This window comes from Ochotona princeps, chromosome 14, assembly GCF_030435755.1.
Source record: "Ochotona princeps isolate mOchPri1 chromosome 14, mOchPri1.hap1, whole genome shotgun sequence".
In the NCBI taxonomy this organism is placed as follows: domain Eukaryota; kingdom Metazoa; phylum Chordata; class Mammalia; order Lagomorpha; family Ochotonidae; genus Ochotona; species Ochotona princeps.
The window spans coordinates 58,902,295-59,190,652 of NC_080845.1; the positions used below are offsets into that span (position 1 = coordinate 58,902,295).

At 44.5% G+C, this 288,358-nt stretch overlaps 1 protein-coding gene across 2 annotated transcripts; it reads left to right on the forward strand.

Moving 5' to 3' along the window:
- The first annotated feature begins 31,420 nt into the window (after nt 1-31,420).
- Nucleotides 31,421-193,877, forward strand: AUH (AU RNA binding methylglutaconyl-CoA hydratase). 2 transcript variants are annotated; one of them, XM_004581135.3, is made up of 10 exons: nt 31,421-31,711; nt 47,090-47,157; nt 47,270-47,357; nt 73,474-73,560; nt 109,805-109,897; nt 111,782-111,838; nt 183,899-184,086; nt 185,303-185,353; nt 189,309-189,356; nt 193,349-193,877. In XM_004581135.3, the coding sequence occupies exons 1-10, from the start codon at nt 31,462-31,464 to the stop codon at nt 193,424-193,426; spliced, it is 1,008 nt and encodes a 335-aa protein (XP_004581192.2). In that variant the 5' UTR covers nt 31,421-31,461; the 3' UTR covers nt 193,427-193,877. The 2 variants fall into 2 exon arrangements, with proteins under 2 accessions (XP_004581192.2, XP_058528876.1); XM_058672893.1 differs by lacking the exon at nt 73,474-73,560.
- The last annotated feature ends 94,481 nt before the right edge of the window (nt 193,878-288,358 follow it).

Here is a 288,358-nt window from a genome sequence, read left to right on the forward strand (position 1 = left end):
CTGTCTCCCAGTAATGTAGTGGCCATCAGAACACTGTAGCACAATGTAGCACACTTGTAATCTGTGGTGATGCCACCGTGAGCACACTCTTGAGTTGCCAGTTGTATAGCACATCTGGTTTTATACAGTACATAACACTTGATTATGATAATGATAAACCATGTTACTAATTTATGTACCTATTACACTACACTTTTAATCATTTGCTTCCAGTGTATTCTTCCTACTTATTATTATTATCTTTGCAACATATGCATGTCTACCAGCAGCAGCCTTACAGAGGGGCACTTTCAAAGGTTTCTGGGAGCAGCTGGTTAGTGGTTCAACACACTAATCCTCCATGGTGTAGCACTGGTATTCCATATAGGTGCTGTTGGCTCTAGTTTAGGTGCTCCTGCTCTGATTCCTGCTATGGCCTGGGAAAGCAGTGGAAGATGACTCAAGTTGTTGGGCCCCTGCACCCATGTGGGAAACCCAGATGAAACTCCTGACTCCTGGCTTCAGATCTACTCAGCTCCAGCCATTGCAGCCATGTGGGGAGTGAGCCAGAAGATGGAAGATCCTCTCTCTGTCCTCACTTCTCTCTGCAAATCTGCCAAATAAAAAAGAAATAAATCTTAAAAAAAAAAAAAAGGTTATTGGGAAAATGAAATGATAAAATAAGCTTAGGATAGCGTTGTGGCACAGCAGGGTAAACCATAGCTTGTGATGCCGGCACCTCTTATCAGAGAACTAATTCAAGTTCCATTGCTTCACTTCTAATCTAACTCACTACTAACACATCTAGTAACCCAATTACTCAGGCTCCTGCCCCCGTGTTGGGACATCACGGTGGAGTTCTTAGCCCCTGCACCAGACCTGGTTGTAGTAGCCATTTAAGGAATGAACCAGAAGCTGAAAGAACTCTCTCGTTTTTCTCTATCATTCTGTCTTTAAAATAAGTGAATAAACTTTTTTTATGTGAAGAAATAAAGGATAGGGGTTGACAGTGTCCCACAGAGGATTAAATTCTTCCTGCAGTGCTGGCATCATGTATGAGCAGTGGTTTAAATGCCAGTTGCTCCTCTTAGATCCAGCTTCTTACTAATGCACCAGGGAAAGTAGCAAAAGATAGCCAAGTCCTTGGGCCCGGCCATCTACATGGAAGATCAAAATGAAGTTCAGACTCCTGATCCAGTCACCGCCCTTGCAGCCATTTGCAGAGGATTGGGGACTAAACTCACAGATGGAAGAGATTTCTCTCTCTCTCTTTCTCTCTCTCTCCCTCCCCTGTTCTTCTTTCTGTAACTCTGCCTTGCAAATACAACAAATCCTTTCAAAAGTAAAAGGTACATTTGTTTTGGTGCCAAAAAACCCTTGAACTCATGTATATGAACTTTTGCATAATATGCATTTCCCCACAAACTTTTTGAAGACCTCCTGAAATATCACAGCTAACTGCACTCTCGATTACATCAAGAGTGCCTTGTAACACTTAGGTTATATATGTGCCTTCTGGGATATTTGCACAACTGTGAAATCACCTAAGGACATCCTTCACCCTTTGCCGAACTTACTCTGCTGTTAAGCACAGGATTGATTCTAGAAGATCTGGGAGCAACTGGTGTTTGAACTGGTGAGCTGAGTAAAGAGAGCAGTGTGCCCAGTGTGGGTACCTCCTCCAACCTACAGAGAGCAATGGTGGAGCAGAAAGGCCCATTCACTCACTTCCTTGTGAGCTACCATGTTCATCTTTCACTGTCCTTGGACTTGGGAGCTTCTTGTTCTCAGACTTATGTGATTGGTGGGTTCCAGCACTTACACTGTGACCCTGCCCCCTAATCCTCAGGACTTTGAACTCAAGCAACATCCCACCACCGGCATTCCTGAGACTCCAGGTTTCAGATGGTGGACTTCATCATGGAACTTGTTGGTTCTTCTACAGAGCCTTGGCTAAGACACGGTGATTCATGACTCAGCAGTCTAATGTCTGTGGTTAAAGTCAGAGGGTATGACATCCTCTCAAGCATATGTCCAGAATAAAGAGGATAGAGCTGCAATGGCCAGGGCTGGGCTTGGCTGGAGCCAAGAGCTAGGAGCTTCCTTAGAGTCACCCATGTGAGTACAGGGGCCCAAACATTTGGCCCATCCTCTGCTGCTTTCCTAGGCCCTTATCAGAGAGCTGCATCAAAAGTGGATTAGTTGGGACTCAAACTGGTTCCCAAATGGGATGCTGATGCTAGAGGCCGAGGTTTAGCTTGCTTTGCCCATGGTGCCAACCTGGAACATATTTTTAAGAAAATTATAAAGTTGTTCTATGATCTCAAGGCATGAGGCAGAAATAATAGATCATGTGAAAAAAAAAATCGCATAAAGCACCTTAGGGGCCTGCGTTGCAGTGCAGCAAGTTAGACCACTGCCTGCAACGCCAGCATCCTGTATTGGAGCACAGGTTCAAGTTGTGGCTGCTCTACCTCCAATCCAGTTCTCTGCTAACCTGCCTTGGTAGGCAGTGGAAGATGGCTGCAGTGCCTGGGCCCTGCCACCCATAAGGGAGAGCCCGATGGAGCCCCTGGTTCCTGATTTTGGCTGCCACAGTCTTGGCTGTTGCAGCCATTCAGGAAGTGAAGCCACAAATGTAAAATTGTGTCAGAGACTGGGCCAATGGCTGTTCTTCAGCAGCCTGGGCCTGGCCAACTCACTCAACCAACAGATGGACAGCCATGTTTGTTGATGGGAAGAGAACTCCAGATGACATCTAAATGGAGGCTGTCTCCTTCCCTGGTACCAGCATCATTTCTCAACAGATGTGGGGAGGGGAAGACACAGAGTCTGGTACATTTGGAAGGCAATGTTAACATTCAGTTGTGCTGTAGAAGACAAAACCAGTGGTCAACAGGAAACATTAATGGCAACTCCAGGTGAGCATGTAATTCAAAAGGCATAGAGAATTCCCAAGATGATTTTGATTTAGAAAGTGGTTAACAGACAGAGCTTGTGTGTGTTCAGTTCAGAGAGAAAGGAAGAGAAAGACTAAGAGATACCTAAGACTATTCAAAAGACACTAAATATTTGTGAGATTTTTAAATTCAGCCACCCATTGATAATGCCCTTCCTGGCCTCATGGATCATCTAAGAAATGCAAATAAAGCCACAGCTGTGCAGCAAGCTAATGAATATGCTGCAAAGGGGCCCAGCATCTTTGCCTTGAGGGAACCAGGTACCTCTTCCGATCTGCCTCAGGACCAAACCTCCATTCTGTCCTCATGGCATCATGGACTGGGACCACTGGTGTGACTGAGACAAACACAGTATGTGAACCCCTTCTCGCCAGGGCTCCGAGGGCATGGCCTACCATCCTGGTGTACCGCACTCTCCACTAACCAGGCCTCCCTGTGAGCTTTAGAAGGACTCCATGAACAAAGCTCTCGGAATAGTTTGATCCAGCCAGCCTTTCTGTTCTGTGACCTCCGTTACCACCTGGCTGCTGACGTCAACAGGGAGATCAGGATGGAATCAATATCAACTGAGTTAACAGGAAAACAAAGTTGTGCTGCAGAAACGTTCACTGGCATTAAAGCAATGCTGAAAGAGGAAAACATCCCACCTCGGACTACAGAAAGTGACTCAGGGTCTAGTGGGAAAAAGGCGTGAAACAAGAGATTTGGAACTAAAAATCCAGATCAAAGCTCAATGGAGGCCTGAGCAAATTCATGGGGAAACAAAAAGCCTAAAGCCAAGGGCAATAGCCTCCATCTTGCTGGTTGCTTTTAATGGTATGGACGAGATGGGTACAGTGAAAAGCAGGCTGCTCCCAGCAACTGTCCAACTCCAGGGAGCTTGCTCTGGAATCTCAGACCCCACCACACAATCTATGGATGGAGGATGGAAAGAGGAGCACTGGGTAGCAGGTGCTATGGCATGTTGAGTTGAGCTGAAGCTTGGGGTCCCCCGTGTCCCATCTCATCTCCGAGCGCCTGGTTCACATCTTGATTATTCTGTTTCCCTTCCAGCTTCTTGCTCCTGGGAACCTGGGAGGCAGCAGATGATAGTTCAAGTACTCAGGCACCTGCCAAACCTGGGCAGAGTCCTGGGCTCCTGATTTGATCCTGGCATTGCTGCCATTGGGGAAGTGAACTTGCAAATGTAAAGCCTCTCTCTCTCTCGTTCTGATAAACATTAAACAACAGAAAAGCCTCATGGTCCACTAGTAGGAGAATGATCTTCTGTAGCCTGAAAGGCCAACCGATGGTCCTGTCACTCAAAACACCAAAATGGGAAATTTATATTAGGTTAGGCTTTCAGCAAATAAAAACAGAATTTCCATCAAATCTTAATAAATATAATGAGCTGGCAGGATAAAGGAAATGAAATTCTGCAGAGAGCTACTCTATCACTCTGCTTTTGTCTTCTGAAGACTGTCTTGTTCGCGGAACCACACAGTGGTTAAAGGTTGAGTCAGGTTTTTCTCACTGAGCAAAAAACCTTTGAGATGATCTGAGCTGTGGGTATCCACGGCTGGCACCTCTCTACTGCAGAGCAGAATCCCCCGGAACTGCGCAACCACGGTTCATTCATCCAGTTACTCATGGAAGGACACTGGGTTGTTTCCAATACTGGAGTATTGAAAGTCAAACTTATACAAGGTTGTTAGTGAAAAGGAGTTTTCATTTCTCTATGATAATAACCCAGGTCATATGACAGGTGTATATTTAACTCTGAGAAGTTGCCAACTCCGTTTCCAGAGCAGCTGTCCCACACTGCCCTCCTCAATGCGTGAGGATTCCAGTGGCCCTGTGTGCTCATCCACACATGCTGTTGGCAGCGTTTTTCCTTTTAATCACTCTGATAGGTGTCTAGTGGTTCTTAGCTTCCCCCCTCCCCTCTCTTTTTTTTTTTTTTTTTTGAGAAACTTTAGGAATTGTGAGTTCATTTTAAGAAGACCAACTTTTTCTTTACTATTTGAAAGAGAAAAGATAGGCTTGGGGGAAACATCCATACAACGTGGCAATACAATTTTTAGGTGTCGTCATCAGAAGAGGCTTAGTACCAATTATTTGGAAAACAATAATGGCTCTTCTGTGAACAAAGCAAAGAGACAAAAAGCAGAGGTGAGTCCAGGCAGTTCAGTGTGGAGGTGAACGTGGTCTCTCAGTATCCTCCGGGATCACTCTAGGATCCCTTCAGACACCAACATGTGTAGATACTCAGTTACTCATATGCAGCAGTGTAGTAGTTACTTATAACTTGTGTACTTGAAGTCACCTCTAGATGACTTGTGATGTTTAATGCCAGGCAAATGCAATGTAAATAGATGTTAACACTGCTTTGTCCAGCACATTACGATGAGAGAAGTCTATACATGTTCAGGATAGATGCAATTTTATTTGCTCCACGTTTGCTTGAATCAATCATGAGCCTGCAGAGATGGGACCAGCTGTATATTGTAACCTCTGGTCACCTCTCCATGTGGCTGCTGGAAGATTGCAACCTTGAATGAGGACCCTAGCCAAGCTCGGCTTTGAATCGCAGAAATAGTCCTTCTTACCTCACTCCTGTCCTCACCCTCTACCTGGATGTGGCTGCTGCGTGGCTAGGTTTTCCTGTCCCTGTCCAATATCAGCAAGGAGGCTGTGGGACAGTGCAACTCTAAAATGTACGTACATATGTGTGTGTAGGCAGAGCCTACAAGCCACGTGGTTGGACTGCCCTAAGATCCACCTTAAGGGGACCCCAGCTCTCTGACCCAGAGTAATCTCACAGAGTGGCTGAGGACCTGTGTCATCTCTGGATGAGCATACTAGGGTCTGACAACACTTTGGGAGCTTGGGGATGACCCTTGAGAAGCCACTGGGGACTTCCTGTTTCAGGCAATGCTTAAATAAAAATAAAAATCAATTTGGGCTGCTGAAGTGGCTCCGGCGGGTTAAGTAGCCACCTGCAATGCTGGCATCACCTACCAGAGTGCCAGTTTGAGCCTTGCTTCTTTGCTTCCCATCCAGTTGCTTGCTAATGTGTCTGGGAAGGCAGTAAAAGATGATGCAAGTTCTTGGGCCCTGCTATACACCTGGAAGATGTGGATGGAATTCCTAGATCCTGGCTTCTGCCTGGCCCACTCTGGACCATTGCTGTTATTTAGGGAGGGAATTAGCAGATGGAAGAGAACTGTTTTTGGGTGTTACTCTGCCTTTCAAATAAATAAAATAAATCTTTGTTTAAAAAAGAAATCAACAACAAAACAAAAATCCATGTGAGAATAACATACTGTAATAAAGATTCTGTGGTAATAAAGGAAAAGACTGGAAGTGACCACATCTCTGGCTTCCACATGGAGGGAGATAGTCACCCTCTTGGCTTCTTTTCTCTTCTCAGTTCTTTTGTTCCTCCAAGGGAGGAGGGGCGCTCCATCCAATTGGTTATTTGGGGAGATGAAATAGCCTGAAGCGAAATCTGTCCTGTTGTTCAGCTAAAAGCTGTGTTCAAAGATATAATTGGTAACATGTTTCTCATTGATGCCTAAACAATGCCAAGCCGTGTAACCCAACTGGTCTGCAAATTGTCAAACTACAAACTGAGATCTTGATGGCAGTAGGGTGGAGAAATCTAGCAAAGCAATCTCCAAAATTCCCCCCGCCCAAAAAGGGCAGCAAGAAGGATAGATTAATCCTCATCTGAAAGAGAATAACTGAAGCCACAGCTCAAGAGACAAGGGAGAAAGTAATTCAGAAAACATTTGTATTAATTGAACAAGAACAAATTATTCATGGAAAACAGCAATTTGGGTTCCTGAAGCGTCAAGCCATCCAGCAACAAATTCCCCCATAACAAGGGTGATACCAGCACCATTGCTTCAAACAATGCTCCTGTTGTCACAGCTCTCCAAAAATACGATATGCCATGCCAATGATATGAGACTTTCATCCGTCGAGGAAGAAACAGAATTTTTGCTTATTTATTTATTTATATTATTGGAAAGTCAAATTTACAGAGAGAAAGAGAGAGAGAAGTGGTCGCAACAGCAGAGCTGAACCCATCTGAAGCCAGGAGCCAGGAGATTCTTCCGGGTTTCCCTTGTGGTTGCAAAGTCTCAAGTCCTTGGGCCGTCCTCGACTGCTTTCCCAGGCCACAAGCAGGGAGCAAGAAGGAAAGTAGAACAGCCAGGACACAAACTGGCTTGCATATGGGATCCCAGAGCATGAGAGGCAGGGATTTTAGCCACTAAGCTATCATGCCAGGCCCAGAAACTGAGTTATTAGAGGAGATAAATGGCGCCAGTGAGAGAAGACAAGTTATGGACAGGTATGATGAAGAATCTTGTCATGAAGAAATGCCACTTCACTGCCATGACAAGCTCAGTCTCTGCCAAATGGCTGGATCTGCCTTACTAGCCATCTCTTCAGGGGTCCCAGCATCTTTCTAGATCACCTGTTCACGAGTGGCATGACCAGAGAGTATATTTAATAACCTCATTCAATAAAGGCCTTACTTGGGCTTATATATTTATTTATTCTAATAAAGTAAACAATAGGTTCTCATTCTTTTTTAATGTTTAGATACTGTTTTGCTTTGCTTTTTTTTTTTTTTTTAAGGTGCAGGACGTTTACTGGAAAGACACAACTCACGAGAAACTGAACGTCACCCTTGAAGAACAAAACCAGACTCAGAACAAACACCAGAACAAAACCGACTCAGCACACGTGGAGGGAGCGTCCCTGCCGCGGCCCTGGCCCACTGCCCCGGGGGCTCCGGCCGGCCCTCGAGGCGCGGCCCACGGGCGGCCCACCCAGTCCCCTGCGCGGCCCACCCAGTCCCCTGCGCGGCGCACGCAGGGCCTAGCAGTCATCCTCCACAGCTTGATGGTCTTGTCATTCTCGAGCGCGGCCGAGGCGAGGGAGACAGAGCAAGAGCGAGAGCAAGAGAGAGAGAGACAACGCATGCATCTGCTGGTTCACTCCCCCAAAAGGCCACAATGACCAGAGTCAAAGGCAGAAGCCCAAAACTCAATCCAGGTCTCCCATGTGAATTCAGTTCCCAGTCACTTGAGCTATCCCCTGCTTCCTCCCAGGCGCACATGAGAAGGAAACAGGAATTAGAGTTCAGCCAGGATTTATTTTTTAGTTTCACTTTTAATACTATTTACATAGTTGAGAGGGATACAAGGTCTGCAAGGTATGGAGGAAGGCAAGTGGGACAAATGTTTTGATTTTTTCTCTTGTGTCCTCAGGGAGGAAAGAGAAGGGGGTCACTCCTTGCTGTCAAACTACATCAGCACCTGGGATGGGGGACGGACATTTGATGACCCCTTGGAGACCACAATGTGGGGAACACTGTTCCAAGAACGTTACTTGAGTGGTTTTGATAGTTTTGAGATGTCGTCAGCATCATTGCTCCAGGGTTGAGAAAACCATTCCAAACTTCTGTCGGCTCACCAAGTGTACCTTAGTGAACCCATAGATGCAGACACTTGCTACAAAGCTTAGGCACAGAGTAGTCCGACCTGTTCTGTTTTCCATCCTCTGAAGAGACATTTGATGTCCTCGCTGCCCTATCACGACCCCTGTGTGCCACTGGGGATGCTATCCACTGGATAAGCACCAGTAACTGAGGAGACCCAGTCCCGACATGCACTCCAAGGTCAGACTACATATATTGTGATATTCCCAGTGGCTGGGGGTTTGAGGCCAACCATCTAGTTGGGCATCTAGTTGGAGTACATCCAAAAAACCTCACCTGAAGCAACAGATTGACTCTTTTCTGCACCAGCCAATACAGGGTTAAGTTTGGTCTCTCACCTGCACCAGCTGAGGCATATACTGCTGGTGCAGTTGTCTGGTCAGTTCTGCTCCCAGCCCGCATAACCACCACCAGGCACACCCCAGCTCTGCTTTTTGCATGTGTTGGCATGTGCTATGGCCCAGCCTGGCCCATTCCACATCCCATCTGGCTCTCATACACACTCATGGGTGCTTCAGCTTAGCTCAGCCATACCCACTCCCAGGCCTGGCCTACACATATGTCAATGGGTGCTGTTGCCTTAACCAGCCTTGCCTGCTCCCAGCCCTGGCTCTCATGTCCACCAGCAAGGGAGTGCCCACAGTTCCTTTACCAGGCCTGCTCCCAGCTCCAGGTATTGCCCCTGCCGGGGGCACTATGATCCAGCCTAATGTGACCCACACACAGTCCTGGCATTTGCCAGTGCTGGCTTGGCATACCCATTCTGGCTCTCATGTGTACTAGCAGGTGTGGCAGCCTAGCCCAATCTGGTTCACTCCCAGATAACCCTGACCCACTCCCAGATAGCCCAACCCCCAGTACTAGTTCTCACCAGCAGAAGCAGCAGCCCCCCTACCTAGCCCGCTCTCAGCCCTGGGTCTTGCATGTGCAGTTGGGTATTGCAGCCCAGCCTGGCCTGACCTGCCCCCAGCCCCAGTTCTTGTGCTTACCAGTGGGAGCTGTAGCCTAGTAGGGGAGTTCCCCAAGTTCCCTTACCAGGTCTGCTCCTAGCACTGGATCTCACTTGTGCTGATGGATGTGCAGCTGGAATTTAAATGCAGCCCCTCCAAGATGGGATACAGACATCCCAAGCAGCATCTTAACTGCTGTCCCAGAAATGTGACCCAGACATGGGCATCCCCATCTGCCTTTTGCCTCCTCTAGAATTCCAACTAGGGGGCTCAGATTACTTTTCTTTCACTAATTTAGCCTGTAGAGATTTAAGCAGCACTGACTTAAGATAAGCTTAACATAATGCTGGAGTGGGTAACAAAACAAACTTCATCTCTTTTCAGGATGCAAGTCTGTTCTTTATGGATATGGTCAAGAAAGGGAACATAACCATGACTAGATAGCTGGCTGACTAAATAAACCCAATAGAAATACTTTAAAAAGTCAGTACTGACAAATGTAATTTTTAAAAGCCATAAAATTTAGTTAGTAAGGATGGGCCCTGTGGAAAATCAAATTAAGCTACCACGTAACATGTCTGAATCTCATACCAGAGTGCTTCCTCCAGTCCCAGTTATTGTGTCTCTGATCTAGTTTCCAGGTGATGCCTCCGGTATTTGACCAGTGTCACCCATGTGGAAGATCCAGATGGAATCCCTGGCTCCTTTTGGCTTACCCAACCGTGTCTGTTGCAGTCATATGGGGAGTGAATTCATGAATGGAAGAACTCATTTTATTTCTCTCTTTCTCTCTGCCTTTCAAGTAGATGAAAATGAATGGCATAAATATATTTTTAAAATAAGCTGTGGTTGGTAATTTGATTAATACTGGCATGAGTAATATTCCAACATGAATGCTTGGATGAATTGTATTAGTTTGGCAATTCTGGCTTCAAAACCAGCTATTTGTCTTATTTCTAACTCATTATTTGATGCTTTCTACATCTCCTATGTTGGTTTCATGGATTAGATAAGTGGTCATTCTTTACAGAAAATGCAAAAACATTAACATATGTGCATCAAAATTAAATAATAACTACTCTTTTGTTTTAAAAAAATTGTTCCGGGCCCGGCACAGTGGCCTAGTGGTTAAAGTCCTAGCCTTGAACTCGCTGGGATCCCATATGGGCGCCGGTTCTAATCCCGGCAGCTCCACTTCCCATCCAGCTCCCTGCTTGTGGTCTGGGAAAGCAGTCGAGGACGGCCCAAAGCTTTGGGACCCTGTACCCACATGGGAGACCCAGAAGAGGTTCCAGGTTCCTGGCTTCGGATTGGTGCAGCACCAGCTGTTGCGGTTACTTTGGGAGTGAATCAGTGGACAGAAGATCTTCCTCTCTGTCTCTCCTCCTCTGTGTATATCTAACTTTGTAATAAAATAAATAAATCTTTAAAAATTGTTCCTTGGTTGTGGTGCAATGGTGTAGCTGGTTAATCCTCCATCTCTATTGTCAGCATGCCATATGGGTGCTGCTTCTAGTCCTGGATGCTCTATTTCCAGTCCAGCTCCCTGCTTGTGACCTGGGAAAGCAGTGGAGTGTGGCTTACGTCCTTGGGCCCCTGCACCCATGTGGGAAATCTGGAAGAAGCTCCTGGCTCCTGGCTCCAACCATGGCAGCCATTTGGGGAGTGAACAACAGATGGAAGATCTTTTTCTCTCTCTGGCTCTCCTCTGTAAATCTGCCTTTCAAATAAAAGTAAATGAATATTCTTGAAGTTTTTTCCTATAAATTCTAAATAATAGCACAAGTCATTTTAACTTGATTTTTTCCTGCTATTATCTGTATATTATTTTTAAAAACTTAGTTACTTAAAAGGCAGTTACAGAGAAAGACATAGAGAGAGAAAGATCTTCCATTTGCTGGTTCACTCCCCAAATGCCTACAAAAGCTGGGGCTAAGTCAAATGTAAAGCAAACCAGAAACTTCTATCCAGGTCTCTCACATGGGAAGCAGGGGCCCACGCACTTGGGCCATCTTCTGCTCTTTCAGGCACATTGCAAGAAGCTGGGTTGGAAGTGGAGCCAACAGGACTCAAACCTCTGATTTGGGATGCCAGTGTCTCAGGCAGTGACTCAACCTTCTGCGTCACAAAGTCAGCCATGGTACATGATATTTTCAAGCATTGCCCCTGTTATTCCAAAAATCAACATGATTATATCACACTTTAAGCATTGTTTCTGAAGCCCTAGAACTAACATTACACTCAGTTAATGAATCACAGTATCGCTAAAATCCTCAGTAATTAACATGCATAAATAAGCAGAGAGGTGTACAGAAGTGATGGATCACTCAAGCACTCAGTTGCTCTTTAAAAAACTCCAGTTAACATGATAAACTTACGTGTGAGGTATATTATTTTATAGAATGCATTCATAATAATTTATCAACATTTATTTGGGAAGGCTGAGTCCCTTATTAGATTACCTGGGTTCAGGGCTTGGCTTTGGTCTTGATGCCAGGTTCCAGCTGGAGAACACCACGGAAAGCAGCAGATGATGAGTCCAGGACTGGGGTTCCCACCACCTGCACAAGAGACCCAAGATGCATTCCCAGCTCCTGGCTTTGGCCGAGCCCATTCTTGCCTGTTGAAGGTGTTTGTAGAATGAATTAACAAACGGAGTTCCTTTCTCTCCCTCTCTCTCCCCTCTGCCTTCTCTTTAAGCATTTGAAAAAAGCAGAAAAAGAAAAAGAAAAAAATTAAAATAAAGCTGAAATTAGAACTTAAACAGTTTATGTAATATCAATGTATTTCCTTTTGTAAGTGAATAATTTATTGATTTGAAAGGCAGAGTTCCAAAGAATGAGATAAACACACACACACACACACACAGAGGGAAGGCCCTTCTATCCCTTGGTTCATTCTCCAATTGTCCACAACAGCTGGGATTAGGTCAAGCTAAAGCTAGACACTTGGATGCAACTCCATCCAGGAGGCAGGAATCCAGGTAATCTGGCCACCACCTGTTGCTTCCCAGCACATTAGCTGTTAGCTACCTGGGAAGCAGAATAACTACCTGTTGTGCCACTATACTCACCCTACAACATCTATGTATGCAAACATTCAGTATAAGTGTTAAACTAAAGCTTGTGAAACACAAAAGTGGAGAGTGGGTAGTTGAAATTATTTTGGGTCAGAAATATATACTCCATTCATTTTTTAAAAAAGGTAGAAAGGCAGGTGTTATAGGGACGTTCAACTGTCACTCAAGATGCCAGCATCTCCGTTACTCTGCGTCTGGTATAAGGGATGTTGACGCGAGTACCTGAGTCTCTGTCACCTACGTGGGAGACCCATAGGGAATTACTGGCTCCTGGCTTCAGCCTGTCGTGGCTCTGGCTATTACAAGCATGTGAAAAGTAAGCCAGAGGATCTCTCTCTCTCTCTCTCTCTCTCTCTCTCTCTCTCTCTCTGTCTTTCTCCACCTTTCAAATAGTTTATCAAAAGAAAGAAAAGAAAAAAGAAAGGGAGGAAGGCAGGTAGGGAGGACAAGAGAAAGGAAGTAAGGACAGAGGGAAGGGAGAAGGGAGGGGGAGGGAGAGGGGGAGGGAGGAAGGACAGAAGGAAGGGAGTGAACTGGAGAGCCTTTCCTTATTGGCAGCACAGTGGCAAATCACAGTGCTGCAAGGAATGTGTGCAAAGAAGCTTGTTGTTGATATGATTTTGAAGCTGAGTTGAGATGCCCACTGGTTGGCTGACGGAAGAGGGCTACAGCACAAACAGCGAAACTTTAGGCAGAAGGCAGGCGCTAGAACATGAAGAGATTTGAGCTTGCTGGGCAGAGCTGTTCCAGGAAGACTTATTTTGCAGCATTGTACTCAAGGAGCCAGACCACCACGAACAAGGAAAGCTGCCAGGGACCCATCTGAGTCAGACTCTTGAACAATGTACCAAGACTGCAAGAAGAAAAGGCCCTCTCACACTCCCGTTTGTACATGCTGGGCATTCCTCCAACACTTGCCATACAAACTCTAGCAAGTCATTTTCCTTCAGGTATAACACCTTCCCACTGTCTCCTTTATTGCCTTTGCTCTGAGCAGTTCCCAGTTCTGAACTGTTTGAGTGATATCCCCATTTTGTGTCCACTAGCATTGCTCTGAAGTTAAGGTCCTGAGTTATACCGCACAGCCACCAATGACACCAATGACTCATTTGTATCAACAATTGACAAGTGGGCGGACCTTCAGCCAGACAATGTGTATTGGGGGCTTGCACTTGAGCACAAGGGAGACAACATAGGTAGAAACATTCCACTAACTGGCTCCCCAAGGGAGCTGAATAGGTTTCTAAAACTATATATCAGGGGCCTAGTACAGTAGCCTAGTGGCCAAAGTCCTCACCTTGCATGCCCCAGGATCCCATATGAGCATCGGTTCTAATCCTGGTGACCTTGCTTCTCATCCAGATTCATGCTTGTGGCCTGGGAAAGCACTAGAGGACAGCCCAAAGCCTTGGAACCCTGCACCTGTGTGGGAGACCCAGAAGAAGCTCCTGGCTCCTGACTTTAGATTGGCTCAGCTCCAGCTATTGTGGCCGCTTGGGGAGTGAATAAGCAGATTGAAGATCTTTCCTGTCTCTCTTCCTCTCTGTATATCTGACTTTCTAATAAAAATGAATAAATCTTAAAAATATGTTTATATATGATACATTTATACATATAAGCATATATATAAATTTATGAATGTGTATACATATGAATATATATCAGGCTGGAGATGAAGGGCTACTCTCCTGGGTCTCTGGTTCATCTTGCTCACCTTATACAGCACTTTGGTTTGCACCTGCCTAGTGCGCAGTTCCTCCTTTGGCACATGACATGCCCAAAATGGTGCTGATGCTCACTTCTGCCCCTCCAGGAAAGGCCACCTAGTACTCTGGACAAGCTCTCTGGGCTGGGGCTGCCTCATGGTTAGAGCACAGCCACCTGCTGCCTGTACTTGTTTTGGAGCTGGGCAGAGCCATCTCTCTGTGGTCTGATTGTAAGTAGCTTGAGTCAGTTGAGTCCTGTTTTACCCTGTGTCACCAGGATGCATCCTATTCTTGATGCTACAGCTCAGAAGAGACCTGGCATCCCTAAAGGTGTAACAGAGATCTATGTTGAGAAAATGATTGCCAAAGGTCCATGGGCATTGTCCAGGCAAAATATCTAGGTGGCAAACTCCTGATGTGCAGTGCAGGCGCTGTGGTTCGTCCTGTTGTGTGGAGCTCAAGGTGGCAGGACCGTGGTGTCTGGGATGCCATGAGAACAGAGGGATAAATTCAGAAAGTGTGTGGATATCCTGATGATCCATGATCCCTCAGTAATGACACAATGCTGTGTGCCATCAGCTGCCAAGACAGGGAGTGTTGCACTTGAAAGTGAGGACTGTGTGTCTGGGCCCAGGTCCTGTGAGTGTCCACGTGAGCATCATGGAACCTGAAGGTTAGTGGCGGCCACTACCCCATCTCAGAACACAGGGTGGAGAGCCAGAGCTTCCAGCAATACCCAGGAGTCCCCATAGCACCCCAGGATCTCCATGCAGCCCCGTCTGGAGTCTGGATGTTGCTCTGTGAATTGTTTTAATACAGTCTTACACAAAGTGAGGACTCAGCTTTGTTCTTTGTCTTGTGGAAGAGAAACTCACAGCTCATGCCTAACTACAGGAGTTGATCTCATGAGAAGCTGTTCTGTTTTGTAGCTTTTTGCTGAAGTTTATTTATTTGAAAAGCAATTACCTCCCCTGCCACCATTGACAGTCCGCCCCCCACGCCCCTGCAAACACACACACACACACACACATACACACACACGTTTGGGAGGAAGCAGAGAGAGCGAGAGATGTTCCACCCATCAATTCCATCTCCAAATAGCTACAACAACTAGTACTGGGCCAGGATGACTCCAGGGACTCCATCTAGGTCTGGCACAAGAGTGACAGGGACTCAGGTACTTAAGCCATCCTAGCTGCCTTCGTAGGCACACTGGTAAGGAACTGGCCTGGAAGCAGAGTAACTCTAGGGTTTGAACCGGACACTGACATGGGGACATGGTGTCTCAAGTAGAGGCATCATGTGCTGTACTGCATGCTTGCCTCTGCACATTCATTTCTAGAAAATATTTACTAGTGTGCCTGATTTAGATACTGAGTTGTTGTTTTTGGAGGGGGTTAATAATTTCTTGTCTTTGGAAAGCCGTGACACCTTCATATTCTGGTATGAGTAAATGTTTGACAGCTCTTTTCCCCCTGCACTTCCTTTTCCTAATCTGGGTTCCCAAATTTAACAAACCTGGACTAAAAAAAAATTAGATGAATCATACAGTGATAGAACATTTATGATGCACATGTTTTTAAAAGTATTTACTCTTAGACTGAACAGAAACTGTTCATGGTCCTGTTCAATGAGTGAGGCAACATTGACAATGAATCGGTATGTTTCTAGATTAAAATGACAACAGCACCTTAAGGGGCAGATGTCTGGGGCAGCGGTTAGACGCCGCTCGGGCTGCTGCATTCCATGTTGGAGGACCTGTTCTCCTGCCTCAACTTCCTTCTGACGCACAGCCTGGGAGGCAACCATGATGGCTTCAGGTTTTGGGTCCCTGCCATCCCTGACCTGGCTCATTCCTGGCCATGCAGAGTTTCGGGGAATGTACCTGTCAATGGAACATCGACCTCTCTCTCCCCCCGCCCCATGATTCATATAAACTTTCAAAACCCATTTTGTCACTTAGATCAGCTCTAATGTGCATACGGTGTGGATGAGATCAGGATCTCTGCACAGTCATTGGTCTTCTCACTGACCACAAGGGCCTTCTTTCTAAATGACTATTGGCTAAATAAACCTAAGTAAGAAATTCTACATCTGTTCCAGCTATGTATAATTGCAGAATCATACTTATTTTCAGTCCTCATACCCATATGTTATGAACTGTATATATAAAAATTCTATTTTTTACAAGTGAACAGGAAAAGAAGTTCTGATAAAGGGCAGAAGCAGGTGCCAGCAGCGTTCCTCTCAGGGACAGTATTAGGATTCCAAAGACTCTTTCTGTATGGAACCAGAGCACTCCCGTCAGAAGGCTGTTTAATCCACATTTACCAGCGCATCTGACAAATGATGCTGACAATGATATCCAGGTAGGGTTAAAATAAAATTAACTCATGATGCCGTACCATAGATAGAAGTAATTCTTGTTAATGACATAGCTGTGATATACGCAAAATTTTTTATTTGAGAGGCAAACGTAGGAAAATATGTTTTAAAATCCTCAAAGAAATAGAAAAGACCAAAGAGAACAGAAATACAGTAAAATGATGTCCCAGAGTGGGAAGCTATCAGAATGTACATAAGAAAAATCTGCAAAGAAATCCTACAAATGAAGATGCCTGGAATAAGGATATGAACAAAATACTCTCAGAGAAGAGATTAAAATCTTGGATAATCAGGTGTGACAGTGCTCGGCCCTATTAACTGAGACACTTGCTGAGAAATGCAAATTTAAACCACAGCTACCAGATGGGGGGAAATACTTTTGTATGTATTATCTCTGGAGAAATGGAAACTTTCTTTTTTTCGCACTGATGATGAAATCATCAACTCACACAACCATTTTAGGGAGAAGTTTTCCAAAATCCTACGAGCGTAAAAGTATGCAAATCTTTTGAATCATGTCATGTTTTGGTCACTATTGGAAAATTAGGGACAAGTGTGTCCAGGAAGATGGATAACAGAATGTCCACTGCAGTATCCCTGAAAATAGTGAGAACCTTTGAAAACAACCTACGTGGCTATTAACAAAGAATGAATCAATAATGCTATACCCACTTACTTAATTCCATCAATAAAAAAGGGAGAAGAGTGATGTATATCCAAAAACTCTTCAAAATAAAGCTAAATGCAGCAAACAAAAAGTACACCAAGTTTTAATGATTAACAAGGTGAAAAACTTGCAGGAAAAATAAGTGCATTTTTTAAAGTTATCTCTAGGAAGGGACAAAGAGGAAGGAAGAAGATTTCACAGGGAGTTCCAGTAGTTTCAAACCTAACACCGTTGGGACAATTTTAGCTAAGACAAAATGCTAGTTTGTCAAAGCACTGGGTTGTGAGTCCACAGGTTTTGTTATGCTATCCTGTACGTTTTTTTCCTAAAAAATTTGATCACAACAATGCAGTAGAGGATTTTGTTCTCACAATAATTTCATTTTACTGTAATTTTCAAAACTGAATGTGAAATAGATTCTAGGCTTTTGTCTTTTGTGCACTGGTATTTCATAAGATTTAATTTTTGTCAGGATGTCTTTCATTTGGCATTTGTCCAATGTTTTCTTACGGTTAGAATCAGGTCACTTAGATGTGAAGCAAGCGGCAGGTCCCCCTTAGGGTGCGGATATGGTCACACATGATGTCATCCACTGGTGACGCTGACAATGATCACCTGATCAGGCTGTGTCCAACTTCTTCCTTGTATAGCTATCTTCCCTCTTAAACACAGTAACGAATTGAAAGAGAAACACCAGGATTTACTATTCACCACAGTGGCCTAGTAACCCACCTTATCTTCCTGATGTCCTTTGGTGGAATCTATATTTAGTTAGACTACTATAATATGATGATTTTTTAACATCGGTATTCCTATATTTATCACTTGATGCTTGGCATTTAAAGGAGAGCAATGCAAATAAAGGTTTACCTTTATATCCATTTATTTGCCCACCCATCTAGCCACACCTACCATTTATGCATTGACCCATCCGTTCATTCTCTCCTCCATTCATCCATCATCCACCCATCCACCCAACAACCCATCCATTTGTCAGTATCATCATTCACTCCCATTTTCACACACCAGTTTTAATACTCAGATTATCTCAGATTTGTTTGTAGAAACCCCTGATAGCTTGCTTATGTGACAACTGTTCATCTTTTTTTTTTTTGTCACTTTCTTTTTGTCTTGCATAACAACATATCCCAGAATCATCCTCTGTGTTTTTGTCTGAGTCCTGGCAGTTCCTGCTGTGAACTAGGTATGTAAATCACATGGATACGTCATTTTTCCTTTCAAAGTGATTGTGACATTCATTGAAATGCAGTTGGTCTCAATTTGCATAGAATTAGATTTATTCCTTCTCCCATTTTTATAAGCTAATCTTATGGTTTTTTTTTCAGCAGGTATGGCATAAACATGCCTCTAGAGATCAAATTGATGTAAAAACAGTGTCACTATTTTCTGTACCTCTTCCCCTCCCTCAGTGTTGCCTGGATTACATTTTTTGTGATTTTTGTTTGATTTTTTTTTTAAGATTTATTTATTTATTTATTTATTTATTTATTTATTTATTTATTTATTTATTGCAAAGTCAGATATACAGAGAGGAGGAGAGACAGAGAGGAAGATCTTCTGTCCGATGATTCACTCCCCAAGTGACCGCAACGGCCGGTGCTGCACCAATCCAAACCCAGGAGCCAGGAACTTCTTTCTGGGTCTCCCATGCAGATGCAGGGTCACAAGGCTTTGGGTCGTCCTCGACTGCTTTCCTAGGCCACAAGCAGGGAGCTGGATGGGAAACGGGGCCACCAGGATTAGAATCGGTGTCCATATGGGATCCCGGCACATTCAAGGCGAGGACGTTAGTTGCTGGACCACGGTGCCGGGCCCTTTGGTTGATTTTTGTTTGTGTTGCACACACGTGCAGGTACTATTTCTCTTCATTGTTTCCATTCCTCCTTATTGAAGATGTGACAGGCAATATATGCCCATACTTCCAGCTTTTTTTTTCCACTTAAATGTGTGTCTTGGAATTCACATCATCTGTTCAAAGAGATCCTCCTCATTCATGTTGCAGCTGCCCAGCACCCCTCTGAGCACAGAGCTTTGGAGCACTACAGAAAGAATCAATGAGTTGAGAACGTAGAGGGGAGAGAGGCTGGAGACAGACTTTTCGCAGGGATAGAGAAAAGGGATATTTCATTTACTCTAAAAGGTCACTCAGGGCAGTGGCAGTCAGTGTGCCCACTTATCAGGACACAATTAGGAGGAGTTCATTGTTTCTCCATTCAGTTTCAGACTTCTTTTGGGAGACAGGAAAGGAAGCAAAAGAAAAATACACAGCCATGTGCTATCACCTTCTTCTCTTCATTACTGCGGAATCTGGATTTCCAAACAGGAATTTGACGCAAACCTGAGTATGCCAATACTTCATTCTTGGCTCAGTCTTAATAGTGTAAAACTTAAAGCCACACTAACAAAACCAACTATTTCTAATTTTTTAACCCTCCACTCCTCCCTTCTAAAATTTATGTTTACTGTAAAATTAAGTGGAAAAGTATATCTATAATAACCCCTATGCCATGGAATATTTTTTTAAAAATCACACTCTGCATTGTTGTCTCTTTACGTAGTGTCAGAGGTAATCCTAGTTTGGCTTCTTCGCGTAAGTTTAAAAGGGAGTCTTACGTGTCCCTTTCATCATAATTAATTTTGTTTGTTGTCATCTTTCTTCCTGGAGAGTGAGGAGAAAAACTCTGTGATTGTTATTTAGTCTCATGCTGTCGGAGTGAACCACCTGTGGGTCCCGGTTTGCTCTCCCTTCTTCAGAGGTTCACAGCACTCTGTCCTGTGAAATGGGCTGGCTCTCCCAAGCTCTATGAAAGGCAGGGAGCCTAAGAGTGATGTCAGAGAAGCATCTGGTTCATTTAGTAAGTAAGGACATGGCAATAAAGATGAACCCATGTGATTATGGGGAGGTGGCCGGTGCGTTGTGAATCTGACCACGGATGGTAAGTAAGGTTGTGGAGTCCTGTCCTTGCTCGGTGATCCAGAGCGGCAGCTTTATGCTTGGCAAGGCCAGAATTATTTCTTATTGTTTTGTTGAGTTTGCTTCCTGGGCACATGGGAACTATGAAGTGAGTAATTCTGGCCTCTGAAGTGACTTCAAGGACACCGCATAAGCAGCACCAATACCCAGGCTGTGTGAGAACAATGGTGTTCTGTAGCTGCAGAGAGCATCTCCTGAAAGTAAAATTTCAAACAATCTTCTGGGCCCTTTTGAAAAGAAACTGTAGCTTAGGTGAGTGCAAGTTCGTAACAGTTTTTAAATGACCTCATGTACTGTAGGAGAAGACTTTCAGAAAGTTCACAGAAAGAATTAGAAAATAAGTACATGTGGGTGTAAAAAAGTTCTGAAATCCACGTGTAGTGTTTTCCTTTGCAATAGTCACCCATCATGAACTTTGAGAGGAGCCTTAGGACACAAACTAACAAAGCCTGAAAAGTTCTACCTCCTCTGGAAGTACCTGAACATGATGGTTCTTAGTCTTAGTTGTGTCTTAACATCTTCTGGAGAGATTTTATAAATCCCTGTGGCCAGACTGCAGCCCAGAATAATCCCATCAGAATCTCCAGAAAGGGGCTTCAGGATTTGAGAAGTCTGACCCAAACAGGGGTTTCCAAAGTAAATGCCAGGACAGGAACCCCTTTCTCATCACTGCTGTCTCTCCTTTCTGAGAGAGCCCTTGAGCAGATAGCATACAACTTCTGCCAGGGCTCTAACCCTGAATTCATTGTCCAGGCATCATGAGGACATTACACTTTCTTCTCTACCCCTCGCTTCTCTCTCCCTCCCTTCCTGTGCCTAATCCTCTTTCCCCTCTCTCTTTTCTAACTTCCTTAGATGATTCTAATATGTAACTAGGAAAGAATGGTCCCATGCGTGTTATAAATGTACCCAAACACTGAAAACAGAAAAACTATTCTCAATATTAATTCTATAAGCTGTAAAAAGGGGTTGAGTCCAGAGTCACCAGTGTCCAGTCTTGGCCACACAAAGCCGGAGGAGGCCATCGGGGAGGACTCTGGTACCTGAGTTGTCAGATGAAAAGAAATATCAGCAAGACATTCCACAACCCACCCGCTTGCACAATGGCCATGGCAACCTTATACAACCACATACAAATACTCTGCAAAGATGAATATTCAGTAACTCTGCACATTGGCCTGGGTTCCATCCTGATTTTTTCTAGCCAGGACACCACTGTTATTAACTCTAGTGGCCAAAGATTTTTGTATCAAAGATTTTGTATCTATACAACTTGTTTAATTCTCCACATTCTGCCTTTAAAGATCCTCCCTACCCCCCCGTTTTCAACCTCTTTGAAGAGAGATGAAGCTTACTGTGGCATAGGTGTTCCTATTACACTGTACTTGAGCCTTGGGAGGGGCCAGTGCTGTGGCATGCAAACTCAGCCTCCGCATGCGGTACCAGCTTCCCACATAGACACCACTTCAAGTCCTGGCTGCTCCACTTTCAATCCAGCTTCCTGCTTATGACCTGAGAAATCATCAGAGGACTGCTTGGGATCCTTGACCCACTGCACCTGTGAAGTGGAGCAGGAAGAAGCTCCTGGTTCCTGGCTTAATATAGGGTCAGTTCTGGCCATTGCAGCCACTTGGGAGGAGTGAACCAGTGGATGGAGGATCTTTCTATCTCTCCTTCTCTCTGTAAATCTGCCTTTCAAATAAAAATGTTTGCTATTTAGGCTGACCAAGTGATATTTCCATCTATGTGGTACTCCTCAATTTGAGGCCCGTTTGCATCTGGGTCCACAAACCCTATGATCTACTTGGCTATTCTGTGCTTTTGCTTCTAGTTGTCATATTTTCACTCCAGCAGAACTTTCTTACAGTGAAAGGACACATTCTTGAATTAACACTAAGTCCTTATCCAAAGAACATGGGGACCATAGGATTTAAGTTCATTGCACATATTTGTAGATACAAAATTTGTGATAGAAAAATTAACATTTGGATCACGTGTCTTGCTTAGTATTTAAGACACCTGTTAGGTAGCCCATCTCCCATGACCAAGGGCGCAGGTTCAATGCCAGGGTTTACCTCGTGGCTATAGCTACCTGCTGATACAGACCCTGGAAGGTAGCTGTGATGGTTCAAGTGATGTGGGAAACTTGCATTAAGTGCTCCCTCTTGGCTTTGTTCTCAGCCTAGCCCCAGCTGTTGAAGGCATCTGAGGTGTTATCAGTGGATGGGACCCCTCTCTACGTCTATCTCTTAGATGAATAAGTCTCCCCAGAAATTAAAAAAATAGTAAACTAAAACAAGCTTTTATCTAAAAGTATCATAAAATGGGCAGTTTTCCTACGTTTGTCTTCTGGAGATGGTGGTTTTCAGTTTACTTAAACAAGACTCAGAAGAATCTTTTAGCTTTACTTATTTGGAGAAAGAGAGAGAGAGCACGTGTTCCCATCTACCAGTTCACTCTGTGCATCTGCAAAAACCAGTGCTGAAAACCTGAAGCTTGGAACTCGACCCAGGCCTATCAGGTGGATGACAGGTGTCCGACTTCCTGGGTAGCACTACTCCCAGCATATGGGATCAAGAGCTGGAGTCCGGGCGAATTTAGGTGCCTTGGTAAGGGATGCAGGCTTCCTATTACCTTTAATCACTAGACCACACGCCCATCTGTATTTTAATTTTAAACATTGGCATGTAGCCCATGGAACCCACTGATGAAAAAAGATGTTTAAAAATACAAGTAGAGGCTGGTGCAATGTCTCAATTGGCTAGTCCTCCCCCTGCAAGCACTGGATCCCAAGTGCATGCCGTTTTTTGTGCTGTCTATTCCACTTCTCATCCAGCTCCCTGCTTGTGGCTGGGGAAAGCATCAGAGGATTGGCCAAGGCCTTGGGATCCTGCACCCACATGAGAGTTCTGGAGGAAGCTCCTGGTTCCTGGTACAGCTCTGGTCATTGTGGCCATTTGGGGAATGAACTAGCAGATAGAAGATCTTTCTGTCTCTCCTCTGTAAATCTTTCCAATAAAAAGTTATAAAGCTTAACAAAGAAATGCTATTAAAGATGGGGTCAGCATTGTGAGGTGGCTGGTAAGGCTACTGCTTGACACTGGCCCCCATATGGGCACTGGTTCAAGACTTGGCTTCTCCAGTTCTGATCCAGCTCCCCGCTGTACACTTGGGAAAGCCCTTGGACACCAGCTACCCACCTGGAAGATGTCACAGAAGCTCCTCGCTCCTGGCATCGGACAAGCCTAACTCTAGTTACTGCAGCCATCTGGGGAGGAGCAAATGAAAGATCTCTCTGTCTTCCCTCCCTCTCTTTATAAACTCTGCCTTTCAAATAAATGAATACATTAAAAAAATTAAAGAAACAATGACTTAATTATTTAGTCTACCAGAAGTGGCCCAACAATAGCAGATTAGTATTGCTTGCTCTGCAATTCTAGTCTTGATACACTTCTAAAATTAAATAGTAATTCGATGGGATGGTGAGTGGGGGCTTTGTTCCTAGTTCTTATCGACTCCAAAGACAAACATGGATGTAATTTTTTTGTATTGAACTAGATGAATGAAACTTGTTTGGCACATTCTAGAATGCCTGTATTTCGAGCTGCAATGCCTGATTGGAGCCTAGCTACTCATTGCTTGCTAACCAGCTTCCAGATAATGCACCTGGGAATTCTGCAGAAGATGGCACAGGACATTGGGATTTTGTCCCTTATGTGGAGTACCCAGCTAATGTTGCTGCTCTTAGCTTTGGCTAGACCTACAGTTGGCTACTGGGGGCATCTGGGGAATAAACCAGTGACTGAAAGACGCTCTCTTTCTTTGTCTTTCTCTGTCATTCTGCCTTTCAAATAAATAAAACCTTTTTAAAAACCCATATAATAAATCCAGTAAACTGCCTAGAAACCAACAGTACTAAATAAGTATTCATAAAAGCAACAAGCGTTTTCCCAAGCAAGATTTCAAGCCTGAGTTTCTTTGCCAGTAGCAGTACCCCGATGATGCGCTTATCTTAGTTTCATGTTTAATAGGAAATGACAGCAGCATTCTTTTTAGGGCTGAAAATGTGTTCTGGCTCTCCAGGCCACCATATGCTGGAGCATTCACTGGCTTAGCAAAGAATGACGGATGAGGCTGATGTGAGTCATAAGGGGTTCTGAACTCCACTCACTTCTTCAGACCCCAAACAGTGAATACTTCAAGGAGGCATTTTAGTTTTCAGAAAAATAGTTTGTTTGATATGTATGATATTCTTGAGTTTCTTTCTCAGAGTTATTAAGTTTAATCTTTTGGCAAAATATTGACCTGAACTGTAATTATGCACTGCCTTTTTCTTATAAATTATCTACCACCTATCTATCTAATTATCTACCACCTCCACTGTGGTAGATAATTAGCCACAAATAGTCATCACTCAACAGTGACAGATGCACAGGAAATGCAGATTTTTAACTAGGTTTCCTAAGTTAGAAACAGGTCATGATCAAGTGACTCCAGATATGATACTATGTAGAGTACTTTTACTAAACACACCTGTAGCTATATTGATGCTTAAAATAAGGCCTGACTCATTTCTGAACTATTTATAAATTCCATTTCTTAAAATAACACAAACTTTGTAAGCAAAACCCCACACTTTCATTCAGTGCTAAGGTTTGAAATTAAGCGTATCCAAGAAATCAGGTTTTTCTGGCCACACCCAAACATGGGCCTAGTCACAGGCTACACCACAGGTAAGCATATCCTATACAATTAATTAATGATTTGAAAATGTTTCATGTATTTCAGAAAAGAGATTTTATTTTGGGAATGAAACTGCTATAATAATTTATGTTTCTTTTTTTAAGAAATCATTTATTTTTATTTGAAAGGCAGATATACAGAGAGGAGGAAAGACAGAGAGAAAGATCTTCTGTCTGATGATTCACTCCCCAAGTGAACGCAACGGCTGGTACTGCGCTGATCTGAAGCCAGGAGCCAGGAGCTCTTCCACGTCTCCCATGCGGGTGCAGGGTCCCAAGGCTTTGGGCTGTCCTCTACTGCTTTTCCAGGCCACAAGCAGGGAGCTGGATGGGAAGCGGGGTCACCGGGATTAGAAATGGTGCCCATATGGGATCCCGGTGCATACAAGGTGAGGACTTCAACCACTAGGCTATTGTGCCAGGCCCCTATGTTTCTTTTTTTTTTTTTTAATTGTGTCTCTGAGCCAACAGTCTCCATTCTCTTAAATCACATAGTCCATCAGTAAAAAGTGTTTTAAGGATATAGCTCCATGTATATGTAAATATGTATGAGTTTGTGTGTATATGAACACACATGAGTCAGAGTGGCAAGAAGAGCCCAGTGGGTTAAGCTGCTGCTTCAGATGCTTGCAACCCATGTCAGGTTGTCTGGATCAAACCCTGGCACGCTGCTTCAGATCCAGCTTCCTGTCCGTGAATCCTGGGAGTCCCTGGGCTTCTGCCACCTGAGTGGGAGATCCAGCTGCAAGTTTGGGCTCCTAACTTTGATTTGGCACAGCTGTGGCTATTATAGTCATTTGGGACGTGAAGTAGCAGACAGAAAAGACCCTGTCTGTCCCTCTGATTTTCAAATCAATAAATAAGTAAATATTTCTTTAAAAAAATGCTATAGGAAGAGGGGAGATAGAAGTAGAATTCCTAGCATTTTTCCTTACCCTAGTATGCATTGTATCTGATCAGTACTCAAGTCTTGTGCCTTTGAAGTAACCATGAGTGTTGATGCCTACTGAATGTGCACAATGTGCTGTACTGGACCAAGCACTCTAGCTCATGGAACCTGCCAACAACGTTCCACAGCCTGAGTGTTCTGTGACCACACTCTCAGAATCTGCCAGGATGACGATTCTGGGAACATTCAGCTGAGGTCTCTAGGAGAACGTTAGGTTGTGAGAGGGGAGTGCTTATGAAATTGAGCTGATCACTAACGATCAATCATTTAATCACTTATGCCTAAAGAGTAAGACTTCCACAAAAGCCCAAAAGGACAGCTTTTGAACTCTTTGGAGGTAGCTGAACATATCAAACTTCCTGGAGGATAGCACTCACATAATCCTCACTGACTCCAAATAAGAGGTTCCAGCTACTGCCTACTGCGAGAGATGCATGTCTTGTGTTCAGAGAATTAGCTGCCTGCCTTACAAAATGGAAAGGTGTTTCAGTGTCTTGATTTTATGAGCCTGGGAAAGCAACGTGCACTCAGTAGGACACTCAAGCTGGATGCAGAATGGGGAACTCTCTTGGGCCAGTGCAGTGCAGTCCGATTTTTCCTGGCAATACTGGGCAGCGACAGTGTGTGTGGCTTCCCGTCAGAGTCAAGATCGTGACAGGAGTGAGGATCTGCAGTGTGCTGTGCTGCTGAACCAGCAGGTGTGGGGCCAGAGGGAGACTCAAGGCATTTTCTACTGAAGTCTTGAAGTCACAACGTAGCCTCGTGTAGTTGTACAGAAACGGATCTTTGAGTGTTCTCTCATTGTTATTTACAACCCTGAAAATTGAGGACCTCTTATTCTCGTAATGACAGATGAGGGTTTTTTAATTTATGCAGGAAGGCAGACTGATCCTTTCTTTTCAGGAACTCACATAATCTCATGAGGGCACAAGTAAAGAAATCTACATATTCAGCATGATATTCGTACTCCAAATCTCTATTTAACTGGATCACTCTTTTGTCAGCTAGTACAGATAGAATGAAAATAACAAACACAAATGTGATTTGAAATCATGTGATGGTGGGCACGTCTGCTGGCGATACTCTGGGACCTGGCCCACTTGACCTTGAGAGCTGCCTGGCTGGTCCCACACGTGCACGCAGGATCAGCGCTGCCCCGTGTGCTGAGCGTCGCTGCTCTCGGAGCCTCTTTGCAAGGCTTACCGTGAACGCTGGAGTGACTTTTTTTCTCTCCATGGCACCAATGAAAAAAATACTCTAAGAACCAATTATGGCCCTGATACGAAAGTCCAAAAGGAACAGCACCACACAGGCTTGTGACATAGAATCTACTTGGCTGTTTTGCAGGGAGAGGAAGGATTTGAAATCTGGGAGTTGTGAGTCAAAGAGGCCTACTGCACAGTCGTCTCTGTTGTCTTTGCTGAGAGCACTGATGAGCCGTAGATCAGTCACAGTCTCCTCTTTGAGCAAAAGGAAGCACGTCACTCACAGGGCTTCAGTGATCCATGTGTCTTGCCTATGTATGACAAAGACTCAACGAAACAATTTTACGTCCTGCGAAAACGAGCGCTAGAATCAAGGAGTGGGAGATGAGTTTCAAACGTGTTGAGGATTTGCTTAGGGCCTCATGGCTTTTTGATGACGTGAACTTTGGGAGCATGCCTTCCTTATCTGAGAGACAGCTCAAGGATAGGCTGGTGGCACTGCCTTCAGGCAGAGAGACTCTGCAGGTCCGGGGCTGGGCAGGTGCAACGGGTGGGGAGCAGAGGGCAGCAGGATCGGTCACCACAAACTGCGGAAGAATGCTCTGCCTAGTTATTCCCGACGTGTGTCACACACTGTCACTTCCGGCCTAAAGCTTGAGTCAAGCTTTGCATTCTTCTCAAAATGTATTAGCTGTAATCTGAAATGTCTACTCCATTAGTATTTTTGGACAGGGGTTGACTGCAGAGAGCTGAAACAGTGGAAGGAGAAGCCAGGCATAAGAGGGATCAGTGTGCTTACCCCTTTACCCGGTCTTGCTGGTGGCATCTCTTAGATCAAAAGATGCAAGCCACGTGTTAGGGCATGGCAGAGCCATTTTACTCCCCCTGTAGTCTTAACACTGCCTGCTAATCAAGCTGTCACATCCACAGGTGCCTTTAATACAGTGGCCCAGCCTCTGTGTTAATGAGTTTCACATAGAAGAGTTGTAAAATATATTCTCATTGAAAGTCCCAAGTCTGCCCCTCATTCTCTGTGCTTGTTTGATTGACTATTGGTGCCCCTGGTAACAGTTTCCGTTCAGGTGTGCATGGTAACACATTTCAGCTGTGAAATACAGGCCTTGTGCAATGAAATTGTGTTTTAATTTTTCTTTATTTGCATTTTATTTGAAAGGGAGAAAGAAGGAAGGGAAGAGAGAGAGAAGAAAAGAGAGAGAGGGAGGAGGGAATATGTTGAGATTATTCCATCCGCTGATTCACTCCCCATTTGCCTGTGGCAGTGAGGGCAAAGGCGACCTCGCACATGCGCTGCAGGAGCTCAAGCATTTGAGTTACCACCTGCCAACTCCCCAAACGCTCATCGCAGGAACCTGCTTGGAAGCAGAGGATGCTGAACTGAAACCAGGAACTCAAGCATGGGATATGGGCAACCCAAGTTGTAACCTAGCACCCAGGCACTGTGCCAAACACCCACTCCTGCGCTTTTTTTTTTTTAAGATTTTTATTGGAAAGACAGATATACAGAGAGAAAGAGAGACAGAAAGGAATATATTTTGTCTGCTGGTTGACTTCCTAAGTGGCCGCAAATGGCTAAAGCTGTGCCAATCTGAAGCCGAAACCAGGAGCCAGGAGCTTCTTCAGGTCTCCCATGCAGGTGCAGGGTCTCAAGGCTTTGGGCCATCCTCGACTGCCTTCCCAGGCCACAAGCAGGAAGCTGGATGGGAAGTGCAGCAGCTGGAATTAGAACCAGTGCCTATGTGCAATTCCGGCACGCGCAAGGCAGGGACTTTAGCCACTAGGCTACCGCACTGGGCCCTTCATTGCTGACTGCTAAAAATCAATTTCTATTACAGACCTTGGATATCTGTATGATCGTCCTAGACAAGGATGACAGTAACACATGTTAGGAACGGGGGTAGTCCTCCCTGGCATTATTCCACCAAGAAACATGTCCATGCTTTCAGCGGGCAGTCTTTCCATCTTACTTTGTAATTTTGTATAATTCATGCAAGCTATTATCTCTCTATAGTTGTTCTAATCAGTCAAGTGGGTAAGACCGTATCAGTTTAAGTGGCACTGTGTAGAGTGTTCTATGTAACTCCCATCTTAAATTTACAGCCTATTCATCAAAATCCAGGTGTCGAAACATTAGAGACCAATAGAAAAGACACCAAGGTGTCAAAACCAATTAAAGATCACTCCAGTCATCAAATGATTCTTGTGGTGGCTGAACTGTAAACAGAATTCACAGTTTTCCTGGCGTAACAATTTCTCATAATTATATGCTGCATCCATGTAGAATAGCTTGTATACCAGAAGCAAGTCTAAGTCAGAGATGACAGCTTCTAATTCTCCCTCTCCCCCTTCATGTCGTCCATATTGATCTCTGTTTCATACAATGACCTCCTCATGACCATCTCCCAGCGGGGACAGCTGGGTACCATCTCCTTGACTTGTCATCCTTGATGTGGACAGAAAATGCCTCAGGAACCACCTGCAAGAGACAGGGCAATTTTTGGAATTCCTGCCTACTTTCTCTAAACGTGCCCATGGGAGCCCCCACCCTCACCTCAACAGGAAATTGGTTAGGAAACACTGGGATCCCGGGTAAGACTGTAGCCTCAGCTGCTGTGTGAGCGCTCCGTTACCGTCAGACTTTGCACCCACCATAAGAGAGAGCTCTTGACCAAACCGGGAAGAAAGAGCTCTTGACCAAACCGGGAAGAAAGTGTAACAGTGAATGCAACGCATGCCTGGCAGTCAGTGGAAGACCACTACTAGAGGAGAGGAAGGACATAAAGCAGTCAATATTTCCCTTTTCTGAATGTTAGAAAACTTCCAACTGGACGTTTTTCCAAAGATAGAATGACAGGTGCCTTCAAAGAGATTCCTGCAAGCAGACCCAGCAAGAGGAATCCTCTGGCCTTTTTTGTGTGTGATGTTTTTGTGCAGGAGCTGAGGCAGGGTGCAAGTGTTGTGGGTAGTGGGTAAGGCTGCTTCTTGTGGTGTCCACATTTCTACGCATCCTGGCTGCTCTGCTTCCCACCCAGCTTCCTGGCAATGTGCCTGAGCTAGCAGCAGAGGATGGGCCATGCGCTTGGGCTCCTGCACTCACAGGAGATGTGCAAGAAGCTCTAGCTCTTGGCTTCCAGTCAGCCCAGCCCTGCAGTCACCTAGGAAGTGAACTTGCAGATGGAAGATTTCTCTATCTATCCTTCTATGCACCTCTGCCTTTTAAATAAATAAAGTACATCTTTGAAAAAAAGTACACACTGAAGACATAACATTGAGAGAAACTGTGCTTATATTTTAAAAAGACAGGCAACTGGCAAGAGAACTACAATTCACAGCAGCAGAATTTCCAAATGTTCTTTCTAAATACAGAATTTCCCAGAGCAGAGCCGGCCAAAGCCGGTTGGCCTGGTCTCAGTGCTGTACACTGTGCACAGCACACCGAGTTCCTGCAAGAGCCACCTGTTTGAATCGCTGCCTCAGCCAATGGTTTGGCTGAACCCCTTCCTGTGAGATGACAGTTCTTACCAAGACTCTGATGACTTGGAGGGTCCACAAACCCACAGGAAGGTGGCCATACTTTTCTGTCCAGGCCTGGCCAAGGCTCTAAGATAAGGAAGTAAAGTAGAGTCCCACACCTGGTTGCCACACTTGCAACCAAACGCCAGTAGACAAAACATTTCAAGTCCCTTAGCCATTAGTGCAGGGACTCCCGGGTGTATAGCCCAAGGAAGGCGGAGTTGGCGATCCTTGTTGGGCTTTTTTTTTAGATTTGTTTACTTTCATTGGAAAGGCAGACATACAGAGGGGAGGAGAGACAGAGAGGAAGATCTTCCTTCCAATGATTCACTCCCCCAGCGCCGCAACGGCTGGAGCTGAGCCGATCCGAAGCCAGGAGCTTGGAGCTTCTACCAGGTCTCCCACGCGGGTGCAGGGTCCCAAGGCTTTAGGTAGTCCTCAACTGCTTTCCCAAACCACAAGCAGGGAGCTGGATGCTGCAGGGATAAGAACCAGCGCCCATATGGGATCCCCGGGGCATGTAAGGTGAGGACTACTACGCTATCGCGCCGAGCCCTGGTTGGGATGTTTTTACGAAATACATGCCGTTGAATCACAAAGCCTTGAGAACTCCTTCCCCGTGTGCACTGGGCACGTCAGCTCAGGGGGCTGCAGGGAACAGGTGCACCCACGGACCACCAACCAGGGCCGTGCTGCACGGCCCTCGGCGGGCCAGCCTGGCGGGGGCGTGGCCGCGGGGGCGGGGCGCCGTGCGCGCACGCGTGTCGGCGCCGGCCGGGGGCGGAGGGCAGCGGCAGGCCCACGCCGTCAACACGCAACATGGCGGCGGCGGTGGCGGCGGCCCCGGGGGCTCTGGGCGCTCTGCAGGCCGGCCGCAGCCGCTGGGTGTCCGCGGGCTGCGCGCAGCTCGGCCCCGGGCTGAGGCTGCCTGGCTCCTGGGCGCGCCGGCTCGGGGGCTCTGCGCTGTGGGCACCTGCACCCCGGGGTGCCGCCCCGAGGAGGGGCTACAACTCTGAGGTGAAGACGGAGGACGAGCTGCGGGTGCGGCACCTGGAGGAGGAGAGCCGAGGTGAGAGGGGCGCGGGTGCAGGGCGCGGATGGTTCGTCTCTGCGTCTGCACGCGCCGGCCGGCCGAGCCCCTCCCCGCCCCCACCTCCGGCCACTGTGGGCGTTGGGTTTTTGCGCCTCTTTGGGGCTGGGAAGACCTAAGCGTGTCCCGGTGCAGAGCGGCTTCCCTCTAAACTGGGCCGGCTTCAGCGCCAGAGGCTGCGATGCAGCGTGTGCCCTCCGCTCCTGACGGGCCAAGGTCACTGCCTGTGGCCGAGCCTTCTGCTTCCAGGTTTTGTTCTTGTTGTGTAATGCCTTTCTGTTACCTCAGAGGGTCCAGGTGGAGATGGAGCAGGCTGCCGTGGGGATATTAGGGCTTTAGGGTCCCACTTCCCCCTGTCCGCTTTTGGCTGAGAAAGTTGCAACTGTGGGATTCCCGGAGAATGATTTTGAACACTTGATGTCTGTCCAGTACCAAGATGATGTTGCACTTGCCCTTGAGTCACCCGTAGTGGGAAGAGACAGGTGTATAGCAAGACAGTAAACACGCGATTCGGACTGAGTAGTAGGGAAGACAGCTTGATTGCTTCCCCTTGCAGTGTTGGGTTCCTGGAGGGTGCACACACTGGTATTTTGCCCGGTTTGACCCAAAGGACCGGTCATCGGGTTTGGACGTGCATTTATTGAATACCTGTGGTGATAAAAGTGGAAGTGAAGAATGAGGGAGTCTGGGGGCTCTTGACACCACTGTTAGCGTAGAGGAGGCCCAGGTGGTTAGTAGGCTGTGCGGACTGGAAGGGCCTGGGGACAGCCAAGGGCTGTAATATCCTGAGGCTTTTGCCAGTGAGATAGGACAAGCCATTCTTCCGTAAGCCAGAGATGTTGCAACCAGGGAAAGCCTTAACTCACCTCGTGGGAAGCAGGACAAATAACACCAGCTTCATAGGATTGCCCCGAAGATTCAATTCCCTGTTGGGATTTAGCCCCTAGGAAAAGAATGTTGTTGTTTTTTTTTTAAGATTTATTTATTTTTTAATTGTAAAGTCAGATATACAGAGAGGAAGATCTTCCATCTGCTGATTCACTCCTCAAGTGGCCGCAACGGCCGGAGCTGAGCTGAGCCGAAGCCAGGAGCTAGGAGCCTCTTCTGTGTCTCCCACGCAGGTGCAGGGTCCCCAAGGCTTTGGGCCATCCTCGACTGCTTTCCCAGACCACAAGCAGGGAGCTGGATGGGAAGCAGGGCTGCTGGGATTAGAACCGGCACCGATGGGATCCCGGAGCGTGCAAGTAGCCACTAGGCTACTGTGTGGGGCTCAGGATGCGTTCTTTTAATTGTTATTTATGATTTCAGTTGAACAAGAGCTTGGTCCATGCATGGGTGTGGGGGCTTGCGTGGTGTATCTGAGAACAAGCGTAAGGCAGAGATGACTTGGCTGTAGTTTGTCAGCCAAAAAAGCTGGAGTGCTGCCTGTGGATTCCGCGTTTCTTGAGTAAGCTTGGTTATGCTGGAGTTTTCACTTGGATTAGGGGTACCAACAGTGTGATGCAAAGGAATTGCGAATACAGCTAGTTGTAGTCACCACATTCTGTTCTTTTGTTGTTGTTGGTTTTGTCTTTGCAACTTCATAACTTAAAGGCATGCAAACTGAGAGTAAATAAAAATCTTCCAGTTGGGATCTGAATGGGCCAAAGGAGGCACAGAAAAGGTAGTTCAGTAAATTCACACGTTTTTGGTTTTGGTTTTTCTGACCTGTGAGAATCAGTGATTAGGACAGGCTCGTTACAGGTTACAGGCTCGTTACAGGGTCACAAGAATGACTAGGCAGACCTCGCCTTCGTTACTACGTTACTACGCAGTGCTGTGCTGTGGAGCCAGCTGTTAGCAGTGTGAAGAAGAGCAGGAGGATATACCAGGGGAGCAGCCTTGTCCCAGACAAGACCAGTCCAAAATTGGTGTTCTCAGCAGCCGGCAGGAATGTGAGCACTATGCCGGGGTCCCAGGAGCCTCACACCGGGCTGGTAGCCGTGCCGGTGGGCGTGGAGGTACTCCACCTCGAGGCTCATCTGCTAACTGGGTCATGTATTGTGACTTATTGCAGAGGTTGTGATGCAACTGAGTTTCTTTAGTGATTATTTTTTTCACTGTTGTCCATCCCACTCGGAGTGTTATTATTGTTTTTGAAAAGATGTATTTATTTATTTGAAAGGGTTGGGGGAGACAGAAAGAGAGGGAGAGAGAGGAGAGAAAAAGAGAGAATGATCTTCCATCTGTTGGGTCATTCCCCACATGGCTTCAGTGACCACAGTTGGATCCAGCCGAAGCTGCCAGGAACTTCATTCGGTCTCCCTCGTGGGTGAAGGGGCCCAAGGATTTGGGTCAACTTCCCATTCTTCATCTTCCCAGGCCTACAGCTGGGAGCTGGAGCGGAAGCATAGTAGCTGGGCCTAGGACGGCGCACCCACTGCACCACGACATCAGCTCCTCACCCAGACTTTTAGAGCAGCAGCTGCTGGCCATGTCTTGTGAAGGTCTCATCCGCCGTTCTGCCCTTCTCCTTCCCAGTCTACTTTGCCCGCGAGTCATGACTAAGACTCACTGCTCTGCTCTGCTGAAAACCTCTCATGGCTCGCAGGTGGCAGGCCCCACCTTCCCCTCTCACCTGTGCCCTGCTCTTTCTATGCCTGCCTTGCTGTACTTGCTGGAACCCTCAGTTGCTTAGCCTGTCTTCAGGGTTTATTCTTGTAAGCATGTTCCCAGAGCTTCAGTCCTCTTTATGATTGAATAATGTTTCATTGTGTTCATATACCACCTTTTGCTGATTCATCATCCATTGCTTCTGGGGTGTGTGTGTGTGTGTGTCTATGTGTGTGGAGGTATTATGAGAGATGCTGCTTAGACCAGTTTGAAATTTTGGTGGGAGTTTTATGAAGGACGTTTTCTCTCAAGTTATTCTCCCAAGTGGCTGTAGCACTTGAGTTTCCTGCCAGCAGTGCCGGAGGGCTCCTCTCCGGCCGTGGTAATTCAGAAGAGACTACTGTAGTGGGTTTTTGCAGTAGGCAAGAAAGATCATGCTCAATTCCCGTTTCATGTGTTTTTTGGTGAACCATCCCCTTAGATCCTTTGTACATTTTGAAATTGGATAGTTTGTCTTTTTAGTGTTGGGTGGTAAGAGTTCTTTATATATATATTCTATCGGTTAAATGGTGTGCCTGCATTTTTCTCCCATCATCTGCGTTGTCTTGTGTTTTTTTGAAAGTGTATTTTGAAGAACTAGCATTTTAAGCTTTGATGTAGTTCATCCTATCTGTTTTGTGTTGTTGCTACACTTTTAGATCATGCCTGAGAAATTTGCCTAGCCCAGGATCACAAAGACTTACATCTAGATTTTCTGCTAAGAGTTTTAGTTTGCAACATTTGTGCCTACGATGCGTTTTTGAGTTACGTGGTGTGAGGTGACGTCATTCTTTTGCTCATCTTGGCATTATTTGCTGCGTGTACTTGTTTCATCATTGAATTGTCTTGGTACCTTTGTGGAAGATTTATTTGACCATAACTATAAGGGATTACTTCTGGAGGTTCGGTTCCGTTGGTCTACATGTCTGTTTCATGCCAGTTACATGATAATTACTGCAACTTTGTTGTAAAATTTAAAATTGAATATCATAACTTTTTTTTTCAAAAGCACTTTTGCTATTCTAGGGACCTCTTGCATTGTCGCTTGAATTTTAGAATCAGCTTGTGAATTTCTGTGAAAAACTGGTAGTTCAGTTTGTGGAGTACTGCCATCTTAATAATGTCAAGTATTCAATTTACAAACCTGGAATGTGTTTCCATTCAAAATACATTATGGTTTGCAGTGTACAGATTCTACGCTGCTCCTGATGGCGCAGTGCTTCTGACTCCTGGCTTCCGACCTGCCCAGCTCTAGCTGTTGCGGCCGTTTGGGGAGTGAACCAGCAGATGGACAATCTCGCCTTGTCCTTGTTCTGTGTCACTCTGCCTTTCAGGTAATAATAATAAAAATGCCACACATGCTTGTTGATGGAAAAAAAGGGTTTATTTAACTTATCTGAAAGGCAGAGTGACAAAGAGGGAGAGAAAGCAATCTTCAGTCCATTGATTCATACTGCAGTGGCCTCGTGGCTGGGACTGTGCTGTGTCAGAGCTAGCAGCCAGGCGCTTCCCCTGGACCCGATGCAAACAGCAAGGCCCACAGTATTTGGGCTATCATCTGCTGCTTTCCCATGTGTGTTAGGAGGATGCTGGATTGATAGTGGAGTTGCTGGGACTTGAACCAGTGGTCCTCTAGGGGATCCTCACATTGCAGACAGTAGTTTAACATGCTGCACCAAAGTGCCAGTCTCTGATTATGGGAAGTGGACTTCTTAATAGTTCTTGCATATGCAAAGACATGCAATTTATAAATAGTGGTAGTTTTAGTTTTGTTTTTATAGTTTGAATGCTTTTTTCCCCTCCTTTAATTTCCCTGTGTTAAGCTTCTGCTCTTGGGTATCAAGATGCCTGGGATTGCATGCTGCCTCCATTTCTGATCCTTCTTCTGTCGATGTACCTGAGAGGTGGGAAATATTCAAATAGCTCGGTGGCAGACACCGACCGCATGCAGTTCCTGGCTCCTGGGCTTAGCCTGACGCAGTCGCCCCTGTGGGCACAGGGATTTGGGAAGTAAATCAGCACGTGGAAGAGCTCTGTTTGTAGACCATTCAAATAAATACAGATGAGTAAGTGACACTAAGAAGTATTGAAAGCCAGCATCATTTCCTTGTTCCTGCTCTAGGCGTGGAGTGGGGAGAGGTGAAAGAATTAATGATGACACCATTAGTGATTTTTTTTTTTTGGTGGATACCTGTTATCAGTTGTGGAGTGTCCCTTCTTTTTGTCATTTGCTGAAGTTTCTTCACTGAAGCTTGCCACATGCGTTTCCTGAGTTTATTGAGATGGTCGTACGATTTTCTTTAGTCTGTTGATGTACATTAAATGATTTTTCAAGTATGGACCCAGTCTTGCATACTTGGAGTAAATCCCTCGTGCCTGTGGTATATGTTTCTGTACATTGTTGGGTTTGATTTGCTCATTTTGAGGATTTTTGAACTTGTGTTTATGACACATACTGCTCTTTGGTTTTTCTTTCTTGTAGTGTCTCTGGTTTTGGCATGAGAATAATGCTAACCTCACAGAATGAGCAAAAAAGTGTTCCTATTCTCTGGAAGACGTTGTATAGAGAAATGGTGTTGTTTCTTCCTTGTTATTTTGGTAGGACTTGTCTGTAAAATCATCAGATTCTGATGCCATTGGTTTGAAAGTATATATATATATACATACACATATATATACATATGTATATACACACATACATACATACATATGCATTATTTTAGTAAGGGAGAGAGCGAGAGAGGCATGGATGCTTGACCTGGCTGTTTGAGCGCCCGCAGTGACTGGGCTGGGTCAGGCTGGCTGGGCATGCTGGATTCTGGAGCCACTCTCCCACAGGAGTGCCCGGGATCCTGGTACTTGAGCTGTCACCTGCCGCCGCCCAGGGTCTCCATCAGCGTGAAGCTGGAATCCAGAGCAGATCCTAGCTCTGAACCCAAGCACTCTGAGTCGGGTAGCAGTGGTCTTAGCCATGGTGCCAGATGCCTGCCCTGTTTACTACTTGTTGATTTGACCTGTTAAACAGATACAGGCTTCTGCATTTGTTTCTTTTTGTGTGAGTTGTGGTACAACGGCTCTTTCAAAGAATTGATCCATTTAATCTAAATGATCATTTAGCAGCCTAGAGTTGTTCATGTTTCTTTATTGGGCTCATGATCCCATAAGGAATGACAACTTGCTTCCTTAGACCATTTTTAAAAAAATATTATTAATTGCATTCTCTTGTCTTTTTCATGGTAAATCTAACTAGAGGCTCATCAACTTACTGCTGTTTTTAAAGAGCTTTTTTGATTTTGCTGATTTTCTCATTGATGTCCAGTTTTCAGCTGGATTGATTTCTGCTTAATTTTATTTCTTTTTGTTTTGCTTACTTTGAATTTAAATTTTTTTTTACAAAGTTTTGTTTGTTTGTTTCAGGAGGGAGCTTAGCTATGAAACCTCAGTATTGTGTTGCCATGGTGCCTTCTCAGTGATAGAGGATGTCCAGATGCTGGTGTTGTTTAAGCTGTGAGGAACCTGCCCGTGACTGTGGTAGAGGGAGACACCAGTGGGACAGGGTGAGAAAGAGGTGAGAATGTCATTTGCCTCAAAGGTTAATTTAGAAACTGATTTTCCTAGTTTATTTTTAACTTTAGGGTACAATTCCACGGCCTACATTGATTTTAATTTTTCCAGTTTTTTATGGTGGAAGCCTAGATGATTGATCTCTGATGTTTTTATTATGATACATCCAGTGGTCCATTTTTTTCTTTAAACACCGCTCTTAATGTATCCTATAAATTTTTGTAAGTTATATTTTCATTTAAAAAATTTCTTCTAAGACTGATTTTTATCACCTATGCATTATTTAAAAGACTTTAAATTTCCAAACATTTTGACATTTCCAGCTGCTATTAATGGTTTCTAGTTTTTTCTTTTAAGATTTATTTATTTCTATTGGAAAGGCAGATATACAGAGAGAAGGAGAGACAGAGAAGATCTTCTGTCTGATGGTTCACTTCCCAGGTGGCCGCAATGGCCACTGCTGAGCTGATCTGAACCCAGGAGCCAGGAGCTTCTTCTAGGTTTGTTTCCATACAGGTGCAAAGTCCCAAGGTCTTGGATCATCCTCTGCTGCTTTCCCAGACCACAAGCAGAGAGCTGGATGGGAAGTGGAGCAGCTGGGATATGAACTGGCACCCATAGGGATCCCTGCGCATACAAGGCAAGGACTTTAGCCACTAGGCCGGACATACAGAGAGGAGGAGAGAAAGAGAGGAAGATCTTCCGTCCGATGTTTCACTCCCCAAGTGAGCCGCAACGGCTGGTGCTGTACCTATCTGAAGCCAGGAACCAGGAGCTTCTTCCAGGTTTCCCATACGGGTGCAGGGTCCCAAGGCTTTGGGCCATCCTTGACTGCTTTCCCAGACCAGAAGCAGGGAGCTGAATGGGAAGCAGGGCCGCTGGGATTAGAACCGGTGACCATATGGGATCCCGGCGCATGCAAGGCAAGGACTTTAACCACTACGCTATCGCGCTGGGCCCATATGGTATATTTTTATATAACCAGTGCCTTGTTTATTACAGCACTTGCAGAACGTGTGAGTCGTGCCTTGTGTTGTGATAGTGGTACAGTGAATGACCGTGTCATTACCAGGTGGTGGGGAATTCTCAGCTCCAATATAAAATATCACTGCTTGACCAAAACATTGTTGCATGGTGCCCAGCTGACTACAGACTCTGTTCTCTTCTTGTTTTGGTGTTTTCTGAGGGAAAGTTGGATGCAATTCTTAAGTTGTTTTCTTGGCATTTATCTTGCTTGGTTCCATCTTAGCTGAGAGGGGAAGTGTTAATTTGGGGAAGCCATCAGCCATTGTTATTTCAAAGATTTCTTCCTTTCCCTTTTCTCCTCCCGGAATTCTCAGTAGGTGTGTGTTACACCTTTCATACTCGTCCTATAGTTCTGTCCATTAGTCTTCTTTCTCTTTGTTCACTGTGCTTGAGGTCTCAGGCTCAGAGATGCTTGTTCTCAGCCAGCGGTGAGGTCAGCATTTCTCCTTCAGAGCTCTCAGTGCTCCGTCTGGACGCCTCGGTTCCTCACTCCTGCGTTAGGCCCGCAGGAGGTTTGTGCTTGTGGGTTTCTGCCCAGCCAGCCCATGGTTTCTCTGTGTTTTTTAATTGTTCTCTCTAGTTTTGGGGTCAGCAGATAGTCTGTCTTAGATTCTCTGACATATCTAAGACTCTAAAAAGAGATGCTGTTTTGTTATGTTTTATTATTTTTCCAGTTTGGGATTGAGGACTGACCTCCAGCTTCTTACATGCTGAACTGGAAAGAACTTATTATTTTTGATGCTGTTGCAAATCAAGTTATTTTTAAATTTTGTGTTTGAATTCATTGTAACCATGTAGAAAGATAGTTTTTAAAAAGATTTATTTTTACTGGAAAAGCAGATTTACAGAGAAGGAGAGAGAGAGGTTTTCTGTCTCCTGGATCACTGCCCAAGTGGCTGCAGTGGCTGGAGTTGAGCCAAAGCCAGGAGCCAGGAGCTTCTTCTGGGTCTTGTGCGTGGGTACAGAGTTCCAAGGCTTTGCGCCATCCCCGACTGCTTTCCCAGGCCACAAGCAGGGAGCTGGATGGGAAGTGGAACAGCCCGAATTAGAACCGGTGCCCATATGGGATTCTGGTGTGCAGGTCAGAGGATCAGCCAGTAGAGTGGTACCCCCCCCCCCCCCAGAAGCAGAGTTGATGTTTGTAATCTCATTTTGTGGATTGTGACTTTGCTGAATGCATTTACTGCTAATGAGTTTTTGGGGGATTTTTTTTTTCCTACATAGGATTGTGGGGTTTTTTTTTCTTTATTGGAAAAGCAGAATTTCAGAGAAAGGGGGGGGGGAGAGAGAAAGAGATCAATTCATCTTCTTTACCGCGGTTCAGTCCACAAAATGCTGTAATCAGAGCTTGAGCAGGCTGAAGCCAGGAGGCCGCAGTCTATCTGGGTGGCAGGGGTCCAAGCCTGGGCCATCTGCTGCAGCTTTTCCGGGTGCAGGGGGCTGCATCGGAAGCACAGCAGCCAGGTTTTGAGATGTGGGTGTCACAGGAGGTGGCTTAGTGTGCTGTGCCACGGTGCTGGCCCTAAGACTGTGTTCTTTTCTGAGAGCAAGAGAGGGAGAGCATACAGGAGCGAGAGCCAGTAAAGGACAGATAGACACAGGCCGATCTCACGGAGAGATCTGTCATCTGCTTGTTCACTATTACAATATATCTGATGGGAGGGGCTGGGCCGGGTTGAAGCCAGGAACTGAAGACGCAATCCTGGCTTCGCAGCAAGGTAGAATGGAGAGTGAAACTGCACCCGGGCACTCGAGCATGGGACAGGTGCCTTCTGATGGTGTCTTGGGGCTGTGTGCCAAATGCCCACCTCCTTTTTTCTTTTTTCTAATCTGATGTCTTTTTTTTATTTTTCCTTTGCCAAATGGGCTTGCCTAGAACTGCTAGTCAAAGCAGGCATTCCTTCCTGTTTATCTCCAGGGAAGGATTGTTAGGTTTTCTTTATTGAGCTGCTGGTTTTTCACAAATGCCCTTTATCATGCTGAATTGGGAAACTTCCTGTGTATCACTAGTTTGTTGTGTGTGCTGTTCATTTACTCTCCAGAGGAGTTTGGGTTTTGTCAAATGCTTTTCAGTTGAGATGATTAGATGGTTGTAAGAAATTTTTCCTTTATTCTAATTAATGTGGCATATTGTTCTGATTTTTTATGTTGAATTTTTTTTTTTGCATTCCTAGGCTAAAAATCTCACCAAGTCATGATGTGTGCACCTTTTAATATGATGCTGCGTTGGATAGAGAATCACTTCCTGAAAATCCATTTTAGCTGCAAAATCACTTTCTGAGCAGTCATGTGATACCAACAAGTCAGATACCATGTGTGAAAGGTGCCAGCCACAGTATAAATGCACTGAAAATACTGAGTTATGTATGGAATGTTTATAGATTTTGTGTTTAGTCTCATGTCCCATCCATAGATACGTCAGCGCATACTCATGTTTATGCATATTGCATTCCATAATCTGAAAAACTCCAAAATCCGTAACACTTTTGGTCCCATTCATTTATAGTGAGGGATATTTGTATTTTGTTGAGGATTTTAAAGAAATAATTAGCAGTATAACCACGTGATGAAATAACACAAATATTATCAAAAATAAGGAAATGTGTTATTTTGTAAGTGTCCTATACTGGATTTGCAGTTGTTGCTGAAGTAAAGTGGCAAAGAGAAGGAAATGAGAAATTAAAGCAACATTGGATCAGAAAATGCGCCTATCGGTATTTCAAGGTATTGACTGATCATTTTCTTAGAGAATTAAAGAGGACAACTAATTAAATCTATTAACACTGCAGAAATTTGAAGAAAGTACTAAGCACATGTCACTCAGTTGTCCATACACTTGCAACAGAAGATTAGAAGTGAAGTACAATTATAAACGTTCCGAAGAGCAACACGTAGCCTTCTAAGATCTGTGTAAGAACTTTATGGAAAAGAGCCTCTAGGTCTGTCTTCACTGACCGCAATCCGAGGTCAGAAGATGCAGAAAAGACATCATGTCCCTGAAGCAGGAGGGGGCTGTGTCCGGCCTGCGGGCTTCCTAAGGCCTGCAGAGTCGCTTGGTTTGGCCCTGCCGAGGCAACCACATGTAGGACTCGAAATTCAGTGAGTCTACAGAAGGATAAATCCTCAGCTGATCATTGACTATGACCCATGAGTGATGTTACAAATATCCAAATGGCCCTTGGCAGAGAAAGTTCCCCACCCCTGGCCTAGAGGAAGAGATTTAACCGGCAAAAAATAGAATTGTTAATTATGAAAAAATAAATGTTCGTGGAACTTAATTGATTCCACCCTTGTTAAAAAAAGTGGGGACACAGAGTGTGAAGTGACCTCACTTTCCTGCTAATGGTCAGATTCGTAACATTGAATGCTGAGTGAAAGACCAGGGGTTCTCAACAGCATTTCGTAAAGTCTCTGTGGATAAGGTAAGCTGTTCATACACATCAATTTTTTTGGTTTTGGAAAAGATCCTTGAATATAATCCTGAGAAATCAGTGGGTGATGTTTTGTAGTAAAATAGTTTCAAAACTGCTGCAAGTCATTGTGGTAGAACGGCTGGATGACACTTCACATGCTCATTGTGACGTCAGCAGTGGCATAGTTGTGATGTACTGTGGTAGAATTTCAGTACTTACTCCATCCGAGCTTCACGCTAACATCTGGCACTGTGGCACAGAGTGTTAGGCGGCTGCTGGCAGTGTTGGCATCCAGTGGTCCAAGTGCTTGGGCTGGTGCTATCCCCTAAGAGGGACCTCGTTGGAGTTTCTGGCTCCTGGCTTTGCCTAACCCTGAACAGCGGGTAGGGACTTCCAAAGGGAAAGTTAAGGGCCCTCCCAGAACACAGAAAGGGCAATGTGGCACAAGTAGTAGCTGTGTATGCGTGTGTAGCCCTATAGCAATCTTACAGCGTGAAAGTACCCAGTTGCAGTGTGTGTAAGCAGGTAAGGGGGACAAAGCAGCCGTAAGGCCATGTCAGCTTTGTTCAGGGCTGTCTTTGGCATGTGGATCTGCTATGCTACATGCCTGCAGGAATGAAACTACTTTTTTGGTGTCATGGTTGTCTGCCAAGAATTGTAGCATATCGTGGCCATTTTGAGAGTGAGCCAGTGGATGGGAGAGCTCCGTCTCCCATGCTGCTTTGCTTTTTAAATAAATAAATTCATTTTTAAAAGATTTATTTCAATTTTATTGGAAAGTAAGATATACAGAGAGGAGGAGAGACAGAGAATAAGATCTTCTGTCCACTGGTTCACTCTCAAAGTGGCCACACAGGCCAGAGCTGAAGTGCTCCAAAGCCAGGAGTCAGGAGCTTCTTCCTGGTCTCCCACATGGGTGCAGAGTCCCAAGACTTTGGGTTGTCCTCTATTGCTTTCCCAGACCACAAGCAGGGAGCTGGATGGGAAGCGGGGCTGCTGGGATTAGAACCTGTGTCCATATGAGATCCTGGGTGTGCAAAGCAATGACTTTAGCTACTAGGCTACCACGCTGGGCCCCAAATAAATTCATCTTGAGAAAGAAGTGTTTCCTTGTCTGAGAGAACACCTAATGGCGGACGATCCCGGGACCCCAGGAGGTTGGGAGGCCCTGGTGCGCTGGAATGAAGGGCTGTGGCGGTTTCCAGGGGAGTTTCAGCAGTGGCATCCTGGGCCGCCATCATGGTGGGGGTCAGGGTCAGGGTTGAGGCCATGGGGCTCGTGGAGGACAAGGCATGGCTCCTGTCCAGCTGGGCCTCCCTGTCCACCCAGGAGTCTGAGATCATTGACTTTTTCCTGGGACATCTCTCAAGGGTGAAGATTTAAAGATAGTGCCAGTGCAAAAGCAGTTGTAGGCTGGCCAGTAGAGCAGCTTCTAGATTGCAGTGGTCATGTGAGACTGGGTGGGACATGCTCCAAGGAGGGGCCATCATCCTTGACAGGCTCTTGAGCATGCCCCTTGGAGAGGCTACTGGGGGAACAGGATCAGCAGACCCCATCCTGTGCTTGACAAGGTGATGGTTCACTGTACCCCTTCGCTGGTGAGCACATTGCCTCTGCAGAGGTCTTGCCATTGTCTTGGGCTCCTGTCTCCAAGAAGCTGCTGCTGATGGCTGGTGTTGATGATTGGCACACCTCAGCCAGGAGCTGTACTCTGATGATTAACAGTTGCTGCCCTCAACCTGGGCAACTTTGCCAAGGACACCTGTGATGCTGTCTGACTCCTCCCCAAACACCTTTCTGACCCCCAACCTCTGGAAAGAGGCTGTGTTCCTCAGGTATCCCTATCAGGAATGCACTCACCATCCTGCCAAGCCTTAGAGCAGAGTGTCTGTGCAGGGCACCCAGGCTCTGGCCTTGGTGTGACATAGGTTCCTGTGTAAACACAGGAAAAGAAGTGTGAGTCAGAAGGAATGGTGCTAATGCGGTATTTGTATTGTAAGCGATATGGGTATTATTTGATCTTCATAGTACGGGAGAGTTTGAGACTATTAGCGTATTCAGCAGAGTGGGAAACTGGGAGTGAGCCGTTTAACTTGTCCAGGGTCAAATGCCTGGGAACTGGCAGACCTGTATTGCAGCCGCAGCAGGCGGACCTCAGAGCCTGTGCTCTTCCTCTCTCTGGAGCAGTGGCTCTCAAGCTGCAAGTCCTAAAGGCACTTACCATTCACTGCATTTCAAAACTCAACTCTTTTTTTTTTTTAAGATTTTTTTTTATTATTATTGGAAAGTCAGATATACAGAGAGGAGAGACAGAGAGGAAGATCTTCCACCCGATGATTCACTCCCCAAGTGAGCCGCAACGGGCTGGTGCGCACCAATCCGATGCTGGGAACCAGGAACCTCTTCCAGGTCTCCCACGCTGGTGCAGGGTCCCAAAGCTTTGGGCCGTCCTCGACTGCTTTCCCAGGCCACAAGCAGGGAGCTGGATGGGAAGTGGAGCTGCCGGGATTAGAACTGGCGCCCATATGGGATCCCGGGGCGTTCAAGGCGAGGACTTTAGCCTCTAGGCCACGCCGCCGGGCCCCAAAACTCAACTCTTTACTCTCACTCTCACCATTGCTGTGTCTTAGTGATGGTCCGTTTTCATTGTCATCTCCTTTGTGCGATTTTCTGAAACCACAAACCTGGTGTGCACTCTCAGATGCAGTCAGTCGTCATTCTGCTCATCACTAACCAGTTCAAATTTTGCCTCTTGAAAAGCTTTTGAACCTTTTACTTCTCTTTATTTCTGCCACTACCAGCATCAACCCAGACCTGTTACCTCCTTCCTGGACTGCAGCACGCACCTTGAAGTTTCAATCCCTATTTGCCTCAAATGTAGGCTGTTACCCATCTCTTCTCCCAGAGCCCTAGTGTTGTATGTGTATGTGTGTGTTTATACCTCCTTAATCCCTTTAGGATGAAGGGCAGAGTTTGAAGCAGCACCTGCAGGATGCTGGCATGCGCTAACCTGTCGTCTCTCATGGACCACTCTTTTCCCTTGGGATGGCACTAGGTGTGGACCGGAGTTCCACCATCTTTCCTCACTCCCATCTTGAAGTCCTCATCTTTCTTGTCTCAGCCCAAGTGGCTTTGTTGTAAATAAGCTTTCCCTGGCTATTTCCCCTTGTCCGCAGACATTGCCAGCTAGGGCTACAGTGCTGTAACACTGTGTGTAGCACTTAAGACATTTTGGTTGTACGTTGTAATGATTGTTAATGTTGTCTTTCCCTCCTGGACTCTGGTTCCTTGAGGGCTGAGCCCCGTGATGCACATGAGGTACATTTGAGTGAATGACGTGCGGTCTTTGCTGGTTAATTTTATCCTTGAGGAAACTTTCATTTTGTAGTATAGTCAGACTGCTGCTCAGTAGCTGCAGTTGGTATTTAAGCTCTCCAGGGCTCAGTTTATCCCTTCACCTCACGGCGAAAGATTACGTGAGTTCATGCTTGTAAAGCGCTGGGAGCCACATCGGAGCCTGAGCTGCGAGTGTTCAATATTGGAATCCACCCAAGGTGGTGCACTGGTTTTGTGCAAGAGCCTGCCATAGAAACCAGTTCTCCTTCCTGCTTTTTTTCCATAATGAGATCATATGGAATTTTTGCCAATTTATTTTATTCGGACTTGGGATTTATTGCAGTTTCCTTTAAAAATTAGTTCACACAGTTGCTTGCACAGAACAGCGTTGGGTACGTGTTGTTGTCTTCAGTCTATTCCAGTTTCGAATAAGGAATGTGCCCACCCGGGCTCAGGGAAGCAAACAGCAGAAACTCTGCTACAAGTTGAGAATTTGCACTGCTCAGGGATAAGAGGGCTGAGTAGGTGAGAAAGAACTTTGCATGTCAAATTAAGGTCTTTGAATTCAGGCAGGTTTTTGAATGAAATAGTGAAAGGATTTTAAACATCAGGTGAATTCCATATACAGGAATGAGTGTAGCAGTTGGAATGAGAATCTAGATTTAGAAGATGGTTTCTGATAACAATTAGAGGAATAGGAGGGAAAGCTAGGTTTTCTAAGAGAGTGGTGAGGTTTCTTCTTTAGACACTGAGTTCAGACTGCAGACTGCACTTGTAAGTGGAAGTGCTGCAGGGTAAGTGTGTGGGACAAAGTCAGGAGTGATGGAAATCCTGAAAGCTGTGTGGTTATGACAGAAACAGGAAACAAGCTAGTAACAGCTGGCCTACTAGCTGAAAGCAGGTCATGTAATACATCTTGGTGATAAGGTTTTGCCAGTCATTACTTCAGTACAGTGTATATTTGAGGATGATGAAACCACATTTTAGTGTCTTAGAATTTGGGGTTTTTACTAAGTGTGGCCTTCCGTTTAGTCAGTCTGATAGAGTGATGTAAAACCTAGTGAAATGTTTGCTTATGACTTGGGTAATACATAAGGACAGAGAGACTGAAAGGGACCTTATATCATGAAGTTCACCATGGAAAAGTTGAAGGAAAGCTGTGACTGTTAAACACCAGGTTACTTCTATAAATGTTGCAGATACTGTGTTCTTTAAGGATAGGCTTGTCCTAAGAAAGGTTGCCAGACTGAGGAGGGAGAAGGGGCCCTCCTCCCTCCGTGAGGTGGTGGCTTTGTGGGTCCCAGGCTGACTAGAGCTGTGCTGTGGAGTCTGTTCTCTGAATACCTGACTAACTCAAGCGCATGCGTCCTTCTCTCCCCTTCCCTAGGAATTGTGGTGCTTGGGATCAACAGAGCCTACGGCAAAAATGCACTCAGTAAAAATCTGGTTAAGATGGTGAGTGTGAAGGTTAAATGTCTGTTTCTAATGTGAAGAGACAGTGTTGATACCTACCTGAAATTGATTCTGTCTTTTCCTTTCCTTCCCTACCCTCCCTGTTTTGGTTTAGCTGTCGAAAGCTGTGGATTCTTTAAAATCTGATAAGAAAGTGCGGACTGTAATTATCAGGAGTGAAGTCCCAGGGATCTTCTGTGCTGGTATGTAAATGACTCTTATTACAAAATTAGATTACCATTTATTGTTTCCTCAAAAATGTCCAATTTTCCATTAAAACGTTCTATGGTTTGACATCCGTTATCAGCTCTTCTTTGTCAGTATTAGAAAGTTCTGCAAAATGTGGGTTGTTTTACAAGTTGAAAATACTTGGAAAATTTGCTTATAGAGCATGGATGATATTTATGAAACATTAGCTAGGGAGGAAAACCTGGGTCTCTTTTTATAGTGTTGTGTTCTGTACTTACTCATTACCTTGAAAACACTTTGACTAGTGGTAACTGACCCGTTTACGAAGTGTGAAGTATAGATGTTTGCTCTAAAGACTGGGGGAGTAGTGTCCAGCCAAGGGCGTGCCCATGTGTTGTACAATACTTTTACATTTGTGTCTGCAACAGTAAAATAATCCATTCACGTGGATGTATTTTTTCTTTGTGGTACATTACCCAAAGCTAAAGATGAAGTCTACTGGCACTGTCCACGTCTCAGTGTCTCTAAGCCGTGATATTGAATGAATCCATTTGAACTAGCAAAAAATACAAATGATGAAGATAAGAAGTACTAATGGCTTGCGGCTTCAATATACATTGTGAATAATCAAGTAAACATAGATGTTGATTGACGCATGAAAAATAATTTTTAAGTAAAAATATCAATGAGATAATTGCCTTGAAGTAATCAGAGTTTAAAGTAATCAAAGGGTGTGATGTGCTCAGTGATTAATCTCTGAGCCTTTTGAGTGCATAACATCCAAAATTAATCTGAGAATATAAGAGAATATTTCTTTAAAAAAAGTTTTTTTTAAATGAAGATTTATTCGAAAGGTAGAGTTACAGAGAAGGGAAAGACTTAGTACGTTTTGGTGTACTCCCCAGATGTCCACGCCCACCAGGACTGGGCTGGGCCAGGCAGAAGCTGGGAACCCCAGAGCTTTTCCTGTGTCTCCCATGTTGGTGGCAGGCACCCAGATACTTGACTGTTAGTAGGGAGCAGGACTGGAAGCAAGTAGCCAGGACACGAACTGGTGCTATATGGGATACTGGTGCTTCAGGTGGCAGCTATTGCTGAATGCTGCCCTTAAGGGCTCTTGATAAGCCTTTTGTATGGCTTCTACCTTAGAATACTTCAGAATGTAACGATATTTCATGTTATTTGGGTAGATGAGTTCTCTATTGGCTTGGCTAAGTGTATGGTAATATATTTAAGAAGATAGATTTTAACTATCATCAGGTGGTTCTGGAGGTTATCCATTTGTCTGTGCACTGTGAGTGGAGGCTGAGAGGCCCTCTCGGGGCTCTTATGGGCTGATTGGGACCTGGAGAGAATGGTTTAAGGCCCACCTGTAGGAATCTTTGAAGAGGGATAAACTGTGATACCAGAACAGCACTTTATAATTCAGTGTGAGTGATCATTCGGTAATTATCTTGTATACTTAACTACTAGAATTCCTTTTATTTTTTTCTGCATATCTATATTGGTGATATTAGCAATATTCTTTGAAAATAGAACTTTAGTGCTTTGTTTTTTTTTAGCTGTTAGAGGTTGCCTTCTTCAGCATAGACCAAATAATAGGTCAAACACTGTTTCTCATATTATTGAATTAGCCTTGACTTTTTTTCCAAGTCAATAAAACCTGTGCTTTTAAAATTTTTGCATCTTCAGGGTAAGGTGATCTGTATATTAACTCATAAGACTGGAGGTTCTTGACTGATTTATAATGAAAATTGGCAAGTGGTCGATGTTCAACCCAGACAAGGTTTATTGAGGCTCAGAACCTCTGGCCATCGGAACACAACAGAGGGCTTCATCAGGATGGAGTGGCATAGCCATGCCCTCTGCATCTCTTCAGCACAAGTGCTTTAGTTTGCACCTGCTCAGCATTGTGCACAGGGGCAGGAGCTCCTTTAGCATGTAGCACACTCAAAATGACTGTGTTGCCCTCTGCTGCCTCCCCAGGAAGATTGTATTTGGGTTGCATTGAGCTGTTCTAGACTGTGCTCTGGGTTAGGGAAGTCCTTAGCAGGGCAATAGGAGGTGGCTGGGGTCTGGACACTTTCTGTGGATGGGCTTAGAGCTGGGCTTCGAGTCTGTGGTCAGGGATGGAGAATAGGTTTGATTGGTTGCAAGGGGTTTGGTGAGTGATGTTTCTGTCTTGCACAAGTTATTTATATTAGTGTGTAGAGTGGTTCTCCATTTTTTAAGGTCTTCTTCTATTTCTTTTTTAAATGATTTATAGTTTTCATCATAGAGGTCTTTCACATCTTAAGTTAACTTAATTCCTAGGTATTTAAGATTCCTTTCCTCTATTTTAAAGGGAACTGTACTTACAATTTCTTTCTCAGCGGTGGAATTATTTGTATACACTAGTGCCATTGATTTGTGTTCATTAATTTTGTATCCTGCTACTTTGCCAAAGTCTCTTATGAGTTCCAATAGTGTTTTGACTGAGTCTTTTGGAAGATAGAAATTGAAGATTAATATGTACATTTACATGATTTCATTTTCGTAAAAGGCAAAAGTGCATTTATGTGTGTTTATATATACTTGTATATACAAAGGAAAATGTTTCAAAGGATATACTTTAACTTGTTCACAGTGATAACCTCTGGGGAATGGGATTAGAGGGAAGGGGATTTATGTGGCTGTCTGTATACTGGGTGGGATATTGTGCTTTTATTTCTGTATTTGAATTTTTAATAAATATGTATTATTTATAATAAAAAAGAGTGGAACCATTTCTTTCAAATATTTGTGAATGATTGTCATACATTCAGATTAGGCAGGCTAGTATTTTATCTGTATTAACATGTACACTAAAAATATTCCAGGTACATCGAGTTAATAGTTAATGAATATTTAAATTTTGCACATCTTATATAAACATACTCATTTTTTATCATATCACATTTATCAGTTGTTGAAAATGTGATGTTTTACTTGCTTAAGTTTAATTCTTATTCTGAAGTAGCAACATTCAGGCATGAGTTACTCCAAAGCACAGCGTATGCAGTGGGTGTTAGACACACAGCTGAAGCCGAGTGGGACGTGTGCACCCTCTATGGCAGTACCTGAGATCCTGCCCTTGCTTCTGATCCAGCCTCCTTGGGAGGCAGTGGTCATAGCTCACACAGGGCAGACCTGAAGGGAATTCCTGGCTGTCCACTTTGGTATGGCCCAGCCCAGCCCAGGCTCTTTGGGACATTTTTCCGGTGAAGTAGTGGATAGAAGCACATATTCTGTCTGCCTTCCAAATAAAAATGAATAATTCAAAAGCCCCTTGTGTCTGTCTGTTGATTATTGACACTTGTCCATCCTCCCAAAGTCTCTGATTTTCTTCCTGTTTTTTTGACCGTACAAATACTTCTCCCCTCTGTAGATCTGTAGTTTGGTGGTACCGTGTTCTTTCCTAAGAAACTTAAAGCTTACAGAGTGCTCTGACCTCAGATTTCTTGAGCATGGGCTGTTTTCTCACTCTTTGAGAATCGCCTTTTGGATTGTCAGAACACAGTTCATCATCGGGATGAGCTTTTCAGCAGTGCTTGAGGGTCCCGATGCTTTCTCAGGGGTTGCCGAGACGTATTACACAGTGGCTCTGAGCTGGCTTAGAGTCCTTTGTTGTGTGTTCACGGAGTCTCTGGCCGAGTGCTTCGTATGCTTTCTGAAATGCTGGGAACAGAGGTAATTAAGCACTGTTAAAGAGATTCTTTAGTGGCATGGTGGTTAGACCGGGTCCTTGTTTGCTTTTTAATGATTTACCTATGTGATTTATGCAGAGTGACAGGGGAGAGAGATCTGCTGTGTACTTTCCAAATGGCCTCAACAGCTGGGACTAGGCTAGGGTGAAGCCAGGAGACAGAACTCAGCCTGGGCCTCGCAAGTGGGTGTAGGGGCCCAACCCCTGGTCTATGCTTCACTGCTTTCCCAGGTGCATTAGCAGGAACTGAATTGGAGGGCCATGGCAGCTTAACCGGCTGCACCCAACACTAGCCCTAGACCAGGGATTTTCCTGGCTTGACATTTAAATCTGTTATTTAGAATTGGTCATCGTATTTCACTATATTCTTAATTCTTAATCAAATTTCAGTTGAAAAAATTAGGGAATAAAAATGTATGGAAGGGTGTACCAAGAGAAATCTTACTCTACCTTAATAAAAATGATTTTCATAATACTATTCTGGTGTTTTGTTATGCTATTATATATTAATATACACATGTACTCAGGGTAAATATTTCAGGTGATAACTTTGAAGACTGTCTCTGTGGTATGGACGCTATCATCCCTAACCAATGATTGTAAATGAAAACCATTTGCAAAGCAGCAATAATAATGGACAGAACATTTTGCAGAATACCACTGTGAAGCATTGGTCTGGATGTGTGTTGCTTCCCCTATGGCTTCTAGCAATTGTTTATCCATTTAAAAAATGAGTTGTGTTTTGCATATGTACAATGTTAATTTCTACTGTTTTAAAATGTGCAAGTAGGCAGGTTTTTTTTTCACATTAAAACTTTTTTTTAAATTACATTGCATTATGTGACACAGTTTCATAGGTACTGGGATTTGCCCCATCCCTCCCCAAACCCTCCCCCCATGGTGGATTCCTCCACCTTGCTGCATTACCGCAGTTCAAGTTCACATGAGATTCTTTCATTGCAAGCATATACCAAGGATAGAGTCCAGCATCTTATTGTCCAGACAAATTCAATGGCTTGTTGGGGAGACCATCTCTGGTCTGAAGGTAGAGCCAGCAGAGTATCATCCCGATCAATTAAAAGCCCCAACATAACATCAGCAACAATTTATAACGTTATGGAATTAATTGACATAGTATTGAGTAACCGCATGTTAAAAAAAATGCAAGTTCTTAACTACATCCTGTGACTTCATCATTGACATTTCAATTTTAGTTTATACACAACCAGGTTCTATACACCTTAAAATGGCTATAGATTACTATTCAGCTGTCTTGTGTCTACTCTCATTTTAGTATTTAGTGTTATATAGCCTTGAAGCATAATTTTGCTGAACTTGGCTTTGTTTCGGGTAGTCTTGATTAGCTTATAACTCTAACAAGACATATGTCAACAATTTAGGTGCAGAACAGTTTTAGGAGGGGTATGCAGAGAAATCCTTGATACCCTAGTGAGAAGTAACCAATCTTTGTGTCCCACCTGGTAAGGTATAAGTGAATCCATGTTGACTGTTTCCTGATTCCAAATAGGCAGGTTTTTAAATGACTGCCTGAATTGCCACTGCACTAAATATAAATGTATCACAGCTATGTTTATGTTTGTTCAGCTAGTCTTTTTTATTGTTGTTGAGATTTATTTTTATTGGAAAGGCAGATTTACAGAGAAAAGGAGAGACAGAAAGAAATACGAATCATCCACTGGTCCACTCCTCAGATGGCTGCAACGGCCAGAGCTGAGCTGATCTGAAACCAGGAGCCAGGAGCTATTTTGGGATTTGCCGTGCAGGTGCAGGGTCCCAAGGCTTGGAGCCATCTTGTGCTACTTTCCCAAGCCACAAGTAGGGAGCTGAATGGGAAGTGGAACAGCTAGGACATGAACTGGCGTCCATATGGGATCCTGGCACATGCAAGGTGGGAATTTAGTCACTAGGTTATCGTGACTGGCGATGTTCAGCTATTCTAAAGCCAAGTAGCATGGTGCATATACATTTTTTTAACCATAATGTCTCTGAAGTAGAATTTCGTGAGAAATTACTGAGATTGATGTTTTTTTTTCTCTTTGAAATTTCTAAAATAGGTGATAAAGAATTCTTAGTAATTGGTTCTATTTATAGAACTCTAAATTGAGTTTCACTGAATTAAACCAGTATGGATTTTTTTTTATAAAAAAGTGAAGATAGTTTTACTTCTGCTTTTGAATTCTAGTAAATTGTGTTATGACTAAAGACTTCCAACTAAACTTGTCACAATGCACTGTTGAACATTCTGTGCATTATTGATGTAGATACGTCCCGAACATGGACACATCGGTGGGAACACATGAGTGACTAGTGGTCACCTGTTGAGCATCATTTCAGAATCTTAGATCTTTGTGTTGAACTAATAGATAACCATGGTGATCTTTGTATTTATTTGAAAGATAAAGATGGATGTATATCTCCCATCTGCTGGTTTGGTCCTCAAATGCCTGCAGCTGCTGGGGCTGGGTCAGGGACAAGAACAGGGACAGGCTGGAGCTGGAAGCCTGGAACTTCATCTGGGCCTCCAAAATGAGTTTCAAAATCCCAACTGTTTAGTCCATAATCTGTTGCCTCCGAGGGGTGCACATTAACAGGAAGCTAGCCTCGGGAGTCAGGATTGAACCAGCGTGGGCTTTGGATACTCCACGTGATGCCGTGATTGCTCTGCTACATGTCTGCCCCTGCGATTTTCTCTTAGTTGAAAATATAGTAGTATAAGATGTTTTGAATTATACGTAAGGCTTGGAAAAGCTTGTTTACTTACTTGGAAATCAGAGTGACAAAGTGAGAGAAGCAGATGCTCCTGGTTCATTCCCCAAACGGCTGCAGTAGGCCAGGGAAGACCAGGCCTAAGCCAGGAACCAGAAATTCCATTCAGGTCTCCCGTGTGAGTGGCAGGGATGTATCATCTGGTAGTTTCCAGGGTGAGGTTAACAGGAAGTTAGAAGAGAAGCAGAGTCAAATCTTCATCCCAGGCACTACCGTATGGGATGCAGGATCCACAACGAGCGGCTGAACCTTCTGTACTGCTGTGCCTGGCCCTTCATGTAATTTCCAAACTGAAAATATATATGTATATTTTATTGAAATGTGAATTCCTTGTAAGACAGTTTATAATTTTAAGTGTAACTGAGGAGTTTTGCCATGTTCATGGACAGAATCATGGTATGTACTGTGTTTTTACTTACAAAGCTCTTGTGTGTCTATCCTTACCCTGGCCCTTTAACTCATGGATCACCTTGCTACACCGTAATTTTGCCTTTTCTAGAATTTCTTAGAAATGTCTGTCCCTATAGGTGATTGTGTCTAGCTTCTTTTACCTGACATAGCACTTTGAGGTTGACTCATTTTATATTTCAGTAGCTTCATTTTATTGGTGAGCATGATTTTCATTTTACTGCTAAGTATTTATTTTACATGCTGAGCAATCCATTGTATGGATATATGAAAATTTTACTTTTTATTTGTTAACCAGGTAATAATTTCAGTTCTTACTTATTTTTGGCTTTTATGTATACTCTTTTTTTTTAAAGATTTATTTATTTTATTACAAAGTCAGATATACAGAGAGGAGAAGAGACAGAGGGGAAGATCTTCCGTCCAATGATTCACTCCCCAAGTGAGCGCAATGGGCCGGTGCGCGCCGATCCAAGCTGGGAACCAGGAACCTCCTCCGGGTCTCCCACAAGGGTGCAGTGTCCCAATGCATTGGGCTATCCTCGACTGCTTTCCCAGGCCACAAGCAGGGAGCTGGATGGGAAGTGGAGCTGCCGGGATTAGAACCGGCGCCCATATGGGATCCTAGCGCGTTCAAGGTGAGGACTTTAGCCGCTAGGCCACACCGCCAGGCCACGCCGCCAGGCCCTTATGTATACTCTTTATGACTATTTACAAATATTCTCTTTTAGATAAATACTTATAAGTCAGCTAACTGAGTTTAGTTTAGGTATATATTTAGTGTTACAACTGCCAACTGTTTCTTATCCTTTTGTGTTCCCACCAGCAATATATATGTTTCAGGTTTTCTACATCCTTAACTACACTTGATACTATCAGTCTTTTTAAATTTTAGATATGCCAGTAGATATGTAGTAGTCTGCTCTTGTGGTTTTTGGTTTGCATTTCTCATGCTTCTTAATTAATGGTTTTGATAGTTCTCTTGCTGCTTGTTGCCTTGGTTTTTGGTGAAGGGTTTTTTTGGTTTTTGTCTGTAACTAAAAGACCTGAGAAGGACTGTTTAGGAAGGAAGCAGGCTGCCTCAGCTTATAGGTTGGTGGTCCACAGGCACTGCCATTGGCTGCATCCTTTGGTGAGAGTAGAAGGTGGTGGAGGGTGATCACATGACAGCACGGGAAGCTAAGATGGGAAGTACACCCTTCCTCTGTGTCCATATAAGGCCATCTTGGTATTATCCCAGGGCTCCGCCCAGCAGCCCGATCCAGTGAGTTACCAAAAAGATCCCATACTCAGAAATCATGATTATATTAACCCTTAATCCACTGAAATTACCTTTCACCCATTTATTGTTAGTGTTAACTCCAATACTTACATTAACAGTTAATGAATTAACTGTCCCTATGAGTTTGGGAGGCAAATCCCATTTAAACTGTAACATGTTTATTCATATCTTTTTGTTTCTCTCTTTTTAAAATTTATTTATTTTTATTGGAGTGGTCAAGTTAGAGAGAGAAGGAAAGACAGACAGACATCTTCCATCCTCTGCTTTGCTGCTCAGATGGCTCCAATGGCTGGAGCTGAGCCAATCTGAAGCCAAGAGGTAGGAGCGTGTTCTGGATCCCTCATGTGAGTGCAGGGGCCTAAGGGCTTGGGCCAGCCTGCACTGCTTTCCCAGGCCAGAAACAGGGAACTAGATTGGAAGTGGAGCAGCCAGGACAGAAACCTATACCCATATGAGATGCTGGCACCCCAGGCAGCGGCCTAGGCAGTGCCACCATGCTTACCCTCTCTGTTCACAACTTTACCCCACATTTCCTGTTGGAGTATCAGTATTTGCTTATGAGTTGTAAGTGTTGGCATGTAGTCTTTTGTTTGATATGTTTTGTGAAGTACGTTCTCCCTCTCAGTGGCATGACTTCTCTATTTTAGAAAACAAAACTTTTTCAACGTATAATTGATTTATCCATTTTTGTTCCTTAATTTTTTTTTCTGCATGTGAATTAGGAAGTGTTATCCCAAAGTCACAAAGATTATTTCTTATGTTTTCTTCTGCTGTTTTTACGATTGTTATCTTTTATGTTTAGGCATTTGATCCATTATGAATTAATTTGTACAGAAATGTTATATGATAAGGGAAGGCTGAGACATTATGGTAGAATATATCAAGCATTTGCTCTGGTTTTGGACACAGAACTCCTAAAACTGGGAATTTCCTGATGCGAAAGCATTTTACTTAAAAACCTGCGACGGGGCCTACAGGTAGCTTCAGTGTGGGGCCTGTCCACCAAGGGAGAAAACCAGGGAGTTGGTGGAGTTGAACTTGGAGCATTCCCAGCTTCTGGGGAGATTGAGTTCTCTGCTTCCTGGCAGTGTAAGTGGCCTATCTTCTTAATTGACTCTCAGGTTTTTGCTGGCTTGTGTAGACATTTGATTGGTCTCATACCTCCTGTGAATTTGTTAAACTCAGAATTGTGATTTTCTAGTTTTTAGATTGGGCTTTTTACAAAAATAGAGTCATCTGCAAAGAAAGACAGTCTTGATTATTCCTTTCCAGTCCTTTTTTTTTTTTTTTTTTTTTTTTTTTGCTTCTAATTGTGATGATCAGGATTTGTTTTACATTTTAGCTCTTGCTTTTCTGTTTTATTGACTTAATTTTTTTTTTCCATTTGCTTTTCTTGTAATTTACTCTTCCTTTCCTGGCTTCTTAAGCTGGAATCTTAGAACACTGACTTGAGGTGTAACTTCTTACTATTTGAATTACATTCGTTCTCTTTATTGAGACTACCAGAGTTACCATTAAAATGAGTCAAACTATTCATGCGCTTTCCGAGGAAGTGATAATTTGTTTCTGACTATATTTGCAGTTTTAAAAATCCTTCCTACATGAGATGCTATGCTCTCTAAAGGCTATGTTCTTTTTTAGAGGTAGGAAATATGTGTCAGTAATGACCTGCTGACTCATCCCATGCTGCTGCTCTTGCCCTCCCCACCGCACTTACCCAACATAGCAGCCCTAGGAACCTCCAAAACAATACAGCCCACGTCACCCGCTCCATCAGCCAGTCCTCAGAAATACAGCGAGTGGGAGGGAGAGTCTTGACCCTTAGAGCTGCCTAGTCTTTGGACCTATGAAGTTTACATGAAAAGGGAACTTGGCAGGTGGAAGTTCAAGATCTCGAGATGGGCAGACACCTCTAATATCTCGGGTACTCAGTGGAAAGGTGAGGGTTCATGAGAGAGAGAAACAGAGGAATCTCTGAAGGAGGAATGAGGGTGGGAAGTTAAGTCCTGGATGGTCCAAAGAGTGTGCACAGCTCCTGGAAGCTGGGAGAGATACAAGAAAGTTTGGCCTTCCGTGGTGTCTTTAGAAGGAGTACTGAGCTGCCAATCCATTTTAGATACCTGACCTGAACTTCACTGTGTACTTTCTGTAAGTTTAGAGTTGTTTGTGCAGAGTAGCAGGAAGCAGAATGTGAAATCCCACCTGTTCTGGTTATGTGATCTCTGCTTTGTCACTGTCTTTCTTCTGTCTTGTCCATTCCTTTGAGTCCAGCAGCTGCGGTCACTCCCTACCAGACAAGGCTTGTTCTCCCTCACTGGACAGACCATTGCTCAAGTGTTCTCTCCTTACCGAATTGCTCCCTTGAACTGAAGTCAAAACAGGCCCCTAACTTCCCCCTCCTCCGTCATACTTTCCTATAAGCTTCATTTTTGTACTTTTCAGTTCCTGAATTTATTTTTTACTTATTCTATTATCAGTCTCCCTCCCCCACAAATGAGCTGTTTCACTGGAATTAAGGCAGGGGCCTATTGTAAGAATAGTGCCTGGCCGATAGAAAGTGCTCAACAAGTGGGTAATGGGATGGTGACATGTACAAATTTTATTGTCGAGAAAGTAACATTGGCAGAGAGTCATGGTTAAGTCAGATATACTGTGTTGTATACAGAGCTTGTGTAGGTGACCTGTGTGGCTGTGAAAAGTTAGTTGTTGTTAAGAAATCGTCTGAGTCTTACAGATGAAGGCTGTATCTGAAGTACCAGTAAATTCCACCATTTTCTTCCACTTGTGAATTCGAAGTAGGGGACCTGGGAAATGAAGACATCAGCTCTATCACTTACTGTTCACAGAATCTGAAAAATGAGATTTAGAAATATTTCCAAATGGACTTCAAAGCCCCTCCCCCCGCCCCCCCCCCCCCAGGAAAAGGATGCCTTGAGGAGCAGTGCTGCCTCTGTGAAGTGAAGAGAGAGTGGGGAGGAGGGCCTGGGTCCCAACGGCTCTGTAAGGCACCTAGCTGCCGAGGAGGAGGGTGATGGTTGGGCAGCTCCTCCTTTCTGGAGGCCAGGGAAACATGCTTTAGCTCTTGACCCTGGGTCAGGTTTTGTAGAGCTGCAGCCTCAAAAGGCACAGTTGAGAAATATTAGGAAAAGATTAAGATTGTATCAGCCTACTTCTGGCGGTTGGTACCCAGCAGCCCAGTTTGCTTCCTTACTGTTTTTCTTGGCAACTGGCATTAGTCAAGTTTGGGATCAGCAGACTTCCAGTCCAGGGCCAGATATTTCAGGCTTCCTGGGCCTTTTATGATCTTTGCCATATTTCTTTTCTTTACCAAAAACAGCCCTTTAGAAAAAGAAAGGCCTTAGCTCAAGGACCGTGCGTAACTGGGTGAGAACAGCCTGTAGGTTGCAGTTCACTCACCTGTGTCTAGTATGGGTTCCTTGCTCTCCAATTTGCCTGTCCCAACTCCTTCCTTGGAAGCTGCCTCCTGCAGCTCAGGGAGTCTAGTTTAGGGATGGATGAGTATTTGGGAAGAAGCTTGAAGAGGCCAGGTTGTGACTGAGGTGACTCTGGAAACACAGTAGATATCCACACTTTTTTTTTTGTGAGTATGCGATGATGTGCACACAACTGTGTACAGATGCAGTGATGCTGTCATTTGGGTGCATGGTAGATTGGAAGGCCAGTAGCAGTTAGTTAGAACACTCTTGAGGTTTCGTTGCAAAAGTCCCTTGGTTAGCAATATCCACTTGAATAATGCAGGACTTTTGAGGGTAAAGTAAGATTGCGAGAGATAGAAGTAGTCAGTAGTTTTATGTGTGCTAAAATAAAAGTGACATCATCAATAAATAAATAGTACTCATTTTGAAAGTTTGCTAAGTGTTGGGTGATTTTCCTCTTGCAAGTTAGATGAGGTATCAGTAGGTGGGTTTGTTCTGTGATACAGGATGAAGCTGCCCTCCCAGAATCCACCAGAGAGAAGGCGTCTGCTACCAGGAGTCTGTCCAACCTGGCTGTGCTGCTGGTCCCAGCTTGAATGCCTTACTACCCAGCATGGTCTCCAGCATTTGTTTAGATCACACAGCTCTCTGGTAGTTTGAATTTTGACTGTAGTATTCAGGCTAAAATGAGAGGGAAACCTACTGCAGCTACACCATTTCTCTTTGTGTTCCTGCCCTGCAAACCCAGCCCCTTCAACCCTGACCATCTCAGGTTGGCAAGATCTATGCGGGGATTTCTGCCTGCACCCACCTGCCAATCCACATGCGAAGCAACTGTTCACTGTGCTTTAAGCGACAGGATCCAGCACCAAGATCCAGCACCAGTGGCCGCAGAACAGCAAAGTCTGGGTCTCTGTGTGTTCCTTGTTACTTGGGTACCTTTGTTTCTGTGTCCTTTTTTGGGAAAGAACTAAGAAATGAGTAAATGAGTGAAATTATGTTTTATATGTGCATACACATTTTCTTTCTTTTTTATATATTTTTATTGGAAAGTCAGACTCACTGGCCAGTCTGAAGCTAGGAGCCAGGTGCTTCTCCAAGATCTCACACCTGTGAGCAGGGTCCAAGGCTTTGGACTATCCTTGTTTACTTTCCCAGGTCACAAGCAGGGAGCTGAATGGAAAGTGGAGCTGCCAGGATACTAACTTTCACCCATATGGGATCCTAGCATGTGCAAGGTGAGGACTTTAGCTGCTAGCTACTGTGCCAAGCTCATTTTCTTTATTTTCCTAAAAGATTTATTTTTGTTTGTTTGAAAGGCACATTTTACAGGGAGAGAAGGAGAAACAGGAAGAGAGCTCTTTCATCCACTGGTTCACTCCCCAAATGGCCGAAGTGATTGGAGCTGAACTGATACAAGACCAGGAGCTTCTTCTGGATTTCCGTGTGGATACAGGGACCCAAGGACTTGGGCCATGCTGCACTGCCTTTCCTGGACCATAAGCAGAGATCTAGATCTGTAATGGAATAGCTGGGCCATAAACCAATGCTCATATGGGATGCTGGTGCTGTAGGTGGGGGTATTAGCTGGCTGAACCACTGAATGAGTCCCAACACATTTTCATCTGTTCTGGTACTTATGTATTGAAAGTATTCATTCGTATGAATAGTTCACTTACAGTTCATCACCACGAGGTTTATTTTGATTCTCTCCCCTTCCGTATTTGTATTGTCTGCTTTATTCTTCTACAGGAAACAGTTTCGCAATTGCTGGTCATACCACTGTGATAGACACACCTATACAGAGTTCACTAGCAATTTATTTTCAGTAGTTTTAGTAATGTGTATTACTAAAGATAGTGTATTCAGAATAACATAAGTTCTTACATCTTGAATGTACGTGTTTTAGTTATTTGAAATAAAGTTAGACTTCCTTTCTTGTTTTATTTTGAATCTATAAGCTAATAACATGGCTTCAAAAGCCAAAACCGTACACAGAGATACAGACCTGAAAGTGTAGGACCAACTTCCTCCCCCATGCTTCCCAGGCTCCTCTGCCACCTGCTTCCCACGCAAGATGGTGTGAGTTAAGCTCAGTTTGTGGGTTATCTTCAACTTGTTTCTCTTTACAGAATTCAAGTTACGCTGTGTTCACTCTTCTGTGCTTGAATTTTTGCAATTCGCAGTGTATTCTAGAAATCATTCCACAGTAATTAGTTCACAGAAGGTGATGGGAGCGGAGGTCCGTGAGGGTGGTGAGATGCTCTCACGGTGGCCAGGACAGCACAGTTGGCTTGCCTGTGCACCACTCTCATTCAGCGGGAGAGGAAGACATGGCATGGTTTTGGAGAGAAGCCTTAAAATAAGCTGGCAAGGCTATCATTGGATCACCAAAACCTTGTAGCATCAGATGTCAGATCAAGTGCAGAGTTACTATAATGCTTGCTAGTAAGTTTTTTAGAGAGAGACATTTTGGAGTAAGAGATGGGTTCGGATCCTGGGTGAAGAGATCTATGTAAAAGTGTTAGGTTCTTATGAAAGTTCAAGAAAAGTGCATATGTGAAAAAAACCCCAACTATACATGCATTTGAAATTTCTTTTTACAACGAAATAATGTTTTTGTTTTAATTAAGTAATTCATTTATTTATAGTGAACAGAGAGACACAGACCATGTTCCCATCTGCTATTTACTCTCACTTCTCAAATACTCAGTGTAGTCGAGAGACAGAGGGGTGGAGAAGGATTGGGCTGGGCTGGGCTGGGCTGGGCTGAGCGCGGAACTCAACCCAAGTCTGCCGTGTGGGTGGCAAGGATCCAGTCCTCTGTCAGGGCTCACTTCCAGTCAGCATTGACAGGACACTGGGGTCCAGATCTGGAGCTCAGCATTGAACCCAGGTGCTCTGTTATGTGACCCTGACCTCTGAGCTAAGCCACGTGGCCTCCAATGAGCTAAACTTATCATTCTGTTTTCCATGAAGTTTTTTAAAGCCCCTCTCACACCTGAGAATTGGTTATATTACTGAGGATGTAAGGCCATAATACTCATGTTATACTAAGAAGGTAGTACTGCTGGTCTTTTCGCTATGCTGTATCTTGTCCAAAGATATCCCATCATCATTATGGCCAGCATGTGTGCCTCCACCAGTCTGACACTGAGCCTTATAAACAGATGTAGACTAAAGAAGACCAGTTTTTAAACGTTTGTAGTCATCTCATGTGGGCGGAAATTCTCAGCTGTATGTAGCAGGAAAAGAAAAACTATTATGAATTGACTTAAACTCTAAGGTTGTTAGTTTTTCTTGAATCCAGTGGTTCTGAAATCCGTTTGACTTGACTTTGTTCTCTGTGCCCTGTTTACCTGCAGCTTGGGAGTTTGAGATCCCTCTAGCTGTGGGCTTACCTCCACACAACAGCCTTGTTGAGTGGGAACGAGTTCTGTTCCATTAGAGCTGACACCTGCAGCTGATGAGCTCAGGCTAAGCAGGGCCCATCCCATCCCTTCATGTGGGGTCACTTCATCTTCCAAAGCACTGGGCCTGTGGGACTGGGGAGGGCAGGAGAGAGCTAGAGGGCTGAACCAAGGCTACTGGTAGGAAGTGGGAGGAGAGGATGCTTAGTAGATGACCAATATTTATCTCTCTCTCTTTTAATATTTATTTATTTTTATTAGAAAGCCAGATTTACAGAGAAGGGACACAAAGATCTTTCATCTGCTGATTTACTCTCCAAATGGCTTAAAAGGTCGGAGTTGAGTCCATCTAAAGCCAGGAGCTTTTCTGGTCTCTGTTGTGGGCATTGGGGCCCCAAGACTTAAGCCATCTTCCACTGCTTTCCCAGGCCTTAAGTGGAAGCTGGATAGAAAGTGGAGCAGCTGGGACACAAACGGCACCGTATGGGAACCAGGCATTTGCAGGCAGATTAGTCAGTTGAGCCATTGTGCAGGCCCTCAACATCCATCTTTTAAAAACTTTGTCATTTAGTGTTTGTGACTGTGTGTTTTATTCATTAAATTCAGTATTTTGGGGGAGAGCCTGCCCTTTATTCTGTGGATAGAGTCGTAAATAAAACAGAAATAACCTTTGCTCTCCTGGAGCCTCAGGAGGCAGAGAGGTGGCATCATCTCTGTTCGCTGAGAGGATGTGTGGAATATTCTTTGATCTCATCTGTGCCTGTACAATGACTTGACACAGCTTGTAAATGAAAAGTGTCAAAGGCAGATAGATATCTGAAATCGTAGGAAGGAAAAGGATGACATTGTAATGAAAGTAAATCATTGGATTGAGAATTCTTATTGATATTTATAAATCTGTGAAAATATCTTGTAATTAAGGGGCGAAGAATATGGTGGTGCTGTTCTCAGCAAGGTTGTGAGCCATCAGTTTTGTTAAAAACACTGATTTACATTTCAAGTGCAAGAAGATCTAGAAGTAACTTAATCTGTTACACTATTACAGATATATTTGAAGTCTGTAATCTCTTTTTATAAAGCTGTATGTGGGAACTACAAAAGTTTTATGAAAAATGGAGTTGAAAGCTATTTATTTTTGAAAAGCTTGAAATCCATGTGTATGAAGGGTCTTCAGAGAGTTCAGGAAAAACTATTTGCAATTGAAAAACCACATGGATTTCAGAATGTGTGTGTGTGTGTGTGTGTGTGTGTGTGTGTTGGTAAAGATTTATTTGACAGGCAGAGTGACAAGGCAGGGAGGGAGGGGGAATGCGAACAAGAGGGCTTCTGTTTGTGGATTGACTCCCCAGACGGCTACAGCAGCTAGCTCAGGGCCAGGCCATCTGGGAGCCAAGAACTCACTCAGGCTCTCCGACATGGGTAGCAGGGGTCCAAGGCCTTTTTTTTTTTTCCTGCTGCCTTCCTAGTGCATTAGTAGGGAGTTGGATTGGAAGTGAAACAGCTAAGAGTTGAATTAGTGCTCTGAAATGTTGGAGTAACAGGCTGTGATTTAATGTGCTGTGCCAGAATACTGGTTCCTTTTAAGTTGTTTTGCACCAAAATAAGCTTTGTGTCTTAATTCATTTTTTCACAAATTTTTTTGAAATACTTTAGTGTGTTTGAGAATCAAGCATGCTCATCACCAGTCATTGAAATGTAACAGCCTACTCCCATTCCCCCCCTTTTTTTTCTTGACCCAATGTCTCAGTTGGTTAATCCTCCTCCTCAAGCTCCAGGATCCCATATGGGCACGTGTCCCATCCAGCTCCCTGCTGGTGGCCTGGGAAAGCAGCAGAAGATGGCCCAAAACATTAGAACTCGGCACCCATGTGGGAGACCTAGAGAAGGCTCCTGGCTCCTGGTTCCTGGCTTTGGATAGGCTCAGCTCCGGGTTAGTTCTGGCCACTGTGGTAACTTGGAGAGTGAATCAGCAGATGGAAGATCTTTCGCTGTCTTTGCTTGTCTCTCCCTGCCTTTCCAATGAAAATAATACCAAATAACAGATGGGAGGCCTCAGACAGACCAGACCAGTCTGCTGCACATAGGCAAGTGTAGGAACTGGGGCATGGGACAGGCCTGGTAGGGTTTTGGGGGATCACTCCTTACTAGGCTGCAGTTTCCACTGGTGTCCGTGAGGGTTGAATGTGTGCGGGCAGAGATGGGCTAGGCTGCAGCATCCATTGGTTTGCAAATGAGATGGAGCTGGGGTCAGAACTGACCAGGCGAGTGCAATCACCAGTGTGTGTGTAGGCTGATGTGGGTGAAGGCCTGAGCCGACCCCACACTGGCTGGCACACACCAGAGTCAGGTCTGGGGTCACCTCTGGTGAGGTTTCTTTGCCTCCTCCTGCCCAACTGGTACTGGAGTCAGAACTCCAACCACAGGGAAAATACAGGATCTGTGGTCTGATTGTGGGGTGCAAGTATTGAAACTGGGTCTCCTCAGTTGTTGAAGCCTGTACAGTGGGCAGCATGCCCAGATGCTCATGGAGGACATGACAACCAGTTCATTGAGGTCTGCAGAGGACACCTAGTACCATGGAGGGCAGAACAAATTGGACAGCTCTCCTGTCAAGCTTTGACCGTATCAGGGTGAGTGGAGGCTCTAAGGTGAACAGTATGTGGGTGAGTGGAGGCTTTTAGGTCAGCCAGTGGACCTTGGAAAGATTTCTTCAACCTTGGAGCAATGAAACCAGCAATATCTCAGAACTATCAGAACAACTTGAGCAGTTCCCTTGGAATGTGCTCCACATTGGGGACCCAGGGATGACATCCGGTGGCTGTCCCGATACTGTTGTAGTTGGGCTGCTTGGAGAGTCTCTCTCCCGATCTGTCCCCACTTACCCCAGACACAGGAAGAAAATAAGAGATTGGAAACAGTTGTCTCATCCACTTTCTCCCATTCCTTGACCGTCCCCACCCTAATCAGTGATCCACACAGACATGCATCCTTCTCAACTAGGTAAACATCATCAAAAATAAAATTCATTATACAGAAAAGAAAATCAAGACAAACAAAATGCAGCACTTTTCATGTAGGATTATGAACATAGATAATCTGCTTATTTGTATTTGTGTATTTATAGCAATGTGTATGTAAACTTGATTTTACTAGCAAAATATAAAAATATAGATTTGCTGCTGTTAAAGTTTCTAGTTTTTCATTATCTTTATTGTTGTTAAAATTATGTAAGGTAAGTGGGCATTGTGATCCAGTTGTTACACCACCACTCTTTGAACACCTGCACGCGCACTAGTTTGTGTCTCAGTTGCTCCTCCTCCAGTTTAGCTCCCTGCTTATGCTCCTGAGAAAGCAGCAGAAATGGCTATAGCGCTTGGGTCCCTGCTAACCCACACGGGAGACCTGGGTGGAGGTACAGTCTGCCCACACATATTGTGGTCATTTGAGGAGTGAGCCAGTGGATGGAAGATACTTCTTTGTCTCTGTTTCTTTCTCTCCTTTCTGTAACTCTGGCTTTGCAATAAATTGTAATTTCTTTGTAAAGTGACCAGCATATTCAGTAAAATCAGAGTGAGCCATTGGTACCAGGTAATAGAGTGGATTATTTTTCTACTCTGCTACTGGATGTAACACACCTGTGTGGATCATTGTCTGTGCTGACTGATTTCTAGGCATTTGTTTCAAGCACACATGGAATATTTATGAAAATTAACCATCTGCTAGGCCATAAAAAGTCCATAGATTTCAGAGGACTGCTATCACCCTGAGCACAGTCTCTCATCACAAGCAGTTAATTAGAAGTCATTACACAAAGGTAATTAGAAAAAAAAGTTCTCTGCATTGGGAAATTTAAGATAACTTCTAAATAGCTTACAACTCAACAAAGGGGAACCTTCATGGAAATTAAGAAAATATTCAGAACTATGTGCTAACAAAACTGTTGCATGATACAATTCCGGTTGTGTTTTGGAAAAGAAGAAATGCTTAATGACAGCCACAATTACAGCGTAAATCTTAGTAGGGCAGAGCAAGTGAACATACCCTGTTGACTTGTAAAGCAGAGTCTGCAGTGGAAGGGGCTAGAATCCAGGCCTGGCTCTCCAGTGTCCAGCCGGCACAGCTTTGTCGAGAGTAATCGAGGGTGAGGGAGCAGAGACACACCACTCAGTGTAAAAGGGAGCCCTAAGAAGAAATTCCACTGAGATTAAGTGGGTTTCATACATTCAAAAGAACTTTATACCATTCAGCCCAGGAATTTAGGTGGAATGCACGAATTACTGGAAAACAAAACTTAACCAAAGGTGATTTAAGAAATAGAAAACTTTAACGATCCTAGAGCAGTATGGAGATCGAAGCAGTAGTGAAGTTCTTTCCGCGGGAGAGAGTACCTGGCTGTGGTTATTTCAAAGGCATGTGTTTCCCTATGCGTGTGTGGGCCTGATAATTTCAGTTTCATATATATTCTTTGAGAAAATAGAAAAAGAGAGACCCTTTCCCAGCTCATTCTCTTCAGCTCATTTTTAAATTTTTTTGAAGACCAGGGCAACCTTGGAGCAAGGCATACCCAAGAACAGCACCAAAAAGGAAAGTAGACTGGTTTCCTGAAGCTGGCTGGAGCTTTCCCAGCAAACAGGCCAAGTCCACGCCACCCAGTGCCGCTTGTAGGCCGAGACACGCATTTAACCCTTGGACGTCACTGGTCAGCCTGACCTGATGTTTAGCTAGAATGGAGGGAATAAAAGCTTATCTGGAGCAGAACCAAGGATGACCAGGAGCTTGAGTCAGCAACATATCACATGCTGGAATAATTAAAACCGATGAGTTTAGACACTATGCAGTAATGCCTTTCAGAATTGTGAGGCCTTTCGTCTTTCAGGAGTAAAGTGCAACTTGAAACTACTATTTCTCATTCACTAGATTGGCACCATTTAATGAGTGTGTTCATGTTCTCCAAAGAAACACAGCCGATAGGTTATGTGAATGTGGTTGGCTCACAGAATAATGAAGGCTTCAGAGTCCTAGGGGCTGCTGTCTGCAAGCTGGAGGCCAGAACAATGAATTATGTAGTTACTCTGAATCAAAAGGACTGCCAACCAGGGAGCACGTGATCTAATTTCCAGTTCAGAGGCAGGAGAAGATGAGCTGTCCCAGCTGATGCAGGGAGGCAGGAAAATGAGGAGACCACTTCCTCTTTCCTCTGCCTTTTGTGTTAGTTGACCCTGAAGGGATTGGATGAGACCCACTAGCGGCGAGAACATCAGCTCCTTTACTTAGTCCTTGGATTCACACTTCCTAGCCTGGTGAAGTTGGCATATAAAGCTAACCACCTCAGCAAGTATGGCGGTGCCATGCACTGAAGAAACTGTGAACCCGTACAAAGTTGGTGGCAATGTGTGGGCCTGGAAGCACTTTGGAAAAACTTTTGACATCAGCTTTTAAATTAATTGATTAAGAGAACACAGCACAAGTGCTTCTATCTTCTGGTTCACTCCCCAAACACCCACACTGACCCCAAACAAGAGGCGGTAACTCTATCCAGGTCTGCTGTGTCAATGCCGGAGGCCCAGTGACTTGAGTCAGAAATGAATAAGAAAGTGGGAGCAGGAGCTGGAACCCAGAATTGAGAGGCAACCACTCCGATCTGGAAAATGGATATGCCAACTGGCATCGTAACTGCTACACCGAATGCCCGCCCAGATACTGTTTTGAAGGTCATCATTGACCTTGTGTGTGAATGAATGGAAGAAACGAAGGGGCGTCACCACCAACAGTGATTTTCCAGCCTGCGGTGGGGTTTCTGGGCATTCAGGAAGTACACAAATCATTGTATGACTGTCAGGCAAGATGTGGGCTTTTTTGTTTTGTTTTGTTTTTTCAAAAAACTGCAGCTGGTCTCTGGGTTCAGCATTTTCCTTTTTGTGGTTATCTGTGTACAACACAGAGGCTGCCTGATTTTTGCTTCATTACTTTCAGAAGGGGGAATAGCTCCTAAATTGTCAACATAGAGACCCTTAAATGTGTCAGCACTGAGAATTTCAGCTGAACTCCTGAATTTGGTAGCTTCTAGTACTTCAGTTTCAATTTAATTCATAGACAGTTTTACTAGAATCGTCAAGAGAATTGTTAAAGGTTTCTTGAGTTTGTGACTTTTTGACAGAGTTAGCTATAAAGTAATGGTATTGCAGAGGGTGAAATTCTTTTCCTGGTTTATGTGGGGAGGTTTTCTCAACATGAATACAATTGATAAACTCTACCTGTCTCTAGAAATAAGTGATTTTCTTAGATAAGCCCCTGAAATGATGAGAAAGGAGATGGTCCCATTCATCTCATCAGCATGCATTCCTAAGAAGTTTGCATTTCGCATTTAGTAGTTACTGAATCTGCCGTGTTTTATGTTTTAGTTTTGTGCTAATAGTACATGTAAAAAAATTGTGTGAAAAAAACATAAATTTAATGCTTTGTAGTTATAATGAATTTCATAAGCATCATGTGTGTGTGTATGTATTATGGGTATGTTTGTGTGTGTATGTATGTATGTATGTATGTATGTGTATGTATTTCCTTTTCCTTGAAAGAAATGTCACAGGGTGATCAATACAAAATTTTAAGCCATAAACAACTAGGAAAAGAAACTAGAAGGCTGCTGTGGTTTGAATACAGTTTTCCTAAAGCGTTGAAATTTGATTGCCAAGGGTAGGTATTAGGTGCAGTGGTTAAGAGGCCCACTTCCCGTATTGTATTGCCTGGGTTCACATGTTATCTTCTGAATCTAGTTTTTTGATGACTCTAGTACTTGGGCCCCAACTATCTGCATAGAAGACCCATATCAAGTTCTAGGCATCATCTTTGGCCTGACCGTCCTAGCTTTTGTGGGCATTCAGGGAGTAAGGCGGCAGATGGAAATTCTTTCTGTCTGCCTTTCAGGTGAATAAATAAATCAAAATTAAAACTTAGTTGTCATTGTGGTAGTGTTGGGAGGGCTTTTAAAAGGTATTGAGTTCCTTCGGAGAAACTAACACCTTTTTTTATGAAACTGGGACTAAGGTAATTCTCTGGGGGATGGACACATTCTTTTTGCAGAGGTCTTGCATCTGTTTCACAGTGTCAGTTTGTTACAAAGCTAGGCTCCCCTTTCTGTTTTACCTCTTAGCCATGTGCCCACTTTGTGCCAGCAGGAGCCACGCTCGGCCCAGCACTGTGCTTCATGGCGTCTTTTACTTCAGGACCAATTTTTCTGAGTCTTACTCCTTGATGGACAGTTTTGATAAGGATCTTTACTCAGAAGAGACTTGTTAAAAATGCAAGTGGTTGTAGATGGGATTTTTTTCTTTGTGCTTGTCAGTTTTTTCTTTAGCTATTTTGGGTCATTTCTGTGTGCAGTGCCAGTTTAGAATTCATGCAATTTTTAGTAGATTATCCTATTTTTTTGTTTTACTACAAAGTAACCCTCTAGCTTGAGTGTATTTTTTTTTTTCTTGCCTTAGATCTGCTTTGCCAGACGTTAGAATAACTTACCATGTTTCCTGTGGGTTATCGTATGCGTCACTGTTACCCCTTTACTTTAGCCGTTGTGTGCCCACGTATATATGGGCCAGAACACAAACTGGTGCCCATATGGGATGCTAGTGCCACAGACAGAGGCTTAGCATGCTATGCCATGGCCCATGCCCTTGTGTTTTAAAGTACAGCTTGTAAATGGTATAAATGAGTTTGGCAAAATTTATTCTCATAATGTTCTGTCTGAAAAGCGTGCTTGCGTGTTTCTTTTTTTCTTTTAAAACTTAGGCATTTTTATTTACTTACCTTTTGAAAGAAAGAGGGAGAGAGAGAGAGATCTTTCCCCCTTCAATTCATTCCCCATGTTTTTACAGCAGGACTTTGCCAGGCCAAAGGTGGGAGCTTGCAGCTTAATCTGGGTTTTCCATGTGGGCAGCAGGGACCCAAGTTCTTAAGTCATCCATTGTCTGCTGCCTCCTAGGGTAAGTGTGGATAGGAAAAGGATTGGAAGTAAGGGACGTGGAGCTCTGACCATGCACTGGGCTTGGGGATGGGGTTTCTCTGTGGCAACTTAACACTGTGCCAAATGCCAGGCTCATGTGTAGCTTTTGGTAGGAGCCGGCTAGCGGTGAATTTAGTGTGCATGTGCGTGTGTGTGTGTACATGTACAAAATCCTGTTTCACCATCATGTTTGAAGGATGGGCTTGCTTAATTGATAATTGTAGATTGGTAGCCTCAGGGATCTCCCTTTCCCACAGGAGGACATGTGTGAGACTCTGAATGATGTTTGAACGGCTGGGTGGTACTGACCCCTACAAAGGAAACTGTATTATGAAAATTATGCGTGTACTTAAAATTTTTGTACTAAAATGAACTTAATTCAAGTTCCAACTAATTTTTTGTTATTTTTAAAAGTTTTATATACCTTGATAATCTGATTACATTTGTTTTTAAAGATTTATTTTATCTTTATTGGAAAGTCAGGTATATAGAGGAGAGACAGAGAGGAAAATCTTCCATCTGATGATTCACTCCCCAAGTGGGTGCAGTGGTTGGAGCTGCGCCGATCCAAAACCAGGAGCCAGGAGCTTCTGCTGGGCTGCCTGCACGTGGGTGCAGGGTCCCAAGGTTATGGGCCGTCCTCGACTGCTTTCCCAGGCCACAAGCAGAGAGCTGGATGGAAGGGGGGCCGCCAGAATTAAAACCAGCACCCAGATGTGATCCTGGTGCATGCAATGCAAGGACTTCAGCCGCTAGGCTACTGTGCCAGGCCTGATACTATGTTTTTTGCATTACTTACACCTAAAGTGCCATAATACACTTAAATAGCAGAATGTTGAACTTGTAACTGTTACTAAAGGACTACACCACTGAAATAATAGGGGGGAAATGGTGGGAACAGAAAATAGAGATAAAAGAGGAGGGAAAATCCGTATGGCTTAGAAAGATTGTATCATGGAAAATAACAACAAAAAAACTGAAAAAAATATTTGTTTATTTGAGTTACAGAGAGAGTGAAAGAGACAAGGAGATCTTGATCTTTTTGGTATTTTTAATTAAAATGTTTTTGTAGTTGATAAACACACACACACACACACACACACACACACACGTATGTATGCATGTTAGAAGAGAGAAGAGAGAAAGACAGCTTCTATTTGCTAGTTCACTCCCCATGCCTGCTACTGCAGGGTGCCATGACTGGGCCGTGCTGAATCCAGGAGCCTGTACCTCTCTCTCCCTTCTCTCTCTCTCTCTCTCTCTCTCTCTGTTTGGGTTTCTCATGTGAGTGGCAGGGCCCCAAGAATGTGATTTTTGTCGGGGATTACTGTTCTTGAGCATTTTTTAAAATGCCTATTTGGCCATTTGAATGTCTTCTTTTGAGAAATACTCAAGTCTTTTGCACATTTTAAGATTTGGTTATTTGTTGTATTGCCATTGAGTTATTTGGGTTTCTTATAGGTTTTGGATGTTACCCTGTATCAGCTGTGTAGGTTATTAACACTTTGTTCTGCAAGTCATTTATTTTCTTTCTTGTTTGCTTTACTTTTAGTTTGGTTTGGTCCTGTTTCTCTAGATTTGATTTTGGCATTCTTGTCTCAAAATTTGTGTGAGTGGTTATTTTGAATATCTTTCTGTAATTGTACTTTTATTCAGTATTATTTATTAGGTTAATCTATGTGTATAATCTAAATTTTTGTTTTTGTGCTATGTGTACAACATTCTGTTGTTTAAATTTGTCCTAGTTTTAATTATTCAGTTGGTGTGTGTTTTGTTTCTTTTTTTCCCCAAAGTTGATGTCTAAGATATTATTTTATTTTATTATTATTTGTATGATACAGTTTCATAGGCTCTGAGATTTCCCTTACCCGCTTCCCAAAACCCCTCTTCCCACCTAATTTCCTCTATATTATTACAATAGTATAGTATGGTTTTCACAATCAGTCCTGGGTTCATTATTCTGATATTTAAGTGTATCCTTACATTGTAGATATGGACAATGGCAGAGAGTCCAGTATCCTATTGTCAAGATATATTTAAGTTTAATTGGGAGTCCATCTTTGATCTGGAAGTAGAGATGCATACTGCATTTAGTCTCTACTACATGGTTATTTTACATTCCCTTAAATGAAAAGCTATAAAACAAAATCAAAAACATTAAATATGTAAAGGATTTTCTTGGTGCATGTTTGAGAAGATTTCTAGGGTATATGAGTATATACCTGAGAACTGATGGGACCTGCCTTATCTAGCCTTGTTCTCCATGTATGAGATCAGAATGCTTTATCTGGATATTATATATCATTGTGGTTAATTTACAACAGACTAACAGGAGAATAAGCTGAGTGTATGCTTACTACTATACTGTGATTTTACTTTGTTTATAAAAATGGGTGCCATCATTTTCTTGCATCTTTAATTTTATTTAAACAAATGTCTTTGTTGATCTCAGAACTAATGATCCTATAAGGAATTCCGTATGTTTGATTTTCTCTGTAATGAAGTTGTGATTATGAGATTCCCAGTTCATTCTTGAAAGTGAGTTGTTCTCCAGTGTGGCTGTAGACCTCACGGTGGACAGTCACAGTGGCAGTGATTTCATAGCACTGAAATGACATGGGCATTTGCGCTGATGGTCTGCACGGAATTGTAGTAGAACTGAGGGTTTTTTTTTTTTTTTTAGAACAAAGATGGGGGCCCAATTTAGAGACATTTTTGTGGATATTTGTATATGCTTTTAGATGAATAAATAGACATTTAAACTTTTTGGGTTTCAACTTATGATAGAATAGCTGTTGATTGATATGATAAATGATATCTGTGTTTGTCAGAGTTTGAACAGGCCCTGAGGTCTGAAAAAGGCTTGGGAAACACTTTTTTTTAGTAACACCCCAATGTTATGGGCAAAAACAAAAACAAAAACTAAAAACTATCTTGCTGTTGATATCAGGATAGTATAATTTACTTAAAAGATGGATTTAGCTAAGTTTCAAATTATGTGTTAAGCTTCAGCTCATTTTTAATTCTTTGCCTTACAGCTTTGTTTTTAACTAGAGTATATTTCTAAATGAAATACATTGCAGGTGCTGACCTTAAGGAAAGAGTCAAAATGAGTTCCAGTGAAGTTGGTCCTTTTGTCTCCAAAATTCGAACAGTGATTAACGATATTGGTAAGCATGAATTCTCCTTTCAGTATGCTGACAGTGATCTTAAATGTCAGATTTTAGAAGTTACTGTTGTTTTTATATATAGATTTTGATCAAATAGTTACATAATTATGTAACCCTGGTGCGCAGCAGTTTTTTTAAGTAACACTTAATAAACATATTTGAAATATTTTGTTAACTATTCTAGAATGTTAAATATCTTCTCTGTGATGGTATGGCATCTATGAGTACATATTTTAAAACAGAATAGTTTGACCTAAGCTTTTGACTTAAAAATACTTCTACTTCAAGTGCATACAAACTTATGGATTTGAATTTTTTGTTTACTTTTATATTAATGGAATCATTGTTTCTCTGAAATTACTACATATGTCAGTTTACTATTAATGCTTTATAACTACTGCATACTCATAGTAATTTTTAAAAATTATTAACGTATTGCATTTATTTGAAAGACAAAGAATGAGAGGAGATCTGCTGCCTGCTGTTTCACTCCTCTTATTCCTACAATAGCTAGGCCTGGGCCAGGTTAAAACCAGGAGCTGGGAACACAGTCCAGGTATCCCACGTGGGGATCCAGCTGCTCAACGACCCTGCTAATGTGGGATATGCATCAGCAGGAAGCTAGATGGGGAATTGGAGCCCAGGTATTCTGCATGCGTGCAGGGGTCCTGAGCTGCATATTAATCACTGCACCTCACCCACTAATTCCCAGTGTTATCCAAAATATTGAGTTCTTGAATAATGAACATTTAGCCGTTGTTTTTGCTTTTTGTTCTTAAAGCCATTTTGCAAGTTATATGAAAGTAGAAAGTACCATAGTATATAAGGATGAATTTTTTTTAAGATTTGTTTATTTATATTGGAAAGGCAGATCATACTAATGGAGAGACAGAGAGAAAGATCTTCCATTCATTGGTTCATTCCCCAGTTGATTGCGATGGTCAGAGCTGAGCTGATTCGAAGCTGGGAGCTAGGAGCTTCATCCAGGTCCGCCATGCAGGTTCAGGGGTCCAAGGCTTTTATGCCATCCTTATCTGTTTTCCTAGGCCACAAGCAGGGAACTGGATGAGAAGTAGAGCAGCTGGGACACAAACTGGCACGTGTATGAGATCTTGATGGTTGCAAGGCAAGGATTTAGCCATTGAGCCATCATGCCGGGCCCTAAGGATAGATTTCTTAACATAGAGTTACTCTTCCAAGTATCCTGTATTCATTTTAGATTTTAATAAATCCTAGCAAATTATGTTTAAAGATTATAATAATTTGTGTTCTCATTAATTATATGACAGTACCTGTTCCATCCTACTTCTAGCCTTCAATGTTGATATCTAAAAAAAATATCAACTTGAAAAGCAGAGAGTTATGTATATAGAGAGGGCACGTGTGTAACAGAGAGTGCTTCCATCTGCTTGTTCATTCCCCAGATGGCCACAGGAGTCAGGTCTTGGCCACAGCCAGGCACTCCATCCTGGTCTTCCATGTGAGTACAGACCATCAGTGCAAATACCCATGTCATTGGGTGGAAGATCTTCCTCTCTGTCTCTCCTTCTCTCTGTGTATCTGACTTTCCAATTATGGATTAAAAAAACTTTAAAAAAATCTATTCTTTTTAAATACTCTGTTGGGACTGTGGCTAAAATTTCCTTAAATTTTATGTGTGTCTTAAGTTTTTTTTGAATTTTTGAATTTTATGGTATAATTTTGTATAGAATGGATTCTCCTCCTGAAACTCCAACCCCCCGACAGATTTTCCCCATGTTGCTACAATAGTATATAGTCCTTCATAAGGAGTCATAATACCATCGGTCTGTTATTTAAGTGTGCCCCAATATTGCTGGTACAGATTATGTCAGACAGTCCAGCATCCCATTGTCTACACATTTCCAACAGTTTCCTTGGGAGTCCATCTTTGATTTGGAAGCAGGGATGCATAGTGCATTGTATCCCCACATCTGGATATGGTAGTCTCTATGGTAGTCTCTATTACTCCATCACTATACATTCCCATAATTGAGAAGCCATGAGATAAGGTCAAAAACTGGTATGAATTAGAACAACAACCACAACAACAAAACTATAGCACCATGAAAAACATGTGTCTGAGTAACACATGGGTGACAAAAAGGAAAGACAAAAGTCTCTTGGGTAAAATGATGCCACCATGTAATCCATGACCCCGCGATGAATTCAACAAGAGAAAAGAATGCATTTGGAAGAAATGAAACTGAAATCAAAAATATCAAAATACATGGAATGCAGCAAAAAAAAAAAACAAAAAAACCCAGTATGAAACAGGTTATTTAAGTAACACTTTACATGATATTATCCTTAGATTAGATAGAACATATGATATTCATTCTTTTGGGATTGACTTATTTCACTGAGCATAATGGTCTCTAGTTGGGACCATCTAGTTGCAAATGGTATAATGTCCTCCTTCTTAATAGCTGAGTAACATTCCATGGAGTAGATATACCACAGTTTCTTTAACCACTCTTCTTTGGATGCATGTCTGGATTGTTTCCATGTCTTTGCTATTATAAATTGTGCTGCTGCAAATATAGGCTTACGTATCCCCTTCTCATATGCAGATTTCATTTCTGCTGGGTATATTCCTAGCAGCGGGATAGCTGGGTCATATGGTAGATTTATTTGCTCTTTTCCAAACACTCTCCAAACTGATTTCCACAGTAGTTGTTCTAGCCTACACTCCCATCAACAGTGAAGGAGGATACGTTTCTCCCCACATCCACGCCAGTATGTGTTGTTCGTAGAGTTCTGAATATAGGCCAGTCTCACTGGAGTTAGGTGGTACCTCAGTGTGGTTTTCATTTGTATCTCCCTGATGGCTAGGGAGCGTGAGCACCTTTTCATATGTCTGATAGCCATTTGGATTTGTTCTTTTGAAAAATGTTCATTTCCATTGCCCATTTTTTTCACAAGTTTTTTTTGTTTGTTTGTTTGTTTTTGTTTTTTATTGTCCCTGGGTTTCTGAAGCTCTTTGTAAATCTTGGATATTAGTTTCCTATCACTTGTGTAGTGTGCAAAGATTTTCTCCCATTCTGTTGGTTGCTTCTTTATTTTGTTAATTGTTTCCTTTGCTGTACAGAAGCTTTTTAGTTTGATGTAGTCCCATTTGTTCATTTTGGCTTTGATTGCCTTTGCTTTTGGCGTCTTTTCTAAGAAGTCTTTCCCTCTTCCTATATCCTATGTTTTCCTTTAATAGTTGGATGGTTTCTGGGTGTAGATTTAGGTCCTTGATTCATTTAGAGCTGATTTTTGTATAATGCGACAGGTGTGGGTCTTGCTTCTTAATTCTGCAAGCTGCTATCTCGTTGTCCCAACAGCATTTGTTAAGTAGACCAGGCTTTTTCCCTGGATTGTTTTCAGTTTTCTTGTCAAAAATTAGTTGACTATACATGTGTGTCTCCCTTGTGGTGTTTCTGTTCTGTTCCACTGGTCAGCTTCTCTGTTTCCGTACCAGTATCGGACTGTTTCGATAACCACTGCTCTGTAGTATGTCTTGAGGTCTGAAATTGTTATGCTTCCAGCTTGGTTTTTATTCTTCAGGGTAGCTTTAGCTATCCATGGTCTCTTGTGATTCCAGATGAACTTCTGTAATCATCTTTTCTATTTCTGAAAAGACTGTTGTTGGGATTTTGATTGGGATTGTATTGAATCTGTATATTCCTTTTTGTAATATGGTCATTTTGATGATGTTGCCAATTCAGGAACATGGTACGTTTCTCCATTTTTCAATGTCTTCTTCTATTTCGTTTTTTAACATTTTATAGTTTTCATCGTAGAGGTATTCCACATACTTAGCTTAATTCCTAGGGATTTAAGATTCCTCTCCACTATTGCAAATGGGACTTTCTCAGCCATGGAACTTTTTGTGTACACTAGTGCCATCGATTTGTGTTCATTAATTGTGTACTACTCTGCCAAAGTCTCTTATGAGTTACAATAGTCTCTTTTTTTTTTTTTTTAAGATTTTATTGTTATTGGAAAGCCGGATATACAGACAGGAGGAGAGACAGAGAGGAATATCTTCCCTCCGATGATTCACTCCCCAAGTGAGCCGCAACGGGCCGGTGCGCGCCGATCCGAAGCCGGGAACCAGGAACCTCTTCCGGGTCTCCCACGCGGGTGCAGTGTCCCAATGCATTGGGCCGTCCTCGACTGCTTTCCCAGGCCACAAGCAGGGAGCTGGATGGGAAGTGGAGCTGCCGGGATTAGAACCGGCGCCCATATGGGATCCCGGGGTGTTAGAGGTGAGGACTTTAGCCTCTAGGCCACGCCGCCGGGCCCTACAATAGTCTCTTAACTGAATCTTTTGGTTCTATGTAGAGAATCATGTCATCTGCAAATAGAGATAATTTCAATTCCTTGTTTCTAATTTGGATTCCTTTAATTCTTTATCCTTGACTAATAACTCTGGCAAGGACTTCCAATACTATATTGAAGACTAGTGGTGACAATGGACATCCCTGTCCAGTTCCAGATTTTAGTTTGAAGGCTTCCAGTCTTTCTCCATTTAGTATGATGCTGGCATTGGGTTTTTCGTAAATTGCTTTGATTGTGTTGTAGAATGTTCCTTCTATGCCTATCTTGTTTAGGGTTTTCAGCATGAAGTGGTGTTGGATTTTATCAGATGCCTCCTCTGCAGCTATTGAGAGAATCATTTGGTTTTTATTTTTCAATTTGTTAATGTGATATATCACATTTATTGCTTTACAAATGTTGAACCATCCTTGCATGCCTGGGATAAATCCCACCCGGTCTGGGTGAATGATCTGCCTGATGTGCTGTTGGATCCTTTGGCTAGTATTTTGTTGAGGATCTTTGCATCTTTGTTCATCAAGGATATTGGTCTGTAGTTCTCTTTTTGTGTTGTGTCTATCTGGCGTTAGTATTAAGGTGATATTGGCTTCATAGAGAGTTTGGAAGGATTGCCTCTCTTTCTGTTGTTTTGAAAAACTTGTGGAGGATTGAGGTAAGTTTCTGTTGAAACATTTGGTAAAATTCAGCAGTGAAACCATCTGGTCCAGGACTTTTCTTAGTTGGGAGGGCTTTAATTACTGATTCAATCTCAGTGCATGTTTTAGGTCTATTTAGATTGTTAATTGCTTCCTGGTTAAATTTTGGTGGATTGTATACATGCAAAAATCTATCCATCTCTACTAGGTCTTCCGATTTATTCACATTTATTTGGTTGCAATAGTTCCTAATGATTGTATGTCTGAGGTACCTGTTATTACATTTCTGTTCTTGTCTCTGATGCTGTTGATTTGTATTTTCTCCCTCTTTTTTTTTTTTTTTTGTTTTGATTAGTTGGGCTAGTGGAGAGTCTATTTTGTTGATTTTCTCCAAGAACCAGCTCTTTGATTCATTGATCTTATGTATAGTTCTTTGGGTCTCTGGTTGGTTTATTTCTTCCCTTATTTTGATTATTTCTTTTTTGTACTAATTTTGGGATTGCTTTGCTGTTGTTTTTCTAGTTCCTTCAACTATAAGGTTAGCTAATTTACTTGACACTTTTCTGGTTTCTTAACATAAGCGCTGATTGAGATAAACTTTCCTCTTAACACTGCCTGGATTGTTTCCCATAAGTTTTGATATGTTGTATTAATGCCTTCATTTGTTTCAAGCAATTTTTAAATTTCCCCTTTGATTTCCTCTCTAACCCATATGATACTGAGTTTTTCTGTCTGTTGTGTGATTAGTTTTCCTTTCCTGGGGTCATTGACTTTTTAACACTTTTTAGGCAAATTGTAAACTTTGCTTTCTTTTGACCTTGGTCATGAATCTTAATGTAGTCTCAGGTTTATTCCTAGTTACCTTACATCAGTTATTTCTTTGACTAAAATCTCTCTTTCTGTTGCTGTCTTGTTTTTGTAGGTCTGTATGTGCAGGCCAGCTCACTGATTGTTTGTTCTTCTTCAGTTAATTTTTTTGTTTTCCAGGTGAAAAGTTTATCAGTAGTTCCACATAAATAATGCACCTATTACCTTTGTCTTTCCAATGTTTTAATCTGATCACATCTTTTGTATTTTTTCCACATTGATGAAGGCCATTTGTATTGATGAATACATTTAGTATTCATTGGCGAGGTGAATATGTTCGGTTTTGACTTTGTTTTTTTTTTTACATTTTAGTATTATTATTATTATCATTTTATAATACAGTTCCACAGGCTCCTGGCATTTTCCTTATCCCCTCCCCAAAACTCCCCCACCTAGTTCCTCTATATCATTACTAAAATACAGTTCTTCATACACAGTCATATATCCATCATTGCGGGTATGGACAATGGCAGAGTCCAGCATTCTATTGCCAAAATATAGTGAACAGTTTCATTGTAAGTCCATCTTTGTCTGAAAGTAGAAATGCATACTACATTGTATTCTCACATCTGGATGTTAGTCTCCATTTCACAGCTACTGTACACCCCCTTAAATGAAAAGTCATAATACAAAATCAACAATAGAAAGAAAAATAGAAATTTACAATGCCATGAAGTTAAATGACATGTTACTAGATATGAGAGTCTCCGTTACACAGCTACTACACATCCCCTTAAATGAAAAGCCGCAAAACAAAATCAACATCAGGGAGAAAAAAGAAATTAACAACACCATGAAGTTAAATAACATGCTACTAAATGACTAATGTGTAGCTGAAGAAATGAAAATCAAGAACCTTTTTGAAGAAAATGATGCTACTGCATGATCTACGAGTCATTGAGTGATTTAACCAGAAGAAAGTGTTTTTCAAGAGATTAAACAGAAAGCAACAAAAGCCATGTGATATAGTTTCTGCTGATTTGTGTGTCTCTTCTAGACAATAAATAGATGGGTTTTTTTAAATTCAGTCTGCTAATCTATGACGTTTGATTGAGTTTAAGCCATTTACATTCATACTTTGGTCCTGTCATTTTAGGAGTGGGTTTTTCATTGGGTTAGTCGTCTGTTGTCATTTTACTGTGATGTTCTTCCCATTTGCCTTTGGTTTTGGTAGGTGCTATTCCTCTTCTCTGTCAAGAGAACGTCTTGAAGTATCATTTGTAGGGCAAGTTTGGAAGAGGCAAATTCTTTTAACTTTTCTTTACCGTGGAAGAATTTTATTTCATTTTCAAAGACAAAAGAAAGCTTTGCTGGATATGTTATCCTAGGCCGACATTTTTTTCTTTTAGAATCTGGAATATGTCACTCCATTCTCTTCTTGCCTGTAGAGTTTCCTGTGAGAGATCTCCTGTGAGTTTAATTGGCATTACTTTATATGCCAGTTGACTTTTTCACGTGCACTTTTTTTTTAAAGATTTATTCATTTTTATTGGAAAGCCGGATATACAGAGAGGAGGAGAGACAGAGAGGAAGATCTTCCATCCGATGTTTCACTCCCCAAGTGAGCCGCAACGGGCCAGTGTGCGCTGATCCGAAGCCGGGAACCAGGAACTTCTTCCAGGTCTCCCATTTGGGTGCAGGGTCCCAAAGCCTTGAGCCGTCCTCGACTGCTTTCCCAGGCCACAAGCAGGGAGCTGGATGGGAAGTGGAGCTGCTGGAATTAGAACCGGCGCCCTTATGGGATCCCGGGGCGTTCAAGGTGAAGACTTTAGCTGCTAGGCCACGCTGCCGGGGCCTCACATGCACATTTAAGGAATTTTTCCTTATGTTCAATTGAAGAGAGCTTGATGATCATGAGTCTTGGTGAAGATCGCTTTTGATCAAACCTGTTAGGAGTTCTGCGCCCCTCCTGGAACTTGTTTCCCAATTCTTTCTCCAGATTAGGGAAATTTTCCTTTATTATTTCATTAAATATATTTGTAAACCAGTTTCTCTTTCTGCACCTTCTGGGACTCCCATAACTCTTATATTAGGCCTCTTAATAGTGTCTTTCAATTCTTGAATACTTTTTTGGGCCTGATCCAGCTCTACTTCCAGCTTTTTGTTTGCTTCCCCCTGGTGACAGGAAATATCTTCCAATTCTGAGATTCTTTCTTCTGCTAGCTTCATTCTATTTTGGAGACTCTCCATTGTACTTTTAATTTGTTCTACTGTGTTCTTAATTTCTGATATATCAGCCTTGATTTGCTTTATTGCTTCCTTAAATTCTTTGAACTCTTGCATAAGCTTCTCATTGTTGATCAGAATCTTTAAAATGAGTCTTATGGATTCTGTGTCCCCCATTTTCTTGATGTCTTCCTCAGTTAATTCTGAGGTTGGCATAGGGTTTTGATCCTTTGCAGGGGAGTCTTCGGTAATATTCATTGTGCCTTTGTCTCTTCTTTTGCTCTTGATCATTGTACTTCTGGTTTGCAGAGTCTTCTCCTTGGGGCAGGTTTCTAAGCTGTATCACCCACAAGTCTACAATGCGATTTTACTTGTTGCAGTTGGTACACAACTCTTTGCTTGCAGCCACTTGTGCCACTCCCTCCAGTGAGTTCCAGGTCTGGGTTCTTATGTTAGATTTCCACCATGGTCTCCACAGCCCCAGCTCCTGGCTCATCATTCTCCACCTCCTGTCATACCGTACGTACTTAGGCTGCACCATTTTCTGTACAACCTTTCTCCCACTTCAGGTTAGAGCAGGTCCCAGGATTAGAGAGACACCAGGTGTCTTATATAGCTAGGTTGTTGGTGGCATTGATCTTGCCAGAACCTGTTGGACGTTAGGTCTGGGTGCCACACAGACCTATTTTGATCCCTACGATGCCACAGTAGGTATTTTTTTCCAATGGGACCAGTGCAATCCACTGACCTCAGTGAGTTCTTGTGAGCTCAGCACATGCACAGTTCACTGTTTTCCCCTGCAGTCCTAAAGCTATTGCCACAGTGTACAAAATGGCACCTGACATACTACTACTAGAGTTCTTAATCTGCTGACCATCAGGTCTGAGGACTACCCAGACCCGTCTTGGGTGGAACCCATAGAATGCCACGTCACTGCGTCAGAAATGAGTTCACTCCCAGCTCAGCGTTTGCTCAGTCCTTTCCCTTGCCTTTGCCTCCTTACGCAAAATGGCTCCCAATTCGGCTCTAGGGGGCTGACTGGGCTGTGAAATCCACCCTGTTTTCGCACTGTCTGTCTGGGATCTGCTGCTCTGTCTCTGCTCCTGGTCAAATCCAACGGACCAGCAGGACGGATGGTTCTTTGTCTGGGTTCACCTCCCAAGCTCCCAGTGAAAGTCCTTTCCTACCTGGTTGCTGGTGGAGTTCCAGCTGCTGGTGGAGTTCAGGTCGCCGTTAGCTGAATGCTACTGGAGTATCAGTCACTGCAACACCACACCCTCGTATCTGCTGCTTTCCTGTGTCTGTCAGTCTCTAGGTCTCCTTCTGCTGTTGTTCTGTCCTTTCCTATTTCTTGGAATGTGTCCTCTCTGTTTCATCCTGATTAAGTGTTTCTCTGGCCGTTTAAACATGTGCTATCTTGATTCTCCTGTCTTTGACTTTGGTATGTGCTTTAACAGTCTCAAGAAGTTAGCAAGTTCAGAAAGTTATATTTCAATATCTAGGAATTTATTGCTGTTTTCCATTTAAGAATAAGTGTTAAAGTTTATTAAATGCCTTCAGAATATATAACTGAATGATAATTGTGTATATTTTTGATATGTCCATAAGTGGGATTTCTTTCTGATTATACTTTTTTAGTTTGATGTTAATTCCTGCTATTATAGAATTGGGTTAAATTTTTTTATGCTATAGAAAGAAAGCATCTGATATTTGCAAGATTAGTACAATTTGGCCATTAACACTTTTTAGAGACTTGTGTGGTTTTGTTACTGTTTTGTTCATCTTTTTAGAACTAAAGGTTAAAGGATAAATGCTTTAATTTCTGTTGTGTTCATTGAATTTGGTACATGTCCTATTTGTCTTTGTATACTTGCTGGGCAAAGCTAAAGCTAAGAGCCAGGAGCTGCTTCCTGGTGGACCAGATACTTAGGCATTCTTTCACTTCCCAGGTGCATTAAGAGGAAGCTATATCTGAATTGCACTAATCAGGACTCAAGCCAGCTCTCTGTTAAGGAATTTCAGCCTGAATTCCTCTGTTAAGGGATACCTCATTTCTAGCTCCTACCTGTTTATACTGTAGTGGCATAATCCAAGGCCTTTTTCAACTTCTCTTTCCAGCTTCCAGCTCATAATATTCAGATGTCATGAACATGAACTTTGTTTAGAACTTGATCCAAATGCTTGATCGTAGGAATGTAAGTTGATGCTGCCTGTAATATTTTTCAGATTTTTTATTGAAAAACTTTTTTTAAAATTTTCTTTTTGATGATGTTTACATGCCCATGTGACCACTGAACAGGGTGGGAAGGGTCAAGGAGTACAAAACATTGTTTCCAATTTTCTTTTTCTTCTTTCTGCACTCGGGGTGGGGTAGGGATGTAGAAACTGATGGATGCTGCAGCCCATCCCGTCCCTGTCCTTTCTACCCACATGCACACCAGTGAGAACTGCAGCCCAGTTGGAACGACCTCCAATAACCTCCACTTGGCCAGCCCCCAGGCATGGTTCCTGCACAGAGTGGTGTGTGCAACAGAGTAGTCTAGTCTCATTCTGCTTTTGCACACACCAGTAGGTGCTGCAGCCTAGCTCAAACCAACCAACTCTACTTTGTTGGTGGATGCTATTGCCTGTCCAGCTAGGCCTGCCTCCAGCCCTGGTTTTCATGTTCACCAGTGGGAGCTACAACCCATCAGAGGAGTGTCCACAATTGCCATACTAGAAATATGTGTTGTAGCTCTCTTTAGCCCAGTTCTCATGCTGACCAGAGGGAGCAGTGGGCCCACCAGGAGAATCCCTTCTGCCCCCATACCAGGCTCACTGCCCACTCTGGTCTTATGTGTGCTGGTGGGTGCTGCGGCCCACTCTGGCATGGCCTGCCTCACCTTGGCATTTGCTGCTGGGTGCTGCAACCTGACCTGGCCCAAGTGCCCATTGTCCTGACCCTAATGTGAACTGGCTGGTGTTGTGGCCTAACCGGCCTGTCCTGCACCTTGGCCTGGTTCTCAGATCTGTCACTGTGTGTTATGAACTGGTCCAGCCTGGCCTGTCCCCAGAGCTGACCCACAAGTTTGCCAGTGGGTACTGTAATCTGGCCTGGTCTGGGCTACTCCCAGCCTTGAATCTTGCACTCACCTGATGGGACTGCATCCTGATGAAGGAGTTCCTCAAGCTCCTCTATCAGGTCTCCCCCGAGTGGCAGATCTCTCACACACTGGTACGTCCCTGGCCCAGACTTAGTTCCTCTCTTGTCTTGACAGGAACAGTTGTCTTGCCTAACTGTCTCACGCCCATTCTGGTTGTTACTGTGGGTGCTATAGCCCAGCCACACCTAGTCCATACCCAGACATAGCTCTTGTATGATTCAGTGGGTGCTGAGACTTTACTCAGTCTGTCCTACACCCACTCTGGCTCTCACGAGCACCAGTGGGTGCTGGAGTCTGTCCCAGTCTGGCACACCTCAGACCCATTCCACACCCATGCTGAGGGACACTATAGCCATATCTAGCCCAGATTGCCACCCCCATTTTGGCTCTGGGGTTTACCAGTGGAAACCAGATCCCAGCCAAGGCATCCCCTTACCTTCCCAACCAACCCTGTTCTCCGTCACGTATCTTGCACATGCCAGTGGTTACGCTGACCTGACCCAGCATAACCTGTCCCCATCTTTGCTTTTGCTATTAGATGCTACAGTCTGGCCTGTCCTGGTCCTCACCCAGTGCCATTGCTCACTGGTGAGTGCTGCAGCCCAGCACTGCCCAGCCTACTCCCATCCCTGGCTTTGATGCAAACTGGTAGGTGTGAGAGCCTAGCCCAGCATTTTCTGTTCCCCATTGTGGCTATTGTACATGCCAGTATGCTAAGGTTTGGCCTGGTCCTGCCCCAGCCCACTCTCTCCAGAACAAATCCTCACTCTTGCTGACAAGTGAAGCTGCCTTGCCCAGCCTTTCCAATACCCAGACCTGAATCACACAGTTAGCTGTATGAGCTATGGCCCACCAGGGGAGTTCCCCAAGTTATCCCACCGGTCCCACTCTCAGAGCCAGATCTTGTGTGTGCCAGTGGGTGCTAGGTCCTTACCTGGTGTTGTCTGCCTGCTCTGTCTCAGCCCTTGTATGTGTTGGTGGATATTGCAACCCGACCCGCCTCACTCCCTATTCTTGGGTGTGCCTATGGGTGCTGCAGGCTGGACCAGCCTGGACTGTTCCCAGTGTGAAAGATCACCCCTGGATATCTGTCTGCTACCTGGTGGATGTGACTCATGGCTAACCTGCCTGTGACCTGAAGCACAACTTTCAGCTGTGCATGCAGAACGTGACCTGTGATATGACTGGAGGGTCTGAAGGGATAAGTGTGCCTTCTAGCCAATGCCAGTGACATTTTTGGGTGAGGAAAGCCTTCTGCCTTCCCCTTTCCTAGTCTATAGAAGTTTGTGTGTGCTTTACAACAAACTGACATGCCTCACCTGTAAGGAGTGATTTGAACATGCCATCTTGGACCTAGTACCATTTCACCCTCCTCACAGCTCACGGAATTCACGCCAGTCCATCCGTCCACAAGTCAGACGTAACCCGACATTTCACCTAAGAATTCCACCCCCAATCTCTCCTGGCAACTCCTCCAACACTGCCCACTTACCAATCATCCTTAGGCAATCATCTGTGACAGTCTCAGGCACCAATCCCCTGGGGCCTTGCTTTCAATCCTTCCCACTCCCCACCCACGACAGCTTGCGAGCTCACCTGAAACACAGAGTCCCCAGGTGCCGTCCTCTCCCTGTCTCTTCGTTGCTCTCCCACCACCTCTATCCCGTTCCTGCCCTGCTGGAATAAATCTTCTGAAGTACCTCCTGTCCGGTGTTTCGGCTCACAGTAAAAGAACTTGGCTGTGGGAATTAGGTGCACATAACAACGTAGGAACTTTATGTGCTTAAAAATCTACCACCAGCAGTCTGTCCCCAATGGTTCCTGCAGCCAAAGAACAGCGTCACCTCACCCCTCGATGATCTAGGAGCCTGCTGACAGGGAATTCCCCCAAGAGCCAACCCTAGTACCCATGAGTGTTTGGGGTTAGGGGAAGGTTCTACACAATGGTCATGCCTAGCTCAATTTGTCATCACCCCCAGCTCTTGAGCAAACCATTGGGTATTGCAATTCCCCAGAGGTGAGCCCAAATACCCCCCACAAAATTTTCCCCCAGACCTAGTTTTCTCACATGCTGGTTAGTGTCATGGCCCAGCCTAATGTTACGCCATCCCCTGTTTCAAAACTCACTAGTGAGGTAGCCCTTCTATGTAGGCTCCCAGCCCTAGCTTTAGTGTGGGCCAGTGGGTAGTGGTGGCCAGTGATGGTCAATGCTAACTATCCCAGCTCAGGTCTCCCATGTGGGCAGGTTCATCAGTCTGACCCAGAAAGGTGTTCCAGCTTCCCTCCTTCAAACCACTCTGTCTCAGCCTCTTCACTTACTGACAGGAACAGTGACTATTGATGGAAGTCCCCCAAAAGTCATTCCTCACTTGCAACATACTGCTCCATGATCCTCCCTCCCACACATCCCCAAACTCCGTTCCCTGAACAATCCACAGTCCCTGCGCCCAGGAACGCGTATGTTTCCCAGGCCAGTCTTTCCAAGCTCAGTCTTTTGGTGGAGTGGCATGCTGGCCTGAAGCTCTTCCCACCCATCAGGGACCCAAGATTGTAGCTGGGCCCTCAGACCTGGTCCTCTGGTACACACGATGGCCTGGGACCTTACCCCTCCACCCACTTGGGGCACAAGTGCTTGTGTGAGACCCCAGGCTAGCCCAGCAGCACGCCATGCTTGCCTGGGGCCTTTCTTCTCCCCTCGCCACCCACCCTCGGCGCTGAAACACATGCATGATCCCAGGCCTGCTCCGACAGCCTCCAGCTCGAGTCCCCATACAGCAGAGATCAGGGAAGGGAGCGAAGCTGCTGGTAGCTCTGGCTGCACATGGTGAAAGGACGCCTCTGGCCACTCCAGCCCCTCAAGGCCACGTGATTTTATTTATATTGGCAGGAATGGCTAATATTGTTCAATTACCTTGATGTTTCTTCAGAAGTCTCTCTGTTCTGTGGATGTTGAAAATGAAAATGGTTTTGGGACTTTCTGTCTGTTTGCCATGGCATTTTCTTTTCTTTGATTATAACAGTAACTTTTTCATTCTGGATCCTGAACCAGTCTCCCTAGTTCTTCAGTATTTGTAAATGGAACTTTTTACTATATTGTGATGACTTACTCTTTTTAAACTTTTTTTGTAATGATTAAAACTCATGTAGAAGCTAAGTATGTTAAAAGCCTGAGGCAGGCCAGCGTTTCTGAAGAAACACAATGTGATGCTTTAGACTTTCCAGGGCCCCAGGATCTGTGTTGCAGTTACTCAGCTGCAAAGCTACACTGTAAAATCGGTCATTGACCATGTAAAACAAATAGGGCATAGTTGTGTTCTGATAAAACTTTGCTTATGCGTGTTGACATTTAAACTTAATATCCTTTGTTATATGTCATGGTATTTTATTTTAAAAAAAATTATAAAAATGCACAAACTTGAATAAGATATTGTGCCACAATAAGTTAAGCTGTTGCTTGGGACCCTGTATTCTATATCCTGCAGGAGCGCCTGGTTGAAGTCCCAGTTTTTCTACTGTTCCAACTGAGCTTCTTGCTGACACATCCAGGGGGCAGCAGACGAGGACCCACGTGCTAGGGCTCCTCTTACCTGTGCAGGGACCTGACCTGCAAGTCCAAGCTTCTGCTTTGGATTTGACCAATCCCAAGTGCTGCAGGCGTTTGCAGAGTGACACAGTGGATGGAAGGGAGGTCTCTTGCCTTATGTCTCTGTCTTCTGAATAAATAAGTATCTTTTTAAAAGAAAGGTAAAGTTCATTCTTGGCTTACAGTTATAATAAAGCAGGCAGTGGGGGCTGATATTCTTTCTAAAGTGTCTTCTGGCTTCGTTATGTTTCTCTGTTAGGAACTGGTTCTACTCTTGTATTCTTTTTGTAAATAGGTAATCGTTACCTTAAACAGTTAAGGCTTGGAGGAAGGCAGCAAGGCATCCTCAGCAATGAGTGAGGCAGGTGCTGGAAGGACGGTACAAACATCAACACTAGACCAAGCCCTTTGCGTGAGTAAAGCAATGGCAGCAATCCGTGCCGCAGGTGACGGAGAACACGTGCACAGATGTATGAGAAAGTATGCTAAGAAAACTTCATGCAGGAGCTGTGGGATTTCTGTCTTAAGAAAAACGTGGGCTGAAATAGTCGTGTAATCACTGAAGAAATTGAACTAGTGGTGATGTTATTTTATTTAATTTTTTACCTGGAAAGCACCAGACTCAGCTTCTAGGTATTAAAGATTTGTGTTTTAGATGCCTTATCTATCCTACAAAGAGCAGACCTGTACAGTCTTACATAGGTAATTCCATTCAATGTTAGAACTCACTGTTTTCAGACTAGTATCACCTTTATAAGCAAATTTGACAAAGCAGACAAATAAAGGAATATAGAGTCCATCTTCCTTTGAGAGAAATAGAGAAAGAGGGAAAAAAAGAGAAAGACCTAGTTGGATTTTCTAAGAAATACAAGGATAGTTTCCACAATAAATCATGACATAATCATTCATGATAAATGATGTAAAGTAATGGGTTCACCTCAGCAGTGTAAGAAAAAGTATTTGAAAAATCTATTTTGGGGGAAAGCTCTAATTAAACTAGGAGTAGAAGAAAACTTCTCTAGTCTGATGAAAACTGTTTCGTAATAGTTCAATGTTAGAAAGTCGTCTTCTAAAATCAGAAGCAAGCTGAGAAGTGCCACTGTTGTCCCTCGAGATGGTCTTGAAGTCTTGACCTTAAAAGGAAGGAAACAGAAATCAAACAAGACTGAAAGCAAAGAAATAACAGTGTTCTTTTCATGTAGTGAGATTGTCCATGAGCAGGTTTAAAGGATCAAGACGCTATTAGAGATAAGAACAACACAAAATGGAAGGATATGAGATCTACATTTAAAAAAAAGGTCAGTTTCATTGCACCAGCAATGGACAAAAGATGTTGAAAAGAATGCTTTTTGAGAATAAGGACCAACAGTGGAACTAAGCATATTAGCCCTGTATGAAACATGGAGGACATTTTAAAATTGAAGTGGGGATACATCATCCTCTTGGAATAGGAAACTTCAGTATCAAAAGATGATTCTCATAAATAATGTACAGATTCAAGGCGATTACAGTTAAGTTCCCAGCATCCATTATGTGGAGGACTGGAGCAAAAAAATGACCCTCAAGTGCTCAAATACTCCTCGAGAGAAAGAAAATTCTTGCCTTATCAGTACTTAGTTTACTTTAAAAATATAGAAATTGAGGTGTAGATTTTTGGATTAGTTTGGGAATAGTCTTGGTGTCCAGTGGGGCATATTTCCAAACCCCAAAGCAGACGCAGGCAAGTGGGCAAGCTGACACATGACGGGACAGCCTTTGCTCGTTGTTGGGGGGTAGCAGTCTTATTCAGTTGAAGAAGCCAACATGTATGGTTTTGATGGGTTGAATGATGTTTTGAAACCTAAAATGCACCCTATAGAGAAAAAATTAGTAACTTCTGTCAACTTAATTTTAAGAATAGCTGTTTATTAAAGGTATGGTGAAGTAGAAAAAACAGTTAACAACTTTGAGAAAATACTAAAAATAAATAGCCAAAGGATATATGTCCATGCACAGGTAGGGTGTGTCTGTGTGCGTGTATACATGTGCACAGGTAGGGGTGTGTGTGCGCGCAAGACAATAAAACATCACCAAAACCATTTACACCAAAAGAAAGAGAAGTGTGATAAACTTAGAAAACCAGGAGCAGTTTGTTAGTAGCCACGGAAGTGCAGCCAGAGACCTGTGGGATGCTATTGGATGCTGAACTTTTCTAAGAGTTAGGTTTTAGTAGCTATCTCGTAAGGAAACTTTATACTCTTCAATTGTTGTAACTCCTTAGGAAAGCAAGTTGGTATTGTCTTATAACTTTGACCATCCACTTTTCTTAAGACAAAGTAAATCACTTTTTAGGTGGCATTTGCCTCTCCGAAGGAAGAGGGGTGACTTTAGGACTGTTTCTAGGGTGCTCATAATTAAGAAATGTACTCACAATTTATTCTAGTAAGCATACAGGAGTGGGTGAATATTAAGATGTCAGGTTCCATTCTTGGTGCACTGTGGTCTGATATTTCCTGTTTCCTTAAGAAAAAAATCCTGGGGCCCAGCATGATAGCCTAGAGGCAAAATCCTTGCCTTACATGTGCCTGGATCCCATGTGGGCACTGGTTTGTGTCCCAACTGTTCCACTTCCCATCCAGTTCCCTGCTGGTGGTCTGGGAAAGCAGTAGAGGATGGCCCAAAGTCTTGGGACCCTGCACCCACATGAGAAGAAGCTCGTGGCCTGGCTCAGCTCTGGTCATCACAGCCACTTGGGCAGTGAACTAGTAGATGGAAGATCTCTTTGTCTCTGTATCTTTTTCTCTCTGTATATCTGCCTTTCCAATAAATCTTAAAAAAAAAAAAAAAAACCTGTAAAATAAATCCTGATTTGACACTTTATTGCAGCTTGAATTTGAAATTGCATTATTTTGCAAATATTTTTCACATGCATCTTTAGAAAACTTGCATTTTTCCTTTATATTTAATTAATTCATTTATTTGAAAGAGAGAGAGAGAGAGAGAGAGAGGTCTTTCATGTGCCAGCTGACTTTGTAGATGGTGCAGTGGCCAAGGCTGGGCCAGGATGAAGCCAGGAACCAGGACCTTCATCCAGGTCTCCAAGGTGGATTCAGAGCCCCATTCTTAGACCACCCTTCATCGATTTCCCAGGCATGTTTAGCAGGAACTGGAAAAGAAGTGGAGGAACTGGGACTTGAACCTGCATCCATAGGGGATGCTGGTGTCACAGGTGGTGGCTTTATGTGCTATGCTACAATGCCAGCTGTGGGGCCTTAGATTGTTAATAGCAACAAGCTGAAAACAATCAAATTTCAATGACTTGAGAATGGATGACTGTTTTGGTTTGTTTGTACAATAAAATAGCATTGCATGTCTAAGTAAATGAATAATGTGCACCTGTAACAACATGAGTAAAGCTTTGAAATACCACATTGAAATAAAAGCAGCCGGAAGCAATTTTTATAAAACTAGGTGCATGAAAAACTAAACTGCTGACAGTTTAGAGACATCTAACTGTGTAATGAAATCACACAACACAGGAAAAACAAGAGAATGGTCAACATGAACTCCATGGGTATGGGCACTTTGATTTTGACGACAGAGGGCAAGAGGGTTAGTTCTAACCTAGGTCTGCTTTGAGTGGTGCGTGTGTGAGAGTTTGTTACACTTCAGTAAACTTTGTAAGGATTTCTCCTTGTGTTGTCAAGCAAACTTTTAAAGGGTTTCTCTACCTCAAGTCTTGTAAACATTTCTGTCTTGTGTTCTCTCTCTCTTTTTAAAGATTTGTTTTTACCATAAAGTCAGATATACAGAGAGGAGGAGAGACAGAGAGGAAGATCTTCCATCTAATGATTCATTCCCCAAGTGGTCGCGATAGCCAGAGCTGAGCTGACCTGAAACCAGGAGCCAGGAGCTTCTTCTGGGTCTCCCATTTGGGTAGCAAGACCTTGGACTATCTTGTACTGCTTTCCCAGGTCACAAGCAGGGAGCTGGATGGGAAATGGAGCAGCTAAGATATGAACTGGTGCCCATATGGGATCCAGTAGCTTGCAAGGCAAGGACTTCAGCCACTAGACTACTGTGCCAGACCCTTGTGTTTTCTTAATATTTACCTGGTTTTTATTTCTTATCCTTTCTTATATTTAAGAACAGCCCAAGTTTGCAAATTTTAAAGTTTCTCAAACGAGAGGAAAAAGCCCATTGGGTACCTAACAGAATGGATGCATGGATTCATGGACCAAATATTACCACACAACTTACTTTTTGGTCCTTTTCCCAGGTTCTCATAGTGTGTTCATCTTGTGCAAGAAGAGCTCCTTGGTTTATTTTTTCTATGCAAGAAAATGGCTTGGCTGGTGTTGCTTCCTGTACAGACCTTCTGATAAGTGTGCTGAGACTTGCCCACAGTCACTTAGTTACTTGTCAGATTTTCAGGCATTTGGCAGGCTGTCAAATCAGGGTATAACCCTAGCTGTTGAGTACTTCCACCTGAAACCCTCGGCTACCATCTTGTCTCTTCCTCTCAGATACCTTTTTTCTGTGCTGGAGAGTCTCTCTGGGGTCTGAAAGGCATACGGCCTGTCTTGGCCCTGATCTTTCTGACTGTGATAATGTCCTGTTCTACGCTTGTTTCCAGAGCCTTTTAAAGAAACTCAAGGATATTTAACTCATGTAAAAGTTGTTTTATTGGAATAGAGATGAGAAATAGGTTCTGTGCTGCATTCAGTCACTAAGTTGGTTAGTGTTCCTAGTTTCTTAGAAAGTCTCTTCTTAAAGTGGTTGCTCCAGAAAGCCGTAAAATTCAGTGTTTTGTTTTTTTTCTTTTTCCTTAACAGCAGTCAGATGACTCTTGCAGGTGCTTCAGTTCAAAGGACAGACTTCTACAAGATAATCTTTGTTCCAAATCCCCTCTTTCAGGTATGCAGTGTCTAGGTGAAGTCAGTGCATTGATTATTTAAAATATTGGATATCAGTAAGATGTGCAAGCATGAAATGATCACACCCTGCTAACTGTAGTTTTCTCATTTACCATCCTGTATCAGGCCTCAGGGTGTGCACACTGCTTCCAGGCCCTGCTTAGGCCTACCACTGTTGCAACCTACATCGTGCAAGTTAGCAAGTATAGAATATGGGCACTGGCCACATGAGACGCCTTGCAGATGGCATTCTTGTCTTTGATAGGAATTTGGATCAGATGTTTCATGAGAAGCTAGAAAATATTTTTAGAATTCCCTCTGAAATAGAAACAATGGCCAGTAGGAGGGTTTAGGGCAAGTCTGCTTCCTTGAGGCTGAGGCACTAAAGACCCACTCACTATCTGATAGGGAAATACCTACAGTAGGTTTGCGCTAGAATTTTAGATTGGATCTAGCAATGAAGGGAGTATTATTTTTCCATGATTCCCCACAATAATCCTTTAGTGCCTTGCATTTCCAGCTTCTTTCTGCTTTCTCTGAGGAAATAAAATTGCAAAAGCTATAATTTAGGTTTGTAAATGCAAAGCTGAATTTGCATGGAAATACAGGTAATTAAAGAGACAGATGACACAATTCAGCTGCTGAAAAACATCTTTCTTCAGACTTTCTTATAAGGTTTTATAAAAAGAAATAATTCAATTGTGGAAGTTTTCAAATTCTGTGGTTAGCTTTCTTTCATTTGATTGCAAATCTGTTCGCTGTGCATTTTTTTTTTTTCTGTCAGCAAAAGCTCTCTCTCTCTGTCTCTCTCTGGATCAAATAACAAAGAAGATATTTTTATACAACAGTGTGAAAAAAATTCTACATGAAAATATGTCATGTAAATTTTATGAGACAAACCTAGTCTCAGACAGTGCTTCTCATTTTTGTTAGTATGTTTTTCAGTTCTAGAATTGGGGCACATTGGAATTTTGGTCTTGAAAAGCTCAAAGTAACATAAAATTTGTCATTAATAAGTCTCAGACAAGCAAGACCATTACCCTGTAATGGATGTGTACCTATATGTTAAACATTTCCCTTGAGAGGCCACCTTGCTGCTGAGGTTTTATAGTGGAACTAACTCTTGCTGCTTTAGCCAAGCCATAGTGGTATGAGTGTTCAATGTTTTGGTAACTGTGTGCTAATTCTTTTTTTTTTTTTAGCATCTTGAACTTGAAGTATACTTCAAGTTACGTTATATCACGTAATGTAGCAATTGTCCTAATGTGATGTGTATTGTTGTGGAAGGTTACATTTTATACATGATCAGAATGTGATGAAATCCTGAATACTTTTAGTGTAAGTTGGTTGAGACTTACATGGACTGACCAGAATTTCTTGATGTGGAGTTAGTAGATTTGGATTCTAGTCTTTCTGTATCTGGCTCTTTGCTTCTCCTTCCCCATTGTAAGAACTGCAGATGAACTTTTAATTTTCTTCCTCTATACCTACATGCAGCATTGTCACAGGCACATGCTTGGTAGCTACCAGACTGAAAGGGTAAATGGCCTGGTATTTTGTTGGTATAGACGCATAAGCCAAACTACAATTTGTTCCTCTTCTGATAAGTTCTTTCCCAGAATCCCTTTCTGTCTGTCTCAGTTTAACATTCCAAGAATCTGCTGAAAGTTGCCAGAGCCTGATTCTTTATTTTCCACCCTAGTCCTCCTCCCTGTTGCTCCTTAGTTGCAGGATGGCTAGGTGGAAAAGAAAGGAGCAATTGTACTGTCTGTTGTGATGGTAACTGAGGCCCTGAGGACTTTGACCCTGTGCTAGATTAGGGTAGACAACGCAGTCCAGGAGGTCAGGTTTGTTTGACTCACAGATCAAGGTAGTGAAGCTGAGTAGACATCCCTGTGGTGATGCGGGGTTGGCAGCTGGGGGGGTAGCAAGTTGGAGTTTACACAGGCAGTCCAGTCTCCAGAGGTAAGTTGGCGAGTTATCAGAATGCTGATGCTGTGTGAATACCGCAACCCTGAGTGTGACATACAGGGACAAAGTGTGGAAAGCAGCCACTGTGAGACCTGTGAGCGCTGTGCCAGGCACAGCTGGGATGAAGATGCAGCCAGAGTAGGGAAACAGGAAAAAATAATGTGTTATTTTTCCCCTTTCAAGATTTTGTTTATTTATTTGAAGAGTGACTAAGACAGTCACAGACACACACACACACACACACACACAAACACACACAGCCTTTCTGCCTACCTGTTTCATCCCCAGATGTTGCCACGGGCCAGGCTAGGCCGGGTGGAAGCTAAGAGACAGGAACTCAAGGGGCAAGTCGGAGTCCATGCTCCAGTGTGGGATGCTGACATTGCTTGCAGTGGCTTTAATCCCACCACACTACAAGGCTGGTCTGTAAAAGTGAGTTTCTGAAAGCCAAATAAAGAAAATGTTTCTATAGGGAGCATTTAGACAAGTGCTGCTGATTAACCAGATAAGGTGAACACTCAAAATTGGCTACTGGTTATCCACTGATGGCTTTTGCTTTTTTGGCAGAGGAATAAGGGTGTCAAAAGCTGTGTCCTTGTCTTGCAGATGATGAAAACACTCCATTCCTTGGGCACTTGCCTAAACCCCTAGTCCGACTGTGGAGGTGTAGGGCTGTTTAAGAAAGCACTTATCTGAAGCTTATCTTGGCTATGGACAAATACCTCCCATGACGTGGCTTCTTGTTGACCCAACATAAATGAGTGTGTTCAAAACACATTTTCATTTTCCCTCAAAAATATGTATGTGCTTTCCATAGACAATGACTTCTGGTTTATCATGGTTTGATAATCTTCTCTGACATAAGATTCAGAGCCTTGGAGTATGAATAAGGCATGAATAAGTTTTTACTGAAATTTGAAGTGCTGTATTTATCAGTTGACACATGTAATCATTATCTTCATTTTAATTTCCTAGGATGTTAAACAGAGAAATGTGCTTGTAAAGGTATAAATCTACTTAAATGTCTTCCTTCTGTTCCATATTATGATTTAGAGATTCTAGAGTCGTGAATATAAAACAGTTGGCATAAATTCATATCCCTTTTAAGCTTCTCATTCGATTTGAAGGTATCTAATGCTTACAAAAAATCCAGGCATGATTGATTGTTTATACTTTGTTTTTCATTGTTCTAGTTAAGTGTTTGCTCTTTTATATATTTTCATTTTGTTTTGCTTTATTTAACTTATTCTGAAAATACTTAGATTTTCCACCACAGTGACTACTAATATGCAGTTGGAAAGATTGTACATTTAATGTGGATCATTTGCTTTTGTTTATATGATGACTTGGCTTTTATTCTAGATATATTTTTACTAAGAATTTCGTAACAAAGAACATTTTTAATGTTTCCGAGTTGTTTGTCAGTGTGCCAAAGTCAGTTTATTTATGTTCACTGCAAGTTGTTTCTTTGAGGGTCAATGAGATTTTAAAATTTTTATTGTTGTCAAATTAGTTACAATTGAGCATGTATTTTCCTAATTTGATGTAATGACTAGAAGTTGGAGTGCTGAATGATGGTGTGAGAAAGATTGGTTGATAGCACACCCTCGTTCATTGTCTTTGTTTTCTGTGCAGTGACTTAGAGATCTCGGTTTTACTTTCCTTTGTCCTTTTGCCAAGAATGATGGGAAATGAAAACCAGTCTGTAGGAGCCTATTATTTTGTCTTTTGAATTGTTAGCATGTCTTTCCTTTTGAGTCATCTTTCAGTGTATCATTGAACTTCATAGTTTACAATGTATGCTTGCCTCCTCTCTTTTTGGAACCTTACTGACTTTGACAATGTATGCTGAATGTTAATATCATTACGACTTTGGTCAGTTTTTGTGAAAATTATACTGTTTAAGCAGGAGCACTGGGCATATCAACCAAGGTCTGTTACTTCCTCCAAAATATTAATCTAGACTTTTCTAATATTTGCCAAGACCAGAAATGGAATTTACTTTCTTGAGGCTTTTCTGTGTTTGCTAGCTGTGGTTCCATGGGGATCATCTGAGTATGTTCATTGTGAGCATTGAAAATTCTTCAGCAGTGTTTCCTCCTTTATTCTGTTGATTACATGAGTCATTACTCCCCATATCCTAAGTACATATACATGTGGACCTTCCTTGACTTTCATGTGAATATATTTGTAAGTAGAAGGACATCTTTGTTAAGATTGTGAGGTTGGCTTTGTTTTGTTTTTCCATTGTACTAGATACTAATACTCATCGTCTGTGTTTTTCTTCTCTCCTTTTGTGTTTGTCTGGCATTCTGGTTGCAGTTGGGTTTTACTTTGTTTATTTAGGTGGAGTCTTTTTTCCCTAGATGAATGCGGATCCTTTTAGTGGACTGATGGAGGTATTTGCTGTTAGGTTTGTCACTATGATTTTGTATGCTTTTTGATATCAGTGATTTTACAATTTAAAAAAAAATCATCTTATGTATGCTTGATACTTTGCTGGTTTGTTCCATCTGTGGATTAATTCCAAAAATGTAAGAATTGTGTAACTATCTTTGTATCATTCAATATGAGTGCCCCTCTAGGCAGTTTCTGTTATCTTTTTTATCCTTTTCTGTTTTTCCAGGTCAGTTTCTGTGGTGTGAGAACAGAAGACCTGTGTCTCACAAAGGTGGGAGGCTTCCTGCCACCAGCAAATATATGGCCAATCATCTTTGCTTTGTGGGCATCCTCCAGTCTGCTTCAGCTCTGATGCTGGCTACTTGGAGATGGTGGCAGACCCTGTAGGTGGCTCTGTCCCTAAGACTGCTTCTCCACTTGAGATTCAGATCACAGCCAGGAAGAGTCCTGTGCTTCTGACTCACCATTGCCTCTTCTTTTCTTTGGCTAAAGTACCACTCTGAGAAACAAGGTTCCTGGTTTATTAGAAAGATATTATAAGGAATAGAGGTAAGCAATCAGAGGAAAAGGCCCGTATGGTGTGGTCCAGGGGTGCCCAGTGCAGATCTGCCTTTGGGAGTTAGAGTGCCCCACCCTCCCTGCACATGGATGTGTTCCTGTGCACCTTCCTGGAAGTCCCCGTGTATTCAGCTACCCACAAGTCCTCTGAACTCCGAAGATTCCTATGGATGCTTCTTTCCATTGATTTGATTGATGAACTCATTGGCCATTGGTGATCAGCTTAGCCTTCGGCCTTGAGAGTGGAATTGAAAGGCCCAGCACGATCCTCTCTTTGCAACTGCTGGGATTTTCATGTGGGCACTTGTTTGCATCCTGGCTGCTCCACTTCCAGTCCATCTCTTTGCTTGTGCCCTAGGAAAGCAGTAGAAAATTGCCCAAAGCCTTGGGACCCTGCACCCTTGTGGGAGACCTGGAAGAATCTTCTGGTTCCTGGCTTTGGATTGGCTCAGCCATTGCAGTTACTTGGGGAGTGAACCAGTGGATGAAAGATTTTTTTTTCTGTCTGTTCTTTTCTCTGTAAATCTGACTCTCCCCCACTCCTTTACTCCCCCCCCCCGCAAAAAAAAAAAAAAAAAAAAAAGAAAAGTCCCAGTCTCCTAAACTTGTGACCATTCTCTATCCTGAAGCTATCTAGGAGCTACCAACCACCAGTCATCTAACCAGCAAAAGAAACAGTCACTTAGGACAGTCCAAGAATTTTGGAATTTGAACCTCTAGAAATGAGAAGGAAGACCTTATACATATTTCACAGTACCGCAGTAGTGAGCTTGAGTCACCCTTTCTCTAGAAACTTCTGTTGTGCGTACTCAGTTGCTTTGATAATGCAGCCTTTTGGATAAGACTGTTTGTGGCCATGTCGGAGACCTGCCACAGCAGCAGCCTGTCCTTCACATTTTTCCTAAGGAAGAGTTGTGTGGTTGGGTGTTGGTGGAAGGAGATACTCCGGTGTTGATCTTTCTTTCGTGGACATGCACTGGGGACACTGAGATAGTGTGGGCCGGCAGTCCTAGAGAAAACTCAAGGTAGAGCTCCCTTATAGTCAGCTGGCTGGTGCTGTGCCTGTGGTTCCCTGGTCACACCCAGCAGACTGGTATTGCTTGTGGAGCACAAAACCAACCTGCTGCCAGCTTCCCTCAGAGTCCAGCCTCTCCCTTTGCTCAGATGCCTGCTCACAGGGTCCTTAGCGAGAAGATGGGAGGAGGCTCATCCTTGAGCACCTTCCCTTGGTCTCTGATCTGGGATGGAGAATCCATGATTGGCAGTAAACATGATTAAGAGTCAGACCATGGGGCTTGGCGGAGTGCGCCTGTACAGGTTGTAGTGGTCCCAGGCAGCCGATGACAGCTCCGTGCCCTAGTGTCCTGTACAGGTTGTAGTGGTCCCAGGCAGCCGATGACAACTCCGTGCCCTAGTGTCCTGTACAGGTTGTAGTGGTCCCAGGCAGCCGATGACAGCTCCGTGCCCTAGTGTCCTGTACAGGTTGTAGTGGTCCCAGGCAGCCGATGACAACTCCGTGCCCTAGTGTCCTGTACAGGTTGTAGTGGTCCCAGGCAGCCGATGACAACTCCGTGCCCTAGTGTCCTGTACAGGTTGTAGTGGTCCCAGGCAGCCGATGACAGCTCCGTGCCCTAGTGTCCTGTACAGGTTGTAGTGGTCCCAGGCAGCCGATGACAGCTCCGTGCCCTAGTGTCCTGTACAGGTTGTAGTGGTCCCAGGCAGCCGATGACAACTCCGTGCCCTAGTGTCCTGTACAGGTTGTAGTGGTCCCAGGCAGCCGATGACAGCTCCGTGCCCTAGTGTCCTGTACAGGTTGTAGTGGTCCCAGGCAGCCGATGACAGCTCCGTGCCCTAGTGTCCTGTACAGGTTGTAGTGGTCCCAGGCAGCCGATGACAACTCCGTGCCCTAGTGTCCTGTACAGGTTGTAGTGGTCCCAGGCAGCCGATGACAGCTCCGTGCCCTAGTGTCCTGTACAGGTTGTAGTGGTCCCAGGCAGCCGATGACAGCTCCGTGCCCTAGTGTCCTGTACAGGTTGTAGTGGTCCCAGGCAGCCGATGACAACTCCGTGCCCTAGTGTCCTGTACAGGTTGTAGTGGTCCCAGGCAGCCGATGACAACTCCGTGCCCTAGTGTCCTGTACAGGTTGTAGTGGTCCCAGGCAGCCGATGACAGCTCCGTGCCCTAGTGTCCTGTACAGGTTGTAGTGGTCCCAGGCAGCCGATGACAACTCCGTGCCCTAGTGTCCTGTACAGGTTGTAGTGGTCCCAGGCAGCCGATGACAGCTCCGTGCCCTAGTGTCCTGTACAGGTTGTAGTGGTCCCAGGCAGCCGATGACAACTCCGTGCCCTAGTGTCCTGTACAGGTTGTAGTGGTCCCAGGCAGCCGATGACAACTCCGTGCCCTAGTGTCCTGTACAGGTTGTAGTGGTCCCAGGCAGCCGATGACAACTCCGTGCCCTAGTGTCCTGTACAGGTTGTAGTGGTCCCAGGCAGCCGATGACAACTCCGTGCCCTAGTGTCCTGTACAGGTTGTAGTGGTCCCAGGCAGCCGATGACAACTCCGTGCCCTAGTGTCCTGTACAGGTTGTAGTGGTCCCAGGCAGCCGATGACAACTCCGTGCCCTAGTGTCCTGTACAGGTTGTAGTGGTCCCAGGCAGCCGATGACAGCTCCGTGCCCTAGTGTCTTGTACAGGTTGTAGTGGTCCCAGGCAGCCGATGACAACTCCGTGCCCTAGTGTCTTGTACAGATTGTAGTGGTCCCAGGCAGCCGATGACAACTCCGTGCCCTAGTGTCCTGTACAGGTTGTAGTGGTCCCAGGCAGCCGATGACAACTCCGTGCCCTAGTGTCCTGTACAGGTTGTAGTGGTCCCAGGCAGCCGATGACAACTCCGTGCCCTAGTGTCTTGTACAGATTGTAGTGGTCCCAGGCAGCCGATGACAGCTCCGTGCCCTAGTGTCCTGTACAGGTTGTAGTGGTCCCAGGCAGCCGATGACAACTCCGTGCCCTAGTGTCCTGTACAGGTTGTAGTGGTCCCAGGCAGCCGATGACAACTCCGTGCCCTAGTGTCTTGTACAGGTTGTAGTGGTCCCAGGCAGCCGATGACAACTCCGTGCCCTAGTGTCTTGTACAGGTTGTGAGATGGAGTTGTCTTTGTAACTCAGGTCTTGTCAGGCCAATAGAGGTTCAGATATTATATGGAAGGCTCTTTTTGGGGGTGGCCATACAGCGTAAGTGCTTTGTAGGGACTTGCTGGGTGTAGAAGTTCATAGCAGGCAGGTGGGGCTCTTTTTCTCAGGTTTCATAGAGGTCACTGCAGCAGTTTCTGGCCTAGGATTTGACATCTGAACTCCCCACAATTATGCTCTGCTGCTTCTCTGAAAGCCTTCAGCATGGAGCTTGGCCTCTGAAGCAGAGACCGACGGGAAGCAGGGACTTTGCCGGGATCTAATTTGTTGAAACATAGAAAGTATCAGCTTAGGCATAGTGCAGCCGCTCACCACTGCTGGAAAACAACTAGACTTGTCTCTGATGCTCTCGCTTAGGTAGTGCCCCTAATGCAGTGCTTAGAGTGTGCTCATGCAGAGTAGCGTTTTCAACCCTTAGTTATACTAAAGAAGAGACTCTTTTCAATTCTGTGTTGCTTTTTAAAAATTTTAGGTGTTCTCTCCTGGTTGGCTAGGGACATCCCCGTCTGTTCATGTCATAGCAGGTTATTTGAGGTGCGTTCTCTCTGGTTGTTCCATAGATGCTAATGGAATTAATGTCTCGGTGTGCTAATAGTGCATGGCTGAATTTGTCCAAGTGTAATTTTACAGGGAAAATGGATGGAACCGAAGAGACCTTTTTTGCCTGAATCATGTAGTATGCGTACTACACAGCATGCAGTCGAGGGTGTCCTCTGGTTTGTGTAGTTCAGTCTTAACGGAAGCAGTGTCCAGAAGTAGAGCAAAGTGGATCCTACTTTGCTTTACCCACGTTCCTTTGGTTTCAGTTCAAGAAGCGGCTACTTGCTTCAGTACATGGTTAGAATACTTTTGTTTTGTTTTGTTTTCTAGTAAATAAAGAAGTAAATATATAATGTGAGCCGTCACAGCCTGAAAGTAACTGTAATAGGCATTGTGAAGTCACACGTCAAGGGGCATGCTGGCCTTCAGTGCTTATTCTTGATGTGCCTGCTCCTTCATTCAGTACGGAGTGCTGCTGCTATCCCTCTCTTAGTTCTTCATCACAGCAGTGTGTAGTTTCTGCACCTTGGTTGGTTTGTGTCCTGGTGCTCAATGTGCAGTGTCGTATTGAGAAGGAGTTGAGTTTGCTTTTGGACACGTGCTGTTTCAGGCTGCTGGGGCCTGAGACCTTGGTCTCGAAGGCTAAGCCTCCCGTCGGCTGACCCCGGCTTCTCGGAGTGAACTACAGGCATAGGGCTGCCTTCCCTGTGTCGGAGCCCAGACTGTGTGAGGGCTTCCTTTAGAACTCAGTGATGGGTGGGGGAAGGTCCTTGAAGCCGAAGGTGAAGTTAGCTGAATTTAGGGATAAGAAGGATTTTATTTATTGTCATTTTCAGCTGTTAAGGTTTTATTTCTGTTCTTGAAAAATTTTTCAGTATTTGGACTCGCAGCACTCTCCTTGGGGCATTTTTTTTTATTGAATATTTCTGTTTTGCGTAGAAACACTGTTCTAGTAAAACCAAGCTTAAAAGACTGACATAACTGACATTGGCATTCTCCCAGGCTCATTGAATTGTTTATATTTTTTCTAGAATCTAAAAGAGAACCAGCATCATGTGTTGTAATCTCCTTGAGAGCTAAAAGTAGCTGCTACTGTCACTTTCCCACACCAGCTTGTTGCCATAGACCATGCTGTCCGGAGGCTGCAGTACACCAGAGACCTTCCTCTTAGCTGCTGTCTTTCCATCTTAAAATAGAAAAACTCTTCAATTGTTTGCTTTAATTATATTTTTAGGAGCATTTCAAAGGATTATTATTTTCTTTGTCATACCTGGCTCATTTCCTGGTACAAAACTCAAAATAGCATCTGATCCTGTTGGTTGCATAACATTGAGTCATAATTTCTTCCTATTGCTGTGGGGACTAGCCACTGCTCTGAAATTTCACTTCCTGGTCTCATTCATTTGCACTCTTATATAACTGCCATTTTAATATTTCTTCAGGTCTTTGACATTAATAATCTGCCTTTCTAGTGATGCCTTCTCTGATTAATAAGTACTCCAAAGTAGCAGAAATGCTAGATGTAAAACAAGCATGTTAGGTAACTGAACATAGCAGTACCGTGGGATGATACATATTTCCCTGGAAAATTAAAACAGGAAGACTGAGGCATCCATGTTTTGGGGAAAATTTAAGAGTGTGAATTCTTTTAGTATTTGTAATAGTGTAAAGTGACTAATACTAGTTGAAGACTAAGTAAGCTGCTTAATTCTTTAGTAGGATAAGTTTAGAGCTAGCTTTCTACATTCCTAATTTACACTCATTAGTAATTAAAAGTACCAAGCAATTAATCTATATTAGTTTCCTGTTTTCTCTACTCGTTTTGTATAAGGACCCCAAATTCATTGTTATTTTGTGTTATGTATTCTTTGTTTATTTGAAAGAGACAGACCAGAGAGAAGGGAGGGGTCCCAGTGTGCTCTCAGTTAGCACTGCTGGGCCAGGCCAAGCTTGAACTCTCACTAGAGCAGAGATGGGACTGAAACCCAGGTGCTGTGATGTGGGATGTTGTGTCCTAAGCAGTGGCTTAGCTGTGGTGGCAATTGCTTGTTCTCTGACAATGCACTTCTTATAATGTTGAAGACTTTACCTTCTTATATTTCAAACTATTAGATTTAAAAATAGTTTCTGTCCCGGAGAGTATAGACTATGATGAGAACATCTGATGTTCCAACTTTAGAAGTATGCCTTGGCCCATCCTCCTATATATATAGGAACATCTAGATGGATTTAAATTGAGAAATAAACATACCATTTATGGTAACTTTGAAGTATTTGCAGAATTGGAAATTTGTAGCTTAGTGAGTAAAGAAAACCTGAAGGTGAGCCAACTCCTGCCCAGATCCCAGGTCACTCCAGTGTTCTTGGTTCACTGCCCATCCTCTGACGCAATGAAAAAAAAAATTCTTAATGACATTTTATACTTAGGAAGAGATGATGTTAAGTGTATTTTTTTAAGTGTAAAATTTATTAGAGAATATCAACGAAGAATTTCCATCAGCTCCTGGAGGTGCTGCCTCTCTTTGTGGTGCAGTGTTAGGGACATTGGAAATGCAAAGGCTCTTGACCTTGCTGTTTTTAACTCAGGTCAGCGTAGCTACGACTGCTCTTTGCAATTCAGTCAGTTTACTTCTTCACCCTTTTTTTTCCTAGTCTTTATTTTCAGTGCACGATACAATGAAAAAAAAAGTCTCTTTTCCAAATATATCACACTAATATGTTTCCATTTAGGGGAACAATCTAAGGAATGTGAGACAATACTTGTTTACTATGAATTAGGCTTTGTTTGAAGCTGAAACTCGGATCAGTAATACAGATGTTTTAGGTCAGGGTTTGATTTTGGACACCATTTAAGCTCACTTGACTTTTTTATTTTTCTTGAAGAATTGATTTGAAACAACTAAAAGCACCAATGTATTTTTTTCCTATTTTTGTATATACTGTTGCAACAATAAAATGCTTTTGTGGATGGATGTGGCGGGGTTTCCCCTCAGATAGTGAGTAGGCAATTCTACGTCAGCTTCAGTTCTGCCGCTTTCTACTTAGACATCATCAGAGTCCACCATGGACGAGCTCAGTCCCACTAGATGACTGGCCACTGCAGATGCTAGTCCTAAACCGTAGGATGGCACTTGTGCATTTAACTGGTGTGCTACTGTATGGAGAGGCCTACTGTACCCTTGTTTCGTTCTTAATGTGAGCTCTTTGATTGCCTCCAGGAGCCAAGCTGAACATAAGGCTGATTAACAAGAGGAAAACACACAGATTTAAACCATTGTTTCTTTCTACAAAGGGTAATATTACATACAATTTTAAGAACATAGTTACCGACTGCCCTCTCTTCCTGCTGCCCTTGCTCCCACTCTTCCTCCTCCTGCCTTTCTTACTTGCTTACAATTTGTCAGTGGCATACTTCAGATTTACTTTTTGGTCAGAAGCTTAATCCTCCACTAAATAAAGGATTCAGCAGGAAGTAGAAGAGCCACTTCTGTTCCTCAGAAGTAGAGACAAGAGCCATGGCAGTCATATCTCAAGCGTCAGTTTCACTCAGACAAGCTATTTTATATATATATATACACACACACACACTTACACACATATATACATATATGAGTACTTATATACATACACACACATGTGTGTGTGTGTGTATATATATATATACTCTTTGTATTAGCTACCACAAATGAGAGAAAACATGGTGTTTTTGTGATTGGCTGATTTCACTAAGCATGATGGTCTCCACTTGTGCTGGTTTTGTTGCCATGTTATGGCTACACACACACACACACACATCACATTTTCTTATCCAGTCATCAGTTGATGGACATCTGGATGAGTCTTTATCTTAGCTATTATAAAGTGAACTACTATGAACATGGCAGTACAGGTAACTCTTTCATATGTTGATTTCATTTCCTCTGTGTTCGTTCCCAGGAGTGGAGTGGTTGGGGCACATGGAAGACCTGTTTTCAGCTTTCTGAAGAATCTGCGTGTTGTCTTCCATGAAGGCTGTAGTAGTTGACGTTTCAGCAGAGTATTGGAGGGTACCTCCTCCTCCACAGTCTTGCCAGCATTTGTTATGTTTTTATTTTTAGATGATAGCCATTCTCACTGGGTTGAAGCGAAACCTTATTGTGGTTTTTATTTCCCTCACGTTTAGAGATCCTGAGCATCTTTTCATGTGTCTGTTGACCATTTGTGTTTCATCCTTTGAAAAATGTCTGTTCATGTCCTTATAGTCCATTTCTTCCTTGTTGGATGAATATGGTTTGATTTTTATTCTTTTTTAAAAATTCTAATGTTTATTTAAAAAGGGGAGGGGATTATAGACATGTGGGCTGCAAATAAGAATGTAGTGGGTTGGGAAGGGAAAATTGGGTGAAAGAAATGCTCAATCAGATTTTTTTTTGTTTTATTGTTGAATTTCTTGAGCTCTTTATGTGTTTTGTATATCATTCCTTTATCAAATATATTCTTCCATTCTGTCAGCTGCCTCTTCCCTGTGGTGGGTGTTTTCTTTGCTGTGCAGAAGTTTGTAGCTTGATGTAATTCTAATTGCCTATTTTTGCTTTTATTGCTTATGCTTCATGCGTCTTATCCAAATGCCTTTGCTAAGGCCAGTGTCTTGCAGTTTTTCCAGTCTGTTTTGGTAGCAATGGTGAAGAGTGGGTGTGCTTGTCTGGTTCCAGATCTTTGTGGAAAATACTTCCAGCTTTTCCCCATTTTTTTATGCTGCTCAAAATGAGTTTATCATACATTACTTTGGTTGTGTTTATGTATGTTAGTCTATATCCATTTTCTTGCTTTTTTATCATGAAATAATCTTGCATGTCATCACCTGCAGCTGTTGAGATAACCATGATTTTATTATTGTGTTTGTTATGGTTATATCATGTTTATTAATTTGTATGTGCTGAATCATCACTGTGTCCCAGAGGTGACTATTGGTTGGGTAGATTATTTTTCAATGTGTTGTTGCATTCAATTAACTAGAATTTTTGATCTTTTTTTTTTTTGCATCTATGTTTCTCAGCAATGTTATTTTATAGTTCTCTTATAGCTTTTTCTTGTTTTAGAATTAGGGTGATGTTGCCATCACAGAAGGAGTTTGGAAGGATTTCCTTTCAGTTATTTTGAATAGTTTAAGAGTTGGGATTAATTTTCTTCAAATGTTGGGTGGAATCCAGCAGTGAAGCCATCCAGTCCTGGCGTTTTGTTTTTTGGCAGGGTATTTTTCACTAATCCAGTCTCTGTCTTGTGTGCGTCTTAGTGCCTCATTTTGGTCAGTGCTGTGTGTCCAGAAACCTATCCATTACGTGTACATCTTCCAGGTTGTTGGTATGTAGCTGTGTGGAGCAATTCCTCATTATTGTTTTTATGTTCTGTGATGCACTATTCATTAAGGAGCATAGTGTTCATCCAGCCTCCATGTGTTTGTGTGTTTTCTAAAGTTCTTGCATTGCTAACTTCCAACATCATCTCACTGTGGTCAGAAAAGATACTTGTTTCAATTCAGTCTTTTTGAGTTTGTTGAGATGTGTTTTATGGCCTAGCATGTGGTCTACCCTATAGAATGTTCCATGCACTGTTGAAAGCTTATTCTGGGGCCTGGTGGTGTGACCTACTGGCGAAAGTCCTCACCTTGAATGTGCTGGGGATCCCATATGGATGCCAGTTCTAATCCTGGCAGCTCCACTTCCCATCCAGCTCCCTGCTTGTGGCCTGGGTAAGCAGTCTAGGATGGCCCAAAGCCTTGGGACCCTGCACCCGCATGGGAGACCCGGAGGAAGTTCCTGGCTCCTGGCTTCTGATTGGCACAGCACCGGCTGTTGCGGCTCACTTGGGGAGTGAACCATTGGATGGAAGATCTTCCTCTCTGTCTCTCCTCCTCTCTGTGTCTCTGACTTTGCAATGAAAAATAAATAAATGTTTAAAAAAAAGAAAGTTGGGCCCAGTGGCGTAGCCTAGCAGCTAAAGTCCTCGCCTTGAACACCTCGGGATCCCATATGGGCACCGGTTCTAATCTAGGCAACTCCACTTCCCATCCAGCTCCCTGCTTGTGGCCTGGGAAAGCAATCGAGGACAGCCCAGAGCTTTGGGACACTGCACCCATGTGGGAGACCTGGAAGAGGTTCCTGGTTCCCGGCTTCGGATCAGCACAGCACCGGCCCGGTGCGGCTCACTTAGGGAATCAATCATTGGACGGAAGATCTTCCTCTCTGTCTCTCCTCCTCTCTGTATATCTGACTTTGTAATAAAATAAATAAATCTTAAAAAAAAGGAAAGTTTATTCTGCTGCTATGAGATGAGCTGTTCTATAGATATCATTTAGATTCGTTTGGTTAATAGTGTAGATGATCTCTATTCTTTGCTGATTTTTCTGCCTGCTTTATCTAATGATGCAAGTGGAATGTTGAAGTTCTCCGTTATTATGGTATTGGAGTGGATTTCTCTCTCAACACACATTAGCATTTGTTTTAAATAAAAAGGTACTTGAGCATTAGGTGCACATACAATTACTGTAATCACATGCACCTCTTAAATTTATCCCTTAATTAATGCATAGTGACTCTGTTTGCATCTTTTAACATCTTAAAGTCATTTCATCTGTTATTAAAATGGGTATTCCTGCTTGTTTCACTTTCTGTTAGCATAGCATTTCTTTTCCTAATCTTTCCCTTTCAGTCTCTGTGTATTTTTGTAGATGAGGTTTCTTTTTTGTAGGCAGCATGTAGATGGATCTTATTTTTTAAAATGCTCATCCCTCTGTATCTTTTAATTGGAGAATTTAGGCCTTTGCTTTCAAAGTTGCTACTAATATGTAATAACTTAATCCTGCCGTTTTTCTTGTACATGCATTTTAACAATTTTACATGCATATAGGTTTCTTCTCAGAGAGTGAAGTCCATAGAAATTACCAAGACATAATGCCTCTGTATGTTACTACTAAAGAACGAACTTGTGAAAGACTGATATGTGAACTGGAGCTCTGTCGCAAGGTAGTTAATTTTAGGGATATTATTGACACATATTTGAGGGCAGTATGTAGAAGTGAGTGGAAGGTAAGAGTTGTTCCAAGGAGTGTGTTTATTTAGGTTCATGTAGCCAGTTTCCAGTGCTCATGGGTAGGTTCTGGTTTTGCTACATGAGAAAACATCCTTCCTAAAGAATCTTTATGGCTTACAGTAGGTGTGAAGCAACATGACCCTTGATGGAGTACAATTTCTCATGCAATGACATGTACACTAGCTTCACATTCTCATAGTAGAAAATAAAATTATTGTAACTTTGGTTCGTAGAATCCTTAATAATGCAGTCACTTTCCAGTTAGTTATAAAAAAGGTCATGTTTTGTAATTCGTAACAATCCCAGTAGAGTAATACTCTGTTTCTGCTTTTGGCTTTTAAGAGGCTGGGCTTTCCCGGTTGTTCCTCAGGGCAGGGCTCCGAGCCTCGCTCCTCTGAAACGTACAGCTCCATTGCCCCTGACATTCCCCCGATCTCAACCGCAGTGTGCCTTGCTTTACCCAGGCTAGCTGGATGGCTGCCTTGTTGTTTAGTCGTGAGAGTCCTAAGCACTGAAGTAGCTCATGAAGGATCACAACATTTCCAGGTATGCGTGTCATTGCACACTGAAATTTGTATGGCATTAGGCACTTAAGATTAGTCATAGAACTGATATTCTGTTAATTTTGCAAAAAAATTATCTATGAAAGTAATTATGCAGTAAGGGATGGCTTAAAGACATTATTTTATATTCATGTGATAGAACAGTATACTATCATTCACTACATTATTGCTTTGAAGGCTGATTATAAAAGTGCTTATATTTTGTTGCAGGTAAAAAATGTAGTTCCTATATCCCATTTAGAAGTACATTCATGGGAAAAAAATGACATGAATTACATAGTACAATAATGATCTCATTGAAGAAACTTGAATTTTCTGTTTCAGCTAATCTTCCGGTGCCCACGATCGCAGCAATCGATGGACTTGCTTTAGGTGGTGGTCTTGAACTGGCTTTAGCGTGTGATATACGAGTAGCAGGTGAGAATTCATATTGTGAAGGTCACATTCCTTTAAAGTGGGTTGTGTTTTACTTTTCGGGTGATTCTTAATATGTTTTGTCTCTGCTAGTTGAGTGGAACATTTGTAAAAAGATTCTAGTTGGGCTTAATAGAGTCTACAATTTCTACCTAAGTACTTGCTTAAGACCAGGGTTGGGCTAAGACAAAGCAAAATCTGCATCTTTGGCCTGGCTCTTGTCAGACCAGTTTCCTCTTCCCTGAAGGGGGGAAATGATGCTTTATTTTGTGAAGGTTAAGTGAATTAATCTGTTGCTGTGCTTCCTCTAAGCACTTAATTACTCTTAGCTCCAGTAATAATAACTTAGTGTCTTTGAAGTTCACTTTCTTCCTGAATAGCTTTCTGAGGATTGTATGAGATGATTTTGAAAAGAAATGGGAACAGTCAGTGCCAGTCACTTACTGATTGCTGGTCCCAGATTCCCTGTGCTGTGCGATGCCCTTGACATGATTCATGTCATTGCGAGCCTTGTACCTACGGTACCGGGGGAAACTGGGACAGAGAGTGGAGCAGGAACCAGCCTGCTGACTGAGCTGAGAGTGTGTGATGCGTGATGCGAGGCTGTGTGATGTGGCAGCCCACACTGCTGTTCTGTCCCAGCATACTCTGTGTGCACTCTCCTGCTCTGTTGACTGATGTGGACACCACATCCCCGAGTCTCAGCTCTGCCCCTGTCCCTTCACTGCTAGCCTGAGAACCAGGCAAAGCAGATGGCGAAGCCTTGCTACTGTCTCCTGCTTCCCCTCTCTTCCGACATAGCTGCATACAGAAACTAGAGTCAACACAATTTGTGTTTTTAAAAAATTATTTGTTTGAAATCCAGAGTGACAGAGAAGAGAGTCAGAGAGAAAGGAAACTATCTGCTGGTTTAATCTGCAAAGGGTCACAACAGCAGGGCTGGACCAGACTGAAACCAGGAGCCCAAAGCTATCCAGGTATACCACCTAGGCGGTAGGGGTCCGACTGCTTGGCCATCTGTGCTACCCTCCCAGGTGCTTATTAGCAGAGCAGCTAGCACTTGAACCAGCACTGTGATATAAGATGCTGCGTTTCATTGGCAGCGTAGCGCACTGTGCCCTGGCACTAGCCCTGGCACTAGCCCTGGCACTAGTGATTATAAATCACTTTATAATACTCTTACGTAGCTGTGCCATGGAATTGATAGTTGCTAGTCTTTGTGTACATTTTCCTCCTTTCCACTTCTTTTTCTTTGCAGTGAAATTATTGGGTTTTAAGTTGAAAAGATAAGGTACACCTAGTCTTCAGAAGAAATGCTGGTTTTGGGAGTTAGGATACGGTATGTAGTCTGATTGCATTTGAATATGTAAATAAAGAACAAATTTAGACATTGTAAAGACACCCTGAAAGCAGGGTGATGAGAGAAACCCTGTTGTGCTGTCCACAGAGCAAGCCATGTGCGTGCTTGTTGAGAAGTGGTTGACAGGTGGTCTGTAGAAGCTGCTCTGTCTGACGTGATGTGTGTAGTGGTTGGATCCACGGCACCGATGGGCTTGTCAGACACTTTCTGTCCTGATCCGGACAAATCGGTGGGATCTGAGCTTTCCAGTATGACTTGGCAATGAAAATTCTAGTGAAGTGGACTTTATTCATTAGAAGAGTTGACCACTGGGCCATTTCTAGTAGAAAATGTGTGTGAGTCCTCTAGTGTGTCAAATGGCGGGGTTTGTTATGTCGGGACTAACTATCTTTTGCAATGATCCTAAAAAAAAGTTATGATGGTAATTTAATTATTAAGCAGAATATTTTGATCTGTCTTACTCACTTTGGGGGTTGTCATATTTGAATATGATGATATAGATGTTGATTTTCTTCCTTTCCTTTTAGCTTCTTCTGCAAAAATGGGACTGGTTGAAACAAAGTTGGCCATTATTCCTGGTGGAGGTATGAGTTATTCACACCCTTGGCTTGCTTGCAGAAACAGTGGTGAAGCAAAAAACATGTTAATGGGAAAGGCAGTATTTTGGGTATGAGTCGAGCTCTGTGCTCTTTGCTTCTCTGGCAGAGACCCTGTGGCATGTGTGCCCTTCTGCCCAGGCTGATGGGGAAGACACTGATCATGTATTGAGTGTTGGTTTCTCTCGATGCTATTCCCCCGTGCTTTTCTGTATTCTTTCTTAACTCTTATTTAATGGTTCTGTTTACATTACTATCACTGCTTGGGTCCATTTTCTTTAAAGAATTAACACCAATATTTTGGAACTTTCACGTTTGTGCATGTTCACACCTCGGGTCAATAAGGAGAGAGGGTTCCCGGATTCCGAGTGCCCTGCTTATATTTCTGTGCAGTGGGACAGAGGTCGGGGTTTGTGGCAGTCTGAATTTGGAGCTAAAAAGGTGGTGTTGCTCAGTTCTTTGACAAACATAGGCGACTACCTTTCTAGTGGAAGTTGTTTAAGAAAGCGCCTTCCTCACACTGATGTTGATCTTGCATTACCTGGTAAACCCAAGGATTTAGCTCCTTGTCTCAGAGAATTTTAGATTGCAGTTTGTGAAGTTTCTTTTTTCTTTCAGAAAACAGACTAAGGACATACACTTTAAAAAATGTATATATTTGACACATAAAGATGTCTCTGTGGTTCATGAGAGAAAGATTGATTGGTTGATTAGCTGGTCTTCTGTTTGCTTGTTCACTCCCCAAATGACCATGACAGCTAGGACTGTACTCTGCTCAGTGCAAGAGCCAGGAATGCCATTGGAAGTGCTACATAGATAACAGGAACTCTGGCGCTTGAGGTATCACGTAGGGGGTGGAGGGCTGGATCAGAACTGGCGCAGCCAGGACTCACACTAGTAATCTAGAGGAAGCCAACATAAGTAGTTCTGTAAACAGCCGTGTCTTGCTTACCCGCATGATGTACACATTCTAGTAGCTTTTCCTGGTAACCTTTACATACCACAGATAACAGTTTCATGTACGAGTGAAGTACTAGTAATAATGTAAAAATTACAGTGCTCAACATGGTGGACAAGTTTGTATGTGACTAGGTTAAATTACATGTTTGTATGTGACTAGGTTAAATTGTATGTTTAACCTTATAGGAGTATTTTGATTAGAGCATGTGGGTAGAAATTAAAACATAAGTTAACAGTGAAATTGGAGACTATTCAGGTCACAGTGTAAGACTAACTCTGTGTTTTCTACTTTGTTATTCTATTTTTATACGCTGTTACTATAGGCTAAAAGCATTTGTTATCTACTTGTTCTACCATGCCTACTTTTTCATAATAGCTAAGGAAGATGCTAGAAGAGTTCCTAAGAAAGTAGATCCACTTGAGGAAAATGATCAGATAAGTAAAATGGGACATAATGTCAGTTAATCCTGGAAGGATGGTTGCTGTGTGGATTGCATAGTGCTCTTTTCTGCCCTAAAATGTGTCAGCTCAGTGCCTCTGGACGTGGCCTTAATTGGAAAAGCAATTTTTGGAAAATATAATTTAGGAAAATGTTTTTCTTAAAAATATCTGTTTGTCTATTTTGAAAGGCAGAGTTACAGGGAGATAGTCTGTCAACAAGCCAAGAAATGCTGCTGTTACCAGCTGTCATCAGAGCTTAGGAGCAGCGAATAAAGGTATTGCTTATTCATTGGCAATAACCAGGAGGAAATAAATCCTGCCAACACCTAGATTTTTGACTTCCGACGTCCAGAGCTGTGAGAGAATACATTTCTGTTATTCAGAGCTATTCAGTTTTGGTCATGTTTTATAGCAGCCCTAGGAAACTAATATAGTCACTTTTTAGGGATGTAGAAAATAATTGTTTTAGGATGGAGAGTTAGTTGGTAAAAACTAGGGGTAAGAGAAAGAGGAACTTGTCAGCTTGTATATTTATTAGATACTGGATTTATTAGAAGTGAGGGTGGGAACTATTTTTGAATAAGTAGATAAATAGCAAGCATTATTTATTTATTTATAAGGCAGTGTGGCAAGGAAGGAAAGAAAGGAGAAGGAGATGTGTCTGTTGATTTAATCCCCATGTGCCCACAAAGCCATGTTTGAGGTGGGCTGAGCAGGAGTTAGGAGCTCCATCTAGGTCTGTGAGTGCCAGGAATACCATGTTTTGGGGCCATGATTTGCTGTCTTCCAGGCACAGCTGTAGGAAGCTGGATCAGAAGTGTAGTAGTTGGGACTCAAACTTGCATTCAGGTATGGGATATGGATATCCCAAATAACAGTTGAAGTGCCATACTATACATGTCTTCCACCCTCACAAGATGTAGCTTCCACTTCTGCCATCTTCTTTGACAAACTCACCGTGCCAGGCCATGTGAGGTTCAAAAGGTTGAATTTAATGCCCAATATCTTTAAGTTCTGTGGGTTCCTCTTCAGCAATGGATCCAGTCAGTAATCAGAAGCACTAAGTTCTATAGATTTGGTTGAGTTTGGGTTGTGTATTCTCATGATTAAAAAATAGAGGACTAGAATCCTGGTAGTGGCAGATGGAGGTGGCCTGGTGTGGTGGAACTGCAGAGAGTGACCTGTTCCTGGAGGCCATTCTGGGACGCACTGCCTGTCATGAGTCTCTGCGTCCCCTCTGGTGCACTTATCTAACCATTAGCTCAGCAGAAACCAGCTTACACTGGGATTTGGTGTGATTTGCTGGGTTCAAGGACTGGGCTCCTGCTGACCCTGACAGTCATTGTCAGTAGCCAGGTTCTGATGTCTACTTGTTGCCTCACTGACTGTGATGCAGAGAGTCCAAAAGTTTCACATGATGGTCCTTTCAGAAATTTAGAATCTGCCTTCTACTCCTTTATGGAACTCGGTGATCTTGGTGAGCAGGTGTCAGATGAAAGAGAGTATGTACTATCATCCATTCTAAACTTGATCATAGCAACATGGATTCCCTCCACTCTGTCACTCAGGTCAGCCAGATCTTTTCAGGGTGCAGGTTCTCTCACTTGAGAGCAACATTTTCTAGCAGGTGTCAGCAGTGTTGTTAGATCTGTTGTGCAACTGCAGCCTGAATGAGTTTTGGTCTCACTTGACATTCCAGAAAGCACTTAGTGGCCTCATTGCTTGTCTCGGCAGGGAAGATAACCCTTCCACGGTGTTATGGTTCTAGCTCTGCCTGCAGCATCCCGTCTCTCTGTCATGGCAGGCTGACCTGATGCACCTGACGGGTATTATTGAGGGCCTCGTTGCTTACTTGGCTGAGTTGGGTCCCGTGTGCCTTCAGTTTGAAGGACTGGAAACAGTAGTGTTATCTGTGGCTGCTGCTTGGACCATACCTGGATAGTCTGACTCTGCCACAGACACACCCTTCTTCATTGGATATACCTCTTTTATATATATATATATATATATGTTTGAAAGGCAGAGTAACAGAGGGAGAGTGGAAAGGAGTAGAAAAGAGAGAGATATCTTTATCTGCTGGTTCACTCCCCAAATAGCTGCAATAGCCAGTACTGGGCCAGGCTGAAGCCAGGATCCAGGAACTCTGTCTGAGTCTCCCGTGTGAGTAGCAGGGACCCAAGACTTAAGCCGTCCTCCATTGCTCTCCCAGGTGCATTCACAGTTAGTTAGGTCAGAAGAGCAGAAGTTCAGCTCAAACTGGTACCATATGGGAGTAGCTGTAAGCTACTATATCGCAACTCTGGCCCTGGAAGAACCACTTTGAAGAACCTCCATCCTCTGGGGTGTGGCTAATGTGCTCATCAACTTCCCAGAAGAAGAAGCTTTGAAAGAAGCATTGAAAGTCTTGCCCAAGATTCGTTTTACTCCAGAACAGGAAATCTAGCACCTGTTGTGTGAGCCTGAGAATAGTCCCCTGCAGTGATGTTGGATACACTCACAGCCCTGATTTTCTCTCTCCCTTGTTCCTGCTGTTTGCTCTGTGGATCCAGGTTGGTACCAATGTCTCCAGCATCACTAATGTGATTATTGCTCATCTGGGAGATGCTACTGTGCTGGGGCTTGTGGATGTTCCCAGCTCATAGATCCTGAAACAGCCATCTTGGGAAGTGTCGTTCCCGACTGGCAATCAATGCTAGTGAGATAGACATTCAAGAAAGAGAATAGCCTGTTAGTTCTGGAAGAAGGGTAGAAGTTAGGAAAACTGAAATGAATGTTGAGAAATGGAGTTGAGAACAATTCACAGTGTGAAAACAGGAATGAAAAGTATCTCACGTAAAGATAAACAAGCTGAGCTTGAGATTATACTTTGGCTTGTTGAGTTTCAATTTTCCAAACCAAAAACAGGTAGCTGTGAGCCCCGTCAGTGTCTTGGATATGGTACACTAGCAAGTGAATATTCCTGACTTACCCAGATGTTGCGTGTGAAAGCTGAAACATAAAATTAGTTGTTTTGGAATAAATAAAGAGAATGATAATAGCCAGAATGCTGTTATATACATATGTATCTAATATATAAAAATATGTATCTATAAAGTTATATATAAATATATTTATAAAGGGTGGGTTTCTTTTTCTTTCTTTTGCCCCAGGGGAGACTGAGGAATACATTTCAGTTGCTTCTCCTTTTAACTTTAAAAGAGTGTTTAATTTTTTTATCAGGCCATGTGAGGCGAGACAGATGTCCCATCCACTAGTTTGTTCCGCAGGCATCCACAATAGCAGGGGCAGTGCTAGGCCGGAGCTGGGATCCAGGAACTGACCCTGGTCTTCCACAGGAGAGGCAGGGGCTCAAGCACTGAAGCCATCTCCTGTTCTTTTCCCAGACACCTAGCAGGGGTCTGGATCCAACACGGAGCAGCCAGCACTTGAGTGGGCACCCTGCTATGAAATGCTGGCATCACAAGCCTTGGCCTTACCTGCTGTTCCCCTAAACTAGCCCCACAGTTGCTCTTTTGATTCCATGAAGTTTTTAAGTTTGAAGCTCATAACATTTAAGTCAGTATGACAGTAGAATCAGAAGTGAACCTGATTCCATATGAAGCCATATCTTCACATTTAGATGAAAAGAAAGGCACTTACAAGCTTTATTTAGTTCATTTTTACATTTTATAAGCTTGCAGAGTGGCTAGGGATTTTTTTTTCTTTTCAATGATGGTTTTTTTGTTTCATTACGCTTTTTTTCTGTGGGAGTCAGATACAGCGACATTGCTGTTGGTTCATTCCTGCGCATGCTCACGGCAGCTGTAGCTGTAGCTGGGCCTGGCCAAGTCCAGATGAGGGCGGGAACTCAGCCGTCATCTCCCACGGGAGTGCGGGAACCCAGCCCAGCTGCTTGCACCTTCACTGGTGCCTGGCAGGTTCTCCGTTAGCAGGAAACTGGAATAAGGTGAGCAGGGGCAGCAACCTAGGTGCTCTGCTCTGGAGACATGAATTCTAAGTGACATCTTCACCACTGAAAGAAAATTGCATCCCAAGAAGTTTTTTTGGTTTGTTTGTATGTTTGTTTTAAGATTCATTTATTTTTATTTGAAAAGCAGAGTTACACAAAGAAAAGAGAGAGAGATCTTCCATCTTTTGGTTTACTCTGTAAACAGCTACAAATGGCTGGAGCTGAGCCAATCCAAAAACCAGGAGCCAGGAACTTCTTCCCAGTCTCCCCCTTGCATGCAGGGATTTAAAGACCTGAGCCATCTTCTGCTGCTTTCCCACACCAGAAGCAGGAAACTGGGTGGGAAATTTAGCATTCAGGACTTGAACCACCACCCATATGGTCTGTCGGCGCTGCAGGCAGACTTAGCATATACACCATGGTGCCAGCTCCAGCAGACAGTGTGTTTTAACAGATTCTGCACATTACCTAACGGAAGTTATCTGCAAACTTTATTTAGAATAATGTTCCACACTGTATGTAGAAGTTTGTTTTATTATCCACTTGCATCTTTGCTTTTCTTGTCTTCTCTCTACCTTCCTTGTAGATGCTCCTATGAAAAGATTGCCTTTTTTTCTTTTTAAATGGGTGTTTTTGTCAGGATCTCTGCTGTGTTGTCTCAGGCCATGAACGTTTCTGTTACCCGATAGGAAGGTAGTTCTTCACAGGTCGTGGATCTTTGTGGTGGATCCCTTTTGTCTAAAAGCAGCAGCTTGCTTTATGTTCCAGGTGTTTCGTGTAAATAGCTAGGGGCGTGATCTGCTAGGTGGGTCTGGCCTTGGCTGGAGAGCTGGGCTTCTCCGTCAGCTACCTCTGCTCTTCATCTTGCTCACACTGGAGCAACTGCTGACAGCGAAGAGACAGGTTGAAAATAAGTGAGGAGAGGTCAGATAGAGTTTCAATAGTTTGAGGAAAAAAAATGCCGCCTTTCGCTTTCTGTTACGATGGAGGAATTAAGTATTTTTGAGTCAAATACATGATTACATCCAGTCTCAAAAATATACGTGCTATAAGTTTGATAAATGAGTGTTCTTATATGTTATTGCAAATCCATGGCTGTATACTGGTTAATTTCAGTGAAAATTTGTCTCCCCATGTTAATTCCCGTGTGATGCTACTAGTTGTCCTAGCATCCTCTGCTGCTTTATGACAGCAGTTTACAGGGAAGCTGTGTGAGAATACTTCTAAAGATTTATATTAAAAAAAGGTGAATTTGAAAAGATGCACGTTTTCTTTGAGCTGCGGGCCGTGGTATTAATCAGCTTTGCGTTACTGCAACAAAATGCATGCACCAGGTAACTTAAAAGAGATAAGATTTTTAGCACAGTTTTTGTAGGCTCAGCTTAGAGATGACATGCAAGTGCTTTTTGTCTCCGGTGAGGTGCCAGTGTGGGGGATGGCAGGTCATAGATGCTGGATCCTGTGTGGAGGGAACATCGCCCAGTAAATGAGGTAGCAGAGAGAGAGTTTGGACCTGAACCCTGTTGAGAGAATTACTTTCTGAGGACCTAGACTCAGTGACCTAAAGGCCTCTCGCTGCGCCCACCTCCTGAAGGTGCCCTTCTCTCTGCAGGGACCATGCCTTTAGCATGTGAACTTAAAGGATACCCACACTAATATCCAAACATAGCAAAAACAACTGGTCAGAAACTGATTGAGACTTTGATTTTCTTTATCTGAGCTGGAACCCAGATAACAATTTAATTACTTATAAGGTGTGTTTTATGGAATGAATAAGTTCAATTACAAAATAATTGTGTTTGAAGAGATAGTAATATGTAGTATAAATTAGAATTCTCAGTTTATTTTTAATTGGAAAAGATTTTGCATGCTTATTATCATATGATTATTGAAAGTATGTAATGTACTGGAAAGAAAGGTACCAAGGTATGGTATAAACATTAAAAGAAAATTGAGCTCCATTAAGTAATAATGATATCAGGTGGAATTAAAAGATGGGATGTAATTAACTACTAAGTACTGAAACAGGCATTTCAAACCGATTTCAAAGGTAGCAAAGCACACTTTATGCCCTGCATCAGGATCTGTGCTTCCGCTGTTTCTCATTCCACTTCCCCAACCTTTCTCTCAGTGCCCTGTGTTTTGGCATAGTGGGATACACCACTGCCTGGGATGCCAGCATTCTGCACGTGTTCTTGCTGCTCCATTTACGTCCACTTTGCTGCCAATGGTCAGGGAAAGCAATGGAAGGTAGCCTAAGATGGTGACCCAGATGGAGTTCTGCTGTCTTGGCCTTGGCCTGGTTCATTGCTGGCAGTTGGGACCATTTGTGGGGTGAACTCCTGAATGGACCATCTCTATCTGTTCTTTTTTTTTTTTCTTTGTAACTCTTTTAAATAAATTACTGCATCTTAAATAAGAAGTCCTCCTCCATGTTGGAACCATCCGACATGAGTTGTGCTGTACATCTTCATCGGGCACAGTTAGCCATCACTGCAATGGACAATAGATCTGTTATACCCATTCCTCCTGTTGAACAGAGGAATCACTTCCCCAGCTTTCCCACCCGCCTAAACACTAACTTAAATTCAATCTTCTTATCTCATCTAGGTTTGCACATCCTGGATTTCAGTTACCATTTCCTCTGGTTAGTTTTAGGTTAAGAAATTGTGCCAAGAATGTTACACAGCTGTCTGGGTATGACATGATGTAGCATTTGATGTTAGATTGTCTTGCTCCTGGTCCATTTCATTACTTGGTTAAGGTAGTGATTAATAATTGTATGTGCTTTTTTTCTTAAAGATTTATTTTATTTTTATTACAAAGTCAGATATACTGAGAGGATGAGAGATAGAGAGGAAGTGGAGCTGCCGGGATAAGAACCAGCAGCCATATGGGATCAAGGCGAGGACCTTAGCCACTAGGCCATGCTGCCGAGCCCCAATTGTATGTGCTTTTAGAGTTCTTTTAGCATCCCTACAGAGAGAACCTGGAGCACTATGGCTTCAGAGAAGCAGAGAGGGAGTCCCCAGTTTTGTCCAGGAGTTCTCCCCACAGGATGAAGACTTGGGATGTTACTGCACATCCTTGTGGACTGTTTGGCAACAACTTAGTCTCTTGGCATATTTTCCAGGAACTCTATTTTAAGGTGTGTCTGGGAGGTGATGACGGGACTTTAAATCCTGTGAGTGTGTTGTGCTAAACACAGTCGTCATTTTGGAAAGCTTTGTTTGTAACCTTTTTGGAAATTCTCTTAGCATTTACATCAGAACTTGAGTTTTTTTTTTCCTCTTTCTTCTTGAATATCCTCAACAGTGACTCATCTTTGTCCTGTGAGGATGAATTCGATGTTCATAAATAGCAATAGATCTCTCTGTGCCAATCTGATGAATAAGGTCAGACTATTTCAGGAAAAAGAAAGGTTTAACAAAAATAAGACTGATTTTCCTAAGAGGCTTGTGTAACGCCAGACATTTTATCCCCATTTTGAACTGTGGGCAGCATTGTAATGCAGTGTGTTCTGAGACAGAGAAATGGGTTTTCTCTGTGTTTGAGGTGACAACCAGGAACCCAAAACATGAGAAAATGTGGGAGGGCAACCTTCTTCAGTCAGAAGAGCTGTGGTTTGCAAAACACGAGGCAAATCCTCATTGCCTTTCTTGCCTTTGTCCCGCCAGCGCTTTGTCCCTGGACACTAGTGTAATCATTGGAAACTCAAGACACTGGGAGAAAATAGCCCTGATCTATTCTAGCCAGGGAGGTGGTAAAGAGAAGGGACTTGTTTCAGAATTCCCTGGACTCGCCCCTAAGCTGTGCCTGTGTCTGTGATGCTCAGCAGCAGACAAAACACCCCAAATGGTTTCCTCATGTCAGGCGAACTAAATGTTGATCCTGGACAGGACAGAGGAATCAGAAACATATTAGCCCTGAAATCACAGTCCACAGAAGGCAAATTGGAACATGTGGCTTTATTGCCACTGAATGCTAACACAAAAACATTAAGGCCACAGTCACTTTTTCAACTGAATAGAAGGTGATAAAGAGATACCAGCCAATATGACGATGATGTCAGGGTCATTGGACAGTATTACAAAGATATCCCAAGAAGTAAGAGTGAGGAGTGGGAATCTTATCCATGTCACCTGTTGGTGACAGACAGTGTTGTGTGCCCAGATTAGAACATGACATCAGACAGATGTGATCCTTTGGTAGAGAACCTAGGCTCAGAGCCCTGAGAGCAGAGTGAGCCAGCAGGCTTGACAAGGAGCATGGAGGGCCGCTTAAGTCCTTCAGGAGGGTGTAGCTCGCTTGTTTGGGTAGTTTCTTGGCTAGGAGGGAACTGCAGCTTGCTACCCAGGAACAAATAGGAACTGTGCCTGGTTTCCTTGATGAAGAGGGCTGTTTTGGAGGCATAGAATAGGGAGAGAAACTTGATATACCACTTATGAGCATCCTGGTTTCCCCAGATGTTACAATAGCACATGCTAGAGGGCTTAAATGTTAGGTCATATACCACATGTAGTCTTGAAACAGACAATGAATAAAAGATAAAGTACAGGTTGAGGGCCTGGCACAATGGCTCAGTGGCTAAATCCTTGCCTTGCAAGCACCAGGATTCCATATGGGAACCAATTCATGTCTCAGCTGCTCCATTTCCTATCCAGTTCCCTGGTTGTGGCCTGGGAAAGCAGAAGAGGATGACCCAAAGCCTTGGGACCCTGCACCCACGTAGGAGACCTGGAAGAAGTTTCTGGCTCCTGGATTTCTGGCTGTTGTGGTCACCTGAGGGTGAACCATTGGACAGGAGATCTGTCTCTCCCTCTCTTGGTAAATCTGCCTTTCCAATAAAAATAAATCTTAAAAAAGAAAAAGGTACAGGTAGGGTATTCCTTATAAAATGACTTGAATGATTCAAACAAGAAATGTTTCAGATTATGGAGTTTTTCAGGTTTTGAAATATGTACGTAGACTTTACCATTTAAGCATTTCTTTCCTGAAAATTCAAAGTTTTTCCAGTGTCCCTTTGTTACTTAAAATGCTCACAACTTTAGAGAATTTTGTTTATTCTAATAAAAGTTTTTATTTTATTTGTTTGAGAGGGATGCAGAGACCGAAAGGGAGGGAAGGGAAGGAGGAGGTGAGGAAGAGAAGAAGAGAGAGAGAGACAACATGTTTCTATGTGCTGGTTAACTCTATACAAGCCCACCGAAGCTGGGGTTGGGCTTGGATCAGGCTGAAGGTAAAAGCCAGAAGTTCAGTCCATGTCATAAGTAGCAAGGACCCAAATACTTGAGCCGTCACTTGAGTCTTCCCCACGTGTGTGTTAGCAGAAAGCAGTTGAGGGCTCAGATCTAAGCCTTGAAACCTAGGTACTTTATGTAGAATGTAGATATCCTGTGAGATATCTTTTAAATAATAGGCCAGGCATCCACATTGAATATTTTGAATTTCAAAAGTTTTAAAAATTTTATGTTTTGATGATTTTTAGATAGTTGATGGGAGTATGAAGGGTCAAGGGCTAGAGGAAAGTAGGTGAGACCATTGTTTCCACTTTCGCTTTTTTTCTTCCTGTTTCTGAGGGGAGGAGCGAGATAAGGGGAGAAGTCAAACTTAACCTCCCAACCATCCCAGGGAACCTGATATGGGGCATGCTCTGACGGTCCTGCTCAAGAGGTTTTGATAGTTCAGCAGTTCTGAATTGCTGGCAGTCTCACCACTCCAGTCACGAGGAAATGTCTCCAGAATCCACTGGCTGACATCATCCACCTTAGAGTCTTGGTTTGCTCAGATAGTCACTGCCAACACTTGGCTGGGGTAATTGATCCATCTGTTCTGTTCTCCTTCCTCTGTTGTGGTACTAGATGTCCTCTGCAGACTCCAATGTAACTGGCATATCCTCCATGTACATGTGGATATGCTGTTCACTTCTCCATCTAAGCCATTGAAGAGACCCAGTTGACACATGCACTCCACGGTCAGACCGTGGAAGCTGCAGTTCTTTCCATGATTGAAGTTCTGAATGCAACGGTTCAGCTGGGAGGGAGTCACCAAAAAAACTTCAGCTGAGGTGATCCCAGACCTAATGCTTCTGTGTGTTTGCTCATACAAGGTCTGGCATAGTCCGTTGCCCAAATCAGCTTATGCACACGCTGGTGGTTGCAGTTGCTGGATCAGTTCTGTCTCCAGCCCTGTCTTCTATGCAAAGCAATGGGTGTTGGAATCCAGCCCAATCGTGTCCACCAAATACTGAGCCTTCACACAAACCAGTGGGAGCTGTAGCCTAGTTAGAGTGACCTACCGTAACCCTACCAGGCCTGCCCCTTGCCCTGGTCCACATGCTTTCCAGTATGTACAGCAGACTGGTCCACACCCCGTTCAGCTCTTATACATGTCACTGGGCATTGAAGCCTAGTACAACCCAGCCATCCCCACTATTCAGTCCACACTGTTACCAGCGAGTGCCACCATCTGTGTAGCCATGCCTGCCTTTTGTCCTGGTTCTCATTCTCACCAGTGGGAGTGGCAACCCAAGAGGGAGGTGCCCACAATTTTCCTAATGGGTCCACTCCCACTCCCGGATCTTGCACTCTCCAGGTGGTTCTGCTGTTTAGCCTGAAAGAATTCGCCACCCTGTGCCAGCATCTGCCAGCTGATGCTGTGGCAAAGCCCAACCCACCCATACCCACTGTGACTTATGCATGTACCAGAAGGTATAGTCAGCCCAGCCTGGCTTTTTCTTGATGCAGCTCACCTGTAGGCCACCAGATGTTGCAGCCCTCTGGCCTGGTCTGCCTCTGATCCCAGCTCTCATGCTCACCAACGGGAATAGTGGCCCAGCAAGGGGGTCCCTGCAGCCTCCCTACTAGATTCACCACCCCGCCCCCAGGTCTCATGTGTGCTGGTTGGGCACTGTGGTGTATTTAAAAATTTTATATTAGGGATACCCCACCCCTCCCATCTTATAAGTCAGAGAAAAGATACATTTTTATTTATTTATTTTTTTCTCTGTTCTCAGTTATTTCTTTTTTTTTTTTTAATTATTTATTATTTAACTTCAGTAATTACATTGTATTATGTGACACGGTTACATAGATACTTGGGTTCTCCCCACCCCTCCCCAAACCCTCCCACCATGGTGGATTCCTCCACCTTGTTGCATAACCACAGCTCAAGTTCAGTTGAGATTCCCCCATTGCAAGCATATACCAAACATAGAGTCCAGCATCTTATTGTCCAGTCAAGTTCAACGGCTTCTTAGGTATACCCTCTCTGGTCTGAAGACAGAGCCAGCAGAGTATCATCCCAGTCAATTGAAAGCTCCAACATACCATCAGCAAAAATTTACATCATTATGGAATTAATTGACATAGTAATGAGTAACCAATATGTTAAAAGTAAATGCGAGTTCCCAGCCACCTTCTGTGACCACCTCACCTATACTTCAATTTTAGTTTATACACAACATATAACATTCAAAACATAACATGTTATACATAACATCATATCATCTTAAATCAAGGCAAACATGTGGTATTTAACCTTTTGGGATTGGCTCATTTCCCTTAGCATTACGGTTTCCAGTTTGGCCCATTTGGCCACAAAGAACTGCATTTTGTTTTTTTTAATAGCTGAGTAGTATTCCATGGAGTAGATGAACCATAGCTTTCTTATCCAATCCTCTGCTGATGGGCATTTTGGTTGTTACTGGGGAAGCAGTAAATTGAATGTGGATTGTTCATTACAAAATACGTAGTTCAGAGTAAGTGGAATAGTATTTCTAAATTGGTGGAAGGAAAGAATAGTAAACTTAGAATATTAATAGGGAAGTGAAGGGCAAATAAACATGCTCAGAATAAGACTGGTAGAATAGGGCCCAGTGCAGTCGCCTAGCAGCTGAAGTCCTTGTCTTGAATGGGCCAGGATCCCACTTCTAATCCCGGCAGCCCCACCTCCCTGGTTGTGGCCCAGGAAAGCAGTTGAGGATGGCCCAAAGCTTTGGGACCCTGCACCCACATAGGAGACCTGGAAAAAGCTCCTGGCCCCTGGCTTCGGATTGGCTCAGCTCCAACCATTGTGGCCACTTGGGGAGTGAATCAGCGGACGGAAGATCTTCCTTTCTTTTTCCCTCTCTGTATATCTGCATTTCCAATAAAAATAAATGTTTAAAAAAAAGACTGCTAGAATTTATTGCTTAGAGACCCAGTGTGTTGTGAAAAAGAAGATGGATGCATTACCCCCAGTGCGGCCAACAGAAGTCAAAAATAACCCTCAGAAACATGGTCAGTTGAGTTTGACAAAGGGACACAGACAAGTTGGTGATGATTCAGGCCTGGAAGAACTAGACCTCCATATACAACTTAAACCTCTCAGTTTTGTGAAATTTCATTCCAAGTAGATAAATGCAAAGCTATACAAATTTGTGAAGTTTCATGAACTTAGAGGCAGCTCCTCTTGCTTCCCGGAGCGTAAGGCTTTTGGCCTCGCAACTGGTGGATGCTCAGTGCTTGTTACTGAATGTGTGAATTGTTGCTACTTTGAGCAGACAGAATGAAGTGAACTTCAGAGTAGTTCTACAAAGAAGACAAGAAAATTCTATTATGAGAATTTTTACTGTTTAGCTTCATGTTTTCTGCATAACAATTAATTTTGTATTTCTCATGTGTCCAAATTATATAATTGTTGAAATCCAATTAATAACTTTGATCCTGAATACTTTTAATGTCTTACAATATTCCTTGTAATCTCACATTTGAATCAGCCTTAATATTTTTGGTCTGTGTTTTCTTACTCGTTTTATGAGCACGGTTGTCACTTTCTAGTCTTCTAGCTGCAATCAAGGCAGCCTTATTTGCATTTCAGTGTTCTGTGGTATTTCTTTCATGTCTGAAGTTGAATAATTGGTCTCAAGAATCACTTGAATCATGTAGAAGGCAGATGTTCAGAGAGCTGCTCTTGTCTCAGAGTAATCAAATAAAATGGGTAGAAAGTTAACAACAGAGGTAAATCCTACGTCTCAGTCAGGAAGCGGAGAAGTTCATTGTTGTCATGACTTAAAAATAAAACTGAATGCACTCTTCATAAATTACCCGTTTTTGTGACTGCTGTTTTTGGTATCTGGTACCTGCCATGTGAGAAAGGGTATAAGCTCTTCAGGCTTCCATCAGAGGGGTATTTCAGTGAGTGCCCAAAGCATTTCTTCTGCAAATTTAGATGTGTTATCTAATGACAGAAGTCTGACTTGAAATTAAGAGCATGTTCTTTTTTTATATAAAAATTAAATACACTTACGAGCTCGGCAATAGCGTTTGTGGTTACCTACCTGATGATGAACCAAGCCTTCCTGTGTGAACTCTCACTGCCAACCAACCGGTTAGGTTCAGTTACTTCCTCACCTGTGTCGGATAGGATTAGTCTTTTTAAATTTAGTCTTCCGCAGAGAACGGGTTTTAGTTTGGACAAAGTCTAGTGCATCAATTTGGTGTTTCTTATACCATGCTATTAGTATCATGTCTAAGAAAAAAAAAATTCGTTTACCAAAATCTCAGATGTTTTTTCCTCTGTTTTATTCTAGAACTGTATTAGTTTACATTTAAGTATGTGAATCATTTTTAAAGTTTATACATTTCTCAGTTCTGTTTGAAAGGCAGACAGAAAAGATCTTCAGACTGCTGGTTCACTTCCAAATGCCTTTAACAGCACAGCCTGTGCTGGGCTGAAGCAAGGAGGTTGGATTTCTTTTTTTTTTTTTTTAAGATTTATTTTATTTTTATTACAAAGTCAGATATACTTTGAGAGGAGGAGAGACAGAGAGGAAGATCTTCCGTCCAATGATTCACTCCCCAAGTGAGCGCAACGGCTGGTGCTGCGCCGATCCGAATCCAGGAACCTGGAACTTCTTCCAGGTCTCCCATGTGGGTGCAGGGTCCCAAGGCTTTGGGCTATGCTAGACTGCTTTCCCAGGCCACAAGCATGGAGCTGGATGGGAAGTGGAGCTGCCGGGATTAGAACCGGCGCCCATATGGGATCCTGGCGCTTTCAAGGCGAGGACATTAGCTGCTAGGCCACGCCGCCGGGCCCAAGGTTGGATTTCTGTTGTGTCCCGTGTGTGGTAGCAGACACCCAAAGAACTTGAGCTGTCATCTGCTCTTTCCCAAGATATGTACCAACAGGAAGCTGAACTGGAAGTAGAGTGGTGGGGACGGGAACTGGACATTGGATTATGGGAGGCAGGCATCTCTAGTAACCGATGCACCAAACCTCTGGTCTTGAGGTGTGATCCATTTTCTGTCAGCTTTTGTAAATGGTTCTTTTGCCTTGCAGAAATCCAGTGTTCCACCTTCACGGAGTCAAAAGGTTATTCCTCTTGTATAGCTTTGCACCTTTTTCAAAATGAGTGTTGTCACATGTATGAATTGTTGGCAACTGCTCTGTTCCCTTGCTGTGCTTGTCAGTCTTGATACCAGTACAGATTCTGTCTTGATTGCTATGGAATGAGTCTGGAAATTAGGCAGCGTGATTGTTTTTCCTTGGTCAGTGTTGGTTTGTGTAATCCACATCCTTTGCATTTCTGGATGAATTTTTCAACCACCAAGTCAAACCATGCAAATTGCTACCAAAAATTTAAGTTCTGACACTTTCTAAATGAATTTCTGGAGCCTTGGCCTGCATGATTTTCAAAAGTTTTGATGTTTTCTTGTTTGGGAGCATGTTCTAATAAATATGAGCTATATGGAACTAGCAGACAGTGTTATTCAGCTTACCCTACTGTTTTCCCCCCTATCTCTCCCACCATTTATAGAAAGAGACGAATTTGACTTTACTTGTAGTTTGTCTCTTTCCTTTTTTCTGTTATATTAGTGTTTGTAAGTATGCTTTTTATTGCTACAATGAAATACGTGAAATATGTAAAACAGTGGCTTTCTAAAGAAAGGAGGCTTCTCATAGTCTGTGACCTGCAGGCACTGTTGGCTCAGCGTGTGGTGATGGCCTTGTGATGGGGTCCCAGGGTGGTGCAGTGTCACAAGGGAAGAGAGAGTATGCAGGTGACTGTGCCTGTGCCCTGTGGTCTCATGAAGCCAGTAGACCTCATGGGGAGTTTTCAGGCTTTGGTTACAAAACCTTTAATACATGTGCCTTTGCAAGATGTTCGGCATCCCAGCTAGTGACCAGATCTTAGCAGTACTGAGTAAACATTTAGTTTGATCATGTCTTCTTGGTTAATTGATCTATTATTATTTATTGTTTGTTTATTCATTTGCGAGAATGGCTAAAATATCCAGGATAGTGCAGTGGCTGAAGCTGGGAGCCAGGAACAGAATCCAGGTCTCTCTTGGGCAGCAGAAACCAAATTACCTGAGTGGTCATGTCTCTCCAGGGTCTGCTTTGTGTGTGTGTGTGTGTGTGTGTGTGTGTGTGTGTGTGTGTGTGTGTGTGTGTGTGTAAAGGCAGATATACAGAGAGGAGGAGAGAGAGGAAGATCTTCCGTCTGTTGATTCATTTTCCAAGTGGCTACAACAGCTGGAGCTGTGCCGATCCAAAGCTAGGAGCCAGGAGCTTCTTCTGGGTATCCCACTTCTGTGCAGAGTCCTAAGGCTTTGAGCTGTCCTTGACAGCAGGGAGCTAGATGGGTAGCAGGGATTCTGGGATTAGAACCAGTGGTCATATGGGATCTCAGCATGTGCAAGGCGAGGACCTAAGCCACTAGGCTGCTGTGCCGGCCCCCAGGGTCTGCTTTAGCAGAAAGTAAGAATAAGGAACTGGTACTAGAAGTTGACCTAGATACTGCAGTGTGGGATACATCCTAACCACTGAACATCTGCCTGTTTTATATCAGAGTAAAGTGTAGATATTGTTAGCTCTGGTAATCCTGTTTGCAACCTGTGTCTGATATTTGTATGGTGATTCCAGTTTTCCTTGGTTGGTGTTGTCAGATACAGACTTTGCTGGTTCACACTGAGTACTTTTCCCCAGTCTGTTTTAAACAGATGGTATTGAGTCTTTTTTTTTAAACTTACCTTAGACTCTACCTTTAATTGAAATACTTGAATCACTTACATTTAGTGTGATACTGGATTGTATTTAAATCTCTAATTTTTTTATTTTCTGTTTATTCCATCCATTATTTGGGTTAATGGAACTTTTTTGTGATTTTAGTTTGTTGGTTTATGCACTATTACTATTTTTATTTTGTTATTGCTTTGATTGTTTTAGGATTTACACTGTACTTCTTTCATTGTGGCACTCTACCATCAACGGATAGACAATGTCACATATAATTATATTATAGTAAGTACTTTCTGTTTTTTTTCACGTGTTATGTACTCACATTGCATTAATATTTTTGTTGAAACATTATTCTTCAAAGAGATTGAAGGAATCAGGAAAAGAAAAATATATATTTATTTCTGTTAATTGCTTTTGGCTCTTTAAAAAGTATATATATAAAATATATATAAAATATATATAATAATATAATATTATATTATATGATATATAACATATATTATAATACACATATATTATACATAATATATATTATATATAATCCCAAATTATATATATATTTACATATATATATAATTTGAAAGGCAGGTTTTTACAGAGAGAGAGAGAGAGAGAGGACAGATAAAGAGCAAAAGTCTTCCATCCACTATTTGCTTCCCAAATGGTTTCAGTGACCAGAGCTGAGTTGTTTCAGAACTGGCAGCCAGGAGCCACTTCCAGATTTCCAAAGTAAATGTAGGGTCTTATGGACTTGGACCGTCCTCCACTGCTAACCCAGACCATAAACAGAGAGCTGGCTCAGAAATGGAATAGCTGGGACCCAAACTGGCACACGGATGTGATGCTGGCACTTGCAGGAGGATTAGCTTACTATGCCACTCATCTGGCTTCTCAGCTCTTTCTAAAACTTCTCCATGTTGATCCTTGTTTTCATCCTGTGTAATTTTCTTCCATAGAAAGATTTCCTTGAATATTTCTTTTTTTAATATTTATTCATTTTATTACAAAGTCGGGTATACAGAGAGGAGAAGAGACAAAGAGGAAGATCTTCCATCCAATGATTCTCTCCCCAAGTGAGCGCAACGGCCGGTGCTGCGCTGATCAGAAGCTGGGAACCTGGAACCTCTTCCAGGTCTCCCACACGGGTGCAGTGTCCCAAATCTTTGGGCCGTCCTCTCCTGCTTTCCCAGGCAGGAAGCATGGAGCTGGAAGGGAAGTGGAGCTGCCGGGATTAGAACCAGCGCCCATATGGGATCCTGGCGCGTTCGAGGCGAGGACTTTAGCCGCTAGGCCACGCTGTCGGGCCCTCCTTGAATATTTCTGCAGTTTACTTTTGTTGGTGATAAACACTTGAAACTTTTGTGTTTGGACAAGCTTTATCTTACCTCTGCATCTGTAAAAGTTTTCCTGAATATTGAATCGTAGGTTAGTATTTGTCTTTTTCAATACTTGAAAGATGCTACTCTGTGGTCCTGGTGGTTGTTTTATTCCTTCCTGACAAGGAGTCTATTTTCCTTTTTGTTCTCTGTGTATAGTGTTTTGTTTTCATTTTCCCTGTGGCACATTTTAAGTTTCTCTTTTTCACTGGTTTTGAACAGTTTCAGTTTTAATGCACTCTGGTGTGGATTTCTTCCTGTTCATCTTGCATGATGTTTGTGAGACTTCCTGATTGCTGCTCTGTGGGGTGGTTTTTTCACACACCTGAGTCTTGGAGGGAGGTCCACTTCAGACTTGGACTCCGTCCTTGCAGTCACCCAGGTCTCTCCTCTTCAGCTGAGCGGGTCTGTGGATGTGGGTGGGTCCTCCTCTCCATGCCCTGTCCTGGAAGGCCCTTCGACGCAGTAAGATGGGGCTCTTGCTGGGATCACCTCACTCATTTCCCATCTTGCACCAGTTTATTGCTTCCCGTCATGTGTGTCTTGAAACTGGTTTTGGTGTTTCAGGCAGGAGTAAATCCAGTCTTCACTGCTATCTTTGCTGGAAGAGAAAGTGTTATAATTGCTTGAAGAAGTAGATGCATTTTCCAATTGCTGAAGATTATTTTTTGTTTCATTGAAATGTCATGAGATTACTTCATGATTTACTGCCCACAGGTCAAAACATACTGAAGAGTGAGTCTCTGGTAAAGGCATTTGCCATGAGCAGCTTAAAGGACTGTCCCTCTGGAATAGTTACCAGTTTTTAGTTGTTTCTCTTTGAAAAGTAGGTGCCATCTGTCAAAATTATGGAAGAAATGAAAAAAAAATCCTGAATGTTAAGGTTTCTTTTTTTTAATTGATTTATATATTTTTATTGAAAAGTCAGATTTATAGACAAGGATAGACAGAGAAAGATCTTCCTTCTGGTATTCACTCCCCCAAATGGCTACAAGGACTGTAGTTGAGCTAATCTTTTTTAATAGTTTAATTTTTTTATTACATTTCATTTTGTGACACAGTTTCATAGGCTCTGAGGTTCCCCCAACCCCTCCCCGTCCCCTCCCCCCATGGTGGATTCTTCCACCTTGTTGCAGTATTACAGTTCAAATCCAGTCATGCTTCTTTCATTGCCAACATGTACCATGCATAGAGTCCAGCAACTTATTGTGCAGATCAATTCAACAGTTCCTTGGGGAGACCATCTCTGGTCTAAAAGCAGAGCTGGCAGAATATCATCCTGACCAATTAAAAGCCATAACAATATCAACAACACTTTACAACATTATGGAGTTTATTGACATGGTATTGAATGACTGATACGTTAGAAAATGCAAGTTCTTAAGCACGTCCTGTGACTACTTCATTGACATTTATATTTTGGTTTATACACAACCAACTACTATACACCTTAAAATGGCTATCGGGTACTATTCAGCTGTCTCGTGTCTATTTTAATTTTTGTATTTAGCATGTTATAGTATTGAAGCATAATTTTTACTGAACTTGGCAGATTTTAGGATAGTCCAAACTGGCTTATAACTTTAACAAGGCATGTGTCAACAGCTGAGGCACAGAACAGTTTTAGGAGGGGTGTGCAGAGAAATCTTCAATACCCCAGTGAGGAGTAACTTATTTTCGTGTCCTACCTAGTAAGGTATATGTGAGTCCCGCTGACCATTTCCCATCTGATTCTAAGCTTTCCTTGTTGTTCTCTATCTATTCTAATTTTTTTGTTTTGTTTTGTTTTGTTTTGTTTTGTTTTGTTTTGGGGGGGCCTCCGGGACGACCCTGATGGTCATTGCAAGAGAGGGTGGGGATCCAAGGTTGGAACTAAGTAAGGACCAGAGAAAGCTCCTCTCCCTAGTCCCGAAGGGAGTTTACTGTTCTTCTGTTTCTGCGGACTGCTCAGGGCTCCCGGCTGTTGTTCCAGTGACATTAGATCCTGCGAGGAAGGATTTGGGCTTCTTCCATCCCATGTGGTAGATCCAAACGGGAGTGAATGACCTCAGAGTTCTCGGCCTCTGAAGGCACTCCAGTTCCCCGTGGTCTCCTTGGCAGTTGGGATGTAGTCCTTCGTGCCCGTACTAATAGTCATTGGTGAGGATCCAGGAGTGTAGTTGAGCTAATCTAAAAAAGCCAGGTACTAGGTGCTTCTTCTGGATCTCCCATGTGAATCCTAAGTCCCAAGGCTTTGGGCCATCCTCTAATGCTTGCCCAGGCTATAAACAGAGAGCTGAAGGAAAGCGGATGAGCCAGTACACAAACTGGGATGCTGCCAGTTAAGCCAATATGCTGGCCCCTCAGGCTTCGTTTTGTTTTGTTTCTTTTCTTTCAAGATTTATTTTATTTTTATTGGAAAGACAGATATATAGAAAGAAAAGGAGAGACAGAGGAAGACCTTCCGTTTGTTGATGCACTCCCCAAGTGACCTAAATGGCCAGAGCTGAGCTAATCTGAAGCCAGGAGCTCTTCCAGGTCTCCCACGTGGGTGCAGGGTCCCAAGGCTCTGGGCCATCCAATTGTGCTCCCAGGCCACAAGCAGGGAGCTGGATGGGAAGCGAGGCTGCCAGGATTAGAACCGGCGACCATATCAGACCCTGGCACGTTCAAGGCGAGTACTTTAGCTGCTGAGCCACCACAGCACTACTTCTAGGAAGCCATCACAGGTTGGTTTTTTTGTAAAGTAGTTACAATTAGGACAGGTGTTTTGTGTGGTCCTTCAGAGGAAGCTTGGGATGCACCTATCTATTGGTGTGCCTGGGTTTTGTCACAGCTCTGCCTCCACTTGGTTTCCTATGATGTGCACTCTGAGAGGCAGCAGGTAGTGGCTCAGGTAATTGGATTCCTGTCACCTGTTTAGGAGACCTGGGTTGAGTTTCCATCTCCTGGCTCTGTCTGCCCTAGTCCCAGCTGCTGTAAGCATTTGGAGATGAGCCAGTGGAAGGGAAAGCTGTTTCTCTGCCTTTCAAATAGCGTATATATTTTTAAAATTTCATTTATCAATTTTTGGAAAAAAAATATTTTCAGGAATCTCTGTTTATTAGGGTCTAGTCAAATTTATGTTTTGTGCCAGGAGGGATGGCTCAATTTGCTCATCTTCCACCTTCAAGTGCCAACATCCCATATGTGCTCCAGTTCTTATCCCTGTCGCTGCTTCTCTTTGTGAATTTGCCTTGCCAATAAAAATATATAAATCTTTTAAAATATTTTAATGTCTTGCATCTTATTAATTATGTATATCTTTAGGGTTTCTGTGTTTTTCTCTTGTGTCTGTTGATCTGAAAGAGGTAAAGTACCCAGTGCTGTTATCTTTCTGTCACGTTCCTGTCTGTCAGATTTTCTTACGTGTGTTTTGATCTTGCATTTTTGTGCCCACACAAGTCATCCTCATTATGTGGCTTATACCTTTCATGAGTGCCTTTTTTTGCCCCTGGTCAGTAAATACTTTTACTTTGAATTCCATCTTAATGACCTTGAAACTGAGATTCCTGGTTCATTAACTTCTGTCTTGTACTTTGAGTTGTAAAGTGTATGTGAGCCATTACATAAGAGTTTGTAGAGATGTTCTACAATGGATTTCTACTAAGAAGCAGTTATTAATTTTTTTAATCATGTGATTTTGTTTACTTCAGGTAGCAGACCATACAGTAAGTGTCTTTATAAGCGAGCATCTCCCAAACTCTGTCCTGTGAAGACTTGTCCTTGGGTTTTGACAGTGTATATTTTGCCTGATTTTGTTTCTGTGATCCTGCATGCAAGATAAATGTTTATTTTTCATGTACATAAAAAAATACCTGTTTAGGTTTTTAAAGTTTTGTCCTTCATTACTTTTATTATTCTGTAGATATGTCACTGGAAAGTCATTCAGTCATCTCGGAGTTTTCTGAAACAATGCTGACCCACTGTTGAATTGTTTTTATTTTGCATTGCTCAGAAAAGCGTCCAAAACAATCTTTCTAAAATCATGTTGCTCTATAAATATAGGCCACATTTTTGAGAACCTCCAACTGAAAGCAATTCATATATACAGTATTCATTTTCATTCAGTCCTTAACATCTGAAAATACTGGACAGTTACAGATCATTGGAAATTTTTTAAATTCTTTTTTTTTGTTATTCAAATTTTGAAAATATAAATAGTGTTATCAGAGCCAACATAACTCACTGGATACATAATACAGGCTTTAGTTATTATTTTTGCCCTTGTGTAGGAAAATTGTTTAAGCCTTTTAATGCATTAAACTGGGCTTTGGGAAGTTATTTTGGTCCTAGTCTCAAAGGACAGATCGCTATTTCTTTCTTACCCTAATAAAACGAGGTCACTGATGCTTGGCACATCTCCATGATGTGAGATTTGCTTGACATTCAAGTGGGCTGTCTAGAAATAGTGATGCGGTGTCAGCAAGGCCACTTTTTATTTCATGAAGATAATTTCCACTGCCCTGGCATTAATTTATTCCTTGACCTGTTAATAATGATACTCTGTCACTAGTATTTCAGAGGCAGAGGAAGCCTTTAGAAACGACCACAGTCACCCTGTTAGGTAATGAGTTATGGGGTTTCTGTTCAGCTTTGTGGTTTGACTTGTTGAAGCGGCTGGCATCTTAGGAAAACAAAGGAACAAGCTTGTGTCTGCCCCATGGCGGGGTTCCCTGCCTAGGGTACTTGAGAACGCTCCTGGGTCATCCCTGACAGTCAGAGCTCGGAATCTGCAGCTTTCACTTCCACAGAGCCAAGCATCCTCAGAATGAAAGTTGCCTTCCACGTTGTTTCTGTGCTGAGCAGGTTTAGGTGGTTTTCTTGCCGTTAATACTCTAAGCCACACAGAACAACGGCTATTTACATGGTATTAGGTATTATCTAGAGATGATTTAAAGTATATGGGAGGATGTGTACAATAGGTTCTGCGTGACATTACCTCGTTTTAGTGTATACCTGTGAATTTAATTATCTACAAGGGTCCTGGATTCAGCCCCTCACTGTCATGTAGGGACACAGGGCAACTAAAGTGTTGAATAACATTTTCCCTTTAAATATGCTTAAGGGAGTTTTTTGCTCCATTCATCAACAAAAAAAACAGTGCTTGAAAAATAGGAAATAACCATGAGGCTCCTGTATCTCAAATGAGCTACTTTCAAATCAGTCATCTGGTATTTCAAAATGGCAATGAGAATATTATGAACTATTATGAAATCTCTAACCTAGCCCTTGTGTCTGGCGATTTGGTGGCATGTTACAAGGCGCTTGGTTTGAATTCTCCCTCTCCTGCCTTGGCGTAGTGCGTTACCTGTCTGTGTGTCTTGCGTGGTGAGGGCAAAGGGAGCGACTGCCAAGCAGACTTTCCGAGAGTTGTGGTAGATCCCTCCCCGCTGTGTGGAATAGTGGCCACTGTTGTGTCACTTCGTGTGGTCGCAGATGTCCGGGAAGTCATTATTTTCTTCTCTGCCGTGAAGTTTACTCAGTTCTATTTAATCTCCCCAACAGGGCAAGTTTTAGGAAGAGTATCATTTTGAACTACTCTGGAAGGATAATTCTTGTAAGATTGACCATATCCTTTGTAATTTAGCCTAGTGTAATTGAACAGGAACTTCCAAATTGTAGATTAGAAGGTAAAACTGCCTAAGGAAGTCAGTGGACTTGGGGTCTTTCCTGTGCTTCAGTTTTAGTAGACTTTTTTCCCTTCTGTTATTTAAAGTTCACTTACATCTTATTATTGCTAAGGCGAAAGCAATTTACTTTATGCGGAGTCTTTATTATTCAGATATGTGAATGGACTTGCCACTCTGATATTTACCTCATTCCTTCATAATTTTCCTGCACTTGAATTTTCAGTGATAGAATTTTCATCAATTATTAATTTACGAGCCCTAACACAACTGTTAAGAATTTAGTGGATAGTAGGTTTTGATAAGTCTAGCGGACTTGCATTTTATTTAGCATATTAAGAGTGAATCATTATTGAAATAAGAACCGGATAAACACCCCGCCCTCTTCCAGGTTGCGATTACATCTCTCCACCGTGTGGCCGTGTCCTCCTGTCCTGGTGTGTTGTTCTGGCATTCTGAGTACCCTGAGGGCAGGAACCAGTGGGCTCTGTCGTCCCCTGTGTCAGCAGCGTCACAGCCAGTGCTTGCTGATGTTTGTGATAGGAACCGGAAGATTTTTGCTAACTTTTGCAGCTTCCAGAATTTTAGGAGGCACACCCACAAGTTATCTGGGGTTGTTTCTGCAGATAACATGTATGTTTTTCACATTTGTGTTCTGTTTCTGTTGTTTTTCTGATAGTTTTAAAATAGGCATCATTTCAGGGCCCCTTGGGGATACATGGTACAGATTCTGAAAATTTGTAAAGATTACTTCTGTGAATAACATAAGCCTTGAGAAAGACAAAAGAAGGATTAAGATTCAGTTATTCTGTGGCTGCAGCAAGTGTCCGAGAGCCTCATACCTGTTTTAAATACGAATGACTGAATTATCAGGAGACAGTGAGTGCTGTGGAATGTAGCCGCCCCCTTCTCCATATGTGGTATTTGGGTTTTGGTGTGATTATGTTTTGCTGATTTGCCTCATGAGTGTACATATGTGCATGCTATATTTGATACCTTAAGTATTTCAGTTATAAAGACAGAGGGTTTTAAAAACTTAGTTTGTATCTTTATTCTGTGCAACCTTAACTAAATTGTGTATTTCTAATGCCAGTTGATATTACATAAATCTAAATTGCTGTTCAAATACGTGAAATATAATGCGTTGGTTTTTCTGCTGTTCTCACACACACTGCAAACTACCAGCCGACTAGCTGCACTTTCACACTGGCCAGTTAGAGAAGAATCCTTTTGTCCTGTTCTATAAGATTTTGTCTCTGAGTGTGCGTGGTGTTTGCAGTAAGTTCCAAGCCTCTCTCCGCTGTTCACAGTAAGTGAGGGGTTCCTGCCTTGGCTGCACCTTCTCTTCCAGTGTCTTGGTCTCTGCTCTGTGGGTGTGGATGGATGACAGCCCTCTGAATATTCTGGGGGTTGGTCCCATTCGGTGTTGTGATTTCATCGCTGTTGACTGCAGGCTCCTCACTAGAGGCAGGCCTTTTGGACTTAGTTTGAGGTCGTCATCCTAGTTGTTGGTATCTCCAGTTTCCTGAAATTCTTTTTTGATTTTTTTTGTAGAATTCTTCAGTATGCCTCTTAATTCTATTAAACCCTTTTCGATAAATGCCTTTTCTGTGTGAAGTAGCCAAATCTGGTTTCCTTTGCTGGCTGCTTGGAACCTTGGCTGGTAATAGCTCTCCATTTTCTGCATTCCTGAGTTCAAATCATCGAGTGTGTTGATGCTAAAGTGCCGTGTTCCATAGGTTCAGAACTTTGCTCTCTTTTTTTCTCCTTTTGTCGTATGCCTAGTAAGTTTTGCTCTAATTTTCCAGTGAAACATTTTTGTTAGTTTATGCATCTGGGAGATGTGTGTCAGGCACTTACCTGTACCAAACGCTTGCACTTGGAAATACAGCAGTAAATAGAGGAAACAAAGACACATGCCTTCATGCAGCTTGTATGCAAGGAGGTGTACAGATAAGTAATATGTTAGATGACATTGAATGTGATAGTGAGGAAGACTGGACAAGGAAAGTGTTAGATGATGACCACCGACCGCCCACCCGCTGGTGGAATAATATCAGCAAGTTGTTCAGAGTTGTGATGGAAGCTTTATTGGAAAATCCACTCCTGGGCCCCCTTCGCACAGAGGGGAAGGAAGAGGGAGGAGAAAAGGGCAACTGAGATATGTGTGGAGGAGTTTTATACCCCTCTAGACACGTGGGCAGCCAAAGGGGCTGTCTGTGTCCCAACTATGTAAGGAATGTCCATTCAGGTGTGCCATTGGTCAGCTGGAATCCCACCAGGTTGGTGACGTAACTGGCTCCTGTCGCCCCTCCAGTTCCAGGCTGAAGCCTGGGAGACATGCCGGGTCCGGAACAGACCAGCCCCTCATAAGTGCCCTGGGCAGCCATAAGAAAGCAAGAGTATGAATCAAGAGATCGTTAGAATGGGGATCAAGTAATCTAGGAGGACAGTGAAAGAATTATGATGATCATGAAACAGAGATACGAGAGTGCTGGACCCAGTTCTCATTCTTGCCGGGGCAATGCAGAAGGCCAGGCGGAAACAAGGTTTACAGCTTCACAATCCCCTTGACTCCTGACCTGTTTGGGGTCATCCAGGGTCTTGAATGGTCATGTAAAAGTAGCATCTAAGAAGAACTCTGAGGATGGGCATTTGGCTTAGTGGTTAGGAAACCACTTGGGATGCCTGCGTCCCATTTCACAGTACCCAGGTGCCGGTGCTGGCTCCACTGCAAGCCTCAAGGATGATGCTTCGTGCCACCCTGCTCTTTATGTTGTAGGGTTTTTGAACCCCGAATACTGCAGCAACCTCAAATTCTTGTCTCGCAGGAAAGAAGAATTTTCATGCGGACACAGTTTAGTTTTAAAGTAAGATTTATTAGAAAAGCTAAGAAAGGAGGCTCCCGCCCTAGTGACGGGAGGGGGTTCTGAGATAGAAAAGACCCTTACCCCTGCCATAGTGGCAGGAGGAAAAGCAAAAAGAGAGACCCTAGTCCCCTGCCATAGTGGCAGGAGGAAAAGCTAGAGAGAAAAACCCATATTAATGGTGGGGAAAGTATCTTTTAAAGACTCCCCTCAACGATGTTTCTCCATAAACAAAGAAAATTCCTGGTTTCCATGGTACCTGGCCTTGGGACAAAAGGCCAGAAAGGTGTCACTTGCCAACTTCCTTGGTCCCTTTCTAATGATAAAGAGGCCAGTCTGAAGCCCTCCCCCTTGGCAATGGCTGGAGACAGAATTGGGCGGAGGCTTCAGGTGGGGAATAGATATGTTAATGTCACCCTTGTCTCCTAGGGGAAGCATTCCTGATAAGTTAAGATATGCACTTGTCTTTGGAGAGACATGCTCTGGTGAATCCAAGACATGGTGGGGAAAATACCCCTTTATATTTGGGAAGAAAAATGACTTGGGGACCCAGAATACCCTAACTGCCTACTACCCAGTCTAACTCCTCTCACATTTGCAAAAGACAGCAAATGACACCTGAAGTCCTTGGGTCCTTGGCACCCATAGGGAAGACCCAGAATGAGTGGCCCACTCTTGCTGTTGTCATCTGGGCAGTGAACCGCAAGATGGAAGGTGTCTCTGCCTTTCAAATAAGTAAATAAAAACCCTTTATGTTTACTCACTCATTATATAGGATACCTATAAAAACTTGAGTTGAACAGTATATATACCGCTTAGGGTAATTTTGAAATAACTATTGTACCATTGAAATATTTAGAGAATTGAAACCTGGTGGTTTAATGGGCAGACAAATAAATAGGTGAGCAGCGAGCATGAGCAGCGAGCATGAGCAGCATGGGAACAGCCTGGGTGTGCTTCAGCAGGTATAGGTATAATGAGATTTAGTATATAATTGTAGAAATCGGCTTTTTAAAGTACATTAAAATTAACATTTTAAATACTATAAAAATTTGAGCACATGGTCTATTAAATCCAGGCCATATGCTTCAAAATGCTAATGTCCATTTCAGTTGTTGCACAAAGAATGTGCAGGAGCACTAGACTTTAGAATAGCCTCGTCTCCAGTGGAGCTGCTGTTGTGTTTCCTTATTTAACATACAAAAGCATTTGACACCTGATATGCACACACAAATGCAATCTGTGTGGAGAAGTCTAGGAATTACAAAAAACCAGAAGCAAATTGGAGATTTTCCTGTTCCGTTACAAAAGGACGGATAGAATATTTTATTAAGCAGAAAGGAGGTGAGTATTTGTCACCCCCAAAATCCTGCTGAATGTTGGGTCTCCCTTCTTCACCTGTACCTTTGCCTAAATATATTCTGACTGTTTATTTTTGTCTATGTGAATATTAAAGAAAAGCTAAGTAGAAGCAGTACTAATGTTGTGTTGATTACATTCCAGAAAAAAAAAAGGAAGAAATGGCAGAGCATTAAGCCTGAATGCCATTTGCTATAATTACCCTGTGTGAAATATAACTGGTAGCTGTCAAGCTTTGATTGAAACTTACTGAAGGTTGACACCAGCTGCACGCATTAATTGTTTCTGCAAGCAAATGCACATGCTGCAGTTACCATTTGGAAGCACATTGGTTTCTGTTCAATTTGTTGTAAAGTGTTTTATGATTGGGTTTGGATGAGTGCTGCAGAGAGTTCACATTTATCTTTTGCTTTAGTTCCAGCAAACAAACAGAAGTTCCTTTAGCTAAATATTAAGTACCTCTATAATAGTAGAATTTCCAAATTATGTAATGCATTGAGAAGAGGGGGACTCATTACTAAGATTTTAAAGGAGTGTCTTGAACTATGTTTCTTTAAAGACTTAGATGTCTCTTTCGGACTCTTAATATTTCTAAATATATGAATTCTGATTTATACATTAGTATCTTTGTAATAAGGCAATGTGATTATATCAGAGCATTTACTTTTTATTTTTATCTGGTAGGCAGCAACATGTAGTTAATGTTTTTGTAGTCATATTTATCATCTCTTTTTTTAAAGATTTATTTTATTTTTATTGGAAAGGCAGATATACAGAGAGGAGGAGAGATAGAGAGGAAGATCTGTCCATTGATTCATTCCCCAAGTGGCCACAACAGCCAGAGCTGCGCCGTTCTGAAGCCAGGAGCCTGGAGCCTCTTCCAGATCTCCCATGTGAGTGTAGGGTCCCAAGGCTCTTGGCCATCTTCAGCTGCTTTCCCAGGCTACAGGCAGGGAGCTGAATGGGAAGCAGGGATGGTGGAATTAGAACCGGCGCCCATATGGGATCCTGGGTGTGCAAGACGAGGACTTAAGCTGCTAGACTACCCACCAGGCCTTGTAGCATTGAGACATGCTTATTATCTTCTGTATCAGACTGATGCATGTCAGCAGGGTATTGGTGTGGGTCACTCACAAGTGCGTTTCCGTGAGTGAGTGACCGCAGTGTTTGGTCTGACAGACACCATGTGCAGCAGCAGGTAGCCCCACCACAGTCTGACAAATGTTACTTCCTTATTTGTATCTTTTAAAAAAGAATTTGTACCAGTGTTTTCAGTTACAAATGCTTATTGTTGTTATTATTATCTACTTGAAAGGCAGAGCAATGGGACGGGAGTGGAAGAGAAAGAAAAGAAAGAAAACCAGTCACATTATTGTGCGACACATGATTTGGGTGACAGAGGCCCAAGCACTTCAGCCATTATCTGCGGCCTCTCTGCTGCATTACCGGGAAGCTGGATTAGAAGGTCAAAGAAAATTTGTGTATTCCTTTATTGCCCTGCAGTGTCTCGTAAGTCCTGTGGGAGCCCAAGCGTCCATCTCTTTTTAGCCTGGGAAGCACTTCACTCAAACATCACTGGATGATTGAGGCTATTCGTGGACATTCGTTGGTTTTGGCCACGCAGCATCTGTCTCCTTTCCTGCGAGCATCCCAGTGTCCGCAGGGCAAACCTAAGGTCTGTTCTCAGGTGGGGGTTCAGGAAGCCCCAGAGTCTCTAATGTTTCCTTTGCCTATGAGAGTGGCACCTCCAGAGCCTTCCAGCAAGAGGCTGTGCCGTGCTGGTTGGAGAGGTCTCTGGGAAACTCTGCCTTCCCTGGGCATGGCACCTCGCCTCCCTCTCTCTGCCCTGTTGTCTTTGAGAGCTGCTATCACTTCTTTGAGTCTTCCTAAAATTCTCATTTTCCTTACCTTCAGCAGGGTCAATGTAAGTTGCCTACAACCTTCATAAGGATGTTAGTTGACTTAAGAAGGGAATCCTTTTAAAATCTAGAAGTAAAGTGTTAATTTTTTTTTTAAAGATTTATTTATTTTTATTACAAAGTCAGATATACTTTGAGAGGAGGAGAGACAGAGAGGAAGATCTTCCGTCCGATGATGCACTCCCCAAGTGAGCGCAATGGCCAGTGCTGCGCTGATCCAAAGCCAGGAACCAGGAGCCTCCTCGGGGTCTCTCACGCAGGTGCAGGGTCCCAAGGCTTTGGGCCGTCCTCAACTGCTTTCCCAGGCCACAAGCAGGGAGCTGGATGGGAAGTGGAGCTGCTGGGATTAGAACCGGTGCCCCTATGGGATCCTGGGGCGTTCAAGGCAAGGACTTTAGCCGCTAGGCCACGGTGCCGGGCCCTAAAGTGTTAATTTTAGCAGGAGTGTTCTGGCTCTGTCTGTCAGTTTGAGACCAGTATCAGTGCCATTGCTGGTAAACAGCTCTTCCTCTAAACCCCTGGATCAGCCAAGTGATAAATTTGTTTCTCTTTGCAGTTAGGTTTTGAAGATGTGTTTTGTACAGATATGGAAAGGAGGCCATAAAGGGATTGCTGAGTTTGTTTGTTTGTTAGTAATGTTGCCCAGAGCCTTAGCATTTAAAGCCATGGTTGATCCCTGCATGGTTTGTGACTTACAGCAGTAGACAAGCTGGAAAAGCTCTTAATTAAAACTTTATGTAATGTAGTTTATTTATTTTCATTTGTTATTTGAGAAAGAGATGGAGAGAAATCTTCCATCCACTAGTTCACTCCCCAGAAGGAGTGATGCCCAGGCTTGGAAAGGGCGGTGGCAGATTCTGGAGTTCAGCCTGTGTCTCTCGTGTGTGTGTGTGTCAGGGACCCGGGTACCAGAGCCATCTGCTGTGTCCCAGGTGTGCGTGAACAGCAAGCTGGATTAAAAGGGGAGTAGGCTTTCCCATAGAGGATGCAGGCATCCAAAGCAGTGACTTCTCCACCCCAGTGTATTTTTACCAGTAAAAACAAAGTAAACATTTCCTTTTCCTTTGTATAATTGTAAAGTATCACTTTGGCGTAGAAGTTTAGGATGACTGAATTTATATTATTACATTCTGGAATTCACTCGTGCGGAATAAAGTATATTTTTCTCATGGAAAATGTTTCCTGTTGAAATTAAAATATTGCTAGAAGAATTCTGTATTGAAAGGAAGTTAAGAGTGATCTGGAATGAAATGGAAACTCAGAGAACTTACTTAGATCTGTCATTGCATAGTTTTTGTGTTAGCTCACTATTTGTTTCCATCCCAGCTTCTCGAGCTTTCTAGAGTTAGGCATTTCTGTACATTGATCTGTCTTTTCTGAGAGAACATTTAGAAAATGTTAATTATCAGAATCCTATCACTTCATTAGGACAGACCTAGGTAGAACAGTGATAACAGCATTTTGCTTTTATTTTGTTAAATATGTGATTGTATTTTGTACCATGTACAGTATCTTTGGATATATTTAAATATATCAAATAGAGTATTGTGGATACACTTCAGAAGAAGGCTGTGGAATAGCTTGCAGCTGGTAAATTAATGTAAAAGCTAGAAGGATTTTTTTTGTTTGTTTGTTGATTTGTTTTTCTTTAATGTAGACAGTTTGTGTTGGAAAGGGTGTTCTGGAGTAGTGATGAACCTAGCTTGGGGAACCCGCAGCCAATGTCAGAGTACCTGGTTTCAGATTCCTGCTCCGCTTCGCTTCCCATCAAGTTTCCAGCTAATGCACATCCTGGTGGGCAACAGGTGGTGACTGAGGCACTTGGGTCTCTGCCACTTATGTGGAGACCTGAATGCAGTGGGCTCTTGGCTTTGCCCAGTCCAAGCTTTTGTGTGCATTTGGGGAGGGGAACTGAAAACATCAGGGTGAAAGGTCTGTCTTTATTTGTGTCTCTATGTCTGTCACTCTGTCTTTGAAATAAGTGAAAATAAGATAAATGAAATTTTAAACAGCGTGCCTCTGAAGTGCCTCTTAAGTGTGAGTTGGTTCTTCACAGCTGCACAGGTTTGCAGAGCCTGTGTATTGGTGCCCTTCTGACAGGGGAATGAGTTACCTGGGAGGAATTCATAATTCAGCGTGTGCTTGCTCATGAAAATGTTACAGGAATCTCACATAGAGTGCCAAAGTCTAACTTAACCCAAAGTTTAGGTGGAAAAACAAAGAAGGAGAGAACAGCTCCTGCTTGCAAGTGAACTTTTCCTTGGCAGGTAGCAGCTTGATTTGGGAATGTTGTGAGGGCTGCTGGTCCTTGAGGAGGTTGATTCCATGGCTTTCCTGCAGGGTAGCCTTCTGTCCCCCGGAGTTGATGTTAGGAGATCTCAATGGCCACAAAGTTGGGAGTCACTGAAAGATTCTGTGCACCTAGAAGTAGAACTTCTGTGCGCTGTGATGTATACAGGTAGGACTAGAACTGGGGCGGGCGCTGTGACTCAGCACTGTAATTCTCCGCCTTCAAGCACCAGCATCCCATATGAGCACAAATTCGTGTCCTGAATGCTACACTTGTGATCCAGCTCTCTGTGGCCTGGGAAAGCAGGGACCCTACACCCACATAGGAGACCTGGAGAAGGCTCATGGCTTCTGACTTCTGGATTCAGATCAGCCTAGATCAGCTATTTGGGGAGTGAAACAACAGATGAAAGATCTGTCTCTCTGTCTTTCTTTCTCTCTGTAAATCTGCCTTTCTAATGGAAATAAATAAATCTTAAAAAAGAAGGTCTGAAACCAGTCAGTTCATGCTGCTGTTTTCCTAAGAATGGAGGAAAAGATGACTGTAACCATAATGAAGGGAAAGTTCAGAGGATAGGGAAGAGGACAAGGACAGGATGATGAACCACCTCTGTTGCCTTTCTGCCCTGCCTGACTGCCAATGGCTCCCAGGGCCTTGGCGAAGCAGCAGCCACATGGAAGCTACTGGCAGCAAGGATGGACACTGAGCAGAATGGCACTCCCTGCAGTGGCTTCGCGTCTGCACTCCACTTGCCAAGGGCCTGAAGGCCTAGCAGATAAGGGATAGAGGATTCAGGAAGTGCAGGCAGTCGAAGCCAAAGACTTGAATTGTATGAACTGATCTACTTGGCTGTTCCAACTGTTGAACAAAAGCAAGGCACCTTGTGAAGGAAGCAAAAGAATGGTTGAAAGGAAAGTCCAGCCTCTTTATCATGGTGTGGAGTTAATGCTTCATGCCTTTTGTAAACTGATCAGCAAGTTTGCGATGATGACAGGTTACCTAAGTCTCTGAATATTTCTCTATAAAATGCAAAGAGAGATGTTAGTTCTATTACAAAATAAACCACTTTAAAGAAGATTGCTTTATGTGTTGCAGAGTACCGTGGCAGGTATCCATGGCTTTTCCTTTCCTGCTATCTGGGCTGGTAATCACAGAACCCTCTGACCTAGAGAGCTGCTTTTGCTCTTAACTGTAGATTTGTGCGTCCCAAATTTATAGGCAAAGCACATCTAAAGTGGAATACAATTGCAGAGTGAGCAAGCAGTCAGTCCCGTGTGCTTATAGTTCCCTAAAGTGTCATTTTACTACTTGATGGAAAGCTTGCTTTCTGATGTGTACAATGTGTTTATATTAAGCCATGTGTACCCTTTTAATCATCCATGCTTATGAGTAAGACGTTAACAGGGATGAGTGTCTGTTGCCTGCACTGTCACTTGGTAGGCAAGATAGGGTCACCTGAGTTTGTGGCTTCACCTTCTCCTGCTTGTAGATATGCAGAACCAACTGCTAGCCTCTTCTTGTTGCAGGTTGGATTCTGTTAGGCCTGGTGATCCATTCCTCACAGTTCTCTGTGAAACGGTTGCAACAGTTAATACAAGGGATTTGACTTGATTACAAAATTAAATGATCTGACATGCTGATTTTTATAAATGAGTTTCCAGATATTATGTAATTCTTACCCATGTAAGCCATTCATAGAGGGCCCTCACTCAGAGTCAGTTATTACAGAAGGCACAAATTAACCCATCATTTGCTTAAAATGTTCTTAAGGTTTAGTCATTGGTATACAACATTTCTGTACAGTCTTTCTACTTTTGTTTGATTATAACTTTTTTATTATAAAAAAAACTTTTTCATAACGTGAAAGACATAGAGAGAAATCTTCTATCTTCTGATTCACTCTTCAAATGGCTGGTGACCACAGCCAGGGATGGGGCCGATTGAACCAGAAGCCAGATGTCCCATGTGGCTCTCTAGGGTACTCGAATTTGAGTCATCACCTGTTGCCTCCCAGGATACAGTAACAGGAATCTGGATTACAAGTGGAACGAATTGCAAGTGAAATAGCTGGGACTGTGATATGGGATGCTGTTATCCCAGGCAGTGGCTGCACCATACCACCTGCCCAAGGAGCGTTCTACTGTAGGCTTGAAAATCATTAAAACTCATGAGTCTAGAAGGCAGACTGGGGCAGAACCTTATTTACCTGCTGCCCATTTTGAGGCCTCACTGAAACATAAACAGTAAAAGCAAAAAAAAACAAACAAACAAACAAACAAACCCCCCCCCCCCCAAACCGTGTAATCATTATCTAGTAAATACCAAAGAGAAGAGTCATGAGAAAACAAGCTTAAATAACATGTTTAGAATGTGGAGTTAACATCACAAGTGAGAGAGCTGCAAAGTGCCAGCCTAGATGTCCTACAAGGAGACTGTGAGGACGTGAAGTCCACTTTCTCCAAGAGCTTGGAGGCATTTGGAGGGTTGGACTCAAAAGTGAGGTGTACAAAAGTGGGCTATGATTGCAGAACTGTTTGTGAGACTGTAGTATGTCTAGCTCAGCCCCCTTCCCCTTTTCCTTTTGTGTGTGTGCTTGCGCTTGGTCTGAAAGCTGAGACCGCCTGCATCTATTCTCAGGCAAACTATTTTTAAAAACTGACTTTAGATGGCGAACTAAATACAGAAAATGAATCCTTGTGTGATGTGGGTTTGCCACGGGTTAACACTCTTCTTGGCAGGGACCACTGATCTGATCATATCCCATCAAGTACTGCCTTTCCTGGGCACGTGCAAAGTTGAGAATTTCTGCCAAAGGGATGAACCTTCCCCAAACACAGCAGCTGGCATAGGAACCGAGGGAACAGCCCCCGCTGTCCTGCAGCTTCTGTTTAGGGGAGACCTGGAAGAGAAGCAGCTGAGCCTTGAGAAGGCAGTGGCTGTGAAAGCAGGATTTCCACAAAGAACTCAGGTGTATTTTAAGAAAGGATTGCTGAAATGAAAATTTAAGTAGACGTTTGAGAAAAAACAATGTTCTAAAATGTAGAACAAAGACCAAAAAGATGTAAGGAGAGATATGTGGGAAATTAATCTATGAAGTTTAATATTTAACTTGCAGAAGTTAGAGAAAATGAAAGCGAGGACAGGAAATTAATGAAACAGTGAGGGAAGATAATTCCCAGAGATGGAAAAGACGTATGTGGTTATATTTAAAGGCCACGAAGAGCCAGCACAATTAATGAAAAGGAGTCACTTATTAGTGTATGCTTGTGAAACCACAGTGTTTCAGAAATTAAGATGGGGACCAGCGGTATTGCATACAAAACTGAAAAGTAAGCATATGTTTTAACCCAGAGCTCTGAGAAACTGCCAGTCAGGTGTAACAGTAAAACAAAGACATTTCTGTTACGCAAGGCCTTGAAAATTGGGGCCTTAGGGTTACCTTTGACTGGGAAAATAGTTAAGCCGTGCACTAGAGTAAACCAAAGGAATAAGTTGACCTTCAGGAAATAGAAAAATCACTTGAGTAGTCGAAGCAAATCTCTTCAGGAATAGTGGTTGTAAATTAGATCTGGAGGATATCCACTCCAAACTGTACCAGAAATACGAAAGGTTTATGGGGTGAAGTCAGAATTGACAACTTGGTGATAACCTGAATATCCCTGCAACTCCATGATAAAAGCAAGCAAGCAGAAGCCCAGGAAAAGCCTACTTTATGGTCTCTGTTGGGTGAAGGAAGACCACACTTCTAAGCAATCAAGCAAGAAAAATAAATCTGTTTCATCTTAAAACTAGAATTTTTTAATCTCTTGGATTGGTGAGGAAAGCATGACATTAGACTGGTAAAGAATGAAGTGTAATTGTAGCAAATGCCTTAGCCTGGCATTCAATGATATTTACATTCCATGATTTAGATGCCAGTTGTTTTCAACGCTTTGAACCAGTCTGTGAGACAGAAGTCTTGGTTGCTGTTTATCTCCAGGTATGAATGGCTGTACTCTCGATGCTGTCAAAGGAAAGTGGGTAATGTAAGGTCAGAAATAAACTGTGTGGGGGTTCCAGAAGTAAATTTAAGGGTTTGACTTTAATGTAAATTAAAAATATTATCTCAGTGATATTCTACCAGCTCTAACTTCAGACCAGAAATGGTCTCCCCAAGAAACTGTTCAACCCATCTGGACAATAAGTAGCTGGACTTTATGCTTGGTATATGTTTGCAAGGAAAGAATCTTGATTGAATTTGAGCTGTAATACTACATCAAGGTGGAGGAATCCACCGGGGGGAGGGGCGTGGGGGGGATTCCCAGAGCCTATGAAACTGTCACATAATCCAAAATAATTAATAATAAAAAAATATATTATCTCAGAAAATTAAAAAGAGTGGACAGGATAGGAGCAAAGTATCATTATATTCTCAGAATTGTATCTATGAGCTACAATGAATCTGTTCTCTTTATAAATATCACCTTGAGGATGATTAAGAATTACATTGTTGTCATTATGCATTTGCTGTGACCTTGAGAATCAATAATTTTTTTAAAAAGGAAAAAAATTATTTAAAAAAATCGAAGATCTCTTCAGTAGTTGACATTGTGGTGCTGTGAGTTGAGCCACTGCTGGTGCTGTTGGTGTCGCCTGCTGGAGTCCTAGCCGTTCCACTTCTGAGCCAGCATTCTGCTGATGTATGTGGGAAGACAGCAGAGGAAGGCCCTCTGTGGATCCCTGCCCCCAAGCAGGAGACCGGAGTGGAGTCCCTGGCTCCTGACTTTGACCTGCCCCGTGCTTGCCTATTGTGAACATTTAGGGAATGAACCAGCAAATGAAAAAAAAATAAGCCTTTCTCTTCCCCTTTCTCTTTCTCTCTCTGCCTTCCAAATAAATAACTTTTTTAAAAAAGATTTATTATTATTGGAAAGCCGGATATACAGAGAGGAGGAGAGACAGAGAGGAAGATCTTCCATCCGATGTTTCACTCCCCAAGTGAGCCACTATGGCCGGTGCGCGCTGACCTGATGCTGGGAACCAGGAACCTCTTCCGGGTCTCCCACGCAGGTGCAGTGTCCCAAAGCTTTGAGCCGTCCTCAACTGCTTTCCCAGGCCATAAGCAGAGAGTTGGATGGGAAGTGGAGCTGCTGGGATTAGAACCGGTGCCCATATGGGATCCTGGGGCGTTCAAGGTGAGGACTTTAGCCGCTAGGCCACGCCGCCGGGCCTAAATAAATAACTTTTTAAAATTATTTATTTATTATTATTATCATCATTTTATGATACAGTTCCTTAGGCTCCTGGGATTTCCCTTATCCCCTCTCCAACCCCCCCCAGCCTAGTTCCTCTGTATCATTGGTATAGTATAGTTCTTCATACACAGTCATATGTCCATCATTGCAGGCATGGACAATGGCAGAGAGTCTGGCATCCTATTGTCAAGATATAGTAAACAGTTTCATTGTGAGTACATCTTTGGAAGTAGAGATGCACACTGCCTTGTATCCTCACAACTGGATATATCAGTCTCCATTTCACAGCTACTGTACATCCCCTTAAATGAAAACTCATGATAAGAAACAAGAAACTTAACCACAGATCACCTGTTCAGGGAAAATCTTAAGGAGTCACTCAACAGCACATTGATTGTGTGTGATGAGTGCATTTAACATTCACTGGTTACAAGGTCAGAATATAGAAGGAATTGTATTTCTACATACTAAGACAAGAAACATGACAAAATGACGCTTGGAAAATGACTGTCATTTACCATAGCATTGCTTAACATGGACTATTTGGAAATAATTTGAACAAAATCAGTGTAAGATCTTTTATACCCAAAATATCTAAAACATGGCTGAGAAAACAGAAAAAAGACTTCATTGCAGAAGCATAACATACTCATGGGTCAGATGGTATAAAATTGTGGTATAAAATTTCTGTCCAAATTGGTTAAGTTCCTAGTTAAGACCCTAGCAACTGTTTTTTAATAAAACAACAAGGTTATAGTAGAATTTCAGTGAAAATGCAAGAACAAAGTCAGCTGAATTACATTGTCCAATTTCTTTTTTTTTTTTTTTAAAGATTTATTTTATTTTTATTACAAAGTCAGATATACTGAGAGGAGGAGAGATAGAGAGGAAGTGGAGCTGCCGGGACTAGAACCAGCGGCCATATGGGATCAAGGCGAGGACCTTAGCCACTAGGCCACGCTGCTGAGCCCCACATTGTCCAATTTCAAGGCAGCGTATTCCAAGTGTAAGAACGTGTGTACAGAGCAGTGGAACTGATTGGGTTTCAGAAGTAGGGCCACATGTGGATGTTGAGGGCTCATGCAGAAGAGGGGCCGGGATCTGCTTTAACTCCCCTGTGCCTTCCGCTCTGGAGAGTCCCAGGCTTGCCTCATTTGGTATATACCTCGCCTCCTTTCCAGGAAACAGGATTGCCTACAGCTTTGCAATTTTTAAAAGGAGATGAACTTCAATCTCTCTAAAGTAATTGTTCTTTATCAGCTCGGTAAATAATCCCCGCCTTGGCCATCCTAGAGGTTCCCTCCTTAGTAATGGACAGCCTCACAACCATGGGAAGGGGCATGCGGCTGCCACCAGGGGCACCTCCCACCCTCTCTCCTGTGTTTCTTTTCTGCATTTGGGTAGACAGACAGCTATAACTACAGGCAGCCTCCTGCCGCCCTGGGCGAGAAAGGAGTGTGGAGGCAGAAGAGAAAGCTCACAGACTTGCTGGGCAGGATGCAGGCCACTGTACTGTGATTCTCCCCATCATTACCTTCTGACGAGAAGGAGGTGTCCAGGGTGAATCTGGAGGCAGCAGAGCCGTTGCAACCGCGAAGCGCTGATGGGAAGCTCTGCCTCAGGGGCATGGAACTGGGGTACTTGGGGCACCTGAGTCTCCAGGGTGGGACCACAGATAACCATTCTTGACCATGAATACTCTTGGGCATAGTTTTATTAGCAAATGCTGTGAGGGTAGATTTCATGAAATGTTATTAGATGCCTCTAAAATAAGCCATAAGCTTAATTGCTGTGTTCTGGATAGACATGTATTTGTTTTACAGTTTAAGCCTCACTAACTAGTTTAATAGAACAGCCAAAAGCAATCGCAGATATGTTTTGTTACAGATGATTGATCTCTGTTGTTTCTAAGTTGAAACTGAAATAAAATGCTTATATGCCATTATTGAAATTTAATTACTATAAAATGGAAGATAATATGCCAGAACTTAGAGCTTGTCCTTTAATGAGCTATTTTAAAAATACAACTGCATAACTTACAGTGTCTCAATCCATGAGCAATTAGCTTGTTTTCAAAATGAAAAAAAGTCATTTCCAAGTCAGTTCACGTTATATTTTTGGCTCTGAATAATAAAAGTCATTTGTTAGTTTAAAATGAAAATTCTATTTTATGACTATTACGTTTTATATAAATAGCTTTTATACAAAAAATATGTGCATGTGCACAGGCATATTTAATCATTAAATATTGCTTGTCATGGCAGTATGGAAATGTCCTCTGTACCCATTTTTCTCAGATCTATTTCAGACTTAGGCATCTGTTACTATATTTATCTTTATCTTAATCAGCTCTTGCTGCGAGGTTTGGTTATTTTATTACAAGCAGCTGTGCGAAGCCTTTTCTTTTAAAAACTACATTCTTTTGTAGTGTGGCCATTCCTCACAGATTACACATTTTGGCAGCAAATGAAGAGTCAGGGAAGAGAACAGGGTGGAATGTTTGATACCACTCTCCCCCATGCCTTCACAGAGCTACTATTTTGGCAGAGAAGTTTAAATAGAAGACATTTTAAAAAAATGTTGTCATTACAGAAAATAGCCAGGAATATGGATCCTTCCACCAAGTTTGACCTATTTTGAGGCCTACGTACTAACTTGCCAACGTTGAATTAGTCTACCTCCATGCTGAGAAAAATATAAACACATTAGTGTATATTTTTAGCAACTTTGTAAGATTATCAAAAGTCGAAAATCTCTAGCCTATGCCCCACATGGGATTTATACATCTTCATAAGAATCTTTGGGTGACTATAGAAAATGTTTTCTGTATCAGGCTATGAATTGTACATTCAGCCAGCATTTGCGCCCGTTTTCTGTGGCAGGTCCTTTACCAGGACAGTTGTTCCTTGTACTTTATTAACATTCTTCCTGCTAATTTGTTGATAGAAAGATCTTTAAATATGCTAGAAAGGACTTTAGCTTTATATCTGTTCTAGTTAGCTAGAAATGCAGTTACTTTCCCCTCTTTTCTTAGCTTACCAGATTTCTCAGGTTAATTTCCTCTTACGTATGTGTAGTTTGTCCCCTTGAATCATGCTGTTTCATACCATTTAAATACATTTTGTATACAGAAGAATCGCTCAACACTTGATGGTATACAAGGATTGTCCTCTGCATACTGATGAATTTTGATAACCTTGGTAGTCTAATCAGAAAAGAGGTTGTGATTGGTGATTGTTAAGATGTGTGCAGGGAATAACCAGTTGCTTCCTTGAGTGTTCCTCATATGTATGTCTCAAGCCCTCTGTCCTTGAGACGCTGTGATTTGGATCCCAGAGGGGCCCTGAGTTCCTGAGAGCCAGCTCTTGGCACACTCCTGAGAAGGCTGGCCTGCTGTTAGCAGGGGCAGTGCTGTGGGCTGAGAGACAGTCTGCTGAGTACCCAGGAAATCTCTAGACTTCCTCCTGAGGGAACACTGGCACTTTACTCTTCTTGGAGTTAGAGCTGTGCCCTTTGGTTTGTCTCACTTCCAAGGAGGTTCTGGGAAACAAAATGTAATACAGAGGAAGATATTATCTGTTAGATTAGTTTTTGGAAAAATAAGTCATGATTTATTGACAAACATGAATTTCTAATATCAGAATAGCTGATAAATTCCTAGAGTTATTTGTTCTTTTCATATTGAACTATGGAGACAGCCCAGTTCTATATATCCTGTTAAACCTGAGAATAGGAAATGAGAAATTAATTTCCTAAATTTCTCTGGAGTAAAAAGTCACTTATCATATGTTTTCTGAGCTTGAAGCATTTATTTGTCCGTATTTTCATTTTGAATTTCTGAAAGATTATTGTAGAATAGCAATAAGCTTAATCATTCCAAGCAATGAAAGCACTTTGTTTATGGTACTTTGTGATAAATTATTTTCTGCAGAGTGGGTAGACCCTACTGTGCTTTTTGAAATTATAAATCACACATTGAATTTAAAGGAAAAGATTAAAAAAAAAAAGATTTAAAAAACCAGGTCAGTGCATTTGCTCAACTGGCTAATCCTCTACTTCCAAGTGCCACATCCCATATGGGCACCAGTTCATATCCTGGCTGCTTCACTCCTGATCCAGCTCCCTACCTGTGATCTGAGAGATAGAGGAGGATGGCCCAAAAGCCTTGAGATGCTCCTGTGCACCTACATAGGAGGCTGAGAGGAAGCTTATGACAGGGTGGCCTTCACAGTGTGGCAGCTATGGGTCCCCAGTGGCGTGGGCACTCCCCAAAGATCAGTCCTTGCCCTCCTACATATAGCCTAAAGACTTCTGTGGGGGTTTTTTTTCCTGCCTTATGAAAGAAATTAGTGGTGAACAAAGTTTTTCCAGGAGCTGTTTGAGTTTTTTTCCCTTTTAAATAAAAAAGTCTTTTGTTTAAAATTAATAGTTGAAAAAAACTTTTGAACATAGTTTTCAAGTTCACTTTCATCTATTATATTCATAATCCTGAGCAAAGGTAGAAAGGATATTTGAGCATTAAAGCACGCTCTTAGTGTATTTCTTCTGCTCACGCTCCTACATTACTGCTACTACAAAGATCTCGTGAACAAACAGCTTTTGTGTAATCAGCTGAAAGAACAACCACAGGGGTGAGGTCACAGGAAGGGGGCTTGACAGGATGATTTGTGGGATATTGTTTCCTGTGTCGTCCCAGAGGCGCTGTGGCTGTCCGTTCCCGGAGCTGCCTCCTGCAGCACTCGGTCCCTATCCGGTGCCTGTCCCTGCTTGTGCTCTTCCCCTCGGCTCCTTCCTTTGGAGGGACACACTGCAAGCACCGATGCTTGGTCACACTGATGATGCCGTCATGCTGGCCTGCCAGTAGTAGTGACCTGTGTGTAGACCACTGTATTTGAATGTGAAACAGTAGGGATAAAAACTAGCACCGACTACAAAGGTCATGGAAAATAGATAGTATTTTTTTGAAGTGTGAATCATGAAATTAATTCTTTTGTACCAAAATATCTTTTGTTTCCGCTTTATGTAGAGTTTTTTTGAAACCCCCTCCTGCGAGTCTTAAGGTGATCAAGAATAAGGCTTGCCTGTGGGCTCTTCTGAAAAAAATTTTTTTTCACAGCCCAGCAGCTGTAAAAGTGCCTAGGTCACATGTTTTCTCCCCCAGGGCCTTGTCCCTTCCAAAGGGCTACCACCCATCTGTTTCTTATAATGGTAGGCATTTTTAGAAAGTAGGGGTGTATGTGTTTTGAGATTCGGTAAGTAGGTTCCTTAGAGATAAAAAATAATAATGAAAATTAAGACATTTAGAAATCAAGCCTAATATGAAGCAGTCCATTGCAGGAGTGGTCTCTAGCTAGAGACAAAGCAGGAAACTTAAGTCTGTATCTTCATGTGTAAAAATGAACCAAAATGGCTCACAGATCTAAACATGACTTCTAAAAACAAACTCCTTCGGAAAAGAGGAAAAAAACAAAACCTTTTAGTCTAAGATGTCTTGGTAAGACATATTAAATAACATGATCTATAGGAGACAAATGCATAATACAGAACTTCATTGAAAGTAAAAATGTCTTGTCAAAAGACTGTTAAGAGACTGAAAAGACAGGTCTTGGCCTCAGGGGAAATGGGTACAAATCATATGTCTATTAAAGGACTTGGATCTGGAATATGGAAAGAGTACTCAAGAGATAAAAAGGTGAGGCAATGTCATTTAAAATGGTTTAGAAATGTAGTCCTTATTCCGCTGAAGAACGGTGTCAGCTTGGCAGACGGTGAGAGATGACTCCAGGCAGGGGCAGCATGCAGTCGGTCTCGCTTGGTGATTCCCCTTTACCTGCTGGTGGGCATGCATCCTGCAAGACTGCAGCTGATGCCCCCTGTGCTTGGACCCCTGCCGGCCCTGTGGAAGGCCTGGGTTGGCTTTGGCCCGGCTCTGCTCTGGCTTCGGGGATGTTTGGGTAGGGAATGAACTAATGGCTCTCTATACCCTCCGTCTGTCAGTCTCTGCCTCTCTACCTTTCAAGTAAAGTCAATGTGAAAGCAAGTAAAAACTACAAACAAGCACTCCCGTGAGATACTACGTAAAACCTGTTGGAATGATAAAATTTAAAATGCTGCCATAAGTATTGGTGAAGGGTACAGAGCACCTGGAACTCTGACATACCAGGATTGTAAAGTGTCTCAGGCGAACCGTGTAAGTGGTGAGCGTTGTAGGGTACTGGGTTAAACTGCTGCTTGGGCAGTCCATGTCACCCGTGAGCACTCTGGCTGTTGAGTCCTGCCTCTGCTTCCTGCTTAGCTGCCTGCCAGTGTGCCTGGAGGCTACAAGTGATGGCTTGGTTTCCTGCCACCCACATTGGGGACTTGGATGGAGTTGTGGGCACCTGGCTTTGGCCTGGCCAATTCCTGGCTGTCATGAGCATCTGGGTAGTAACCAGTGGGTGGATGATCTGTCTCTCCTTCTCTGTCACTTTGCCATGCAAATAAATAAACCTTTTTTAAAAGTTGGACATTTTCTTCAAACGCTAAACATGTATCTGACATGACTCAGATGGTAAGACTTGAGAGCAGTTTATATATTTCTAACACATTTTATTTTTATGGTTATATAGATGACTCATTTTTCTCCATTCTGTAGATACACTATAATCCACTAAATTTATCTCTTGTTGATAGACATTTCAACATGCTTTCCTTTTTTATTTCACAAAATATCGCAGTGAAAAATCTTGTGTGCCTAGATGATTTCACATGTTTACCAATCTGCATTCCTAGAAGTAAAGTAGCCAACTGAACTCCTAGGGTTTGCCTGTAGCCCCCAGGGGTTGTAACATTTTGCCTCCTGCCACCCCCATTAACAACAGAACCAGTACAGTTGGGATACATGGTAATCTGATAGTTGAGCAAGGGCATGTTGAAGCTGTAGAGTATGCATCTCTACCAAAGTTGTTAGTTCTCATGTGTTTAAGCGCCATTTTTTTTTTTTTTTTGGTAAAGATTTGGTTATTTATTCATTTGAAAAAGTGATCAGTGAGATTAGGCTACTGCTGGGGATCAGAGAGAGAGAGAGAGAGAGAGAGCTCTTACAAATGCTAATTCATTCCCTGGATGTCTTCAACAACCAGGTTTGTACCAGGCCAGAGCCGGGAGCCAGAGACCCCATCTTGGTCTCCTACACGGCCGGCAGGGAAGCTTTCTGCTGCTGCCTTTGCAGGTATCTTACAGGGAAGCTGGATCAGAAGTGGAGTGGTTGAGACTGGCACTCTGATGGGGGAGGCTGGTGTTGCAAGCGGCAGCTTAACTGGCTGGGCCATGGCACTGGCACCCAACCATTTGACATTTTTTAAATTGTTCACACAGCATTTGCCCTATTCCCCTTTTTTAGTAAGTCTTCAGACTCAGTTTTTTGCAGCATATTACTTATTAAGAATTAGTTCTTAATGTGATTTTTTTTCCAATTGGAAATATTTCTCTTCATACTATGGGTTCTGATTTTTGCTTTACAGTTTTTTTTTAATTAATAAGATATGTTAATCTCTTTGATTATCAGTGGGTGGTGACAGAGACTAATCCCTATGGTGGAGATTCTTATGGACCCACTCACATGCCTTGATTCTTGGCCAGGGTGCCTGGTATAGGATAAGACTTTGGGAACACCAGGTGACTCAGCCTCTGTCCACATGCCCTTTGTACCCTGCAGATCGGCAGTGCACGTGGAGACCTCTAAGTGTTGGTGATGCCGCTGTGTTGTGCAGTAGCAGCTGGGGCTAGGATAGCATGGCTGGCTATATTAGGCCACAGTACCCACACACTGAGTATCAGAGCAAAGGATGGGCCATGTCAGGCTATGGCAAAGCATGCACCAGAATGTGAGAGAACTGCATCTGGGGGCAAATTCTGTAGGGGGCCGATAGACATGCATCTGTGGAACTGCAGCATCCACTGGTTTGCATGGAGAGCTGGGGGTGGTGACTGGCTTAGCCAGGCTGGATCGCTAAACTCAGCTGACATTCGCTGGAGCCAGGGTTGGGAGTAGGCCAGGTTGCACAAGGCATCAGCACCCACTGGCACGTTCAAAGGCCAGGACTGAGGGCAGATCATGCCTAGCAGGGTTGTGGCACCTGATGGCACTCTTGAGAACTGGGACTGGAAGTAGTGCTGACAGGAGAACTTGGGGAACTCCCCTGCTAGGCCACAGATCCTGAAGGCAGGCACAATAGCCAGGACTGGGGATGGGCTAGACCAGACAAGGCTGTAACACTCATCAACATTTATGTGGGCCAGGTCTGGGGACAGGCTCAGCTGAGCCACACCAGGCAACAGCCCCTGCTGACATGAAGAGAACCAGGTCAGGGTGTGGGCTCTTCTCAGCTGGGTTAGGTTGCAGCCCCTACCAGCAAGAGCTGGCACTGAGAGTGGACCATGCTAGGCTGGTCTGAAGTACCTGCCAGCTCTCACAAGGTCCAGGGCTGGGAATGGGCCTGATAGGAGAACTTGGGAGACTCCTCTGCCAGGCTGCAGCTCCCATTGGTGAGTACAAGATGTTATAGGCAGACTGTATTGGGAAAGGCTGTAGAATGTGTGTGGGATGGATTTAGGGGTGGGCCAGACTGGGCTAGGCTGTCCCACAACGTTTTTGGTGTGGGACAGGCTGGACTAGGCCATGGAACCTGCAGTTCAAATGAGAGGCAGGTCTGGGAGTGGGATAGGCTGGGCTAGGCTGTAGTACCCAGTGGTGAGAGCTGAAATGGTTATGGGTCAGTCAAGCTAGGCTCCAGTATCCACCAGTGCGTGCTAGGAGTGGGGGCCAGCCATGTCAGCCTGGGTCTGGTCCTTGGCACCTACTGCTACACACCAGATCTGGGGCTGGGAGCAGGCTTCATAGGGGAACTTCAAGGAACTCCCCTGCTAAGTTGCAGCTCTCACTCGTGAGTATGAGAGATGGGCTGGGGCAGACCAGGCCAGGCAGGGGTGCAGCACCATTGACATGTGGTCTGGGTCTGGAGACAAGCCAGGCTGGGGGCTAGTCCACAGGATACACTGCCATGAACAAAAGCCAGGATACAGGCTAGGTTGGGTTAGACTTCAACACCCACTAGTTCACATGAGGGTTAAGGGTTTTAGCCAGGCCCAACGAGAGCTGGCACTGGGGCTGGGCTAGGTTGAGTCAGATTGTACCACCTGCTAGTGAATGCCGAGACTGGGGTGGGCCATCTCAGACTGGGCTACAGCACACACTGGAACATGCAAGACTTGGGGCTGGGAACTGGCCTGTTAGAGGAACACTCTGGACTTCCTTGCTGGGCTGCTGCTTCTGCTGCTGAGTCTGAGAGCTGGGACCAGAGACAGGCCTGTATGATCAGGGCTATAGCACCATCAACTGGCATGCGAGCTTGGTCTGGTTGTGAACCAGGCTGAATTAGGCTGCAACAGCTGCTGGCAAGTGCTGGGACTAAGTATGAATCATGTCAGGCTATACCTCAGTACACCCTGACAAGCACAAGATCCAGGACTGGGAATGGGCCTGATAGTGGAACTGTAGGCTGTATACCTCCTGCTACTGAGCATGAGAGCCAAAACTGGGGTTGGGCCAGATCTGGGGGCAAGTCAGACGGAACTAAACTGCAGCACCCATGGTTGTGCACGAGAGCAAGACGGAATGTGGGATTGACGAGGCTGGGCCACAAATTAGGCCAGCGCATACAGAAACTGGAGCTGCAGGCAGGTCTGGTGGAGTTATTGGGGGTTGCCCCAACTGGGCTGCAGCACCTGCTGATGTATATGAAGACTGGGCCTGTGGTGGGCTGGGCTTGAGGGCAGAACTGACTAGGCAGCTGCATCCACTGAGTTGTGTGTTGCCAGTGCAGGTGGTGGACTAAACCGGACCTTGCACTGGCTGGCCAAGGCTCACTACTGAGGTTGCCACAGGTGAGATTTCTTGAGAGACTCCCCAACCAGATGATTGGACTCAAACCCCAACCACAGGGAAAATCACCAGAGTGCATGTATCAGGACTGGGCCTCCTGAGGTGCTGATGCCTGTGCAGTGGACAGAGGATGCACATGCAGGACATGATAACCAGCTCATCTAGACCAGCAGAGGATGTTGAATGCCTCATCAGAATATGGAAAGCAGAATGGCTTGGACCACTCTCCCGGTCAAGCTTTGCAACATGTTCCTGAGCCTGTGGATGCACTAAGGTGAATTTGGTCTATCAATAGACTTTGGAAAGACTTACTCAGTCCTGATGCAACAAAGCCAACGACATCTCAGAACTATCAAAACAACCCAAGTAACACCCTCGTAGCCTTCTTCCCCCATGCACAGTCGCTGATGTAGCTTGGCAGCAGGGAGTGATCTCCTCTCCTCCACCTTGCAGACACAGGAGAAAAAACAGTTGAAGCATTTGTCCCACCACTTCATACCTGCTCCCTCCCTACCCTGATTGGAGACCTACATGGCTGCGCGTCTCTACAATGGAAAAAACAATATTGAAAACACAATTTTTTAAAACTTAAAGTAAAACAAATCTCTTACTCCCTTCTTGGTTTTGGTGCAAAATTGGCTGTTGTAAATATTCTTTGTTTTGAGAGAAAACTTCTCAGAAATACTAAAAAAAGTAAGTTGGAAATAAAATAGAGTATTTTCTATTCAAGATTTTCCTTTTCCTTAGAGAAGTTTCTTAGACATGTTGTTCTCCTGACAGATCACTTGTTGCCATCAAATTTACAAAACATCTGCATTCAGTTATTGTGAAAGGAGAGGTGTTGTTACCAGGTGGACAGGCAAAAACATCACCTCAGAAATGGTGGTTTGTACCTTTGTGGTTTTTAGTGTTTGTTAGGCTTCTTATGAAACCCTGAAGCCTGTGTCTTTGGGCCTCATCGTTACGAGATGGATGGGAGCATGCTTAGAGTGAGAGAAAATGGAGCCTGTTGGCAGAAGGGACCGGTAGCACAGGGAGAACTCTGACAGTAGGTAACCAAGAGTGTGGTTGCTGAGGACACAGACGATCCGCTCTCTGACAGAGAAACAATTCCTCTTTGCTCTGACCTGGGAGTGACAAGGAGGGCAGGACAAGGTACGACCTGGGTTGGAGGAGAGGCCATGTGTAAGGGCCAGACCCACAAGACAAGAGAAGGAACGCGAGAGGCTCTGCTGTCTGGCAGTGTATGGCCACACACAGTGCGGGGGCCTGCCTGCTGGGGGCTGTGAGACTGCCGTCCTCCAGGCCTCTCCTGATGAGGCTGGACTCGGGACAGCAGGGAGCATACAGAGTGGCAAAGGTTTTCTGCCACAGTGCCATGCTGTCCAGATGGAGAATCAGAGAAGCACAATGGGGTGCATTGTTGAATTTGCCAGTCGTGGGTGTGTGTGGCAAAAATGAAGGGAGTGTCAGAGGTGAGCATAAGGCAAAGTGAAAGCTAAGGATGCAGGTTGGAATGCAGCCGAAGGGTCAGGGTGTGGGGAAACAGGCGGGAATGGGAGGGAAGTGAAAGTCTGAGTGGGCTGAGGGACTGTGCCGAGTCAGGAGGCGGCTGCAGCTGCACTGCAGAAAGCTCAGCTCACTCTGGTTCACACCATTCTGAAAGTGGGGAGGACACCTTCTCACGTGGTCTCCAGAAGGTCGTGCTGGGGAAGCTGCTAGCCCCAGAGCAGCCTGAGTCCTTTCGGGCCGCCTGTTCGTGTTCTTTAAAACAGCACTTTATCCTCCCAATCTCTTTTCTTACGTAGACTTGCAGACCTTCTAACTTCTTCCTGTGTGCACATTGCTTCCCCCACCCCCAAGTATTTTACCTTTATTGTGAATTCTGTCTCTAGGCACGCTTCTGTTGTAACACAATCTCTAAATCATGTGTTAGTTCTGTTGGCCCTGAGCACTTTTTATAGCTCTGCGGTGCAGCTTTTCATTTCAGTCTCTTGGTATATCATCACCTCTGAGTTTCTCATTGATTTCTTGTCTTCCTCCAACTTGTTTCCTGGTAAGAGCTCTTGTGGGAGCCCTCCTGCAATTACCGCATTAGGTTTCCTTAAACACAGGGCAGTGTCCAGCATGCCAGAGCCCCTGTTTTTCTCAGGCGGAGTGAACCACTTGACATGGTTTAGTGGCGTTACAGTGCTGTTGTGTGTTGCACAGGGTTTTAGCAAAAGCCATTGTCAGGACTTGGGCCTGACAGAGACTTGGGACAGTTAGGGCTCAGGTGGTCCCATTGTTTCTGTCCTCTGCCTCCTGTAGCCAGCACCACTGCCAACATAGGAAGAATACTGACAGTTCTTGAGGGTGCACAGTGTGTGTGTGTTGGAGGGTGGGAACAAGGATACGGCTCTCTAGAGTGAAAGATAGGACAGCAAGAGCTACGTCAGCTGTCCAGGCCCCAGGGGGCCCTGCCTTAATGCCGCTGTTTCTCTGTAGATAGAGGTAATGATAGTCCCCATGACACAGGGTAGTGTGGGATTAAGTGAGATACTATTTATAAGCCAGGCAGCACTAAGAGTTGACTCCTCTCAGCAGGTGTCAGCTCCAAGAATTGGCCTTTGACAGACTTCTCCCTTGGCTGCTCAGCTGTCTTGGTCTTGCTAAGCTTGTTTCACTTACCTTCACTTTGGCCTTACTCTTTCAGTCCCTGCTTTGTTGTTGGGCGTGGTTGGTGATTTTCTCCCTGCCTTCTCCAGCTTTCTTCGTCAGATAAAAACCAGAACCCGTATGACCATCTCCTCATTCAATGGAACTGCCTGATGAGAAAGGGGGTCTTGTTCCTCAAAGGAGGTTTTGATTTTTACATCTCTAAGTGGGCTTTTTTCCTTCCAGTGTGGGAAGGCGGGCCATGCTGCTTCCCTCCCAGGTTCTGGGTTGGGATATATAGTCCCAAGGCCGACCAGGCCGTGCCCTGGTTCCTGCTCTTCAGTGATTGTATCATGCAATATTCCACTCCTATTTTTCATGTTTTCTGCCCCACGTCTCATCCCTTCCTTCACTGAATTAACAATTAGCTTTTGTTGCTCTTCTTGGCTTTCAAGAGAGTTTAGGAATGGCTGCAAGCTAAAATATACCCGAGAAAAATCTGAAATATACACTTTGGATTTATAATTAACTTTATGTTTTCAGTGTTTAGAAAGTTTTTCTTAGAATACAATATGGCTTACTTTTTTTTTTTAATTTTGTGGTACAATTCCATAGGGTCTGGGATTCCACCCCCGCTAAGTTCCCACCTCCCCCCGACTGATTTTTCCCCATATTATTACAATAGTATAGTCCTTCATGAGGAATGGCTCACTTTCAATCTCTGCATGTCAAATAAGTTTTCAGAGGAACACTTGGTGAATCCAATTTTGACCTAAACTATGTTTTAAGTAATTTCAGGGCGACTTTCGCTGTTCTTGCTAGGGTGGTAATCAATGCCCATTGTGCCCAAAAATTATTTTCACATGTCCCACTGGAACAGGGAGAGACCAGGGATCACCCATCCAGAGTCTCCCCCATGGGCAGGGAGGTAGAAGCATACAGGCACTGGGAAGCCCACTAAAGGGTGAACGTGCCCTGCCTTTCTGAGCATGACCCACAGGCTTAGCAGTGTCTGTAGGAAGCTAGTTGTGCAATGCTGGTGGGGAGGAAAAGTGTCAACACTTAGGTTGATTTCAAATGTGATTTACCTCCCACTGTGCCTTGAAGAAATTCAAAATGTGAAACTCTAAAATCTATGTAAAAAAACATGCTTAAGTTTCTATTCGTTTATGAGCAAACTGAGTAGGAAACCTGCAGGTGGCCAGTGTTGCGGGGTTTCCCCAGCATCTTATTATGATAGCTTGGGCCTACATTATTCTAGATGATTTTCTGTTAATGTAGTTGTCTCTGCTTATCCTTTGGAGAGTACAAGACTCCCAGCAGACTGCTGATACAGCAGATGGTACTGTACGTAACTTTATGTTGGACTTTTTCTTATACATACCTTTAATAAAATTATTTTCTAAATCAGACACAGGAAGAGGCACAACAGCAAAACTGAATAATAGAAGAGAATTATTATGACACTAAACTGTAATACAAGTTACATGAATGTGGAGGCTCTCTGAGCTGCCATGAAGCATGCATACAGCGCTGTTGCTCTCCTGGGCAGGGAGCTGCAGCATGGCAGGCGATGTCATCACGTGGCCCAGAATGGCCCTTCGTGAACGTATGAGTTGTTTAGCTCCAGGATTTCCTGAGAAGGTTTTTGGTCTGCACTTGAGCACAGATAATAACTGAATCCAAGAAAAGCAAAGCCAAGGATGAGGGCATAACCACGCAGTGCACGCTGAGCGTTTTACAGTCTCTGTTGAGTGGTCTTTACAAGCTACCCAAAAGTACCTTAAAGAAGAGGATATGCTGATATTGTTCAGTGCTGTGGATAGTTTAGAGGAGGATTTAACTGATCCTGTGTTTTGTTCTTATTTTTGTTGAGGTTAGGAGTAGCTTGCATGTTTTCTGCTTCTGTTTCTCTTGAGAAATGGCTTACAGTCTTTTGAAAAATGACTAGATCCTGGATATATTTTACAAAAATTTGTTCCCAGTTAGAGTTGCTTCATCTTGGCTTGGCTATGCTCTGAAGAATCCCTCATCCCACTTCATTAATATGAAACAGTTGTTGACTAGCACCCTGAGTCACAGAATCTTCTTCTGTTGTCATTTTACAAAATTTTTGGTGATTTTCCCATGGAGGAATAATGCTAATGAGTTCACCGTTGTCAGTTTTAGGCACCGTCAGATATCATGCTTGCTTTAGCTGTTTTCAGGTGAAAGGTTTCTACTTTGTTTTATTTTTAGTGGGCTGCTATGCACAAGCTGAGCCAGGAACCTCAGAAAATGTCCTCCCCCCCCCCCCCACCGGCAGCAGTTTTACAGAGGTCTGTGGTCAGTTTCCCATTCATGCCACCAGCCTTCTGCAGCACTAGCTTGGAGGTTGGGGTGGAGCTAGAGGTGGGCAGGGCAGAATCCCAGAGCCAGTGTGCTGTACCTTGCCTGGGGCCTGCCCTGTGGCTCACTCCTTCTTCCCCCAGGGTCAGTTGCCCCTGGGGGCTGATGGAGGTGTGAATCGGCTTTGAAGTTTTCTGACCCTGTTATTGCTTCTAAGGGTGAAGATGGGTAGAATCCATCCCTCTCTTCTGTTCCAGTTACCCAGTTAGAGTCTTAGTCACTTTCACTCTAACTGAAACCTTAAGGGAGAGTTATTTAAGAGCTCTTCCTGCGCCTTCCCTGTGGATGAAGGTAACTGGCAATTAGAGAAGCAACCGAGCTGTCAGATGGAACAAAGTTGACCCAGCCTGGGGTACAGTGTGTGTGCGGCTGGGCAGACCGCTTCACAGTGTGTGCGGCTGGGCAGACCGCTTCACCTGCCGGTGTCTCTGGTTTTCTGGTTTGTCTAGTGAGAGAAATAATAGTCGTGGCCTCATGTGATTCTTGTAAACATTGTAAGAGATCATTTGTTAAATGTCATACTTTAATACTTTCTTAACAAATGGTAGTAATCGATTAACAGTGGGGCTACTCCACCAGAATTTCCAAATTTTCATCACATGTTTTTTAGTGAGTAAATAAAAAATGCTCCTGTCTTCTTGTAAAGCTTATTCTTTGGTCAGTTTTAGGAAACACCAAATGTGTTTGCAAATTATTTCCTTTATCATAAATAACACATAATAGGCTGTGAAGAGTGCTTGCCCAGATGTTGTGTGCTTATTGCTGAGAGAAGACACCTCGAAAGGGAAGTTTACATCTTCAGCCCTTCATTAGAACCCTCACTGATGGGCCTGGCATGGTGGCCTAGCAGTTAAAGTCCTCACCTTGCATGTGCCGGGATCTCATATGGATACCGGTTCTAATCCTGGCTGCCCCGCTTCCCATCCAGCTTCCTGTTTGTGGCCTGGGAAAGCAGTCGAGGATGGCCCAAAGCCTGGCAACCCTGCACCCGCATGGGAGACCCGGAGGAGGCTCCTGGCTTCTGGCTTTGGAGCAGTGCAGCTCTGGCCATTGAAGCTGCTTAGGGAGTGAATCAACAGACAGATGATCTTCCTCTCTGTCTCTCCTCCTCCTCTCTGTATATCTGAATTTACAATAAATAAATAAATAATTTTTTTTTAAAAAAAGTGGAACCCTCACTGATGGGAACTTCAAGGTTCACTTTGTAAATTACATCCAGAGTGCCCAGTTTGCCTTGTGGCTGGTGGCGGGGGGTGATGGAAAGACAGAAAGAGACAGATTCCTGCCCACTGATTGACTCCCCAAATGCCCAAAACTGCCCAGAATGGGTCAGGGCTGAAGGTGGATCAGAAGTTCCCATGTAGGTGGGAAGCATGCCATCATCACAGTTTGCATTAGTAGGAAGCTAAAGTTAGGAGCTGGTGCTGGCTGTAGAACCAAGGCAGTATGAGATGTGAATGTCTCATCCTCCAGACTACTGCCATTCATGCTAACTCTTTTTTGTTGGTACAGTCAATACCTTCAAGCAAAGCAGAGCAAGCTGTGATGTGTGGGAGACATTTCTTCCTGCCTGAAGCTGACAGGTGCCCTGTGTTTTGTGTGATGTGCTTTCCAATGGGATAGCTGGCATGGCATTGTCCTTGTGGTGAGCAGCATCCGGCTTGGCCGCCTGGTGCTCACACTGTGGAACTCACTCGGATGGGAAGCTGAGCTGGTGATGGGAGGTCCCTTCCCAGGTGATTGTGGAGACATGGTGGTTCCTGTCCTGTGCTGTCTCCTGAATCCAGCAGAGCCAAAGCCAGAGGCAGGTGTTTATCCCTGGCAGTGATCTGTCTCACGTGCTGAGTGCAGGAACGGCATAGTTTATCCTTTAGTGTCTTCACTGTCCAACTGGGAGGTACTCTCAACATTTAGGAAAGTAGGTTTTGTTTGTTTGTTTTGTTTTGATTAAGTCCGCATAGTAAATACAACTCATAAAAATGACATTGGAGTTCGCACTTCAAGAAGTCTGATACTCGTGTGATGCTTTCTCTAGGGAAGCAAGTCAGATGCATTGTATTGTCAAAAACACCATTACCTTGAAATAATTAAGACAAGAATTTCCTTTAAAGATGGCTTATGTATTTGTATTTATCTGCTATTAGAGTTGTATATATGTTATACATACATAATTCATACTGTAAACACATACCACAAGACCAAGTAATCCCCAAAAGGAAATGCCCAACCTTGTCAGACTTGTGAGTTAGACACTAATATGACTTTGAAATCAGTTGTCTCTTTATTTCTGGTGTATGATATGACATACATAACATGCGTTGTATAAATCCCTGGGGATTAAAACAGAAACAGTACAGCGCAAGTGCAGAACAGATGTCATTATCGCTGCACGCTGACGGCGTGATGCCTTCCCCGGGTAGGAGGTTCCATTGCCTGATGCATGCATGCCACCTCAGAAGGGTCCTTGGGGTTCTCTGGGTGATCACTTGGGTGGGCTTGGGTTGAAGTCTGTTAAAAAGAATTCAGTTTAGCTCAGCTTGCTGATGGCGCTTTCCCTGCACACAGGACAGCTATTTTGAAGGATGAGCATTTGGTTTCTGAATGACTCCTTTCTCCTTGGTTCGTTTCCTATGACCACGGTAGCCCAGATGTTGGAATACAACCCGTGCCTGGCATCAGCTGGCTCTTTCTCCTTTGTGCTAAGCATTCTCTTACCTACACAAGAAAACTGTGGAGTGTTGTGCAAACATTTCACCTCTACTGTGGCATCGACCCAAGCCTAGGGTATGCTGAAATGAACTGTAGGGCATCTGAAAGCTGCTTTGACTTTGCAACAGAAACTAACACTGCAACCAAAAGGGAGCTCCCAGGGGGGGTTCCAAGAGCCAGAAGAACTCTTCTCAGTAGCAGGAGACTCTAGCCCGTGCTGTCTTGTACTGCAGCCACTAACCACAAGTGGTTGTTGAAATTTAAATAGATTAAAATGAACTGAAATTAAAACTTGAGCCCAATCTTGTTAAACATCAAGTGCTCAGTAGCTAAGAGTGACTCCTTTCCCAGCTTGGGAGGACCTGCACCTCTGTTCCCATTACAGCAAGGGTCAGGACAGCTTCCCACTGCTGCCCTGGGGTGAGCATTCACATTTATAAGCACAGCCATTCCCCCATTTCAAGAGGTGCGGTGCAAGGGTGGACGCGTTGGTGTGGAACGGCCTGAGTGATTTACCTAGCACATGTTGCCCTGGATAGGTGGGAGGTTTGGGCAGAAGCGTGTAGAAATCCTCTGGACCTATCTCAGCATGCACCCTGCATTGACAGCTCTTGAGACAGCACACAGGGGCACGGGGGTGCGCAGTACTATTGGTGGACAATGTCGGCCCAAGGTGTATCATTACTGTCTTAACAAAAATCGCTTTTAAAAGTATGATTTCATCTAGCAGGTAGTAGATCGCAGTGATGTGATTCAAAAGGTACAGTTTGTAAGGCAATTAGGTTTTCTGCAGTAAATGCTGGCGAAAGTTATGTCACAAAGGGTTTAGTTCATTACTAATCTTTATTTGCAGTGGGAAAGCATATTTAGTGATCAAGGTGTATTTCACTGCTCAGTTCTTAAAAGTGTTTAAGTGTTTGCTAAATATGTCTTTAGCGCAAGCCACTTACAGTTCAGACTAATATTTTCAGATAGGTTCTGTTCTGATAAAACCTCATCTATTTTTTTTTCTTTATCTCTGTGGGTATGTGTGTGTGTGTTGTTTTGCAGCATGCTAAAAGCCTCAGGGAACAGAAAGTATTACAACACTTTAAACAATGGTCACAAATTGAAGAATAAGTATTTTTATGGTTCTGCAGGATTGAGTCACAATCTGTTGGAAGGCAGTAAACAAATTGTGCTTGTTCACATAGCTCACTCCCATTTGACCCTGCTGCTTTCTTTGTGAAAGCTAAAGGAAGTCAGCTTTGTGAACATCCAGCCCTGATCTGTCCTGAAAGCTCTTGCCTAAACCCTCTGACAGCACGTTCCGCAGGACTCCGTTGCAAAGGTCACAGTGATCAAAGCTGTTGCATTTCTTCTCTCAGTTCAAGGAAACAATAACCTTAAATGGAGCTTTCTGTTTACAGGATAGAATATGTAAGTGATTTCAAAGTGATATTTACTTCTAGAAGTCAGAAATCATTTGTAATCATATCAGTGCATCTGTGTCATTTTGCACTGGAAGTGTTTGTGTTGTCTTTTATTACTGAGGTTTCTTTCTCCAGGAAGCCATTAGCTGTGGGGGGGAAGGGGGGAGGGAATGAAGACTAGATCAAAGAAAAAAAAATTTTAAAACTCAACATGTTCCATCTGTAGCATGCCTTGTAATCCAACACTGTAAATTACAATCAGTGAATTACATAGTACATTACAATTGATTGTGTCAAACAGAGCTTTCCGTGGGTTTAAAGCAGTGGCCATGCTTGGTGTTCTTTTGCCCTAGAGGGCTGTGTTGTGATACAAGGGCTGGGGTTAGAAGGTTGCTGCCTGCCCCTCCCCTGAGGCCCCAAGAGTCTGCAAGCCCAGGAGACAGCAGGAAATCCAGGGAGGGGGAGCACATTGGATGGCTTCAGAGGTTTTATTACAGCCTTCTCTGGCAAAAGCTGGCTGTGGTTAAGCCTCTACTGATAAGAGTTTGATACTTCAAAGTCAGTTTATTTTAAGCAGTATAATCTCAGGAGACTGTTATCTAGGGAAAAGAATTCTTTATGGGAAAAGAATTCTTTGTGTCTTGAGATATTTGATTAAATGATGGGCAAATCAATAACATGCACATGACATTTCACCTGTATTTTCATTTGATTCAAATAATATGCAAGCATGAAAATGCAGTCATGTGATTAAATCTGTTTCGGCACTGGCGGCTGCTAATTGCCTGTCCTTTAAAAAATGTTTCCCTTAGTTGTAGAGTCCTAATTTTAGTCTCTGTGATGCCACAAAACACTCAGCAAGCAGATGGCTTTTCGGGGCCTCCTGTAACTACCTGTGGCCAAGATCTGTCAGTGAGATGTCAGCAGAAATGGTTGGCTAGTACTTGATGCATGGCCAAGAAAATGGAGTTTTCTCCTGCCCTTCCCCTTTCTTCCTTCCTGCACTTTGGTTTCTGGATGTGACAGTAAGGCTTCAGCGGGAGAGTGTGGGGGCCAGAGTGGGGGCTGCATTCTGGTCTGGATATGGCTCCAATCTCCCTTAACACAAGTGTGAACTGGAGCTGGGCGCACCGAGCCAGGCTAGACGCCAGCACCATCCTGTGCTCTGGAGAACCTGGGTAGATGTAGGACGGACTAGGCTGGGTCTCTGTCCCTACTGAGCCATGTGTGAGCAGTGTCTGGGTATGGACAAGCCTTGCCTGGGCTGAAACATCCAACATCAATGGATTGAAGGCCAACAATGAGAGCTAGCCGATGGACCCACCAGTACACTCAAGATCTGGCATAGGGAGAAGTTCTGAAGGAGGAGCTTGGGAAACTCCTCTGTCGGAACACAGCGCCTACAGGTGAGCGCAAGAACCATGATATGGAGGAACCCAGACCAGACCAGAGGAAGATAACCATCGGTATACATTTGGCATAGGTGGGGGGCAGACCAGGCTGAACCCATTCACACACCTGCTGGTGAATCCGAGCACCAGAATAAAGTGTGGGTCAGGCCAGGTCCAGTTGTAACACAAACCAGTGCACATTATGGAATGCCAAGATGGGGTGAGCCGTACCAGGTGTGGTTGCAGCGCCCAACCAGCACACTTGAGAACCAGGGAGGGAGGAAGCAAAACCGTCAGGGGGAATGTGGACTCTACTGCTGGACAACCACTCCAACTGGAAAGCGTGAGTTGGGATGGATGCAGACCAGACCAGGCAGGGCTACAACACCTGTGGGCCTCATGTGAGCTAGATCAGGGAAGGGCCAGGTTCGGCTGACTGTTCCGACTGGTGCAAGCAAAAATTAGAGTGGCTGAGGGTTGTTTGGGCTTTGCTGCAGCACCAGCTGGCAGAGGCTGGTACTGGGAGCTTAATCTGTCAAATTCAACTCCAGAACCATCTGGAGAGTGCATAATCCGAGAGTTAGAGTAACCTAGTAGGGAGATAGTGGGCTTCTCCCTCTCGGGTTACCACTCCCACTGGAGAGCATGAAAACCAGGACAGGGGCAGGCATGGCTAGACGGAACAGCACCTGCCAGTATGTGTGTGGGCTGGATAGTAGGACAGGTCTGGTGGGGGTTATGGGGAGTTGTAGCTCCCACTGGTTTGCGTGAGGGCCGAGTATGAAGTGAGCAGGATTGGGCTGGACTACAACACCCATCGGTTCATGTGGAAGACAGAGCTGGAAACAGAACTGACCCAACAATTGAAATGACCAGCATATACATAAGCTAATTGGGGCGACGAACTGTGCCGAACCCTGTACTGGCAAGCACACACAAGAATCAGGTCTGGGATCACCTCAGACAAAGTTTCTTTGGAGATCCTTCCAACTGAAGTGCTGATCTCAGAACCCCAACCTTGAAGAGACTATGTCAGCCAGTAGATTCTGAATAGATTTCATCACAATTGAAGCTGCGAGATTGGCAGCAATTCAGAAGAGAATTTATTTAAGAAGGAAGTTGGTTTAGGTTCATGGTGTTGGAGATCCACAATCCAGAATGGCAGCACCGTTGATTGGCATCGGATGAGGGCAGTAGATGGCAGAGTGTGGGGACAGAGAGGACCTCAGGAAGCAGAGAAGGAAGTTAGGCCAGAACCAGTCTTTTGTAAAAAAAAGTTTGATTTATTTGAAAATCAGAGTTCCAGAGGGCAGGGGGTATAAGAGAAGTCTTTGACCTGTAAGTTCAGTCCACAAATGGGTGTGCTATCTAAGGTTGAGCTAGGCTGAAGTCGGGAGCCTGCAGCTGCTTCTGGGTCACCCCTGTGAGTGCAAGGGACCATGGGCTTGGACTGCCTTCCACCACTTTGCAGGTGCATTAGCCGGGAACTGGATTGGAAGTGGCACAGCTGGGGCCTGAACCGGCATCCATACAAGATGTCAGCACTGCATGTTTAACCATGTGAAAGCTTCAGAACTACCTTTAAAAGGCAAACTCCCATTGACCCATCTACCTCCCCTTGCCCTCCCGTCACCCTAATTAGATTTGACTTTCACCTTCTTTAGTATCTAATTTATTACAGTGGGATTTTGAACATCTACATGGATTGGACAGTCCAATTCCATTTACTCCATATTAGTTGCTCCTTGGCCAGGCATTAAAACAGGAAATGTATCCTAGAAACCATGATTTGAATCTCTTCATTTTCTCATCCTGGCCACAGCACTGAATTTCAGCCAACTGTGATCATCTGAAGAGGTCTCCTCCTTGTGTCAGCCCAGCAGCCCCATGACCTCGATGATACCCACTGTAGCTGCTGCATCTCACTGCAAGACCCCAACTGTTCAGTTCTGCACACACCCTGCGAGCTGCTGGGCCCATGAGCATTGTTAACTCTGTCGTCTCCCACCTTTACCCTAACTTAATCTCCACATCTGGTTAGATGGCACCATCCTTTCTAGTAACCACGTCCTTGCAAATGATCTTAACAACCCCTTATACGGGGAACTGTAAGAATTAAATGGATTTGTTTTTTACCCATGAAGTGCTTGAACAGTTTGTCCAGGGACATGTAGTACCAGCGTGTCAGCTTTTACCTTTGCTTAACTTTTCCCCAGTTGACCTGACTGCTATGCACATAGCTATCAATTTCTGGGGACGGGAGGGGGAGCTGGCAGGGAGAGATCTGTGCTAATCCGTTTTCCGATCGCATGCTGAAATGCGTAATTGAGTTTGTCTAGCAGTCCTATTATATTTCTCAAATGTTTGTTTTTCTACTTTACAAAATGTGTGTTCAGTTCTCTTTCCTTAGTCCAGACATTCATGGACAGAAATAACAGGAGACCCCATTTCAGCTGCATTAAACAGTAAAAAGAAAAAGAAAAAATAGCCTGTAATGTTTCCAAAGCCACAAAGTAAGGCACCATTAGGATGGGTAAGTGTGACAGCTTAGTGATGCCCCTTTGCCATGCCTGTGTGAGTTTACCCATTCATCCTGGTTGCAAGGTGGATGGCTGGCTTTAAGCGTCACATCTTGAAGGAAGCCCTATGTTTTCTAGGGGTCTTTATTTCAGTAGACAAATCATTTTCTGGAAGTCCCATGCAGTCTTGACTCTCCAGTGTGTGTGTGTCACTTTACTGTGGTAAAATGATCCCTTTTACCCTGCCCATCCCTGTTCACCTCTCTCTCCTCCCTCACATGAGCTGCCCTCCTCTTGAGTATGCCACTCTCAGTGCCACCTTCAGGCCTTTACCCTATTTCTTCCTGATTCCTGTGGCTGTCGAGTGCTGTTTGTGTGTTGGCTGTGCTTTCTTTCCTGACCACTGGCCTGAATGAGCCATCTAGGATGCTCTCAGAACTTTGTCCTGCTGGAAGATCCTTCCACAGCTCTCCCCACAGGCTGCTGCTGTCCTGTCTGTGTGCTTGCTTCCTGCTTGTTCTCTTCCCTCCCACCTGTAAGATGGTCTGTCTGCTTCGCTGCTGTGTTCAGCACCTGGGACAGTGCCTGCCACTTAATAGGTTGTGCAGCCAATAAATAATTGATGGTTGTGTTTCAAATAAATAAAACAAACACCCATCCAGCTTGATTTACTTTCTGGAGATAGGAGAAGCTCATTGTGTTGTTGAGTCATTTGTGTTTAATGAAGTACAGGTCACACAGCGGAAGACAGGCATCCGAAACAGCCAACTCATCACTGTCCTTTCATTACCCAGAAGTTCAGCAGGACCCTTTCAGGGCCCTTAGTGCTGGGAAATCACATCTAGTAGTGGAGACCCGGCTTGGGTGCCTGCCCAGCTATGTCACATCCAAAAGGAGGATGTCCCCTGTCCTCACCCCTGCATCAGTCCCCCACCTTGCCCTCAGTTGCAAGATCTTCTGTGGTCCAAGCCACATACAGTAGGAGGGAGCCAAGAGGTATCAAAAGCAAAACTTGTATTTTAATGGGGGAGGAGGAAGACCAAAAGCACGAAGAACATCGAGAACTTTGGGAACCTTGCCTTGAATTTTCCTTCTGAGCTTGTTAGGGCTAAATACAAATAGCATAACCAGCTAACTACCACCTTCATCTTCTGGCTCATGACAGCCTTAACTTTTTCTCAGACCCAAATCTTTGTTGAAGAATGGCAGTCTCCCTACTGTTTCTTAGCAAATACTCCCGACTGCCCAGTGTCTCTCTGTCTCCCACAGAGTAAACCCAGATGATCACCAGCGTCTAGCACCACTGTGCCCTCCAACAGTGCTGGCCTCACTGTGCCCTGTGAGACTTGTGCACCGTGTGCTCTTCCTAGAGATGCATCCCCAGACCCGTGTGGGACTTCTCACTCTTTCCTGGACTCCGTTTCGGAGTCACCTGCTCCAGAAACCCTCTGCCCGGTGCCCACACTGTACCCATTACTCTGCTCTCTTCAGTCCTGCCAGCATGTATCTGTTTCTCTGGGGCTTCCCTTGAGAGTGCACAATTCTAGTGGCAGGGGCTTTGTTCTGTGCACAGCTGCATTAACATCTAGTGCATGCGTGTTGAATGAAGGAGCAAAAGCGGTGTCATCTTTGAAGTCAATTCCAAAAGAATTCCAAAATGGTCCTGCATAACAAGTCCACAGCGTTGGAGGCTTTGATTGCAGATCCTCATTGAATTTTGCAGGTTGTGTTGCTTTATTTAAAAAGAACCATCTCTTACCTCATTTTGTAAGTGTCTAGTGACAGATTCGCATGTGTCTTCAGCTGAATGTTGGAGTCTGTTAGAAATACTAAGCCTTATTCCTGCATCGTGATGCAGTACATGAAGGCACCGTCTGCAACACTTGACCCATTTGAGTTCTGAATCTTTCCAGCTGCTCCTTTTATTTATTTTATTTTTATTTTATTTCTACTTGAAAGGCAGAGTTGTAGAAAGAGGGAGAGACAAATAGAGGAAGAGAAAGAAATCTTCCAACCACTGGCTTTCTTCCCAAATGGCCTCAATATCTGGAGGTGCGCTAGTCTGAAGCCAGGAGCCAGGAGTTTCTTCCAGGGCTCACACATGGGTGCAGGGGCCTAAGCACTTGGACCGGCCTGCTCTGCCGCTTTCCCAGGCACATTAGCAAGGAGTTGAGTTGCAAGTAGAATGTCTGGAACCCAAATCATTGCCCCTGTGGGATGCTAGCACCATAGAGACAGTGGCTCTGCCCTCCAGCCACAGCACTCTGTTCCACTTCTGATCTAGCTCTCTGCTGTTACACCTAGGAAAGGAGTGGAAAATAACCCAGTTATTTGGGCCCTTGCTACTCACATGGGAGACCTGGATGGAGAGGCAGATTTCTGCCAGGTTTCTGTTTTACTTTTAAAAGGCAGAAATACAGAGCCTGAGATGCCACCTGAAACTCGTGTTGGCAGAGCCAAGATTAAAGCCTTAACTTTTATGGCTCACGTGTTAGACAGGACCAAATGTAGCCTTCTTTCTTTTTTTTTTTTTTTTTCTTTTTTTTTTAAGATTTATTCATTTTATTGCAGCCAGATATACACAGAGGAGGAGAGACAGAGAGGAAGATCTTCCATCCGATGATTCACTCCCCAAGTGAGCCGCAACGGGCCGATCCGCGCCGATCCGAAGCCGGGAACCTGGAACCTCCCCCGGGTCTCCCACGCGGGTGCAGGGTCCCAATGCATTGGGCCGTCCTCGACTGCTTTCCCAGGCCACCAGCAGGGAGCTGGATGGGAAGTGGAGCTGCTGGGACTAGAACCGGCGCCCATATGGGATCCCGGGGCTTTCAAGGCGAGGACTTTAGCCGCTAGGCCACGCCGCCGGGCCCAAATGTAGCCTTTCTTTCTAACACAGGGTACAGATGCAGGACTCAGTTTCTGCTTGTTCTGGACAGGAGCCTCCTGCAGGTCACAGGACACCATAGGATTCTGTGCTCTGAAGGGCAATGGGGCAACTCACAAACTGTTGCTTTTATGGATAAAAAATGTGCTAAAAATTCACTACTCGTGAAAAAGATTTGAGGTATTTGTTTTGTTATTTTTTAATTGGCAAAAATTAATTGCCTATATTTGTAGGGTAAAATGTGATGCTCTGGTCTGTGTAAATATTGGTGAAAGATTCAGCCAAGAAAATTAACGTATTCATCACATCACTAGTTTTTTTTTTACCTTGAGAAAGCATTGTGAATCTCATGTTTCCTAGTTTTTACAGTGCACGATGCATTGTTGCTGACTGGTGGCTGTCTAGCACAAGCCTTGTGAGCCATCCTAGAAGTTACCAGCTCCTGGTTCACAGCTCACAGTCCTCCTGGGACTAAGTGATACTGCGGAGAGCTTTGCGGGAGTGTGGGGGCAGTGTGATCCCCAGGCGCGTAGCTGTTGGGCTTGGGGAACTAACTGCACAATCCCTTTTGGTCATTGTGGGGATGCTTGGGTGTGATTTTGGGTAGGTTCTTCCAGAGCTTTTTTCTGAATGACAGATCTAGTGGCAGACCAGATGCTTCCTATTCCACTGGAAATATTCATAGTTTTAATTCCACTACTCGGTTCCATCACTCACCAGTGTTGTACCTAGCCATCCTGAACTCAAGAATACCTAAGGAACCAGCACAATGGCCTAGTGGCTAAATCCTCGGCTCGCGCACACCGGGATTCCATATGAGTGCTAGTTCATGACTTGGCTGCTCCACTTCTCATCCAACTCACTGCTTTCCCTGGGAAGGCAATAAAGAACGGCCTAAAGCCTTGGGACCCTGCACCCACGTGGGAGACCCAGAAGAAGTTCCTGGCTCCTAGCTTTGGATCAGCTCACCTTCAGCCATTGTGTCTACTTGGGGAGTGACCCAGCGGATGGAAGATCTTTCTGTTTGTAAAATCTGCCTTTCAATAAAAATAAATAGATCTTTTTACCAAAAAATTCAGCATTATTAAAAATAAGAGAATACCTAGGAGAACAAAGCCTGTCACATGATCTGTTAAAATATAAAATCTAGCTAACTGAAATATGACACACTGTCTTCATTTTTACTTCACTGTAATACTGGAGTATATTTTCAGAATTAATAAAAGATAAATTAAAGCACATTTTTCTCTAGAGTCTTCTTTGCATTTGGAATGTGTAATCTGATGCTTTTTTGTCCACACTGAGGCTCCAGAGGCATGGCTTGTCATTCAGATAGGGAAGCAACACTACATTGAGTGTGTGTGTGTGTAACTATAGCGATGATGAGTGAGTTCCTCTCTGCTGCTTCTCTCCCCAAGTGCCTGCCACTTTTGAAGTTGGGATGGACTGGAGCTCCAGGATTGGGGTCCAGGAACTCAGTCTTCTTATGTGAATGAAAAGGACCCCGTTACTTGAACCAACATCACTACTGCCTGCCAGGGTCTGAATTAGCAAAAGGCTAGAGTGAAGAACCAAAGCTGGGTTGCCCGGGGACTTTGGTGTGGGCTGCAAGTGTCTTAACCAGCATCTTAACTGCTGCCCCAAAGGCATGCCTCTTCATTTCACCCTAACTTCCATAATTAGCAGAAGTATTGAGTTTCATTTACTTCTTAAACAGAAAACAACTGTTTGTACTTGCTTTTAAAGTGCAGGAAAACATTGGAATTAGATAAATTCTGTTTAGAGTAACTACCTCTGTGATATTTGTTAGCGTTCTGGTTTCCCTATGAGTGATGTTTAGTTTTTTTGTGTGTCATGTTGTACTATAGCTTAAATTTGTCACATTGTACTGTTACTTCAAATGCCTTTGCTCATTTGGTCATTATAAAGATAAACTCGAGATCATGTCACTTTGTAAGATTTGAAATAATGAATTTTGTATTCCTGAGGATGATAGGGGACAGTACCCTCAGGTCCATAAATGTAAATTGAAAGTGCAGCCCCATCAATCCTAAGTCTTCAATTTCTGCATACTGAGATTTACGTATTCATATCCACAACAGCTTCATACATGATAGCCGAAGGGTGGGAAGCAGCCCAAATGTCCAGATAATTAGGTAAACAAAATGAGGCATGAGTGTATGGGGGAGGTGAATAGAATATTTCTCCTTGAAAAGGAATGCCATGTTGTTAGTAAACCTTGAGGACATGGTCCCAAGTAAATCCACCCAGTTACATACAGACAAATACTGTGTGACTTCACTTGCACAAAGTGTCTGGAGTTGATGATGTGTGATGTCACTGAAAGGTCAGGTCTGGGATGGAGTGTTAAAGATTTTCCTCTGTGTTGTACAGTGTGCCATTTCCAATAGAAAGCTTTCTGCAGTGCCCTGCCTGTAACTTCCACACCAAGGCCTCCTGGAGACTTCTGTAGGAATCCTCTTTAGGAACCAGTGAGCTGCAAGCCATTCATTTAAGGGAGTAAATTTTTTTTTGGTCATGTTGGTTTTCACCTATAGAATGTGACTTTGTTAGATATTTTTGCAAAGTCATCATTCCTGGAGATTGATATTATGAACGGAATGATGGGATTAATGGAAGTGTATTTTATAATCTTGCACGATGTTGAGCTTTAGTTCAATATAAAGTACAACACTTGTTAGTAGTCAAAGTCAGGGCCAGTGCCATGACATAATGTTACTTCTCACCTGTGGAGCCAGCATGTCATATGGGCGCCACTTCTGATCCACCTCCCTGCTTATGGCCTGGGAAAACAGTCTTTGGGAGTTCCAGAAGCTCCTGGCTCCCAGGTTCGCACCATCCGGCTCTAGCCATAGTGATCATGGAGCGTGAGCCAGAGACTGACTCTCTATATCTCTCTAACTTTCACTTTTAGGTAAAATAAGTAAAATCTTGCCCCCAAAAAAGGGTGAAAGTCCCCTTTGTCGGTTTGACCAATCTGCCTTAAGCCTTTCGCAGAAGCCAGAGAATCTTTTGCTAAAATCAGTTTCCTCCAAGTTCTCACGAGCTCTCTGAGGAAATGTTACCTGGATCATATATGAGATCTTCAGAAAGCTCATGGAGAATGTGTGTTATGAAAAAAAAAAAACTGCATGTGGACTTCAAAATATCTTTGCACCAAAGCAAATATGTCTTTTTACTTTTGATTTAACCGAAAGGCTGAGAAGCAAGAAATGTGTCTTTTTAATTCCATTATCCATGCATTTTGTGAATTAACCACAATGTTACTATGTCTGTATCCTCATCAGCCAGCTATCAGAAATCAGAAATCACTGATGTTGGCTGCACAACTTGTCCCCTTAACTCTAAGACTTCTTAGGACAGTTTAAAATCTCTCAACGGTTCATTCCTTTCTGCCATGTCAAGTAAACACTGAAACTCCCAATCTGTAATTGGGCAGTTTAAATCTACTAATAACTGTATTGTCCAGAGGTGTCATTCATTGCTCTGTATTTCAGAACAGCCTGTTGGAAATGTAAGTCCTTTCCCAACTAACTGAAATTTTGTTTTTCTTTTTAAGCGTCCGTATTTTATAAATACTAGTTCTTAATATGGTGTTAGTGGTAACAGCCCTCCTCAGGCACCTGGCAGTATGTACTGCATTTACAGAAGAGAAATGTGCCTTGAAACTCACGGTCCACTGTACTTTTCATAGTGATGTGAATAGAAAATGCTTTCACTTTCCTTTTAAAGGAAAGCAAAACTTAGGTTATTAGTCTGAAGTGTAGGATGGTAAAGTAAGGTGGAAACTGGCAAAGGCAGTGCTCACTGCAGTTACGAGGCATGGCTGGTGCTGACTGCCAGGAGGAGTTTCATTTCCGGGTGACATCATGCAGCCACCTTTTTATTTTTTTTCATGCTTCGATATAGGTTTGGTTTGTTTTGTTTTGTTTTGTTTTCTATTTTGGTTTTCTTTTCTTTCGTCTTGGTTGCCTTTACTTTTTTTTTTTTGCTTGTTTGTTTTATTATTTTTAAATTTTATTTTTGACAATCTTTACATAGTTAATTAGGGTAAAAGGTTTAAGGGCTACAGGAAAGTGGGTAAGACTATTGTTTCCGCTTTGTTTCTTTCATAGATCTGAGGTAAAGGGGGATATTAAGGGAGAAGCCCCACCCAGTCTCCCACCCACCCCAGGTCCCTGATGTGGGGCATGCTCTGAGGGTCTTGCTCAAGTGGTTTTGATAGTTCAACAGTTATGAATTGCCACTCCAAGCATGATGAGGTCATTGAAGAATCCGCTGACTGACATAGTTCATTTTAGAGTCTCCATTTGCCCAGTTTTTCACTGCCAATCTATGGCTGAGGTGGTTGGTTGACTTGTTCTGTCCTCTTTCTTTTCATGGTTAGGGTTCTGAGTCTGTCTGAGGTATTCCCAGACCAGATTCTTGTATGTACTAGCAAGCACAGGGCCTGGTACAGTCCATCGCCCCATTCAGCTGCTGGTTGTGATTGCTGGGTCGATTCTGTTTCCAGCCCTATCTTCCACTGGAACCAATGGGTGTTGCAGTCCAGCCTGGTTCTGCCCAGCACACTTGGCCCTCACATAAACCAGTGGGAGCTGCAGCCTAGTCATAGCAACCCACAATAACCCCCACCAGGCCCTCCCCCTACCCTGGTTTGCCAATATGTGCAGCAGACTAGTACAATCTGTCCCACATCCCATTCAGCTCTTATACATGTCAGTGGGCATTGAAGCCTAGTTTCATCTAACCAGATCCACTCTCCAGCCCACACAGATGTTGTTGGGTGCCTTTCTGTCTAGCCATCCCAGCCCCTGACCTGATTTTCATGCCCTCCCATGGGAGTGGTAACCCAAGAGGGAGGAGCCCACTAGTTCTCTTCTAGGCCACTCCCACTCCCAGATTATGCACTCTCCAGGTGGTTCTACAGTTTAATTTGACAGAAATAGCCCCCAGTGCCAGCTCCTACCAGCTGATGCTGTGGCTAAGCCCAACCAACACTCACCCACTCTAATTTTGTTTGCATCAGTAGGAACAATCAACCCAGCCTGGTCCTTCCCTGATCTAGTCCATATGAGGCTCACAGGTGTTGTAGCCCTGCTTAGTCTGGTCTGCCCCCATCCCAACTCCTGCTCTCCAGTGGGAGTAGCTGTCCGGCAGGGGAGAACTCCCATATTTTCCCTCCCAGCTCTGCCACCTCCCTTCCTGGTTCTCATATGTGCTGGTTGGGCACTGCGGTCACATGTGGTACAGGTCACCTCACCTTGGCATTCCGTAGTGTGTACTGGTTTTTGTCACGACCGAACCTGGCTCAACCCACACTCTGTTCTGGTGCTCGGATTTGCCAGTGTATGATGTGAACTGATTCAGCCTGGTCTGCCCCCGACCCGTGCCAAATGTATGCCAGTGGGAAACTTTCCATGTCCTATTCTGGGCTGTTTCATATCATGCCTCCTGCGCTTACCCGCAGGGTCTGTGTCCTGCCAGAGGAGTTGCCCAGGCTCCTCCATCAGAACCTCTCCCAATGCCAGATTTCGCACATACCAGGGTGTCCATGAGCCAGCCCTACTCAGTTCACCTCCTGTCCTAGTAGGAACAGTGGCTTTTCCTGACTGGCCTTCAACCCAATCTAGTTCTTACTGTTGGATGTTTCAGCCCGGCCACAGCTCATCCATACCCACATATAGCTCACACATGGCTCAGTAGGGGCTGAGACCTAGCCTAGTCCATCTCATATTTACCCTGGTCCTTCAGAGCACAAGATGGTGTTGGAGTCTAGCCCAGCTTGGTGCATCCAGTCCCAGTCCACACTTGTGCTAAGTGAAACTACAACCGTATCCTGATCAGAACGCAGCCCCCATTTCAGCCCACATTCTCCTTGGTAGGAACCTCAACCCAGCTAGGGTGTCCTCTTAGCTCCCCAACCAGGCTTGTTCCCAACCATAGATTGCGTGCATGCCAGTGGTTGCTCTGACTCAGCTTGGCTCAGCCCCTCACCTGTCCTGGCCCCTACCTTAGATGCTGTGGCTTAGCGTCCCTGGCTCATGCAGACCAGTAGGTGTTATAACCTAACTCGGCATGACCTATGCTCCATCCTGATTTCTAATTTTGCTTTTAGGCTAAGGATTGCTCAGTCCTGCCCGGTCTACTCTGTTCTATTACCAACTCACACATTAGCCAGCCATTGGAGCTACTTTGCCCAGCTTGTCCGACCCCCAGATCTGGACCATGTGTTCACCAGTGGTAGCTATGACCCTCCAGGGGAGTTTCCCAAGTTCCTCCACTTGACCCACTCCCAGACCCAGTTCTCATACATGCTATTGGGTTTTAGGCCAGTGCCCGGCATAGTCTGGCCTTCCATTTGGCCTTGTATGAGTTGGTGAATGTTGCAGCCCAGCCCACTCCATACCCTATTCAGGATGCACATTTGGGTGCTGCTGCCTTGACCAGTCCAGACTGTTGTGGATTTCTTAACCCGTGAGTGATGGCAGGGTCCTTGGTCACACCTAGCTTAGACCATCATCACCTCAACTCTTGAGCGAACCACACATCCCCCACAGAATCTACCCCTGGAAATGGTTCTCTCATGTGCTACTTAATGTCATGGCCCTGCCTAATGTGACCTGTCTCCTAATGCATCATCATGTCAGGTAATAGGATATGGCCCTCTAGACAAGCCCCAAGCCTTAGCTTTTGCATCGACTGGTGTTCGGTGGTTAGCATTGTTCAGTGATTACAAGTACAACACTGGATTTAAAGGAGTTTAGTATATCAGTCTTGTCCATAAAGATCATCTGGTCCCTCTCCTCCAACCTACCAGGTCTCATTACCCTCGCTTACCTTCAAAGGAAAAGTTACTCTGTTGTGGGGAGTCTTTAGGATTGACTGACATCCCCGACATACAGTGGACTTAACATGGAGCTACCTAAACAGCAATTCAAAGCCCCAAAACCCCCAGAGCTAGATGCCGAGAGGCCAGCAGGCGGAGTCAGGCACCAAATGGCGCACTGGCCGCCCAAGGAGAGGCCACCACGTGTATGCAGTGGCTGGAATCGGGGCTCTGAGCATGGAGACGATCCCGGCCTGGTACCCACCAGCAGCCAACCCACCTTTTTAAGTTAATCCAGAGGTAGAGGGGGGCATGTGTGGGTGCTGGGCTCTGGGAATTGCCTTGTTTTCTTCTGAATCTGGGCGATTTACTGCTCCTCTGGTTTCAGGTCATGGATACCCAGGGCAGGCCATCATCTGTTTTAGGATTATTTCTTTTTACACAAATCCTGTGTTGCAATTATTTTGTATTTTTCTTTCATCTAATTATTTGGTGAGATCCTGTTGTCATCACAAGAAAATACGGTAGTGAATAGATGCTTCGATCAAAGAGCTAGCTAGACTTCGGCAACAAACAGGCATCTTTTGCTACAGGAACACTATGACCAAAGTTTACCCTAATTCATGCGACTGTGCCACTGTGTTCTGATTGGCATCACTCGGCTCCCAGAGTCCCCACAGGAGTAGGTGCCCACGTCAGAATCCACTGTCTGCTCTGTCCCCATTGAGTGTCGTTCTTCCCCACAGGCCCTGGGATGAGAGTGTATTTTTGTGAGAACAGCTTCAGTGAGTAGAAGCTGGGCGGGTCCATCAGGACACTGAGGACAATATTTTTGTTAAAATAAAAGCCCTTTATAATTCATTCACCCTTGGGAATTCTCTAGAAGCATATGAATTAGAGTTTTCAGAATCTGTAAAGTTTGTCTGAGCTGAGGCATAGGCTGAGTGCAGTGCGACTGGGTCTCTGGTCCCTTGGGGTGGCACTGCGCTGTCACAGTGCTGTTGGCCTCACGGTGCCGACCTGGGAGGGACCACAGGTGAAATTCTGTAGCACACCAGCTACATTACCAGCAGGTTCGGTGCAGCAATCAACTTTGTGCAGCTCTTGAGGAATTTTTGATGTTATTTTGTTAATGAATTAAAAAGCTCTGTTTTGAGATAATTTTCTGGCTGGCAATTTTGTCGGGTAAACTTTGGTCCCTGATTTATTTTTCTCCGTGAAGAGATGTAACACTGAATTACTAAAGCTCAAAGGTAGGAGATCATGGCCTTCCTCTCCTCTCTACCCCAGGTGGCACCCAGAGATTACCCCGCGCCATCGGAATGTCCTTGGCCAAAGAGCTCATCTTCTCCGCACGTGTGCTGGATGGCCAAGAAGCCAAGGAAGTGGGCTTGATCAGCCATGTCCTGGAGCAGAACCAGGAAGGTGACGCTGCCTACAGGAAGGCCCTGGACCTGGCACGTGAGTTTCTACCTCAGGTGCGTGTGATTCATCTCTCATCACTTCATAACAGAGGGAGTAAAATGCCATCACCTCATACACCTGAGCCTGGTGACTGTAAAACTAGGGATCCTGTGTTGTGTTAGTATTTAGATTTTTTTTTTTCAAAATTAAAATTAGGATTCTGATCTCCCGTTGGTAATGAAAATGGAAATGAGGAACATACTGATTTTTGAAACTTGCTTGGTTCTCAGGTAGTTGGTCCCTGCATGTGCCATGCACACGGGGCGCATGTAGAGAGGTACACCTGTATTCATTAAGTGCTGCAGCCTGGAAAAATTGTGGCCTCCAGGAAAAAAAACTGGCAAGCATGGGACTTGGGAAGGAAATGTAGATAGGGCAAATTGGTCAAAGAATCACCTAAGGGAAAATGACTTTTTTCATGCATTAATCTGTCTCTCCATTCACTGGTTAGAATCTTTTTTTGCATGTGGTATTTAGGGCTTGCCCTGTGTTTTTATTCAGGACCAGTCACTTCAAAATGCAACATTGATATCACATTTCCCCATCCTTAAACAATATGTTAGAAATTTAAAGTAAGATCAAATAACCAAATTCTACCTGGGCCATTGTGGCTTTTCTCTAGGGTGGTTAGCAAGTTTGGTGTCCATATCACACACTAGTGCTTCCTTCTTGCACAGGGGTGTAGCTCTTCCCCCCATGACCAAGCACAATTCCAAATGACTTACTCGAACTTTATCTGTGCTATGGGAGCCTTGCCTAGGGGATGCATCTTTCTTAATCCACATTTGTGGTGGCTGGGTCTCGGTGCTAATGGAACAAAGCTGCAGAGTCGGTGTGTGAAGTGGCTGACACTGGATCTCCAGATCCTCATCTCCAGCTCGAGTCCCGTCGTATCCCCTGCCTAGCGTGGGCTGGAGACAGTCTCTGCTCTGCTTTCCCCTACTCCTAGGGAGCAGCAATGAAGAATGATAAACCTACAACTAACCTGCTGACCTTAGAGGATCTAGAGCTTGCTGTGCGATGCAATACTGTGGAATCTGATATGGTTATTACAATTACTGGTTAATTAACAATTTGAAAGGTTCAGTAAAGAAATGTTCCATCCAATGCCCCACAACCATTGTTGCTGGTACTGTGAGCCCAGCAATAGGAATTTCTGGGTTTTACTGAGATGTAAATCATTGTTTGTATAAATAGTAATTAAAAATTTGCTTATAATTTGCATTTTAGGGACCTGTTGCAATGAGAGTGGCAAAATTAGCAATTAATCAAGGAATGGAGGTAAGTTCCTTAATATTTAAAGCTGTTGTTGGAGTGGATGATGGAAATTTAATTTGAATGAACCACATTGAGTTGCGTACTTGACTTTTCATTGCTCTAAAATGGAACTATTTGAATGTTAATATTACCGAAAGCTATTGAAATTCCTTCTAATTGTATCATTGATTTTATTCTGCTGGTGATTATTGCTAATTCACTGTCACAGCCACAGTTAAATAATTCCACCAATGTCCTGCTGCTTATGACATGCTTGTTAGGTTTTTTAAGATTCATAATATTTATTTGAAAGACACCAAAAGAGAAACAGAGCCCTGCCATCCTCTGGTTCACTCCCCAAATGCCTGCAGTAGCCTGGTCGGCTTCAGGAATAAGGCCTCATCCTGGAACTCAATCTGAGACTCCCAGAGTGAGAGTACTTGAACCATCACCTGCCTCCCCGGATGTGCATTGGCAGGAAGCCCAAAACAGGAGCCGAGCAAATACTCAAAGCCAGGCATTTCTGTGTGGGTTGTAGGTATCCCAAGGACCATGTTAACTGTTGTATCAAGTACCTACCCCCCAAAATGCTTACATTTTTATATAGCATTGATCTAACAGATTTATTGGCTAGTAGTTTATAGGAAATACTTTCAAAGTGTGTTCTTAACATCATTATCATGTTACAGAGAACTTTCAAGGAGGACTTACTAGTTCAAAGCTAAGTCTAGCTCTTCTGCAGTTAACTTCTCTATGAGCCTTCTGCTAAGAGACAGATACACAAGGTGAACCTGTAGGGTGCCTAGGGATTACCCTAGGACGTGACTCCAAAGTCTATGGGAGGAAAAGCAGTGGAGGCATCCTGGGTACCCATTTCCTTTGAATTTTTAGCTGCAGTCATTAAATTTTGGTTGAATTAAGGGAAGTTTGGAGAAAGACACTTTTTTGCAGATGTGGGAGTTACTATGTCTTTCTGTGCTGAAGAGAAATTGAAGAGATTGAGTTTGTTAGCAGTAAATGCAGTTTTATGTTTGCAAAGTATTTGGTTGGTCCATGTAAATACTTAGAAAATAGTAACAATAGTAAGTTAGCTGCTTTTAAAAAATAATTTTATTTTATTTTTGATGTTGTTTATATATAGTTGACAAGGATGCATGCCCACGAAGACCACTGATTTAGGGTGGGGAGGGTCGAGGCATTGTGGGGAGGTGGGTGGGAAAAATGCTTCTGATCTTCCTTTTCTTCCCATATCTCCTGTATCTGAGGAGGGGAAAGAAGAGAGGTGGGCGTACTGTCAGCTGACAACTATGTCAGCGCTCAGGGGTGGGCAATGTCCACTTGATGTCATTGTAGAAACCCCAACATGGAGAACAATGTTGAGTGGTTTTGATAGTTCTGAGACCCTGTTGATTTTTTTTTTTTTTATTATTTATTATTTAACTTCAGTAATTACATTGTATTATGTGACACAGTTACATAGATACTTGGGTTCTCCCCACCCCTCCCCAAACCCTCCCACCATGGTGGATTCCTCCACCTTATTGCATAACCACAGCTCAAGTTCAGTTGAGATTCCCCCATTGCAAGCATATACCAAACATAGAGTCCAGTATCTTATTGTCCCGTCAAGTTCAACGGCTTCTTAGGTATACCCTCTCTGGTCTGAAGACAGAGCTAGCAGAGTATCATCCCAGTCAATTGAAAGCTCCAACATACCATCAGCAAAAATTTACATCATTATGGAACTAATTGACATAGTAATGAGTAACCAATATGTTAAAAGTAAATGCGGGTTCCCAGCCACCTTCTGTGACCACCTCACCTATACTTCAATTTTAGTTTATACACAACATATAACATTCAAAACATAACATGTTATACATAACATCATATCATCTTAAATTAAGGCAAACATGTGGTATTTAACCTTTTGGGATTGGCTCATTTCCCTTAGCATTATGGTTTCCAGTTTGGCCCATTTGGCCACAAAGAACTGCATTTTGTTTTTTTTAATAGCTGAGTAGTATTCCATGGAGTAGATGAACCATAGCTTTCTTATCCAATCCTCTTTTGATGGGCATTTTGGTTGTTTCCATGTTTTTGCAATTACTGATTGTGCTGCTATGAACATAGGAGTACATGTTGGTTTCTCATAGAACAAGTGTTCTGGATATATTCCTAGGAGTGCTATTGCTGGATCATACGGTATGTTGAATTTGAGTTGTTTTGTTGTTCCAAGGTTGAGAAAGTCCTTCCAAGGTCCATTGGCTGACAGAGTCCACCCCAGTGCATCCACTTATCTAGACACTTGCTGGCAAAACTCAGCCAAGAGACTTTTTCAACCCTTCTGTTCTCCATCGTCTGACATGGCACAAAACTTCCTTTGCAACCCTAAGTGAGCTGACCATCTGGTCCCCATGTAAATCTGAGTATGCTGTCCACTGCACAGGCACCAGCAATCAAAGAGGCCCAGTTCTGAAACATGCTTGTGGTCCAAGGTCAGACCACAAATCCTATGATCTTCCCCATGGCCAGAGTTTTGTGTCCAGTGGTCCAGATGGAGAATTCCCCAAGGAAACTCACCTGGGGTGATTCCAGATCTGACTCTTGCATGTGCTAGCCAGTACAGGATCCAGTTCAGTCCGTCTCCTACACATCAGCCTGTGTATGTGCTGGTGATTATAGAATCTGGTCCGTTCTGTCTCCAGCCCCATGTTGTATGCAAAGCAGCGGATGCTATGGCCCACCCTAACCCATCCTGCTACGTATACCAGTGGGAACTGCAGCCTAGCTGGGATGACCCCAAGTTCACCCCATCAGTCCCACACCTAGCCCCAGTTCTTGTGCCCCAGTATATACAGCAGACTAGTCCGGTCCATGCTGCATCCCAATCAGGCTCTCATATACATCTGTGGGTATTGTAACTGATCTCAGCCCATCCCTACACACAACCCAGTCCACATGTGTTCCAATGGGTAACACTGCTTTGTCTAGCCTGGTACACCCCCAGCCCTAATCATGTACTCCAGTGGGGTGTGCAGCCCAGCACAGGAGTGCCCACAGTTTTTCTACCGGTCCCACTTCCAGTCCCATATCTTGCACTTTCCAGGGGTAGCTATGGGCCACCCTGACACAATTTGCACCCTGTCCTGGCACTGCCAGTGGCTGCTGCAGTAAAGCCTGGCATGGCTTAGCCAAGCCCTCTCCTAAACCCAGTTCGCTTACAAGTTGATGATTGTTACAACCCTGCCTAGCTAGGACTGCACTCAGTTCTATGCCTCTTGCTCACCAATGGGAGCAATGACCCAGCAGGGGAGCCACTGCAGTCCCACCAACAGGTTCACTCCTGGCTAGGCATTTTACATGTGTCTGTGAGTGCTGTGGCCAAGTCTGACGTGGCCCATCTCACCCCAGCATTTGCAAGTGAGTGCTGCAGCCTGCCCCTAGTCCCAACCCTAATGTGAACTGATAGGTGTTGTGTCCCAGCTTGGCATGGCCTGCACCCTGTATTGACTCTTGCATCTGCCAGCAGTTGTAGATTGGCCAAGCCCTACCTGCCCCCAGACCTGACCCACATGTATGCTGACGGGTACTGCAGCCGAGCCTGGCCTGGCCTGCCCCCAGCCTCGGTTCTTGCACTCACCAGCCAGAGCTGCATCTTAGCAGTTAGCTGCTTCATAAAGGTTGCTCTTGATGAACCCATTTCATCCTCCTCGTATCTCCATTTGGTGAGAAATGGGTCTCTGAAACAGAGTGGTTAAATAACCATCCCCAACTTACACAGCTCCCAGGGTGTCAGGGCAGGGTTTGAACCCAGGAAACCAAGGTCTGAATTTCCTGTTATTCAGACTTGGAATCTGTTGTTCTGTAATGAAGGGTTCTGGTTTGGTGGGAAGCAGGGTTACTCAGTTTGAATTTGTGCTGCATGTATTTTTAAAAGTTAATGTGTTTCTGAAAAGAATTGTGTTTTTATCCTCAGGTTGATTTAGTCACAGGGTTGGCCATAGAAGAAGCTTGTTATGCCCAGGTATGTAAGAGCATCACAGACTGAATGGGGATACACCCTTACATGTGGCATAAAGTATAAGTGAATTACTCTCATGCCTATTCCAGAATCATTACAAACTGGCTCAAGTTGTCTGTGCTATTCTCTTGTTACTAGTTCCTGTAACTGATTCAGTTCCACAGACTGATGACAGTATTCTACGTAACTTAGAAAGCTCTTGGGATCATTGAGAAGCATTTTTGCTCACCTCTCCCTCTGGGTTTCTGTGATCTTGCATGGGATGTGGACTGGCCCTCACTTTGGTGTGCAGAGGTGACCAGGTGGGCAGGGAGCATGAGTCCGCCATGCAGTGCCAGTGGTGGAAACTGTCTGATGACATTTCCCGAAGTTCCAAGCCTTCTCTCCTGCCCACTGAGAGAGTTCACTGATGAAGTTATACTTTTTTTATGTATAAATCAGTAGGTCTTTCTACATAGGGACAAACTGGTTTTTTTTTTTTCTTTTTCTTCTTTCTGAAATATACAGCTTGGTTTTAGGGCTTCTAAAATAGCAAAATAGTTTTGGTCTACTTTCCCTGAGAGTTAGAAACTGCATCAGCTTCTGTTGAAGCATGGCAGCACTGGGACTTAGCAACAGCGTCTGGAGTGTTACTGTGCGCTTGTCTGTGTAAATCGGTGTGTGTTCTTGATGAGCACATAGCCCGAATTAAATTGATTCCAACATGTAAGCAATTAGCAGCTTCAAAGCACACATAGTCCCAAATCACGGAGAGCATGCAGTGTTCTGTCAGATAATAGTGTAGTTAAAATAAACAAACAAAAAAAAGGCCCAAATATATCAGGAGATGAAATGGGATACCATGTGTCAAAGAATACTCAGTTAACTTTTAAATATTTTGAATCAAGCCAAGGTGAAAATATAACCTTATCAAGATTTGTGTGATGTTTAAAAAAACAGTGTTTGGAGAGAAATCTCTAGTATTGAATATGAATATTAGAAAAGAGGGAAGATCTAAGAGCAATAAACTTCCACTTTATTGTAAAGCTATAAAAAGAAGAGCAAATTAAATCCAAAGTAAGCCAACGGAAAGAAACAATATGCATTAGAGCACAAATCAATGAAATGAGATTGAAAATAGGAAAACGATTCAGAAAAATCAACAGAGCCAATGGTTGTTTCTTGTTAAAGATCTATAAAATTGACAGGCCTTACCAAGCTAACCAAGCAAAAAGAGAGGGATAAAAATCACTGATACTAGTATAAAACAATACAAGAGAAGCTGTCTTTTCTGATCCCATTAATATTAAAGAAATAAACAATTCGATGAACAGTATTTCACCCACACATTTAAGAACCTGGACGAAAGGGGCTGTTATTTTCCTCGTTAAATTTAGTTATTCAGTTTATTAGAGAGAAAGAAAGTCACTGAGGACACAGAGAAAACTCCCATCCCCAGGTTTGCTCTCCAGAATGCAGTGAGCGGTGCTGGGCCTGGCTGAAGCTGGGAGCAGAGAAGCCACTCTAGGTCCTCCAGGTGGTGGCAAGGACCCAGCCGCTATAGCCATCACCTCAAGCAGGGAGCAGAGAATTCACTCTGCGTCTTCCAAGTGGTGGCAAGGACCCAGCCGCTTTGGCCATGACCTCTGCTGCTTTCCAGGGCTTTAGCAGCAAATGACATCAGAAGTGAGTCTGGGACTGAAATCCAGGCACTGCAGCCTGGGGTGTGGCATTCCAAGTGGCTTCTTAACTAGTCCAGAAGCGCATCCAGTAGGACACCATCTTTCCAAGTTCACATGAAGAGAAATATATACTCTCAATAGTCTTAATTGGAAAACATGCTGAGATCAGCAATTAACAGCCTTTCAAAACAGTAGATACCAGGCAAAAATAGTTTCACCAATGAATCGGTGAAATGATGCCAATTCTGGATCTGTAGATCCAGAAAAAGTGTCTGACCAATTCCCACACTTAATCATGATGCAGACGCTGCATAACAAGAGAGAGATTTCTTCAGCTTTATAAGAATTGTCTAGCAAAACTCTGCTCAGCACTTTATTGATTAGGTACAAAGCACAAGGGTGTTTCTTCTCACTGTGGCTTTCAGACATCCCATAATTCTTTGTCCATGTGGGAAGCCCTTAACCCAAAAAGAAAAAGCAACCCACCAAAAGTCTTATAACAAGATTACATAAAACAAGGCTAATACACAAAAATCAATTTTTTTCCATGTTTACCAGCAATGAAGAGCTAGAATTTTAAAAAGGCCAATGCCATTTTCATTAGCACATGAAACGTAAAAAACTTAGGTGTGAACTATGAGATCTATAAGAGGAAACTACAAAATTCTAGTGAAAGAAACAAGAATTAACTAAGTAGAACATAGGACATGCTTATGGAGAGGAACCCTCCCTTTTGTTAAGAAGTCAGTCCCAGTTTGACCTACACAATTTAATAGAATCACAGAAATATCCAAATGAATTGCTTTGTGGATATTAACAAACCAACTGTAAATTCTTATCTGTATTCTGAGAGTCAGAATAACCAACGTTGTATTACAGAAGAAAAAAGTTGAAAGACTGACACAACTTGACTTCAAAGACTTATAAATCTGCAGAAATCAAATAGTGTAGTTTTTGGTAAAAGCAAAGATAAATAGACCAATTGGGCAGAATAGAGAACCCCGAAAGAGACTCGCATAAATAGATTCAACTGGTAATTGACAAAGCAGCAACCTGAGGTCATTAGAGAGAGGATAGTCTTGGAGGTGTGTGATGATGAAACATCTGAACAGACACATATGAGAACCGTTGATGAACACGAAGTCTACATTTTCCCAAGACTGAACGCGTAGTCATAAGCCTGAATTACATTGTAAGCTCTTATAACTCCTAGGGGATAACCTGGGGACAATTGGCAGTGACATAAGGTTTGGGTTGATCTTTCGGGTAGTTTTTAATTCCATTCCCCATCCACTTTTTGTAGTAGTACAGATGGCAAGTAATCATTTGAAAAAATGTCAGAAACATGTCAGTAAGCAATAGCAAATGGAGCCATGAGGTGAAGGTTGCGTACAGCGAGTGCTGTTGAGGGTGTGGAGCGACCGACTTCCCTGCACTGCTGTGAATGGTGAGTGGTTCAGCCACTTCAGAGGGGGAACTTGACAGCTTCTTCGAAAGCTAAATACAATCTCATCATGTGATCCAGCAGTCAACTTCCTTGTTATATACACCTAAATGAATTCAAAACATCACGCAGAAACCTGCACACCAGGCTTTGTTCACAATTGCCAAGACTGGAAGCCAGAAATTATTCTCCTGTAGGTGAATGGATAACCTATGCAGTGAAATGTTTCCTAGTGATAAGACGTATAAGCTGTCTTCCCAAACACAAACACGAGCAGAACTGGAATGCTTTTTACTGTAAGAATTCAGTCAGGTAGGACAGCACACAGTTGATTCCAAGTCAGTGACATTCTGCTAAAGGCAAAACTGTAGATATAATTTTGAGGGAAAGGGCACATGGAGCGTAAGGGATATTTGGGGCAGTGTAACTGTTCTGTGTGATTCTGTGATGATGGACATGTGTTATGTTTTGTCTGTCAAAACCCATGGGACGTAAAGCTCACTGAGAGAACATTAATGGAAACTACTGATTTTAGTTAATAATGTTTCGGTATTGGTTCATTTTTTGTAGCAAACGTACCACACATCTGCAAGATGTTGCTAACAGGGGAAATGGCAAGGTTGGAGGATGTGTGTGGGAACTCTTTTTCCACCCCACTTCTTTTGGTAAACTTGAAATTGTTCTGAAAAATAAGTTCTTTTAGTGTTTCTCAGTATATTTGAAATAGACAGAGGAGTTATATTTGAAATAGGAATGATCAATTTAATTTCATAATTAGGAGAGTTTTTCACATGTGGCTAGTAGATTTCATAACTTTAGAATGAGCTAGATAACTTGACCATTTTTTTTTCATCTTTAGTTTATGTCGTATAATGTTCTGTTTTTCTTAGATCATTCCAACAAAAGACAGAGTTGAAGGGCTTCTTGCTTTTAAAGAGAAGAGGCCCCCACGTTATAAAGGAGAATAATAGAAGAAAAAGGAATTATGAAAATGCCACTGTAATACACGTACTTCTGGAGGTATCTTTCAGACCCACTCTGTGGCTCAGCACACGGAATCTCAGTGACCAAAGTGAAGAATGAGGTACTCGTGTAGTATATGAAACATCCTGGAATGGACACGTGTGTGGGTTTCATTCTAATGTGTATTATTTCATCCTCATTCAGATTTATAAAGCTAGTAGTGTATATTGTCAAAAACAGATTCAAAATAGATACACATTTTTAAATATTTCCTGCTTATGAGACTTTCTGTTCTTGATTTTTTTTAATGTGAATAATTTATATATTGCACATTCTAGGGAACAATATTGACTGTATGTCTACTGTGCTGCATTAAGAAAATAAAATTATTTCTGTATACCAAAACTGAAGTTATACCAAATAAAGTTTCTCAGTGATTACATACATATGAACAAACAGATCTATACATCTCAACCTGAAACATGACTTGCATAAATATTCTGAGCAAAAACTACCTACTACAAATAAAATTAGTGGAAAACAAAAACTTGGGAATTTTTCTTTGACCCCATGTATGTATATATTTTTTTCAAACTGGGTAAGTCATTGCACATTGTGTTGTTTTTTTTTTTTTTAAAGATTTATTTTATTTTTATTACAAAGTCAGATATACTGAGAGGAGGAGAGATAGAGAGGAAGTGGAGCTGCCGGGATTAGAACCAGCGGCCATATGGGATCAAGGCGAGGACCTTAGCCACTAGGCCATGCTGCCGAGCCCCCACATTGTGTTTTAAAAGACACAGTCCCACGCTGATTCTATCAGACCACCTCTTTACATCGTCCTAGAATACACAATTGAAGGTGGAAAATTTTGTTTGTTTTCCTTTTTTTATTTACATATATTTTTATTGCATTTCATTTTATAGCAGTGTTTCATAGGCTCTGATGTTCCCCTAGCCCCTGCCCGTGCCCTCCCCCTGAAGGGGGAAAATTAATGCAGTCAGAGATGTCCAAATTGCTTGTGAGGTCCCTAGACTTAAATACTGTTGTGCTTCTAGTCCCTTCTCCCAGCTTGTAGCCTGGCTTCCTGGCCTCACCAAAGCCAGGCTAATTCACAACGACAGAATACGGGATAGCTGTGGCTGGACCACAGACATGCCCAGAATCCTGGATAAAGAACAAAGTGGACACTGTTCTGTACTTCCTCGCCTACAGCTGATTGCATCCCATCGAAAGCAAAGGGGGTCGTCCCAAGAACCCCACGTCCTCCACTGACAAACACACCTGTCCCCTGCACACGCCAGAAGCTCTGCAGTGTCTGAAGGTTCTGCAGCCAGGATGGGGACACGGGATATAGAAAAGAAGGCGAGCATTGTCATACTCTCAGTGAACTTGAGGGTATTTTATTCAACTGAACCACTTCTGAGCCCGGCGCCACTGGTGAGCCAGAGAGTGCTGGCTTCAGGACCTGTGTGTGGCATGTATATGGCCTGGACACCAACGCAGGCAACTTACTGCCCTGCAGCCCAGTGCCTCCCTCAAGAGTCCCTTTCTCCTCTGGCTGTGGACATCCTTGTCTTAGGGACCTTCTTGGAACCTCATGCTTTAGTGTGGGAAACTGAAGCATGAATCGCAATCCTAGAATTCCTAGGAGAGACAAGCCTGAACCCACTGGCAGCTGCTGTTTCTCCTGCCAAGGTGGACGGCCGTCTGCGATGCGCATGCGTCCAGGTAAGCATCACCCTTGGTGCAGAGACTATTCAGATTTGTGATGATTGCTCAGCTGATGAGAATAATACACAAGGGGCTTATCAAAATGCAAGTTAGTCCCCCTGGTAATTATCCCGGGTGGCCTGCACACTTGTTTACTGTTAAACTTGCTAGGCTGTTCTTTTCAGGTGTGGTAATTTGCAGATCAAGTGCTGGTGTTTGTTTTTGTAGCCAAAAGGTTTCAGGGCTATTTTGTCCCTTTGGTGACATGCTAAAACGCCACTTCCATTTTTACTGAGTAGGAAATAATTATGTTAATGGAGAAAACATTATTGAGTGTCTGAATGACTGCTTGCATATATTGTGTTCCTAGTCTAATCTACTATGGCTGATTGCCGTTTAACTTCTAGCAAATGCTTACTAAGTCACTGGAGTATGTGAGAATACTTTTAAAAAGTTCATGGAATTAGGAAATAAGTTTGTTTTGGTGCAAGCAGTTTTGACGTCCTTGCATAGTCTTTTTATAAGATGCATTTTCCATGAACTTTTTTGAAGACCTCTAGTACACAGATTGCAAAATTGGCCAGGGAGGGGCAGGCTTTTGACTCAGCAGTGAAGTCGCTGCTTAAAACACGCACATTCTGTATAGGAGTGCCTGGTTTGAGTCCTGGCTACTTTACTTCCAATCTGGTTTTCTGGATTGGAGTATCGGTAGGTGGATAAAGCACCTAGGGAACTGCGTACTCCTATGGGAGACTTGGATTGAACTCCTGGTTTTTGGCTGTGACTTGGGTCCAACCTTGGCTCTTCTAGACATTTGGGAAATGAACCAGTGCATGGTTCATTATTCCCTTACCCTTCAAATGAAAAATAAAATTTAAGAATATTTTTGCCTCATAATAAACACCTTACATTTCCATGCTCATATCCGAAAGCAGAGTCTTGCAGTGGTTTCGGCTTGTAGTGATTGTAGGCTTGATATATCATAGCAAGAGAAGTGTCCATTCTCTGTACACATGTCTGGTTTTCACTTGATTTTTATTTGAATCAACTCCATGTTCTGGGTCTTTTTTGAAGTTAATTCATTTTGATCTCTCTTACTTGATAGTCATCTTCCACCCACCAATCCACTGCCTATGACAACCAGGGTTGGGCCAGACCAAAACTTCTGGACCCCAGAACTCAGTTGGAGACCTCAGTACCAGAGCCATCCCTTGTTGCCTCATGGGGTACACATTAGCAAGAAGCAGAGTCAGAGAGGAATAGCCCAGACTGAAATGAGGCACCTGGCACAGGATGCAGCATCCTGAGTAACAACGTAACTACTTGCACCCAACACCCACCCCTCACTTGATTTCTTTTCAGTAGAGCAGTCTAGGTGATGATGGTTTAAGTCCCCCCTTAACTGCAGTTTCATGTTGCAAATTTTAGTTACACGTGATTAACTCATATTCCAAAAACATTAAGTAGAAAGTGCCAGAAGCAGTAAGTGTTTCTTTGTTTTGCTTTGTTAAAAGATTTTATTTAGTTTTTATTGGAAAAGCAGATTTACAGAGAAAAGGAGAGACAGAAAGATCTGTCTGCTGGTTCACTCCCCAAGTAGCCACATTGGCCAGAGCTGAGCCAATCCGAAGCCAGGAGTCATGAATCTCTTTTGGGTTCCCCAAATGGGTGCAGGGTCCCAAGGATTTGGGCTGTCCTCTACTGCTTTCCCAGGCCATAAGCAGGAGCCGGATGGGAAGTGGAGAGTAGAGTAGCCGGGACACAAACCAGTGCCCATGTGGGTTCCCAGCAATTGCAAGATGAGGATTTAGGCACTAGGCGACTGCACTGAGCCCAGCATTAAGTGTTTTTGTTTTGTTTTGTTTTGTTTTTTATTACAAAGATATACAGAGAGAAGAGACAGAGAGGAAGATCTTCCATCCGATGATTCACTCCCCAAGTGAGCGCAACGGCTGGCGCTGCACCAATCCGAAGCTGGGAACCTGGAACCTCTTCCGGGTCTCCCACGGGGGTGCAGGGTCCCAAATCTTTGGGCCGTTGTCAACTGCTTTCCCAGGCCACAAGCAGGGAGCTGGATGGGAAGTGGAGCTGCCGGGATTAGAATCGGCGCCCATATGGGATCCTGGCGCATTCAAGGTGAGGACTTTAGCTGCTAGGCCTCGCCGCCGGGCCCCCAGCATTAAGTTTTAAACAGCTTTTATTACAGTATATTGCTGTTACTGTTTTTGTTCATCTCTAATGTGCCCAATTTACTTTGTCAAAGTACATATTGGATAAAACATAATGTATGGGATTTGGTGCTGTGTGCAATTTCAGGAACAAGGAGGGATGGCTATTGTTCTCACCATCTGGGAAGGGCCCATGCCACTAGGGGAAGGCTCAGATACTTATCCCTTCTGCCTTCCTCCTCCCACACTTAGCAGTGTGAGTGTGTGCTCACTCCAGGCCCCACCAGGGTGCCGCAGGCTGCCTATGGCGCGGGTGCAGCCTGCGTTGAGATGAGGTCCCAGAAGAAATTCAGGAAGGCTGGCTCATCACTCCGGGTTTCAGCTCAGAGGACACAAACAAAGAAAATCACTTGAGTCTGGGAGCTTTAGAGCTGCTGGTTCTGACGTCTTTGTTGCTGGTTAATGTGTAACTTCCCGGTGAAAGGGGAAGAGTGTTCTAAGGCACTGAAGTTTGAGGTAAGAGAGGAGCTCTGATAATGGCCCCAGTAGGAATTGAAGTTTCCAGGATCCATTTCGCTGACTTTCAAAGATCATCTTCATTGTGTTTGTTTTTCAGTACTGAAGGAGCTGATTTTTTCACCCCCTGGAGTCATTTGTTTCTCTGCTAGCCATCAGAGGTTGGCTTGGCACCAAGTGTTGCTTTCCTACCAGAATGCTTCATGCTTGGGCCATGGTGTCGATTCATGAAGCAACGCTCACGGAAAATGCATATTCTCATAATAGCTTGGTTGCTGCCTGGCAAGCAGCGCTTTTCCTCCCTTGTCCTAAATTTCCACTTATGGTTGTGTGCCCTACATTTGTTCTTATTTGAGGTACAAAGGTCCTGGCAGGCAGACACATTAAAAGAGTTAATCATGCCATTATTTGTCTGCCAGCCTGCTTAAATATTAACTAACGTATATGTCAATGTTTATTGGCTTTACCAGATCGCAATAAGTTTCTGTATCACAGTTGATTGAAAAATAACTATGATTGATATACATGTGTTATAAAAATGCATAAAGCTTGCTAAAGTTATTACTTAGTGACTGATATTTTTGTAAATGCACAACAGCTGTAGGGTGGAATCAGGAATTAAACTTAGAGCAGTTGACCTTTTCATTACTGTTAAGCTTGCAAACAGCCACATAGCATAACCAAAGGCTGCTAGGTGTGTTTTTCTCAACCCACAGTGTCCTTTGCCCTGAGTTCAGCAATGTCCTCATCACCTGGAAGAATATGGGATACTTATCAATGAATCTGATGCTATAGGAAAGCAGGATGACAGTCGCAGTTAACAGAGACGCCATGCCGCCTCTGTACCAAACATTATCCATACTTTCACACACTTAATACAAAAACCTTGGGAAGTAGGTTCATGACACTGAGGCTGAGAGCAGGACTAGTGCTAGCCAGTGTGTGTTCAGGGTGCCAACGGTCAATGACTGCACCACCAAATACGCAGAGCTGGTATTGGCGGGAGTAGTGGTGCATCAAGTGTGTCAAGATACTGGTAGCAGTGGATATGACCTTGCAGCACGGGTCTCTTTAAACCGTGCCACCCAGGGTCTGGAGGAATTGCAGCTTGAAAATACTTGTCAAAAGGAGGCAGTGAGCCACATGAGCCAAGAGCGTCTTGGGCATCATTCGGGGAGAGAGGCAGATGCGTTGTTCTCTGTTGGCCCTGGTCAGACTGGAGTACTCTACCCAGTTCTCAACATCCCAGTGCCAGGTAGTCATGGATTCCCCCTTGTTTGCTTGTAAGCACCTGGGAGCTCTTGGGGCAAGTATTGACTCCCCTGAAACCAACAATGAGGCCAAAGTTCAGCATTTCAGAGCAGCACAATTGGGACAAGGAGGTGGCACTCAAAGCCAGGGATTGTACACAAGAAGCTGGTTGCCTCACCATGGGAAAGCGACATGCAGCCATAGGGAACAGCTGCCTGCCATGTGAAGGTAGGCCTTCAGAGGCTGCCACAGGCTGCGAAGGAGCCACACAGCTATCACCCTTCCTGCTCCACCCCCTCTACTTGCTACTGTGTGCTTGACAGAGACATAAAATGGACTGAACCAGCAAGGAAGGCTGCTTACACTCCCCTGAGGCCAGCAGCTGTGCCTGCCTCCGAATGTAAAATGCACAAAGTGGGTAATTGTGGGAACTGGCAGAGGTAGAGCTTGAGAACAATCCTCAGCCCTGGGATGTTCTGCATGTCTGACATGACATCAGCTGGCCCCTCTTGGGCACTGGCACAGACCCGGTGGATGCCCTGGTCACCGAGGGTTGAGTCTATGGGGCAAATAGAGCAGTTGTGTGCTTTGGTTGTATCTGGCTAACTACTTTAGTCCTTGGAATAATCCATAGTGTAAGGAGTTTCAATTCCTTTAATATTTTAAGAAAAAAATATTGATGCATCTGTATGCCATGTTTATGGTACATTTGAGGGGCCATAGTAGGATTGCCCTGTGTAAAGGAGCCCATTTTCTCATCACCTGGCAGGTTTTGCATAGCTGCCCACCTCTTGCAGCTCCATCCTGTCCTAGCTGCTGGGGAGGACCACAGTAAGGTGATGAAGGGAACAACTTCATGCCTAAGCTTTGCTCCTTCTGACCCTGTGCTGCCAAACTGTCTTTAAATGGCTCAGCTCCTGAAGCATTCAGAAAGAATGTAGTGTTGTGGCCAGCGCTGTGCACCACCTGCAGCGCTGGACTCCCATAAGGGATCGAGATCGTGTTTGTGTTCTGGCTGCTCCACTTCCCATCCAGCTCCCTGCTTATGGCCTGGGAAAGCGGTGGAGGACGGCCCAAATACCTGGACGTGGACTTCAACATTGTGGAGACCTAGAAGAAGCTTGGCAGTTTCCCAGCTTCAGACAAGCCCCACTGCAGCCACTGTGACCATTTAAGGAAAGAACCAAAAGGTGGAAGATCTCTCTTCCTCTCTGTAACTTTGTCTTTCAAATAAATAAATAATAGTAAAAAAAAAAAAAGGCAAACAGAAAAAAGACCATGAAGTTAAATGTTCTTGGATCACAGTCCCCCATGAACTGTTTTCCAAAGCAGGTGCTCCAGCAGTTGAAAGCAGCAGTGACCTCACGCTGTGGCACAACGCAGCCAGAGGCAGTGTGCACAGGAAAGCGCCTCAGGACGTAGTGAGAATTGGCAAGTGCACTTTCTTGACCTTTTCAAAAATAGCCTGAGTCACTTTCACTTTCAGCCTCTGCACCGTGTGTTGAATGAGTTCTTTGTGCAGTTTACAGAAACTGAAGAACTGTTTGACATGCGAGAGAAATTCAGACTCAGCCTCTCTTGCATTGAGTAACATTCCTCTTGAGTTGCCTATTAACACTTTCCTGATGAAGCCTAGAATCTGCTGATGAGCGTCCATAGTTGAATGCTTTAAAAATAGAAGTGCGGGGTCCCATGTTGAGGTACCATGGGCTCAGCTGCCACCTGCGATGCTGGCACTTTGAAGTCCTGGCTGTCCCACGTCCAGCCCAGCTCCCTGTTAATGTACCAGAGAAAGCAGCAGATGGTCACCCAGGTAACTGGACTCCTTCCCCCAGGTTGGAAACCCAGGTGGAGTTCCTGGCTCCTGGTTTTGATCTGGTGCAGTCCTTTGGAAAGTGAATCATCAAACAGAAGATCTCTTTCTCTGTTTCTCTCCATTTCTTGCTGTCATCCTTTCAAATAAACCGAATCTTTAAATATATATGTGTATATTTATGTAGATGTATGCACACACACACATATATACAAAAAATAGCATAATTGTATAAGAAAAAAATGACAGCGCACATGTGAATTGGTGGAAAGAAAGTCTAGCTATTGCAGATATTCTGCTACCTGGAATGTTTGTTCTGAACAGTTGTCTGTCTTGCTCTGCTCTTGGTGAGAAGGTACAGTGTTACTTGTGATTGTGAAGTCTCTCTTCTAAGAAAACTGACAGTGTTGATCTTTCAGGGCTGTCTACAATGAAATTACTAGGTGGCGTGATCACTTTGTGTTTAACGATTCTGATCACTTCAAAACTGGCCAGAAGCACCATTGTTGTAATCCAGCAATGTCTGAGTCCAGGTCCCAATTTTTCCATATATTCATTCACACTTATTATTGACCTTCTTTTTGATTAGGACCATCCTAGGGCACATAAACTGGTAGTTTACTGGGATTTTGACTTACAGTTTCCTAGTAACCAGTGATGTTGAACAGCTACTCATATGCTTGTTAGGAATTTATGTGCTGTCTTTGAAGACAAGGCTGTGAAGACCCTTGGCCATTTTATTATTGATTTGTTAGTATTTTTATTATGTTCTGGATATAATTGCCTTATCAGATATCTTGTTTTCAAATCCTTTCTTCCATTTTTTAAAGATCTATTTACTTTTATTGTCACTAGAAGTCCAGTGCAATATCCATTGTGCTACAGAACCTATTTATTTTTACTGGAAAGGCAGATTTACAGAGAAAAAGGAGACAGAGAGAAAGATTATCCATCCACTGGTTCACTTCCCAAATGGCTGCAATGGCCAGAGCTGAGCTTTTCTGAAACCAGAAGCCAGAAGCTTCTTTCAGGTCCCAAAAGCTTTGGACCATCCTCCACTGCTTTGCCAGGCTATAAGCAGGGAGCTGGATAGCAAGTGAAGTAGCCTGGACATGAACCAGCACCCATATGGCATGCGGCTGTTGAACAGTGAATTACCCAGCCTGAATGTGGTCTTGGGACTTGGTCTTGCCACATGGATCTTTGTGTACTTAATTGTGTGTGTGTGTGTGTGTGTGTGTGTGTGTGTGTGTGTGTGTGTGTGTTTTGTTTAGTGCTCTGAGTTCGCTTACTTGCTTGCTTTTAAGGATTCTATTCTTTAACCCACACACATGTGTGGGATGCCAGTCTTTTTTATTCGTTGGGGCCTGGTGTTTGTTCTAACGTAGGCTCTATCCTGGAGAAGACTCCACACACACTAGGAAGTAATGTGTAGTCTGTTGTGGCTGGGTGGGATGTTCAGTAGGTGTCTCTTAGGTTTAGCTCATTTACAGTATTTTAAACTTTGGCTTTTTCTTTGTTGGTCTTCTGCCTAGATGTTCTATCCAATTTTTTAAAAAATATTTATTTTTATGGGGAAGTCAGATTTACAGAGAGAAGGAGAGACAGAGAAACATCTTCCATCCGCTGGTTTACTCCCCAAGTAGCTCCAATGGCTGAAACTGAGCTGATTCAAAGCCAGGAGCCAGGAGCTTTTTCTGCATCTCCCACGCAGGCGCAGGGTTCCGAGGCTTTGGGCCATCCTTTATTGCTTTCCCAGGCCACAAGCAGAGAACTGGAAGGGAAATGGAGCATCTGGGACTTGCGCTGGTGTCCATATGGGATCCCGGGCATGCAAGGTGAGGACTTTATCCACTAGGCTAACGTGCCAGGCCCTATCCATTTTTTGAGGTGATATTTCAAAGTCTGCAGCTGTTATTGAACTGTCTGTTGTTTCTTTCACTTCTATCAGTTTTTGCCTTGTGTATTTTGGGTGGCCCTTTTATTCTTAGACATGTGTGTTTATAATTTCTGTGTCACCTTAATATATTAATCGTTTTAACAGTATTAGGTATACTTATTTCTGTAGTAACTGTTTTACTTTAAAACCTGTTTTGCATAATGGCATCTCAACCCATCTATCTTATGGTCATTTTTTTACTTTGTGTATTTCTTGGTATATAATTGTTTGACATATTTATGTCTCTGAATCCGAAAGGAATCTCATCATTTCAGCATACTGTTCGGTTTTATTTTTAAAAAAATTCTTTCTCCCATATAATACTGTTTGTCTTTCTGCATCCAGACCAAATATGGACTCCCAGTGAAACAGTTGGAAATATACTGACAGTAGGATGCTGGAGTCTCCAACATTGTCCACGTCTACAATATCGGGAAACATTTCAGTAGTGGCGTGATGGACCTACAACTGTTCATGAAGGGCCACCATTGTAACACTAGAGGGGAAATCAATGGGGAGTGGGAACTTGGGGGGAGGGTTGGGAAAGCCCAGAGGCTTAGAAACTGTATCATAAAGCAGAAATAAAAAATAGTTTAAAAACCCTTTCTTCCTTTTGATTAGATTGTTTATTGTAAGGATTGATGGAATTTGTATGTATCATTTCACACTCTGTTTTCTGCATGTTGTGCCTTTTGTTTTTCTCTTTTTCCCTTGTAATCATCTTTGTGTTGATTAGAGACTTTCTAGTGTGCCATTCTAATTCTCGTGTCATTTCTCTTGCTATATATTTTTTAACTTCTTAATGACTTCTCTTAGAATTCTAATTGCTGTCTTAGTTAATCTTCTTTGAATTAATGCCAAGTTGATCTTAATAGCAAAATCTTTGTTCCTATGTATATCTCTGTGCCTTCCTCCATACTTTGTGTTATTGTTGGCATATAAATTAAATTTTATACGTTATAAGCTCATTAGAATAGCATTAGAATAGTTGTTTTGTGAAGCGGTCTTCATTTGGAGAACAAAGTTCCAAACGACAAATACATTTACGTTGCGCTCCCCCCACACTTCTTTGTTCTCTTTTTCGTGTGGATCTGACTTACTCGTTGGGGCCTTTTCACTTGAACCTGCAGAGACTCCCTATAGTGTGTCTTGTACAGCAGGTGTGCAGGTATACCAGTGACAGAGTCGGTGTGTTTTTTTGTTTTGTTGTTATTGTTGTTGTTGTTTGGTTTTACAAAGTCATTTTTGTGGTTTTCTTGTGCTACCCTGATTTTTCCTCCACTTATAAAGGATACTTTTGCTAGACGTGGGTTCAGCCCTTGGCTGGCAGTCCTTTCCCTGTTGGCCTGCATGACTGCCTGTGAGCTCGTGGTCCTGTGCCCCACCGGCTGCCGCTCTCTCCCTGGTGTCAAGATCCTGTGTCTCCGACACTTTGACGATCATGTGTCTCTCTGTGGCTCTCGTTGAGTGGCTCCTATTTCATTGGTCTTCCTGGATATGCAGATTTGTGTCTTCAAATCTGGGAACGTTTTCTCCATTATTTGCCTCATTATTGTTAGTATTCCTCGTACTTCTCTTTCCTGTCCCTCTGGGATTCCCATCAGCGTAACTTGATGACACCTCACACGTCTCCGAGGTTGTTCATTTTCCTTTGACTTGTTTTTGATTTGACCATTTCTATTGATAAGTCTTTGAGTTTTCTGATTCCTCCCTCTGTCATCTCAAATCTGCTTTTGAGACTATTGACTATTTTTTACTATAGTTATTATATTTTTGGTCTTAGAATTGTCTTTTTTTTTTTAAATCTTTATATTGGTAGTCTCTACCCAGTGAAATGCCATTATAGTATGTTAGCTCTTTGAACACTTTTTAAATAGCTGATTTAAAATATCTTCTAGTGAAGTTCAACATAGACATTTTGGGAACAGTTTCTATGGAATGTATTTTTTGCTTGTCTGAGTCTTTCTTGTTTCTTTGCAAGTCCTGTAATGCTTTGTTGTAGAGAAAAAAAAATTTTTTTTAATCTCAGAGGGGTGAACTGGCTAACTTGCTCCTCCCATTCTTTTTTTTCCCTAAGATTTATTTATTTTTATTGGGAAGTCAGACATACAGAGATGAGGAGAGACAGAGAGAAAGATCTTCCACCGGTTGATTCACTTCCCAAGCAACTGCAACAGCTGAGCCAATCCAAAGTCAGGAGCCCTGAACCTCCTCAGGGTCTCCCAAGTGCTTTCTCAGGCAACAAGCAGGGAGCTGGATGGGAAACAGGGCTGGCGGGATTATAACCAGTGCCCATATGGGATCCTGGCGCATGCAAGGGGAGGACTTTAACCACTAAGCTACTGTGCTGGACCCGTGCAGTAAACATTTTAAATAATACAGTATAGCAAATCTGAAAATTGGATTCCCCTCCCCATCCAGGATTAGAGTTGCCCTCAATTAGTATTGTCACTTGTTTATGTATTAGCTCTCCTGGGTGGGTTCTGTGTTCTTTGTTGTGCATGACCACTGATGTCTCTGTTTGGTCATCTTAGGAATGAAATTACGGTTCCTTAAATGCTTTGCCTGAGGGGCTCTGTGAGCACGCTGAGGTGTGACCTGCAGACAGCTGTCCACTCTGCCTTAGCATTCTCTTCCTCCTTATGCAGAGCCTGAAGGGCATTCAGACATGAGATCTAGGAGCTTCCAAGGGCTCTCCTGAGTCTCCACACAGCCCCATACGTGCACATGGGCCTTCATTACCTGCTTTCTCTTCTGAAGCTTTTTTTGTCCAGCTGTTATCACTGCCTCAGCTGGCTTTAATATTACGTAGTTGTCCTGGATGACTGAGTACATGGGTCCAGTTCAACACCCAAATAAAGACTAGCCCAATGAAAGGGAGTTTTCTCTTTAGTAAATCTCCGGAGGGTTGGCAGACAGCTTAGGTAGTGACAGGTGTTTAGGTTTGGGGCTCTTGGGAGGCTGTCCATTTGCACAGTGCCTTGGTTTGGATGCTCCCTCCAGAACTCATGTGGAACTTTAACTGTCCCTTGTTAACAGTATTAGGAGGTGGGACCTTTAACGTGGGATTAGGGCTTGACCCACGGACCAATGCCACTGTCACAGGAGTGAATTAGTTCTTACAGAAGTGGTTTTGTTACACAAGTGCTTGCGCTCTCTCTTCCACCTTCTCTCACTCATATACTCTCTTACCATGCGATGCCCTCCGCCACATTGTGACATCAGACCCCAGATAGCAAGAGACCCTCTGCAGATATCAGTACCCTAAGCTGGACTTGTCAGCTTCCAGGAATGTGAGAACTCTCTTTTCTTTTTTTTTTTTTTTAAGATTTATTTTATTTTTATTACAAAGTCAGATATACAGAGAGGAGGAGAGATAGAGAGGAAGTAGAGCTGCCGGGATTAGAACCAGCGACCATATGGGATCAAGGCGTATTCAAGGCGAGGCCACTAGGCCACGCCACCGGGCCCGAGAACGCTCTTTTCAATTCGGAAAACCCAGTTTGTTGTCTTCTGCTGCAGTTCTAGGAATAGACTGAGACACTACTACGATGATTGTGAGGCAGGGCTGGAAAGAGGGGGTGGGACAGAGCAAGTTAAAATGTCACATGCAATCCTGACAGATCCAGTCCTTAAAAAAAAAATGATGCTCAGACTGGTGTCAGTCTTTGACTAATTTCTGCAAATCTTGGACAGAATTTTCCAGACAGTTTTTACAAGTGCTGTCATAGGCATCTAAGGAAACCCAGAGGTGGGAAGGAGTGATGCTCACTGCAGTGTGTCCATCCCCCACCCTACACTGGCTCTAGTCAACCATGTGTACACCCTGCAAGCTGTGATGGCTAAGTAAGGTACGTAGAGCAGCTTGCTGACCTCTGGTACATCGAAACTGACATTATTGAGTTATACTTTACTCCCCAGATGTCAAGTGTAGCGGCAGCCAAGGGGTAGAATTTATGGCTGTGTGGTGTTCCAAGTGTGTGTTGTAAGGCAGGGTCTAGGGAGACTGCCCTGCCTTGTCATCAGGCTGGGTGGTCCAGGATAGATCAGCCCCCAGTGGCCAAACCAAGAGCCATAACCCAGAATAAGTCAATCCTGACATGAAGCATTTAAGGGATAAAAATCCAAAATTAATTATTGAAATCCTTGTATCTGTTGTGTTTTGCGCAGTTTTCTTCCCTCCTCTTAAGTTCCTGCTCCCCCGTAGAGTGTTTATGTGGTGTTGACAAAAACAGTTCATTCATCTGAGCTTGTCAGACCTTGGACAGGCTATCGAGTACAGTAAGTGCTTGCTAATGATGGAAACTGAAAGTCCTTTTCTTTATAAGATGCAACTTGATGATTTCCAGTAGGCAGTGGGGAGCCAGACATGGTAGTGGGCTCCTAGCATGTGTAAGGGACTGAGGTTAAGTTTCAAAAGGATTATTATGCTCAGGTGTTACTGAAAACAACCCTGGACACCGTGACCACTCAGTGGGAAGAGGGCCGCATGGAGTCATCCCAGCTCCTCTCAAACACAGGGCTCATTGTTGCTGCCGTGGCTAATTACCAGTCGGCTCTGAAAGAGTTTGTCTTGATGTTACACAAACAGTTTATGCTACACAAGCTCTTTATTCATGTCATAATTACAGCATATTTGTTTTACGTATTTCGCAAGTGTTCTCTTTGGATAATACTGGCAAGATTAAGTAATTGTTTCTCGCTAACAGGATTGCTCAAGAACATCAAACATGCCGGACCAAGAGTCGCTGCATTGAGCTTATATGTCTTTGGCTCTCAGCCTCGTTTGGCCTCTTGATTTTCTTCTGTATCAAGTCATTTCACTGTGAGGTCGTGTCTACTGCAGCTTTTGTCTAGCCCCAAAACACCAGGAACCACTCGAGCAAACTATTTGATTTCCATCTTAAAGGATGGGTTTTCTAATGATCAAGAGTGTTGTGTCCAAACCAGCCACAGCCCCGTTCCAGAAGCGAGGGACTTCAAAGCAGCTTCCTTTGAAAGCTCTGAAGGAACTGAAATCTCTATTTCTCCATATCATCCAACTTAATTATGGGCAATCAGAGCCTGCTGGCAAGGAACGTGCATCACATGGTTCCAGTTCTGCTTCGGCAAAGGTCAGCAGAGGCACGAATACTGGCCGGCATTATGCAGCCCTGTACTCTGATCCCACAACACGTGCTTCAGGACACATTTTGCAATGTCGCACCACTGATTAATAGCCACTTGCACAAGAAGTTTTTCATTACCCCAACTGCAACCATCCTGGAAATGATTAACTCTGTGACATAACTCTCATCACACAAATATGGGAGACTCAAACCAGGCTTCAAAATCCAGTGCTCCAGAAACAACTGGGTGTTTTGGCTTCTTGATACGAACACAATTAGCAATTGTGTTAAAGCTACCAAGCACAGGAGAGAAACTTGGGATTTTTTGTTTTCAAGGAAGGGGGGTTCATAGGAGTTCGTTTCCTTTGTGAACACTTCATCTACCTTATTTTTATTTTATCTTGGATATAGTCTACTTTGCTGCTGAAAATGTCAGATTCACTGGGCGGTGTGTAATCTTTTGAGCTGGCTACTGAATTTATTGTTGACTTGGTTAAATAGTTTTGCAACCACAAATATACACACACACACACACAAATGACTCTTGTGGCCAGTTCAGTGGCTCAACAGGCTAATCTCTGTCTGCTGTGCTGGCATCCCATAAGGGTGGTTCTAGTCCTGGCTGTTCTATTACCATTCCAGCTCCCTGCTTATGGCCTGGGAAAGCACTGGGTGATGGCTTAGTACCTTGGGATCCTGCACCCACATGGAGACCCAGGAAAAACTCCTGCCTCCTGGTTTCGAATCAGCTCAGTTCTGGTCATTGCAGCCATTTGGGAGTGAACCAGCAGATGGAAGAGCTTTCGCACTCTCTTTCTCTTAAATCTGCCTTTCAAATAGAAATAAATAGGTCTTTAAAAAAAATGTATGACTCTCGGAGTCTCACACACAACAGAAAAGTCCCAGTTTGATTGTTCCTGTGTCTGTACAACTAAAAAAGATGAACTAAGTGCTTCTGGATGCAGAGTTTCAACCCAGCTTGAGAACGTTCAGAAAGCTGAGTTCATCGGTCAGGAGTGGAGTTGGCATCCATGGGTGAGGGGAGCTGGGCCTGGGGTAGCAGGGAACTCCCCATTCTCCAGCACACATCCTGCCTGCTGTGGCAGCTCCCAGCCACACACCTCAGCTCCAGGGGGAAGGGGGTTCCCTTCGCTGGACCCCAGCCCACAAGCTCCCAGGAGTGGTCTGCCATGGGGCCAGCTGCCATTAGAGGTACTTGCTGGGGCCAGAGAGGTGGAGAGCTGACCTTGGTTAGCAGCCAACCTTGACCCAATCAAACAGCCTTTCTGTAAAACGACCCCAGCCCCGAGCTTGTCGTCAAACAGATCCCCTGTATCCAGCCCATACATAATGCATTCCCTCCCCTGTATCCGGCCCGCACTTGCTTCTGTGGTTTTCATGTGGCCCCATTCACTTCCCTAAAATTTCATGTACTGGAATCTCGGTTCCCATTGTGGCAGGACCACTAAGTGCTAGGGCCTGGTGCCAGGCGATTTGGGCCTCTGAAATCCTGCCCTCCCAGGGATTGTGTGGCACTCTGATCACTTACCACAAGAGGGAGCTGTTGCAGGAAGAGGCAGTCTGATCCAGCGCGGCTGTGGGCGAGATGATCTTACCCTCAGTGTGCACTGTCCTAACATGGTGGTTCCGCGTACTCTGAGATCGTCTGCAGGCGAGGCTGAACAGAGGGCATGACCTGATCTTGGATTCTTAGCCTCCAGAACCATGTGCTACATAAACTTCTTTATAAAATCTCCAGCCTTGGGTATTTTGTCACAGCAACCAAGAACAAACTAATACATGTGTCTTCATGCACTTTCCCTTCTCCAGCCACAACTGCCAGTACCCTGTTTGGTGGGGAGCTGCCCTGGGGCTGCAAGGCAGGGCCTCCAGGTCCCAGTGTGGCTGTGCCAAGCAGTGTAGCCTGTGGCTTAATGCTATTGAGTTGGCTTGGTGACTGTGTGCCCAAAGAGGGAACCCACTAACAAAGGGATAGGGAGCACCCTGGGGCCCCAGAACAGCCAGTCCTCCATGGAACAAAGGGACTGATGGTGCGCAGGGCTCAGAACTGTCTGCTGACCAATTCCCTGACAGTCTGTTGAGGTCCTTGGCTCATGTCGCTACTGAGGTTCTTGCCGAAATGGTTTTCTCCAGAAGGGAAGTCAGAGGGAATTTCTTGGCTGGAATCTTGACTGCCCCGTTCGTTGGTTCATGGGCCATCTCACGTTGTGTCTGCAGATTAGGGGGTCTCAGTTGCTGTGTTGTAGGGCCGCCAAGAGACCCCTTTAGATTTCAATTGGCTTCCCACAGCTTTGATGCAGGTAGCACACCCACTGTTTTGTAGTCAGCCATGTGATTCGTGTCCAGTGACTGGCCTGGGTGGAGTCCAGTGGGTGAAGTCTCTGCAGTGGGCTCAGAGTTCTGCTCCCCAGCCCTGAACTTCATGGAATCCGCCTAGAGCAAGAGAGGGCTTGGGGCAGAGCGACAGCTTATGCCAGGCAGAAGGGTGGGTAACTACCCCAACTCTGAGGCCAGCAGGGGGAAAAGGAACACGGTCCAGGCTTGGACAGAGTGGGCAGGGGGTGGGGGTGGGGGAATCCACAGGCCCACAGGGCAAGTCGCCTTGAGGCGCAGGAATGGGCTTGCTTCCCTGTCTGCTACCTTAGGGGCAGCTCCCAGCCTCCCTTCTGCTTCTACTACACTGGGGATTAAGTAGCGCTTGTAATTGGAGTCAGGTGGACCAATAATGTGGCGCTGCCCATCACATTAGTTGGTGTTTGAGTCCAGCTGATGGCACTTTGTGCCTGTCCATGTTTCCCTTCTTCTAGTCCCTCTGCACCAATGTAGTGACCCCCAGCGTGTGGCTGCTGGACCCAGGAGCCCCCCTGACTTATCCCTAGAGTCTTCAGAGCCCTGCTGCTTGCCACCTAAGTAAATATGACTGTCACAAATATGCCGCCATTTCCTCCTAGCTGTAAAAGTGGACATGTTTGATAAGAGACAGGTTGACCCATGTCATTATCATTCATGTCAGGTTTTGGTCATCTGTTTTCTAGGAAGGTAAGAAATGTGCAAGCATCCCCCAGTAGTCTGATATTCACCAAGTGGGGAAAATGGGGAGCGGTTTCTTACTGGCTCCCAGCTATGAGATGACCAGCCCACCCAGGTGAACTTTGCAAACCTGTTTCTTAAAAGTTTGCAAAGCAGAGGACACTGACTTTTTCCTTCTTTGGAATGGATGGCCTCTGCTAGCTGAGACTTTAGGTTAACCTGCAGCATGACCGACCACATGTTCTTGGGAGAAAAAAAAGGGGCAAAAAGCCAGAGGCCACCATCTCCCCCCTTCCCAAGCCTAGATTGCCAGTTCTTTCCTTCTAAGAATGGACTTTGCAATGACCTTGTTTTCTTAGTGCTTTTGATAGCTTTGTGTAACAGCGCTGGGGGAGGGGCGGGGCGGGGCGGGCACTGTGCCGCGTGAAATTCCCGGGATGGTGTGGCTCCCATGGGGCCTTCTCGCCTTGGCTCCAACGTTCGGGGTGTTTGGAAACCGGAGGACGCCTGTCCCTGGCCCCCTTCTCACGTCCTGGCTCCACCAGACAGCCAATAAAAGTGGTTAAACATTGGCTTGGGAGCGGACCTGCGGGAGTCTGTGTTCCTGCGGCCGCCCCACCTCCACCCCAGCTCTCAGTTGGAGCCCAGGGAGGGAGGGAGGTCCTCCCCAGCTGCAGCGGCTGCTGCCTACGTGCGGGCGCTGACGACAGGCGCGGCCGCTTCCCGGAATGGGACGCAGATAAGAAGCCGCTGGCCGGCTCGGGTTTCACGTGAACTTCTCCACCGTTAACAAGCCCTGTGTCATATTGCACTTAGCAATCTTCTAGGGCTGGCTTTCTCGAGGACTATGGGTTTGGAGTGTGTGTGTGTGTGTGTGTGTGTGTGTATGTGTGTCCACACCCGCGATTTCCTTTCCACAGTTCTTTTGGAAACCCCTGCTGTGCTGTTCCACGCCCCACCCCGCAGCCTCGTAGGGACGAGTTTATTATCTTGTTTGTGAAAGTTTTACTCAATCAGATCTTCCTTGCAGAATTTTCAGACATGTAAAGGAGAAAAAAACACCACACACACAGCCTTTAAGGCAGGTGATTTAAGAGGGAGGAATTAGCTCAGGCTCTTGGAGGCTATAAATAGCTCCAGCCTGGCAGAGCTGGACAGGCCTGGGATACGGGTGGGGAGGGGGCTCCCCGGGTGCAGCCCTGCCTCCACCCCAGCCTAGCCAGGAGTACCCACAGCTTTCACCTTTGTGGGTGAGTCCAACATAAGTGTGAAATGTCATTTAGCCCCAGGTGGGGGGCAGCTATGACCTACTCATGTCAAATTCCCATTCTCCAGTTGTATTTCATGCCCTGCTTACAATTCCCCAGAAAAGTGAGTCACCCCTGCCCGAGGGGCTGCGAGAGGGAGGGAGCGGCCAGCAGCCACCGGAAAGCAGAGGTGGGGCAGGGCCCTGTTTATAGCTCTCTGGGCAGGCTTGCTTTTCCATAGGTTAATTTTTTATCTTAACAGCCAAGATAAGCTTGGATGACTCCTTTTTTTGTTGTTGTTTCAAAGAAACCTATTTCAACACAAGAGGTTGTTTGAACTTGCTTTTTAAAAAGCAAAGGGTGTGTGTGTGTGTTTATAAATAAGCCCTATCCATGGTTGTGTAATGGGCATTTCAAACGCCTGCTGCTGCTTTTAGTGCCTTCCCTGAATGCCACCGGTGGACACAAAGCCCAGTGCACCCTCCCCTTTTTTGCTTCTCCTCCCCCCCAGGGGATTGCCGCCTGGGACTAGGTCAGCCACGTGCCCAGCTTCTGTCACCAGCCTCTGTCACGGAGCTTGGTGCTGCTGGGGACAGATGGGAATTCTCAAAGGGAGTGCTATTCTGGTGCACTTACTTAGGAAACAGATCTAAAAATAGCCTTGAATGAGCATAACCTGCAAAAAGCAGTTGTCAGCTTCTTTTTACTCCTGCGGGTGGCAAACAAAGCCGTCAGCAATTTCCGCGAGGAGGAATCGGTACTTTCTTATTTTAGAGAAAGCAGCTCCGCTGGGCCTGTAATTGGGTCCCTCTAAGTGATCGTAAACCGCCATCTGTGGCTCCAGAGACTGACACGGATCAGACCTGTGCTGGGCCTGGTGCCCAGGCGCCGGGCATTTGTCCTGTTTGGCAGCCAGCCTGAGAACTCGGGGCTGACGCAGCAGGCCGGCTTCCCATCTGCCTGCTGCGGAACTCGGGCCACAAGGAGCCCAGACAGCCCAGGCTCCAGGTCCCTTGGCACAGAACAAATTTCTGCTGTCTGAGAGTTCAGGACCTCCTGTTGACTCTGGTGGCAGCTGTGCGGGACACGAGGGTTGGGGGCGGTTGGGAGCACCCTCGGGCCTTTCCAGGGTTACTCTGCACTCAGCACCCTGGAGGTTTTGCAACCTTAGGGTTTGGTTGGGTGGTACAGGAGTGACTGTAGCACCCTGCCAAAGACTAGCAGGGACACCCCCAGTGCAGGGATGTTTGGAATGCCGAATCACCCTGACCTTGGCTGTGCGCGAAAGTACCCAAGCTACACATCACACGCATATGCAAAATGAGGAGCTATAGCCCTTAGGGGGCCTTTTCCCTCACGCAATCACCCTGCCAAGTAAAAGTGGTCCCACACTTGCTCCCACCAGGGAGCAGTCTGTCAGACTGCCCTGAAGAAGCAAATCCTTAACCTAAACTAAAAGACTTTCTCTCAATGGCTTTTACTTAGATTCAATCAAGCACAGGTCGGGAATACCAAAGACATTCTACTTGGAGTGAGCAGGCAATTTCCTGAACACCACAGAATGACAGCTTTCACACGGCATTTGCCTTGCAGCAGGAGATGAGCTGATGTGAGTCAGAGGATGTGCCTGGGCGCCATGCAAATAGAACACCTGTAAGGTAAGGGACACAGCAGCCTAAGGTTTTGGAGGCACCCTGGTTTGCTCCCTGAGTGCCTGTCACAGCCGGGGCTGGGCCAGTGCAAAGCCAGGAGTGTGTAACTCTGTCCGGACCTCCCACCTGAGTAGCAAACTCCCAAGTGCTTGAGCTATCTATCTAAGGGTATCCATTAACAGGAAGCTAGATCAAAAGCAGAAGTGGCAGGAGTGGGGTTGGGAATATGACCAGCAGTGTGCTGTAGTACATTACGCTGCTGCCTGAGGCACTAGCACCCCATAGGGGCACAAGTTTGAGTCCTGGGTGCTCCATTTTCAATCCAGTTCCCTGCTAATATACCTGGAAAAGCAATGGAAGATGACCCATGTGCTCCCTGGTGGGAGCCCTAGAATAAGCTCCTCATTCCTGGCTTTAGCCAGGCCCAGTGCTGGCTGTGATGGCCATTTCAGAAATGAACCAGTGGGTGGAAGACTTCTCTCTTTCTCTCTCTGTGACTCTACCTTATAAATAAATAAAATGGGTCTTCTAAAAAAATTGTTTAAAGTCAGATGTCACTGGCCATAGGAACCAAAGGACTCCAGGGCCCTAAAGCATGGTCTACCTAACTTATAGTGTGAGGTTCTCCAGGGAGTGGGAGGTAGGTCTGGGGACAACAGAGCATTGCATGAGAACAACTGTGCTGTAGTGACCTGTGTGCCTATTCAAGGAGACCAGGGCAAAAACAAGGAGGGTCATGGGAGAGTGGGCAGCCACCATCACTGGCCACCAGGACCAGGAACAGGGGTGATGCTTGTCAGGGTTGAGAAGGCAATTGTTGGGCAGATGTCCTTGCAAAGGCCCTTTCTGGGTAAGGTGGCAGCATGTATGTGCCAAGCTGCAACTCTGGGCATTGCCATGGTTGCCATCATCAGGCAGGCATGCTGCTTGGCAGGGCCTCTTTAGGGCCTCTCGGGCTCTAGCTAGCATTTATTGGAGACTCTATTGTGACCCTGACAGCTGTCATGAGTTGTTTTGTTCACCTGTGCTCCCAGCAGGTGACCCAAGTAAAGAAGAGAGTGGTTAACTTCTGCCCATGTCTGTGGTCCAGCCTATTCTGCAGGCCTAAAGGTATCAAAGAATTGGAGACAAAATTATTTCAACATCACTTAAAAAGATGCTGTCACCAGGTCCAAGTCCCATATGCATCATCTTCAGAGAAAATGAAATTCTACAATGGAGTAAAAGAACATGATACATGAAAAATAAGGGGTGGGGGAGAGGCATTGTGACATGGTGGGTTAAGCCACCACCTGCGATGCTGGCATCCCATCTGAGCCATGGTTAGAATCCCAGCAGCTCCATTTCCCACCCAACTCCCTGCAGATGTGCCTGGAGACAGCACTGGAACATGACCCAAGGGCTTGGGATCCTGTCACCCATGTGGGAGACTGGGATGGAATCCCAAGCTCCTGGCATCAGCCCAGCCCAGTCCTGGCGGTTGCTGCCACCTGGGGAGTGAACCAGTCTGTGGAAGACCTCTCCCCACACACCCTTATCTCTTTCTTGTAACTGCCTTTCAAACAAATTAAAAAATATATGTGGAATGGAACAATGCAAAGTTGATGGCTGCTAAATGCTTCAAGAGGACATCTTGGTGTGAGCCAGAGCAGGACTTACACTTGGCTGCTCCAGCTCACCCACCTGTGCCCAGGGCAGGGGCATTGTTGCTGCCTCTGCAGAGTAATCCTCAAGAAAACATCAGCTGGCAGAGAGAGGCATGGGAAAAACAGCCCAGCATGAAACAAGCAATGCCACCGAGGTCCCTGATTACAAATGCATGCTGCTGTCCAATTCACAATAACAAACACATAGAAACAACCCAGATGCCTGTCAAAAGAGGGGTGGGTAAGGAAATTGTGGTACATCTATTCCATGGAATATTACTTGGCCATTTAAAAGGATGAAATTCTACCATTTGCAACCAAATGGTCCCACTTAGAGACCATTATGCTCAATTAAATAAGCCAATCCCCAAAGGACAAATATTATATGTTCCCTTTGATATAAGGCAACCATCATATAAAATATAATATCAATACCCTGGGCCCAACTAGTAGCTTAGTGGCTAAAGTCCTTGCCTTGCATGCACTGGGATCCCATATGGCCACCAGTTCATATCCTGGCAGCTCCAGTTTCCATCCAGCTCCCTTCCTGTGTCCTGGGAAAACAGTCAGGGATAGCCCAAAGTCTTGGGACCCTGCACCCATGTGGGAAACCTGGAAGAAACTCCTGGTTTTAGATTGACTCAGCTCTCGCTGTTACAGCCACTTGGGGGAATAAACTAGCAGATGGAAGATCTTCTCTGTCTCTACTTCTCTCTGTAATTTGACTTTCAGATAAACAAATAAATCTTTTAAAAATTATTAATATCCATTCGAATGCTGTTTTTGCTGCTCTCCTGGGTTTTAATATTTTTCTGTTATTTTCATTTTTAAAAATAGTTTCTCTTCTCTTATTAATTTCTTCACTGACTCATAGGTCATAAAGTAGCATCATTTTCTCCAAGAAGGTTTTTTATTTTCTTTTTCATTTCTTTAGTGACATATTGGTCATTTAGTAGTTTGTTATTTAACATCAAGGCATTGTAAATTTTTAAAATTTCTTCCTGTTGTTGATTTTGTTTTATGGCTTTTCATTTAAGGGGATGTGTAGTAACTGCAATAGAGACTATCTTACCCAGATGTAAAGATACAATACATTATGCATCTCTACTTACAAATCAAAGATGAACTCCCAGTGAAACTGTTAAGTATATCTTGACAATAGGATGCTGGACTCTCTGCCCTTGTCCATGCTCACAACGGCAGAATACACTTAAATAGCATAATGATGGACTTATAGCTGCTTATGAAGGACTATACTATTGTAATAACATAGAGGAAATCAGTGGGTAGGAGGGAATTGAGGGAGTAAGGGGAATCCCAGAGCCTACGGAATTATATTATAAAATTGTACAAAAGGTCCTGCTGTCATGATAATGAGTGCAGCCTGCAATCGTCTGCTTCCTGCTGCAGTCACTGGATCCCTGAGACCCCATGATTTATAAAGGAATAGAAGGTTTACTTAGCTCTGAAACTGGCAAATCCAGCATCATGGTGCAGGCAGCTGCTTGGCACAGATGAAGGCTTCCTGCTGTGACACACATGGCTGGCAGAGAACATCCCACTGCCAGCCAGAGTAAGCCTTCCAGACAAGTGTCATTCAACAACAAAGCCGCTCCCACTGTTTCAGTGGGAATCCATTGCACATGTATGTGCAAAGCCATGCATTTTTAAAAAAGATTTATTTATTTTTATTGGAAAGGCAGATATACAGAGAGGAGGAGAGACAGCGAGGAAGATCTTCGATCTGTTGATTCACTCCCCAAGTGGCCACAACGGCCGGTGTTGAGCCGATCCAAAGCCAGGAGCCTGGAGCTTCTTCCTGGTTTCACATGTGCGTTCAGGGTCCCAAGGCTTTGGGCCATGCTTGACTACTTTCCTAGGCCACAAGCACGAGCTGGATGGAAAGCAGGGCTGCAGGGACATGAATCGATGCCTAAATGGGATCCAGGAGTGTGCAAAGTGAAGACATTAGTCACTAGGCTACTGTGCTGAGCCCAGCAATTTAAAAAAAGTTTTTAGAGTCCCCATCCTTTGGCAAAGCAACTCAGTTTCCAGGGACTTTTTCTAATCCAGGATATGCACGCAGAATTTGGATCCCTGGGAGTTGGGATTAACCACAGGAAGGTGAGAGCACCGAGTTCAAACACAAGTGAATCTTGTAACTCTTGGGGAAATGTTCACCAGATATTGAAAAGTCAAGTTGCCATTTATTAGGCTCCGTGTAGTCCTGCTGTTATGGAATATGTAATCAATTTTTGTGTGTTCCTCACCTGTGGATTCAACTACCCGAGGAGCAGCAATGTTCTCAAGATTTTGTCTCCACTAGACACTTACCACCTTTCTCCTCATCGCTATTCCTAATCAATATGCCGTAACAATCACTTACACAGCCTGTGCGTCGAATTAGTTATTCTGGGAAACCTGGAGCTGATTTGAAGCATGCAGAAGGATGTGTTAGCTCTCATGTAAATACTACATCGTGAATACAAGGAGCTTGAGCATCCTTGGACTCTGGAAGCCCAGGGATTGCTGAAGCCAACACCCTGAGGGAGTACTGTGTGTATGACGTATGTGCAGACTCCACTTTTACAGTTGTGTTTGTTTTCCATGGGTGCTGTGGCACACTTCACAAAATCAGTGTTCTCAACTGTGTTGTGTCATCTGACAGCTCTGGAGCTCTGAGGGGTGAGGAGGCTCTCACCGGCCTAAAACGAATAGATGGGGCTTTATTCCTTCCAGCACTGCAGAGAGGCCCTCCCTCCCCTTGGCACTTGCTAGAGGAAGCTTGGCCTCTCGTCCTCGTCTTGCCTCTGAAACACTAGTAGTTGTTTGAGTTCTTCTCCTGTGTCTGCAATCCCCTTGCCTGCCTCCCAGTTCTCAGGGCAGGACCCTTGTCATTATGTTGGGTTCAGCTGGATGACCCCAGACCATTTCCCCACTCAAGGTGGCCTATCTGCCAGTTGAATTTACCTCTGTAACTTCCATGATTTGAGTGTGTCCCCCAGAAGTTAGCGAGTGGAAGTTTGACTGCCTAATTCCTGTGTTGACAGCAGGTGATTTGGATTAGACAAGGTTGTGGGGGGTAACATTTGCAGCTTTATGAAACAGCTGTCCCTGTTCTCTGCTATGGGATGTTGTTGCCATGACATGGTGCAGCAAGATGCCTGTCACTGATGCCAAGCAGGTGTGGTTGTCAGGTTCTTGGACTTCCAAGCCTATAGAATCAGGAATCAAATAAAATTGTTGTTTTTAAAAATGACCTCGTCTATAGGGTTCAGTTACTGTAACGAACATGGACATCTTTGGGGAATAACATCCAGCTCACTGCAGTTGTCCGGAGTTACTATAGTTAGTCAAGAAGAGCTGGGAAAGTCGGGAAAACTGCGCTCACTTTGCATTGATTGTCATTTCAACTGTGAACATTCACCTTCTTTTCTATAATCTTAATTCCTACAGTTTCTTGCTTTAGTTCAATTAACTAAACCACATTCATTTCATACCATGGCCCTTCCATTTCTGTATTCCTGATTGATCCAGCAATTTTGTTTTTGTGATTTTGGAAGGTTCTGCATTTTGAAACATATTCATATGTGTCTATGAACTTCTAGCAGTGTGATGACTTAGTTGGGTATAAAATTCTCACACCTGGTTTCCACTCTTCTCATCCTGGAGACTTTGTCCTACTGGGTATGAATATTGTTGGTAAGAGGTCTAAGAATGACTGATCACAGTAGCTTCTGTATAAAATTCTCAATTCTTAACTACTAGGATGGTTTAAAGAGAAGGTTAGTGTGGCCACTAAGTTAGTAGCCCATTTTGGGATTCTCTAAGCTCTCTTCTGTTCCAAATCAGGCTTCGGTTGTTGGACGCATGCACTGTGCTTGCACACCTGGGAGCTCCCTGCCTTAAGTGGACTTTGTGGCTTCACATGATGTGTCCACCTGCATCTCACTCCAGATATGACTTATCAGGGTTAGAAAGGACCCTTCAAAAAGATGCCCACTGCTCCTGGGGTCACTCAGGGTCCTGGCCTTGTTTTCTTCCTCTTTTATCTTTGGGTAACAAGATGTAAAGAGGTAAGGTTGGTCACTCTCCAGTCATCTTTCTTACCAAGGAAACCAGATGTGGAGCCCTGACCAGTTGGAGATGGAGGTTCTGATCTAACCAAGGGTACAGATCTCCCTCTAAGCAGTATCAAGTGGCCTGGGCATGTCCCTGATCTCTGAGGTGCTCTGAAGGACGTGTAGGGTATACATGGAGTGGAAGAGGGGAAGAAGCCATGCACAGAACCCGTGAACCTTCTACAGGCTGTCTCGAGACTGATAGTGTGGGATTGAGCCCAGGATTTGTTTTCCTTGCCATTGTCCTTCTGTGAAGTTTGTTTTGTGTGGCCTATGGGAAGAAGCTTCTGTGGACTTTCGTCTCTCTGGGAGGTCTCGCTGAATTTAGGACCGCGTGTTCTTCTGCCCACAAGAAGACAGAAGTTCATGGCAACGTGTGTTATGCGTGGATTTCAACATTTTTATACCAAAATATATTTATCCCAAAGTCATTAACTCACTGCATCCAAGAAATACCTGCTCGACTAAGTTCAGAGCAGCAGTATTCACAAGAGCCAATGTGGGCTCAACCAGAGTGTCCATCATAACTCAAAGAAAATATGGTGGGCCCAGCATGCTAGCCACGCAGTTACAGTCCTCGCCTTGCACATAACAGGATCCCATATGGGCACTGGTTCTAATCCCGGTGACCTGGCTTCCCATCCAGCTCCCTGCTTGTGGCCTAGGAAAGCAGAAGAGGATGGCCCAAAGGCTGGGACCCTGCACTCACGTGGGAGACCTGGTAGAAGCTCCTGGCTCCTGGCTTCAGACTGGCTCAGCACCAGCCATTGCGGCCACTTGGGGAGTGAACCAGTGGACAGAAGATCTTCCTCTCTGTCTCTCCTCTTCTCTGTATATCTGCCTTTCCAATAAAAATAAAATAAATCTTTTAGAAAAAAAAATATGGTGTATATACACAATGGGCTACTCTTTAGCTACAAAAGGAAAAATTTCTATCATTTGTAGCAAGATATTTTGACCTGGAGGACATTTTGTGAAGTGAAACATGCTGTAGAAAGACAAATACCACATGTTCTCCTTTATGTGTGGGAGCTAAAATTAAAAACAAATTTCAAAAATAGAATTGATTGGAGTTATATGTTATAGATCTAATGCATTTGTGACTATTAAAATTTGCTTTATGAAGTTGTTAATAGCGCTTGCCTGTTTTTCTGCTGGATTATGATCTTTTTAACTTTTATTTGTTGAACTTTTTATTTAGCAAAGCTATTAAGCCTTTAACTATAATGTACATTTAAAATACTATCAAAAAATACAATATTAAGCTGATAAAAATGTTTGCACCCAAATAAAGTTGTATTTTAATCCTTTGCTTTAATACCATTTTAAGATGCCTTCATATTCCTTCAAGTTTGACTTTTGTGGGGTAGGGACTGCAAAGCAGCTCCAAAGTGCTTTTCAAGCTCTTAAAACTGAAAGACACCTGTCTGCAGCGAAGAAAGGGTTTTTCTCTGTGACTCCCAGGCTTTGCAGCCACTGAGGAGGTGTGTACACACAGAGGTTCAGGAAGACCCATCCCTCCAGGCTTGCTGAGTGCATGGGCATGCTCCTCACCCGGCCAAGAACTACAAGCCTGTGGGAGCCCTGTGGGGCCCACTTTTGTGGGGCCAGCACCTCTTTCTTGGTTGCAAGCATTGATGGCCTCATCCTTCATCCCTCCACGGTAACTACAATGCCTGGAAGTTAGAAATGCTAGAGCTGTGGGCACTGCAGGCAGTCAGTTCCTGAGATCATGGGACAGGTCCCTTGTCAGGGACACACCATGGGGGTACTGTGTAGGACCAGCACTGTAGGGCACAGCATTTAGGAGATCAAGTGACTCCATCTTTTACATGAATTTATGAATCACTTTTGGGAGTTTTTCTTTGTCATGGATTCTTTAAAAAAAAGTGTATTTGAAGTCCTAAATTACTGTAACATCTCTGAATTTTCCTATTTCTGCTCCATAATTTAAGGAATTGAGCAGATTTTTCTAAAGATTTATTTATTTTTATTTGAAAAGCTTATTTACAGTGAGGAGAGACAAGGAGAAAGGTATTCCATCTGCAGGTTCATTTCCAAAATGGCCACAGCAGCTAGAGCTGAGCCTATCTGAAGTCAGGAACCAGGAGCCAGGAACTGTTTCTGAGTCTCTCACATGGTTGCAGGGTCCCAAGGCTTTTTTTGCCATCCTCTGCTGTTTTCCCAGGCTATAAGCAGAGAGCTGGATGACAAGTAGAGCAGCTGGGACATGAACCATTGCCCATGTGGGATACTGTTGCTTGCAGACAGAGGCTTGGTCAGTTTTGCCAGCACGCTGGCCCTGAGAAATATTTTTTTTAGAGCTTCAGCCAGTAAACAGACAAAACTTGCTTCCTATCATTTCTTCTTGAAGGCGAAGCAGCCAGTCTTAGAAGTCACCCCTCAAAACAAACAAATAACCAAACCAACCAACAAACAAAAAATCTAGAATAGATAGATAGAGAACAACAAGGAAAGCCTAGAATCAGACAGGAAATGGTCAGCGTGGACTCACTTATATCTTACTAGGTGGGACACAAAGATTAGTTACTCCTCACTGGGGCATTGAGGATTTCTCACTACACCCCTCCATAAAACTGTTTTGCACCTAAACTATTGACATATGTCTTGTTAGAGTCATAAGCCAGTCTAGACTTCCCGAAAAAAAAAGCAAGGTTCGCTAAAATTACACTTCAAAGCTATAAAAGCTAAATACTACACTGAAAATAGACACGAGACAACTGAATAGTATTCTATAGCCATTTTAAGGTGCATAGAACCCGGTTGTATATAAACTAAGATCGAAATGTCAATGAAGAAGTCACAGGTTAAGAACTTGCATATTTTTTTTTTACATATTGGTTACTCAATACTATGTCCACTAATTCCATAACGTTATAAATTGTTGCTGATGTTATTGTAGGAGGACATTGTGACCATAGAAGGTCAGTGAGCACAGGATTACAGTTGCTTGGATAATATTTGGAGGAGAATAACCAAATGGCTACTTTTTGTATACCTGATGAGATATCATTTGTATAAGAACAGTTGAGTGGAAAGTAATATACAAGACAAAAGGACTTCCAAACAAAGGCATAGAAACAGTTGATGGTTTTGTTGATGAACTAAGTATCTCTACCCTAATCCTGTATGACCCTCAGTGTATAAAGTCTGATGCTACTAATAAACCACGGCTTTTGACCATCAGTCAGGGTCCACGTGTTATTATCGGCTCCGTGCACCAAGTCCATCACTGCGGGACAGTGACATGTTATGTTGGGGCTTTTAATTGACCTGGATGATACTCTGCTGGCTCTACCTTCAGACCAGAGATGGTCTCCCCAACAAGCCGTTGAACTTCTCTGGATAATAAGATGCTGGACTCTATGCTTGGTAAATGCTTGCAATAAAAGAATCTCCACTGAACTTGAACTGTGGCAATGCAGCAAGGTGGAGGAATCTACCACGGGGGGAGGGCTTGGGGAGTGGCTGGGGGAATCCCAGTGCCTATGAAACTGTGTCACATAATGCAATGTAATAATAATAAAAAAAAAAAGAAGTCATCCCCTCACTGCTATGCCCATTAATACCTATGGGACTTTGGGAAAATTTTCGGGGACACCTCAGACGTCACATGATGAACTGTTAACATGGGGATGGGAACCACCTCTCAGTTTCCAGAAGGATTGTGTGTGTGTGTGTGTGTGTGTCTTTCTTTTCCTGGGTTGCTGGGTCAGGGTCAGCTGAGTCCCAGGAATCATGGAGTAACCTGATGTCATTTCAGTTATTGTTGGATGTTAAACATAACATTTTTTCCCTTGCAGTTCTGTGGATCAAAATTGGGACAGAGCTCAGTTGGGTGAGAGCTCCACCTCGCAGGAATGTACAAGATGCCGTGCGCCCTCCAGGACTCCACCACCTGGCACTGGATTAGCACTGTTTGGCATGGACATCTTCCCAGCGTGAAGGCTGGGCTTTCAGGCAGAGCAAGTAGAAACGCAAAGCTCAAAACCTGAGCTTTAAAAGATATGAGGTCACATCTGTAACATTCTGTTGGACAAAGGAAACAGTGAGTGCACTCCAGGTAACTTGGAAGTAAATAAGACATGTTTATTGGGCCTGGCACAGTAGCCTAGTAGCTAAAGTCCTCACTTTGCATGCTCTGGATCCCATACAGATGCCAGTTCTTATCCCAGTTGCTCTGCTTCCTGTCTAGTTCCTTGCTTTTGGTCTGGGAAAGCAGCAGAGGATGGTCCAAAGCCTTGGGACCCTGCACCCAGGTGAGAGACCCAGAAGAAGCTCCTGGCTCCTGGCTTCAGATCAGATCAGCTTGGCCATTGTGACCACTTGGGGGAGTGAACCAATGGATGGAAGATCTTTATCTCTGTCTCTACTTCTTTCTGTACATCTGCCTTTCCAGTGGGGGGAAAAAAAAAAGGTGATTGTATGGCTGGGATCCCTTTAGCCATTCGTTAATATTCATGGTACACCTGCTGTGAGCCTGCCCTGTCATGGGAGCAGAGACTCACCACATAGAGCTTGCTTGTGGATTGCTGGCCTAGGCATGGCCATGCAGGGAGTGGAGAGTGGGCCTGACCAGACATAAGCATCCCCTATGCCACCTGCAGAAGAGAGACAGATCCTGGCCCATGGCTCTGCAAATCTCTGAGGTGACACAGGGCCTTTAATCCATCTGTACCAGGTGAATCTCTATGGGGTCGCTGAACCTACCCTGCCCTGGGATGTGCAGCCTGGATCTGCCACCTTTCCTCCCACTTTCTTCTGGCAGGTGCATTTGGAGGCAGGATGGTTTTGCCAAGTTGAGGACAGCATCACATCATAATCCAAGGTCATGTGTTGTGGAGAACACCAAAGTGCCTGAATAGTGCAAGGGGTCACCAGCATTGGCAGGTGTGCGGCTGATACCATAGACTCTACAAGCAATTTCACATTTGCTTTTTGGGCACTATTTTTTAAAGATGTATTTTATTTTTATTAGAAAGGCAGATATACAGAGAGGAGAAGAGGCAGAGAAGAACATCTTGCATTTGCTGATTGACTCTCCAGGTGGCTGCAACAGCCGGGGCTGAGCTGATCTGAAGCCAGGAGCCAGGAGTTTTTTCCGGGTCTCCCAAGGGTCCCAAAGCTTTGGGCCATCCTTTTCTGCTTTCCCAGGCCACAAGCAGGGAGCTGGATGGGAAGTGGAGCAGCCAGGATGTGAACCGGCGCCCAAAAGGGGTCCAGGGCGTGCAAGGTGAGGACTTTAGCCTCTAGGCTACTGTGCTAGGCCCTGGGGACATTTTTTTAAATGTCTCTTGGATGTCTTCTGCAAGGGGAAATGGGGATCATGTCTGCTCTTGGAGACCTGATGCCTCTGACCTCTTTATTCCATTTCCCCAGGTCCTTGAAGTCTATGAAAACCATGCTGATTTTAGTCCATAAAAGCAAAGCAGCCTTCTTAGCCCCAACAGCCTGGCTTCATAAAATAATTCAGCTTCCTTATTTTAATCCAACACACTTTGAGTCTCCTGTTTTGGCTAGAAAATGCATAGTCTATAAGCATGTGTAAAAAAAAATGAAGGCAAAAGCAGCGCCCAAAATGTTTGCAAGAGAATTATGGAAGACTAGACATATACACGGGACTTAAAAAGCAGGTACTAGATCATGGAAGATTTTGCACATTGCACAAGTTTGGATTTTACCATGCATGTCACTAGAGAAATGTTTATCCTCAAGAGGTAAGACCAGTGTTAGACTTTTAAAAGATTATTCTATCAGCAGTGTAGTGATTGAGCTAGGCAAGGACTTAGATTAATATTTTTTTTCCAATCTTGTCTAAGTGAGAACTTAGGGCGACCAGAATGAATGCACTGCAAAACACAAATGGAAAACAGCGGAAAAGAACAATTCATGTGGATTCATTGGATATCAGGGATGAGAGAGAAATGAACTCAAGATAACTCTAAGAAAGGAGCGTACTGGTAATACACACACACACACACACACACACACACACACACACACAAACTTTAGGATATAGTTAGCAGGAATGTTGGTGAATCTCCCAAGTACAGCTATTCATAAATATATAGAACTGGAACTGAAAAAAAAAAAGGAACACCTGGATGTTGCATACTCCCTTCTTTTTTGGTCTTAAAACACCACACCCTCTCCACCTTCCCTTTTCCTAGGACTCCCTTATGCATGTATTTCTCAGGGCTTATCTAGGCACTTGCTGAGTAAGGGCAGCCTTCCCAGGGTCATTGCTGTTGCTTGTGACAGTAAATCGTACTTCTCCCTTGACAGGGTGCTGCGGGATCCTGGGTGGGGCATCTGGGGGCAACTTACTGGATCCACAAAGGCGAGGGGTATGCCCTGGAGGGAGCCTGTGCGCTCAGGGCTGATGGGGGGGCCAGGGAGATGTAAAGAAAGCCTGTGGGAGACACACTTCCAAGGGCAGATGTTAATCCAAGAGTTTAGTAAGCAGTTCTGACCCCTAACAGGGCAATACAGTCACCTGGGGGAGATTTCCAGAAAGTCCCCTGCCCAAAACTCCTCTACCCCCGGCCATTTAAGCCACAGTCTCCAGGGATGGAACACAGGCATGGGTAATTTTTGAAAACTCCCCAAGTTCCTGTCATAGGACAGCCATTGACCAAGACATGGTGAGAGTCACTGGCTTAGTAAACCCAAATGTACTTGATTTCCATCGAAGAACACTTTGCAGAACCTGAACTATAAAGAAAGGTGAGAGGTTCCTGAGCGCAAAGGCTTCTTTTTTATTGGAACGGAAGATTTACAGAGAAGAGAAGGTGAGACAGAGAGAATGATCTTCCATGTGCTGATTCACTCCTCAAGTGGCTGCAACAGCCAGAAAGCCAGGAGCCAGGAGCTTCTTTCAGATCTCCCACATGGTTGTAGGGTCCTGAGGCCTTGTGCCCTCCTCTGCTGCTTTCCCAGGCCACAAGCAGGGAGCTGGATGGGAAGTGGAGTAGCTGGGACATGAACTGGCATGGCACCACAAGGAGAGGATTTAGTCACTGAGCCATCGTGCTGGGCCCACAAAGACACGTTCGCTAGGGCTCACAGTCAAAGCCTCCCTGGGCCCTGAACCTGGCTGTCTCCATTCAGAATCCTTACAAGCAGGTGTACACATACTCAGCACATGACACAATAGCCTAGATTTATCCAGTCATTAGCTAAACGCACAACTTGAGATCAAACGTCTGGACTGTTAGAGATCTAACTCCAGACATGCGGGTGGCTCAGGGCCCCTGAGAGACAAGGAACAGCCGCTGGAGCACTTGTGCCGCACACGTGTAAATGTGACACCAGCATTGGTAGCGTGTCCAAGAATTGGGCAGAATCTGTTGGCATCCCCAATTTTGGCAGCAGAACTGAAAATAGGAATCCAAAACCAAGAGAGAAAGAGAGAGAAGACGAAATGGAAGAGGAAGTGGAGGAGAGGGAAGAGGAAAGGAGGGAAGCAAAAGAGAGGAGAGAGGGAGAGGGGAAGGGAGGAGAGGGGAAGAGAGGAGAGGGGAAGGGAGGAGAGGGGAAGGGAGGAGAGGGGAAGGGAGGAGAGGGGAAGGGAGGAGAGGAGCTGAATGGCATTCTTACAGCTTCACACTCCAGGTGGAAAGTGGAAGCCATGAAACCAGACAGTTCTCTCTTTCTTTCCCCTAATTAATCACAGGTTGTAAAGTCAGGGTGTGAGCTGGGTGGATCTCTTGTGTTTTTTAAAGTCATGTTTGACAGCGCTCGGTGGAGGGATTGCATCACCACTCAGGTGTACTTTAATTGTGGGAACCACGCCCAGCAGCCGTGCTTGTGCAACTCCGTGTTGCTGCAGGGGTGGTGCTGCCCAGGGAAGCTCACGTCCACAGGCTCACAGGCAGAGGAGGAACCCCATAGCAACGTCTTACCTTAAGGAAAATGTGCGGCTACTCTGCATTTTTTTAAAGTAGTAACCTTAGAGATACAAATTACCAAGAAAAAAAGCGGAAAGCACTGACAGCCCCCACTGGCCGTGTCCACCAGACGCCGCGTCCGCCTGCAGGATTCTGAGCCATGGGAGCACAACAGAGTTATTCGATTTTGGATTTCATGCAAGGTTCTCTGGCTTCACTTGGCCACTTCCTGCCTTAGTGTGGGTGGGCACTTCCTGCCTAAGTTTCCTGATTTGTGAAACGGAGAGGACAATGCCAACTCACTTGATAGATTTATTTTTTAGATTCATTTGAAAGGCAGATTTACAGATAGCTGGAAGGAGATCTTTCATCTGCTGGTTCACTCTCCAAATGGCCACAACAGCCAGAGCTGGGTCAGTCATCCACTGTTTTCGCAGGTCATAGGCAAGGAGCTGGATCGGAAGTGGACAAGCCAACATAGGAACTGGTGTCCATATGGCATACTCGCACTGAAAACAGAGGATTAGCCTGTTGAGCCTTAGTGCTGGCCCCCCACTTGATAAAATTGTTATGAAGATTAAATACATTCCTAATGTAAAGTTCTTTTCACTGTGCCTTGACATGGTGGAAACCAGTATTGCCACCTTCTGCCCATCCCGTGACTCTTCCTGATGTCTTCTGTGCTTGTGAAAGCTCACACACATTTCAGCAAGCTCGTGCGCACATGAACATGCCTGTATATAACGCTCAGCAACCATGCACACACGTACACACAATGCATGGAAGTTCACATTTCTTTTTTTTTTTTTAAATTCATTTATTTTATTACAAAGTCAGATATACAGAGAGGAGAGACAGAGAGGAAGATCCTCCGTCCGATGATTCACTCCCCAAGTGAGCCGCAACGGGCCGATGCGCACCAATCCGAAGCCAGGAACCCGGAACCTCTTCCGGGTCTCCCACGCGGGTGCAGGGTCCCAAAGCTTTGGGCCGTCCTCGACTGCTTTCCCAGGCCACAAGCAGGGAGCTGGATGGGAAGTGGAGCTGCCGGGATTAGAATCGGCGCCCATATGGGATCCTGGTGTGTTCAAGGCGAGGACTTTAGCCGCTGGGCCACGCCGCCGGGCCCGGAAGTTCACATTTCAATGAGCCCATGAATCTGTGTTTGCATAAACAAATATGCACACACAAACATGCCTACATGCACATAAAGGTGTGCACACACACATGTGAACACACACACCCTTTTCCACAAACAATGTCAGATTGTGTCTTGAGTTCTGCAGCGTGGACTTGGCCTCTTCAGAGTTAATATTTTCTCCCAGTTACAGCGTTTCTGAGACCACTATTTGGAGGAGTTCTCTGCCCTGATGAACATGTGGCGGCTCTGGGGGTTGATTGTCACCCTCCGTGTTGGGCATGTGCCGTTTTAATTCTCTACAGCTTTGCAGAATTCATGCCAATTTGCTTTCCCACTGGAGAGCACCCTCTCCATCCTGGCCAGGAGTGGATGAGGACCTTGAACCCTGCCCATCTGGTCATTTAGAAATGCTTTCTTATCATTTTCGTTTGCGATTCTGTCATCACTATTTACAATAAAACTTCTACTTTACCTTGTGCAATGTGCAAGCTCCATTGTGAGCAATGTCAGTTGACCCTGAGAGTTTGTCTTCTATCTGAAGCCCCGTGGACAAGCAGTGAATGTACTCAACAGTCCACAGCACGTCCCAACCCACTGTTTGCCAAAGGAGCATGCGCAGTTGAAGAAGTTCGAAATTCGGACATTTCACCTTGCTTTAAAGGGCTGTATCTGCAAAGCTGCTCAGCCCACAAGCCCAGATGAAGTCATTCATGCAAAAACATCTACTGGCCACCTTCTCTGGGTCAAGCCTTCCTGGATCAGGTTCACATGACTTTTCTAAAGTTTTTGGGTTTTGTCAGCAAGAAAAAATGTTCTTAAGAAATCTTTTCTAGGGTAGAATTTGGATCTGTCCCCAGTTATGTCCATATTGGGGTGACACTGATGAAGAGCATGTGGTAAGTGGTGACTACCATGGACTGGAACCCTCAATGACCCAGGCCATACAAAACTGATGGGCCATGTTGTACATTTCTGATGTCTCCAGGGCCCAAAGGGCAGGACCAGCAGGAGGCACCCCTAGACCCTCGATGGGTTGTACTCCCCAAAGATGCCCCAGTTCCTGTTTGAAATATCTCAGGAAAGGGCATCCGTGGCTCCTGGTCAGCTGAGGGTCTTGCCTTAGAACTATGCAGCCAGACCGACTGGGTGGCAGCTGTTCCTAGGCCAGCCTTGTATGGGGGCTCTCCTTGGGCTGGCCCTAGAGTCACACACGGGACTCTTACTCCACAGCAGCTCCCACTGACCAGTGTGGCCAGGGAGGGTAAGTAACTCCCCAGACCCTCAGGAACTTCTCCTTAAAAAGGGAGTCAAGTCATGGGCAGTTTTGTAGAAGTGATTTATGAGCGACAGGGTTAGGACCAAACCTGTGCCATTTGATGATTCAGAGACGTGCCCCCTGCAGGTGTGTGGTGGTGTCCTGGCAGACAGCTGCTCTGTGGGAGGAATCAGCTGCATGTGTTGGGGCTATGAGGCCATGAGTGTATGCTACCAAATCCTTAACTTGGTATTTTAAAGAGTGTGTGTGTTGGTAGTGTGGAGGTTTCCTTTGGGTTGCTAGAGCTCCTGGTGTATTCTAGGTGTAGGTTGGAACTTTTGCAGCTGTTTGCTCCCATTCTGTCTTTGTGGATTGCATCCTTTACTGTGCAGAAGCATTGTGGTTTAATAAAATACCATGCACCTGCTCTTGGTTTTGTTGCCTGTGTGTGTTTGGTGTTCTGGCTGCAACCATCTAGCATACGTTGTAACATCACCATGGCTGCAACCAGCTAGAATACATTGTAACATCACCAGAGGAGTCCAAAGGTTCCCAACATAGAAATGATAGAGGGAGAAGCAGAGGAAAGGTTCATCAGCCTGATTGGACCATCACACAGGAGACAGGTGCCTGCAGCCAGTTACTGTGCTGTACCCATTCGATAGGTGCAATCATTATGCCTACAAAATAAACCACAGTGCCGTCTGGGTGCTGGCAGTCCAACATTGATCACACCCAGTTGACATCGAGATGCAGGAGGGACTGCTCTCGTCTGGAGGCTGTGGGGAGCTTTCAGCTTCCAAAGGAGACTGCTGGTCCCTCCCTGTTTTCAAGTGTGTCTATCACCTCTTTGTTTCTATTGCTACATCATCTGTTCTCTCATGAGCTTCCCACTTGCAAGGACTCTGTATTCATGCTGTACCCCTAAAATGAGACAGACTTAGCCTTCCAGGGCTGAGGACAGGCATTAGCAGGTGGGAGGTACCTGGGAAGACACAGAGACTGCTTCCCTGGACAGGAGTAGAACAGAGCAGGTGCAGGCATCAGGAGTGTACATGGATTCTGTGGCTTCCTCCAATCCAGGGAGTCTGGGCCTGACCTGTTAACATACCTGGCCCAGATTTGTGCTCTGTGATTCCCAGGTTGTGCCCATTGAACACCAGGCCTCTAGGTCTAGGGACAGTGCAGGTCCTTGTGGAGAAGGACAAATAAGCCAGGTTACTCGGAGTGGGGGACACTTGACAGATGACCATAGCAGAGGGGGAGAAGGGTCAGCCCCTTGTGTTGCAAGGGAGACATCTGCCTAGTTGTACGGACAGGGAAGGCATCATGGGAAAGGCTGGGAACAAGAAGGAGGAGGTCCTCAGGGATTTGAACTTTACTCTGGTTGGCAAAGGGGAGCTAATGGAAGCAGGATGGAGGACAAAGATAACCCTCTCACCCAAACCTCATGGAAGTTAGCCCAGGTCAAGTCCTCTGTAGGCTGTGGGGGTTCAGACCTGCCCTGTTTTTCTTGCTTTTCTTCTTACTTCCCTTATTTAGCATGCACCTGTAGAGATGGATTTCCCATTTCAAGCCCTTGGGGACCACCTCCACACTTAAGTGCCCCAGTGACAACTTCTGCCTTCCCTCCCTCCACCCCTCACCTCCCAAGCGCCACAGGGGTCATGTCTCCTCGCCACGGGTGGCTGCGTAGGGCAATGATTCCAGACAGCACCAGGGGGCCCATGAGTGACCTCTTGTCTTCTATTCAGAACTTACTTTATTAAGGTTTTAATTTTTAATGTTATTGTTTTTCATGCTATAGTTCCATAGGCACACAGGGATTCCCCAGTTCCATCTCCCACCACTGTTTTCCCCTATATTATTAGATAGTATAGTCCTTCAGCAACAGTCACAAGTCCATCATTCTGTTTAATGTGTCATGGCAATGATAGAAAGCCCAGCATCCTATTAACAAGATATGTTTAACAGTTTCATTGGAAGCCCTCCTTTTATTTGGGAGTAGGGGTGCATATTGCAACATATTTATTTTACTTAGAAAGTCAGAGTTAGAGAAAGAGAGAGAGAGAGGCATTCCATCCACTGACTCACTCCCCAAATGGCTGCAATGGCCGAAGCTGAGTCAGTTGGAAGGTGGGGGCCAGCAGCTTCTTCCAGGTCTCTCACATGGGTGCAGGGGAAAAGGACTTGGGTCATCCTGTGCTGCCTTCCCAGGTGGTAAACAGGGAGCTGGATGGGAACTAGAGTGGCCTGGACATGAACCTGTGCCTATATGGAATGCCAGTGCCAGCAGGTGGAGGATTAGCCTGTTACACCATGCACTGGTCCCTCAGGCTTATTTTATACCTATGCCCATGGAATGTGCCTGCGTCATTTCTACTAAGAAATGCTGATTTCTACTTAAAGTTACTTTCCTTCCACTCTGGACCTTGGGCTGGGCTACTCCTTGTCTGTCACAAATGAGGTGATCCCTTATCACAAGGGAGATGCTTCACGGACTGGCCAGTCGCATGAAGACCTCAGGCTTTGAGCAAAAGTGGGAATTCACCTTCCTTTCATGAGATGCCCCCGTGGTGTGTGTGATGGAACCCAGGTCAGAGAGCTGGCCGTGGAAGAGAACACAAGGACACATCCTGGGGTCCTCACTCTTGTGTTGCTCTGGCCACCTCACACCCTGCACAGCTCAACCCTGCTGACCCTGGGGACCGTACAGCCAGGGGGTGATGAGCACCATGGAGGCTCTGTGGGCAGGTCGGTGCCTGGGTTTTGCACAATGCTCCATGTGGGCCTTCTAGCCAGATCTCTTTGCTGGCTGTGGTGTTTCCAGTCCTGGTGAGTGGCCTCTAAGCCGGGAGAAGCTTATAATGCCCTGCTTTGCACCCTTGTTGCTCGACAGGACCCTGCATTTCCCCTTTTCCTGAGTGCATCTGGCTTGGAACAGTGCCCTGCCAAGCCACAGAAATAACACACAGCTTGTTTCCTGGCAAACGAGCCTCCCGCAGCCTGATCTGACTAGCCACACGATGGGTTTCTTGTGAAGTCAGATATGACACTGTATTCATTGCCTTGTTGGATGTGTCAGTAGAGTGCGGGAAAGTAGCGCTGGTGAATATCGGAGCTGTGTGGGCGGGACAGTGCCTGCTCACTCACTATGTATCAGCAAATCTTCGGGGAAGACGAGTGAGCCCCTTGACAGAGGCTGTGAGATCACAGCGCCCTGGGGCTCCCAGCGCATGATGGAGACTTCCAAGGAGAAACACAGTGTCATTCCAGGGTGCACCTGTAGGTAACCACATGTGAGTGAATCAGGGAGCTGAGTCGGAAAGATCAAGTGGTTTCAAGCACTCTGGCCGGCTGGGGCTGAGCCCCCGCACACCTGCCAGCCGCGCAGCTGCCCTGCTGCTCCCAGCTCTCTAGCTTGGACAGAGTCATCTTCTCCCAGCCACCGACGACAATCCCCTCCCCACCTTCTCACCAGTCCTGGAATGTTCTGGCTGTAAGTCTGGACACCCAAGCACACTCCAGATTTCAGCATCTCCTGGCACATTAACTGGAAACATTTTTTCTTCACTCTGAAGGTTGAGAGACGGGAGACCCAGACCAGAGCAGGGGCAGCAGCTTTGGACCCATTAAAATATGCTTTGCCAGAAGGTTTAAGAAGCATCCTGAGCTGTGTCCCCAGGGGTTAGGGACCTGCACCCCGTCAGACAGAAAGCATCAAGCCACCAGACCTGGAATAGCATGCTGCAAGCGATCTCTCGGGAAAGGCCAGTCTTGCTGAGTTTTCCCTCGCTGTCTTGTAAGACACCAGGAACAGTCAGTCTCGCCCTGACACGTGGCAGGCATGTGGAGTTGCCCAAGAGTTCTGTGCGCATCTCTCCCCAGGGGCGAGGGCATCCGTGACCTTGTCTGGGAGCAGCTCCGCTATGAGGTTCCCAGCAGCCACAGCGGGACAGCACAGGCAGCTGAGGTTGTTCACACTTGCTCCTGCTTCAGATGGAAATCATCTTTCTTGCTCCTGTAAACTACGGGGGCTGCCACACTGGCATCCGAACGTCCTTGGTCAGACCATGTTGGCTGAGTTTCCGCCACCCTGGTGGCAGCTATGTGCACAGAGCTGGCAGCACCAGCGGGAGGCTTGTTTGTCTTAGGACTTCTATTGCATTTGCTCTGTGGAAAACTGGGTGAGACTTGCTTGTGACCTTTCCACAGCCCCTGAGGTTGTTCCTGTGACTAGGGTGGCTAGCGGAACCGGTTTTCCTTCTCCAGGCAGTGCTTGGATTCTTAATGACAGCTAAAGCCTTTCTCTTTTCGCTCTCATGGTTCTCCTGAGCAGGAAGGGCCCTCAGCTACAGTGGAAACCACAAGCCTTCTTCAAAGAATTCACACATGTTTGTTTGTAACATTCTGTATCGCACGCCTGCGGACATGAGCACGGGCCAGGGTCTTTCACTGCCTTCTGCTTGCATCATGTTCCCACCCATGGCTTTTCCATACACATGGCTTTTCCAGGGTCCTAGTCACTGCACATGGATCACTACTAAACCAGCTGTTGTGGGTTTTTTTTTTGCCCGCATTTAGTATTTTCTTTTTGTAAACAAAATTTATGACCAAATTGGGCAAGCTCTGAAAATGCATCACGGGATGAACCTGGATGTTCCGGAACTGGGGTTTGAACTCGTTTTCAGTGGCTCACAGGAGTCATTTTCGTTATAATGGCGTTGGTGCCCACTGTGGGACTCTCTTAAGAGTGTGAACTTTTTAATTTTAGTGCTTTGGAAACGTTCCTCTTTTGGGTGGCTTTGTTTTGTTGTGAGGTCATGAGGTCTCATAAAACATGCTGGGGTGTGCTCCCTCCTTCTCTGCTTCCTGAAGTGGCTTGTGTATCACTCGTGGCATTACTTCTTTCAACATCTGGTGGACCTTTGTGACGCCATCTGGGCCTGGAGTTCCCTTGGTTTAGAGCAACAAATGCAACTTCTCTAATGGATATACAACCACTACCGTTTTGCCTTTCATCTGATGTGAAATCTGGGAAATGGTTCCTTTCAAGGAATTTGTCTCTTTCATTAAGTTGCCAAATTGACTAGCACAGAGTTGCTCTGCCAACTGAATTCTCCCTTTCATGTCTGCACTATCTGTAGTGATAATCAGTCTTTCATTTCTCATATTTATGTTGCTAACACTTTTTTTGACCAGCTAATTTTTAGTTAATATATTTTGTTGTTTTCAAAGTGCTAGGATTTAGCTTTGTACTTTTTAATACAAATTTTTAAGTTTGTTTAATTCATTTGAATAGGAGGAAGGTAGGGCGGGGGAGGGGGAAGTAAGAGAGAGAGAATCTCCCAAATAAAACCAACTCTCTTCAAATACCCAAAACAGCTTTGACGGGGCCAGGTTGAAGCCAGGACCCAGGAATTCATTCTAGTTCGCCTACCTCCTCTGTGTGTGGTACAGACCGACTACTTGAGCGATCACCTGTTGTCTCCAAGATGCGCACTGGCAGGAAGTTGGAGTCGGGAGCAGAGCAGGTGTACAACCCCAGGTATTCAGTATGAGCCATGGCTGTCCCAAGGGCCTGGCGTTCACCACTGTGATTTTTCCTATTATTTGTCTTTTATTTTGTAGATTTCTTCTCCTCCCTTCTACTTTGAGTTCACTTTGGGCCTCCTTTTTTAGCTTCTTGAAGTGGGTTCTTTGGCCCTGGTTCTCAGACATTTCCTCTTTTCTCACAAACACTTTTAAAAGTGTAAATTTCCCTCCTGGGATTGCTTTAGCTGCCTCCCATACATTATGATGTCACATTTTCACTCTCAGTCAATTTCAAATATTTAAAAAATTCTTTGTGATTTATTTTTTGAAATGTGGATTATTTATAAATATTTAGTCTAATCCTTAAATAAGAGGGGCTTTCCTCCATACGTTGTTGATTTCCAGTTTAATTCTGCTGTGGTCAAGAGAACCTACTCTGTGTGATTTCATACATTTAATATTTTGGGTTTTGACTTTAGGATCCGATATGTGAGGGCTCTTCAAAAGTTCATAGAAAACACGTGTGAAGAAACATTCTTGGGTTTTAACTTTGTTTTTGGTCCCTAAATAAACTTATGTTTTTATTCCCTTTTTCATGAACATGGAAAAGTATGCTGTGTGGTTTATCCTAGGGGCTTTTCTATTTGGAATTGAAAGAACGTGTGATGTTCCAGTAGCAGCAGCTGATAGTCAGCTCCGTCTTCTACGTGTCTACTCGTGTTCTTTCCAATGGATCAGTAAGTTGCTAAGACAGGAATATTAAATGTCAATGTGATTGCAATATTCTTTCTCCAACAGGTTGGATGAAGAAAGGGCCTTATTTCTTCTATCTGACAAAGGACACCCGTGAAAACCCAGAGTTTAGTCCTTTCTCTTTAGGACCAGCAACAAGATAGGGAAGTGTACACACCTACCCTCTCATCTCTCTGGCCAGCAGTGTGCTGGGAACACAGCAATAAACCAAGAGAAAGACGTCAGAGTCACCGACATTGAGGAACAAAGAGAACTGTCTCTCTCTGAATAAGATGACTGTTGATATGGAAAACCATAAGGAAGCTGCAGAATCACTAGCATAACATGCCGGGTACAAAAATCAATTGCATATAAGAAGACACCATCAGTTGGTTAAGAGTTACAGACCTTTGCTAAAACAGATATTGAGAAAGACCTGGTTGCATGGAGAGACATTGTTCCAAATCTCGACTGACTTGGAAGAGCCAACAGTTCTAAGATGTCAGTTATCCTCAAACTGATCCACAGTTTCAAGGAGTTCCAAGTTAAAACCCAGCAGGATTTTGTTTAGAAGCTGAGAGACTAATTCTAATACTTCCTAGAAAATGTAAAGAATCTGGGCCCGGCGGCGAGGCCTAGCGGCTAAGGTCCTTGCCTTGAAAGCCCCGGGATCCCATATGGGCGCCGGTTCTAATCCCGGCAGCTCCACTTCCCGTTCAGCTCCCTGCTTGTGGCCTGGGAAAGCAGTCGAGGATGGCCCAAAGCTTTGGGACCCTGCACCCGTGTGGGAGACCCGGAAGAGGTTCCAGGTTCCCGGCATCGGATCGGCACGTACCAGCCCGTTGTGGTCATTTGGGGAGTGAATCATCGGATGGAAGATCTTCCTCTCTGTCTCTCCTCCTCTCTGTATATCTGACTGTAATAAAATGGATAAATCTTTAAAAAAAAAAAAAAGAAAATGTAAAGAATCCAGGTGAATCCAAGTACTTTTCAGCAAGTTGGGAGGCTGATAACACTCACTTGGTTTCAGGAGTTCCTGCAAAGCCACAATGATCACGTAGTGTGATGCTGCTGAAAGGAGACGGGCAGGCTCAGGGAACTCGGTCCATAGTCATGGTCAGAGACAGTCAGTCACTTGATGATCAGCCAGAAGGCCTACTCAGGTCAACAGGGACAGAAACGTATTTTCAATAACTAAATGCCCAATGCATAAAAACAAAAAACCTGCCAGCTCTTTCCTTATTCCATACACAAAATTTACTTGCTTACTCAACACTTTATTCCCAGAGAAAAGTAGAAGAGAAAATCTTTGTTATCCTGAGTAGGTAAGCATTTTTTACCAACAATATAAGAAACATAAAGAATGAACTGGACTTTTCAAAAGTACTGACTCTTGAGAAGACAAAAAGATAAGGCACAGAAGGGGAGAAGATCTCAGCAATGCCTTGGCTGGCAACTGGCTGGCATCATGATACATAAACAGCACTTGAAACTCGATGCTAAAAGGACAAACACAATTTACAAATGGGAAAGTTAGTGAATTAGACTCTTCAGAAGGTAGATAAAGGGTCAACCAATGTGCTAGGAGATGTTGAATACTGTCAGCTCCTGGCATATGCAAACAAAATGGCATAGAGCAGCAAAGCACGTTTGCTGGGATGGCAACACCACACACTGGCGATATCAAGTCAGTCTTGGAGGAACTCAAAGTAGAGCAAACAGTTAAGGAAAAAAAATGTTGGACAAAACAAACACCTGTTGTATGGTCCAGCCTTCCCGCTTCTAGGCATTTCCTCAAATAAAACATATGTGCAAATGAAGTTTACAGTATCAGTCAATAGACGGATGGATAATCACTTTGTAGAGGACCAAATGGTGCAATACTACTAATCCATGAAAAGGAATGAGCTCTGGATATATGGCACGGTATGATAAAACATCTCAGAACCACTACACAGGGTGGGAGAAGCTGGATACACAAGAACACATACTTCATAGAAATGTTTAAGAATACAAACTAATCTAGGTGACAGAAATTGGGTGAGTGGTGACCAGGAGGCCTTGGATGAGAGGAAGGTTGCCAAGGATCCTCAGAAATCCTCTGTGGGTAATGAAGATGCTCTACTTATCAGAAGAGAGAGAGAGAGAGAGAGAGAGAGAGAGAGAGAATTTATTTGAAAGGAAGAACGTGAGAGAGAGGGAGGGAGGGAGGAAGAGATTGTCCCTTCACTGGTTTATTGCCTAAATGGCCACAAAAGCCAGGTCTGGACAAGGCTGGAGCTGGGACCCAGGAAGTACATCTGGGCCTCCCACATTGGTGTACCTTCCCAGGCACTTAAGCAGGGAGTGCAATCAGAACCAGAGCAGCTGGGACGCCACCAGCGCTCCAATGCAGCACACCTGCATCGCACGCTGAGGGTGAACCCACTGTTGCCCCAGGCCAGTTACATGGCAGAGATTTTTGTATGTGCATACGTACATCAAGCATGCTACATTCTGTAAAAGTGTAAATGGATGCCATTTATGGGACCTAAACCAACCTTTTAATAAAACATTTAAAAAACTGTGTTACCTCTACTTGGGGCTAAGAACGGCCTGGAGTGCAGAATGAGGAAACATGAACAATGTAGCCAGCTGATGTGTAATTATGTGTAAAAGGAGACTTCAAAACATGCTCAGAAAATGGAATCAAAAGATAAGTTCATTGTGGTGCAAAAAATTACTTGAAATTGATGCACAGTTTAAAAAAATACTATTCATTTCAATAAACTTTTTTGAATACCTCTCATATGCTCAGGTACAGACATGGTTTGTGTTAAATGTCTTTCAATTCCATTCTTCTGCAAAAGTTTTGAAGTATCCTAGTACTATTCATCCTTTAGTGAGAAGGCAACTTCTGAGAGTTTTATAAAAAAGATTCAATCTTTTTTAAGGTGAAATTTATTCTTTCTTTTTTTTTTTTAAATGTATTTTCAAGGCAGCTACAGAGAGAAAGGGAGAGACTTGCAGAGAGAGAGATCTCCTCTCTGCTGGCACATTCTCCAAATGGCCACAGTGACTGGGGATGGGCCAGGTTGAAGCCAGGAATCTGGAAGGGCAGGTAGGTCTCTCAGGTGGGTGGCAGGGGCCCAAACACTTGGTGTTAGATGATGACTGCCCACTGCCCGCTGGTGGAAAAATATCAGCAAGCTGTCCAAATTTGTAATGAAGCTTTTTTTGGAAAATCTGCTCCTGGGCCCCCTTTACACAGAGTGGAGGGAAGAAGGAGGAAGCGAAAAAGGTGGGTGAGATATGTGTTGAGGAGTTTTATACTCGTCTAGACATGGGGGCTTGGCAAAGGGGCCCAATTAGATAAGGAATGGCTGTTCAGGCTGTCAGCTGGAATCCTGCCAGGCCAATGAGGTAACTGGCACCTGTGGCCCCTCCTGTTCTGGTTTGAAGCCTGGGCGAAATGCCAGGTCTGGAGTGGACCCAGCCCCTGGCCTCCAGTGCCCTGGAGGTAGCCATCATTTGGGTCATCTTTTGTGGCTTTCCAAGGCCATTAGCAAGGAACTGGATTAGAAGCAGAGCAATTAGAGCTTGGACTTGTGCTCATGTGGGATACTGGCAGGCAGGAGTTTACCGCACTGCACCACATTGCTGTCCCCAAAACTTGTTTACTTTTAAGGTTTTATGCGTTGGATCTGTTCAAAATGACACAAACCATTTGTAAAGAAAGGAAATGAGATCTACTCTTTTTGAAATTGATGCTCGGTGTGTCATGGAATGCTTACATTAAGCCATGTCTAGTTTTTTTCTGTAAATACTCCTGTAGGAAACTGGTGCCATAGAAAGTAACGGCGCATAGGAACAGTTGAGGTTTTGCTTGGGAGATGTATACACTGAGTGATATTCAGATGCTGTTGCTCAGATTAAGTATTTTCAGGCCACAGACAATAACTGTCGTTTGGCATGCTCAGTTTGTTCTAGGAATAATGCAGATTAATCTTTGAATTGCTAAATTAAGAGTCCTTCCCTTTTCTGGGCCTGGCTTCATAAATCCAGCTGAGCGGGAAGTCGATCTCAGGCTCTTTCCTGCTGAAGTGGGTAAAGGTCACCTCTTCGATTGGTTGGTTAGCAGTGTTTGTATTCCCGTCCGTGTTTGCCTGAGGCACCCGCTTCCAGATCCTGAGAGAAAGGATTCCAAGGTGGGCCTAGTGGGCTGAACTCCCTTGCAAGGCCATGTGAATTGGCCATGCACAAGGATTTGCAGGTAGAATTTGTCTGTTGATGGAACAATAATGAGATGATCTGGGGAGGTTTAAGCTACTCATGAGCCCTTTAGAAATGTTGTTCCCTCTGGCTGAATGCCAAAAGGGAAGTTGGAGCGATCTGACACCAGGACAGTTGTCTTTTGCTGGGCTGAGGCAGAGAGGCCACGGGCAAGGACCTGAGAGTGACCTGAGGTTGCTGAGAGCAGCCCTGGCTGGCAGCCAGCGAGAGAAGGGCGAGTGCAAGATTTGTGAGGAATCATGTTTGCCAACAACCTGGCTGAACCGAGAAGTGCATTCTTTCTCGGAGCTTCCAGATAGCAGCGCTTAACTTTGGCCTTGGGACAATCTCAGTGGAGAACTGAGTCTGGACTTATGACCTACAGAAGTGTGAGATAATAAATGGGTGTTGCCACGCGCTATAAAGCTAGCTATTCAATAATGGAAGTTTATTATTTGTTGTCTAGTGATTGAAAATTAATACGTGGCCATATAGCACAATCTTAGTAGTAGACCATTTGATCTTTTCCCAGTTTTATTTCTGTTTCCTGGAATCATGAGTGTGATAATATATATATTTTATTAATTGTGGAAGTCTCCATTTTCCAAACTATAGTGAAAGATCAGTTAAATGATGGCCTATCTTTTGAGATTATTTTTGCTGAGCTCTTTTTAAAGTAGAGAGAGAGAGGCAAGGGCTCCATGCATCAGCCCATTCCTCAAACACCTGTAGCAACTCGGGCCAGGCCAAAGCTGGGAGCAAGCAGCTCCATCCAAGTTTCCGACGTAGGTGAAGGGACCCAAGCACTCAAGCCATCACCACTGCCTCCCAGGGTGCAGGCTCACATCTGAAATCGGGAGTAGTGTTGAGGCTTGAAGCCAGGGAGTGCAGTGTGGCATAGTCTGTTCCAAATTCCCTTCCTGCGCTGTGTTCCTGTCACTCAAAGTGTGCTCTCTGGGCCAAGAGCATTGGCCATCCCAGGGAATTTTTTAGAAACACCAAGTCTTGTTTCCTGCCCCAGACCTCCTGCTGTGGAAGCCACACTGTCGTTCAGTCCCATCTGTTGTAGGTGTTCCAGGCTGCCCTGAGGGTTGCGTAGTGTGTGCTGATGTTTTTTCTAGCCAGAAGTGTCACATCTGAGAACAGATCTGGAGCCTGCACGTCCTGCCCTGAGGACTGGGGCCCTTGGCTTTCTAATTCTGGATCTCTGGCCAGACTAGGGACCTGTGTTCTGTTGGGTTTCTTCTTGCATATTGAAACCTCTTGAAGGATCTTTGTGCATACACGATGAACAAGCAGTCTGTGCCTTGAGAACAGGAACTGGCCACCCTGCTACCTTCATGGCTCCTCCTTGGGGAAACTCAACGCCACTGTCTCAGCTTTGTGTATTTAAGGAATTCCTTCGAAGAGAACGGCAAGTGAGGCTTGGCTCCAGCTGCTGCCCCTTGTGACTTATGACGGGTTGTAGTCAGAGACCAGCAGGCCCTCCGTGATGGCTCCCAGGTCTTTGGGGGTGGAGCGAGGCACTGGGCATTCCGCTGCCCTGCTGGAGGGCTCAAGGACAAAGTGGGTGACTTTAACCACATGGCAAGGCCACCCTGGTGGGGTTCTTGGGGCTGCTTGTCAGCATCCTCTGGCACAAGCTCATCTTGGCTGTGATGTGGTCTCCAGCTTTCTTCTTGGTTGTCCTCTTCCAAAGATGCCTCCCTGGGACACACACCTCTTCCCTTGGTCTCAGCACCTATGCTGATTTCTCTACCGACCATCCACCTCCTCCTGCAGAATTGTCTAATCGGAACCTCAACTGAGATCTGAATTCCCGCATTCCCTCTCCCACCACAGCAGGGAGGAGCCCCTGATACATTCATTCAGCATTGGACCACTGTTGAAGCACCAAGCCATCCTGCATTCGGTGACATCATAAACCATTTTCTGCTTTGCTCACAGCTCCACAGGCTGGGGATGGCTAATCCTCTTGGCTGGGTGTTGTAGCCTAGGGCTGAGGACTGTCCACACAGCCTCAGGTCAGCCCTAGAGGGGTGCATTCATTCAAGATGGTGCATCCATGTGGCTGGACAAGGATGCAGGTTGTTGGATGAGAGCTCAGATGGTGTGTGACTGGAGCGTTTATACCAGGCCTGTCTCTGGCTCAGGCTTCCTCTTGGCATGGCAAGAGGCCCATCTTGACAGCAAGTGCTATGACTTGACTGTGTCCCCAAAAGTTCAAGTGTTGGACACTTGGTTGCCAAATTTCTATATGATGAGTTTTGGAGATGCAGCCTTTGGGAGCAGACTAGGATTAGGAGTTTTACAGTCCAAAACTCTCACACATCATGTGAGTTGCATTTCTGTTAGCTGAATTGGTCATGCAAGGCAGCCGGAATACAAGGAGACAGGACCCAGATTCCTGATGGTGTCAGGAGCTGCATAGAACACACAGCCACTCTCTCCTTCTGTCGCACATGGCCTTTGAGCTCCTCTCATGACTCTCTTCCAGCAGGGTTGTCTCCAGTTGCATGCCTTCCTTCCCTAGCACCAAACACAGAAGGGTGCAGCCCTGTACACATATATTTGTGGATGGTAGAATGAGCAGAAACAGGACTCAGCAGCAGGGCAGAGGGCAAGTGGCAACCCCCGTGATACCCAGGAGCTCCCTGGCTGCAACCTGTGCTTGTCGTGCCTGTAGCTAGGCAGGTGGTAGGTATAGAGTGACCCATGTGCGGGTCAGCTGTCAGTCTGAGATTCTGTTTAAAAAAAAAAAATAAAATCCATAGGCTCTCTTAGTAGCACCAATGGAGAGGCAGCAGGCAGTGGGCAGTAGGGGCACCTTCCATGCCACCCTGAGTAGGGAACTGGGTCTGTTTACTTGTTGGCCAGGAAGCAGATTCTCTAACTCAAACCCTGGAAACATCACCAAGAATGCCCCCAGACTCCCCAGTGTCAAATGCATCTCTGAGCCAAGAGTCCCACTGAGTTCTTGGGGAGACGGGGGGCGGGTGGAACAGCTGTCCTGCCCATACAGAGACCCAGTAAGCTTCCACAGCCCTTGATGAACCTCCCTCATCTGCAGATCTTTATTTACGGCAAATGTTGGCTGACCTGCAAACATTCTGTTTCACTGTTCTGCCCACCACTCCTAGAATCAGCCTGTGGTTTTCTTTCCTTTTTTTTATTTATTTCTTATTTTTAATTCATTAATTACATTGTATTATATGACACAGTTTCATAGGTACTTGGATTCTCCCCACCCCTGCCCAAACCCTCCCACCATGGTGGATTCCTCCACCTTGTTGCATAACCATAGTTCAAGTTCAGTTGAGATTCCCCCATTGCAAGCATATACCAAACATAGAGTCCAGCATCTTATTGTCCAGTCAAGTTCAACGGCTTCTTAGGTATACCCTCTCTGGTCTGAAGACAGAGCCAGCAGAGTATCATCCCAGTCAATTGAAAGCTCCAACATACCATCAGCAAAAATTTACATCATTATGGAACTAATTGACATAGTAACGAGCAACCAATATGTTAAAAGTAAATGCGAGTTCTTAACCACCTTCTGTGACCACCTCATTGACATTTCAATTTTAGTTTATACACAACATATAACATTCATAACATAACATGTTATACATAACATCATATCATCTTAAATTAAGGCAAACATGTGGTATTTAACCTTTTGCGATTGGCTCATTTCCCTTAGCATTATGGTTTCCAGTTTGGCCCTTTTGGCCACAAGGAACTGCATTTTGTTTTTTTTAATAGCTGAGTAGTATTCCATGGAGTAGATGAACCATAGCTTTCTTATCCAATCCTCTGCTGATGGGCATTTTGGCTGCTTCCGTGTTTTTGCAATTACTGATTGTGCTGCTATGAACGTAGGAGTGCATGTTGGTTTCTCATAAAACAATTGTTCTGGATATATTCCTAGGAGTGCTATTGCTGGATCATACGGTATGTTGATTTTGAGTTGTTTGAATGTTCTCCATACTGACAGCCTGTGGTTTTCAAGCATCGGCTTTGCCCTCCCTTCTGCACACTGGCATTTAGGTCCTGCTCTCCTCTTTGGTCATCATACTTGGTCCTGGCCTCTCTGGACAGAGGTATGTCCCAGCATAGTCATCCCAGACGGAAGGACCCTCACTGGATAACTCTCTGAGCACGAAGGGAAACTTGGGTGTACGGGGGCAGCAGGCGTGTGGCAATCTGATGCCTGCCACTGGGCACATCAGAACATCTTGACTCATGGCTCTCCCTTGAGAATCTGCAAGGGCTGAAGAGGTCCACCATGTGGACTTGTATTGCCAGATCTCTGAGATAACAGGAGTGGTCAGACAGGGTGATCTTCCTTCCCCTGCCCAACAACTTCTAGAGGTAGGGACCCAAGGAAGTAGCCACCGTGTGCTAGAGGTAGTGAGCAGGGCTCCCGGGCAGCCTCTGGACAGAGAGACACAGATATTGTCCATCAAGTCCACATCACAGTGCTCACCACAGAGTGACTGGCATCTCTCTTTCAGTGATTTTTGTAATAAGTAGGGGTTAATTTCTACCTGTGTTTATTTCATGGTTGAGATCTCACAGCTTCCCCCATTTGGAGCCTCCCTGCTGGCCCTCAGCAGTGTCGATAGCTGTGTGTAATGAGCTGATTCACCCCACAGAATCCTGGCAGGTGAGCCCGCCCCTGGGGCTGCCTCGGACCATGCGTTTCAGGATGTTGCCCCCGTCTACTCAGAAGTGCCCTAAATGCCATGCAGGCCGTTCAGCATCTTGTGATCTAGCTTGTCCTTCCCAGAACTAGGACTTGTGTCCGTCACGGAGTTGTTTTTGATCAGAACCCTTCATGCATATGATGTCACGTGGCCGCTTACGGAGAGAAGGAAAAGGAGAAAAGCTTTTTTCTTTTGCTCACTAGGAAGGTTTGAGTCACCAAAGGTGCAGAACGATGGGTGGCTATCACATTTTCGCTCACCAAAATGATTTCATCCTGCTGGCATGTAAGTAAAGTTTACTTTTGAGAACGCTCAGTTTCTGGTATTAGAGGATATAAGCAAACCCACAAGAGCTCTGTAACACTCAGTGATTCTCAGAAATATCAGTGACTGTGGTGACCTGAGGCAGAGGTGGACGCAGGAGCCCAGCCCTGGAGCAGGTGCACCATAGCAGAGCCAATGTCAGGGGACCCCGGGGACCTTGCCTCTTGTCTGGGGCAGGGCAGTCCCAGCTCCCATCATCCTTCATCTGGTGTCACTCACACTTCAGCGACATCTCAGAGTTTCTGTGGACCTCTAGGAGGGCAGTCTTGGATTCTGCTTGCTGAGGTAAAGAGAGACTGAAGATAAAAGGCTGGGCATGCTTAGAGCGCACTGGGAGGAGTGCGGGAGGGGGGATGAGGTGAGCCTTTTGATGTTGGTGTCACCTGGAGTGGCAGGGGAAAGGAGGGTGCTGGCTGTGGCTCTGGCTCCTGGACTCTGAGCAATGTCAGAGGAGGGTGTGCCCGCTGCCTGCTGCCCACGGCAGGGCTTGCTTGTCAAAGCCCAAGTGAGCTTTGTCTGATCCCCACTGACAGGAACCCCATTGTTTATAGAGAATTGGGCTGAAGGTCTTTTTTTTTATTATTAATTATTTTGCATTATGTGACAGTTTCATAGGCTCTGGGAATCCCCCCACCCCTCCCCATGCCCTTCCCCCCTGGTGGATTCCTCCACCTTGTTGCAGTATTACAGTTCAAATTCAATCAAGGTTCTTTCTTTGCAAACATATACCAAGCATAGAGTCCAGCATCTTATTGTCCAGATGAATTGAACAGTTTCTTGGGGAGACCATTTCTGGTCTGAAGGTAGAGCTGGCAGAATATCATCCCAATTAATTAAGAGCCCTAACATAACATCAACGACAATTTACAACATTATGGAATTGACATGGTTTTGAGTAACCAGTATGTTAAAAAAAAAAATGCAAGTTCTTATGAGACTTCTGACTGCCAGTGCTTCTCTCCTAGTTACCATGCCTCCCTTCCCCTAGCCTGCTGCCTGCTCTTACTTCAGGCCATCTCTTGGGGGTCCCGGGGACATCTGCTCTCAGGCTTTTCCCCCTGGCTTGCTTGCATGCGGCTATGGTTTGAGCATTTGCCTCCTGAACTCAGGGGGTTGGTTTTCTGAATCTAATGTGAATGGTGCTAGGAGGGTAGAGACTTACTCCAGTTGCGGTGTTTGGGGGTGGGGCCTTGGGAAAGGGATCAGATTGGCTTCTTTAAACCCTGCAGTGTAACATCTATTTTCACAGAAGCAACATTGTGTTGGCTATGGTAGGTAATCTAGAGATGGTCTCAGTGAAGGACCAGGGCAGCAGGTGGTGGCAGCTGCATGGGAGGAGCCGCCCGCCCTGGATAGAGGACAGACCGGGGAGGATGGAAGGTGGAGGGAACTGAGGACAGGACAACTACTGGGGATCTGGCTTAGGAAACTGGATGAATAAGGGACTGCTGCTGAGGCCAGGAGCAAGGGAAAGGGGGATGAGTGGAGTGACAAGGCTGGGAGCAGTGTCCAGCAGACACTGGCTGTGAGGATCCAGAGCTCAGCAGAGGGGGCAATGGTGCTGAGTGAGGCGCAGCTGCTGGAATCAGAGCTGGGAACCCATGGCGCTGGCAGCATCTTGCAAGGCTTGCCGAGAGATTGGGGCACACCAGCTTCTTTTCCATCTTAGAGCAGCCTCTGAGTTACTATGCTCCCCGGATCAATCACTTGTTCTAGGTGGGATCTTATAAACCCCAGGTGGGCCCAGTGTGATGGCTCAGCTGCTAAATCCTTGCCTTGTACACGCCAGGATCTCATGAGTTCAGCTGCCCCACTTCTCATCCAGCTCCCTGCTGTGGCCTGGGAAAGCAATAGATGATAGCCCAAGGCCTTGGGACCTGCACCTGCATTGGAGACCTGGAAGAAGCTCCTGGCTCCTGGCTTTGAATTGGCTCAGCTCTGGCTGTTGCAGCCACATGGGGAGTGAACCAGTGGATGGGAGATCTTTTTCTCTGTATCTCTTCTCTGTAAATCAGACTTCCCCATAAAAATAAATACATTTTAAAAATAATGAACCCAGCCTATCCTACACAATCTTGTCTGTGAGCTATCACAGGTATAATGCGCGAGAACCAGCAGAGCTGAAGAGAGTTCGTGAAAGTAACGGAGTGAGAAATGCTTGACAGCATCTAGCACTGTGACCCCGGCCTTTTGTGCTTGGAGGGAGCAGGTGTCCAGTTAGTTCAGTGTTGTCTGTTTTCAGCTGTGGCTTCTGCCCCTTGGACTTCAGCTCCTGCTCCCAAGCCACCTTCCCTGAGTTGCGAACTTAGTGGTGATGCCAGAGTTGGCACCCTGCAGGCATGCGCAGCTGTCATCATTTTAATTAATTAACCAGCTAATTAATTAATTTTTGGTGATGCTTTTCCCCCATTTGTTGGTTCAGGCAGTTGGACATCCTCAAGAGCTGGCTGGATCCTCAGAGTATCACAAAGCTGAAATTGAAGTTAGCCAGACCGAGTCCTTGTCTGGAGTCTCATATACTTCCACGTGCATCCTTGTGGAGGCAATAGAGCAGATGTCAGGCAGAGGTCCCAGCTCCCTTGCTGACTGTTCAGCAGAGCCACTTGCAGCGCCTGGAGGCTATCTGAATCCGTTCCCATGTGGTCCCTGCATTTTCAGACCAGCAACAGCCTCACGAATCCTTCTCATGCTGTGACTCTGGTTTCCAGACCTTCCCCAACCTCGCTCTCAGAAGTTGGGAATTACTCAAGCTCCTACAGCTGTGAGTTGCTGCAGGTGGTTCTCCCAATTCACCTCTGCAGCATCTCTATTCTGTCAGGTTTCTACTACAACATCTTTCCAGCTCTGCCTTGGAAATGCACTTCCTTTGCTTCTCTCCTGTATCTTCCCATAGTCAAAATCGGCACTGAATCAACTTGGCGTTCCAATTCTGATTGTCCCATCTGTCATTCTTGATCTATACATGTCTTTTCCTTTGTGTGACATGGAACAGCTGAGGCCTGCCTTAACTGTGGGTTGAGTGAAACTAGTAGGGATGTTGGAGCTTGGTAAGGACACAGAGGGATGCACTTCATTGAGTATGGAACTTGCTATTCCCCAGGACACAACTGTAGGAATTCACATCCTCCTGGGGGATATATGCATCATTTGCTAAATGCACTGGAAAAAAACCATGCAGAAGATGTTCAACTGTGTCACCATCCCCAGCAGAAGGTATGTTCCCTGGCCCTTGCTACACAATGGAGCCCCAAGGAAAGCCACATCTGCACCACCTGGGAACTTGTCTGCAAAGCAGCCTCTTGGGTCGCCTGCTCATCCTGTATGTCCACTATGGCGGCTGCTGGTCGTGTGTGGCTGCTGAACACCTATAGTGGGACTTCTACTTGAGGAAATGATGATATTTTTGGTCTGTTAGGTAAAATGAAGTATCCTCATAGTGCTCAGTTCGCTTGTGTCTTTGAACTTGTAAAGAAAATGTTGGCACCAGCAAATCATCAAGGGCACAGAGGACTCCCAGTAGATGCCTGTTGGATAGAGTTGCCTTCAGACTGCATTTTAAGCAAGAGCCTCAAGTGTCATCTCTATCCTGCTGTTCTAAAAGTCAGGGATGGCCAAGAACAGCCTATGCATCAGATCTGGCTGCTGCCTGTGCTTGCCAACAGGACTGTATTGGAATACAGTCAAACGCTTTGCTTACAGAAAGTCTGTGGCTCTTTGGGGCCTCGATGGTGGATGGGAGTAGTTGTGATGAAGCACTGCACTGCAAGACAGAAACAACTGTTCTTCCAGTGTTGCCCAGCAGAGTCTCTGCCATACTCCTGTTGGGCAGGTGTCCAGCTGAGGTGCCCACTGAGCAAAGTGTTGCTGGAGTTTGCCTCTTTCCTGGAAGTCACGGACAAGGCCAAAGATCTTTTGGCATTGTGATGGAAAAGATTAAAAGCTGATTGCAGGTCAAAGGTTCTGAGTCACTTTGGAAAGGCCCTCTGAGGTCACCAGGTTCTCTCTCTCTTGTGTGCGCATGGCTGCAGATGATGGCATGGCCACAGGGACTGCTGTGCAAGGCGGGCAAGGTTTTGTCCCCTTCGACCCAGGCTTGGTTTTTTGTTTTTTTTTTTTATTGAATATATTGCATTATGTACCCAGGCTTGGTTTTTAAGTTGTGATGGTTAATGGCCTGTGCAGCTTGCGATATAACCTTCCAGAAGACTCCTGCTTTTTGTGTGAATCAGTAAGGAAACAGATTTAGAAAGACCAGACTGAAGCATGCAGCTGTTTTCTTGTCATTGCTGGGAGCTTGTCAGAAACATACAATGTCCGACTGACAGCATTCCAAAACTATTGCATCCACCTGGGCAGAACCTTCAGAACATGTGCCATTGTGACTCTGGGTTGATATCAGGTGATCTTTCCCCATTCTTGGGTACTGGGATGGTAGGGAGGGTGGATATGGCCTATCCCTTTATCTTCCCCCCCCCCCCCAGAAATGGGAAGAAAAAATAGAAAGCTTGGAAACAATGATCACACCCACTATTCCCTAACTCTAGATCTTGCCCTGATTGACTATGTAAACATCATCTAAAATTTAAAAAAAATAAAATAAAAACAAATAAATAAATAAGCAAAAAAGGACAATGCCAGGGCTGAGGCTGCTGTAGTATAGTGGTTAAAGCCATGGCCTATACTGTTGGTATTACATGTATGTTTCATTTGAGTCCTGGCTGCTCTAATTATGGTCCAGTTCGCTCGCTGGGAAAGCAACAGAAGGTGGCCTGAGTGTTTGGCCCCCTGCATCCATGTGGGATAACAACAAAAAGCTCTTGGGCTTCAGGCCAGCCCAGTCCAGGCCTGATGTGGAGTGAATCAACAAGCAAGAGGTGTCTCTGCGCCTCTCCCTCTCTTTCAAATCAATCAGCCAATCTTCACAGAAGCAGGAGGAGGAGAAAGAAAGAAAGAAAGAAAGAAAGAAAGAAAGAAAGAAAGAAAGAAAGAAAGAAAGAAAGAAAGAAAGAAAGAAAGAAAGAAAGAAAGAAAGAAAGAAAGAAAGAAATGGGTGCACAAACTCTACCGTGGTAACGTTACCTGGGCAAGTTCAGAATTTTGACACATATACTCCACTCCGGAACTTTCTTGAGTAGGCTTCTGCGGGGAGGTCCAGGGCGTCAATGTTCAGTGCAGGCAGGAACCTCAGTCCTGCGAGGCTCTCGATTGCTCTGAATTTCCCATGAGTCCCTGTGTTACCTACCCAGGTGGACTCACTGGGACTTAGTTTTTACGCGAGTCATGATGCTCAAAGCTACCTTGTTTCCTCTGCTTGGGAGGGTAGGGCACCTGCTCCACTCCGTGTGCTGTGGAACTTGTGCAGAAGGTTCTGGAAAGTGTATCAGATGTGTCCACAGCAGCAAAAGAACAACAGAATGAGACCTTTTCCTCCCAGGAAACTGCGTGAATGTCTGGATGTTAGACAGGAAGTTGATGTATAGGGGTGTGATTTTTTTCAAACCTACACACCGTGTGCTTGATCTGTGAAACACCTGTGTAAAGAGCATCACTGAGGAAAGGCACTGAACACTTGGCTGGTATTAGCTCCTCAAGTCCTCAAGCAACCCTGGCAGGCAGACAGCTACCTCTGCCTCACAGGGGTGGATTCAAGGTCTCCTCCAGATTTCTGGCCTGTTCCAAGGCCCCACAGGACAGATGGTACAGAGAAGTGACACCCTGGACAGTGAAGGAGGTGGAAGCTTCCTGCTGGCTCTCTGGGAACCTCTGGAGGCCCATGTCACTGTGGTGTGACTATCCTGGATGACAGATCTCTCATGCTGTAGGCAGCCCCAACTGCCCAATGCCTAGAGGTGGGACAGACCGACATCTGCCGACCTGTGTCAGCCTCTATCCACCGAATTCCAGCCACCAGGTACCTTTGTATGCCATTGGGCATGGGGGCCTATGGGGAAGTGGTTTCAGATCTGGGACAAGAGAGGCAGGGGAGGGTGGCACAGCCTCAGTGCTCACTCAGATTGGCTATCACCCAATTTTCAAGAGGAATCACAAACGTTTTACATAAAAGCATCACATAATTAAAAAAAAACTTTTGATCTCATGTACCTGAAAGGCAAAGGGGGTGGAGGTAGGGGGCGTTGAAAGAGAAAGAGGTTTCTATTTCCTGCTGGTGGTTCACTCTCCGCGTGCCTTTACCATCCAGGGCTTAGCCAAGCCAAAGCTGGGAGCCTAGAGCACAGTCTTGGGCTCTCACTTGCTTCCTCATGTGGCAGGATTTGAACCAGGCACTCTGATATATCCTCAGCAGTGTCTTAGGTGCTGTGCCAAATGCTTACCTCCAAGTTTTTAATAACCCTTTGTAGGTAAAATATCCCCGGGGCAGGAGTTTTCAGCCCTAGTTCATGTTGCTGTCCCAGGCTAAGATATGGAGCACAGTGAGGGTGCTCAGGAAACTCAACGCCTGTGATGTAAAGCGGCACCAGGTGTAACTTCACCCCTGCTGAGCCACCCGCTGAGGGGCTGGGGAAGGTACAGCCTGATTCTTTCATTGATGCTTCCTCCCATCACAGCTCACCCAACCTGAAGGATGGACTTTACAGCAGGGGCCATGGAAGTGGGTACCCTTCCTAAAATAGCCAGTGTTGGTCACAGCTGATCTGGCTGAGGCCCTCTGAGATCAGACCAGGCTCTGGGCTCTGCTTTTGGTTACCCTCCCCTGGCCTCCTCAGGGTGTCTTCTTCCTTCCTCCTGGATACTTGCTAAGCATCTCTGCCAGCCATATACCTGGACAGCAGCCTGCAGTCCTCCCTCAGGGTTCCTTTGTGGCCTCTGCACACCACTAGCTATATGTAGTTGGAGAACTGATGGCTGGGTCTGCCCAGTGCACTAACTTGGGGGTCATGGATCACAATGAAGAATATCAATTCACAGCCTATTTTGACTAGCTGCTGTGCAACAGTTCCATTCTCCAAAACCACAAATTTGCCCATGAGGGGATACTGGAGGTCTCCAGCACGCATTGCAAACACCCACAGGCAAGCACCACCAGCCCAGGAATTCTGCTACTGGGCCCTCCTTGGCCAGGGACCACCATCCCTGAGGTCAGGTGAAGGGGGCTGCTCTTAGCACAGCTGGAGTGTAACTATGTGAGGGGGTGTCTTAGAGATAATTAATGACAGAATGCATCTGAGCTTGTCTGGTCCAAAAGCTAGGTGTGTTTTGAGCCATGATTTCAGCTGAAGAATTTCTCATCCTCTTCAGGACTTTATTTCATGGGCTGATATTTTCCCCACGAGCATGTCCTGGTTAATAATAGGATTTTTAAAATGGTAGTACCTGGGGCACAGCACATTGGCCATGGTAACCTACCAGGGACCCACCCACCCAGGGACCCACCCACCCTCTTCACTCAGCCTCAGTCCCCTTCAGGAGGACTCAGGAATCTCTGGCTAGGGACTGAGTGGGCCATGGGTTTCCCTGCTGGAACATTATTCTGAGTGTGGCAGGAGATGTTTCTGAGTGACATGACTGGAATCTGTGGACTGAGTGAGGCAGGCGGCCTTCCCTGTGTGGGTGGCTCCATCCTATCTGCTCAGGACCTGGAGAGAACAGAAGGTGGGCAAGGAGGGGGCCCAGCTGGCTGCAGAGTGGGAACCTCTTGTCTCATGTTCTCTTGTCCAGATGGGATTTGCAATAGGAGCTGCCACTTCCCCAGCCTTTGGACTTGGTCTAACTACACCCTTGGCTTTCCTGGGTTTCCAGATCTTACAACTTCATCTCATTCATGGATGGTGGTGATTCCTCATCCTAAGTCTCTGTTCTCTCCATCAACCAGTTCTGTTTCTCTGATTGACACTGATCAACAGGGCATAGATGGGCAAAGAAGATGAGCCAGGCTGTCTGGTTGGGCTCCTGCATTCCTTAAGCTAAGTAATCCTGTGGTTTCCTGAGCCTTTGGGGGACAAGTGAGGAGAAAGAGAGAAGGAGAGAGCTGGCAGGGGGCTGTGAGAGTCTGAGGGCCAGTGTATAAGAGCCAAAGATAGTGATCTGTAGACCAAGAATGCTCTACAGATAGGTAGGGGAATATGGTGGGAGTGCAGCCCTTCACACCGTTGAAGAGCAGCAGAGCTATCCTGGAGTCCCGGATTCATTGCCTGGGCAACAGCATCCCTGAGCTGTGGATTCGGTGCACAAAAAATGGCCCATGTCAATAGACCATGGTGTGGCAACTGCCCTACAAACCCTGAGGGACAAGCTAGAAAGAAAAAGTAGAACATTCTAGAATGGGAAAGCAGAGAGGAAAATTCTAGAATGGGGGCAGTTGGGTAAACAACTGTGGGCAGGCCACATCTCATGGAGTGGGTGCAGGAAATAGGACCAACAAGGGGGTTGGTCCTCAACTCCACCCAAATACAATTTGTTGGTTGATCTTTCCCAGGAGAACTCACTCAGCCCTTAGGCACAGCTTCATAAGAACCCGAGACAATAGTGCTTGCTAAATCACAGCAGTGCGTTGTTATGTGGAAGGAGAGGACAGGATCATAAGTGGTGCTTTTGCCATAGTCTGGTGTGGGACGGGGTGGGCAGATTTTGCTCTCCTGGAGAACTGACCCCTTCCCCTGCCCAGTTTGAAAGTGTCCCTGAGGTCCCTTGGGTGCCCCCTTCCTCAGCCTCCAGTTTTCTTGTACTGGTTACCAAGTGGAGGCTGCCTCTTTCTCCCCACGTAGTGCTATGTTTAAACCAGCCATAGTGCCCCAAGCCCTGTTCTCTGGAGCCTGCTGGGTAGGCATATCTGTGAGTCTCAGCATCCACAGGCTGAGTCCTACCAGGTTGGGGCATGTGGACAGTAACAAGGTCATAGAGGTGAGTCCACAGGAGTGGGCAGGAGAGGCCACTTCCTGAGAATGCCACATGTTCCCTGGGAGCCCTGGCATGTGCCCTTTCAAGCAGAGCTTCTGTTCCTAAGGGAAGTGATGGCTGCTATCCCCAGCCTCTCACAAGTAGGTGCAGCTGAGAAAATGTGACAAATGGGGTGGGTTCTGATAGGCCCTTTCCCTAAAGCACCCGTAGAACTGTGACTTTACAATGAAAAACCGTTGATACCACCGCTGGACTCAAAGCTGTCTGTTGAGACATCCAGGTCTTTTGATAGCACAGTCGTATGCTTTAAAGAAGAGAGGGCAGGCATTCGGGGTTTGAGTCCACAGCACCGAGAGAATACAAAACGCTGAGAAGTTTCCACCCTGGGGGACCACTCGGATTCTCCACTGGGTTCAGAATGAAAAGATTCATTCAAAAGGCAAAAAACCCACAAGCTTGAATGTGGTCAAACTGTTGCAGGCAGTAGGGGTGACGTGCAAGGCGAAGGAAGCAGAAGGGTTGTGGTTCGCTGCGGGTTTCATGATGACTTAGGCTGCTTCTCCAGAAAAACTCTGTGGTTGATCACACTGCGCTGTTGGACAGCCTGGGGAACGAATCCCGCCACAGTTTCATGTCGAATTTTCAGGGATGTTGTGTCTTGTTCTATCTTCACGGTCATAGTCCAGTGATTTTTTTTGAGGGGAAGGGGAGGAAAATAGGGAGTAGTTTTCTAGTGTTTGCTGTGTGCAATTCACCCCCCAAACGTCGTTGTAGCCTGGAGCATTGTTTCATTCCCCCAGTTCCCTGGGTTGCCTGGGATCAGGATCACAACTCTTGCTGGGACTTGTGGGGTTTCTCTTGCTGGCAGCTAAATACCATGGGGCTGTGTCACCTGTTGCTGGGACTGGGGCAAGCAACAGCTGGTAGCCTCTCTTCTGTAGCCTGAGGGTCCTTACATCTTGTCTTTCTAATAGGCGGATGGACTTTGGAATTGAGAGGTTTTAACAACCTCTTAACAGGAGGTCATGCGCATAGAGCAGGGAGGGGTCCCCAGAGTGGAGCAGGCAGACAGAAGGAGGCTTTTATCCCAAACCTGAAGACTCCTAGAAACAGAAGAACAGTAAACTTCCTTCAGGACTAGGGAGAGGAGCTTTCTCTGGTTCTTGTCTGCTTCCAATTTTGGGTCCCCACCCCCTCTCATAATAACCATCAGGAGCACTCCAGAAACCCCTCCAAACAAACAAACAAACAAACAAACAAACAAAACTAGAATAGATAGAGAACAACAAGGAAAGCTTAGAAACAGACAGGAAACTGTCAGCGGGGATGCACTTATAACTCACTGGGTGGGACACAAAGATTAGTTACTCCTCACTGGGGTATGGAAGATTTCTCTGCACACCCCTCCTAAACATGCTCACCTAAACTGTTGACATATATCCTGTTAGAATTATAGAGTTAGACCACCCGAAAAACAGCCAGGTTCAGCGAAATCATGCTTCAATGCTATAAACTGCTAAAGACTAAAATTAAAATAGGCATGAGACAGATGAATAGCAATCTATAGCCATTTTAAGGTGTATAGAACACGGTTGAATATAAACCAAAATTGAAATGTCTATGAGGAAGTCGCAGGTTGTGGTTGAGAACCTGCATTTTCCTATTAACATATTAGTTAATCAATACCATGTCAATTAAAGTCACAGTGTTGTAAATGGTTGGAAATATTATGTTGGGGCTTTTAATTGATTGGGATGATACTCTGCCGGCTCTACCTTCAGACCAGAGATGGTCTCACCAAGAAACCATTGAACTTACCAGGACAATAAAATGCTGGACTTTATGCTTGGTAAATACCTCCAACAAGGTGGAGCAATTCGCCGGGGGGAGGGGGGGTGGGGGGTGGGGGCGGGGGAGGGTGTGGGGAGGGGAGGGGGGAATCCCAGTGCATAAAAAAATGTATAACATAATGCAATGTAATTAATTTTTAAAAAATGAAATGCAATAAAAATATGTTAAAAAAAAAAAAAGGAAATCAGAGGTTTGACTAACTTTCCTGGGAGGGGCTGGATAGCTGAGGTCTTGGAGACCGATGCTGTCTATCACAAGTACTCTGGTCTCTACCTCTCTAGTGTAAAAGGGGCCAAAGACAATGCATAGACCAAGGGGGCACTTCTGGGCCTCGGTGTGCTCAACTATGTCTCACATGGGAACTCAGGGCTCCAAAGGCATTGAACAGACTCTGCCAGACCCTGTCAGAGTTAGGCCAGAATGAGCTCAGAGTTACCAGCTACATTCTGATGGCCAAAGTTTGTCAGAGACTCAGTTCAGATGTAGGGTTGGGGTGTACGGGAAGGAGAAAATAATTTTTTTCCTTTACCCTCTTAGGGCTAGTGTCTGTAGCATCACCAATTAAATTAATAAAGCACAGATTATTAAGAGATCATACGTGCTTTATGTGATGTTAATGTTGTGTACATGGTGTTCCAAATAGGAAGTGAAGAGAGGGGAGGAGAGGACAAGAGAAGTGAGGAAGGGGAGAGGAAGGGAGGAGACAAGAAGAGGGCAGAAGGGAGGAAAAGAGAGGACGAGGAGGGGAAGACTAGGCAGGGACTAGGCAGACTTCTGGGACTAGGCAGGCTGAAGTTAGGATCTCCAAATTCCAGCTGGTTTATCCCATGCAAGTGGCAGGTGTTGGGTTTCAGGTTTGTTAGGGTTCTAAGGAGATAAGGGAGTGACTAGTTAAAGCAGAAATGGCTTTTACTGAAGACAGAAGAGACATAAGAATTACGTTAAGACAGTGAACCCACCAGGGAGTGGACAGCAACCTGTGTATGACGTTTGTTGCGAGGAACCCTTGTGGATGTGCAAGTCCCCACATCCACTGTAACAAGGTGGCTTTGTACCCGGAGAAGGTTCCCTTGACACACGCTTATCAAAGTCAATAATTCAAATCATGCTAAAACATTTGTTTATTTGAAAGGCAGAGTTACAGAGAGTTGGAGAGGGAGAGAGAGAAAAGAGAGGTCTTCTAGCTGCTGTTTTACTCCCTGAATGGCCGCAACAGCTAGAGCTAAGCCAATCCAAAGCCAGCAGCCAGAAACTTCTTCTAGGTCTCCCAAGTGGGTGGAGGGGCCCAAGCATGTGGGCTATCCTCTGCTGTTTTCCCAAGCACATTGGCAGGAAGATGGGTAGGAAGTGGAGCAGCCAGAATTTGAACTGGCACCCACATGGGATACCAGTGCCTCAGGGTATAGCTTTGCCTACTATGTCACGGTGCTGCTCCACCCAGGTCAACAATTTTCAATGCATGCTTTTATCTACTGGAGACACCCTTAGCAAGTGTGCGACTATAAGGAGCCAGAACCAGTGGAATCATGGGCCAGACAATCCCATCAGGACATCTTGAGTCGTTCTTAACTAGGACTCAGTTTGCCAGGTGTGCTGTTAGTGCTTTGTGTCTCAATGCCTAATAAGTTTTAACAATGACCCGAGTACTTAAGCCATCGCTTTCTGGTTCTCAGGTTGCGCAATTAGCAGGAAACCAGAATTGGAAGTGGAGCCTGGACTTTGACTACACACTTCATTGTGAGATGCTGTACTGAATGCTCACCCCCAAGGAGTTTTTTAGTAAGGTTTATTTGTGCAGACTGAAGTCAGGGTCGCCTCCTCTTCTGGTGCAGATGGGCACTTTGACCAGGGAAGCAAATGCCCTGCCCATGGTTTCTCATCATTTTCATCTTGAAAGAAATGTCCCGGTGTATTTCAGGAGGGTGTGTTCTGACGCCAGAAGGGCAGTTAGTGGGCATAAGGGTTCATGGGGCCAGCTTTGGAGAGACACTGTTGCAGGAAGTGGGGGATGTCAGGTTACACTTCGGTGTTGGAGATCTGGGAAATGTCAATTTGTGCCAACCTAGTTAGATCAACAAATCCTTAGAAAGTGAGGGTTTTGTAGGCCTAAGGTGGACTTTGCTTACTGTGAGCTACTGGAGCCAGAAGAGGAGGCTTGGTCGTTTTCTGTAAGTGCTGCTCCACCAAGGTTATTGATAGGACCTCAAGGTGAGGATGTATGTCTTCTCGGCCCACTCCCCTTCCTTCAGTGCTTTTGTGCCTGGGTGCAGGAAACAGAAGAGCCACCTGCTGTTCACTGTCAGACAGAAAGGGAAAAGTATGTGCGTGTTCTCCGTACCTTCCTGAAACGCGTCCTGTGCATGCGTTTGCAGATGAGCTTGATAGCACGTGCTTACCTTCACAGAGTGCAAGAGAGAAAACCGAGAACTGCAAATGATCATTTCTGACTTTCAAGACTCACCTTTTGCCTGGTGAGCAATCTGGTGCCTGGTAGCAATTTCTGACATGCGTTCCCAAAGTGCTTTGTTCCCATGAAGGAAGATGTGTGTACTTTTGTTCAGCTATCTGCATGTGTGGGTGGTGCATGTGTATATATATGCCATACATACAAACACACACATGTGTGTACGTAAGTGTGTTACATATGTGTGGTATACTTGTATGTGCATGCGTATGAGCGAATGCAAGTGTATGGGACACATGTGTGGTGTACTTTTGTGGTGCGTGTGTGCTGGTGTATGTAGTGTTATGTGTGTGTTCTTATGCTTCAGCAGCAAGCAAGTCAGGACCCCAGACTAAGTGCTGCTTTTTTATTTCTCCAGAACTCCTAGGAGTCCTTTAGACTCTTCACGAACTTCAAGGACAAAATCCAGACAGGCAGCTGTGGGGAAGCAGTGAGAACTTGCTAGTGGCTATATGCAACAAGAAGGCCTCCTTGCATGGGTTAGGGAGGGTATGAGTTCTTTTTTCTGTTTGTTTTAATTTTGCATATGGTGAAGATTGGCCAGAGTTGCTTTGCAGGTGTGACAGGTGTCGGAAGGAGTCAGAGCTCTTGGGGACAGGCACTTAGAGCAGGCTGGGGCAGGGGATGACATGTCATCCCCATGAGAGCTCAGGCACACTTTGGGTATGTAGGACACACCAGCTTCTCTCTGCAGTAGGGACAACATAGAGGTACTCCTTCACCTAGGGGGCTGCGTGGATGTGTGCTGCCGTTCTGGAACTGTCCCTTCTACTCACACCCTCCTGGGGCTGTCCCTTCTATGTACGGACACTCAGTTGCATCCCCTGTTCTGCTCAATGGGACCAAGGCAGAGGGCTCACCTGTCCCTGTTGACTTACCCACAAATGAGAACGGTGTCCACAGCTGGAAGACACAGGAGACACTTGATGTTTTCCAGATTACAGATTGAGACTTGTGAAAGAGCAGTGATATTAGTGTAGTAGAACATGATGAAATGGACAATTTCAACAAATGAAGGGAGGGATCGTCATTTGGTTCAGTGTAGGGGAAAATTGTGCTGAGGTGTCCGATGTGAGTTCCAGATCCTCTGCTTCTGATTCAGACAATTTATATTTTGTCTGTAGGATGGACAGGTGGATGGTTGGATATATAGATGTGTGCATGGGGTATATGTATGTATGGGTGTGGATATTTGTATGTATTTACTGTTTGATGGTTTTATGTGTGTATGTATGTGTGAGTGTACCAATGTATGCATAGGTAAATGTATGGTTATATGTATAGATAGGTGAATGTATGCTCATCAGAAGTCCATACAAAAAGCATAATATAGAAAAACATGCGTGACTTAAATGCTGTTTATGCCCAAATAAGCATCTTTTAACTTCAACTTCCAGAAACTTTTTGAAGTATCCTCATATGTGGAAATGTGAACTGATAAAATACTAGCTATGCAGCAGTGTTGTTAATGGTAGCTACCCTGATTCCTCTAGGAGGAGAGCATATCCTACTTACTGTCTGTGCCAGCCCCGCAAAGTCCTGAGGGCCTGGAAATTAACTGAATTCCTCACCAGAAAGAATCACCCTGTGATGGAGTTGAAGTTCAGATGTGAGTGGTGAGCCGCATTCTTTAAGTAGGCCCACAGACTTGTTTCCAAAGAAAACGATTCGGTCCTAACACCATTGCATCTTGACATCAGCTCAAGCATAACCCACTTAGGAGGTGCAGGGATGAGGCCATTGCCTTGGGATTGTGTTTCCTGTTGCTTGCTGTTAAAATCTTGATTCTGATTTGCAGGGCTGAGCTACTTAGAGACTCCAGGATGTTCTAAAGCTTCATCTGGAGTGTTGTGGATAGTTGTGTGTTGATATGGCCAGCAGGCACCTGCCCTTTCTCAGCCCCTCCGGACATTCTCCCATGCCTTCTATGGCACTGCAGTGTGCTGAACTTACCTCTGGCTGGCACCAATCACCTTATATTGCAGGGGACTCTCAGCTTGAGAGAGGGGCCTCCTTCTGGGGAAATGTCCTGATGAATTCTGTGACTCTAGCCTTCCTATGCTAGGATCTAACTCTTCCATTTGGGGCCAGCCAAGATACACTGAAGGTGCTGGGCTGAGAAGCAACTGCAGAGTCTTGGCTGCTTGCGATAGCAGATGTTGTTTTTGGCCCCTGCCACACTTGCACCACAGATTAGCTAGGGAGAGGGCTTTGGTCATTGCCACAGTCAGTCGTCACCTAGGCTGGTGGGACTGAGGTAGCCTCAGAAGGTGCCATGGCAAGAGGGTGGGGTGGAAAGCTGTGGGGCACCACATTCTGGCAAGGAAATGCTCTTCCCAGAAGTGACAGGCATCATTTGGCTCACAGCCCATAGGCCAGAGGCAATCATCTATCCTGACCAATCAGAAGAGACCAGGAAGTGTAAACATTCATGTGCTCCTAGGCAGACAGCATTTGGCAAACAATATGAGTCCCTACTGACTTATTACATCTTAGAGACAAACACGTTATTGGCAACAAGTAGATTCTTAGCTTGTAAACTTAATACATGAGCACCTCAGAGTAGAAAATGAGAGATTTATAGGTATGGCTAAAGCACCTAGCAAAAGGTCTGTCACTTAAAGAATGTTCTGGAAGTTGTTGAGTAATTGAATGAGAGTGAATGTAAAATGACCTTTTTAGCAATAGTGCTATTTAAAATGACCACTTGGAGTATTCTGTGGCTTGCATATTGTTTGTTTCCTAAGGGTTTGAGTGTTGGAAGCTTGGACGCCAATGTGGCTGTGTTTAAGAGTTAGCTGGACCTTAGAAAGTAAAATCTAATGGGAGATCACTGGGGCCCTGCTATGGGAAGGAATCCAGATAGTTTTTGTGAAAACCACCCTGAGTGAGTTCCTGCAAGAAGGGTTGTTCTAGAACAGTGAGCCTGGCAGTACTACTCCCTTTCTGACTTCCTGTGATGCCATGTGGTTTCTCACTCTTGAACTCATTCTCATCATTGAGATGCTGTTGTTATCATGAGATTCTTGCCAAAGCTGAATGAACGGGACTGATTCTAGCACTGTGCCCTGGATTATACAGAAGAGTGAGCAGAATAAACCCCTTTTATTTGTAAAACACTCAGCCTCAGGCATTTCATTCTAGTAACAGAAACAGAGTCACACACAATGCTTTACTTAAAAAATGTATGTGTTTCTTTGAGAGACAGATTGATAGATGGAGCTACAGAATTCCCATTAACCCCACTTCACTTCCCACATATCCACAAGGATGGGGCTTGGCTTGGCTGGGCTGGGCTGGGCTGGGTTATAGCTTGGAGTCAAGAACTCCATCCAGGATGGTAGGGATGCAATTACTGAACCATCACCATTGCCTCCCGGGATTTGCTTTGGCAGAAAAGCTAGACTCAGGCATCAGAGCTGGGTGTTGAAGTCAGGTACTCTGATAGGAGAGCCTGATGTCTTTATACTTTTGCATTCACAGACTTTAAATGTGCAGTGGAACAAGATGGCTGGATCTATATTGCTTACCTATGTGTTCCAAGAGGCTGTGCAGCCAGGATAAAATAATCTTGGTTTCACATTGCACTTCTGCCCTTTCTGTTCAGCACTGATGAACTGCTGAGCCCTTGGAAATTCACTCTGTGGATGGAGAAGCCACTGCTGGCACTGCTTGCTGGTTGTCATCCTGTGATGCTATTGAGGCCAAACATTTAAAAGCAAGGGCACTACTGCCCGTGAAAGCTCCAGGAGAGGACCCTCGCTTGCCTCACACCCGCTTAAGGTGGGTGCTGGCCACTCTTGGCATTGCTTGACAGCACTCCCATCTCTGCCTCTGTTATCACTTGTGTCTCTGTACCTGTGCCTGTGAAAATTTTCTCTTTCTGGAAGGGTACTGCTATACTGGATGCAGGGTGCACCCTGATTCTGTGTGATCTCAGTTCAACATGACACCATCTACAAATACCTTATTTGCAAATAGTCATAATCACAAACACTAATTTTTTGGAGGACACTATTTACCTTCATATCAAGAGTTTGCCAGAGAACAAAAAGACCTTTTTCTTCATGCCCCCCCGCCCCCAACACACATACACAGAGCTCATCCCTACCAGAGGTTGCTCAGGAAGCAACTATAGTTGTCCAAGAAATGTAGTTTTCAGAACTTCAGTATCCTTAGATAAAGAGTATATGATGATGGAGATTGAGTTAAAGTTACCAGATCAGTAACTGGCCACATGTGGTAGGTTCTTGGATGTCACAGGAAACAGACCATCTTTCCTATCTTCTAAGCTCCTTTTCAGAAACTTGTGAAACATATCTGGCTATGTTATCTTAATATAGCATCGAATTGTTGAACAAACCCTGTGTGTGTGTTTTCTCGTTTTCCCTTCAAACATGCTCACATGTGCCTGTCTGATCAGTATCTTTTTTAAAAATTTATTATTTCATGATACAGTTCCATAGGCTCTGGGATTTCCCCTCCCATTCCCCTGAATGCTCTCCCTAATACCAGCTTTGTCTCTATTTCAATGCACAGTCCTTCATGAGCAGTCATAAGTTCATCACTCTGCCATTAAGTGTATCCTGCTTTTTAGGTGGACAGTGGTACAGAATCCAGCATCCTATTGTCCAGATATATTTAACAGTTGCATTGGGAGTCTATCTTTAATTTTGAAGTAGAGATGTATACTGCATTGTGTCTTCACATCTGGAAACAATAGTCTCTATTATACAGTTACTGTACATCCCTTTAAAAACACCGTACATCCCTTTAAATAAAAAAAATTGATAACAGGATAAAAGAAATTTTACAACAGGAAGCTAATTTTTAAATTTAAAAAATTATTTATTTTTATTGGAAAGTCAGATATACAGAGAGAGGAGAGACAGAGAGGAAGATCTTCCATCTGCTGATTCAGTCCCTAATTGGCCACAATGGCCAGAGCTGAATTGATCCAAAGTCAGGAGTCAGGAGCTTCTTCTGAGTCTTCCACATGGGTGCAGGGGCCCAAGGCTTTGACCCATCCTCCACTGCTTTTCCAGGCCACAAATATGCAGCAGGATAGGAAGTGGGGCTGGGATTAGAACCAGCACCCTTATGGGATCCCAGAGTGTGCAAGGCGAGGACTTTAGCCACTAGTCTACTGCATTAGGCTCCCACATAAAGTTAAATAACATGTAATAGAATAATCTATTTGTAGCTAAAGAAATAAAAAAGAAAATAAAAAAATCCTTCCTAAAAAAACGATGCTACTGTATAACCTAATATGTCACTGAGGAAGTTAATAAGAAAAAAAGAACTTTTTCTTAAAAGAAACGATAATAAAAACAAAAGTATCAAAAAAGCACCCCATGAAATATAGCAAAAACATTATTGAAAGGAATATTTATAACATCAGGTGCTTACAAACAATCAAAATGTCTCATACAATTTATTTAGTAATGCATGACAAGGATTTACTGAAAAAGAAAAATGGACAGGAGGTAAGAAATGAGGAACACTCACAGCAAAAATAAATTGAATTAAAACTAAAAAACTACAAATTACAGCAGGAAAGAGCCGCTTTTTCAGAAGATGAACAAACAAGCTTTCAGCCATATTAACAAAGAGAAGCACATGGAAAAAAACCAATTAAAATTAGAGATGAAGAATAAATGACTCCAACTGTCCATTCTTTCCATGGGTCATGACACTGTTGGCATAAGGCAATGACAGAAAGACTAATATTTTGTTGTCTAAGTATATTTAGAAGTTTCTTTGGGAGCCTACTTTATTCCATAGTAGAGGCATTCTGTCAATTTTCATTGATTCCTGGTACTCTGGTTTCCATTATATTCTTTGTTTGTGTATGTTAATTTACTTTTATTTTTTTGTTTTGTATTTTTGATGGAGGTTGTCTTATATTAGAGTGAATATATACTTGTTCTTTGGGGATGGGCTCATTTCACTTAGCATAATGGTCTCCAGTTGGGACGATTTGGTTGTAAATGGTAAGATTTCATTCTTTTTAATGGCTGAGCAGTATTCCTTAGAGTAGATGCACCACAGTTGTTTTTTTCTAATCCAGCCCTCCTTTAGCGGGCATCTAGGTTGTTTCCATGTTTTTGTGTTTGTTGATTATGCTACAATGAATACAGGAGTGTAGGGTGCTTTCTCATATGTATGCATCAGATCTTTCGGATATATTCCCAGGAGTGGGATTGCTGGGTCATACAGTAGCTGAATTTTCACTTGCCTGAGTATTCTCCGTATCGACTTCCATAGTGGCTGCACCAGTCTGCAGTCCCACCAGCAGTGGAGTAGGATACCCTTTCCCCCACATCCTCGCCAGCAGGGGTTGTTGGTAGTTTTCTGACTGTAGGCCATTCTCACTGAAGTTAAGTGGAAACTTACTGTGGCTTTTACTTGAATTTCCCTTTATTGCTAGGGAGCGTGAGCATTTTTCATATTTATGCTAACCTCTTGGATTTGTTTGTTTGAAAAGTATCTGCTCATTTCCCTCACCCATTTCATATGTATGTGTGTGTGTGTGTTTTAATTATTGATGATGCTTACATAGTTGGTCAGAGTGGGAAGGGTCAAGGGTCAGGGGGTAGTCGATGAGACCCTAGTTTACACATTTTCTTCTTCCCCTATGTGGAGGAAAGGGGTTACAAAAGAAGAAATCACGCCCAGCTTCCTAAACACTGCATCACCCCAAGGGTTGGGGAACTGCCACACAATGTCGCAAGGTCCTCATTGTGGAGCATCTTCTGAGGGTTCTGATCATCTATTTCAATAGTTCTGAGATGCCTCTGATATCACCGTTCCATAGCCGGCCTCTGAGTCTCAGTTGGCCCAGAAATTTGCTCTCGAGCCTCATGGGGGTAGTTGATCAATTTGTTCTGTCCTACATCCTCAGCAAATCAATGGGTATTGTGGTCCAGCTAACACTTGCCCAACACATGCTCGGCCTTCATGTACCATGCATCTCAGTCAGAGCGACCCCCAATAACTCCCGCTGTACCATCTCCTGCCAACTCTGGTTTCTGTGCTTGCCAGCATGAGCAGTAGAATGGTTCCTTCTGTCCCACATCCCATTGAGATCTTGCATACATCACTGGGCGCTGAAGCCTGCCTCAACCCAACCAATTCCACTCTCCAGCACACACTCATGCCAGCAGGTGCCACTACCTGTCCAAACAGGCCCACCCCTAGTTGTGGTTCTCATGGTCACCATTGGGAGTTGAAGTTCATCAGAGAGGAGCCCACAACCCTCCCCACTTGACCCACTCCCCACCCTGAATCTCACACTGTCCATGTTGTTTTGTGATCTAGCTTGACAGGACTTTCCCCAGTCCCAGCACTTGCCAGTTGATGCTGTGGCAAAGCCTAACCCACCTGCCCTTATTCTGACTCATGCCTGTACCAGTGGATACAATCAGCTGCCCCAGCCTGGCTCTCCCTCTAACCCAGTTCACATGTAGGCCAACAGGTATGTAGCCATGCGCAGCCTGGCCTGATCCCATTCCAGCTCACTCTGGTTGGAACTCCTGCCTAACCCGGCACAGTCAGTCCCAAGTCCTGACCCTAATATGAAATGGCTGGTGATGCAACCTGACCCAGCCTGTCCTGTACTCTGTCCTGGTTCTCAGATCTGCCAGTGAGTGTGATGAACTGGCCCAGCCTGGCCTGCCCCCAGAGCTAACCCACATGCATGCTGGCAGGTACTATAACCTGGTCAGCTCTGGGCTACTCCTTGCTTTGGTTCTTTCATCCACATGCAGGGATTGCACCCCAAAAAAGGGGTTCCCCAACCTCCTCTGTCGGGTCTCCTCTCAGTGGCAAATCTTGTGCACACTGGTAGGTCCTTGGTCCAGGCTGACTTAGTCCACCACCTGTGTTGGCAGGAACAGTAGCTTTGCCCAACTGGTCCATGCACAATCAGATTCTTACTGTTGGGTGTTACAGCACAGCCACATCTAGTCCATGCCCTGATGCAGCTCTCATGTGGCCCAGTGGGAACAGAAACCTAGCTCAGCCTGTCGTATACCCACTCTGGCTCTCACGAGCACCAGTGGATTTTGGAGTCCAGCCCAGTCTGGCGTGCCCCAGAGCCTTTCCATAACCATGCCAAGGGACACTGCATCCATGTCCAGCCTAGGCCACTGCCACCATTCCGGCTCTCATGCTAATGAGTGGGAACCCCAACCCAACCAAGGTGTCCCCTAACCTCCCCAACCAGGGCTGTTACTAGCTCCAGATCTTGCGCTTGCCAGTGGTTGCTCTGACCCAGCTCTGCATAGCCTATTCCCTGTCTTGACCTTTGCCATTGGATGCTGCAATCTGGCCTGTCTTGGCCCACACCCAGTCCCAACTCTCTGGCAAGTGCTACAGCCTGGCCCTGCCCATCTGCTCCCATTCATGATTCATGCAAACCAGCAGGTATGATAGCCTAGCCAGACTTGCCCCAAATTCCAGCCTGGTTCCTGCACTTGTCAGTGAGCTAAGGTTGGCCTGGCCTTACCCGTTCTACCCTCTTCCCAAACCGCTTCACACACGTGCAGACCAGTGGAGCTACCCTGCCCAGTCTGACCAACACCCGGGTCTGAGTCACATGCTTGTTAGGGGAGTTGTCCTAGTTCCCCCACAAGACCCACACTCAGACCCATAGCTCACCCATGCCAGTGGGTGCTAGACCCTTACTGGTCATAGGCTACCCCCTCTGTCCTGCATATGTATGAGTGGTGGATATTGTGGCCCAATCCACCCGACACCATATACTTGGGTGTATTTGTGGGTGCTGCAGCCTGGACCAACCCAGCATATTCAACCCCAGTAGACATGAGTGTCAGGTGGTTTCACCTTCACTCATTTCCTAACTGGTTTGTTTGTTTTATTACTGTGTTTCAGGTGTTCTTTGCATATCCTGGATATTAGCCCCCTACCTGTTATGTAGTGTGCAAAGATTTTCTCCCACTTTGTTGGTTGCTTTTTTACTTTGTTGATCGTTTCCTTGCTGTGCTGAAGCTTCTTAGTTTGATGTGGTTCCTTTTGTTTATTTTGATCTTGACTACCTGTGCTTTTGATGATTTTTCTAGGAAGTTTTTGCCTATACCTATATCTTTTTTTTCAAAATTGCAAAGTCAGATATACAGAGAGGAGAGACAGGGAGGAAGATCCTCCATTTGATGACTCACTCCCCAAGTGAGTGCAATGTCCGGTGCTGCACCAAGCCAAAGCCAGGAGCCAGGAACCTCCTCCAGGTCTCTTATATGGGTGCAGAATCCCAAGGCTTTGGGCTGTCCTTGACTGCCTTCCCAGGCCTCAAGCAGGGAGTTGGATGGGAAGCGGGGTGCCGGGTATATAACTGGTGCCCATATGGGATCCCGGTGATATGCCTTATACCTTGTAGAGTATTTCCTATTTTTTTTCTTGTGATAGCTTGATGGTTTCTGGGTAGGTCTAGATCCTTTATCTATTTTAGATTTGGTCTTTGTATATGGTGAAAGGTAAGGGTCTTATTTCTTTCTTCTGCAGGCTGCTATCCAATTGTCCCAACAGTATTTGTTGAAGAAACTATCTTTTTTCCCTGGGTTGTTCTCTTGCTGAAGATTAGACAGTTGCACATGTCTTCTCATTTTTCTATTCTGTTCCACTCTTCCTCTGTATCTATACCAGTACCAGTCTATTTTGATTACTACCCTACAATATATCCGAAAGATGGGAATTGTGACCCCTCCAGCTGTGAAGAATGTTCTTGGTATTTGTTTGGAATTATATTTGTTGAATCTGTGTATTAGTTTTGGTAATACAAACATTTTGATGCTATTGACTCTGCTCATCCAAGAACGTGGTCTGTTTCCCCACTTTTTTAGTCTTCCTTGTTTTTTTTTTCAATATTTTGTAATTTTCCTCAAAAGATTTCCCACATCTTTAATTAGGTGTTTAAGAGTCTTCTCTGTTATTTTGAAAGGTACCGTACTGACTAGCTGTTTTTCAACCCTGGAGTTGTTTGTGTACACTAGGATCACTGATTTGCTTTCATTTATTTTGTGCCCTGCCACCTTACCAAACTCTCAAATAAGTTCCAGAAGCCTCTTTAGTGACTATTTTGGGTCTCCTATGTGTAGAACCATGTCGTCTGCAAACAGAGATAGTTTGACTCCCTCTTTTCCAATCGGAATTCCTTCAATTTCATTTTTTTTAAGTGGCTGAAACAGCTACATTTTTTTTTTAAAGATTTAGTTATTTTATTGGAAAGGCAGATATACAAAGAGGAGGAGAGACAGAGATGAAGATCTTCTATCAGATGGTTCACTCCCAAGTGACCGCAATGGATGGAGCTGTGCTGATCTGAAGCCAGGAACCAGGAGCTCTACTGGATCTCCCACACAGGTTCAGGGTCCCAAGGCCGTGGGCCGTCCTCGAATGCCTTCCCAGGCCACAAGCAGGGAGCTGGATGGGAAGTGGGGCTGCCGGGGTTAGAACCGGTGCTCATATGGGATCCTGGTCCAGGCTAGGCGAGGACTTTAACCACTAGGCTATCACGCTGGGCCCTCCTTTGATTTGTTTTATTTGCCTAATAATTCAAGCAAAGACTTCCAGTACTGTGTTAACTAGCAGAGACTTTAGCCAACATCCTTGTGTAGTTGCAGGTCTTTATCTCTGTTAATGCATTTTTTTTTGTAATGGTGAAGTCTATATTGTCTGAAGTTAGAATGGTTACATCGGCTCTTTTTTCATTTGCATTGGCATAAAATATTCTTTTCCATCCTTTCACTTTCAGCTTATTTATTGATTAGATGCGTCTCCTGTTGGCAGCAGATAGATGGGTCCTGCGTTTTGCTATCTTAGGTCCTGGTAATCTTTGTGCATGCATTTCCAAGCATTTCTGCCTCTACCTCTGTGGACACATGATGTATCTACAGTACCTGCTCACTGAATTGTGTGCCATCTCCTGAGCCAGCTGTACTACATCACTGAAGGATATGTTCTACCTTCTAAAATCTGTTATTCCTCACTTTATTCTAACAATCTGGCATATGTAATGACCTGGACACTGTAGAGGAGAGATTCAAAAGTCAACTCTGTGTTCACATGCTACAGAAAAGTGCACCAAGGCAGACCCCAAGAGGCATGATGGCCCAAGTGTTTGTGATGAAAGTGTCCGTAGTCTCCAACTATAGACAGCTGCCTAGGTGGCCTTGTACCTAGGCAAGTGTTACACTGCTGGGAGAAAAGCAGCCAATAGGTGGTGGGTATCATGGGCCTGGTGAATGACAAATATGTAAAATATATCAGTGTGCCAGCATAGTTGTTTCTTCTTCTTTTTTTTCTTTTTGTTTAAAGATAAGTGGCAAGGCGGGGAACATTGGGTGGGGACATGCTTCCTACCCCTCAGACGGGGGCTACAAACTGCCTGGGGAAGTGTTCTGGGAACATATTGAAGTAGGAACAGCTGAGAACATGTTTGACACAGAGGGAATGACTTCTGGGGTCTTCCACAACCAGGCCACTGCACACTCAGTTAGGCAAGAGAGCTAAGACAGGGTGGTTTAGAGAAACTGGAGGGTATGTCTAGGTCAGGCCAAGGCACCCACCCACATTGGAGGCCTGGCCTGGGCTAAATAACATCACTGCCACCCACTGGTACACACAAAAGCTAGGGCTTGGGGGCATGCTGGGCTGTGTTAGTACCAGCCTGTGAGTGTCAGAGCAGAGTGGGCTACATGAAATTGAGCTGCAGCACCCACCAGAATAGGAGAGAACCAGATCTAGCGGCAGATTCTGTAGGATTATGGGCTCACCTTCAGCATTTCCCGGCTTGCACATAAAACCAAGGGTGATGATGGGCCAAGTGAGGCTGGACCATGGAACTCACCTGACAGCAACCACTGATACTTGTAGAAGCTGGGGTGTGGAGGAGGCTGGGCTTGTCAAAGCTGCAGCACCCACCTGCAGATGCAAGGTTCAGGACTGAACAGATCATGCTAAGCTGGGCTGTTGCTTTTGCTGCCACATGTGAGATCTGGGACTGGGAGCAAGCCTGGTAGGGGAACTTGGGGGGACTCTCCTACTAGGCCACAGCTCCTTCTGGGGAGCACAAGAGCTGGGATTGGGGGACTACTAAGCAGGGCAAATCTGCAGCATTCATCAACGTTTGTGTGGACTGGGTCAAGAGAGGCCAAGCCGAGCCAGGTCTTGGCACCTGTTGGCACGCAGTTGAGTCAGGGCAGAGTGTAGGCTCTGACTAGCTGGGCTAGGCTACAACACCCACCATTGAGAGCTGAAACTGGTGAGCCATGCCTGACTGGGTTGAAGCACTTACCAGTGCATGCATTCCTGAGGCTGGGGATGGGTCTGGTAGGGCAACTCTGGGGACTCCCATGCTTGACTGCAGCTCCCACTGGCATGCATGTGGGCTGGGTCTTGGGGCAGGCCAGACTGAGCAAGACTCCAGGACCTGCTGGTGATTGTGAGAGAACCAGAATGGGTGTGGGACAGGCCAAGACAGGCTGTGGCACCTGCAAGGTTAAATAAGTGCTGGTTGTGGGAGTGGACCCATTGGTGAGGGCTAAAATGAATGTGAACCACTCAGGCTAGGCTGCAGTATCCACAGGTGAGTGCCAGGACTGGAGGCCGGCCATGTCAGTCTAGGTAGCAGTAGCCATTGGCACACTGCTGGGTGCAACCTGGTAGGGAAACTTAGGGAACTCCCGTGATAAGCTATAGCTCCTGCTGGTGAGTGTGTAAGTTGGGGCTTGGAGCAGGATAGACCAAGCTGGACTGCAGCACCCACTGGTGGATGTATGAATTGAGTCTGAGGCTAGACTATGCAGGGTTAGTCCATAGCACACATTGGCTTGAGTGAGAGCCAGGACAGGGTGTAGGCCAGTCCATGTTGGACCAAAGTGCCACCAGATCACATGAGGGCTAGGGGTGGGCTAGGCTGGGCTGGGTTTCTGCACCCACCAGCGAGAACTGGGACTGAGGGCAAGCTTGGTTGAGACAGGCTGCAGCACCTATTGGAAAATGCTGAGCCTGGTGAAGGATTATCTCTACAGCACCCGCTGGTACATGCAAGACCTGGGGCTGGGAGTGGGCCAGTCTGGGAACAGGTTAGGCTTGACTAGGCTGCTGTATCCACTGTCATGGCTAAAGCCTGAAGGAGTGTGGGTCAGCAGAGTTAGGCTGCAGCACCAACTGGCAGTTGCTGCAGCTAGGTGTGAGTCGTGAAGGCTTGACTGCAGTACACTCTGGTAGGCATAAGATCTGGGCTTGGAACATGCCCGAAAGGGAAACCGTGGGCACTTCCTTTCCAGGCTATGGCTATCCCTGGTAAGCACAAGAATCAGGACTGATGGCAGTTTAGCCTTGACAAGGCAGTGGCCACCTGTCTGCATGCTTGAAGGTTGGGTTTGGGACAAGTCAAGCGGAGTTAATTTTTTTTTTATTCATTGATTACATTGTATTATGTGATACAGTTTCATAGGTACTAGGATTCTCCCCACCCCTCCCTGCACCCTCCCAAGCTGAGTTAATTTGCAGCACCCACAAGTCTGCACAAGAGCCAGAGGGATATGGACTGGGCTGAACTAAGAAAGAAAATTAATTTTTATAAAAAAGAACTGTCCATAGGTAGGGATATTATTATTTTTATGGCAACAAAAGATCAGAACTTCGTAACTATCTGTCAACAGGATTTTGGCTGAGTAAGACAAAGAACAATCCTTGCATAGAATATTGAAATGCAACATTGGGTAACTCTATGTTGAAGAAATACCACCAATGAACTGTTAAGTGAACAAAGCAAGTTTCAGACCTTCACTTGTGATATGACTGCACTTCTTCCTGCAGATGGGAGAGAAAACCACACAATGCTGTGAGCCTGTATTGGATGAGCAGGGATGGGTGTGGGGCAGGCTGTCTGCCCATGTCTCACAATGGTTGCTTCAAGGGTGGGAATGAGTTGTGGGAGGATGAATCATGTCCTGCTGTTTTCTTAATGAATGTTCTTTCTTTGACTTGCCACCATGAGCACGTACAACTTCTATTTTTTAATAAAATCCAGAGCTAAAAAACCCTGCAAATACCTCCTCTCCTGCAAAATCAAAACCAAAACCCAAGGGTCTCAGTTCTCTCTAAGATGGAACTTCAGAGGTTTCTGCTTCCCCACGTTAGCCATTGGGCAGTACCCTGAGGGACAGAGGCAGAGCGAACAGTGGGCACAAAGATTTAGGCTAGATCCACCAGATGACAGAGCTTGCCTGATTTGTCTGACACAGGTGTCTTTATTTGTGCTGACTTTATTTTGCTATCATTTCAGATGTATGAGTAGCTTTCCAAAAGGAATCAGACTCTATAATCTTTGTCTCTCAAAATTAAGGAACAACCTTGATGCACTGTTGTTAACTCTGCTACACACCTTGTTCAGGGCTGTCTGCCTCCCTGTCAGGGTTGTTTACTGTCCTGGCATTCCATCCTGGGCCCCACATTGCTCTGGCTCCTGCTTCTCAGCTGCCTTCCCGTCTGTGAGTGCTTCTCGGTCTATCCCAGGCTCTCTTGGCTTTGACCCTTTGCAAAGCAATGGTCTGTCATCTTGCAGAACGTCTCTCCATTTTGGTTTGTCTGAAGCTCACTGATGGTTGCATTGAGGGTGTGAGTGTGAAGAAGAATGTCTCAGAAGTGATCCTGTGACCTGGTGGCACATTAGCATAAAGGGACCTTAAAGAGTTCATGAAAAAATGCACGTTATGAAAAGCTATGCCTAGATTTTTGCAATTCTTTGCAACAAAATAATTTTTTTAAAAAAATTTGAAGGCTAGAGAGACGGGGTGGGGGAATGTTCCCACTCACTGATCCACTCTCCAAAGCCTACAATGGCTCCTAGCAAGAACCGAGATAAGTAGTGTGAAGAACTCACCCCAGTCTCCTACAGGAGCTGCAGAAAGCCCATGCCTGGAACCGTCACGGCTGCACTCGCAGAAAGCTGGAGACACGTATAAAATCCAAGCACTCCAATGTGGGGTGAAGAGCTCCTCACTGGCATCTGCAACATCATGCCAAGTACCTTCTCCTGAATTTCTGCTTTCCTTCTGTTTCCCACCAGCTTTCTGAGGTGCCTTATGTCATATGGCTGTTACATCAAGGACACATGATGGAATTGTGATTTTTGTCAGCTTTGATCTTTAGAGTATGGTATTGCCTTTTGATTTCTTAGTGCGGAAATAGAAAGCTTTGAAGTAACTACTCATAAGAAATGTAAGACATGTTAGTGAATATATGAATGAGAACTGGTGACTGTATGACTTTTGTCTTTATAATTAATCAATACCTTGGTGTGGGTGCTTTGGGTCCGCTCAAACGAGCGTTGTCTGCACTCACCATCATCCAGAGGGTTGTACCTAATGATGATTCTGTGTTTTCCTCACTCCTTTTGCATGTACTAGTAAAATTTCTCTGTAAGAGTAAGCTATCTCATTACCTATTGATTTATCTACTCTGCTTATTTATGCTAATGTAAAATCAGTATATTTGTTATATTCTATGTGATATGGACATCTTTGTGGTTGTTAGTTCACGGCGGTGATTTATATTTATTTTAAAATTTGCTTAATATTGTTTACATAGTTGAAAACAGATGCATATCCACGTGGGCCTCATTAAGGTGGGGCAGTTCAGGTGTGGAGCAAGGTGGATGGGATACATGTTTCAGGGTTTTTTTTTTCTGTCTTGACAACAAGGGAGTCACTCCTTGTTGTCAAACTACATCAGCATCTTAGGAAGGGGGATGGTCACTCGATGCCATCCTAGAAACTCCGGTGTGGGAGTGTTGCAAGGGTGTCACTCAAGTGGCCCTCTATGTTGTTTTAAGAAGTTGGTTTCATTGCTCCAGGTTTGAAAAAAAATCTTTCCAAAGTCTGTTGGCTAACAAAATTCACTTGAGTGCATTCACAGACCCAGGAACATGATGAAAAGTTGGGCTAGGACAATTGTTCAACTTCTTTTGCTTTCCACCCTCTGACAAGGCAGTTGACATTCCCTGCTGGCTTATATGAGCTGGTTAACATGTCCCCTGTATGCATCTGGACATGCTGTCCACCACACAGGCATCAAGCATCAGCAACTGAAAAAGTCCAATCCAAATACATGTATTCCAAGGTTGGGTCAACATCCTGTGATTTTTCCTGTGGCCAGGGTCTGACTCTAGCAGTCTAGTTGGTGAGTTTCCCCAGAAACCTTGCCTGTGGTGACCTCAGACTTGACCTTCATATGCACCATCCAGTGCAGGGTCAGTTTCAATGTGTCACCTGCACCAGCCAATGCACATACTGGTGGATGCAGCTGCCTGGTCAGTTCTGCCTCAGCCCCATATCAGACAAACTGATGGGTACTTGTGGCCCAGCCCAGCCAGCCTGGCATAGATCCCATCCTCATTCATGCCAGCACGTACAGTGGCCTAGTTGGGGCAACCCCCAATAATTCCACCAGGTCTGCCTTCAGCCCTGATTTTCATGCATGCCAGCTTCCTCTGTGGCCTAGCCCAAACCAACCATGACATGGCTCATTCTTCAAATGTCCACAATAGGCAAGACTATGTTGGACAGGATCTGAGCCACAGGAACTCAGTCTGGGTTTCCCACATGAGTAACAAGCACCTGAGTACTTAAGCCATCACTTCTGCTTCTCAGGTTGTGCATTAGCTCTAGTGTGGGATGCAAGCGTGCTAGCCAACATCGGAACTATGAAGTCTAAATGCCTGCTTACTGTAAAAGTTATTAAAGGTATGTTTTACAGCTGTGTTTTGTAGTTAGATTTTGGGATCTGTGCACATCTCCATCCAGTCATTCTAGGCAGGTGTATGGGAACCCCATGTGGCCAAGTGAGTCCCTACCTCACACAGGTCTCAGGTGGAAAACCCTGCCAAAGTAACAGTTCTAGACTTGGCATTCAACCTTCATTCTGTGCTCTTTCATCATGTGCCCTGCAGAGTGGCGAAGCTGGGAGCTGCCTCCAGCACTGCCAATGTGCCTGTGTGCCTAGGACTCAGAGGCTCCCAGCAGCTTGTATGGGACTGAGCATTTTGCTGTAGGCGCAGAAAAGGGTAGTTTACCTTGTCTAGACACTGTATTTGTGAGATGGGGACAGAAGCTCTCCTGCAGGACTGATCATGTGCCTGACAGTGCTCATACCAGCGCTGTCAATCTTTGGATAGCTTGTCATGTATCATCCCTACCTACTTGGAGAGCAGCAGGTGAATTGTGTGCTTTGTAAGTGAAGTTGAATGGGCGCCATGATGACCTTGGAATCTTCTAGTGGCAGTACAAAGTATATACATCCACCAAGTGGGCACTTCCATTAAAATACTGTCAAGACAATGGCATTTTTATATAACCTGCTGATTGTGGACAATGATCTTGGTAGCATTTACAATGAAAATGGGCCTCCTCTGCTGAGGCAGCCTGTGTCATCAAACAGCTCATAAATGTAACACTCAGATTTCTGTCTGACTTCCCACAGGCAGCAGCTCCAATTACACAAAATACTGAATATTAAGTCATAATTGAATTTTATAATAAGTCAAGAGGAAAGAAGAGCTTGGGGAAAGAGTTTATAACTCATGCCCACTTGGAAAATTGATGCAATAGATGGGAAGAAAGCTGATTACGATTTTAAAAAGACATTAATGTCATGGGTGATGTGTAAAGAACAATTTTCTCTATGGATTAGAAAGTAATTTAGGAAACCAATACATAAATATTAGGAATAGATATTTTTTCCTTAAGAAGAAATGTTAGTCTGTGCCTCCCTGCCTACCCCTGTAGCTGCCAGCCACCTAACTGAGTTGTCTCGGGTTCTTGTTTAAATGTGATCCACATTTGTCAGACTTGAGTGTTGCCAGAGTTGTGTTGCAGAGCCTCTTGAGAGATAAGCACATTCCAAACAGTTGCCCTAATGTAATATTTATGCTAATGTAAGCCCTAGAAGGACTGCTGGAACATCCCATCAGACATTGTGTGAATGAGTCCTAGCATAGCAATACCTGACAATGATCTTGAGAGATTTTTTCTAAAACCAAGAATCGGATACTCTGCTTGTGCCCTGACAGTACATAATATCCCCCTCAAGATGCACACATGAGTACACATGTTTAAATGCATGCTCATTCACATGCACACAGGGTCATGTGAAACATGGACATGCATGCATGAGGATGCACACACATAGACCCTTGTATACACACATGCAGATGCTCCTTGAATTACATTGTGATGGAGTTACATCCCAACAAACATCAAGTAAGTTTGAAAGACTCTTAATTGAAAATGTATTAGCTATGCCTCACCTTCCAACATCTCAGCTTAGCTTTTCCTACCGGAAATGAGCTTGGAGTATAGGCCTCAGCCTGCAGCTGGGCATCACTGCCCACAAAGTCTGTTTTATAGTCAAGTGCTGAATGTGCCATGAAATTTATCAAATAGTGTACTGAAAGTGAAAAACAGAATGGTTGTATGGGCACACTTTCTCACCACTGTGAAGTTGGAACATCCTAAGCCAGGGATGCCTATATGTGCAAACACATGCATGCAACATGACACACATGTAAACACATATGGTCACATACATAAGATATGAATAGCCCCTCTCCACCAACACCCAACATGGAGCTGATCTGTGTACCTGCATTTTCCACATCAGTAGACAGTTATGTTTTCAAATGTCTGTTTACTTAAGTCCTCATGCTTAAGTCCTAGGGGTCTTCTAATGATGGAAGGTTCCAGGCTTCCTCTTGGAATGTGACACTTGTCAGGAGGATGATTCCCAGGCATCACAGCAGCAGGGGATGCTTGCTGAGTGCCAGCTCTGGCTCTGAGCACTAAGCACCGAGCATGTGGCTTAGTTATCACTAGGAATTCACAAACACGTGCTCTGTTTCACCAGCTGGGAGTAAGGATACACAGTTTGGAGAGGTCATTAGCCTACCCTTGGTCATACAGGGAGAGTGGACGTTGGTCCTGAGTGTATAACCCATTTGGCAAGGCCCCTTCAGACCTCTAACCCATGGAAATGTGCAGCTTAATACTTAGAGCCCATGGGAAGGTCTCATCCTTGTGGGGGTATGAGTCAGGGTAAAGGTCCCTTAGTTCTGATACCTTCTCTAAATAACTGCCCTGCTGTGCGTCTAGAAGACCACGTTTTTATTGACCAAAACCATTGCCTGGGAATGGGATCGAGGTTGCTCATTGGGATAAAGGTTCCCTCTACAGATCTGTAAATCTAGATTTCAGAGCTGTTGTACATTATACCTGACCCACTCTCTGGGTGTGATATGCATTTACTCTGCATCCTTTATGGAGGCTGGAGATGTGCTTAGTAAAAATGTATGTCTTGAAATGATGCCAGAAAATGATGCTCATAAGAAGGAGTATAAAACATAGCCCTGGCAAGGAAACAAAACCCAAACCACAGTCAGTAAGGCCTTAGTGGAAATGGAGTCATTGGAAAGTCATCATTGCCCCACATTTCTAAAGAGCAAACTGTTCACTGTTAACAAGTTTTTAACACCAGAGTGTGATGATGGATCAAGCTCGTATACTAGCCTTTCAGCTCTAATTCCCACAAAAATGGCAAAAGGAGGATAATTTTGAGCAACAAGGGCAGAAGAAATTTCTAAATAAAAGCTGACAAGTGTATCAACTTGTTAAATGGCTAAAGGTGCCTAATGATCTTAAGGTGGTGCCCACTGCTCCACATCTTGACATTTTTACACTCACATCCCAAGAAGGAGCAAAAATATAAGTAACATCTCTGTTGAGAAATGTTCTTGGCTGAGACATGACGCATCTCCCAGCTTGGACATATTATTACTCCTTAAAAAACTGAAATAAATGAAAAACAGGGCATGTACACAAACCTAAGTGGAGTGGAATGATTACTAGGTGGGTATTTGACTATGTGTCACGGTCGTCAAAAGTAACAAAGGAAATGGAAGACTGGCACAGCGGGATGACCAAACTTATTATGTGAGTATGCACATACTAATATATTTATGCAGATGTGTTGCATTTATGTCAGTAAAAACCATGCCTTCTTTTCAAATACAAGTAGACATTCCTAAACGTAACAGCTAAAGTCAAATACAAAAGAGCTTCCGAATACATCCCAACATGTACAAGTTGTATAGTCCATCTCGCAGACCACCAAAAGATTTATCCTTAACAGTTAAAGGCTGGCAAAATGGTTCTACTTCTGGATTTAAGAGCATTCTTTAAAATAAAAAAGAAAAATACACCTACATGTTGGGCATTTAGAAATGAGTGTCCACTAAATGTTCATTAAGGATGTAGACCGAGTGGTCCTCCAGAGAAGGCAGAAGGAGTTACACATCCCAGGCACTGCATGGAGCTGAAAAACAGAATGAACATGTGCTAGCTTATGTTGGTGGGAAGGGATTTTGACAGCCAAGAATGTTTTGTAATGCACATTTTCCGTAAGCTTCTAGAAGACTCTTGAGATTTATTTATTTTTATTGGAATGGCAGGTCGGATTTACACAGAGAAGAGACAAAGATCTTTCATCTGCTGGTTCACTCCCCAGGTGGCCATAGCAGCCGGAGCTGAACTGATCTAAAGTCAAGAGCCAAGAGTTTCTTCCTGGTCTCACACACAGGTGCAAGGTTCCCAAGGCTTTGGGCCATCCTCGACTTCTTTCCCAGAGCACAAGCAGAGAGCTGGATAGGAAGTGAAGCAGCCAAGACATGAAACGGCTCCCATATGGGGTCCCAGTTCTTGCAAGGCAAGGATTTCGCTATTAAGCCATCATGCCAGGCCCTAGAAGACCTGAATACGGCTTTCAAAATTTTTTGCATTAAGATACACGTATCTTTCAAGTCAATTTTGCATGAGCTTTTTGAAGTTTACTCAAGTAATCTATGCAGATCAATTTCAAATGTGAACCCAAGTGTGAGAGCCTAAAATAAATTACTAGTTCACTAATTCCAATTGTATATTACAGTACCAAAATATGATGTAAAATAAGGGCTTCTACCTGGAATGCAAGGACGGTTCAATGTCAGAAAATCAACTAATATAATTTACCTGTTAGTGGACAAGGAAGAACAAACAGGGGGTAAAGTATGGTAGATTAATCCGTAATCGGGATGCCACCATTCCATACTGGAGCACCAGTTTGAGCCCTTGGCTGCTCCGCTTTCAACAGAAGATGACCCAAATACTGAGGCTGCTGCCACCCAGGTGGGAGATGAAGATGAAGAGCCAGGCTTCTGGCTCTGACTTGGACTAGTCCTGTTGTGGGTACTTAGGGAGTGAACCCAGCAGATGGAATATCTTTCTTTCCCTCTGACTTTTAAGTAAATAGATCCATATTTTTTTAAAAAGTTTGTTTGATTGATTTAATTGTCCTTAACACAGAAATTTAACGTTTTTCCTCACTTAATCACCATGATAAAGGCTTAATAATTTGCTGTATGTTCAGATATAAGTTCTTTTACTAAAGCTGTTTTGACATGGATTGTTGTTATTATATGTGAGTATTTACCATCCACTGGAATAGTTTTGTTTTTTAATTTTTATTTTCATGATATATTTCCATAGACTCAGAGATTTGTTTTAATTGAATGAGAAGATATTTAGTTTTTCTGAAAGGACATCTTAGCAATATAAAGATTTCAATTCCTTCAGAACAAATTCATTTTAGGTTACACTCAAAATTCAAATAACACATTTTTCAGTTGGAATTGGCACAATGAGTCTCAAGTTTACATGCAAAAAGAAGTGTATAAGGATAGCTATTCTAAAATATTTCCCAAAGACAAATAACAGATAGGAAAATACTTTGCAAACCAAGAAATGACATTCAAAATGCCTACAAAATCACAAGAAATTCAGTATGGGAGATGGAAAACCAGACATAATAGATACGTAATCCATGAGAATTGCAGATGAGGTGGGTAATAAGCATACGTAAAAATGTCTAATCTATGGAATTGCAAATTCAAATGAGGGCTTATTGATCTGGCCTTTCTGGTCATTGGACTGGACACAATAGGAGGATTTCATAATGAGCTTGTACTCCAGAACTGATGACGTACAGGGGTCGTGGCTAACTGGAGAAAGCGCTAAGCCATTGTGGGTGCACAGTCAGTGTGTCTGTTACACAGTGCAGACATGTGACTGGCCAGCCTGGGCTCAGAGGGCTGAAGGGCCAGGCAGGCCAGGCATTATGCCTGTTAGCAGTTTGTTCAGGACACCCATGTGTTCCTTGAATGTTATGTATAAGGATTTATTGATAGAATTTTTCAATTGTCCTCACCACTTACTCATGCCTTCTAGAAAAATAAGCTACTCAGTATAGAACATAGAGGGTTCATTCAAAACCAGTTCCAAAATGATGCAATGGTCACATATAGCATTCTGGCTCCACAGAACAATACCAAGGCTGTATTGATTTACCACTGCCACGTGGGTGACCAAACTGTATATGTGATACTGTTCATTTCCAATAACCTAAAAATGCCTGAGGCACAGTTTTTCAATGCGGTTTCCAACAGTCAAAGCATGGAATTATCATCCATGAAATTCATATCTCCAGAATCAAGCTTTGTCTTCTGATGGGGGAAGGAATTACTAAAGGCCAGGCCATTGCCCTGAGATGTATAGCATATTCTGGGAGACTTGGCCCCTGTCTGGGACCTGCTCAGAGTTTGTCAAGAATCAGTAAAATAATATTGAAAACTGAGATTTGGCCCGGCATTAAAACTCATTGTAGCAACTTGTTTCAATGTCCTTAAATTTCTCCAACTTCTAATTTTAGAATGGAATGAAATTATTTTTGAGTGCATGCTTGTGAAATTTCTGGCCACTTTTACGCCCTTAAAAATTTAGCACTCTCTCTCTAGAGAAAAAAAATGAAACTGTAGTAATAGGGAAATTCATCTTCTAAGTATACACCAGCTAGTGACTTTTTATATCTATGAAGGCACTTCAAGAAGTTCATGGAAAAATGCAATTAAAAGACCAACTTATTTTGGTGCCGGAAAGTTTTGAAATGCAAGCACATTTTTTTTTTTTTGCCTCATATGCACTTGCTGTCAACTTTTCACAGCCCCTCTCAGAGATCTGATTTCAAAATGTTATTGGCATCCCCATGAACTCTGGATTCCATATTTCCACGGTGTTTCAAGTATCTTGGAATGTAAAGAGCAGAAGGCGCCAATTCAAAAACTGCTGGCTGCTTTCTCATCAAAGCAGTGAAATCCAGCCATTGCCTTCCCCACGTGGTTGATAGGAACAGCCCTGGAGGAAGACATGGCTTTTGTCCTTGACTATCGGGGGTCTGGCAGCCCTGCTGGGTGTACATGTCTTTCCTGGAGCTCTGTGCTGTCAGGAGCCAACAGCAAGGTGTGACACAACCGATGACAGGTGGAAGACGGGAGGGTGACTTCAACTCACACCTTTCTGGGCTTTGGTTCCTGAGGGGCTCAGCTTTCCTGTTTGTTTTAAACCAGACAGACAACTACACCCCCACCCTAATAGTGTGTTCTTTATTGCTCTATTGTGTACTGACACGTTAATTTCCTATCAAACCTAATCCAAGTCAGAGAAGCCTTGGCACCCCTGCCTTGGGGATGGAGAATTGGAAACACTCTTGCGAGGAGCTAAGAGATAGCGAACTACGCCAAAGAACCTCGTTGGGGGCGTTTAGAGAAAATATGCAAAATGCTTTTCAATGGGTGGAAAATCCTTAGTAGTCACTGTGGGCTGACATGGGACAGTGTTCCTGCTGGCACTGATGAGGGGAGGAGGTGACGCTGAAGGGTTGAGCTCAGGCAAACACCTGGGGTTTGCTGAGCAGAGAATAGAGTCCCTTCTCTGGCACGGCTGTAAATAATCAGGTGGTACTCCTTTCTCCCCGTCCTTTCTTTTCCTTCCTTGAGCCCCTCTCCAGCTTACCTTCTCATTTGCTCTCGCTCCCAAATGGAATCCACTTGTCCCAGCTAAGCTGTGATGCATAGCTTTACAGAGATTCTCACCACACTCTCCTTTGCTTCAGGAGTTTGCCTGTTCTCAGGCTCTTTAGCTTTATTTAAGAGGCCCACTTGGCCCTGCGTAACAAGATTGCTCAGGAGCCACAAAGCCTCTTCAATGCTGCCCATGAGCTTGCCCTAGCCCTCGACCCTCCAGACTTCGGTTCAGAGTCCCGCAGGCATATCCCACTTGTGACTGGTTTCTGTGACAGCATGCCTGCCTCAGCTGGCGTGACCATGCTGTACTTGGGGTTTTGCCACCGGCATGTCTCAACATTCCTGAAACCCCAGAGAGAGAAGATCTCAACATAGAATAAGAAATGAGAATTTAAATTAGAAGCAATGACCCTTGCTTTGGCTAGGAGGGCCTTGCACCCTCTACCGGTTTTGCCCCACACTTCTTGTTTCTTACATGGTTTTGGTTTGGCAATCTCTGAGTCACATCTGTGCTGGCCTGCATGGTAATGGGAGCACCCTGGTGGAAAGGGAAGCAGATCTCCAGCAGTCTGGGACTGGGGAGTGTAAGCTGTGGCCTTTTGGGGGCTGAGGAGGAACCTGTGCTCCCCAGAAACCTAGGGTGCAATGGCAAAGTGGCTTCCATTTCAGTCACCAGGTATGAAGACAGCAGGTGTTGAGGGCAGGAGGAGCATGAGAAAAGAAAACTGAGTTGGGTTGGAAGTGTGAACGTCTGCCCTCAAGTCTTAGGCTTGGGAAGTGTTAGTGGGTTGCAAGCCCATCAGCTGGAAGCTTCATAGGCTGCATGACAAGGCAGAGGTCTTCCCAGAAGGAGAGGTGGTCCATGGTACAGGTGGACTGGGAGTGGTGTACGGGCCATTGAGGGCTGTATGTGTGCAAGGCAAGTGGAGGTATCACCCTCTAGAAGGGGAAGTAGCGAATGCCTCTACATGCACAGCTGGGGCATGGCCCCTTCTGGAGCCCCAGTGGTCATCAAGGGGAGGTGGATGCTACTTCTCACTGTGGTACCTGGCTGCTGCAGCACTCTTTCGGTATGAGTTGACTGGTGGGCTATTTATTACTCCCTCCTGCTCAGATTCTCCCTGAAGCAATAACCTGAGCCACTTTTCTTTGAACACATTGAGAAAGGCTGATCAGCTCACAGTACCATGGCCTGAGTGGGGTTCCACCTCTTGCGACAGCCCAGATGTCTCCCTCAGATTCCTGAAATGTCATAGCTGACACAGTGGCGTTAAGGACTGAGGCCCATTGGCAGAATTAAATCATGCAACCTCATGGATGGGACACAGGCTTTGCAGAGGAAGCTGGCACAGCATCCGTACCTTTTGACTCTTCCGCTGTGTGAAGACACAACAGCTAAGACATAGCCCCGGCAGCAGAGGACAGCTGTCACAGACGCTGACCCTGCCTGTGCCATGCTTTTGCTCTTTGCAAGCTGTTAGAACACTGTGCCACATATATCTGGTCTCTGAAAATTATCTGTTCTCAGCTGTTCTGTGACAAAAACCCCAGTGCATGAAGGTACTCCTTTCCCCCGTAACTCCAGTTTTCTGAGACTCAATCCCTAGCTGGTGTGAAAACGCATGGAGCAAGCATATGCAAAGCTAGACGTGAGTCGTCTCTTGGGGCTTTGCTGTTGGTCCCTCTCTGTGTCTGGGGCAGGGGGAGAGAGTGGAGGTCTTGGGCCATAACTGTCCCAAACCCTCACCCTCCGGGCTCCCTGAATACTGGTTCTACACGGATGCCTATCCAAAACATGGTAACACAAGAGGGTTACCACTGCAGGACACGCTTCCATCCCCAGAGGATCCAGCCTCAAGGTGAAGCTGGAGGGACACCCCCACTGAGCTTGCAGCTCCCTGGACCAGGGTGCTAAGAACTGGCCCTCTGGTTCTGCTGGACATGGGATTAGTGTGCATTTCCCATCCAAAGCATGGTGTGCAGGGCTGATATTTGCTGAGTGTTTCCTTTTTGGCTGACTGTTCTCAAAACCTTAAGAAAAAAAAAAAACAACTTATAGACACCACCATGGACACTTGTGATCGTGTCCCATATCAGAGTGCTCTTTTGAAATAAATTCATTTCAAAAGAACTACGAAATATCTCTCTTTCTGTCTCTCCATCTCTCTCTCTCACACACACATACAGTCACACACACAGACACACACAGACACACACACACACACACATTGTTGACCACCTGGGAAGCAACTCTGCGCAGTGAGTGGGGCCGGAGGGCCATGGCTTCACGGGTGTGTCATCAGGTTGAGGCTGGGTGGTTGTGGTGAGGGACAGCATGGACACCCTCTCCTGGTACAGCCTTTTCCAGCACAGCTTCTGGAAAACAACAGCAAGAGGAAGTGCTAAATGGTTTTCAGTGGAACAGCATATGTGAATTTGAATTGTGAGGTTAACACTGTACAAGAGAATCGCACAACAGGGTGGAGATTTCGCACTTTTTCTTGGTGTGTGCTAAATAGTTCAGGCCTTTACTAGACATTGAAATATGAGGATTATGAGCTCAGACTGAGCCATGGCAAGTGCCAAGTTGCCCAGGAAGTTCACTGTGGTTTTACCCTTCCTCTGTGTGACCCTTCTGTCTTGAGGGAATTTGTGTTTGGCATTGGTGTGGAAGATGGACTCCACTACCCTGATCTACTTTCAAGTGCAGACACTTGTTTGGGTGACCCATCCGGTGGACACTCTGAGCCCTAATATCTTTAGCAGTCAAACTAGAATTCTGAAAATTAAATAGGCTCAGTCCAAAGCTGATGGTGAGTCTTTGATGAATGTCTGTCCTTCCCATGAAGGTTTTTACCACCAAGACTTAACATCCTTGCTCATTGATTTGGAGCTTTTGTGTTATTCTGTGCAGAGGGAAGCTGGCCTTGTGTCTTACTAAAAACTATCTTGGTTAACTCTGTGCCTATTGCTATCCATTTGTAAATATTCTTTCCTGTGAGCAGGCATTTCCCCACCCCAGGGAGCAGGAAAAGCGACTGGAAGGTGCTGAGTCCCCTCTGGGGGGCACAGGCTTGACTGGTTACAGGCATCTTCATGCATTCACTTTATCTTCCAAGGGATATTCTATTGGGAGCCAACAGGAAGTCTCCTCAAGGGTGTGCTCAGTGAATGTTTGCTGAGAAAATGGACGTATGGAGAATAGATGGGTGAATGATTTCCATCTTTGATTCTCCCCGGGGAGACATACTTGGTGGGAGAACAGATGTTAGTAGTCACCACAATTGAAAAAGAAACAGGTAAAATGAATTTGCACAGTATTTCATGTTATATTTATGTCCAAAGTATTCCTGTTTCAGTATAAAGACTCATGATTGAGCTGTTTCACATTCGTTTTCGGAATCTTCCAAGTATGGGATGCATTCTGAATGGGCAGCACATCTCTGCCACCATTCAAAGGTTCCATGAGTCTGTGGATATCTGAGTACTAGGTCTGAGAAAAGGGTGTGGGTGTGAGATGAAGGCTGGACCACTATGTCCTGTGCAGACAGATGGCTTCCTGACCACTAATACCACAGAGCAGAGGGGACCCCTGGTCTGACCTGTCTATGAACCCCCATGAGATAGCATCGAGCAGGTGAGGACCTGTGCCTTCTGCCTCAGGCATCTACTTCCTTCCCGGGAGTTACCTGTGTGTCCCAGTGCAGCCAACACTGATGGCCAGTGCAGTGTGTCTATGATTATACATGCCCCCTCGCATCACTATACTGGGGCCTCTTTGGGCTACAGGAATATGGGGCGTCCCCTGGCTAATCAATCTGTCATACCGATAGGCTCTGCCTGCGAGGGTCCTTCTCCATGGAGATGCCTGCTCACCCTCTCAGCTCTGACTGTGGTCATCTTCTGGTGACATGATTGCCACTCTGTAACTCCTATTTATAGGAAATTATGTTGTCAAGGAATGACTGTCACACTCTCTTGGCTCCTATAAAATGATATTGGCCTGGCTCCCCTCCATGACATGGTCTGTGTCTGTTCTTTGAATCTGGGCCAGCCATGGTGCCAGCTGTCAGATGCAGACATTGGAAGTGATGTTACCTTGTTGCCAAGGTGCAATTCTAACAGACACTACAGTTGCTACTTCTGGTTTCCCTTCTGTCTGAGCCTGTTTGTTATAACAGAACACCTGAACCTGAGAAATTTCTTGACCTGCGGCTCCAGAGGCTGAGGAATACCAATGTCAATGCCGTCTGGTAAGGGCCCTCTTGCAGCCATCATCCCGTGGTGGAAGGTAGAAGGCAGAAAGGTGAGAGAAAGGAAAAGGGGACTTACCTCAGCCTTTTGTAGCAACGCCAATCCAGCCATGAAGAGCCCTAAACACCTCTGCTATATTGACAAATAAATTGCAATGACAGATATTGAAAGCATACCACGAGGGGTGTTTACTCTTGCAGCCCAGCTACCAAGCTATGAGGAGCCCAGCACACACGATGAGGTCATGTGCCAGAGCTCCGGGCAGCATTCCACATGGAGGTCTCAGCCAGCAGTCAGCACAGTCATAGACAGGTGAGTGAGGGAGGCTTGTGGAAGAGATTGGCCTTGGTCCCCACAGGGCTACATGACATGAGACAAACAAGAGCCATCTTGAGAAGTGTAGTCAGCCTCTAGAACCATGTGGACGCCAATGTGACCGTCCCTGGTGTATGGAGTCCATCACTGGTGCTTTCAACCTCCAAAGTTTGGAGTTACTGCCTGGGCATGCAGATCAATGCAAGGCTCCCTTTTCTGCTGCCCACATCTTCAGGGTGGCCTCTGGCCTCCAGAACACCTGGACACTACCACCCCTGGCCATTGCCAGCCACTGCTCCCTCTTCAGGAATTTGTGCTGCCTCTCACTGAGGTGGACTTCCTTGATTTCTGGGGTGATGGTTTCCCACCACACCTTGGCCCAACCCTCAGGGAATGGATGAACTGCTATTTGGTAATGTGAGCGCACACAAGTTTGTGTTCTGTGCTTGGCTCTTTTTGCCACCTCTGCAATGTAAGCAGGGAGGTGAGACAACAACTCCAGGAGGGTGACTTGGTCAGGTGGGACACAGCGTAGGAGGTCTAAAGTTCAGCTGTCCATCAGCAAGCCAAGCAGGCAGGCATTTGGACCAAAGGGACCAGACCTGGGCCCATGCTATATAATTGTGCCTAAAGTCTCCTGCCTCACTCTGAGCCCTAGGTTTCTTTCTATACCCTGGGCATATTAACCCTTCCTGACAACATTTATGGAATAATAGGGTTCCGGGTCTGGGCACATGTGAGTCTCTGCTTTCCACTGTAAATGGAATGTTAGATTGACATGGGGAGATGGTTCTCTGGCTTCCTGTTTCTGATTCCACCAACTTGTTACATCTGTGCTAGGGTGCTCACTCCTTGCACGCCCACTTTCTCCGCTCTTCATCTGGGTTGCTCCTCTCGGTTGTGGGTGGGTCTTCTGCATTTCAGTTGCGTCTTTGCAATCTAAACATATTGGAGTCTTAGCAAATCTTCCCTTGAATGCAGAGTCTCCTGGCCTGTTTCTCCTTCCACTATCAGTCCAGCTTCTGTAGAGTCAGCAACCTTGAGTTTCTACCTGTGCTTCCTGTTTACACCTTGTTTTCATTATAATCTTCTCCCATGACGGCGGGGTATGTCACCGATGCGGCTACAGAAACGCCAAGCATCAGAG

Coding starts and splice junctions, on each gene's coding strand:
- AUH (XM_004581135.3), top strand. CDS start 31,462: ATGGCGGCGGCGGTGGCGGCGGCCCCGGGGGCTCTGGGCGCTCTGCAG. Junction 109,898..111,781: donor GTGTGATATACGAGTAGCAG/GTGAGAATTCAT, acceptor CTTTCCTTTTAG/CTTCTTCTGCAAAAATGGGA. Junction 184,087..185,302: donor CACGTGAGTTTCTACCTCAG/GTGCGTGTGATT, acceptor TTTGCATTTTAG/GGACCTGTTGCAATGAGAGT.